Source organism: Dermacentor albipictus, chromosome 1 (genome assembly GCF_038994185.2).
Source record: "Dermacentor albipictus isolate Rhodes 1998 colony chromosome 1, USDA_Dalb.pri_finalv2, whole genome shotgun sequence".
NCBI lineage: Eukaryota > Metazoa > Arthropoda > Arachnida > Ixodida > Ixodidae > Dermacentor > Dermacentor albipictus.
Genome location: NC_091821.1, coordinates 343,983,429 through 344,237,891, shown reverse-complemented (window position 1 = coordinate 344,237,891; position 254,463 = coordinate 343,983,429). Strand labels below are relative to the sequence as shown.

The window sequence follows — 254,463 nt, the reverse complement described above, 5'->3', positions numbered from 1 at the left end:
GCATGTACATGCGTCTCGATCGTGACAAGAGTGCCGACTCATTGCAGTGACGGCGGAGTGACGCTGCAGCTGGCGGAGGCAATCGAGAAGCCGGGCGTGTACAAAGTGAACATCGGAAGCAGAACGCCCACAGAGGAGGAGTCTCAGCACCACAACAGAGCATTCAGACTTCGTGTCCACGTTGCCATCACCGAATAAACACGGAGAAAGCCGGCTCGGCCGGCATTCATCTTTCATCGCCCTTTTCCCCACACTAGCTGCACTGCGGCGTGAAAAGCAGCAGCTGTTAGCGAGTCGAGCCACGCCTACATTATTAAAGTACTGAAACCTCCACGCCTGCCTCGATGAGCTCAACTTTCTAATACTTCACTATAATGCTCCACGCTTTTGTCTGGCACCATGACGTGACTCTAATACTACTATGTTATAATTGACTACTATTAAGTGCATTCATATAGGTTGGAATGTCAAAATGTATTTAGGTACAAGAACGAATACGTGATGTGGTCTAGATTAATTATGGCAGGGCCGGAAATATAATGCGTAGAACTGTTGGTCTAGCGAAGCAGCATATTGAGGGTTGGGGGAATGAGTGAATGAAACCATAATTAATTGGATAGGTTTAGTTCTCGCAGGACAGGAGTAACTCATGACCACTGAGGATATTAATGTAATTAGCATTCTTAAATATACTTCACGCGCTTTCCAGTACGTTTCTATGAATCTAACCGTTTTCCCGCCAACTTGGGTCACCGGGTGGTCCATGGCCTAACGGGTGGAGGCATCTGGATGCTGTGATGAAGGAATCGCGTCTGAAACCAACCGCAGGAACAACTTGTGCCACTAAGCACTGCGCACGTGTCGCTCTTCAAATAACCGCCATTAACCGCTATGACGTCAACTTGGGTTACTGCGTATGTGATGCTCTTGCGAGGCACAAAAAATATATCCTTGAATATTTCTCCGGTGCTGGGCGTAATCAAATTCGTATCATATACATACATACATACATATATATATATATATATATATATATATATATATATATATATATAGTCATATAATGAGAAGCCAACAAACACTGACACCAAGTACAACATAGGGGAAATTGCATGTGCTTAATAAATGAAATAAAGTAATGATAAATTAATGGAAATGAAAGTGGATGAAAAAACAACTTGCCGCAGGTGGGAACCGAACCCACAACCTTCGCATGTCGCGTGCGATGCTCTACCAATTGAGCTACCGCGGCGGCGTTTCCCCATCCACTTTCTTGGGTATTTATGTGTACTAGTAGAACCCTGGGAGTGTTAGCCAGCGCCCCCACTCACAGACCTTGGCGGCGGACGTGGAACGTCTTTTTTGCCGCAGGCGTCACGAGAACGTGATCTTTTCGGGTGAAGGCAACTGGTCAATAAACCCACATATGCTACCTGAAGGCATCAATGTTGCCGGATTCGAGACCCTCGTTATGTAATAAACGAGAAGAAAGGGGGTTAACCGAGGGACCCGATAATTATTAGTCATATAATGAGAAGCCAACAAACACTGACACCAAGTACAACATAGGGGAAATTGCATGTGCTTAATAAATGAAATAAAGTAATGATAAATTAATGGAAATGAAAGTGGATGAAAAAACAACTTGCCGCAGGTGGGAACCGAACCCACAACCGACTTCTCGTTTATTACATAACGAGGGTCTCGAATCCGGCAACATTGATGCCTTCAGGTAGCATATGTGGGTTTATTGACCAGTTGCCTTCACCCGAAAAGATCACGTTCTCGTGACGCCTGCGGCAAAAAAGACGTTCCACGTCCGCCGCCAAGGTCTGTGAGTGGGGGCGCTGGCTAACACTCCCAGGGTTCTACTAGTACACATAAATACCCAAGAAAGTGGATGGGGAAACGCCGCCGCGGTAGCTCAATTGGTAGAGCATCGCACGCGACATGCGAAGGTTGTGGGTTCGGTTCCCACCTGCGGCAAGTTGTTTTTTCATCCACTTTCATTTCCATTAATTTATCATTACTTTATTTCATTTATTAAGCACATGCAATTTCCCCTATGTTGTACTTGGTGTCAGTGTTTGTTGGCTTCTCATTATATGACTAATAATTATCGGGTCCCTCGGTTAACCCCCTTTCTTCTCGTTTATATATATATATATATATATATATATATATATATATATATGGTCCCTAGTGCAGCGCGTCCAGATGGGTGCGCGAGATAGGAGCCCTATAGCTGCTGCAAATAAGAGCTTCAAACGGTATACCAGAGGGAACTCTGGCACTGCAATCGTTGAGCCATGCGAATATTGTGCCTATAAATGCACTATTTTGGGCATGACGGGAAGTTTCAGATTCAGACCTTCTTGTGGATTCGTTTATTACGCTTTGTATGGCTTCATTGTACGTCTGAAGACACCCGGAACTTGTTGATATCCTCACCTTCCTCGACTATAGCCGGGGGGTGAAGACAGAAGACCTATTACGCTTTGCATCGCTTCATTGTACGTCTGAAGACACCCGGAACTTGTTGATATCCTCACCTTCCTCGACTATAGCCGGGGGGTGTAGACAGAAGACCTATTACGCTTTGCATGGCTTCATTGTACGTCTGAAGACACCCGGAACTTGTTGATATCCTCACCTTCCTCGACTATAGCCGGGGGATGTAGACAGAAGACCTATTACGCTTTGCATGGCTTCATTGTACGTCTGAAGACACCCGGAACTTGTTGATATCCTCACCTTCCTCGACTATAGCCGGGGGGTGTAGACAGAAGACCTATTACGCTTTGCATGGCTTCATTGTACGTCTGAAGACACCCGGAACTTGTTGATATCCTCACCTTCCTCGACTATAGCCGGGGGGTGTAGACAGAAGACCTATGGGCCCCGGTAGCCAGACGACTTAGCTACGCCGCTGCTCGTGACATTCTTCTACGACGACGGGAGGAACGCAGAGTGTACGGTCATCCACACAAGGCCCTTAACAGACAGCAGAGTAAGGACTGGCGACGCATTCAAACAAACAGCTTCCCCAACCTGCATCAACTCAGCAAGATAAAACCAACTACATTTCCGGACGTCTGTCCATGGTGTTCTAACAAACCCACACTACAACATACCACATGGGAGCGCCTGGAAAGGCCTTCACATATCACTAGCCCATACATAAATTCCCACCCACTCATGTTAAATAGGCAGTAGGAGGCATGGCTTGCAGACGAGGAAAAGGAGAGCCAAGTGGCTCTCCTGGATCAAGCCCAGCGAGCCGCTCGTGCCAGTGTAGCACTGGACTGAGGGCCCAACCACGCTCGCCTAATTTTCTTCTTGAAAATTTAAGTTTCCTTCCTTCCTTCCTTCCATCCATCCATCCATCCATCCATCCATCCATCCATCCATCCATCCATCCATCCATCCATCCATCCATCCATCCGTGCCGTCCGTCCGTCCGTCCGTCCGTCCATCCGTCCATCCATCCATCCGTCCATCCATTCATCCATCCATCCATCCATCCATCCATCCATCCATCCATGCATCCATCCATCCATCCATCCATCCATCCGTCCATCCATCCATCCATCCATCCACAGAGCACAGAACAATGAGTGTCGCCACCTTGTAAACTTCTTTTATCTACAGGGACCTTAGGCTCCCGTATACACTAGCGCCACAGTTCACTCTAGTAATTATTGTATGAAACTGTATGCTGCTGCCAGCGGCGTTGCTACTGCATACAGGCGCCATGCATGACGCGCTTCTCGGAGGTGTCAATGCGGTGTGTTGCAACGTTGCTTCAATGCGAATCACAGCAGACGCAGCCGAGGGCGGTCGGAAATAGGGGAGGATATATGTAAGGAAATAGCAAAAGGACTACTACTCTGTTCCATATTGAATTTCATTTTCCAGTGTGCGGGTACCCCGAAATGGAGTATGTTCGTTCTGACTTGACGTAAGCAGAGTATACATGAACTCCACGCGGAGTGCAATGATTCTCGAACATCGAGTAGTACAAGCACGCGGAGGACGCGCACACAAGTCGCGCAAAGTTTCCCTCGCGGGCTCTACGTTCATGCCCCCAACCATGGGGTGAAATAATAATAATAATAAAAGCGGTCAAGTATTTTGGCTACGGTCCCAATGTCCCTCTGGTCAATGAAAAGGTAAGTGAGCGGGTGGGCGAGACGCTACAGGAAAATACCATCGTAAAGAGGATATAAGCGCAGGCATCGCGATAACATTATCTATGAGGCGCTGCAAACTTATCTAGGTGTTGACAAAGCGCGGTGATGTTAACTGGAATGTGGCCGGCATCGAGTTCGAAACGGCCTTCCCACGACTGCGTTCCCAGCGGCATATACGTCACGGTTGCGCAGTATATAGCTATGGCGTTCTGCCGCTGAACACAGTGCCAACAGTGCCGCCGGTTCGATCAACGTTTATGGATCACTTCAATGCGGCACACCAGTTCACTATGGCTAGTTGGCAAAAAGAAAAAGAAGAAAATAAAGGGCGGTGAAAGCGGCACACACATTGAGTGATTGTGGACAGGAATAAGCGCGATTTTCTGCAACCCTTTAGGTTGCACGGCTCAGCGCCTTGGGGAAAGGTACAAAAGGAGGAAAGAAAGGAACACGGCGGCACAAAGCTACAAAGAAACAGCCCGGATTTTCCGCAATGTTTACGGATTTGGGCTCGCTTTACAATTTTGCGAATACCTCCGCCAAGTTTCACAAAAAATAATAAAGAAATTCTGTTCGCTAAAATGTTTCGCTCATCGGTCTCTGAATCTTCCGTTGGGAGTCCTCAGATCTTCAGATTACGCCGTAAGTTTACTTGAGTCGAGCGCAAGCTTACCCAGAGATATTCCCGAAGCAGGCGAGACCACCAGCAGCGGCAGGAAAGTCGCCTGAAAAAGTCGCTGCGGTCGCCTGAAAAAGTCACTGCGATCTAAAAGCAATGTACTGCTTGTCAGCTTCTGCTGTTTCACGTCTGCTGCTTGTATGCTGCTCAGGGCAAGATCTAAAATAAAATAATTAAATGCGCGTAATCCCCTTCTCAATGTCGTGTCGGCGGGATATTTACGAATATTAAAGTTCACAGTTGGGGAGGTATGCGTCGTCAAATGTGCATCCTGCATGACACAGGTACCGTACTGCATTTCTTTTAACCCGTAAAAAGGTTTACGTCAGCCAAACTGGGTGTTGTATCAATGATCACTGAACACAATCCCTCTCCACAACTGACAGGGAACGCTTACAGACTCGCCGTAGGCAGTGAGGGTGCACGCTAATATTTGTAAGGCATTGGTCGCGGAAAAACGAAGAGGGAACATTTTTAAAGGCTCTTCACATAATTGAGCGAAGTAACACTTGCGTCGGTGCGGCATGTCTGAGCCTCACTGATAAAGCGTTTACATTTAAAAAGCGATGTTAATTTAAGCATGTGTCACAAATTAATTATTATATTAAATGTCGGCCATTGCTCTTTCCCTTGCTTTTTTTTTCATATAATTTTGTGCACGTGCAAGGAGCCTTGCCGGAGTGTATATTGTCTTTTTCTCAGTAATAAATTTTATTTGCTAGTTCCAGGTTTGCCCCGTCGAATTATTTTCCTCGATGGTCACCGCTATTTTCTGTTTCTTCCTTTTTTTTCCCCCATATGCGCCAAATGGCCTCGCTCTGCTTTGTCTACTACGCAGTTTTTGAACATTTCACCGCAAAATGACGCTCGCTGTCGCACTGCGGGCGCATAAATTGTTTTCATTTTCAACGACACTCCTTTTTAAGGCTGAACGAAGAAACCTTTACATCCCCTCCCGGGCGAGCGTGTTCCAGCAACATATTCTAAACTGTTGCACTGGTCGCTCAGCCATACTGACATCTGAGTCAACGAAACCTAGTCAAACTCCGCGCTTATCCTCCTTACCCTGGCTCTTGCCTAACCACAACAGCACTTCGTGGAAGTGAGTGTGTGCGTCACAGCCTTCGTCATAGTGGCAATGGTTTGCTCTTGGTTGACTGCGCTTTTTTTTTTTTTTTTGTCGCAACGTCTCGGTTGCAGCGATACCTCGCGCTCTTCCGCGAGCACTCCCGCTGAAAACGTGACGTCACGGCTTCGACGATGACGCCGCCGAGCGCAAGCGGAGTCAGAGCACGACCTCCTCTGTAAACTATAGAAAGTTTAGAGAGGAGGTGGTCGGTCAGAGTCACCGCCGGAAAGAACATGGGCGCGCCTTTCCGCGCCATTGTGCTGGCTCCGCGCGTGGCGTCGCTGCTTTCAAATAAGATTGACAGCTACACGATTTGGTACGAACTGCACAAGCCATGAAAGAAAAAAAAGAGAGAGAGAGGAAACAGGCGAAGTACTACGTTGCGATAACCTTTCAATAAGTGTACAGTTCATTACTTGTATCACTCAGAGGTTTAATCTAAGCGCGGCGCGACTGTAACTGACACTTTTGTTGCTGGTGTGTCTTGCTCATTTGCACTTGTGACTCGTGTGCAAACCTATGCCAGTTTGCTCTTCCTTGAGCACCGTCTTGTTGCACAGTTCACACAAACACACTACACCTGATCCCAAAAGTCCAATCCTGTTTAGGAACCGTATAATTGGTAGTCTTGATAGATGCCAATATTTGCACACATGCAAGTCATTTTGGTAACTAAATTGTATAACTGTAGAAAGCATTAGCAAATAAAAGAAATGCGTGGGCATCATCCCAAACACACTGGTTTTTCGACCCATAAAATATGCAGCTTTACGTTTTCATGCCAATTGAACTTGTAGCAGGGGCTCAAAACAGGAGGTATACCATTAAAAAAAATGCAAAAGTTTGTTCCGTTTTGTTCCGAGGAGGAAGCTTAAGTGAGCAAGAGGGGCACTTATAAGATGTCGATTTGTTTTGCATTTCGGAAATGTAAAAGGTCACTCATTGGTGTCTTTAAGGCGTCCTTAAGACGCGCAGTGTTTACGTCCTGGAGCGCAAACATCTCTTATGTTTTGCTGCATACTGTATGCACACTCTTTTAAATGTTTTCAAGGTCCCTAAAAAGATGCCAAAGGAACTGTAAAAAAGTATGCTTGAGCCAAATAGGCAAAGTTACATGAAAGCCTGTCCAAGCTCTCAGAGTTATTGGTGAATCTTCAAAGGCCTGGAACCAACCAAAGGCATACAAGCGGTATCAGTGCCAATTGCTGTTCTTGAAGCAATACTACGAAAATACTCTGCCAGTGTACTTCAAAAACCACCAAACGTCAATTTACTTGAGAAGTACAGAGCTCCTATACTGGGATAAAATCATGGCAAAATTATGGATACACTGCAGTCATGCGAGAGCCAAGCAAACAAAGCAAGGACACACCCTCTCACTGCATATAGCTTGTGTGAAAGAAAGTACATTTACAGGTAAGCAAATTACATCTTCTATCAACAGCATGATATATGGGTGTAGTAAAAGTATATGCGACCAAATTCTGATGAGCTTAGCTTTGTTCCTCTGAAGGATATATATATTTGGTTTCTCCATGGAAAATAAAGGCACCTCAAACTACTCTACGCCTCAGCTGAGTCAGATGGAGCCTCAGTTTAATAGTTGTGCTTAAGCATAATATACAGAGTTCAGCATTTCAGATGTCCAGTGAAAAAAAACATTCCTACAAACAGTCATATTAGACTTGTGAAATTGGCCAAAAAACAAAGAATAGGCAAGTCAAATGCGTGAAGTTTTACAGCAATAGTAACTGATGCTACTTACAATGCATTATATTGAGGGGGAAAGCAGAATGGCTAACCTTTGCACAAAATGCAAATATAAGGGGACAGCATAATGCTCTAGGAATTGTAGGTGCTATATGCCAGCCATATATATTGCCCAATTAGTAAGTGCCTATTAGCAAGGCCCTATGTACTGCCACAAATCACAAGAGCTATGACGGATGTCAACAGGTGTCGCTTTAGAGCTAGTTAGTGCACAAATATTGCAGCATACTGCCTTGAGCTGTGGCCGTGCTTCTTTTCTGTTTTGTCTATGGTCCCAGGCTCTAGCTGCAGTAACCACAAGGGTTGCGATGTCCAGTTGCCATGCTCCAGACTGGCTACATCTGGGCATTCTTAGCTACAAAATTTTTGGCACTTCCACTGATTGGCTTCTTTACAATAGCCCATGGCACCAAGTTTATAATGCTATTGCAGTAGTACGATAAACTTCTAGTTAATATAGAATCTTGCGTAAACAGTCACGTTTTGCAATTTGGCAATATCGTGCTCTCATCTATCTCCATATTACCTTGTCTGGTGCTGCTGCAAAATGCAGTCCTTCTGATTCTGAATCAACATTCAAAGTCACCTCTCATATGCAATTTGACTGACCTGAAGCAGGAGCACCTACTGTGACAATTTAGTCACAGCTTTGCTATTTCCGAAGTTATGTGATGCAGCAGTTGAGGACAACCCTTTATTGAGCACAAGAGACACAGCAAAAGGCCTCAGACACAGTACACGCTGATGATATGCATCATCAGCATGTACTGTGCCACACAGGCAATGAAGAAGGGCACACATATGACGATGATAATATACAGATGACAAAGAAGTGAATGATGAATGCCCCCACAGTTACTTTATTGGTGCCCTAGGTTGACTACTGTTTGGCTGTGTTTGAGAGTGCTAAGTCTACACATTGAGTTCTGAACTTGGGAAGACCCTACACTACACATGTGACTGCCTTAAGCACCATTCAAACTGAAATTTGAAGAAACTGAAGCCACAAGATGTACAGAGTTAAAAAAGAAATACAAATGGCAGTCCTATATAAAAAAAAAAGACCATAAACCATAACACACCTTTACAGCTTGTCACATTCACTGCCCAGCAAATTCAAAATAAAGCCCTACCTGCTTGTAATGTGCTACATGTAGATAACGGGATCTGTACAATGTATGCTTTATACTTATTTATTTGCTTGATGGCAATAGCTGACACAGGTTTAGATATAAGAATGTACAGTGACAATGTGTCATACAGGTTGAGCAGTGGTTTGTTGACGCTTCTGTCAGTATCTTATAGAGAATGATGCACCGATGAGGCAAAGGTGTTATCAGCTCACAGCATCTTCCCTCAACACACACATAATGCATAATAAGTATTGTGCTCACACACTAGATCACAATGCCACTTGTTTCTTCAGAAGGTGTCAAGGCTCTTGGTCATCTTCTGTCACTTGAGAGCTGCACATACAGCAACCCCACATAAGACTTTAAACTAAAGAAAACTGAAGAGACGGGCACTTGCAAGGTCTAAATCAGGGCAAACGAGAAGCCTTAGTTTGATGCAATGCAATGCTTCAAATGGGAGACCTGCAGTTTTCAAGGAGAAAATCATTATGATTGATAGAGTTTGCATAAGTGCCATCTCTTGAGGGTGAAAGATCAATAGATTGCAAGATTTTTACATGTTTTTCCAAGGCATATCTCACCATCATGATTCCTTCCTACTTCTCGCTAAAGAGATGGAGAATAGAATAGAAAAGGTTTTAACTAGAAGAGTGTCTGGTACGCTACCCTACACTGAGAGAGGTAGGTACGAATAAAAATCCTTAGACTTTCTCATCTCGAGGTGTGAAAACCACACAATCACTGCAAACAACAACTGCTGTTAGCCTGAAGAATACAAGTCATTTTTGCAGAAACACCATCAACAGGCCTGTTCTCCTCTACATCACGGCATAGTTCTAGTAACTGTAACTTGACATAATTGTAACTTTATTATGTAAATTTGCTTCTACTGATTGATCATGCAGTCTGCTGAAATGACCGATTACAAGCAAACATTACTGATCCTAATTTTTACAGTAACAAATCAGAAAGTAGAATAGTCAGCTATTCTAAAAAATAAAGTGTGCCCATCAGAACACTGTAGCCATTATCACTTTATATGACAAAATGCTTGTGAGCACAACTATAAGTTGTTGCAATATCACGCAGTAAGAAAACACATAATCATGTACAAAACATGAGTTCTTTTTTATTTTTTTGAGATCCGTATTAACTTTCATGTGAGACATACGTGATTAACCAATGCCTCAACATAGCACCTCTTAATTTAGGTTAGGACATAAGCGTAACTGAAGATCGATTAAATAAAGGCGATCCCGTATGGGATGGCACATAAACGACAAAAGATTAAACGTGCATGGCATGCACTTGCTAAACAAAACGACAGTCGTTCCCACGAATGAAGAAAAATGCACAGTGACTGACCTGGATTCAGAGCCTTCGGGGGCACCACATTTTGCACAGATTTTCAGCCTTTCCGCACAGGCACTACACGCTATATGATAAGCTGACTTGACTGTTTTAGCCTCACACTTGACACTGGAAGGAGAAGGTACGAATGGAGAAAACCTGTATGATAGAGTAGCATACACTCCACCAAAGTATCAGATACTAAAGAGCCGACATTGCTGCACAAATACTTACATTTCCTCCTCTCTACAGACATAACTGGTTTCGTCTTTCAAGCGCAACCTTATTGCTCTGCTAAATTTCAATAAAGTAGCGAATGTTCACTAACGTGCAGAACACTACAACACAACTAAAGAGGCTAGGAAGCAAAAAAAAACCTCTCACCATTTCTTGGGCACCGTAAGCGGCTTGTACTTTTTGTACTTAATTTTCCACTCGATTATGCCTTTACACCTCGCACACACATTTTCGATTTTCATGTTGAGTATTTTCTTCGTCTGCACACTCGTGTCGTGAAGCGTGTTCTTAAATGCAGTGGCATTTTGGTGCTTCTGAGCCCGTGACCTGCTCACATTTCCCGACTGTGTGCTCATATTTCAAGAACGAACGGAAGGATTTGCGCAAAAAACTAAACTGCCCGCGACAGCAGTAAACAAGAACTAACCGCACCGCAGAGGCACGGGAGTCGCCATAACGATTACGTAACAACACGTGCGCGCTAACTTCGCTAACGTAGCTAACAATGCGGGAGACATAAGAGTATATATATGCGATTGTGCATAAATTTAAAAAAAGTGATATGCGTGAATTTGAGCCCCGTTACGGAAAACTACAGAGCGAAGTAAATATTGCGAAGCTTCCCTAAATCACCGCACCTTGGCAGCGTTAGCGGCAGCAGTCGAAAAATTGAGTTTGTGCGGTGCGCTTGTTGGTGGCGACGACGGCGGCGCAGATGGCTTCATCTTCTGCAAGAGTTATTCAGGTCACTTGCACTATTTCTTGTTTTGTTTTGTTAGAGACCAATGAACGGCCGAAGCGCAGACTATTGCCGCTCATGATGCGCTGGTCCTTGTTCGTACGGGCCAGATGCAGCAGCGTGCTTTTATGTCCGAGAAACGGAACTCGCGCTGAAGGACGCCCTTGAGAGCAGGCGCCACGGTAAAACGTCTCGGTAGTTCTGAACTAGTAGTCGGTAGACGGAATACCTGCTGACAACCAGCTCGACCGCTCCCGAGTGCTTAACAGTGATGGCAGGGAACACCATTTCCACGTGTGGCTGATTGTAAACGTGTTGCGTCACCTACATTGCACTACCCATTCATTGGATTCGTCTGGTTTTCGCAGGCCGTCAAGCCCCACAACCCGCTGATAAAATTTCGCGCGGGCAGCGCGAGGGCCGATAGAGGTAAGGTTGAGTTCGAAGCGTTTGTGACACTGTCTTTGGTAGGACGAATGTTGTGACGCGGATTCTCAACGTCGCAAAGTTCTCACAGGGCCGACACAGACCACTGCTTCATCCACAGCGATGAAGGCGACGAGTAGCGCTACTCCCGCAGAATCGAAACCGGTGGGCTCTGCGCCACGCGGATCCGGTATCGACGAATCTCAACTGCCAGCTCGGTACGCCAGGAAACCGCTGTCTCAATACGAAGGCGACTACATACAGGTAAGTAGCCGTGGATCGAGGGCACGGAACGTTTGTGCCCCAGTCACACACGGGGCACTTTTGATCGCGATCGAATTTCTCTATCGCGAATGGCTCCTTTGCTCAAGTTGCAGAAGGGAGCCAATCCCAATAAAAAAATTTGATGCTTAGCGGATATCCAACAGGCACTATGGCATGAAAGAGCACAATCTCATCCGATTAATAGAAACATTCGTAATCAGTCGTATTGTATATGTGGTTCCTTACCTCAAGCTCTACGCTGCGGAGAAAGCCAAGATAGACTGCATTATTAGAAGGGCCTATAAGCAAGCCTTGGGACTTCCGGCAAATACGTCAAACGAGAAATTCTTGGCGCTCGGCGTGCACAATACATTAGACGAACTTATTGAGGCACAGAGAGTAGCGCAGTATGAAAGGCTTACGCAGAGTTTGACGGGGAGACACATCTTAGATGACATCGGAATAACCTACGAAGCACAGCACGGAGTGCGGAGAGACATCCCAAGGAAAATAAGGGAACATCTATCAATACCCCCACTCCCCAGAAACATGCACCCGGAGTTTCACCAAGATCGAAGAAACGCACGAGCGAGAGCTCTCCACAGAAGATTCAGTGATGCCAGGGACGTGGTCTATGTGGACGCGGCGGAGTACGCAAATGGACAGAGTATGTCGATAGTTGCTATGAGTCTAGAGGGTGACTGCAGAGTTAGTGGGACGGTGAAAACATGGAAGGCAGAGGTGGCGGAGGAAGCTGCCTTAGCACTGGCAATAGCCTCCACGGAAGCCAACACCGTAGTAAGCGACTGCAAGACAGCAGTCAAGAACTATGCAAAAGGAAGAATCTCGCCGGAAGCACTCAGAATTTTAAACAACTTTCGTGAAGATCGCGACATTCACATTATATGGGCACCCGCACACTCCTCCCTTCCCGGGAACGAAATAGCGCACAACCTGGCTCGAGAACTGACAGGCCGAGCAGGTGACACGCAACAAATACTGGGAACGGAGAGAGACCGGATGACCAGCTTTAACGAGATCACCAAACACTATAAATTGGGAAGGGCCCATTTCCCCCCGGCACACTCCTCGTTAAATAGACGGCAAGCGACGGCATGGCGCCTCTTACAAACAGATACATATCCGAACCCGGTGGCCTACCACCGCTACTACCCGGACCTTTACACGGATAGATGTAGATTCTGTGAAGAAAGGGCGGACCTACAACACATGGTATGGGCTTGTCCTCGTACACCCATACAGAATAAAATAATTAAAACCAGAGAGCAGTGGGAGACCGCGTTGCTCAGCTGTGCACCGGAAGACCAACGCAAGGCAATCCAGCAGGCCGAAGATGCCGCCAGGGCCCAAGGGCTCGAGGCCGTCATTTAGGTAGAGGCCTAGGTCTCAAATCTGCTGTGCACAAATAAAGTTTATTCCTCCTCCTCCTCCTCCTGACCGAAAGTGCCCCGTGTGACTCTTGATTAGTTTTGCATTGTGTCGTATTATATTCGCTTTCTTTTAATTACAGCAAAAATATTTGACACCGAGTAACATTAAGGTTATTCGATTATGTGCTCAGGCGATTAAAAATGGTGCAACTGACGTTTTTTCCTAAAATAAAAAGCGGGTCTAAATAGCATTGCACCACGAGCTGATTCTGGCTTTGACAGGACAGGTTTGATGCCTTGACAGAAGCCACATTTTGCTTAACTGGAAGGCCCACTTTGTCGAAGCAACTTTAACTGAAAAAAATAACAGGCGAATAAAAATTCCGTAATTTGTTTGAATTCTGGCTCCAAGTGCCGTGCTTCTCAGGACCACGTTAAAGTTCTTTGTCTGTCTGTGTTGGCGGCAGATTAACTTGTTAGTACGATTGCCACCGAATTGCGACTGAAAGTCATGTTTTTCTTTTCTTCCATTTCAGAGAGGAGGCCCCGAGTAACAAAGGTCCCTGCATAGCTGCTGTAAATAAGAAACGCTCAAAAAGAATTCCTTGAAGCCCACATTGAAGAGCCCTGCTTTATAGCAGCAATAGAGGATGGAGGAGGGGAGGGGGGGGGACCATGACAAGCATGGGAAGAATGCATCAACGCAATTATTTATTTGATGAATGCTGGCAGAGCTGAAGGCCTTCTGTAGGATGCACCGTGAAGACAACGATGAAGGTGGCTGCTACACTCTGCAAGTGCCCAGTGCATTCCCATGCAATTAAATATGTTTGTTCTTGTTGTGGTTAATTTCGGTATGAAAAGCAGCTGTAGTATCCAGCATTTCATCTTAATTGATGCAATGCTTCGTACTTAAAGGAAAGCAAAGAAATACAGAAGGAAGCCGAGGACTGTGAAGCAAGTGAGACGTCATTAAATTACAGGTGCAACCTTAATGGTACATTTGACTGGTCACCTTCAAGTGCTCCGACCGGTTGAATTGAGTGCTTGGAACACATTCACGTAGTTCGTTCAGAATGCTGCACTCCATCTCGGGAGTTCTTGGAGGCACTCTCGCCTTTGAGCTGGGAGTATGACCGTGACCTGACAATTGCTGCCACGTGGCTTCTTCGATAGCTCTGGGAGCAGGTGAATGTTCGCCTCGAGCAGGCTCTCTCTTGCTACAATCTCATTCAGCACCTTTCCGCAAACAGAGTTGGGGTGCGGTAGGGACCAGTTGAATGTACCATAAAAGACGGGAAGATGCCAGTATGTAGTTTACCGAGCAAATCCCGGCAGCTGATAGTTGAGATGTAGACAGTAGACAAAAAAGTGATATCATGCATGTAATAAATGTGTAGTGATCTAGTTCAGTAACAATAAGTGCCAAGAGATGGCATCGCAATGAAAGGTAAGCAAGAGTTAGATGAAGCAATGAGGCTATTTGTAGGCAAAGGATTCAGTATGAGAGTAGATGGTCATTGCTTGTAGAGGCCATCAAGCTGCAATGGACTTCAATAGGCTGCTGCAGAGCAGTAGGTCATGTATACCAATACCTGCCCCCCATTCTGATGGGGTGGGGTGGGGGTGGGGAATGCAAAAAGTGTCTGTTCAATTTAATTCCACATGAAAGAAACTGGAGCTCTCGGAACTAATCCAGAATTCTCCATTATAGCGTGCCTCATAGCCCAAAACATCGCTTTAGGATGTGAAACCTTGTACATTATGGCAATGGAAGTTTCAGAGCAAAACTGCAAGTTGAGAAGCTTAATGCTAGGCACTGAATTGCATTCACACTGTGTAGAAGATGGCTTTACTGCCACAATGTTGTGCGTGTCATTCAGTGCGAAATATTAAACTGCCTGTAGATGATGCCATCATGTGACAGGTCAGTAAACAAATTTCAAACTGATGCCAAAGTGTAACACCATGGCAATTTTAGTTCAATTCATGAGCTACCTTACCAACATAATCGGCACAATACTCCCTAATATTAATAGCATACCTTCTCCAGCTCATTAGTGTAATTGCTGTGTTTCAGCTTCACCATGAAAGGCTTATTTAGTGAAGTAAATGAAGAAGACACGTGACCAAACTAGATCAGTGAAGATATTTGAAGACGCAACCAAAATTCATTTATACTCTGAATGTTAAAGGTTGGACATAATCATTTTCCATTAAGCAGGCCCAGATGTCCTTCAAACTGAAGCACAATGCTTAAGTAGAAATTGTAGCATAACACTGTATTACTGCAGCTCTCGATTATTGTTCATATGGACAAATATTTAACCTGAAGTGTCAATATTTTTGGAGCTGACAATACCCAACAAACATGCATGGCCGAGATGGAAAGAAACCAATGAAAATTTATGCTGCTGGAATTGGGTCGCTGAGAAAAGTGCAATGTATTAGGGTAGGGACATGCTATGATGAAAATTTTTTTAGGGAACATGGGACTTTTCACTTCTTGACCCAGTTCAGTGTTACGCTAATAACTGTATTCACTAAAAAGCTAAATTAAGGGTGAGACATCTGGAAAATGCTCAGTGGGGTATATAATGGAGAACTCTGGATCAATTTTGACCTCCGGGAGTTAATGTGCACCTATATCAACATAGAAGTGGTCGATCGATGAAGACTCGGCACCACAACCAGGCTTGTGGACTTGGTGCATGTCGACTTAAAACATTAACTGGAAGCCATTATCCCCGTATTCATAAAGCAGCTTGAGCATGTGCTTTAAACAGCAAAACTGACCAACTAAAATGCTAGCGCATTAAAGAAATTGCAGGGTAGTTTGAGCAAACAAGTGATTCATCTTTAGCACTGTGCCATGCATTTGCTGCAGATGCAACCATGGGTTGAAGAGCTTAAATTAGTAGAATGGCACCATCGTGTTCAAATGGGGCTCTCAGAAGTTCCACAAAAGAGTGCCAACCGAGAGTTTGAATAGGTAACATAAGCCGATACTGTTATACTGCAGTCAAACAGAATTGCCCAAGCTAATTTCCTTTTTGTGTGATGTTTAGGTTCAATGTAGATACCTCTTATTATGAGTGACTAGTGCTAACCAATTGCAGGTAGGGCATCATATCGCAGTTATCAAAAGCTGGTTCTGTACATTTACAACAGCAATGCATCATTTCAGCCAGACATTTGTTTTTAGTATCCTCCTAAGAATGCTGAAATGCAAGACACGTTTTGGAACTAAAGTTCCGACATATAGGTTCTGCTTACTTGCCATCAATTTTCCTCGGTGAAGACCACCCGCTTGCTGTTCATTGAAAGGTGACAAGTTGTCACAGTTTCTCTTCATGTGTCTCATTTGCTTTAGGTAAAAAAAAAAATTACTAGCATTTTTTCTTACCTTGTTAGACATCCTTGCTGCATTAAAAAATTATGCAAGAGAAAAGGGGCCTTGACCCACAGAACTTGTCACACCAAAGGTTACCGGTAAGAAGCTACGACTCCTAGTATTAACACTCGGTGTGCTATACTTGGCACACCTGTTGCCATGCTGCACACTTCAATTGCACCAGTCAAAATATGTGTTGCTTTTGGCTTTTGTACTAGCAGGATATAAATGTGACTTTGTAGCCAAAGCACAGATGTATACTTCAGAGATGCTCACAAAAGCTTGCAGCTGGGAATCCTAGACAAGAATTTGTCAAATAGCTTTGGCAGTACCATCTTTCGAGCATTGAAATGTGCAGCTGCATATGAACATATACAAACCTTCCTTTGTAAAAAAAATAATAATAAAAAATAAACTAGTTGTGCTAGATTTCATACAATAGGTGCAGATTCATTACGATTCATGCAGGTGTTACATTCAGCTAATTGGATGGACATAAATATTTATTCCTAGATGCAGATTATTGCATCTTTCCTTGTAGACAAGCATTTATAACAGCAGCATAAGCAGGCACAAGATAAATACTATCGTCATCAGCCTATTTTATGTCCACTGCAGGACGAAGGCCTCTCCCCGCGATCTCCAATTACCCATGTCCTGTGCCAGCCAATTCAAACCAGCACCCGCAAACTTCCTCATTTCATCACACCACCTAGTTTTCTGTCATCCTCTACTTCGCTTCCCTTCTCTTGGTACCAATTCTGTCACCCTAATGGTCCAACGGTTATCTAACCGGTGCATTACTTGACCTGCTCAGCTCTATTTCCTTCTCTTGATGTCAATTAGAATGTCTTCTATACCCATTTACTCTCTGATCCAAACCACTCTCTTTCTGTATCTTAATGTTATGCCTAGCATTCTTCATTCCATCCTCTTTGCGCAGTCCTTAACTTGTTCTCAAGCTTCTTTGTCAGTCTCCAAGTCTGTGCCCCATATGTCATCACTGGCAAAATGCACCGATTGTATACCTTCCTTTTCAATGGTAGCGGTAAACTTCCATTCAAACAGCCAAACAGTCCAGCCAAACAGAATTGCCCAAGCTAATTTGCTTGGGTAATTTGCTGGAAGAGAAATATAATTGGTGCCTAAATATGACACATAGGTTTTGCTGATTTTCTACCACTTTTTTCAACACTCAGTGCAATGAGTGGAATGTCAGCATATCAAAATTGATCTTTTAAAAGTTTGTTTTCATGTGATTACTGGAGAAGGTGCTAAGTGCAGCTAAAAGTAGTTAGGCATTCTCTTGCTGCTGTAATGGAGTACTTACCTTGTCCTCAAACATTGTAGGCAATATAAATTTTAATGGCAACGTTTTTATTTTTCTCAACTTTAGTATTGGAACTTTGTAGTAACAATAAGTGAGTCAAAAACATTATCTTCTCAAAAGCAAGAAAGATCTCAAGGTGATTATACTTGCTTTGTGTTGGCGTGCAAGTACCGCACATCAAAATTATGCTACAGTGAAAAGAAAAAAAAAGCCTTCCACATATATATCAAACCGCAATACAAGCTAACAGCAAATCTGCATTCAGATCACCTACACCTTGCACGAGTCCCTCGCAGCATATACAGCACAAGTAAAAAAAACTTGCAACATAGTAAGGTAACAACACTATATGCGTTACAAGTACAAGACCAACACGTGTGTCGAATACTTGACATAACAGTGGAGCTGCCAGAAATGGTCTATTTACAGTGATCTGACCCCTTAATGGTAAAGATACTTCACATATCTTACAGATATACCAGGCACAATCAATAGCATGTCAACATCATTCAGCACAGCTGGATATCCAAAAGTATTTAATTAAAAGACTGCCACTGGCAGGCACCTGTACTCAAACATCGCCCAATGTGAGAGGCACTGGAGAGTTACATTAATGTATGCTGCATTCGTAACTCTGGCCAATGTACATGTGGTAAAACAATCGCACACACAGGCATACACATAAAAGGATTCTCCAGTCATCCAAACTTGGCGCGACGTCGGCACTATACAAATGCGCCACACAGGCATTCATGAGCAATTATGCACGAAACTACGTGCCGTCATCATTTCTAGTCCACAACACCTTCTGCACATTTGTTTGTACTTTGAGCTTCTAAAGAAGAAAATTGGCGGTACCTTTAAACATAGGACCTCAACACAATCGTCAATTCAAGCAACATATATGGGGGCAGCTGCAAAACTTCTATCCCATAAGCATCATAAAGGAATTATTAAAACGGTCATGCTTACTCTATAACTGCACAATGACACCTCGCACAAAATGCAGAAATGAATACCTTGCCCCAAACTTGCAAAGGAGGCTCGTAAAGTCCCCTTAAGCAATAAAACAAAAGTTTTCCAACACGAAGTGCATACCAATAATGGCATTCGACAGAATAAAAAGGCCCAGCATTGTCAGAACAAATTACTGAAGCCTAATACCATACTACAAACAGCAGCAAAAGCAGGTTTCTCCAACTTGCACATAATTAAATGTCGACCGTAAGCAACTCGGCAATTCCAAAGCTAGCTGGCCCTCACAGACAAGAAATAGCTCCCAGAAGTGCACAGCCTACTACAAAAAGTTCTCGAGCCACTTTGAAAACAACCACCATCACTTCTGGGCCACTTGGTGGGATTCTTGTAGCACATCTCCAAAGATGTAGAGTGTTAAGATGAATGCCTCCCTAACTCCCTGCAAGAAATGTGCACTGAAGTGTTGGCAGCACTACTCAACCTCTACTAAAGTTAAGAGCTGGCCACGAAGTTGGCTCTTCTAGTGCACTAGGCTCGAGAGTATTCATAGAGGACTGTAAACAACAGCCAACCTCGAGGTAAGTAAAGAATGAAAAATTTGCAGCTGCATGTGCGCCCAAGCATTAGATGGGTGCACATGGCTGCAGCTCTAGAGGTTCCATCGTACAAAACACAAACTGCAACCTGCTTCTCGCTTTGTCAGCTGTGGGCAGAGCAGTTTCCAGGCATGAGCACAGCACTTTTGCTGGCCAATGGTCAGCAGATTTGCAGAGTCATTTGGGATGGCGCTTTGAGAGCACTGCTGACATGGCCAGGGTGTGTAGGGTACAGGCATATGGGCAAGTCCCACACCATGGTCTGCACGTCCAGTACTGCTGGAGGTTGCCAGTCGCAAGAGCTCGGCACTTGCTGCCCTGGCTGCATCACCAGGGACGTAGTCATCACAAATTCAAAGTGGAGCTTCCAACGCAGTTCAGCTGCAAGTGAATACAAGAATAATGACCACATGGATACTGTGGCTACTATTGTTACACGGATCTAATGCACACCTATTTTTTTCTTGCCTCGCATTACAATCAGACACGAAACAAAAACAGTGCTTGCGTCGTTGGCAACAGCCTACCGTCAAATGCAGCATAATCAAGAGATGGTGGCAGATCATGTTTTTTTGAAGGTTGCTGTTTCCTACAATAATTACTAAAGAAAACTCTGGCGCTGTGATCGTTCAGCCAGCATGGGAATGATGGTTAGTACATGAATTTGTTAGATATTTGTGCTTGTTGCTTCAGACATTCTTGTGGCTTCGTTTATCATGCTTTAACTGCTTTAATTGGCCTCAATTTCAAAGCAGTCTATACTTTTTTTTTTTATATTCAGAACGTAGAGAGACTCAGCGAACATGCATAATCGCTGATTACTGCAGTGGCACTGCTATGGCATCTGTGGTGTGATGCTTTCAATATTGGGCTTCTGTGCTAGAGGTCCTGTGTTCAAATTCCACCATTGGACAATTTTAATGTTTATTTAATTATTTATAGTGCAGTAATTTCTTGAAAATGATCAGCTTGCATAGTCACAAAGCCATTAAAAAGCCAGAAGGACAAAGCTTAGGCAAATCCATGCACTAACCACCATTCCCGTGCTGGCTGAACTGCCCTGCCTGCATCTCCCGTAGACACTAACGCCACAGTTCCCTCAAGTAAATGTATGAAACTCTATGGCTGTGGGTATAGAGGAACGTGCATATTTTGCTTCAAATGTTCAGAAAAAGATTTTGTGCCTACCCCTGCACTGTTCATGCTCAAAGATAGCAATTTGGAGTCTGTCATTCATAGACGTCGCTAGCATAAACTTGTGTCGCCACATGCCGGCAGCTGCAGAAAGTAGCCGTTGTTGCAGCAGCTTGCATGTTCAAACACGAAGGCAACCTTGCATGTTTTTCTTAAAAACCAGGCGATTAACTTTGCCAAGTGTTACACTTTACAGCGCAGACTTCAAAATTCAATCTCCGTGTGAAAATTGAGCAAGAACAATAAGTGCAAACCATTTTTTCGAACATTTTAAGCAAAATATGCACGTCCCTATACTACGGGTTCATTTTGTACTCGACTATGATCACTTTCAGATGTACTATTACTTTTGCGAGATTTTGTGCTACTTGGCTCTGAATGCATTGGTGTGTACAGCCAACACTATCTTGTGCAGAGTGCCAGGAACGCTCTCACCCGCACATTTAGGCAAGTCCGTTGCTGAGCCACATACAATATCATGAAAGTGATCACTCAAGAATGCTGCCTTATGTGCAATTGCAAACATGGAAATATACTATATTTTACTTTTATAGATCAGGCACATACTACATTCACATTCACTTTTATTTTCTTTAAGCATGCGAAAATTGTATGCGTGCTAGATTCGGAAGGGTGTTAGAGTTGTGCAAATACGGTATGTAGAGATTTTAATGAAGAGCATCCACTTTAATATCACATCTGAAGTTCACACAGTCAAATTTTCTTGATCACTTCCTTATTCAAACAAGGCTGCAGACATTACAACTCTCGTCATACTGAATGTTTACACATTATTGACATAAATTTATGCAATATTATTTTTGTTTGCAGCTGAGTTTACAACTGCACAGAAAGATCAACGTGGAATCCGTTTCGCAGAAATGTACAATGTCGCCTGATGTAAGTATTTGAAGAGAAGAATTTCAGTCCAGGGTCATTCATTTCGCCTAAAACATGCCTGTATTGCTCAACAGCTGCATGTTGTCAGTGAAGTCTGCCTGTCACAATACCAACACAGCATGACCACACCGCAGGTATCCCACAAATTAAAAACATGCTGTGGCAGTTTAAAAAGGAAAAGAAAGCAAACAGTTCCCCTAGAATGCTTCAAAAAGAAATTTCATCACCGTACAATCTGTCACAGCAGTGCATGCCTCCGTGTGTGCACAGGCACGAGGCCTGCATAAAAGCAGCTTGTTTTTCACAAACTTTGGCAGCATTCCCCCCCCCCCCCTATTTTTGTAGCTTTTGCAAATTATCAAAGATTGCAGTTAACTGCACCTTATGTTAAAAGAACAACACTGCAGTGATGGTAGGCTATGCTTCAAAACTTCTTTGTGTCCTTGGGAATTTCAATTCCTCCTATCTTGCCTTGCAATGCCAAGAACTGCAACTACAGAAATGTACAGATGTGCCAAATCATGGCTGCAAAAAGAGACAACTGGTAACCATCAATTACTACTTCTTTTGTAACAAGGTACCATGTGATGAGCAAAATGAGAACAATGTGAAAGCAGGAGCCAACGTTTCAACAAGTGGACTTGTCTTCTTCAAGCCTTGAAGAAGACAAGTCCACTTGTCGAAATGGTGGCTCTTGCTTTCACCTTGTTCTCATTTTGCTCATCGTCTTGAATTTCCATCTCCTGCCTTCCTCGTGTTTTCCAAGGTACCATGTGGTTCTTTTTAAGAGGAACCATGCTTGGTTCAATGTAAACTGTGGGGCCTTGCTTAACCTGCTTAGCTTTTAACAATCACACTGTCTCTTTAAATACAAAATGCCTTTTGGTGATGCTTTTTGCAGACTTTTGTCTCACCTGAACGAACATATGCCTCTACATAAGCTGAAACATAGCTTGACCCCAAAAGGTGCATTCCACTAAATGGCAGCAAAAGCTGGAAAGTTTGGCAAACTGTAATTTGTTCATTCTGATTATCAAGATGCAAAACTAGCAGGATAAAGGAAATACATTGGTCCGCTCCTTTTCTTCTGTCCTGGTGTTTCAATGCTGTACTAATCATCAAAATGAATATGCAACACATGCACTGGTATGACTTCCTGTGAAAGCAGCCAAATAACCAGTACGTTACTGCCACTGCACACTTTTTAAAAGGTGGTTTAATGAGCAGTAGCTAGCAAACTGTCAATGCTGAATGGTAGATAAACAGTGCCGTCAGCACCAATGCTCATTGGCTGCATTTCAGCAGTGGCTTCTCTGTTCTGCAAGGGCACTTCATAGCTACATTACTGCACTCAACAATAGAAGGCATGAGCAGATGCAAAAAAACAAAAAGCATGTTACTCGGCTTACCGTAGAGGCAAAGTCACTTGGGTCATTTACAATGCTATGTGTGTGCGTGTACATGTGCTGGGAAGCAGCACTGCTGCACCGAAATTTTGCTTGTTTTCACAATCCTGCAATTGTGTAGCATCGGCATTTCACAAAGGCGTACTTATACCAGCCCAATGAAGCCTCCCATAAAAACAGGGTTTGCCAATCACCGATATCAGAGCCAAAGGTTGGTGTGACATGTAGTGGCACAGGTAGATGCAGGTGGGTCGTGCGCAGGTGCAGGCAGAAGGCATGCTGTCGGCAATGTCCAAGCGTGGAATGCACAGCCTCGCCTGTGACCGACGCAGCAGCAGAAATGTGCTCCTCACTCTGCAGTGTCACCGAGTACTGCACACAGGGGACCGTTGCCTCAGAGAAGTCAAACATGCCAACAATATCTTCACCCAGGCGGAAGCACGACTTGAGCAGGCAGAAACGCACAACCCGTCCATTCTGGTGCGTCACGTTGTAGTAGCCTGCAAGGTACAAGGCAGCATCCACTCAAGGTTGTGCATGCAGTGAGTGGCCTTAGAACACTCGGTGTGCAAAGAAAAAAAATGTTCAGCACTTTTCAGTCCTAAATGTGCACAGAATAGCTGACCTAGTCACATTATTGAAGAAAAAAAAAAGAAGGAAGCAGTTTATCACATGTGCCACAGCACTGACTTTAATGTCAAAGCAAAACACCATTATAAGTTAGTCAAAGCAGCAACATTCGTCATTTCAGAAACTCCATGGAAATGATATAGTTGAAATATTCAGCTCCTATGATGAGACAGCATGACAGGATGTCAATGCAATGAGTAAAGTTGCACAATATCTTACAACTGTGCCAGAGAAATGTGCACAGTATGTGGCCTTTTGGGCGATTCATTTAGAGAAATGCACAAGGTGAAATCTCCTGATGAGAAACACAATGCATGCAAAGGTATAAAGCACTTCAGGCCACCTAGGATTTAAAGAAGTTTTAAGGTAACTTATATGTGCGCTGCAACACTAGATGTTTGAAAAAGCAATCCAGAGGTCAAATCATATAACATAGAGCTACAGAAATGTTTACATGACAGCTGCAGCAAGATGCAAATAGGTAGCAGTGCAGTTGCAGTTCCATAACATCTGTGCAAAACAAAACATACTAGGCCTTCTTCGAGATGTCAAGTCCTCCAAGAAATCTACAGCTACTTCGAGCACTGACTGGCGGCTTGCTGTTGGAAGGAATGGGTTGCTCGGAGCTGCTTTCGCCAGACGCTCCTTTAGTGCTTCCATCAGACCTGGGACAGAAAGTCATAACACTCAGGGGCTTTGCTAACAGAAAGCCTTTGCTGTAGCATTAAAAAAAGCTTGTATTGGTGTTGATACCCTAAATAACTCATTAAAGTGTAAAGTTGGGCAAGTTGGTATACATTCATAATGGGAACAGCGCGAACAAGACGACAACGGAGTGAAAGGACATTGAAAGGACGGAGTGAAAGGACACACCGATCAGCGCTCGTCCTGTGTCCTTTCCCTTTGTCGTCGTTTTGTTCGTGCTGTTCCCATTATGAACCTGTGTTCTTGAGAATGCCATTTTGTTTCTGCTGCAATCACACTTGGCATCAAACATGAGTTTATTGTTTTATATAACTGATGATTTTGCTAAACCCTGTTGATTAATGCAATACAGCACCCACTGCACAAACATGCTTTGTAGCATCAAAGCAGTATGTCAGAAAAGCACACACCTTCAACCACGAACACTTTGATAGGTATTCGAAGCAACCTCGTCAGTGCATTGACCCTCTGTGCACCGATAGTGACCTTGTAAGCGTACCGTACTGCTTGGCCCTTGTACGATGGCGGCACAGAGGAAGGAATGACTTCCTTGTACATGACTGCGAAAGGAGGAAGGAAAGCATGAAGAAAGAATGAATGAGATATAGCACTTACAAGATTGCCAACTAGAAGCAAATCCAGAAGTAGCAGCATACAAGTGACAGTAAAATTCCTCTAAAAAGTATAATAAAGGTCACGTTCGGGCACAGATCAATGCTACAAAAATTACAGGGTCTCTTAAGATCTCTCTTAAGAGGTGAGTGGCGAAAGCATACTCTTCCTCCTCTTATATGCCTCTTTCTCTTTGCCTCTTCTCTTTCTCTTCTTTCTTTTAGTCATTACTGCTCACTACTAAGCATCTTTAGTCATTTGTAATCAATTGTGGTCACTACAAGCTGTCGTTAGACAAGCGCTCATCCCGTATTCCTGCTTCGTCCTTGTGCCATTTTTGCGCTATGTATCCCAGTTTGTATGTCATTAGACATGTTGGTCACATCATAGTCATTACAAGTCATTATTAGTAATTACTGCTCATTACTAAGCATTTCTTGTCATTTCTAATATATTGTAGACATTATTTATTTATTTATTCAAAAGAACCTTACAGGCCCTATGGAAGGGCATAAAGTAAGGGGGGCACATTAAACAGTAAAAGGTGTAAAAAGTACAAATTTCCAATAGGAACAGTGCTATCAAAAGATTACCATGTTACACAATATTGAAGGCACTAGGAATACAAAGCAATATATGAAGGCACACGAACACTTGTTACTGTTAACAGAGCAAAGGAATACCGTTTATGAAAATGATATACAACATGGCAAAAATGCACGATAACATACACTAGATTGGTCATTCGTGAACGGTATTAGATGGGAAAAGCATGAGTAACTGAGAGCGGAACGTGTCGGGATTAGATATGGAGACTATGTTATCAGGGAGGTCATTCCAGAGACGGATGGCACGTGGTAGTGCCGATTAATTAAATGCATTTGTTTTACCGTATATGCGCATGAAACTGAACTGATTATGTAATCTGCGTGAAAAAGAGTGGGGTATTTGTAGTTGCAACCGGGTTCGTTTATTAGTGTAAATATATTTGTGGAATAAGCACAGAAGAGCGATGCTGCGGCGGATATCTAATGGCGGCAACAGTAGGTCTAGTTTAATTTTTGTAATGCTCGAGTTTATACTGTAGTTACGCGATATGAACCGGGCTGCTCTGTTTTGTATCATTTCCGTCATATTTATTAGGTAATTTTGATGAGGGGACCAAATTGGGGAGGCGAATCCTGACTGTGGCAAAATGAATGTTGTTGTTAGACATAATGGTCATCTTGTAAGTCATTACAAGTCATTTCAGTCATTATTAGTCATTACTGCTCACTGCTAAGCATTTTTAGTCATTTGTAATCAATTGTGGTCATTACAAGCCATCGTTAGACATGTTGGTCATATCATAGTCATCAGTAGTCATTAGAAGTCATCCGAGTCATTACTGGTCATTACGAAGCACATTTAGTCATTTCTAATAAATTGTAGTCGTTACAATTTGTCGTTAGACATAGTGGTCATTGCATAGTCATTTCAGTCATTACCGCTCACTAGTAAGCATTTTGAGTCATTTGTAATCAATTGTGGTCATTACAAGCCGTCGTTGGAGATACTGGTCATTTCGTAGTCACTAGTAGTCATTACAAGTCATTTTAGTCATTACTACTCATTACTAGACATTTCTAATCAATTGAGGCCATTACAAGCCATCGTTAGACATACTGGTCATTTTGGAGTTATTAGAAGTCATTAGTAGTCATTATTAACCTCTACCAATCTCTATTATAATGTTATCATTCACTAACTGTCACTATCAATCATTTTTCATACTTTAATCTGTCTTCATATGGCGTGATGACACTTCGGCGGACCCTCTGGCGGTCAGGTCTGCTGACACAAACTTCAACATGAGCCTAGAAAGGCTTTCACCTTAATATAGGAGACAAGTTGTCAGGAGTCCATGTACCACAGCTGCATTGTAGTGCAATGAGACACCATCGGCGACTACTTGAGAAGTACCATCAATGACAGCATACTGAGGTATTTTCGAAGAAATCTTGCATTTATTTGTAAGCAGTGAGCAACCATTGTGTTGCTACAGAAGACTATGAAGAATGCTCACATGATTTGCTTTCCCCAGGTAGCAGCCGGAGGTCACAGAACAAGATCTTGGGCTTGGAGGAGAATACCACGTAGCCTTTTTCACCTGCATAGACATACACGGCACAGTATTCAAAGCTTAACATGAGCTTAACGTAAAACTAAATGAGTGTCTACATTTTGTATAACTTCCAACACAAACAGAAAGACAGATATCAACCTTCACCTCGGCACGGAATGAATGAGGTGTCCTTGGAGCCAGTGGCCATCTGCTCTTGAGATGGAGACTTAGGAAACCGGACTTTGGACTCATCCACCGAGCAGTGGCAATGTATTTGAGCGCTGGCCCAGGCAATGTTCTCAGGCATTCTCTTGATGCTGCAAGCAAGTAAGCTACATTGGTCTCTGTATCTCTGTAGTCAAAAACTGTACAGTATAGGCTTCATTGTTCAAGGTAAGAACCAAATTGAGTTCAATTCTGGGGTTTTACATGCTATAACCATGCTCTGATTATGAGGCACGCCATAGTGGAGGACACCAGACTAATTCTGACCATCTAGGTTTCTTTATTACGCACCTAAATACAAGTACATGAATGTTCTTCCATTTTGTCCCCGCCAAAATGCGGCCGCTATGGCCGGGATTGATCCCGTGACCTCGAGCTCAGCAGTATGAGACCATAGCCACTGAGCAACCACAGTGGTTGTTTCAGCTAAGGATGCTCAAAATACATGCTCTAGTCTTAGCATGACATTGAACAATAAGATACAAGAACTGGGTGAGTTGGTTTTGATGCACAATTGTAAATGGCATGAAAAACACAGGCAACAAAATGTATACCAAGACTTGAAGATAACAAGGTGTTAATGAAGCGCAAAGATAAAAGAATGTGAGAAGTTGCTGAAGCATTACACATAGAGTGCATGCATGTCAGATATGTGTATCAGTCCTCCATCCACACCACTCTGCAAGAGTGAATTTTATTTTCTTTGAAAATCTTGGTGCATGGAGACTACGGTGATCTATGATCTTTCTTTTTGATATCTAGCCTTGTTTGTTCATGAGATTAACAGTAATTGAATAAGGAAGGTTGTTCGACATTACTTGTTCGGCTACTGGTGATCACTTCAAATTTCAACCTTCCAGTAAACATGTCTCAATTGCTCTTTTGTTTGGTAGTTATATTGCAAGATTTGCATGCAGGGATATGATGTGACCATCGCTTGTATAATAGAGGGTGTGTTACTTGCACTAAATCTTCAACTGGGAGAGTGCAGGTGTGTGTCCAATCCTTTTTGCTGTTCTGTGTTTCTTGCACCATTCGCGATTATACACTGAGGCAGCACATAGATTATTCGCTTAAAGGCTGGCATCCAAAAAAATGAGAAGCAGCTTTACGAAGGAGTATGCATGTTCAAATGAAACAAACTTTATAAAAACACACTAATGCTCTCTGCAAAAGTTCTGGTTCACAACTTCTTGCACAACTTGTACTTCCCTCAATTGAAAGCTTTGATAGACACCTGCATACCTTCACACTGAAGCAAAATAGGTGAAAGGTATAACGACTGCGCTCATGTGTTAGCTACAGTTGCCAATGAAAGCGTCAACCTTCGCTGTAAATGTGTTTGCTTTGGGAAGTTTGCAGCATTAGGCCACAGGTGTGTATCGGAAATTGTATTCGGTCCCCGTTATTCCCTCAGATTGCTTGCGCGGCATACAGAGTTGTGCAATATTACCTGTTGTCACTCGACTCGTTGCAGTTTTCATCGGGCTGCTTGTTGGTGAAAGTGACCAAGCATTCAACACTGTCTCCAGCGACATAGACGACATCGCGCAGCAGCTTTGCTTGCACTTCAATCATCTAGTAACGAGAAAAGGCGCGGCAGTTAGCTCTTTGTCGTACATTTCTGCACTAGTTGGTGTAAAAATAAGCAAATAAATTTATTAATCAGGCGCGGTGGTATGAAATCGTAGCGCCACGCTAACCGGACACATCCGTCAGCGGCAAGCGTGAAATATCACCGACGCCAGCGCTGAGGACAAGTCACTTTGACACTACGAGCACCGTAAGAACACAATTACATGCGCGTCGCATTCAACTTCAGCAAAATTCATTTGTCGAGTCACGACGATTGCATAGGGAGAACAGCTGAAGGCGCATCAAGGTCATGCGGCGATCTCATAAAAGTCCACACAGGCGCTTCTTCGAGCTTACGCTACAGGTTATGCGAGATGTGCGCGGAAGTCGCGTCGACAGATGATGCAGGCAAAGGAGAGCTCAGATAGCTTAATTTCTGACGATATGAAATACACAAATGAGATCACAGAACGGGGAGTTGCCGTCGCCAGTGTCGTTTGACATAAGTGGCTCAGGTGTGGGACGTCATGCATTGAAAGTTTTCCCACGATCGTGACCCGTAGTAAGCTCGCATAACTTGTTCGTTCGTACCATCAACACTGTCGCGCTTGAGAGGAATACGTAGAGATGCGGTAGAGACGACGCGCATGTGAAAGCGGTTGCTTCGTTATAGACAAAGTGTAATGTCAAGAACGCTATCAAGGAAGGCGGTCAGACCGGGTGAGGTAAGATTTTTTTTTTACCTTATGCCACTGGGAGACCGGGTCTGCTGTTGCCTTGCGATGCACACAAATATTTCCATATATCAGTCATTACAAGATACTCGTTGATGTTGAAGGCAGCCGACACGTTGCGATGCACCACGGACGTGAATTTAAACCGCTAACTACTTTCATGTTGGTGCCAATCTTCTCTAAACCACCCACGTCATACGCTGATACTGGCAAAGCAAGCACAAGACCAACCAACTGCTACGGGCGAGAAAACACATGGTGCGTCAACTCAAACCAGTGGCCACAAGTTGTTGCACTTGAAATCCGCTAGGTGCTTTTTGGCGCTACCATAGCACTATATTATCCTGCGTCACGGTGTAAAAAAAATGTGGTCTGCGTCTGCGAACGCTGCGGAGAACGCAAAACATTTGTGTACGTCACGGTGTACTTGTGGTACTTAGAAGTTAGCATGAACTTTTATTGGTAATAGAAGCAGTTAAGAATATAAAGAAATGCATGCAAGTTTGCTGTTGGGCTCCTTCGTATATTATGTTAAGAGCAAAAACAGCGCAAAAACTAGACGTGAAAGACAAATACAGATGTTCTTCCTTTCGTTCGTTAGTACGTCACATTATGAGGTGCTATTTGCGGACTGCTGTGTGCTATTCGTAAAGGAGACGTACAAATGCGAAATCGCCACAGAGAGATTCGCAAGAGGTCGAAAAAGAGTGGTGTAGCTTGAGGACATGAAGCTTCAAAACGATGTGTTATCGTCACGTTCTTTGAACCGAATGAATCCGTCGTCCGCAGTCGATTGAGACGGTCATGACGCACCGCGAACTGCTTCCAGGAATGCGCCGCCGGCGAACACGACTCCTCCAAGCAACAACAACAACGCACTCAAAAGCACGAACAAAACGTGGAGGCGGTCGTCTAGAAACCTCAAAAACCAAGAAAATCAGCGAGGAAAACGGCGCGAGAAGAAAGTGGCGGAAGTAAGGCGGAAAACGGAGGGCGGGCTAAGTGAGCGAGAAGGGAAAAAAAAATAACACCAGAGTTCAGAAACTGGAACAGAAACAAACCTCTCGCACTGTGCGGAGGAGTCATCTTCCTCCGGAGAACAGACGACGTCCTTCAGGCATCCGCCCACGTGTGCGAGCCACGTGACGTCCCTTTCCACGCGACCGCTTTCCCCTTCCCAGCGCTCCCAAAGCCGCACCCCAAGCTCCGGGGCGCAACGCACGCACCGTCAACAGCAGTTTGTAACTGTTCTTCGTGCTTGTGCGCCTGATAGGAAGGCACGGAGAGACGCGCCGCGACAGCTACAGCAGCCGCACAACTGCACTGAGACACGGTAGTGTGCGTAAACCATATTGCGGCTTCACCGAGCCAACGCGATTCGTGACACCATTCGCCCGCAGCACCGGTATGGGTGTCCCGTCTTCAGTGGCGGTGAGTTGTTTCCTTTTGCGCGCACGCACGCGCGGAGGTATTTCTGACGGCGCCAGTCATTTGCTGCTTGCGAGTGCTATAGTCTTTGAGCATGCAATGCTGCGGCCGTTGAACAGTTCCACGCAGCATTAAAGGATTTTTCATTCGGTCGCTGCCAGTTCGTGCTTGTTTCTTTTGGAGGATCAGTGCAGAGAATATCGTCTGCTACCGAATGTCGCAGCAGACGACCCGGATGCCCAATAGTGCGTAGTGTAGCAATTAAGGTGAATTAAGGTGCATGTTTCGCTGATGACCGATTCACAGTGCCCCGCTAGCTTTCTTTTTGATATCGTATTACGGTTGTTCATTACCACTACCTTGCACCGTTATGATGGAGCGATGAAACTCGCCATACTCGTTGAAAGAATAAACGGAAGCGGCGCTTCAGGGTCGCGGTCGTTTCCAAGGGTGCTTATGCTTGATCAAGCGTCAAATGCATTCAGCAGGTAGCGACACACCCGGCCGCTTTGCCGGGATCGCTTGCAAATGGGACGCTGCAAATCGCGGTGCGGCCGCGTTTTTTGTGCCCCGCGCGAGCGCCAGGTAGTACGCGCGATACCTATCTCGTTCGCAAAGCGCGCAGGGTCACGCGTAGGGTTCTCAATTTCCTTTCCAGGATATTCCGCCAGCCACGTCATTTGCCAAGCCCTGCAAAAAGGGAACGCTGACTAAACTGGTCGGCCGCCGATGGATATTCTTACCTGTGTGGAAAGAGCGCTATTGTGTGCTAGACGGCAACAAGCTGTACTACTACGACAGCGAGGTGAGCTACCGGACCCCCTCCCGCCCCCCCCCCCCCTTTTTTTTCTTCTGCCTGTTCGCCCGCGCCGCAACAGGACGTCCGATTTTACAGCGCACACGCTGCAGCATGTTTTCACTATACTGCGAAGGTCAGATTCTTCTTTGCATGCTGATATGACGGCACAGCACATGTCTGCTTGCAGAAATATTGCGTTACGAAAAAAGGAAAAAGACTAGTCAGATGTATACTTAATCCAGTTTGCTTGTGTGGATCAATGGGCTTCATTGATCAGTCTGCCACCCAACAGTTCCACTATGGTAAACTAAACTAAGAAGCTGGACAAAGAATTAAGACAACAGAGAGGGATTACATATCGTATACTGCTTCCTTCATTATTATTTAGTATTGTTTTTTCCATTTCAGACGAGCAAGGGCACAAACTCCCACTGTGGTGTAATCAACTTGGACCTTTTCGATCTCTGTGAGGAATATGAGAGCAAATCCGTCCAGAATGGATTCATCATCACAAACGCCAACCGAGGATTCTTTGACGTAATTAAGGCTCATTATGGCAGCACGACTAGTGATGTTGATGCACCCCAACACATCCTGTATGCTGATATCACTTGCTTTGTTTTTTCTCTCTTCCCCACCCCCTTACAGGAATACCATACTTTTGCTGCGGGTACCTTATCAGAGGTGTGCGACTGGATAGCACACATCCGTGCACAGTTGAATCAGTCCATAGTGCAGAAGCGGACATCCTTTCTCAGGAAGTCACTTGCAAAACGGAAGACCAGGAAATCCCTCGAAAGCCAGGTATATGACATGTCTGTCTCATGGTGCTTGCAACATTTTTCTGTGCATTCAACAGCACAGTTCAATCCAGTTTCCGAAAACATTTTTTAAATATTTAAAATTAAACTTACAAGGTGCAGCAAAAGCTGAGTGACAATGGAGTTGCAAAAAAGGGCAAAATTAAAGTCAAGGATGTTCAAGTTCAATATTGGCAATTACAATGATGCAAAAAGCATTAGGGGTATGCAGCTCTTAAAATTTGGCAGAGATGTAGAGCATCAAGAGAATGACATTCACAAAGGACATAGGTTACATTTTTAATATTATAACTCTTAGCACAAATGTATATTCTGCACGACTTCTTTTTGCTTGCATTATTAATATATATATTCTTTCTTTCTTCAGCTAGACAAAGCTGTTTAATCCTGTGTGTCACTTTGCAATGTAAAAAAACAAAAGAAAATGATAGGAACGTATGCTACAGTGTCTTTTTGTGAACTCGATTGCATTTCCATATCAAACTTTCATTGCCCTCTTTTTAGGTGACTACATAGTTATTCTGTTTGTTTTGAATAATTAATTGCATTCTAGCCATTCTCCTTCTTCAACCTTGCAGTATGGATGAAAAGTAACACTGGTTGTCTGGTTAATGAACACTTATTAGGCCTGTAAACTGGTAATTGCAGAATTATGTTTTTTCCCAAGGCCAACTCTAATCACAATTTAAAGCATGTTCACAAAGAAATAATTACTTATGTCAGCTCGATTAATTGCCCAGAATAGCTTGATGCCACATGTAACTGCTGTAGCCTGCACTCGAAAGGCATGAAAGTCTTCAAACTATCTAAAACTAACTGCAACGAGCGCAAAATGGACAAAGAACAATGTCATGAGGCTGGAATTACTTTGTTGAGGATTAGCAGCAGGTTCTGACAAAATAGACAAAAAGCGGCATGCGAGAATCACTTCATAATGTATGCACACTTGGCTGTGCACAGATTATGTACTGAAAGCAGCCTCGATATATTATTTTAATGCCAATCAAATTTTTCTTAATTCTTTTGGTTCCTTGCCGGTTGAAAAAATGTAAAGGCTGTGTAACTTGAGTGTAAACTTATGGGAAGCATGTGGGTAATCATGCACATTGCCTCACAGATACTACAGACGAAAGCACTGATGTCTTTTTTTTTCTCTTTATTATTATATAACTTCTTTTGTAACAAGGAAGGCACTCTTCAAAGCACACTTAAAAGAATGTTTTTCAAAATTTGACTGTGCGAGAAGTACTGACACATATTTTTGAAGTTGTATAAACGCTACCACATGCTTCTTGTATGCAAAAGCCTGACACTTAGCTGCCATAAAGGTCGATAAGATATCTTCATTTGATATTGAAGTTAGTCTTGAAATTCCATGCGCTCACTAACATTGTCATAATGTCAGGACACAGCAAAATTTGCTGAAGTCGTGTAGCAATAAGGGCAGGTATGATGACATTCGTCATAAAAAATAAACAAGAGTGCAGCACATGTTTCTTCTGACTGCACTCATGTGTGACAGCTACAGTGATGGTAGCAGTTAAGCCAGCCTATGTGTAATCATGTCACAGCGCATCCACCTCCGTGGTACCAAAACTGAAACCGGCTCGTAGAAACAAGTATTATAGTGTATTATTTAGGGCACTCTTAACAATTCCCATATATTTTCTAGAGTTTAGAGTGGTTGGACATCTAGTAAACACAAAAAAATTAGAAGTTGAAAATGTCATGCCAATACTCTAAGCAATATAAGTCAGCTCACAATTGAGCATGTTTAACACAAGCTTTTCAAACAATACAGTCATCGCAACAGATACACAGAACTAGGTGCGAGCTCCCCTGTGTATGTAATGACAGGTTGTCGCATCATATGTGCGTCACAGGCTGAGTCGGATTCGGACTGTGGGGGCAAGCTGTGTTTATTTAATATGCAGGTCTTATGGCACCTGCAAGATTTTGATGCATGTGAGTGCTGCTAGTTCCTGAAGGCTGATTTTCACACACACCTTTCCTCTTGTGACCACGGAAAGTGTAGAATATAAAGTTTCTAGACCGAAATTAACTAATTTGGAAAACATACGGAAATGTTTAAATGTACAATTTTCAATTTGCCAGCTCACTTGCTTAGCTGTATATGGGTGTCAGCAGTTGCAGTTGCTGATAGTGGTGGGAATGGTGCAGTACAAAAACTGAGCGACTGAATACAGATACAGCTTAAGCAGTGAATAAGCAAGTTTTTGCAAAACAATGGCAAATTCAAAGCTGACACACCTTTACTGGACCCAACAAACTCCTGGCATTGCTATAACATATTTTGACACAGCAAATCCATCATGCATGTTCGCGTGTTACGAGGTAATGTGTGACCATAGCATCCCGTTTACTGCATGGAGCCAGTACCACTTGTCAACAAAACTATTTGCATGTTACTATAGTACCAAAATTCATTTAAATGTGCAAAAGTCAAAATGGTAGCAGAGAAACATTTTTGTTCACCTACAAGAAGTGCATTTGACAAGACCTGAAGCATGTACGTTTGCAGTACTTGGGATGTACACACATTACACTGTGTCACCTCATGTTATTTTGCATCATTTAAATATACAGTCCTAACCCCTCATTTAATGGACAAAATAATATGTGTTCTCATTATTGTGAGACACACTCTTTCCATTAACACCACGACATTAGAATACATATGCTCTGGGTGATTGTCAGTCCCTTTAACGTGAAGTGCTTTACTCCAGAATTGCCCATTATGGAAAAGTAGCGCAGCAGGTGATATATGCTGCTGTTGACGCTTCAGATTTGCACTTTATATTCTAGATTAAACGTTTCTACAATCAAACATTTCAACACTTTCTGTTTGCACATGCAGGCAAATGTTGAGAGCAGTCCTCAGGTTCCAGATCCAACATTGGACATCCCTGGCAAAGAACCACTCGAAAGCATCACTAAAAATCGAGCCAAAGGCCCCGCGGGGAGACGACTGCCACAGCGGAAGTCGCAGATGCCAAAAGTATGTCTCGTGCTGTTTCAAAGCTTAGTTTAGCTTATTTTAGTTTGTTACTTTGTTTATGCTTTTGCAACAGAAAGCTCTTACTGCTGGTCTGCAAAGGATATTATGCCTACATATTTGTTTACAGAGCCCCATATCCTGTTCTCAAATTTTGTAGGCTTTTATGATATGCTGGCTCACAAAGATGTTACACAGAACACTGCAGGGACAGCAGCAAACACAGTTAAAAAAAAGTGAATTAAAACAACCTTGAGCACAATATACTTGAACGCAGAAATTCACTGACTTCACTAGTTCAAATGCTGTACAAATACTCAGTGATTGAAACGGATAATTTGACAGCATGGTTGCTGGTTTTTTTTTTCACCACCAATGGTTGCCGAGGAAATTGAACTCATGCATTGTGGTATACCATGAAAGTGAGAGTATTTGTGATGCTTCATGAATGCATCTGTCCTCCCAGCGATCATCCGTTGCTTACCGGTAGCACGAAAAGTGCTGGCTGCCATGTGGGCACATTATCGTGTTTCAATCCCTGAGCACTGTACATAACTGTATGCTTGTGCGGCCAAATCGAGCATGAATGAAAGCACTTGTATTTAATGTAGAGATAACTGTGATTAAGCTATCACCCTCATTTTGCAGTCTCTTTCTCAAGAAGTAAGCAGTCAGAAGGTCCCGATTTCTCACAAGCAGGAAGTCGTTACAGAGGAAGCAGAGTGAGTTGAATTAATTTGTTTATATTTTTCCTCATTACAATCTTTCATACAGAAAAATCAGCTTTTGTTGGTGAAGAATTAGTTCAAATTAGCACATGTCGTGTTTTAAGAGTCAAATGACATTATGGAGAGCTGAACTGGGAAGCAATTGGCATATAGTGTCTCCACGAAAATGATGCACAATTGAAGTGTTAGTATTTGCAAGGTTTATTAATGTTTGTGCAAAGAGTGCAATAGTAATGTTTGCAGTTTTTTTAATAATCACATGCATTTAGTTTCAGCAATGTTAATGCGTTACATCATCATCAGCCTATTTTATGTTCACTGCAGGACGAAGGTCTCTCCCTGCGATCTCCAATTACCCCTGTCCTGCACCAACCGATTCTTACTAGCACCCGCGAATTTCCTAATTTCACCACCCCACCTGGTCTTCTACCATCCTAGGCTGCGCTTCCCTTCTCTTGGCACCCACTCTGTAACCCTAATTGTCTACCCGTTATCTAAGATGCGCATTACTGACCTACCCAGCTCCATTTATTCTATTAATGTCAATTAGAATATCAGCTATACCCATTTGCTCTCTGATCCAAACCGCTCTCTCTCTGTCTCTTAACATTATGCCTAGCATCCTTCGTTCCATCGCTCTTTGTGCGGGCCTTAACTTGTTCTCAAGCTTCTTTGTCAGTCTCCAAGTTTCTGCCCATATGTCAGCACTGGTAAAATGCACTGATTGTACACCTTCCTTTTCAATGATAATGGTAAGCTTCCAGTCAGGAGCTGACAATGTCTGCTGTATGCGCTCCAAGCCATTTTTATTCTTCTGTGAATTTCCTTCTCGTGGTCAGGGTTCCCTGAAATTAATTGACCTAGGTAAACATACTCCTTCACAGACTCTACAGGCTGACTGGCGATTCTGAACTCTTGTTCCCTTGCCCAGCTATTCATTATTATCTTTGTCTTCTGCATATTAATATTCAACCCCACACTTACACTCTCTCTGTTAAGATCCTCAATCATTCGTTGTAACTCGTCTAGTGTTGCCGATCAGAACAATGTCATCGGCAAACTGAAGGTTGTCAAGATATTCGCTATCGATTCTTACTCATAAGCCTTCCTAGTTTACCAATTTAATAGCTTGAATACTTATTCTAAGCATGCAGTGAATAGCATTCGAGAGATTGTGTCTACTTGTCTGACCCCCTTCTTTATGGGTATCTTCCTACTTGTGTAGAATTAAGGTAGCTGTGGAATTTCTGTAGATATTTCCCAAAATGTTTATGTAAGTGGCCTTGATTACATAATGCCTCTGACTGGTGGTATTTCTACTGAATCAAGTGCATCTGAACAGGACTTTTGAGTTTGCCTGACAGATCGCTTGCGATATAATTTGTCCTATTGCAACACAACAGTGGTGCCTCCCTCCTATCATTTTTTTGCAGTAGAGACGTGAATGCCAGCTCTAGTTAAGCGATCACAGAGATCGCACAATCATTTACAGCAAACTAAATAAATGTGAATTAGCTACAATCTGCGATATTGCTATAAGGCATATTGAAAGCTCCTGCAAAATATTACTTTTCAAGGGAAATGTTTGCTTCATTCTGATCATCTCTGTACTCTGTCATGCCTATGCGAGTATGATTAGCTATTGCAACAAACAAGAAAGCGGTTATATGAAGAAAATTGTTGTGTCCTTGTAATTGAAGCGAAGTGAATTACCCTGTTGAATTTTTAAGATGTGAAAAACATAAATGTTAGATATTACTGGTTATGTGGGTTTTATTTATTTTTATTGCGTTTGCATATCTAATTCCCCAAACTGTTTCCATATCCAGACCAACGGAGGTGGGTACAAAGTCCGAGACAGATAAGCCAAGGCCAGCATCGGCTCTCTTGTACCACTATAGTTCTAGCGAGGAGGACGACACAGATAAAACAAGAGAGCCCGAATCTGCCAGCCAAACTGAAGACACCAGGGAGCCAAGCCATAAGCTGCCCGATGGATCATGCACTCTGAACCCACGCACAGAAACAATGCAGGATCGGCTGAGAAAACTGCGCGAGGAGCTGTCCTGCCACGTGGACGACGTGACAATGAAGTCCCTCCTCGAACGATTGAGCTACTGTGAACTCGAACTGCAAGTTGCAGTACAGGTGCTGTGTCTCTACTTGTGCCTTTCCTTTTTTCGTACAGCAAAGCTGTTAACGAGAATTTTGCAGCCATTTTATTGCGGCAAAGGCCTGTGTGCAGCAGCTTGCTCAGTGCCAATCAGCAGCGCAGCCTGCATCAGAGCCCAAAATTTTAGCTTCGAAATATAATTATCAATCATTATAAAATAAAGGTTGCCTTGCATATTACTTTACATGAACAGAACAACAGTCTCTTTGTGCAGTTCTTTAACCAGAAATTCATATTTCTTTTTTATTATGTCGTGTTTTACCTGCTCCACGTTGGAGGTGAGCTAGGAGTCTGTACAGCTGCAATGCTAAAAAGCAGCCAGCAAGATGCTTAGCATGAGAGCTCAAAAGTGGCCATATGACCAGGGCGTCACCGACTGAATCATCACTAAAAACAACCAGCGAACAACCCTCTAGTACTGTTGAAGGATGTGACAACTAGCCTATGCAACTTTGCTGTCTTTGACATACCAGTTGCTCAGATTGGCATACATCTGTGAAGGATTTTTATCCTTGGTTGTATTCCAATTCTCAACACAGAACATCTACTTTGCTGTCATTGCCAGACAGTCGCTATGTTAAGAGCTGTTCTGGTCCAGACAGAGATGGGTTTGAGAAGACAGTGTCAAAGTCTGCAACAATGCAAGGCTACACTGCTGTGTCAATGAGCAGGTGGCAAAATTAAGTGAAGCAACCCGGAGCTGAACGCTATAAAGTCAGATTTACTGTTATGTTGAACACTCAATGATGTGACTGATGTATCAAGCCTGAAGGCAAGTTGTGCTTATAAGAGAGTCACTAGTCTTCGTGAAAGGCATGCTTCAAAATCTTAGTTGAACAAGTCATGAAGATTTCGTCTGTTACGACACTCTTGTGCGGTCACATAGCCTATAAATAAAACAAAGTGCGACTATTCTGCATATGTACTTTGACAGTGGCTGTATTGACATACTACAACTTTTTTTTTTATATTGACACAAGATGATTTCGAATTACGCGCGCCAGCCGCCTCCTGCGTTCGTGCAGTTGTTTACTGCTACCTGCGAAAGATAGCGGCAGTGCAGCGGGCAACACGGGCTCGCAAGGCACGCGCAATCGGAGCAGCGTGTCATGAGCGCGGGATACGAGCGAAGAAGAAGAGGTGCGGGTCTCTTGCGAAAAGACTGCGGACGCTCCTGTGAAGCTCTTGTTTAGCTGTGTGTCGGGCACAAGTTCGCCCAAGGTAAAGCGATTAAAGTATCATCACTCAACTGTGCGTTACAAATCTGGTGGAGGTGCGGGGTATGATTTCAAGCCCTTCTCAAGTCAGGGAAAGGAGCCTGGACTCACGGCAACTTGGACCCATCGAATTGACTCCTGTTCACCAACGCAGCAGTCGTCGCCTACGTGGTGAGCCCCCTGAGTTCTCCCCTTTGCCGGATTCTATCGGTGCGTCAGCGTCTGCTAGCGGAAACGCTATCGAGATGACCACTCAAACCACGCCAACTCATATCGTAGTCAACTCGCCAATGACGCCAGAGCCTTTCCACGGCGACACATTTGAAGACGCAGAGGACTGGCTGGAACGCTTTGAGCGCGTGGCTGAGTTCAATGGATGGAGCGGAGAGCGCAAGCTACGAAACGTTTACTTCGCATTAGAGGACAGCGCACGGACATGGTTCGAAAACCACGAAGCGACATTTGTGTCGTGGGATGCTTTTCGACGGGAGTTGCTGGCAACCTATCCGAGTACCGACCGCAGGGAGAGGGCCGAAGCTGCCCTGCAAGCTAGAAACCAGCGCAACAACGAAAGCGTGGCCATGTATGTAGAAGACATGTCCCGCCTATTCCGCCGAGCGGATCCGAACATGAGCGAGGACAAGAAACTACGCCATCTAATGCGGGGCGTAAAACAGGAACTGTTCGCAGGGTTGGTTCGGAGCCCGCCGCGCACCGTCGCTGAGTTTCGTTCAGAGGCGACGACTATGGAAAGCACGTTGCAACAGCGATCAAGGATGTACAACCGGGAGATGAACATCACCTCTGTGGGCGCATTTCCGGCCGTCTTCGGAAACAGCGTGGAGGTCATGCGAGAGCTCGTGCGATCCGTAGTGCGAGAAGAGCTTCAGAGGCTACGGCTTGACCAGAACGTTCCAACGCCCTCTTCGCTGGCAGACCTCGTTCGCGAAGAAGTTAGACAGGTGGTCCGGGAACCACAGCTTAGTGCGCAGCCCCAAGCGCCACTCCTGCGCCAACCGACCCTCTCGTATGCCGATGTGCTGAGGCAAACTCCCGGACGTGCTGACGTCGCAGCCGCTTCCGCTATGAATAGCTCGATGCCTCGTACTACGCTGCCGCCACCCGAGAGAAGATTCAGGAAGGCCGATGTATGGCGCACTCCTGACCGAATACCCCTCTGCTACCATTGCGGTGAGGCTGGCCACCTGTACAGAATGTGCCACTATCGTCAGGCAGGGCTTCGCGGTTTTCCGGTGAACGCACCTTGCCCTCGAAATGGTGAGCGTCCCTTGGAAATCGAAGAGTACCTGTCCACTCGTCAAAGCTCCCCATACGCCTACCAGCAACACCAACCTCGGTCAACAGCGCCGTTGAGGCATCGGTCACCGAGCCCCCACCCGTGTTCAAGCTCTCCAAGACGCCGTTCACAGAGCCCGCGTCGGGAAAACTAGAGTCAGCGACCTCAGGAGGTAAGGTCGCTGCCGACGCGAAAAGAGAAGAACCTCCATCGATGACTCCGAGCGACGACGAGGGACTCAGAAACCAGTGCCGTAAGAGTGACGTTGCTTCCGATTTACGTGTGTTTGTTGACGGTTACGAAGTAGACGCATTAGTGGATACAGGTGCAGATTACTCGGTAGTAAGTAGTGAGCTCGCCAGGAAACTGAAGAAAGTGCTGACTCCTTGGAAAGGGCCACAAGTTCGCACAGCAGGAGGACACCTCATCGACCCGACGGGCAAGTGTACGGCTAGAATAGGAATACGAGGCTTCACGTACGTCGCCAGCTTAATCGTGCTTTCCGAGTGCTCAAGAGACTTGATTATTGGCATGGACTTCTTGCAGGATAATGGCGCTATAATCAACTTGCGGGAATCATGTGTTTCCTTCTCAACCAAGCACGCTGTCGCAGCATTCAACACTGAAGAAAAATTCGACGCCCTTTACATTGCCGATGACGACGTGATGCTTCCTCCGAGATCCAGCGTAGCCGTCACAGTCAGAAGCGACGCGTTCAGCGACTACGAAGGAATTGCAGACAGCAACACCAGTCTCCTACTCGAAAAGGGGATCTGCATGGCAAGAGGCCTTGTTCAGCTGCGTGGTGGATGTGCCAATGTTTTCCTCACTAATTTTGGGAATGAGGTGCAACATGTCGCGAAGGGAACCGTTGTTGCCACCCTTAATAACTTCGTCCAAGTTACAGATCTCAGCATTCCGGAGTCTTCCCCATCGAATTTTCAAGATGTGGATTCTGTCCTTGCAGCCATCGACATCGAACCAGGCCTATCGCCCAGACAGAAGGAGCAAATAGAGACCCTCGTAAGAGAATTTGCCGAATGTTTTTCAGTGTCATCCAAAGTCCGGCGGACATCTATTGCCAAACATCGGATAATTGTTGACGAATCAGTGAGGCCTATTTGCCAGCATCCCTACCGAGTGTCACCAAAAGAGAGGGAAGCCATCGGAAGTCAAGTTAAGGAAATGCTTGAAGACGACGTAATTCAGCCGTCGGCAAGTCCGTGGGCGTCGCCTGTGGTACTTGTAAAGAAAAAGGATCAAACCTTGCGCTTCTGCATTGATTACCGAAAGCTGAACGCCGTCACAAAGCGGGATGTGTACCCACTTCCAAGAATCGATGACACTCTAGATAGACTACGAGATGCCAAATTCTTTTCCTCCCTGGACCTCAAAAGCGGCTACTGGCAGATAGAAGTGGACGAACGAGATCGTGAAAAGACGGCGTTTGTGACGCCAGACGGTCTGTACGAGTTCAAAGTGCTCCCATTCGGCCTTTGTTCCGCACCTGCCACATTTCAGCGGATGATGGACACTGTGCTCACCGGTCTGAAATGGCAAACCTGTCTCGTTTATCTTGACGATGTCGTGGTTTTTTCTACCACCTTCGAGCAGCATGTAGAACGTCTGCGGGCTGTGATGGAAGCGATTAGGTCAGCAGGTCTGACGATAAAACCGCAGAAATGTCATTTTGGCTTTCGCGAGCTTCTTTTCCTCGGCCATGTCGTCAGTTCAGAAGGCATTCGCCCGGACCCTGAGAAGACTGCGGCAGTGGAGAAATTTCCGAAACCAACCGACAAAAAGGCTGTTAGGCGATTCTTAGGACTTTGCGCCTACTACAGACGCTTTGTGAAAAATTTTTCAAGGATCGCCGAACCACTAACGCGGCTAACAAAGGAAGACGCGCCTTTCGTCTGGTTGAATGAGCAGGAGAATGCTTTCAATGAGCTCCGAAAGCGTCTTCAGAACCACCCAGTTCTCGCTCATTTCGACGAGGAAGCCGACACTGATATTCACACAGACGCAAGCAATTTAGGTCTCGGTGCCGTCCTCATTCAGTGGCAAAACGGAGAGGAACGAGTCATTGCGTATGCCAGTCGAACACTTTCGAAGGCTGAGGTGAACTACTCAGCGACAGAAAAAGAATGCCTCGCGGTGATATGGGCCATCAGCAAGTTTAGACCATACTTATATGGCCGACCATTCCGAGCTATCAGCGACCATCATTCGTTGTGCTGGCTGGCGAATCTCAAAGACCCCTCTGGACGGCTGGCAAGGTGGAGTCTACGGCTGCAGGAATACGATATAACGGTCGTATACAAGTCCGGTCACAAGCACAGTGATGCAGATTGCTTGTCCCGTGCCCCGATTGAATACACGGAATCTACGCTTAGGGAAAATGAACAGGATTGCCCTTTCCTGGGAGCTGTAACATCATCACAAATGGCTCACCATCAGCGATCCGACGCGGAGTTACGCCTGCTCATTGATTACCTAGAAGGACATCCTGTCGACATTCCACGAGCTTTTGTCCGCAGCTTGTCGTCGTTCGTCCTGAGAAATAATGTCCTGTACAAACGAAATTTCGAACATAGTGCAGAGACATTTCTGCTCGTCGTACCTTCAAAGTTACGACTCGAGATATTGGAAGCATGCCACGACGAGCCAGCAGCAGGACATTTAGGAGTGAGCAGAACGTTCGCACGCATCCGCATGAAGTATTACTGGCCAAAGTTATTGAATTCTGTGCAGCACTACGTAAGAACCTGCCGGGACTGTCAAAGACGTAAAATACCACCATTCAAGCCAGCAGGTCTCCTACAACCGATACAGCCACCGGAAACTCCATTCGCACAAGTGGGAATGGACTTACTTGGCCCCTTTCCCACATCGTCATCGGGAAAGCGTTGGATCGTAGTTGCAACTGACTACCTAACTCGATATGCCGAGACAGGGTCTCTTGTCAAGGGGACGGCCAGTGAAGTAGCTGATTTTTTTGTCACTAACATAGTACTACGGCACGGCGCCCCTAAAGTCCTCATCACGGACCGAGGAACCATATTTACTGCCCGCTTGACACAGTCCATTATGAAATTGACGCACACCAGTCACCGCAAAACCACGCCATATCATCCGCAGACAAATGGACTGACTGAGCGACTCAACAGAACGCTGACTGATATGCTGTCAATATACGTGGACATGGAGCACCGAACATGGGACAGGATACTACCGTACGCAACGTTCGCGTACAATACCGCTGTGCAAGAGACGACTCAAATGACACCTTTCCAACTCGTTTTTGGCCGGACCGTCACCACAACCTTAGATGCCATGCTACCAGTAGATGAGACCTCCGAAAATGACAATGACGTCAGCGACTTCACACAAAGAGCTGAAGAAGCACGGCAGCTGGCGCGACACCGCATCCAGCAGCAACAGCAAACCGACGCGGACCGATACAACGAGCGACGAAGAGACGTCCAGTATGCACCTGGAGACAAAGTATGGGTGTGGACTCCCGTACGGATGCGCGGCCTATCCGAGAAGCTTCTTCGTCGTTACTTCGGCCCGTATAGGATAATTCGCCGAATTAGTCCGTTGAACTACGAAGTTGCTCCAGAAGGTCAAGTAACCTCATCACGACAGCGGCATCGCACAGAAATCGTCCACGTCGTCAGAATGAAACCGTACTACGACAGGCAATAACTGCTTCCGCCTACAAGCGTTGCGAAATCATGACAGCCTAGAAATCATCGCCCTCTGTATGAGCATCGGGACGATGCACTCTTGGAAGGGGGACAATGACACAAGATGATTTCGAATTATGCGCGCCAGCCGCCTCCTGCGTTCGTGCAGTTGTTTACTGCTACCTGCGAAAGATAGCGGCAGTGCAGCGGGCAACACGGGCTCGCAAGGCACGCGCAATCGGAGCAGCGTGTCATGAGCGCGGGACACGAGCGAAGAAGAAGAGGTGCGGGTCTCTTGCGAAAAGACTGCGGACGCTCCTGTGAAGCTCTTGTTTAGCTGTGTGTCGGGCACAAGTTCGCCCAAGGTAAAGCGATTAAAGTATCATCACTCAACTGTGCGTTACAATATACAGGCAGAAAAGAACATAGAGGCTTGTTTATGTTCCTATAAGCAGCCAAGAGGCTCATGTTTTAGACATCAAGGTATAGAACTTTTCTTGCTGCAATGATCTGGAACACATCCTTAGTATCTTGCTGGCCATACTTGGCACACAGTTCATTTGTAATCCAATAGCTATGTATTGCTATGAGTGTGCACGAGAGTAGAAATCAGCTCTTGGATCACAAAATAATTAACATGGTGCAATGATAAACCACCTTGTGTGTAAAGCTGCAGTTTACTTTCACCCTCACTCCTCCACCAGCCTCTTCTGCTGATAAGTTCTTGCCACTTGCCGACAACTGCAAAACCTTTGGTTGGAAGAAGTTCATTAAGAGGCGCCCTTTAATTCCCAACAAGCCCTAAACCTTTTATAGGTGTTGCATTTCTCCTTTAATAATTCTTTCCACCATTATCATTAGTCTAATTTATATCCACTGCAGGACAAATATCTTTTCCAGCAGTTTCCGATTACGCCTCCTTTACCTATGCTTTGCAGCATATTAGAACATGAGCAACGGGAACGTACACTCGCAGCTCTTTGTTATTAGCCGAGTGCATTGGGTTCCCATTCCTGTTGTTCGTGTTCTTATATGCTGAGACACTCAGCACCAACTAGTCAAACGCTAGACATTCGTGACTTTTTCTTGCACCACGTGACTTGGTCCTGTGCCAGAAACTCCTCCCCAAATTCTTCTCTCGATCAGCGCCACCTGTAGCTGCTCCTCTAGCAATATGCTTTATTGTATTGCAGACTGTGCAGCAGGTCCTGGACGAAGCGTCAGCTGTGCTCGCAAAGACCAAGGGGGCCACCAAGCAGCAGCCGCCGCCAGTGCCTGCTTAGTCTTTGCACGTCCTGGTGATGCCGGAGAGTGCTGTACTTGTCTCCATCAAGGAGAGGACATGAACTGCTGCGGAGGAGTGCGCGGCTGGCAACAGAGCATGTAGTCTGCACAAGCACAGCCGCTAGTTGGGGTGGCGGGGAGGGGACAGAGTTGCATGCAAAGATTAACCAGAGGGAAGCCTGCTGCTGCGTTCAACTAGCATGGTTGTGATGGGTGGTGCAATATTTCTGGCTTCACTTTTGTGGCTTCAAATGTTAAACTCAAAGTGCTGCCATTTGGCTGTTTTCTGTGTTGTGTGATATGCAGCACAAATGCGGCACATAGATGACAAAGAAGACTAAGACAGGGCATGCCTCTTTTGTGCGCCACATTGCATAATTCAATACCAACGAGCTCGTCAGTCTGCCCTTCAGTATTTTCGATGCCTTGCTAAAAAAATAATAAATGTAATTGTACAGAACATAAAAGGCCATGGTGGGCATCGCTGTCCAAATGCTAATAGCCAGATTTAGCAGTTGCAGTTCATTACTTTAAACACTCACTCGCGCAGTGAACTTTACTTTAGAAATATAAATTGCATTAACTCCTGAATTTTAATAAAATGCTGACACGGGCCGGTTGGTACATGTCTGAAAAAACAAATAACAGCACGCAACGGGACGTGCAGACTGAGATAGAGAGCGCTTCGTTTGCTGTCTGCACGTCCCATTGCTTGCACTGTTATTAGTTTTCTTTCCTGAATTTTAGCTTTTAAATATTGCAAGCAAATGTGATGATGAAGGGAGCCACAACATATTCTCAGTGAAATTCACTGGTGGAGTGAGGGAAAATGTGCACACTACCTGCAAATTTTCATGGTACAGTTGAACCTCGTTATAGCAAAGTCACATCGACATAAAAATACCTTTATTATATCTGATATTCGTTTAAGCATGTGTTTCTTACATGCTGTTATTGGCAACAAACATTAAATTTAGTTCGTTATATCTGATAATTCATTACATCAAGGTTTAACTATTTGAACAGCAGCACCAGATTGCCCTCTAGTAATATTTGTACGAGACTATGTAACGGGGAGGGATGTAAGCACACATCCATGTCTTTGTGTGCTGCCCCAGCATCGTGTCCCTGTGGTGCTATGCCCACCTAGCGGCAGCCCGGCGCACTTCACGCCATCATTACTAGTCAAAAGAAATGTGAGAAGCCCAAAGCAGTGCCTTGAGGCAGGTTTTAGATTTGATGTTGCACTGGCCTTATCGAATTCAACCTGGTTTGCTGTGGTTTTTATGTTCCTAGTGTATGATGATGAGACATTTTATTAGAACTGCCTTGGCCACTTTTTCTTGAAAGAAACTGTAGGTACTCCATGCCGATAGAGGAACACAGCCTTAGTCTGTGAGAACTGTCCCGCGCATGGAACAGAATGTTGCTCCGGAATGGGGAGGTTTGTCTGTGTTAAGAGAGCTGCTAATGAGAAACACCAAGTTCAACTAGATTGGTGGATTGCACTTTTGTAACGACAGAAAGGCCAGTTTTAATATGACTGATGACTTGGTGGGCCAGAGGTGATGGACACCAAGAAGAAAGAACTAGTAGTGACACTGCATCGCTATTAACTCATGAACTCTTTTAGATTTAGATAGAATTTGGCAGCATTTGCTGCACAATGAAAGGAGGATCACATCACATTTGGAAATGCCTACATACTGAGCATAGCAAAAATATGTTAAAATAGTGAGATCTCCAACGTCACACCAACATTGTTATCGTAGCTTTGGTGAAGGTTCATTTTCTCTTCATGGAATTTTTCTTTGCTAGCAGCCGACATTTTTATGCAAAATGAATGCAAATGGAGTTTTGAAAGAAGTCCTACCATTAGGACTTCTTAATTAAGGTAATCTCGATGCATTCTGCAGCGAGGTTACCTTAATTTTTTCTGCTAATAGTGAACAATTTTTCACAAAATGAATGGAAATAGTTTTGGTGAAAATTCTACCAATCTAATCTTACTTGGTGTCACTCTCTGTGGTGTTCCTTTCAGTGGCCAGCTGATGATGTAACACAATTCGGTAACGGAGAAATCTAATGTTGCAGAACACCCTGGAGGGAGTGCGACTCTCTTTATAAAAAAAAAATGCCTTAATTCTGGTAAATATACGTCTCTTAAGCTCAAGAGTGCCTGCAGTGTATTATGAAGGCCATAGGGAAGTGCATGTTGTAGATATATTGGTTGTTGCCCACGGCGGACGGGGGATTTGACTGTGCGATCGGAAAGAGAACGCATTCTTATACGAGTGTACAATGTTTTCTAATATTGTGTTGGTAACTGTTATATTACTTTTTTTTGTTTGCTTCACCGAAAGCACATATGCATGGTCCTATATCCATATTTATGCATACAGCAGACACGTCAAGAATCGAAAGGTTGTTGCTGTCATTATGGTTGCCTAGCTAACATGACCGGAAAGCATGAGAGATGCATCATTTTCTTCAAGGAAATTTCGCAGGGTGTCGAGTGTAGCTGCCCAAATTGATGCTGTGATTACGCTATCTCATGCACAACCTGCTGCAATTTCTTGTGAAGTGTGCACAACACATAAAAAACAATGACACTGGTGGCTGGCTAGAACGAAGGTGCTGCCATGTTCCAAGCAATAATAGTAGCACACTGCACTGACATTTATGCAGAAGCCTTTGCTTGCAGCCAGGCACATTTCTTTCGTTATCTCCCGGAGTTTTCCAAGTTTGCTTTTTACTACAAAAACTGGAATTGAGACAGGACTACTGGGTGTGTTATACAATTAGCACATGTCCTTCTTACTCTGAAAATCGTTGCACTCTCAATGCAGTACTGACGTGACATTTTCCAACTCGTAATTTTTATTAGCAAATGAAGGTTTAAGTTCTTCAGACCCAAGAAAAGATGCTTTCAAGCATCAGAGTGCCTTAAATAACTTACAGTAGTACTCGTGTCTACAAACCAGTTTCGGTAACCAATAGATGGGCGCATTACAATGCTGTGAAACACTAGCTCGCTATGTTCTTGCGATGGCTGCGACTGCCACATGCGAGTGCAGCCAGAAACAGCCGTGTTTCCGATGTCAATTTCATTACGAGCAGCATAATCATAGCTAGCCTTGTGACTAAGCAATATTGGCAAAACTTGCTCTGTGTCATGGTGTCACGATAATGTTCATAAAAGCCAGGTCGGGCATTTCAAGATGAACTTTAGCATCAAATTAAAATATCACTTGGGTTTCTCAACCTTCATCGTTCTACTTGCAAGGAACATGTGGTAAAATTTCTACAACTTAGAAAATATGTGTCAGTACTTGTTTAAAGAAACTCTGCTGTCAGTGATATGCATGCACAGATAATCTTAACAGCTGTCGTTATCTGTTAGTCTTTGACCTTGTTGCTGTAGGGCAAGTAATTCATGCACAGTGGCATGACAAGGGATGTACCACACTAAAGCAGAAAGGAGATGAGGGCTTCATGCGAGGCCCACACTTCGATGCACGAGCCCAGAGTAGACAGGATTAGTGCTAAACGTCTGCTATTTGCTGCAATTGCTGTCACCTAGTTTCTGTCCACCACATTCACAGAGCAAGACTAGACTAGATCAGACAGGAGTGGAAGGTGCACCACTGCAAATCGCTGACCAGATCGCATCAGTGAAAGTATAAAAAAGAGGTGCCAATCACTGAAGTGCTGATGGACCACATTTAAAAAGTGCATGTAACTGCCTTGCGACAAGTTCTCTTTCGGTCTTTTCAGCTACTGTATGAACATTTCTGTCACCAACTGGTTGCCCTGGAAAGCACAGTTCTGCAACCTTATTCTGTGATCGTGCTGTGGAATGTTAGCCACAAGGCTCCTTATGCAAGATTCTCTAGGCCCAAAGTGAACTATGCTTTATCTAAGCTTGACTGGAGATTACCAAGCTTAATGATGCAGCAAACTTTAAAACATGGACCCCTGTGTCCTAGAACACTATGATGCCAACTGCAATCTTTCAACTAGCATGCAAGTTGTAAGGCATAGTTCACTATAGTTGCACAGTCGCAAAACAAAGCATGACATCAATCTATTGCAAGGTACCCTTGAATTTGACTAGCGAAACATGAAGTGCAGTTTTAAGAAAATGACCCTGCATCATTTCAGTTTATTTATGTGCAAACATGGTTTGTGTGATGTTGAATCAAGTGCATATTTAGCATGATTTTGATTACTGTTACGGTGTTTTGTCACCATGGGTGCCTGCACCCACTACCCAAATTAGTCTGGGCAATACATCTTCTGCCTAGTAATACTGGACAGCTCCTCAGTGTCTCCCTGAATGACTTAGCACTGGTAGATGGAACAGCAGTAACAACAGTGTGGTTCTATTTTCATTCAACATCTCGGGCAATGTGCAAACAAACATGAGGATTTTATCCAGTATTACTTGACATGAATAAGATGAACATGTTGAACAATGAGCTTCGATTTAGCTTGTTTCCAGATGGGGAAATGAGTGTCATTCCTGGGAGCTCCTCTGAACAATTGTGTGCCTTCGGAGTCTTCCCTCCCCAAACGATCTAAATGCACATGTCAGTTCTAAGTTTTATTTATAAATAAAGGCATCTGCCAAACGCTATTTATTGTACACAAACTTGAATGACTCGGTGCGTGACTTGAAGCTCGAGCAGAAGGCGCGAGTTTGCCATGAAAATTTTGCTCTTAACAACGGAGAAAAAGGACCTACTCAATGCAAACAGTAAAAAAGTACTTGGGTTCACTGTTCGTCAGCAAAAGAATCAAGCAATATCATTTTTCACAGGCTCCTTGTAAAGATATGTGCGTGCAGAACAGCAAAATAAAAAATGAAATAATAAAAAAGACGGCATGCACCCCAAAGGGGCTTCATAATCACAAGCATAAAGTGAAATATCGCTTGAACTCGGCACAGTTCCATTAAAAAATGTCGGGCAGCATAAAATCTAGCAACAGGAGAAGCTTCATGCGTAAATTAAACTGACAATGTGCCTTAAACTCCTAAATTGAGCAAACATGCTGTCAGCAAGTGCTGTTTCATAACAATCAGAAGCCATATGCTACTTCGTGTGATGGCACGAAATATTCCAATCCTGTTTGCAGAGTTCAAGCATAAGGCAAACAGGTGTGCTGCGAGTGTTGCCACACTTTTCAACTTCTGTGCTGGTGCACGGTCAACATATGTATGTTGTGTCAACATGGCAAGAGAAAAGGTGCCGATGCACAAATATTTTCCTTCATGTGCTCATCTAGTAAAGTTGCATGTCGAGATATACAAGGCTCAAAGCTGGCTTTCTTTGCAAGAGGTAGGTAAAGGTCATAAAAACTGCTGGTAGTACTGGCAGAAGAGATTGATTGATTTATAAAGAAAAGGTTCTGTACAGGAACAGCTTTCAAGCACATTTCTTTTGAAGGCTAACTTGTCTGACACAAGCTATAGTATGCATTACGAAGTATATATATCTCCTTATATGGTGCTTTGATGCCTACCTGTGCACTGTACATGATCCCATCTGTAAGGCTTTGGGAAGTACATTTTACGATTAAAAACTGAATTAAGTACCACAAGATTCCATCAAGCAACAAGTTAGTCCTCACAAAACAAATTTTTTTTTCATTTTCCCAAAATGGTTATAGCTGTACTAATCTTGCTAAATGAAGTAACTGCGTCGTTTAGTACTGTCACTGTTGTTGCACATGGTTGCCTTGCATAATACATAAAGCAGCGAAAATGTCTGGATAGTATATGAACATACAATATACATACATGTAAATATTTAAATCAATAATAACCTTGATCCTCTAAGTAAAGCTCTGCTAATAAATGGCTGTATATTACACACAGTTCAAAACTCAACCTAACCCAAACAGCACAACTCCTCCAGTAATGCAATTCAAAAGACACAATAACCCAAACACAAGTCCATGTATGAAATAATATACAAAACAAGCATTCTATTCCCATAAAAGCTAACTAAAAATCTCGAGAGCAAGACGTGTCACACAGACAAATCCAAAAACAATGCAAGTGCTTCTTCTGCTTCATAAGCAGAAATATGAAAAGTGAGTTTCTGCATATAGAGCTGTTTGTTTTTTCAATTGTACATAGATGGAACTGCATGTTCAAAGGAGTTCAACAACTTTCACATATATATATAAAAGTTCAAACAAGTGCTTCAATGACTTAGCTAAGGGTTTTTGTCAACAAGGGCTACTGTGTAGCAATTTGCTCCACCTTGATTTAAAAGCAGCAAAGTAGGGATGCAGTGTACAGGAATGCAGTCTTTCACACTGGTGCTAGCCGCCTTTTATAGAAACTGGCGCATCAAGAACCACACCAGGCATGCAGATCTTAAATTTGATCACCCACCAATCCCACTGAGAGCACTACTCTCGAGGGCCCGAACTAGCCTTCATCGTCACAAGCACGTAAAAACTAAGCTGAATTTCAAATGAATTTCAATGTGCTGGAATACTGTCGCGCTATACACCGCTTTGTTGTGCGCTTGGAGAATGCAGAATATTTGCACACACTGCAGCCCTAGCTGCATCTGCACAATAGACAATACATATGTCATCAGTTCAAACTGTTTGCAATGGAGAAAACTTACTCGGTGCATGATAATGCACAATTACGCAGGCTGCGCATTTCTTGAGGCCACTCTGATTTTCTCAATGTACTCGTGCATGCTGGGGCAACATGCTGCATTCACACGAATATAACGCGAGACTTGACAAGAAAATAAATTAATGTTACCACTGTAATGTGACGTAGCAATGTGAAACTCGTGCACATTAATGGGCTTCTAGTGCTTTAGCAAGGTGTAATGTGTAATTGGCAACAGTGATACATCACTCCATGAAACTTGCACATGCACCACGGCTCGCAAGGTTGCGCATCATGGTGACACCCCACCACTTAACTGGTGGAAAGGTCCCATGATAGGCCAAAAAGCCAGCCAGGATAGCTGTGCTTATAAAAGTGAAGTTGCACTGGCATGCATCTTTTTAATAAAGTGATTTCACTCCCACCCACACATGTACACCGACAATCTCCTTATGGTGTCGAAAGGTTGACTTTTCTGTAAAGTCCAGTTGCCTAGTAGTTGAGCTCACTATGTACGAAAGCACAAAATTTAAAAAATACCTCGTGTTATATTCGTGCAAATACAACCTATATGCTCCACAATCTCTCGACATTACCTCCCTCTGCAGACATGCCTCCACAAATTAGAAAGAGAGTGTCAGGTGCAGTGACAATGACCATTGACGATCTCCATGCAACACAGTAACATTGAAACAAGTGCTTCTCCAACTAATATATGTGGAGCTGAGCATGCTTGTGTACACATGAGCACGTAAGCTCATACTGGCACTTATGCTTACAGTTTGTGATGATTCCTGAACACACAGGTCTTGCAAACATGAATTTATAGACCAGAAAGAAGAAAACACTTTCCTTTCACATGGTTTCGCAAGGTTCTACATTATCCATTGCTCGGCAGACTGCACCTCTCATCTCGGAATCTGAAACTATCAATCTGACATACACCAACAGCCTGAAGGGCTCATTGTAGAACTGACTAGTTAAGAGACATTACAGGTGCTGCCACTGTGCAGCACCCTCTATAATTATGTCGCTGTTGTCAACAACAGGTACACACTGAGTGCTGCTTAAACTGTTAAAGAAAATGCAAGGACAAAGCTGAGAGCCTCTGACTCCGAATGCAATGTCACCAAGAAGAAACTTATAGCAGTTGCTTCATGACACAGGAGTAAATGAATAGCGCTAGTTAATATGCCAGTTGTCAGCCTCTTGCGGCTTATGTTTTTGAAGATTTTCGTTCAATTAATATGACATAAAAAGCCTTTAGCAATGCATGGCTCTCCTCAAGATCGGAATTTCATCCATGTGGCTTCAACAAGCAGAACAGATATTACGCTGCACACAAGGACAGCAGAAAGAAATGACACACATGAACCTATGTGCATCTCATTTATACGTGTGTGCGTCTCATACTTGAGATGCACACACATGAATTTATGTGCATCTCATTTCTTGTGGCTGTCCTTGTCTCCAATGGACTATGTACTTTGCTCCAACAGGTCCAAATAGCAGCATTATTCAACGAGCACTTGCTACAACCAACAAGACATAAGACTGGTTGTTGCCTCAGAAGACTGGGTTACGATGAAGCTAAAATAAGAAACCCTCAACCAAAAAGACAAAACTATGACGCTTGCCAAAACCGTATGAATGATTGAGAGATGCTACTACTACATGCCTGCAAAGGCACAAACAATACCCCATCAGGCTGGGCAAGGTTGGTCTGTAGTCCACACAAGAGCATAAAGAAGAAGAAAGCAAGCTTATATCGTGGCCCCCATTGGCTGGATGAGCAGCAGAAAGGCACTTGTTGCATGTGGGCGACTAAAACTTGTTCTTGTGCTGACTCACGAGATAAGATGGCGTACAAGACTGTTGAAACCCTTTGGACACGCACATAGGTCTTGTCCCTGCAACAAAAATACACATGAATAACGGCTTAACTTCACACTCCAAGAAGCATTGCGATCTACACCACTATCATGGCAACCCTTACAGACATGCATATCAGTTTTTATACCTTGCTCATTTTTATTCAGGCCCAAAGGAAACGCTAATCAGAGCAAAATTTATGGAAGCAGCTTATAGGCTGGTACGACACCGGGCCTCAAATTATAACCCACATTATAACATGTATAATGTGACACCTGGCACTGCAGTTGTCCATAAATTTTTCTGCAAGTTTCAAACTAGTCGATGTTACCCTTAGGCTTGTCCAAAAACAGCCATAACATGCACATTACAAAGGTCTGTAGTAAGGGTGCACAGGGGGTCCCATTTTCAGGATGCAACTGCCAAAGGCAGCACTGTATATGCCGAGCCATAGGTAAGCCACAGCTGCCTTTGCCACAGCATCTGCTATCGTGCAAGCCACTGCACGACCTGAAGAGAGAGATATCGGGATGTTCGCAGCAAGAGCTCTGAATCTTTCGCATTCCTGCTTGGTAATTGTGAAAGTTGCATACAAGCGAGCTTATAAAAGATGGGAAAGATAAGCCGAGAGGTTTCTGGGTGTGCAGTAACGACTTTGTCTCAGAAGCAAGTCAGGCAGTGGTCTCAGACCATAACAGATGACAGCGTGGATACACTCTTTATGCTGCAAAATTTGTCTACAGCTCTGCCACAGGCACCTGCATCTGACGTGGAGTGGAGTTCAAGTTACATACCTAGTACTGGCTATGTTGTTTGGTACCTCCTGCAGAAAAATAGGAGAAGAACTTGCCTGTGAAATGTACCGCAGAAGCTTCTGACATCATGGCAGCTTGGAATGTTAGTCAACTCCGCCAAAGGATTCTGATCCTTCAATGGCTTGTATCAATTTCTCCCGGAGATCTTGGTAGCTCTCATACATCGGCAGATCTAAACGGTTGAAGCTAAGCCAGGGAAGGGGGCAAAAGAAAAGGCAAATTAGGATTTCTGTGGTCTCACAATTTATCAGAATATGCTGCATCAAGCACAAAAACAACATGCAAGCTTTACTCCTCATCAGAGAAAAATCATTATCTATCTCCAAATTGTGCTATACTTGACAAAAAAAACAACTGCTAAGGAGTAAAAAATGTTCCCTCAGTCCATTAAAGTGTCTATTATCAAGCTTGCTGTGAGAAATGCACACTCAAGAGGAAATAAAAATAACGGGAACAGCAATTCCTCAAGCCATGCTTCAGATCAAATAACACAGGTAGCACTGTAGCAGTGCCAAGCAGTGACAACTACTTCCCTCTCACTAATGTCATCCTTTCTCTTTGAGTGAACTAACAATTCTTTAGGAATCATGAGGAATCAGAACAAACTTCTTTAGGGATTGGAACAAATTCCTTGGTGAAAACTCCCATAAGCTTTTGATGCCGACAGAATGTTTCTTGGCCCATCTTAAACAGATTGAATGCGAATAAGTGCACAAAAAGCGGCTCTCACCAAGTGTGAGACCGAGGCAGGTTGCTGGGTGAGCCCCATCGTTCCAGTGTGAATGGCTGCGGCCCATTGCTGCCGTGGAGCTCGGCAAAGCCATTCATCGGGACCCTTGAGGTGCCCGTCACAAACTGGAGTAGGCGCGACCGCATCTCGTTGTTGAACGACAGCACCAACCTCCAGAACCACTGGACCACCACATGGTTGGCATGATAGCCACCCTTGTAGACAGTGTGACGCCGCCAGTCACGCACATCAATCTGGCCGATGCCACACATGAGCAACTCAAGCTCGTGCTCATCGAAGACACGCAGCAAAGCCAGGGGAACCAGTTCGTTTAGGCCTTCAAGGAAGGCATTCATCTGGGGCCGCACGCGTGATGCAAATCGCCACTGGATCACCAGGTCAACATAGCGTGCCTTGTTCTCCTGCATGACGGGTAGGTCAGCGCCACCAGGCACAAGCTCACGCTGCTGCATCTGCCCAAACAGGTCCTCGTCTACTGAGAACCGGAGGTCCAGCTCGGCAGGGTCATTGTCCATGATCCAGCGCAATGAGTTGTAGTATTCCGTGTCCTGCATGGCAATTTTCTGTCATGTTCAGCTATGCATGCACATACATTTGAAACCAGGCAAACCTGAATGTTGTAATGAAAGTGCATGACATGGTTCTAACAACAGTGGAAAAGTGAAAGTAAAATTTTCTTGCAGCAATGGTGACTCCATATCCAAGCAATGTATATCGTCACTGTTTAAAAGGACACAAGAAAGAAGTAGTATTAGGTTAAGCTCTATTAGTAAATTTTACTTTCACAATAAAAAAATGGCTACTGTTACCACAAGAAGAGATTAGTCAGAAGAGATGCAAACACAGGCACCACCCAAACTTCTTGCACCAGCTTGCCATGACGCCATGGATACTGAGAGCACCAGTCTAGTTAATTTTTCATAAGAGTGATTACAGTGCATTCTAAATGAACAAAAGGCTAAACCTAGCAAATGTTGAGAGCTTTTTCTATGCCAAGACTGAACTGCCGCTGAGGTACTGGCACCAAATTGAATAAAGGAATGGTTGGCTATCATTTCACCCCACCCCCACACCCTCCTGCCATAACTCGCACCAATAATGAACACTTTGCCACCAGATGAATAGAAATAGGACTCCTGAAAAGAATACTTTGTAATACTTTACCTGCCCTAACTGATTCAGAGCGAGTGAATTTCTATAGTCGACTTTTGTTAATTTGACCCTAACAAGACCGACCAAATTCATCAAATTATCAGGCAGGTTGAATTGAACAAGATGCAGAAAAAACGCAGAACACACGGCTGATTTTGCAGTTTTTGCAGCCCCAGAACCAAACGTGCACCCAATTTCTGTGTCCAAAATAGCAAAATAATGTAGAAATGACATTAAAGCTCCTAAACAAAGAGAAACCTAATGCACACCAGTGGATGAGGGTCCAATATGTGTTGCACAATTATACAAATCCACAAGAAGGGAGGCATTAAGGAATTGAAAAATTATGGGCCCATTACCTTGCTTTCAGTATCGTATAATGTATTCACCAAGATAACTTCCAATAGAATAAGGGCAACAGATGACTTCATCAAACAAGAGAGCAGGCTGGCTTCAGAAAGGGATATTCTACAATGAATCACATCCATGTCATCAATCAAGTAATCGAGCAATCTGCAGAGTACAATCAACCTCTCTATATGGCTTTCCTAGGTTATGAAAAGGCATTTGATTCAGTAGAGATATCGGCAGTTATAGAGGCATTACGTAATGAAGGAGTGTAGGAAGCATATTTGAATATCTTAGGAAATATGTATCTACAAAGATTCCACTCCTACCTTTGGTTCTCCACAAGAAAAGTAAGACGTTACCTATCATGCAAGGGTTCAGGCAAGGAGACACAATCTCTACAATCCTATTCACTGCATGCGTGGAAGAAGTATTCAAGCTATTAAACTGGGAAGGCTTAACAGTGAAGATCAACAGTGAATATCTCAGCAACCTTCGGTTTGCAGATGACACTGTCCTGTTCAGCAACAGTAGTTGCTGAACAGGACAGTGTCATCTGGTTCATGTGTCCATGTTTCCATGTGTCCATGTCCATGTTCAGTGTCCATGTTTCATCCTTTCAGTGACGAATTGCAACAAATCTTAAGGACCTTAACAGAGAGAGTATAAGAGTGGGGTTGAAGATTAATATGCAGAAGACAAAGATAATGTTCAATAGCCTGGCAAGGGAACAAGAGTTCAGGATCGCCAGTTAGCCTCTAGAGTTTGTATAGGAATGTGTTTATCTAGGTCAATTATTCACAGGGAACCCTCATCATGAGACGGAAATATACAGAAGAATAAAAATGAGTTGGAGTGCATATGGCAGGCATTGCCAGATACTGTCTGGGAGCTTACCACTATTATTGAAAAGAAATGTGTATAATCACTGCATTCTACCTGTGCTACCATATGGAGCAGAAACTTCGAGCTTGACAAAGAAGCTCGAGAACAAGTTAAGGACTGCGCAAAGAGCGATGGAACAAAAAATTTTAGGCCTAATATTAAGAGACGGGAAGAGAGTGGTGTGAATTGGAGAACAAACGGGGATAGTGGCTGTTCTAATTGACATCAACAGGAAAAAATGCAGCTGGGCAGGCCATGTAATGCATAGGGTGTATTACTGGTGGACCATTAGAGTTACAGAATGGGTGCCAAGAAAAAAGAAGTGCAGTCAAGGACAACAAAAAACTAGGGGGGCGGGGGGTTTGATGAAAGGAAATTTACAGGCCCAAGTTGGAATCAGTTGGCGCACGTCAGGGGTAATTGGAAATTGCAGGGAGAGGCTTTCATCCTGCAGTGGACATAAAAATAGGCTGATGATGATAAATAGTTACTGGTCTCCTAACATCAGTTTCATCGCAATACATCTGAGTTATGCGGTAAAGCATAAAAATGCTTAAAGGCGGTTTTGATAAATAGCACTATCAGGCAATTTTCGGCACAACCTTCTTTAAAAAAAAAAGAAGAAGAAGGCACATGCTGTAATCTTGTAAAAACCGTAATCAGACATCCTAAGCTATGGTTATTGCTTGAAAGTCTTCCCAAGGCAGGCCAAAAATAGGTGTTTTTGACGGGAGATGACACGTGTTCAAGCATTCACTGTCCCCTAAGCTTTGCCTATGCCGAGACAAACGCTGCCACTAAAGGGATCGCTATTTGTGCTATCAGTTCAAATTATCCACCGAGGCCAATTTTAGGATCGAAATAACGAAAGTTTGAGCCCATATAAATGCATGGGAGGCAGTCAGGACCTTCAGCCGGGATCAAATTAAACGAAAAATCAAATTTAACAGTCAAAGTAACGGAAGTCTGCTGTATTACAGTATACATAAAACGGTGTGCAAGACATTTTTTCTCTTTAGTGTGCTGTTAAGTGACGCTTTGACAATATTTTCAATAATACTGTGGTATACACATTAAAAACAAGCCATCGTTACTTTCGCCGAATGATTACATGAAGCTCATTATAACCAAGTCATATCTAACGCAAGAATACTTTCATTATACTAATACTTGCTATAAACATGAACTTGCTACACACAGTGACACTATTATTGGTGAGAAACATCTTTCATTTACTTCACTACATCCGATAATTCGTTATATCCATGTTCATTATATCAATGTCCGACTGGAACCGATGACACTAATTAAATGCTGCACATGCACATGCTCAAGTAAACAGCATAAGCCCATGCTCCCTATTGTCCTCGAGAGCCAAGTAAAAACACACACACGGACATGAGCATGCATAGCAAAGTACAAGAAGTCACTCACCACAGACTCCATGTCCTTGATAGTGATCGGCTTCCCCAGCATCATTTTGTAGAAAGGTCGAATAAAGAATGCTGAAAGGTATGACAAGATTCTTTAGGGCACTAACCTTGACCCATGCTATTTTTGTCTGTTATCCTCAGTAGCAAAACTTACCATCAAGCAATTTCCCATGATAAACAGCCATACCAGCCACTCTTCCAATAAATTTGAAGTAAGAGAGGTGGTCTTCATTACACATTCCTGAGCAAGGGTTGATCTGAAGTGTGTAGTTATCCCTGAAATGCAACAATTATCAATGTTAATAAGCATTAAAAGCTTGGTTGCACAGCAGGCTTGCTTGTTCGCAAGCAAGTTTTGAGTGTGTTTAGGATCCCACAAAGCAACGAAGGATAGGCACAGAATGCATATAGTAAGGTGTAAGGCAAGAAGTAATAATTATTAAAGAAAGATGCAGTTCAGTTTTTTCATTTTAAGACACTTGTCTCAATGACCAAACACCAAAAATATGGCCAAAAACACTTACGCTGCTGAATACTCGAACAGGCCATAATATGGGTTGAACATCTCACGAGATAGCAGGTAGAAGAACTCCCGTGAGGCACCACCGTAGTCCAGAACCTCCTCACCATCAAACTCAACCCAAAGCTTGGATCTCAGGCGATCCACACATGTAACATTGCTTAGGATACGATATGAGTCTTCCAGAATCCGAGCTCGTGATATCTTCAGCTCAAATTTGTTCGGAATGTTTCCCTGCAAGGGACACAGTTCTTATTTAGTGAAAGATATCAAAGCCTTCCGAGGAAACACTGATGACAAGGGAACAAACAGAAGACCCAAGAAATACACCAAAGGATGCACAGTAAATAACCCACTTGCATGAAGTTTAAAGGGCAGTCATCTATTCTTAAATCAAGCAGGAGGTCGTCTGTTTCATGCTCACTTAGCTCCAAGAGAATGTAGTATGCTATTTACTCACATAATGGATGCACTCGCATAATGAATGCAGCCACCACTTTTCCAATCAAAAAATATGCTTTTTTCTTCTGTTTCTCATCTAACGATCACACCCTGAACTTGCTGCCATGAAGTAGGAGACACACTGTACGATTCGGCGTCTGATATGGCGTCCGGAGGGTGCGATTGTGTCCGACACCGCGTCGGATGCCGAATTGTACCGTCTCCTACTTTTACTTTGACAGCAATTATATGGATGTTCCAGGCATATTTTTGCTTCGTTGTCATCACCGTTGTCGCTGTCGTAATCACTCTGCACCGCATCGTATAGGTGTGAGCGAAAGCATGCGAGACACAAAAGGCCCCTTAGGGGAGGGGGGCGGGGGGGGCGACATTTACTCTGGCAGCAACTGCGTATTGCACAACCGCACCTGAGGGGCACCGACAATCACAGCTCAATCTCCCGCTTACAAGGAGGGGGAAGAGTGGGAAGGAAACATGCTGTCTTCCGTCACATGCATGGCGCCGGGAGTAAGGGACGGAAGTGGGCAGGGGAGGTTTAATCCGGCAGCAACTGCGCATTGTGCAGCCGTGGCACGCCTTGTCTTCAAGGTGATTCACGTTGGGGGCTGAGTTGATGGCGGCCCATACCTTTGTGCGTGTTGTGTTCTCGCCGCTCAGTTTGCATTGAAGCGAATGTTTGCAAGTTTATACGGGCAATAAAATTACTATCCTTACTTTGTGTAGCTGTCTACACATTTGCTATCGCGATCAATGGTTCGAATTTCGGCCGAAATGAACTGCTCTGTAAAGGTAGCCACGGAAAAAAAAAAGATCACTCAAAATTTTACCCCACCTAATAAACACACCTCCCAACTTTACACATATTTTTCTGGAAAAGAAGGGCGTTCATTGTGTGGGTAAATAAGGTAATTCCACAGCACTGATTTAACATTTTGACCAATTTGGCATGACTTAGCATATTAAAATTGGTTTAACACATAAATGTATAGCCAATTCAAAACTATGGTTGAGACCAAATATGCTGTAGACTGTCTCTGCGTAAAAAGAAACTTGTGAAAACATCAGTGATGTGCTGTTTACTCACCGGTGGCTTTGGAAGCTTGGATTTGAGATACTCATACTTCCTTTTATAATCCCTTGAATACGGCACAGCCTGTTCAAGAAAAAGTAAACAAAAACTGCATTAAACCAATATTTCAAACATTGAAGCACCGCCCAATATGAGCTTTTACAGATACTTCAAGACTTGATATGCATTTATTTGGCATAAGAAAGTGGGTTATCAGTGGAGAAAATGAAGAGCAATGTTTTCTTTGATGATTCTCACACTCAAACAATGGCTTTGATAAGAGTGTGATTGATCAAATGAATTTAGGAGTACTTTAGCATGTCAAGGTTACGTTTGTTCAAAAAAGGTTATCAAAACTCACTAGGTCGTGTCATTAGTTCTTTTAGAATGCAATGTAACCCTTATTTAACGATAAACCAGTGACTCGTGCTAAGCAAACATTGTCCAAATCTCCTGACACCATGAAGCATTTCTGCAGAAATTTCAGATCTTTCTTTTGTTTCTACTATATCTTTTATGTCTTATCAAAAGTTCATTCATGTTAAGGCTAACAGACCTGTAATTTGCTCATCCAGTTTAAGATTCCTCTTTAGAGTCCCTTCAACAATAGTACATGCCTCATATTAAATGCTTCATAAACTGGCCATTTGAAGCAATAGAAAATTAAGCAATGTTTTTGCAAACTGCACAAACACATTTAATTTTGCACGCAAGAACATTCAATGGATCAGTATGGAAGGCCACACATAAAAAGAAGAGAGTCGGTTAAAGCTTGTAAATTCATATGTTGCATAAAGAGCGAGCATTAATCCAAATACATTGTTACTGGAAGGTACATTTCATATCACCTACAGTTTTAAACAACTGGCTGAATTATCATCAAACAGCAGTTTCATGCAGTACTTACGGGACCAGCAACGTTGGGATTGTTGAAGCGAGGGTCTTCCCACTGTGTTATCCTTGCAGCTACACAAGCAAACAGAAGGAAGACTGTCAGTTTATTTGTCAAAATTAGGTGGTGAAGCTTCTATCAGCGTATAGAGTTACTGACACAGAGTTACTACAACAAGATCAAAATGACTATTGGCCTGATGCACACAATTCCTGCATAATCCTGACATTACATTCCATGCTTATATCTGGTATTCTATGAAGGTGCTATGGCTAACTTACAATAAGATTCAGAAGTTATAAATTGGTTTCACAATAACTTGATTAATGTAAATGGCTGTAAGGCAAAGCTGGTATGTTTTCATAATCCTTTAAACAGATTTGTACCAATGTTTACATTTATTCTACACATGCCTAGTTGAAGCAATTGTGCCTGTTTACATATTTAACCTTTATTGCCCGTCAAGCACATGGGCATTTTTTTATGCTGGTACATTCTGTAACACTCATATGTAACATGTTTGCTCTGAAATGAGAAAAATGGCTTGTCTATTGTACTCTATCAAGTCACTGCGTCTGCTACAAATACAAAGACTGATAGCACATTGACATACAGTGGGCTGCAGTTTGGTATCTCTTGCTAATGTTAAAATTTGTCCTATGGCTTACACAAGAATTATGACCAGGGTGTATTTTCATACCTGAAGATGCCTAACTTTATTCTGAACCACCCCTCGGGCTTGGTGAAAAAACATAGTCTCCAGATAGCATACGCTGCTGTTAACATCTCAGCCAAGTATTGCTGTAGTATGTGGTGCGCAAAGCTCGCAAGCGGAGTGCAAAGTCACCTTTCTCTCAAATGCTCTCTTTTCAACAGAAGCCTGCCTACTCCTCATTCCCTTCCGTACGCTTTATTTCGTAATAAAATGGACTACCATCAATGGCTGCTATTGGCCAATAGCTGATGTCAATCAAAAAAGGTGTTTGGATCAGTGCGCCTATTCCTACTGCTACTGCGTATATTTATTCAGGAAGTTCAATAAATGGGCTGAAGAGAAAATTTGCTTTCGAGTTTCTATAATAATAACATACTTTCAGATGAAGCCAACTATCATCTGCTCACGTACCCTCGGCTGCGGTCGGCTGCATGGGAATCAAACTTTCGCCACCCTGCTTATCGCTGTTGTAGTCGACGGGTCTCGCTAATTTCAACTAGTTTTGAACGCTCAACTAGCCTCGAACCACGCGAAACTTAAGGTTAGACCACATGCATGCTTGCCAGCGTGTGCTTACTTCTGGCCGCTCCTGGTTAGATGCTTTTGCAGACATATAGATAGTGCTTCAAAAATGCACAAGCTTGATGTGGCTACTATCCACCGTTCAAGCTGGTGAAGGACAAAGCTGCACCACGTAGCGTGGTCTGCACCACGTAGCGTGGTCAGGCTGTAACATACAAGTGCAAGCGCACACTTAAGCCCTGTTGTGCACAAAGCAGATGCTGGGCATATGCACTGCAGTTGCATGTAGCTGCGGTCTTCTACGTAGCACAGATACCATGGCCACTGCGACGAGCCACCATGAGTCTAGTGGCCAAGCACACTGTGCCTCACTGAGGACAACCACCTTTGGCTTACATTTGACTACGGCTGGTGTGTCATAAGCGCCAAAATCGGAAGTAGTGGTGTCTAGTTAACATCCAAAAGCAAATTTGCACTGCATGCCATGGTGACATTTAGAAGATGGAGCACAGTAGGCGCGTCCCACTCAGCCTAGCCTTTGTAGTGCAAGACATTGCAGAAGGAACGGGGGCACAGAGAAGAGGGTGCTTGGTTGACAATAACTCACTTCTGCTGAATGCATGGAAGTACTTTTTATGGCAAAGTATTTCTGCAATAGACTACTTTAATTTCAAAAGCATTTCTCCTCATCGATAAAAAGTGGTTCAGAGCCCCTTCAAGGAAACAATTATGTCAAAGTACACCCAAGCAAAAGAGTTTTGCCTTGCTTAGAGACCTGACCAAAGCTGCATCTACCTCAGTGTTTTGTTGTTCCTCATACACACAACCAGTGCGGGAAGGGCAATCACAAATTTTACATTTCACTCCTCTTTAATAACATGCCCGAAGATTTTCTCCTTGAATGGCCGCAAAGCTGTGAAAAATGAACTTTTCCGACATTTACTGTACCGTAAAAAGCCACATATAATACGGACTGAAATAAAACACAAGGAGAAATTTAAGTGTAGCGATAAATGAAAAAGTTTCATCCACGCGTATAATATGTGTGAGGCAAACTCAGCAAAAACATCCCTTTACATCAACTTCGAGCTTCAAATGCCTGTCTTCGGTTGCGCTGCCTTTGGACAGTTCCTTGTCTGAGAACCCTTCCCCTAGATAGTCATCTTCTGTACCGTAGAGCGCGTTTGAAATACGTACCACACTTCATAAAAATGTGACACACAAGGTCTCCAGAACGCTATGTCAGCATGTTATGGCGGCCAAACCCCCGCCGTCTCTAGATGGCACCTCCTGTCCGCTAGAAGACTACAGGTTTATTCGATTCAGAAAAAGGTGCACGGCACCACAAATGAAAAAGTGCAGAGAATGCCAGTTATGGTGTGCCAAGCTGCACCCACTCATTGCAAGGTTCAAGGATGCACTGCACCATGGCGGCACCTTGCCTTGGACCCCATTAGATCGAACACGGGGGTGCAGGGTGCACCGCTGCACCTCGGGGAATCAAAGGCCTATGCGCAGAAGGTGCAGAGAAACTTGGCTGAATCAAATAGACCTTATGAGAATGATGGCAACTATGCAGCAATAATGAAACGAATATTTCGGAAGCTAACAATTGGAAAAAATTAATGTATTATGTGTGGGTTATAACAGTATTTAAACCTATCATTATTCTACTTTCCTTGAGTATGTTCTGATGTCACCAGCTGCCAGTTAATGCCCCTCAAGCCCTTGCTCAGCTTTGGCGGGATCCCTTGTGTATATTGATATTGTAATAATAATAATAATAATAATAATAATAATAATAATAATAATAATAATAATAATAATAATAATAATAATAACTGTTGTCATTATTATTATTATTATTATTATTATTATTATTATTATTATTATTATTATTATTATTATTATTATTATTATTATTATTATTATTAATAGAGCCAGAACAAGTAGGAAAAAAAAGCAATAAGTAAAATGTAGCTCATATAACGTTTAGGCTCCCATATAAGCTCTCTCTCTCTGCTTATTTCAGTACAGCATGTCTTTCAGATATATATATTTTTTTCTTATTTTGCTTAACACAACCTGATTAACACTAATTTCATTATCTGCACACCTCTAGTTTTTTCAGAAGTACTAGTATGGAGAGCAGTGCAACACGTTGCAAAGCCTCTGCTAAAGATGACAGGTGTAGAAGTACGCAATGAATGCAAGCAGTTTGCGCACTTACGGAAAGCTTGGCATGCTCAAGACATTGTTCTAGTGGCTCTAAAACTGGCGATCTGAACACTTCTGCACATAGCACCAATAGTGTTCTATTGGTCTGCTGTTTCTAAAGCGCCCCAGTGATATGTAAAATGTGAGGTTGCATCAGGGTGCCATGTTACAACTCATGAAAGTTCCTGAACAGTGTCTGTCTCTTCACATTATTTCAATTTCTAGCTACCAGTAGACTTTCCTTAATTTGACATCGGTTAATTTGATCCCGGCCGAAGTTCCTGGCCTGCACTCGTGCCTTTCTATTGGCCCAAACTTCATTATTTCAATCCTTGAATTGGCCTTTGCGAGATAATTCAGACTTGACCAGTCAGCAGACACATGCCTGACCTCTATGGTGACCCCAACAGTGACCCCATTAATGGCAGTGTCTGTCTTGGCGGAGCTTAGGGAACAGTGAATGCGTTGAAGACACTTCATCTCCCATTAAACACGCCTATTTTCGGCTTGCCTTAGGAAGGTTTTCAAGCAATCAACATAGCTCACCAGTCTGATTACGGCATTTACCAGATTCTAACAAGCACCTTTTCTTTTTTCAAAAACATTTGGCTGAAAATTGCCTGCACCGTGCAGCCTGACAGGATACCAAATCACCTTTGTGGCGTTTGTATGCTTTACTACCCAAAGCGCGAGAAACATGGTGTGGTTTTGCACGCAACCCACCTAAACTATTCACACCAACAGCCACGCCTGAAAGACTCCCAACAGGTTCCGACAGCGTGCAGTGTCAGATCGCACGCTGCATGCACGACCAACTCGCTGGATGTAGTCGCACTAAGTTGCATGGCTATCGCATTAGTCGGGCGGCCGCAGCCAATGACTGCTCCAGTAGTGGATACATCATGGCCATGTGGCAGACCCAGCAGGACGAGGCCTGCAAGTAAATTCCCTCGCCGCTCTGATCACCCCAGTGCTCTCTTTCCCTTCCCGGTCAAGACGTTTGTCTCTTTCGTCACTGATAGCAGCACAACTCAGTTAGTATTTGTTTCCGACAGAAAAACAAACAAACTAACACAAAAAATAATTAACAGCATAAAGTGACCTTAAAAGCGTGCCTGTTATACATCGTTGCACAAACATAGTAAAGTGTTCACATGATTTCGACGTGCACAAGCGGTCAGCACAGCTACCGCAACTACACTTTATGTGAAGCAGCTCGCCAAGCTGGCAGTTTTTTTATCACTACCAAAAGATCTGAGAAAAATAATTGTATTTTCACCTAAGAGCGACATAAGTGTGCAGACATTGATTGTGTTGACGACTATAGGTGCTTTATTATGAGCCGTGGATGAATTGCAAGGGGTGTCAGCCCTGTATCTGAAGGCCAGCAAGCCACACCTACTGCCTCACGGCAATCGCCCGCTTTTGCTCGTTCGCTACTGCTAGCATCGATAAAATCAAATGTATTGTAATTTAAGTGTAACATAATCATGTACACGTTATGAATATTATTATTATTAGGCGCTTTATTATGAGCTGCATGCAGTCATGTTGCAAGCGCCACCCTAAACTAGGCCTAGCAAACTAGGCCTTCCAGAATAGCCATCGGCAGCTGTCAACGAAGCCAGCAATGTGGACAACCTTGCAGAAGATTTACTACTCTCATATACGTGTTTCTATTGGCATCGTTTGTATGAAATGAAAGAGCTGTGCAAAGGCATTTGTTTTCACTTTTTTGCGATGTTACAAAGTATTCTGCGCCGATTCTGTGCGGAGCTTTGCACAGCGAAGCTTGCTCGTATCCTGTATTCCAAATTGTAGAATGCGGCAAGTTGGACTCCGGCATGCCGTACGACGGATCGCACGCAAAATCACACCATTTGTCTCCCACTTAAAATGGATGTCTTGCGCCCTAGCTGACTTAAAAAGCATGTGGCAAAGCAAACTTGAGGAAACCAGCCGGCATTGTGCAACACATATTAGTACCTTGCCAATTTTTCTTGCTCGAAAATCAGGTGCGCGTTGTATTTCTACTTGTTTGGGAGCTTTAGTGTCATTTCCATGTTAGTTTCCTGCTTTGGACACATAGAAAGCGGGCACACGTTTGATACGATAGCGTGCTAGAATCAAGGAAAATACTGCCAAATGAATGAGCTGTGTGTTTTGCCAGTCTTTTTCTGCGTTTTGTTGAGTTCGGCCCACGGTATAATTCAATCTGTTTCATCACTCCCATCAGGATCGAATTAATGGAAGTTGACTGTATAGCTAAGTGTACAAACAGTGCCTGGCTTGAGGATCTGAGCACATCAGAAGACAACAGCAAAGATGGACGGCACTTACTGTGATCAATGAAGAAAATTCGGCCATCTGTGTGAATGCGCTCTTCCCAGCCATCCTGCATTTGAAAATGGCAGTGCGCTTACAACTTGCTTTTTTTCTGGCTTAACAGCTAGATATCTACAAATACTGCCTGTGCCAGATAAAGCAATTACACCATTTGGGCTGGATTACTTAAGCAGGCATCTGTTACTGGCATGACAAATCAATTAGTGAATTGACGAAATGTAATTAACACTTTAAATTAATTAGCTTAGGGCATGTCTTGCATGCACAGAATTGAAGTTGGGAGAATTAAGATCAGCTAAAATACAGCGTTTTCGAAATGCTCACAAGATTGCATTGGCATTCCACATAGCAACTCCTAAAAATTGGCTTATATGTGTTTTGCAAGGTACAAAGGTTCATAGTAAAAATGTCTATGTGCATTCTGTCGACAATATTATGATAGGCACTCAACTATTATTAAGCTGGGGAACCTATGTGAATGCACGCATAATTGATAATAACTTGCACAGTATATCTGCGACTACAAATTAAAGGTCAACTTCTCTTAAACATTTAGTGAATTTAAAGCGTATCACAGCGAGGCAAAGCTATACTTACTGCTTGAAAGAATGCAAAAAGAAACAGATTCAGGCATTTCCAAAATGTAAGAACTGTAAACCAATAAGAAAACAGACTAAACAAGATTGCGCAAGTCGTTATTACATTGCTGCAAATATGCCTCGTTTTCTTTGGATGATACACATTTTCTCCCCTAATGTTCCAGAGAACAACCTTTCCTGTGGAAACATGCGCGTGTGCCACAACCACTTACAGGGAGCGGTCCCAAGTCATCCATGGTGTTTTGCTGGCTTCCAGGAAGGCTGCCATGCCGGGGTAAGTCGCTTGGTTTTCCAGTCCTGGGATCCACCTAACGTAAAAAGCAAGGAAAAAAAGAAGGAAAAAAAAGACCTACTGAACATTGCAGGGTCTCAAACGTGCCCATGGGACAAAGGAATGACAACACAGCAGTGCAGACAATCACAAGGGCATTTATTGCGCTTTTTATACACCAATCCAGCCCGTCAAATTATTACCCGTAGAACATGCCTATGTGCGTACGACAAATTGAAGTAGTCCGTCTCACTGCGACTGAATAACGAGTGAATATGTTCACTCTCATGCAGGACATCAACACCTAATTGTTCGTGTATATGGTCATGCGAGCAGTGGCACATTCAAACAATCATGCTCATCCATTCCAGTGTCCTGCTCCTAAGCCTTTCCCAGGATGGTCCTGGAAATGGCCTGCGAGCACACTAAACGTCCACGCAGCTGGCCGATCCCAAGCCGAAGAGAAACAGAGAGGAACCCTTTTGCGTTCAAATAACCCCGGCATTAGGCGACATTAGCAGTGGAACACTCGTGCGCTCTCTTGTACTAATCTGCAACTATATAGACCACGGGAAGTGCCTAGCTATACAGGCAGGCTGGATTACAGAAGATGTGAGAGCCATGTGGGGAAAACAACATCACAGGATGCATAAAAGTTGAGTGTCCCCATAAATACCTTGTTTAGCGCAAAACAACGGACACAAGAAAGACAGGACAAGGCGTAATTATGAATTTGCACCAACTAGCCCGCCAACGCATGGTGTTGAGCGTCCCCACAACATGCTACCACTATATTCCTAGTCCATTCTCCTTACTGCTTCTTGAAGTGAACTGTTCTCCTGTATTCAGCTCACACATTTGTCTTTTGAACAAAATCAAACAAACAACGTTTTTTTTCAATACACTTACCTTTGAATGAAGCCCTCCAAATGCACATTTACCGCCACTGGTGTGACTTATTTCGATCATGTGTTAAATGTAACCAAGGAAAAATAGGTGAGGGAGAAACCCTGAACACAGTGTTTGCGTAAATCCCCTCTCACATAGGTAAATTTAGTGTCCCTTTGATTGAGTGCGCTTCGCCATTAGTGTCATTCACAGGCTATCACACTTGCTGCAGAACACACTCAGCAGTGAGTGTGCTCGGCCAACTCACTTTGCTGCATTGAAGCGTGTAGTCTTGGTAGCAGTGCCTAAAAGATACATAAACTAATATTGAAAGCAGATTCCGATTCGGTAGTTATATTAAACCACACTTTTCATGATTGGAAATGTTATAAGCTAATAAAGTGTGCTATGTATACTGTAAATGAAGCTAATGTAATGCTCTCAATCTCAAGCAGTTCATGTGCAATGGCCGTGCAGTTGTTTATGCCTGCATATGTCTGTGCTGCCACCGTTATTGTGCAGTCGCCATCATTTGTTCTGATTGTATTGGACGGAATAGAGCATCAATGATGGTATGGCCAGGTGAGAAGACCAAGGTGCTTATATGTGGAGTACCTCGATGATGCCACTTCTCGCCATTTAGGAAGGCGAGATGTTTGCCATTGTGGTACAAACACCGTATAGACGTTCTAAAGGTGTAAACTTTCGTACAGCATGTGTAAAGGTGGTACATTGCCCTTGCTCCGCTGATGAATAAATCAAATGGAGCATGATAGTGTGTCCATTTAACTACTTGGTCGTTTACAGCCAAGCTGACTGCGCATCGCTTGCATCTTTCACAGGCGCACTCTTGAATATACAAAACTGACTATATTGTCTTATGTTGAATTCCAATGGCGGAGTCGGAGCAGCCGACGGACTCCGTGAGCGAGCACTCGACTCTGGCGTAGAGCAACGCCTCCAAATCGTGAGTGGAACACAACCTGCGCCGCCGGAGCACGGCGGAAGCGGAACTTCTATCTCCGAGTTACCCAGGATGCCTCGCGTGTTGTCATTTCCTTCCGCTGTTTGCTCCCAGCACCACCGCACCAGTCACTTGTCTCTTCAGCGCCGTTCACCTGTTGTTTCAAAAGTGCGGAATGGATATCTCGGCAAGCGTGCAGCAGCTTTTGCTTCCTCGCGAGTCGTGACCGGTGGCGCCTCCCAGCAGACAAATGTGGTAAAGGAAATACGTCACGCAGAGTTCCAGTCCACTCCGCCGATTTTGGCAGAGCACCTTTTTCTGCTCCACGGAGTGACTCCCGCTCTGAATCCACTCCGACTCTCTCATTGGAACACGTTACTCCCGCCCTCACTCTGTCATTGGAACAAACTTGCTTCGAAACGAGCAGAAAAACTTGCTCCGACTCCGCCATTGGAATTCAACATTAGTGATCAAAAGTGAGTGGAGTCTCAGAGCGGTCCATAAGCAACAAATAAGCGCTGCAATAATGCATTCCAAATGCTCGCTGTCTATTCTTGTACCATCTGCAATGGAATCTGTCATTTTTTCCCTGCTCACGTCGGATGCAATGTTCTCTTGTCCTGGCTCATGATGATCGAAAATGTTATTGCAATTGCAATGAATTCCTTCATTTATTATATAATTTATTCTAAATGGTGTTTTTAACTATGACACGCGGCTATATTGAAAACCATGCTTAAGCGGGGACATGGCTTCCATATCAACTTTATTTCTTTATGGATTTTGATAAAAATTGGCAAAGGTAGTGGTAATGTTTCTGTGACGTTACTATAGAAATCTTCAGTTATATCTCAACTATTTCCTCATTTACAAGTTTTTTTTTCCTTTTCGGCATGTCCCTAGCCTGAGCAACTTACAAGATGGGATAGAAGTCTCATTCAAAGCACTGTGCATTCCAAAATGAGTGTTTGAGGGCGTTACATTTTTAAATATTTGTTTATGCACGTGATCTTTTTTGTTCTCAAGTTTTTTAAGGTGACTGTGCACCAGGCATCTATACTGTGAACTAGTTGAATCATTCATTCGGAAAGTCACACCAGAAAAGGAAGAATATCATAAGTGTCACACCCTGAACTACACTTCAAAAAACATAGCAAGAAGACGGAATTGAAATATAGACCTAGCAGCTACCAGCAAGGCAAGTTGAACAGGAGGCAAGAAGTACAGTTTTGAGATAATGGCTTTCAAAGTTGTACCCCAGATTTTCAGTTATCAAAAGGCACCGGAGCTGTTGTCATTAATGTCCTATCAAATGTGGGGCTTCTGGAGTGTTTTGCCTGAAGTTTAAAGGGCTTTGCTTGCCTTTCTTCCCCCCCCCCCCAAACGACCTTCTCCACTGCTCTGTGAAGAGCATGTTGGCCAGGTTGCAGACCAATGTTGCATAATACCGCACTAAACCACAGTGGGTCCCAGAATTGTATTTGCATACTGCATTGGCGACAGCTGTCTCTAGTGGAGCAGGGAGGTTTACCCCTCAGCATCACCCACATGTCTCTGTCGCATTCAATGGTGCATTTTTTGCCTTTTTGTAGCAATGAACAGATGGCTAAATGAAGCCTTTCAGCAGCATATTTAATTTTGTTTCCTAGGCAACGGCTGAGGAGCTAGGTGCACATTAGAAAGGCACTGGTACACAGGTAGCAATGTAGCTGAAACATTCATGCCTTGCAAGCCAGCATTTAATTGGGGGTTTACAGTGTTTTTGCAGCCTAATGTTTGCACTAGCTACTATATTCTGAGAACATTGTATTGTATAAATTTTTCCTCCTTCAAACCTTGTAAGGGCCTAGAGAGCTTAGGGAATGCATTGCAGTCTGATATTGAAGGTTTGTTGAATATTGTGAGTGTAGCTAAATGTGACAATATTGGTCACACTTATTGCCCCCACTAACATGCACATTTCATTTTTCTTGGCACTTTCACATCAGACACACACGTTGGGTGTAAACGAATTGAAATAAGCCAAAATAGCAAGAAAGACTTGACCTGCATTGTAGCTCAAAAAATGTGACCAAGAAAAAAAAAACCAGAAGGCTGACTAATGTGCGATGTGCTTGGTCACGGAGCCTGAGGTGCCAATTTGCAAAATGCTTAACCAAGGGTTCGAGGAGTCGCGCAGGATGGGCTCGATCGCCAAGTCCAAGAGGCCGACATACGAAATGCTTAGCCACAGATACAAGGAGTCCGCACACAATGTGCTCGATCGCCGAATCCGAGGGGGCCGACGTGCGAAATGGTCAGCCGCAGATACGAGGAGTCCATGCAGGATTTGCTCGATCACGATAATGCTTAGCTGCGGATACGAGGAGTCCGCACACAATGTGCTCAATTGCCAAATCCAAGCGGCTGATGTGCGACAGGCCTAGTTGCAGATACGAGGAGTCCATGCATGATGTGCTCGATCGCCGAGTCCGAGGGTTCATGGGCATCCTGAATTGTTTGGCTGTCCCTCTGGAATTTCCGACATTTCTTTATGCACTAGCAAAAAGCTACACAACTTGATTAGCACACTCCCAACATGCATATCCGTATGAAATGCCCTTTGGGATCGCGAGCCAACTTTGCACGTTACACACTATGACTAACCTTGCCAGTCATGTCACAGCAGTGAAAGAAAGAGTGCCTGTGGTGGCTTTCAAAGATAGCGAACAATTCTGAGAGAAAAGTTTGACATTTTCTTTTAAAGCAAAGCTTTCTTTACCTCTTCCTTCGACTTTTGTGCTGCTGTTTCCTTGCATGCCGCATCAAGGGGTGGTTCAGAGCATGTATATGCATGGCAGGAGCATGGCAGAAAGGATAGGCGTTATGAGAAACGCATTTGGACCTTTCCATTGCGTTGTGGCATGTGCACAATGCCGTCTGGAGCTCCCTGAGTGTTGCCACATTATCCTCTTGACAGCTGTAATTATCATGACCCCCCTTAAACGCAGTGCAGAAACTGGAGCGCTTACCTTTTTACTAACTGCAAGTCCAGAGGGGACATAGATAGGACTGTAGAGAGGAAGAGGGAGAGGAGGCAGAGAATGGTAGAACTGACGCAGTTGCGAAACGAGTTTTGCCACTCTTGCAGTTCTCATTCAGGGGGAGAGGGCAGGAGAGGGAAAAGATGACGTGAGAAGGAAAGGAAACAGCCTTGTCAAGATCACAGTGGTCGAGATGTCGAGAGCTCGCGAGGTGCAAAGAGCAGATGATTCCCGACGAGCAGAGCGAGTGCCAGACCAATGACGAACCGTGTTGGCGTAACGTGGCAGGCGCGGTCAATCGGAGACTCCAGAATATTTGCTTCTTGTGCACTTGTTTTTGTATGGATGAGATATCTGAAGCGGTATACTTGAATATGGAGAAATGTGCTTTCCGACAAGAACGGTATGGCAGTGCGCGGCTGCGCCATTTCAGAGGTCTTGTGGCTTGAAAAATGCTCTTATTTCAAGATTACCGCATTGTAAAACTGGCACTGAGCAACACAGAAACGAAGGCACAAGCCGAGCCGGCCAGATGAAAGAACAGCATTCTGGCTACCTCGGCTTGTTTCTTCCTTTCCACAGAATAGCAGCTTGGGCTTGTTGGTTTTCCATCCTGGTGTTAACAGCGCAAAATGTAGACAGGAGACGAGACAAGAAGACACCACAAGCGCTTCCTTTCTATGTTGCGCTGTACCAGTTTTAGAATGCGATACCAACTCGCCCAATCCTCAACCCTAGTGATTACCACAAAATTTTTTGCCCCCTTGGCTGCTGCAACAAATTCTTTAGAGCACTTCCATGTGGTTTTTGGTGATAACACTTCAGAATCAGGTAGGAAAATGGTTATAAAAAATGAAAATGTGAATAAAAAAAAAATCTCTTTTGCCATTTCTTGCTATGTAAAAGCCATGTCCCCCCTTTTGTTTTATTGCATGTACAACTGTATTCAATGCAATGAACCTTCCTGAATATCAGTGTCTTTCCTGTCCTGTTGCCTTTTCTTTCTTTTTCTACGGTACTTCTTTTTTCTTTAAAGCACTGCAATAGGTTTCAGGTTTCGCTATGCTCATCTGTCTAAACTCACCCAGGTGGTGGTCTTGGTGTTGTGGTCGATGAAGAACAAGCGCCCATTGGGAGCCACCTGCAGGGACCAGCCAGCTGGCAAACCCTCGGGACTCGGCTGAGGCGCTGACGTAAGCTGGGGCCGCACGTTGGCCTCCATGGGCTGCAGGCAGACGTTGCATGACAGATGTCGTACTTCACCTTTCACAGTAGACTGATGTCTGGACTTAGTAGTTATGAAACGAAGAGCTGTCCATCGATTCACAGTTTGCAAAGTTTGAGAAGCAACTGTAAAGGGACACTAAAGGCAAATACTAAGTTGACATGGACTGTTTAAATACCATTCCAGAAACCTCGCAAAGCTTGTTTCATGACAAGAAATGACTTAATTTATGAGAAATTAGAAAATTGCATCTGAAGAGTCCGAATACCATATTACAAAATTCAAATCTTCCACCATTCAACCGAGGAAGTGGTGACATTGCATGCGCCATCACCACCCTTTGCTGCCATCGGTGAGTAAAATGGTGCCCGACAGACGGCAGTACAGAGCCAAAACAGAGTGGTGGATTCGCCACTGCAGTTGCTTTTTGGTCAAGTGGTGTAGACCGTTCAGGCATCTCACGACATCATGTGGAAGTTGAACTCTCTGCTACTCGCAGTTTGTGTGAGTTTCGTAAGCCAGCAAAACCAGAGCAGCACCATGAGATAATGAAACTACTGAAACACGAAAGCATGGGCGGCACGGCGTCGAGTGAGAATGACGTCAAGGGTAATTTCAATGAGTTCTTTTTTTCTAAAAATGAAATAGAATTAGACAAGTAGCATTTTCTTTCGTCCTGTAGTACAATACAAGAATGTTTTTCGTGACGAGTGGTTCAGAACTGGTGACAGAATTTAACTGAGGAGTGCTTTCGTCATCGAGAGGGTACTTGAATGTCCCGAGGGAGTCTCTAATCATGTCTTGCATTTACCTCAATTTCTTGATTATTAAGGCTCTGTTAGCGATAATATTGACTCCTTAAAGGTACTCGATCATTAATCTATCACTATAGCTTGACTTAATATTTGCCTTTAGTATCCCTTTAAACCTTCAATGGTACACTAACGATAAATATTAGGTCAAGCTAAAGTGGGAGCTAACTAGCGTTGCAAACAGTCAAAAGTATCACTTAAACCGAGAGCAGTTAAATTATTTTTCCAGATGAATTAAATGTTTGCCTTTAATGTTCCTTTAGGCACTTATCTACATCACAAGTCCACAGCACAAGAAACTGACATGCAAAAGACAGGAGGGCCCTCGTCAACAGCGTGCTTTGCCATTTTTTCTGCCATTTGTTTAATTCGATCGTCAGTCCCGTCAGGGTCGCATTAATGAAAAGTGGCTGTACCTTTATACAGCACACAGGTAAAATGTTCGTAATTTTACACAAGAAGTGGTGCTAGAATACTAAATGCCAACATAAAACAACACAGGTAACATACCAACGTAAACCGGCGCTGTGAGTTTGTGCCAGGAGGCAGAGTTCCATTCTGCTGTGCGATAGTCTCCACAACGCTGCCCCTCTGCACAGGTGGTGGCGCCGCCTGCAGCAAAACATCCAAAGTGACAGCATCAGCCAACCATGCTTTCTTTGAAACTTGTCTGGAACACTGTGTGGTGGTGTGTGCGTACGATCTAATATAATTGCATTACATTGTCTGGGCTGCTTTGGAGCACCGCTTTTTGGCCTAATGTAGGGCTGCACCCACATTTGTAGGTGATGTTCTTCCTTTGTCCATTTTGTCACTATTCTAAGCTTTTTGTATCACTCCAATAAGCGTTCTTATTCTTTGTGTACCTTTATTAGACTATCACATTTTTATTCTTGCTCCATCTTTTACTACTACGGGTGAGATTTGACATGCTCATTTCCACCAATATGTTTATTCTATAAAGATTCATAGTAGTAAAATGAACGACCGATCTTTCAAATGCCAGATTTTTTGGGCAACCCCAATAATTCGGGTGCCTTCGCGACACTGCCAAGCCCCCCGTAGAGCCAATGTATACGATAGTCTGAAATTTCAGACATCGAAACCCTTGCTATCCAATTTGCCGGACTTTTTTTCCGTGAACACAGGTCAGAAACGATATTAATCGAAGCCATTACCATTGCCACTTTGATTATCTTGCAGCTGTAGCCACCATCCTGGCAAAGCTAGGCCTAGCCACTTCGATGTTCGCTACCAGGCTTCCTGCTGTTCAGTGTCATGTTTTCATTGAAAGAATTTGCTACTGTCAGCAACAGTGCCAACTCCACCTTTGTGATCCTCGCTGATGGCTTCAAAGTGCGAAAAGTATGCAAGAATTAAGTGTTGCACAGATGGTTGCTAAAAGTCAGCTTCGCCGCAACATGGCAATGACTGCGCAATGAAGCATACGCAGTGTACTGCGGTGAAGCATACCAATAGTGGGAAGGGGCAACAGTCACGGGACATTGTATGTATTCCTTAATTACAGTCAACGACTGAATTTTCGGATGCCCAAATTTTCGGACATGCCTGATATTTCGGATGTCTTTGCGGCACCGCCACGAGCCCCATAGAATCAATGTATAAGGACATCTGAAGTTTCGGACGCACGAACCCCCCGCCATCCAATTTTCCGGACTTTTTGACGCGACGGAAGGTCCTTTGGCTCCTCGCGCAGCGCCCTTGCGAAGGAAATCGACTTGCAGCCGAAGCATATCACCGCTTTGAACCACAACTAGCCGAATCTGGCCATCACATACCGATTTGGTCTGGCCACGCTGGCTGTGTTCATCGCCGCACGACACTGTAGCCGCACTTCCGCCTCCGGCGGAGTTTCCGGAGCGGCGCCATTTCGTTTGTTTGCACAGGCGGCGCAGGCCATGTCTTGGCTAGTGTGGTGTGTGGTTGTGCTGTTGTGTCAAGTGTGCTCTGCGACGCTAGGCCGAGGTGCTTTGACACTCGTCAGCGAACTCCACTGTTCGCAACTTGAAGATTTTGCTTGCCTTCGATGGCCCCCACTCTGTCTTCGTCGTCCTCACCAATGGCATCGAAGCGCGGAAAGCAGTACCGTCGGTTTGTTGTTGACAGTCTGTGCAGAACAGACTGACAAAGAAATAGTCCGTCAGGTTGTGGGGGATTCAGAAGACTCCGATGTTGAAAATGAGGAGCCAATGCCTGCGCCGCCTACAAGTGCCGAGTTGACGCGAGCGCTGTTGGCTCTTTCATCGGTGTACAATGCTGACATGACTCTTGCTCAGATCGAGGCAAAAATGATCGTATGCAACTGGAACGCCATCCAAACAACAATCAACAAGTTCTTTAAGCCACTGCAGCAATAACACCGGCTGCCTGACGAAGCGCATGTACATAATAAACCGGCAGTCGGCTGCATAGAGTTTTTGAATGCCTCTTTTTATAGCCACTTCACTGATGCTTTGGCAAGGTTTCGGAAGCATGGTACTGCGCTCTTTACCTCTAGATCCGAGAAAAAAAAAAGAAAAAAAGGTGAGTTTTTTTGCATGCATTCATTTTTTCAGACTGCCTGAATTTTCGGACGTTTTTACGTTCCCTAGAGGGTCCAAAAAATTGTTCGTTGACTGTACACACGTGCGCACCTGCCGTCTCCTGCCAAGAGTACAAACACTGATATGCCTAATAAGTGTAGTGGCAGGCCTTCAGAGTTATTTCGGACTTGCCTAGTGCGATTTTAGGTTCTCCAAAAAATAGGACATTGACTGTACTATTAAGAATAACAGAGGATAATCTGGCATTAGTGTTATGTACTTCATGCACAATGTTTTTTCTAGGATAGCAAACCTAGATAAAATGTTTTACGGGGCATAGTTGGTGACACACTGTGCAATAAGTTATCATGAGCCACAGCAATATCAGCTGTCGGAGAATAGAGTGCAAGTGCCAAGGGTGGACTTAACTGCTTTCACAGGTACAGTAGTCACCATCACCACCTTTCACTTATGACTTCATGTTCGATCAGTAGCACGTTTTTCAAATAAAGCACTTCGTCAATGTGAGGACACTGGACTCTCTTGCATGTTTTTTTCCCCTCATGGCTCTCACATCCCTTGGAATTTGACTTTCCCTCCTGGTACGCTGGACTCTCTTGCATCCCCTGATGTTGTTTTCCCCTCGTGGTTCTCACATCTCTGAATTTGACTTCCCCTGGTGGTACATGCTTAGCGCTGGTGGTTGCGTAACTGTACAAGATGGCGCATGATTTGCTGCTAACACGACTTGACGGTGGAGGTACCAGGGCCTACAAGAAAATAGCCTCCTCCTCTTTGGCTGTGGGGGTCGCCAACTGTTCTTCAAAAGTGCTAATAACCATTACAGAAGTACAGAAAGAGCAGAAGGTGGACACATTTCACTTCTGGAGCAGTTGCTTCTAAGGGGAAAAAGAAGGGGTGGAAAACCAACCTGCGGCTCTTCTGTGTGATTAGGGGTAGCAGAGTGATCGGCTGTCTCATCAACGCTGATGTGGACCCTCCGCTGGAACTCCTGCGCCAGGTCTAGGTTCCGCTGGTGAGCAGCTGCGCCTTCTTCTATACCATCACTCCTGTGCATGCAACGCATACACCAGCCAATAAATATGGTGCGAACCAATGTTTCTGAACAACTGTGAGGGATAGCAGCTACAGTAATGCTTCACAAAGGCTAAAAGCAAACAGGAGAGAATAGGTAGCAGTGCAATTTTTCTTTATCCTCTGCTTTACAAAACAAGAAGAAAAGGAGAGTGTGAAAAATGGGTGAAAAGCAAAGAGAAACAAGATGATTCTGAATACATTAGTACTGTGTTTGATTGCTCGTTTAAGGAACTCTCGCTGTTTAAGCACTGAAGCTAAGTGTAGTATAAATGTCACCGATAGTAGTTAGTAAACGGAAGAGAAATAATGATGCCTTGGTGTCATTACTTACATATTGTGAAAAACATTATAAGTGAATTGCTAGTTTTGCTGCTGCCATTAATGCATAATAATTCGTTTTTGTCAGGTTCGGATTCACATGCACATCAGTTCATGTTGTGTTAGCTGCTATACATCATTGTTCAAATCATCTGTGAGATGCCACTCAAGCTACGCCCGAAAATAGCAGCCAATAATGGCTCTTCCTAAAGGCATCATAGCGCATAGGGGTAAATGTAGAGGAGAGACAGGGAGGTAAACCAGAGAAATCGTAATGCAGCTGCTAACTATGGTAACTTTATTAACTACACTGGCTTGTTTCACAGGTACAACGCAGACAACATTATGACTGTCAATTTTTTGAACAGAAACATTTGTAAAAGCCCCAAGCACACAACACTCGTAAGGCGGAGGTGAACAGTATGCATATTACTTTTCTTTCTCTTTGCCCTGAGCACATGCCTTCTATTGAATAAATATGAATTGAATTCTAGGGTTTTACCATGCCGAAACTACAATTTTATTATGAGGCACGCTGTAGTGGGGGGCTCCAGATTAATTCTGACCACCAGGGGATCTTCAACGTGTCCCCAATGCACAGGAGATGGGCGTTTTTGCATTTCAGCCCAATCTAAATGCGGCCGTGGTGGCTGGGATTTGATCCTGCTTAAGCGCAACACCTTAGCAGCTAAGCCATTGCAGCAGGTGGAATAAATCATTTAGCTTTAGATGCAGCACACAGGTAACGACAAACTAGGAATCACACAGACTGACAAACAACACATTGTTTTTTTAGTTTAGCAACTCTTTCAGCAATATTCCTGTTGAAAATCTTGCCTGATTCAGGAACTTGTCGATATAAACTTGCTTGGAGCAAGTACCCTTCTGGTGTCCTTTTACCATCAAAAAACTTCCTATGGAAGGTTTGAAGACATGGGTGGAACTTTTTTTGCAAACCGAATTTATTTATCGCAAAACATAATGCAACACACCTTAAATCATAAAGCGAGCCCAAATTCATAAGCTTCATAAAAAATTCAGGCATTCGCACACGTTTGGAAATGCACCAACGCATATTTACGTCATTTGCAGTTCCACCTATTAAGCTGACTGGCAAGCAACTTTAGTAACTCGTAAATTACTATATTAAAGATTATTGCTCCCACCCCTCCTCAACCAGTGGACATAATCCATCAAAAAAAAAAAAGAGGGCAGATGGGGGAGGCAATGTCTCAGTAAACCACTTGAATTAAGCTATACTGAGCATGCAAAATTACCTATAGTGACCAATAACTGAATCTGCATTTTGTATATCTATAAGAATTACATACTTCTGGAAGGAACCGCATATCGCCTGCTCATGCTCGGCCGCAGGCATCCATGTAAGAATACAACTTTGGCCACATTGCTTATCAGTGTTGTAGCTCTTGGGTCTCGCATTTCTCTATTAGTTTTCAACGTTCAAATAGCCTCGAACCACGGGAAGCTTAAAGTCAGACCACACGCATACTTGCCAGTGCATGCTCGCTCCTGGCGGCTTCTGGCTAGACGTTTTGGCAGACATCGCTTTGTATTGAACTTTTGACAGTGCTTCAAAATGCACAATTCGGATGTAGCTCCGTCAGTCAAGCTGGAGCAGGACAAAGCTGGTGCACACCACTTAGCACGCCCAGGCTGGAGCACATGAGCGCAGATGGACACTCCAGCACGGCCATGCACATGCCAAACGTTACATATGTGCGACCACCATGGGGTGCTGTGATAAGCACCCACTCGCTGAGCTCACTGTGGCTCACAGAGTCAGAGGCTATAACTGCGTTTAGCATTTGGCATGTCATACGTGCCACAATTCGAAATAGTGGCGCTTATGTGAAGCTCGAAAATCAAACTTTAACTGCGCACCAAGGTAATCTTCACTAGGCAACATTTTGTGGGCACGCCGCACACCGCCATCACAGTGCAAGACAATGAAGAAGGAGCAAGAGCACCACGAAGGGGATCAAAGGTGGTCTTTGATTGCCAAAAGCTCTGCTCCTGCTGAATGCATTGAAGTACTTTATGCTGCTGAAATAGTCTATTTTAACTTCAAATGCATTTCCCAACTTCAATAAAAAGTGTTTCAGGGCCTCTTCAAGAAAAGGGATGGCCACTGAGTACCCACCCCTGAATAGGACGCTCCCACTGCGTGGTGCGTGCCACATGGTTGACGTAATATATGCGTCCACAGGCATCTTCCCGCTCCTCCCAGCCAGGTGGCAGCGGTGATGGAGGTGCTTCACTGCCTGCAAACTCTGGACTGCTGCTGGTTCCGGCCCCCTGAGATGATGGCGGCCCACCATCTTCCGCATCCACCACCTCCCATCCCTGAGAGATAAGATGCATTAAGGGTGTACACTGACAATAAAAATGTTCCGTACTACGGTTTTATTTTTTGTCTCGGTATAAATGAAACACAACAGACTCACTTAGGGTTAACTGTCCCCAGCAAGGATTTTTAATAAAATTTTGTCTTAGGGCTAACTTTAAAAGATCATGAATATGTTTTGGTCTTGCAAAAACGGTGACAGATTGGGCTTGTTTCTTGTTTTGTTTCGCTCTACAGCACTATACATACAAGAAGTTCAGCTTGTAATGCACTGTAGGTATGGCAAACGAAAACAGAGGCCCTTGAACTGTTTGACATATCAGAGGCTTTGTCTTACACAGCGTTTGTCATAAAAAAAAGTCCATCCTATATCATACAGTGATATGGCAACAAATACTGCAAGAATAAAATTGATTGAATGTTTAAAGTTCCTTGAGAAGAAACATATGATGTCATAAAGAGGCAGTTTTCTTTTGTTACACTGTTTTATCTAGACCTTACATTCCTCATTGCAGTGCCTTGGATTTCTATAATAATGCTCCATGACTACAGCACACCTCATAACTTCTACAATATGGCACAGCTTTAGCAACCTAGAGCATGGCTTGTTAAACACACCTCATCTGTAGAACTCTGGTTTGCATTCTCAGCTGCTTGCAGCTCCCCATCAGGCAGGTAGGCATGGTAGACCTGCAGGTGGCCCTTGACCCGGGACTTGGCGCTGCTGAAGAAAAGGCAGCCTATCTCACAGGATTGCAGCAGCAGATGTTAAATGTGCACTCTGTCTTACAAAGAATGCTGGGACTGATTGCTTATAGTGCAGACAAGGCATGGATGAAAAGAACATACAGACAACACATGTGCTTTCTTTGAACATTTTGACCATGTCTCTTCTTTGCAAGTCATCTGCACTACAGGAAAGTAATTACATATTACCTGAAGTCTTAAATGCAGTGTCTTACACTGTATGCAGTCTTACACCACAATATAGTGAAGATGGTAAAATCAACAATTTGCTTCATTATAGCTAAATATTGTTATATTGAAATTCAACCTTTTATGCAAATAAGTACCATTGCTGATGGATTTTTCTTACCTGGAAAGGTCCAGAACATTTTCAAAATTATTTGGCTACCAGAAAAAGCAAATATGAGTAATAAGAAAATTCACTTTGTTGAATTTAGAGTCCTCAACGAAAGATACTGTTTAGTGCCCTTTTGATGATATCTGCATGTCAGCAGTTTGAAGTGAAGCCAGACACTCTTTTGTGTCTACTCTGCCCCCACAGCTGATAGTATCAGCCGCAGTGGGACGACACTAGCACGAAAAGCGGCAGCAGTAGGGAGCAAATGCTTTGTCTGCCTCTCACTTCAATGCATCTCCAAAACTCAAGCTTACGCAACCTCGAGTAGTAAACACACGGGAAGACAGCGCACATTGCCACGATGAGCTATGCTCTGGACAACTGGGATTCACTAAGACATTAGCAAGGATATGACAGAAGTATTACTGGCCCCGGCTTTTTTATTCTGTGCAATGTTACATGAAGACTTGCCACAATTGTCAGCACTGCAAAAAACCACCCATTAAACCGGCTGGTTTTCTCCACCTTGTGGACCCTCCTCAAGCAACGTTCCAACAAATAGGAATAGATCTTATTGGTCCATTCCCAGTGACCTCTTTGTGCAACAGATGGATAGTCGTAGCTACCAACTACTTAACCCGTTACGCTGAAACCGAAGCTATTCCGTAAGGAAACTCTTTTGAAGTCGCCAAGTTCTTTGTCTGCCACATCACCCTACGACATGGTGCGCCCTTTTGTTATCACTGATTGTAATGCAGCATTCACAGCCGAACTTATGCAGGACATTTTCCAGCTGAAACACAGCTCTCACAGCAAGAGCACTGTGTGTCAAGCAAATTGGTTAATGGAACATGTCAACAGGATGTTGACCGATATGCTTTCCATGTATATTGACATACAGCATAAGACGTGGTACAACATTGTGCCATGTGTGACATTCACCTATAACACTGCTGTACAGGAGACCACAGAGGTTACACCGTTTCAACTTGTATATGGACGCCACGTCACGTCAACATTTGACCCCATGCTACCTGTGGCTGATAATAGCCCAGCCAACAAACACGTAGAAGGGTTCATACAAAGAGCCGAAGAAGCACGCCAGCTTGCTTCTCATCGTATCCAGAGCCAACAGTGTACCGACAGCCTTCAATCCAACTAGGGTCAACGTGACATCCTTTACAATCCCAGAGACTGAGTGTGCGTCTGGTCACCCATCCGTCACTGGGGGCTCTCGGAAAAGTTATGCCAGTATTTTAGTCCCTACGAGGTTACATGCTGCCTCAGTAACGTAACTTACGAAGTCGTCCCCAATAGTTCTGACCCTGTTTGCTCCATCATCGTCCTCGCACTGAAGTTGCGCACATAGTGCACATAGGGCGCATGAAGTCACGTATGCGAGTACGTGAGCGTCCAAATTGCAGCTCCGGAGCTCCCTTTCTTGCCGTCAACTCTGCGGAAAGAACTTTTTGACGCAACCAAAACAGTCCTTTTCGTATGGGGGGCAGTTGAAAGAATGACGTGGGGCTTCCGCACTGCAGGAAGGCGCACGCAATGGTCGACACCATGAAAGACAAAGTGTGTTGGCTACACATTCTTCTTCTGGCCTGCCATTAAAGAGATAGCGTCTATTTTGCCGGCCTCATTCTTTCGACATGATGCCCCATCATCTCAGTATGCCCACTCTTTGCCCACACTGCAGATTACCTGTATAACAGGGCATGAGGGCTACGTATTGACAGCCACGTGCAGCCATGACTGCGCTAGAAAAGAAAAGACATGCCAAACTGCCTGTCCCTTTCACGTTCACTTGATCGCATTACCACGAGCTTGCTCCACTTCCCCCTTTTCCCTTGCTCGCGTGGAAAGACAGCGCTCATCAAATCATCATCCCTCTCAGCTCACTCTCACACACTTTCACTTGCACCCAAAGCATACAGCTTGCGGGCCGCAATAGGATCTTATCACACTTGAACTTTATAGGGAATATGACACTGCTCCGCTTTCGGGGTTGCTTTTGGTCTGGCAACATGCAATTTGAGAGGTGCACATGTGCATTCACAAGTAACCACTTGCAATTCAACCCTTTGGCCATTGTCTCGGTATTCCTTCGTGGCAGCAGTGAAACTTGGTTATATTGAAATCGTGTATAATCACACTTCGCTATACTGAAGTTTTAAATGCATGGTGTTCTATAGACAAGAGGTTATAAGAAGGTAAAAACTTCGTTATATTGAAGTTTGTTATATAGAGTAACTGTATCATGTTGGGCATTGAAAGCATGCCTGTTAAGGTAATTCCAGTTTTTCCGTCAAAGCAAAAGACAATTTCCGCTGGGCAAATGTGAACTGCAACTGCATCAACATTCTGGTGAAATATTTGCCACATAGCTCACTTTTGTTTTGCCCACTTGAACATAATTTGTCCAATGGGATGCACTGTGCCCCAGTGGCTCCTGTAATGATGTTCTGCACCAGCAATTACCTTGTCACTAAGCCAATGGAGATCCACGTAAATGTTGCATACACAATCTCAAAGTGCTACCCAGGCCTGAAGTACTCTACAAATTGTTCAACATCAACTTCCTCTGGACAGGAAGAATTGCCTCACTCAAATGAGGCAGCTTATGGTTAATTACAAACAGCCTTAACACAAGCCAAAGAAGAGATAAAGTTGAAACAAGGGCTATTGTCGTCTATGCTCGTCTTTCATGCTATGCTGCTACAGTCCTTTTCACGTACAGCCTAACTGTCACTGGGAAAGATCACTCTCTCGAAGATTTCTGACTGCCTTCAGTCTGTGCATGTTTGCACATAGCTGCCACCATTTACTATTTTATCATAACACACTCAATCTTCAGAGCCTCTTTATGACTGTCGTATAAACACTAATAACTTTACTATTTTTAATCTGTGTCCAGCCCAGGAAAAAACAGTGTTCATAAGAGACAAATACAGTCACCGACTGAATTTCAGAGCCCGATTTTTTTTGCACCTGCTTGAATGTTCAGTTATATCTGCAGCACCACCAAACACTCCATAGAAACAATGTAACAATGGCAAGCAATATTTTAGACACTGTTACATGAATATTTCAGGAATAAACTTTATGAATATTTCCATTTTTTTTTGTGGTACAGGTCATTCTAACAGCAATACAGAGAAGTGAGCCTGTTTACAGCGTCTCTACAGAACAAGGTTCATGAGTAATTTTAATAAACACTCAACATCTCGAGCAAAACAACCACAAGTATTTTTTGGCTTCGACAGTAGTATTTTCTTCAAATTTTGATGATGGCACATCTATATACAACAAATGTGAGAGGTAGTAAGGTTATTCATCCAATCCCTGAGACAGCAGTGGCTCAGTCTGGCCATGAATAATGTTAGATAAAACCACCGTTGAACACCATGAACCCCATTCACACCTTTAACAAAGGTGGTACATACTCACAGCGAACACTCTGCAGAATTTTATGTGTGAGCACATTCATGCTCTTTGCTACTTTGTCTCTTACACATCTTTGTCTGCATAAGCAAAGGCTCTGCATCACACTTTGTTTCTCATAAACAATACTTTAGGATGAGGTCATTGGAGGCAACTGAAAAATCCAATGCTGGTAACCTAAGGCTGAATGCTGGTAACCTAAGGCCATCAGCTGCTAGTGACCAGGGACAGAACATAAAGAGAAGACAAGACGTACAAAAAAAAAAGAAAGAAGCCATGAGGAATTCAGTGATCACAATTGCACTAAAATGACACTTTGTTTCATGCATCTCTATGAAAACGTTAAGTAAATTTAATATGCACCTCAGCCCAAAAACAAACATTGTTGCCAGTACTGTAAGGTCAGAAAGCGTTGCAACTTAACTTGTCACAGTCTGTTGGCTCACTGCAGCATTAACACTGTGTTGATGCTAGCTGTGCTACAGCAAGCTGCCATGAAATACACAGCAAAATTTTAGCTTAAGCAGCAAACTTTCATTTCTTGTTGCATCTTTACAGCAAGCAATAGATTGGTAAGCAAGAACTTCAATGCATTCAGACTCCTTAGAGGAGTTTGTAAAGTGCCCTTAGAAAAACAAGCTACCCCGAAATTTTCAGTTATAACCCTGCGGCCTTTTAGAGTATGAGCAACAGACTCAAGAATTCTTGTAATTTCAGTGAACCTTATTCTCTCAATGCAATAACACAAAACTAAATTCAAGAAGATTCCTTGAAAATACTTCAAACTCAGCCCCCGGCAGATGCGTTCATGGACAAGCACGATGAAGAAAATGTGACGACTTAGCTGCAGCACTTGCTGCTTCTATAATAGGGCCATTTTATGCATATGTACCTCCTCGTTGCACCTCAACTCATTGCACCTCACCCTTCTTCACCAGCGAGTCACAGACCATGTTGGATTCGGTTAGATGCAAATTGGATTACAGTTGGCATTTTTGGTCACTCCCTTATTATGGCATTTTGCACAGAGGACAATAAACCAATACCCAGAAACCGATGTGTTCACTTTTTCCATTACAATATTTAATGCCTGAAAAACAGATGTTTATCAATACAATACACCCAAAATTGGTGCCAGGGTAGAGAGAGTGTCATGGTGTGGCATTATTCGATGGAGTGAAGCACCGATCAACGGGTGCCAAAAGGTCACAGGAATAGGAACAGGCAAGCAAGATGGTTATTGCCGGTCACTTGGGCAAGCGGCTGAAAGAAGTGAAAGGCCGGTTTAGAGATTATTTTTTGTTGTTGTTGGCGCGACTGTGACGCCCCAATGGCTTTTTGCAGGAACCCTTGTGTATTCTCTGCCCTGTGCGTGCATTGAGAAGCTTGCTAAGAGGGCAGAAGTGCGAATACTCCGAAATATGCGGTGTCCCTGTGCGATCCTGTGTCCATGAATTGCTGACAGTGTATGTGTGCCGACAGCGCCGTATGGCTGGCTGCCATCGTTTCTCCGGTGTTTGTGAACGAACAATAGAGGCCTGCCATGGACTCAAGGATGTGCGTGTGTGGTGCAATACAAGTGCCTGACCTCTAACAGCAAGGGGAATCACCCGTTCCTTCGCCCCTAAAAGGGGCGCAGCCAAGACCTTGGGAGGAGCCGGGATACATGTAGGGGGAACTTGATTGGATCATCACCAATATCTTCCGTTCCCCACTACAGGGAACTAGGAAAAGGAAAAGTTATTTAAATGCAGGTTTTAGACCGAGCTAAGCAGTCTAGAAGCTGAACCTATAATCTGCTGAGAAGCAATTGAGGAGCTAGTGCCGTCCAGTATAGCCTGGGCCACCTAGCGACGTCTGAACTGTGAGTTACTAGTTGGTGTAAGAGACGACAAACCAATGTCTCCAACGAAGCTCACTATAGTTCACCTCAAGTTAGCTCAACCTGCTCGAGGGACATCGTCAGATCTAGACACTCGGGAAACTCAGCACAGCAATCGCATCAAGAGCAACGAGATCGGCTCGCCAGCATACTTAGGAAAGCTCTGCCGTCAACTCCACGCTTTATGGACTTGCTGCAGCTGCCCAGCCATGCATATGCCATCATTTGTTTTTATTTGAACTCTGTTTAGTGGAAAACCGTTAGGTGTATTCTTGTGTAGCATTAGTTTTATATCCACTGTTAATTGTCTTTTTGTATTTCTTTTGTCTTCATCATTGATCTAGATTAAGTACACGTGTGTTAGTGTTCTTGTGTTTCATTGAAATTGTGTGTCGTCAGTCCATAAATTTTTTGTTTTGTCTCCTTCTCCCTACTCTGACTTATTCACTGTGTTCACTTGAGTACAGAACGACCAACAGGCTTGTATACCCCGTCGACGACTTCATGCCGATGGCGAACGGGTGACAAGATGTAACAGAGGGACATGATGAGTCACTTTGCCTTGGGTGGTGGAATACCTTGAAACGATGCTGCCTGTAACATTGTGCTCTACAGTAGGAAGTCACAGCTGCTGAGCTGTGATGATGGCTGGTATGTCTCAAGGACATGCCGTCACCATTGTAAAGGATTCTTTATGCAGTGTAGGGAAGACATTTTCAATGTTTTTGCAAAAGCGTCCTGTCATGCTATAGAGGCACCTACATATGTTCACTGTTCAGCAAACAAGCAAAGAGTGCTTGACAGGCAAAAAGAGAAACCCAAAAACAAGTACAATGAGAGATGTTCCTGTCACATGCCAGGTCTGGCTTACCTGCGCGGCCGGAGCAGGTAGTATTTGTGAGGGATGTGCCTTCCCGGTCGTTCCACGGGTATGGCCGCCAGGGGCAACTCCACCAGACCCAGGAAGTCATCGCGAGTCTGTGGCATTGAGCGCACACCAGACACTGTGACAGCAGTGGGCACACTGTTCGATCGAATTCCTCGCCATAAAGACTGTGAAGGATTGAAAATGCACGAGTGCATTGACATGGCATCAGCCATCAAAGCAGAGAGAGAGAAAGAGGCCATACAACCAAGCGCCTGTGCCTATGGCAACCTAACCATCACACAGCGTGCACTCGTCACTCGTTCTGTGTGCACAGCTATGGTCAGCTTACCAGTCTGTTTTCATCAAAGACTTCCATGACTATCTTGTGCTCCTCAGGATCAACCTGGAAGAAAAATTGTACACAAGCTAGTATTAAGCCATGTACAATGTGAAAAAGAGAGTAAAAGGTGAGCAAATCAAGCATGCTTTTACAGGCTACAGGCCACAAGTCTTTACCTTGATCACAAACTCTTCATCCCATTTCGGATGCAGCGTCTAAAGAAAATCAATAAAAGAGAATGAAATACTGGCCCTGCCAAAGTCAGCTTCATGTATATAAACAAACTATATCTCCAGTTAAAGGTAGCTCGCTGAAGCTTCCTGTTTCAGGTTTGCGAACATGGGTGTGTTTACAACCCGAGTATGTCCTCACCAAGTGAAATATTTATTTCAGCAGCAGGTTTTTGTCGTGTGACCTGCACTTCAAGCTGCTCAAGTACATGTTAGATGAAAGTGTATGGTGCTTTTCAGTCACACTGCCTCGAATATGAGTATGAGCAAAAAATAAAGGGGATGTACACTTACAGACTGTAAAAGCTATGGCAACAAGTCATCATCCGTAGATGGTAACATCTGTGGGGATGCGCGACTCTCACGCGTCCCCCGATATGTTGTTTTCCCTGCATACCTCGCATCTCCTGTAATCCGGCTTTTCCGCATAGCTTAGTGCCGGTGACAGTCGGTTGGGTTGCAGCACATTACGAGAAATGGCGCGAGTGTGGCGCTGCTAGCACCACCTAACGGCGGGATTGGTCGGGCGCGACAGGGAGTAGGCTCTTTTGACTCCGGGTCGGTAAGCGGCGTGGACGTTCCGCGCTTTTGCCGATCCATGCTTCTGTGTGACCGTCTCGTGAGGCCTACACCAGAATGGACGAACACAATCGTTTGAACACACCACTTGTTCGGTACTCTAATAATGCAACGCTTTTTATGCCTAGTGGCAGACAACGTCGTTGACTTCAACCAGAGTGATATTCAAAAAAATTAAAAATAGCCTTTTTTGGAAAAATATTTTCAAATTTCGATGTTTTTGGCAAACCACTTATGTTTAAGTGCTATATTTAGATATAATAGTGCTTGACAAAGCAAAAAAAAAATTTTTTGAAAGAATGTGAAAACTTAAACGTTTGTGTGCACCGGGTTTTATTATCATCACTTTAATTAGAGCAATAAAATCCTGAATTGCAAGTATTTTGGTCCGTTTACCATGTTTGTGATTTTTTTCTCAAAATTCCTTCCGTAGCCAACAGTAAAAGAGTAATAAATTGCTCATAAGGTGGCATTTCACTTGTTCTTTGTAGGAAAAGAATATTGTGATCGAGAAGTGTACCATTGTTTCTCTATGCGTTCAGAAAGTTCAGAAATTGCAAAACTAGCAGAAAAGTTTTTTTGACAGGCGAAATATGTGCATCTTTTTTTCTTTCAGGTGAACAAAATTTTTTTCACAGAACTAAGTTCAGAATCATTGTTCTTCAGAATCAAGTTGTTTTTTCATCCACTTTCATTTCCATTAATTTATCATTACCTTAATTCAATTAGTTAGTACAGTAACTTTCCCTATGCTGTCCTTGGTGTCATTGTTTGTTGGCTTCGCATGATAAGGGCGATTCAAAGATTTCAAGTAAAAGTTCAAGGAGGGGAAACAAACGTCGTTAGTAGACATACACTGAAAAGTAGTGAGATCTTCTTAGCTACAATTTCTTGCAGCTAAGCAAATGCTCAGTAGGGTATATGCTTCAAACTCAAGATTACTATTCTAAGTTGACTTTCCCATTGTAATGATGTAAACTGTCACTGGGCATGATTGTTAGTCTGACTACAGTCTAAGATAGCCGTCATGCCAAATAGCTCAAACTTACTTTCCACCACACATTTCTAAAGTCTATGGCTCTAAGATGGAGTCATGATGGCTGCGGTGTGAACCAACTTGCAAAACAACAAAATGGTGGCATGGCTTGGTAGCTTGATCTGGCTTTGTCTAGCTCCACAAAGGCAGCAGTGATTTAAACAAGCCTCTTTCATGACTATGGACACACCACATTGAAATCATTTAGCCACACTCTAAAAAAAATATCCATGACTGTTTCCCGATAGGCAGTGTCCATGCCATAGCCCCTATGTGGAGTTTGCTACTTTAAATGTTAAAAAGTCACCTCCAACCCGTTTTCATGGAATTCAATAGCACATTTATTTTCAAGGTTTAAGGTCCCTTGCATCCTATTTTTCAATGGTTTTCAGGGATTTCAAGGAGGTGCACGAACACTGTACTTGGATTGTGCCCATGTGGTCCAAAACACCATTTTTTAAATTACCCGCCCAGGCTGCTTAGTGGCTATGGTGTTAAGCTGCTCCACACGAGGTTGCAGGATCAATCTACGGCCACGGCGGCTGCATTTCAATGGGGGCAAAATGCAAAAATGCCCCTGTACTTAGATTTCGGTGCACATTAAAGAACTCCAGGTGGTAAAAATTAATCCAGAGCCCCCAACGACAGCGCGCCTCATAATCAGATCATGGTTTGGCACATAAAACCCCATAGTTTAATTTTTTGTTTTAACCATTTCTTAAATTAACAATAGCCCATATCAGCGATCTCAAACACATAACCCGCGGAACTCTCAAGTGCGGCTCACATGGCCCCAGTGAATAGTGCACACCATCTTTCCCCTCAGACTGTGCTGCTGCCCGTTTCCTAACTCTCCCAACTCTCGGTGTTCATTTTCGTAGCGAAGCAGATATAGAAGTTCTCGTGCCAGAAAAACACAAGCATTGGCAGAATTGCAACATTGGGGAGTTCAAACATGTCCTTTTTATGCCCCATTCATTATTGCAACTTTCAAGGCAATGCGCGAAGCCATCAACTTGACATATGCTGACCTCTTTCACTGTGCAAGGTACACAGCAAAAACAACTTTTTCTTGTGCATTCTGTGGACATATGCGGAAAGATTCCGTCAATTGTGCATGAAGATGTCATGCATATGTAACCAAAGCAGGGCGCAAGAGAATGGCGATCACATTAGAATGTGTTCCACTTGCACAACTGCAAATAAACCCCTCCTTGGTGAAGTGGCTTCAGCTCAGTGAAACATACTGTTCTGTAGAGCAAATATGTGGGCTGCAATCCTTCAGGGATAACTCACCTTCTTTTTGGTTTTTGTGTAGAGCGAATCCAAAACCGAGTAGCTGTCGCCCCTAGCCTTGACAAGGTCAATTCGCACATAGGGATCACTGTAAAATTGGACCCAGTAAGCCTTTAGAAGGACTAACATGCACCAAACTGTGGGATTCACACACTAACTATACAGCCAAATGCACACAGGTCAGGCACGTACCCAGGATTCTTTTCGGTGGGGGTCCAACCCAAAGTAACCTTTCTATGCAAATGAGGGGGGGAAGGCATCATTACTAGTACAAAGGTGAATAATGCCCACCATTCACCATAAATATGCGTAAACCCACAAAAGACAATTGAAATAAGGTGTATCTCACAGGTACGCCTATGAGATACACCTCTCCTTTACTTGGCAAACAAGGAACCAAATCATATGCACTCGAGCATGAAAGAAGCAACGGAAGAACACTGACAAGTAAACAAGTGAAAGTGTAAAATAAAGATTTCTAGTAGCGTTTTTTTGAATGAGCTCTGGAAGAATTGTAGAGAAATACATATATTTGTGGAACAATCACAGTTCTTTTGGATCCCTTGTTTACTGCTCTATCAATTTAAGTGCCAAAACCGACTCGTGTTGTTATTTGGGAAGTTGGGTAACGATGCACGGTCATCAGTTACGTAAAACCATGTAGAGTGCAGGGTGCTGCAGTTCTAGACGTACTGCGCCGGCTGCGGAAGGTTAGAAAAACACCCAGTTTAGCAAAGCACAGAAATGGCTACATCAGACGGCTCGTCTGATAACTGTAGAAGCGTCATTCAAGACATACAGAATTATTCTCCACTTTCGGCGGCGTTTTCTCTACTTCCTTTTTAAATAAAGATATGTTGATCCATAAATCTTTTTACAAACAACGATTAAATATGTTAATTTTCACTTTTCCTTCCTGTTTGGCTGTTTCCTTGGCTCTCTCCCTTAGTAGATCGCTTAATTTCCCAACTCCTTGTGGCTCTTGTTTCCAGTTGCCAATTTTGCAGGAAAAGTGCTGTACAATTATGGAAATGTCAGACGAGTAACAGGTGACAGCCATATTGCTTGTGGGTTTAATGGTTGTTGCAGGCTCTGATGATGTACGCTGTCTCACATTATGTTATTCTTCACCTTATCTAACCCATATCATGGCTGTGTGGTCCTAAGGATCTGCCAGCGTCGTAGCGAGCAGTCGCTCGAGGAAATAATGTAGCAAAGGAAAAGTTAAACGCAACTGGTGTTTTCTCCGGCCATAACTCATTGCATGAGCTTACAGACTGGCTGAAAACGAACCGAATCGCTTTCCTGGTCCCTAGATCAGTCTAAACAAAGAAGGTTGAACTAACGAAGCAACAGCGATGCGCGTGATCGTTGAATAGATGGTAACAACTGAACTAACCTCGAGTTCATCGCGCGGCCACCGAATTGAGGAGAAACTGGCCTTCACACCCCAGGAGATGCCGATAATATACCACCATCCAAAAGGAGTGAAAAGCTGACAACCATTCCACTCTGTGAAGATGGAATGGCAGCGGAAGCTGACGACAGAGAAAGCTCACAAACGAAAAGCACTTCACCTCCGCCGCGGGTCGGCCCCAAGGTAGTGCAATGCCGGGCCGACCCGCAACAAAGGTGAAGCAGGCGTTAAGCAGTCCCCATACGTGGGCCAATTCTGATAATTCCGAAGGGCGCGCTTTCCCGGCCCACACGGGTATGTGCCATTGAGCTTGAACTCTCTCTGCACTCATCAGCCCACATGATGATTTCTTCTGTTGACGGACGCCGAAAAAACTACGGAAGGTTAGTCATATACAGCTTTCCCTGTGAAAGACAGCAAAATGTCGACTGCCGAATAGATTGACTTGCCGGCGCTTTAGACGTGTGTGAGAAGTGGTGGCATGGGTGGGAAGGGGGGGGGTATGCCGCTTAATGTTGAGGGGGGGGGGATGCTGGGTTCCCCTCTGGGTATGTGCCTTACACAGGTACTTGCAGTTTTGAGCATCTATTGAGCTCTGCAAATATAGCTAACTGCTCAGAACTTCTTTTGACTTGCTTTCTCCTCAGCAAGCCCCCTAGGAACATATAAATACATTTCTTGGCTCTGGCAAGCAGATAAAATTTTATATGGCAATGATAGACACTGCAGGTGTTGTTGCACAATGAAACCACCCTAAGAAACTGTGCAAATTCTACCAAGAAATCGCAATTACATGTAAAGATGTTAAAACAACAGCATAAGCGAATACAAATGTTATTTGAGATGTATCAAAATATTCTTAGCACGACATAAAGGCAAAGCTTATAAGTTTTAACGCATACCAGTTGCTATCCCATTAAAGTTAAGACGGAGATATAATGAAAGGTACACAATTCAATTAATAGTTTCGAGCCCTCATACTGATGATTATGCTTTGAGAGGATATGAGCGCATATAATTTTTTTTTAAATGCTGCCAGAAACTAGATCCTTGCCTTGCTCCAAAAATGTCCTTTTTTGCCAAGCTGTGGCCTGCCACAATCCGCAGCCGTAGCAGCTTCGTTGTGCCGCCTTGACTCGTGCTCTCCTGTAACGCAAATAATAGGCAGCTGGCAAAGCTGACCTCGCATACACACTCACCAGTTCGAAGCAATGTGACGCGAACACAGACACACGCGCACTGAAATATAGGGTCGGAGATGCATGCTAAACAACTCAGTTTGCTATTACTTTTCGAGGGATAAACGCAAGCTTGCAAATTCCAGATACACGACAACGTCCCATATGCGAGACAGTGTGACACTCACGATTAAACTTCGTCACACATTTTTTTAGTAAAACAGAAAAGATAGCGCGCGCAAGTAGTGCTGACCTTGCCTTTATCCGGTCTGCGCACTAGCTCATAAAATGCCTCTCACACCGCGTGATTATTTAACCGGATGCGGGAAACTAGTGTTTGCACTTACTCGATCGTACGGACTTGCCAAATCCGCATTTACCATCATGTACATTTACTGTACTGCCGGACGCAACCTGAAATCATGGAACCCAAATAACATGCACGCGAATCATCGTCCTTGCGAGGCACGATACAACTCGAGGTCGGTTTAGTTCGAAGTCGCTTATTGTACGTACACGTACAAACTGCCTGTACGCCTCGACTTCCTCCAGACTGGAACAATCGCCCCAGTCAACAGAGGAGCGCGGCAGAGTCAACGCCCGTCGTCAGCGCCGTGATCAGCTGAGAGGTGACGCGGGTATTGAACCGTCGCTTCCACAAAAACAATACAAACTTCAAAGCCTACGAAGGCTGATGAGACCGCATTTTGGCCAAATTCCGAGGTGCATAAATCTCATGCAAGCTTCACAATGAAAATTTCGTTTGCTTTTGACACCTCCATGATGTTGTTGACAAACGAAATTTTGTGGTGATGCGCCAAATGCGTTAACGAATGTCCTTGCTAAAATGCACCCCACCCCAGAACCCACTTTTGTCAACTCTCCGAAGTTTCTCACCAGTCAAGTTACATGACTGTAACCAGCTCACGGCTGCGTTATGAGTGCGAGGAACAAAATCGAAACTTGTAAAAAATTTCACTTGCTTCGGCTGTGGGGTTCTCCGTAGACTGGCCCCCGTCCGCCATGCCATACGCAATGCCTGATGCGTTCCGTACTGTGCCCTATTTTCCGGTCCTTCCTTGGCGCGCACCAGCTTTGCGTCTAGCGGGTTGCCTTTTTCACGAGCGAGCCACTTCAAATCCAACACACGGAGCACGAAACTTCACTAAAACTGTTGAACATTTCAGCTCGGTAAGATTTCCGCGTATTACACGGCACTGACGGAGGACGATCACCATGACGTATTCCCTCAGATGCGTACACACACAGGACACGCCTCTTCCACAAGCACGAGCTGTGCTCATGGAGTACCAGCTCTCTGGATTATTTAATAAGCTATTAGAAAAATTCTAGGAGCTCTCAACAAACGGTGTAAATGCCACTCCTCGTAATTGATACAAGAACACGTAATTTTTTGATTTCGTGATGACAGAGTAGAAACCAAAACTTTTAAAAAGTGTTTTCAGTAGTACTAAATACTGCTTATAACGTTTGGGCTTTACAAAAAGTCAATAAATCTTGCTGGCGTATGTTTTTATTAATAAATTATTTAGCCTTGACGGTGCTAGTTTTATTATTAGACATGTTTAGAACTTGCTAAACGTCAGGTGGCTTGTGCTTTATGCCACAACGAATCGCCAACCGCATCGTCGCAGTCATGGCGGCAGGAACGCTGAGCCCGTTTGTTTACTGGGCGCAAACCGACTCTAAACTTTTCTTGCGTGTTGACTTACGGAACGTTAAGGTGAGCCTTGCTGATGCAAGCCGATAAAAGACGCTGTTTATAGCTTATCTAACTCTAAAACGTCGCATTAGTGTGATTTGAACGGCAGGAGGGCGAGTCGACCGACATCTTTCCCTTTAAGAAGCGCAGATAAGCCGGGAAAGCCAATTAAGTTCCAGCCTTCTGGCTTGAATAGTTCTGCAAATTTTATGGGTGCTCACTATCAGTGTTCTGTTCTTTTTGATTATCGTTAAAGGTTCCCGATATAGAGGCCACCACTAACAGGCTATCGTTCTGCGCTTACGGCGTGGGTGCGAGGGGTGAAGAGAAATACACGTTCCTTTTGGACTTCTACGCCCCCGTTAACCCGGATGTAAGTACCGTTTTAACAGTTCTCATTCGCATTTGTTGGAATTATTACTGATTAGAGCTAGTGCTGTTCTAGAATGTTCCAGAGCGCCGCTGGAGTGCGCCATTGGCGTATCCGCATCGATCGCTTGTATTTTCCTAATCTCTGTAGCAGTGTTTACTTCAAATCAGGAACCCATGTTTGTTTCGGTTAGGGAAAATTGATGATTGACGAAAACGTTGACAACGCACCAAATAAAGGGAGCGCGAGCGCTTTGTCTCGTCATACGGTGCATATTAGATCGCGATCGAGCTTCATCGGCACCGAACTTCTGGACCGCGATTGGTTCACTTGCGCAAGCTGCTGAAGGGAGCCAGTCGCAGTCAATAAATTCTAGCCCGGTTGGTTCGGCGCTGAGTCGGGCTCCCGCAAGGGCTGCACAAGATAGCGCCAACCTTTCATTTCTCACGACGAACCACTTCTCTCTCCCGATCTGATATGCACGTGCGACACTCGTATTACGAAAGACTTACAAATACAATACGAATCTCACGAATACAATACGAATCTTACAATACGAATCTCATCTGTAAGTTTCATGGCTATTGAAACACCCAGTGCAGTGAGAGTAGTCGGTGCAAGCTTTAGTCAAGGAAAATGCAATAAAGAAGTACGTAAAAAATTTTGATTTTTTTGTGGCAACAATTTATTGCTTAGTGAATGTGTTCTAATTAAAGCCGTCAGATCAGACCTTAGATATACAAACCTTCAAATTGTGAATAACTTCTTGCACTGTTGATATGGCAAAAAGCATGTACATTTGGAGGTAGTCTTGAACCAGGGGTGGCACCTAGTGACTCACGCAGGGGCATGTGAAGCAGTGAAGTGGAGAATGCTGCAGCTTAAAAGGTCTAGGGGTAGGAGATGGCACCACTAACATAGCATGACAGACATCGTAGTTTAGCTGGGAGGCATCACTGTTGTATGCACACACACGTCAAACACCTAACACATTGCATTGGGTTCTTTTTGCCTAGTGCTGTCAGCACAGGTCTTGTGAAACATCTGTACGCACACTGGGTCTGGTCTAGGTTTTAAACAATGCAATATCACAACATGGCATTGCAGTTTAGTGCAGGTATTCTTGTTGGCACAGGTTGTGCTCTTCTGGTGCCCAAGTTTTCTCCTGGCAGTTGTCAGCATGAATGTTGCACATGTGCCATTGCTATAATTAAGGTTTTAGCCATTTTTTGCTAGTGTTGAAGGGGTTTCATCTATAAATCACAGAATGCAATTCAAGACACCAGATGTGCAGATTGGATTGTACAGCATTCTGTACGATGTCAAAAGGAGACTGGATGTTACAGATGTTGTTGAGGTTTCATTTCTCAGAAGTAAAATCTTTTCCAGTATCCGCATATTTTAGCTCCTAAGGTCGTCTCTCGAATTCCATGTGTTTAAGCTCAATTTGAGCAGCATATACTCAATAAACTAAACAATCATGAGGCACTGTTAGGATTGGGAGCTCCATCCCGTCACTTGTAATCAATTCTCAAGATTGGAGTCGGACATGAATTAGAAGGTAGCTGGCCCATGCCGTCGTCCAACTTATCCATGCTGAGGATGTTGATGAAGGGAAGGACTGCTTCTCATCGAGAACGAGGAATATGGGTTTATTTACAGTATCTACATAAGGATGTTGCATTTCATCAGTCTAGCATGACTGCGAGAGAAAGTTCACTGAGCTGCCGCACAACAGCGGTTTATAAACGCTCGGTCCTCCCTCGATCCCAAGGTGAGGGAAATGGCCGACCAGTCATAGTAAACGAGTCGCCTCTCTGTGGGATGGCTTACACAATCACACACACACTTACGCGAGGTTCACGGTCCCCAACCGAGGTCAGACGGACTTCGTAGAACTCGGTGCTTGTGTCAGGAAAGGTGCCTTTTATTCCGCGAGCTGACCCCCGCAGCGCGGTCGGGTGCCCATTGTCTTGCGTCTTGGACGGCACGTGGGAAGGGGTCTCGAACTACGTTCCCTGGGGGCTCCCTCGTTCACAGCAGACCAGGTGGGCGGTGGCGGGTTCAGGCACAAAGCCTGCTTCGTCGCACTCATCTTGGCTCCAGCGACGGAGAGTTGAGGACGCGCGTATTGTTCTTCACACACACAGTCGACTTGGTGACGCCGTGTTGAGAGGTTTGCGGTGGCGTTCCAGGAAAGTTGCTGCCGCTGTCGCAATTGGCTGGCAAAACTTGCACTTCAGCTGGCCGTTCTTAACAGCACAGAGGACTGCAGATTTTTAGTGCATGTCTTATTTGCAGAATTTCCTTTATGTTCAATTAGAAACTCATAATGACTGTTTCAAAGCTACATTGGCATCTTATTGCGTTGCAATAGAAACATTACGCATAAGTATTTTATGTGGATATAAATATACATAGATTTTCTGTCACAGTCGTACTTGAACTACTGTAAGAAAATGTGTCTCAGAACAGGACAGCCTGAATTGGGCCATTATATATTACTAAACAGAGAAGTGAAGGCTATCTGCAAACAAGTTTCTCATTGCACATAATAACTGACATTTGAAATTGATTTTGTAGTGCTCTTGATTTCCTGTTTCGAATATGTACAGTGAAGAAGATCACATGTAACCAAGGAGATGCCTTTCTCACAGGGCTGTGAGTACCGGGTGAATGACAGGCAAGTGGATATCCAGATTACAAAGGACAAATCAGACTCCTGGCCTCAACTACTGTCTGCAGATTCACCAAAGCCGGCATGGCTTAAGGTTGACTTTGATAAGCTGCAAACAGAGGATGATGAAGACGAGATGTCAGAAGATGATAACCAGCTTCGGAACTTCTACGTAAGTCACTGCTTGTTGTCACCATAAATGTACAGCGCTTAGCGATTAAAGCACAGTAATCGCACCACATGGAAGTCAGCACTCTTTGCACTGCTGATGAGCACTGGGTGATCGCTGGGGGACCAAATAGAGTCACAACACAAGACAAAGGCTCTCGTTATCATTGCATGCCACAATGAATCAGTTCGGTATCGCCAGCGCCCACCGGTGTCACAGAAAGTTCCGGCCGCCATGTGCTCCCGTTATCACATTTATATCGCTGAGCACTGTACTGTCATTCAGAAGGGTTGCTGTGCTAGGGAAGAGAGTCTAAGCAATGCGTGGGCTAATTGTGTAAATGTGTCATATGTCAGCTGATTGTTGTCTTCATATAGGAGGTTGTGGCCAAGTACTGCACCAGGGTGGCCAATCCTGCTCTGGTGAGGGAGTGCGTTACCGGTTCTGGTCACCGGGATCAGGCCACACTCCAGGCCTTGTTTGTGCAATTTTATCAACACGCGGATTTTTTTTTTTTTTAATCCGGTGGAAAATTGCCGGCACCAGGATTCGAACCACGGACCTCTTGCACGCGAGGCGGGTGTTCTACCTCTACGCCACCGCTGCACCTTCCACCTTGACATCTTAGTTGAAATCAAGAAAAAGAAATGGGCTTGGGCAGGACATGTAATGAGGAGGGAAGATAACCGATGGTCATTAAGGGTTACGGACTGGATCCCAAGGGAAGGGAAGCGTAGCAGGGGGCGGCAGAAGGTTAGGTGGGCGGATGAGATTAAGAAGTTTGCAGGGACGGCATGGCCACAATTAGTACATGACCGGGGTTGTTGGAGAAGTATGGGAGAGGCCTTTGCCCTACAGTGGGCGTAACCAGGCTGATGATGATGATGATGATGATGATGTCAGCAGGCCCACCTCTGTGGCCCTTGTGACTCAGATGTAGCTGTAGAATATCAAAAACATTAAATCAATGAGTCAGTTAATTAGTTCACTGAAGCCTTGATATGTGCTTTGTCACATGCAGGAGTCGCAGCGCTATTCGCCGAGCTCACGAACAAGCCCACCATCATGGAGCAGGAAGCGGCGAGGCCAAGAGAGGAAGACCGAGGAATTTCGCAAGGTGTACCTCTTCCTCTACAACCTCTTCCAGTTTGTCGGTTTCCTCTATGTCGGTCTCGTCATGCTCATTCGCTACAGCCGTGATGGTGAATGTAAGCCCTGTTTCTTGCCTCTCTCTCTCTCTCTCTCTCTGAACTTGCAGTAAAGAAGGGAGGGGTGTCCTCTTTTGCTTTGAATGCAAAAGTAATGCAATTCACAAATACCCCCAAGCTCACAGTATTATTATGTAGTGAACTTGAGAATTCTGCCTTGTTTCTGGATGTGTTTGCTTGTCTGCTACCTTATTTTTTTGCTCTTGTCATACAAGTCTTCATTTCTAACAAGATGACCAGAACAGGAAGGGATTTTAACAGAATGAGGCCATCCTTTGTTGTTGCGTACACACATAATGAACCAAAGCTGTGTGTGTTATATTTACTAAACTATACTCAAGACATTTCATTGTGAGGTGTGGCATGAGAACTTGCCTTATTACAAAAAAGAAAGAAAGGTCATTCAGAGTTTTGACACACAAGAATCTGTTGCACTTTCTGCTGTATACAAATTTTTTCCAGTGTGTACTTTTTAAAGGGCCAGACCCATAGCAAATTTTGGTTATTCACTGGAGGTTGTTACGCGTCCTCTAGCAAGCGTTCTGCCGTAAAAATTTTTCAAGTCTGCTCATTAATACTAGCCGAGATAGAAATATTTCAGGGCCAAGAACCCGTGATTTCAGCAGGCGGGCTCCACTGCATGGCAAGACTCCCTCTCCACTTGGCTCGTTTAGCCTTTGCAGGTGAAATTCCTTCCCTGCGTTCTCACATGCCGGACCTCGAGGATCCCATGACACATACGTCACGGGCCCCGCTCTGACTTTCTTTTTTTTTTTTTCTCCTCGCCTCCCCCCCCACGGTGATGCGGATTTTCGCTGCCGGCGTTGCACACGAGCTGTTATCATTTCGCGCAGTGCATGATTTTGCGTGCTGTGCACAAGGACACATGACAAGGTGTAATTCAGTGCTACACGAATAGTGAGGCAGAACAAGCGGATCACAGAGCATGATCATGTGCTGGAACACAGTAGAAAATGGCATAGTTTTGGTACCTGCGCAAGTGACCACACGACCGTGGGAACAAGAAGATGAAGCGGAAGTACATCTTTCTCGCTTCGGTGCGAAGTAAAGCAAAAAACATGCAGACGTTCCATTTGTGTGTTTTATTATTTCTCTAAACTTCAATACGTCAATTGAAGCAACAGATCACACAAATAACAGATGTGCCTTGAGTAATTCTCGAAGTCGTGTGGCATCACGAGCGACGTCATCCTCTGGCTTGGAGCACGATGGCTGCGAGGAGAAGGAAAAATGATGTTCAGTTTGAAATTTCAGATCTTACGTTACTTTGCAGACACGATCGTTAACACGCAATGTATGCTGTGCGCTTGTCAGCTCAACATGGCCAGACCGTGTGAAGGACCCTTTAAACCTGCATTTTTACAACAGCTGTGCTGTAGTTTGTTCATCAGGTAGTCATTAACCATAATTGAAGAATGTTTAACAGGTGTTACGTCTGCATGATGATTGTAAATGCTGGCTTTACTGTAATTTGCAGCCTTTATAAACACTCAACGCAGGACCTGCTGCAAATATGTGCCTGATAAAATAAGTGAGCCATGCAAGAAAGCCCAACCTTGCTTGTCGTTATGCAATAATTAAATCATTGATAATTAAACAATAGGATGTAAAGTGTCATTGCATGGTATCAAATCAGTGGTAGAGTGTTGCTGGTGAGAGCTCTTTTGATCAGGTTGGGCTTGTCGCATGCAGTATTGGGCAGCGAAGCAGCAAGTGAGATGGATGCAAAACATATTAAAAGGCAGATAGTTGTTCATTTCTCTAGTATATTCTTGTGTGTGCCATTCTTTTACTTATTTAATTCCTTGGCTGTGGTTGTAGCTTGTGTTATGAATATTATGACACTTTGAAAAGTCAGCCCTCATATTGCATTCACTACTGTATAATACTCATGGTTATGCATTGACGCGGAACAGAAGTCATCTGCACTAGGAAATCTGGCAACTTTAAGTGCTCTGTGCCTACACAGATAGCGAAAATTGATGACTTTCATGGCAGAGTTTGATGACCAAACCTTATCGCAAACCCTGATGGCAAAACCGAATGGCTAAGTCACAGAAAGAGATGGACGACTGCATGGCAAAGAGTGATGACTGTAACACAGTGACGCTGCTTTCAAAATGGCACCTACTTGCCTGTGTGTTTTCAGACTCCATGGCAGGCACCTGGGAAGCTGTGGGCAAAGCCATGCGGCTAGTCATCTGCCTGCAACTTCTCGAAGTGCTGCACCCACTGCTCGGATACACCAGAGGCAGTTTTCTGCATCCACTCGTGCTGGTAAGCTGAGCACTGTTGTCTTCTGGTCCGCATACGCGTCGGTGTGGGAATGTCGCTGTGTTCATATGTGAATGGAAATTGGCCTAAAGGAAATGACCATTTGGAGGAAACAGTGTGCCTGGCATTTCTTGTGTTTAATCAGCACAGTAAATCTTATGCTGATCAGAACAGGGTTTTTACCCTTCCAGCACACTGGAACATTGAATGAAACTGAATTTGAACAGAACTGCAGTTGCAGTGTGCATCACTGTTTGCTCTCTTCATTCTCGTTTATTCACCTCCCACCCCCCAACTCATTGATAAGTTTTCATGCAATCACTGTTCAAGTCTCGAAATTTGAGCACATATTTCATGAACATATTGCCAATCACAAGTTTAATGCTGAATGGATACGATTTTATCAGTGCTCGGCCTGAGTTTTCAATTCGGATGCACCTTAAAATAAATAATAATAGTTGGGGAAACTTTGTTAAATATGTTATTTTTGTGCAAGCAATGTTCGTCTCTTCAAGTAGTCCAGCTGGTGTGACAGAATTGCACAATCTATAACAGGTGAGATTTAATAAATCTGTTTCTGCTGAAAAAGATAACCTGTTATATACTTAGGCAGTCCTTAATGAATCCATCAGCAATAACGCTTGCACAACTGAAGCTAGCCATGTGGCACTGATACTAAATGGCCCCATTAACATATTCCATGTAATATATAACTCTAGGAGCACTTTGGGTTCATAAAGCGGTACATTACAAGAAATACATTACAAAGAATGCATTTTTCCTTCTTTCCCAGGTGGGTGGCCGCATCTTCATGGTATTTGCCATGATTGATGCAGAGCCAAGGATGCAAACAAAGCCTGTGGTCTTCTATCTGTTTACCGTGTACACACTGGTAGAGCTGTGCAGGTAAGTGATTCGAGATTACTTTCTCACATGCCCTGACTGTGAATGTTGACTGAATGCTGGAAGAAAAATTTCCGACGATTACGATGCTCCCTAATGTGAAATTTGAGCACAACCGTGTACGTGTTTTCATTTAGCGATATATAATGAGGCAAAAAATTTGAGGCTGAAATCACTGCACTTTGGGACACATTTTCTGGCAGTGGGCCGGTGTGATCAGTGCCTTTGCGGAGGGAGGGGCAGTATGGGAACGCTGGCATGAGTGGCATCGGAGCAGCCGTGGAAGAATATGACAGTGACGAATGCGTGAGCAGTGACACTAGCGCATTTGCGAGGTTACGCTGAGGGATGCTCACGCTCAACCCAAGAATGTATACCTAAGAGCTGCGCTCATAAAAAAATGGGAACGTCTTTCCGTATTGCTGTTATGTGACTGTGCAGCCTAGATTCAGGAGCGACACTGCACCTCTTAAGCATTGGAGAGCAGGTGGTGCATTTTGGTTCCAGGATGTGTGCTGGCTGGCCTGCTTCCCGTGATCCATAAATTCCTGTGGCTGTCGGCAGATTTTTTTCTTGCTTTTTACAGTGTCGGTAATAATACTTGTCTGTCTTTCATGTGGGCTTGATTGCACTTGTACTAGCTATTCCATCTGAAACCGCCTTTCTGGGACATTGTTAGCTGCTACTGCTGGGGCGTGTAACAAAGCACATGGCATTCTGCCGATGAGCTTGATGTTGCAGGTTCGACTCCGGCTGGGGTAGCCTTGTTCTGATGAGAGCTGAATTCAAAATGCTTGTGTACTTAGAGTTAGCCACACATATAAAGAACCTCAGATGGTCAAAATTAATCTGGTCCCCCCCCTACAACAGCGTCTCTCATAGCCTGTGCATTGCTTTAGAACTCCCAAATTTGATTTGATTTGATTTCTCTGGCATTGTTGAACACTGAGCTCAACGAAGAATATCTTGAATGCAGTGTTTACTTGGGAAACTTGATGGACGAATTGAGGAGTGTTAGTGTCTTGTTGTCATGAACTAAAGACTAAATTCTGGGGTCTTACTTGCCAAAACCACAATCTCATTATGAGAAATGCTGTAGCATGTTTCTAGAGGTGCTCAAGTTGTGACGACACAAAATTTTCTCATGAAAGGCCCATGCATCCTGTAATTGAAAGGAACAACCAGGGCTTCTTTCTACTGCAATTGGTAATTAAGCTATGAAGAAATGTTGGCTCTCTAGTTCTTATTGTGGTTTTGTGCCTGTACAGCCTTTCCCAAAATTTTGCAGGCCTGATGCTCCTTGTCCAAAGCTCTTTACAGGCTGCCAGTAAGCCTCCTGTGCCCTACTAGCCAGGGTTAACCTGTTGTAACCACAGAGTCTGCCTTTGCAAATTCCTACACTTCTGGAGTGTTGAACCTTCCTGAACAGCTTTACTACACAACTCACAGAGAGATATTGCCAAGGAATTTGTGTGCTGCATGTATTTTGATAGGCTGTATATTCTCTAGTACCTTTGAGAAGTGATGCTGGGACATGGTTGTCATCTTGTAAACTTATTATAAAACTGTTGCCAAAACCTAAGTGGTGCTGCTCCTCTGTGGATGTCATGCAGGTACCCTTACTACATGCTGCGTACATATGACAAGAGCATTGGCTTCATTACCTGGCTGCGATACACTGTTTGGATCCCTCTTTTTCCTCTTGGATTCCTCTGTGAAGGTGCTGTATGAAATCCTACGGGCAGGGGAATCAAAGTTGTGACCTCGAGATTTCTCAACATTTGTGTGTGTTGTGTTTTAGTTGCTGTAGTTTCTTGTTGGTCAGCTGGTTCAGCATTGGTTTAGTAGTTTTAGTAGGTGTGTAACAAAGCATAAATTTACAGTTTACAGTGTTGTACAGAAAGCATTAAAAAGGGTATAAATATCACTCCTCCCGCTTTGTAGTTTTGCATCATTTTGGATGTTCATTTTGCATTTTCAAGTGTGACATTCTCATGAATTTCTTGTGTACTTATGTTGTGCCGCCCACTCCTGCAGTGGCAGTCAAGGGTGCGGTATATTAAAACACTTCTTGCTTGATCACCTTAGCTCCTAAGGTGTGCTTCTTTCTTGCTGACCAAACAGAAAATAGCATTTGCGGAATTCTGTGTTGAGAAGATTGCCTGAAGGGAGTAACCCGAAAATCTTAGTTGAGTGTTACTGTATGAAATTTTGGGTTGTGCAAATATTTTTATATGGTACTTGGTACAATGAGGTGAGGCATTTGGTGAATGGAGTATGTTGGCAAGAACTGTTATGAACATAATCAAATTTACAGCTTTCCAAGAAACAGTGGGCAAAGTACTCTGTAGCTTTCTATTTCTTTCTGTTCACCACTCTGGCTGTAGTGCAGTGTAACAGTGTGGGCACACTTGAAGTTCGCTTGGTTGTAGCATTTTACTTTAGCGATGAATAAGCCTAACAGTACATATGTGCATCCATTTTCTATTTTTGGACAATCTGCGCTGATTATTTCGGCTTGTTTTGAGAGAGCTGTGCACTTGACCCTTGTTAACGTGGTCACCCTTGTGGAGGTTATTTTTGAAACATAACCAATTTTTCAGAATTGTCTGAACATTGCAGTAGGAGGAAATCGATTTCATTATACTGGCAACCTGTTTGTGTCTGTTCATTTAGACTCAAAATCTGTTGTCAGCATTAGCGTGTCTTGCTTTTTCTGTGGAACATTGTGTGCCTTTGTACTTGCAGGGGTGATGATCCTCCGAAACATTCCCTACTTTGAGGAGACTGGGCGCTTCAGCATGGATTTGCCAAACATGTTCAATTTCTCCTTCTACCTCCCAACATTCCTGCGGCTGTACCTACTTCTGGGAATCTTTCCAAGTGAGTCGGTGCACTTTATTTACAGGCGAGGCTGGTTTGTCTCTTACACTGACAAGTCAGCTTGTTTATATTGGCACATAGGGTGCTTATGGATTGTCTTGGCTCGGACAGGTTTAACAAGAGGCCCTAGATGGCATCACATCTGCTTGCATTCTTTTTTAAGTTTGCATCCCCGCTGTTAAACTAAAACTCTTCAACTAACATTCATCCTAAGATCCTGTAAGTGTTTGCATAGAGGTCTCATGTCTTGTTTGTGCATGCCGATAGCTGTATGTAGTGGAATAGTCGGTAAAGGGGCACAGAACCACCTTTCCTTGAAGCCTCAAAAACACCTTGGAACGAGTATGGTGCCTCCCACTAATATATTACCGAAATTATTTTTCAAAGAGACCTAGTATGAGCGTAGATACTAAAAACGCAATATTTATCTTTCTCATTCCGTCTCAACTTCCTTATTTTAAAGGAGTCGGGCAGCACTGCTGATGGTACCCCACTTATGGCGTTACATTGAGAGCGCTCATTAAGGCACACCATGGTGGCCACAGTACTTACGCTACACAACGGACACATCTACGCACAACTAGTGCACGGCAGGGCTGGAGAGCGCACTCATGCTCATGTGCTCCAGTATGGCTGTGCTACGTAGTGTGGATCGACTTGGTCCTGCAAAGATAGTAGGCAAATCCAGATGGCGCATTTTGAAGCGCTGTCAATAGTTCAATACAAAGCATGTCTAGCCAGGAAGGGCCAGGAGTAAGTGTGCACTGATACACATTTCTTATAGGTGCTAACCGACATTCCTCGCAAGATGCAGAAGGCATAGCATATGTGCAATCTGGGCTTAAGTGTTACATGCTCAGGGTTAGTTGAGGGTTCAAAATTAATTTAAATTAGTGAGACTCTACTGCTACGACACCGATAAGCAGTGCAGCCAAATTTTCATTCCTACTTGGACGATGATAGAGTGTGAGCAGATGATAGACCACTTCTTCTGGAAGTGTGTAATTCTTATCGAAATCCAAGGTGCTGATTTTCGCTTACTTCAGCCTGTGTACTAAGCTGCGTCAATTAATGTACACAGCAACAGCAGAAGAAGCACACTGATCCAAACACCCGTCTTGATTGACGTCACTGTTTGCCAATAGCCGCCTATGGAAATATTGCACGTGATGACGTGACACATGCAAGGCGGCAGTAGCTTTGAAACGGGTGAAGAGAAGCCTTCTGTTTGAAAAGAGTGTGTTTGAGATAAAGGCGACTTCGTTCTACGCTTGTGAGCTCCACATGCAGCGCACGAGTGCAAAATTTGGCTGAGTTGTGTATAGAAGTGTACACTATCTGTGGGTTGTTCTTAGTGCAAGAGCGTTACTTGGCTCATTGTGTGACCCCGCCGTCATCAGAAAGCCATGACTAAAAAACAGCACACAGATTATGCCATCTTCATCTAACTCAAAAAAGCAAGTGGCCATGATGAGGATAAGGTCCTCTGCCCCACTGCTGCTGCAACCGCTCCATATCCGAACACGCTAACTACTACACTGCTGTTGTAACAGGTGACAGTGATGAATATTTTCGAGCCTGTGCACATGGTTAAGCTGTGCCTTTCGCGTTGTCGGGGGACCGCAGATGCCAGAGCCAGAGTCCATGGACATCGACAATGAATAAGATGCAGCACGCTTGAGGTATCCATCAGACGATGACTACGGCATCCCATCATAGTATTAGGTGGAGTTCGCCTACAAATCCAATGAAGAAATTTAGTGTCAACACCATGGTGATGCTCAGAAAAGTATGGTCATCGCTCGACAAAGTAATGTCATAATGCTTGTGGGGTCTGATGTGGGATATCTCACACCGTACTCTTGGGACAAAGGAACGACAACACAGTAGTGCAAACAATCACAAAGGCATTTATTGCACCTTTCATACATCAATGCCTGCTAGCCGAGTTGCTATCCACAAACATGCCGATGGGCGCGCGACAAATCTAGAAGTCCGACTCACCGCGACCGGAAGCGAGCGAATATGTTCGCCCCATGCTGGATCCCAACGCCTGGTCGTTCGCGTGTATAGTCACGCGAATCGTGGCGCGTTCGAAGGCGGCCACGCGAGGCGGTCTCGCAGATGCATCGGTCGCCGCGCGCGCGGGATGTCCGCGCTGCTTCGGCGACCCGCCGGGGAAGAGGGCCGCTGCACGTGCGGCACGGCACGTCAGTCCCGCTCGCTGTCTGGAACCCCAGAGAGCAAGCGCCTTCCTTTCGGCGCCCAAGTAACCTCGCGCCGTTAGCCGCGCAACACTCGCGCCATCTCTCGGAGTGCGCTTCAACCACATCGACCGCGCCGACGTCACGCAGGCCACGTTGCGAAGCGGGACCACAGGAGACGCGCTATGCGGGAAAAACATCAGGGGAGGCGCGAGGGTCGCGCATCCCCACATGCTAAAAAGTGGTGTCATCGACAGAGAACACTCAATGCAACATGCGTGAAACACTACTATAATGAGAACACCGCAAATAAAACTGAGCTGAGAGTTTGGAATGTGGATGGTTTGTAGTCTTGCATTGTTGCTACCTCATAAGCAGCAACATTACACTCAGAAACATAACGCAGCAGGGCTAGACTCTGCAACATTTCGCCGCAACACTAAACTCAGCGTTGTAACTCAGCAGCACACTCAGTGACAAGTAAATCCCTCGCATTTACACATTGTTAGAATTGCTCAAGTGCCTCCATAGTTCTTTTTCACTGAGCCCGAAGGGTGGTTCAGGGCCTCTTTAATCGCAGTTTATGCGATAATTGTCTCATGGTGAATTTTTTCTCTCCCTGCTGTCCTGTTCCATTCTGTCAAGTGCTGAGAATTCACTTAAAATATTTTTTCCTTTGCCTTACAGCTCTGGCATTTATGATGAGTCACATGTATCGGCAGCGCAAGCAGATCCTCGGTCCCAAGGACAAGGAAGACTAAGGACATGTGTTGTACTCATCAACTAGTCTGTTTCATTCCATCGTCTTTTTTTTTTTACTCCATACCTCCTTCATGGCAGCTACAGATATTAAAGTGCATAAAGTGAACAAAGTGCTCCTTGTGTGCTGTGTGAAGTATTTACCATAGTGGAGGTTCACTTTATTTGAGCAGCCTTCATGGAAAGTCTATTTAGATACAGTCGAACCTTTATATAATGAGCACGGATATAACGGAGTAAATATATTTTATTGGTCATGCTTTATTTCTACGGAGCATTCTCCTGCCATAATAAAGCCGAAAATGTGATATTTGACATGGTATTAGTTATAGTGAAGCAAATTATTTTGTGTCTCCCTCAAATTGTGTGTTCTGGTAGCAAAGATACGGTTGCTGAACAATTTTCGAATGCCTTATTTTTCGGATCTGCACACTTACTTGCATTTCCCCACGGCACCTCTGTGCGACCACCCGCCGTGGTTGCTCGGTGGCTATGGTGTTGGGCTGCTGAGCACGAGGTCGCGGGATCGAATCCCGGCCACGGCGGCTGCATTTCGATGGGGGCAAAATGCGAAAACGCCCGTGTACTTAGATTTAGGTGCACGTTAAAGAACCCCAGGTGGTCGAAATTTCCGGAGTCCTCCACTACAGCGTGCCTCATAATCAGAAAGTGGTTTTGGCACGTAAAACACCATAATTTTTTTTTTCTGTGCGACCATAGAACCAAATATAATGGCAACCAAAATTTTTCTATTTCCAGCGGTGTACTGAACATGACCTACACTCGCGATTGTAGAGACATAGCGCTTGCAAACAAAGTCGGTCCGGAGTTCACTTGGCACTGTTGGAATCCCACCGATGGCACCGGCTGTTGGAATCTCAGCGCTGCCACCAGCTGTTGGAACCTCAGTGCTGACACCCGTTATTGCAATCGGACCGCTGGCGCCCGTGGTCGCAAATGGGTCGCAAGCCCCAAGGGTAACGTTGGCCTGGTGGCCTGGGGCACACTGGAAGCATCCGAAGGTCTCGGCAAAGCATGAGTCGACTGCTAACAAAACAACTTGTTTATTCTAGCATCGCAAAGAGCGGGCGGTCAGGTCGACCGAAGTGGAGAGACGGGAGAGCACGTTACTCAACAGAAGAAATCGGAGCCTCTCTCCTGGCGTCCGGGGGCAGCTGCTCTTATACTCTTGGCGTCGCGGGCAACAAGGAAGGTCACGGGACGACACCACGTGACAGCGAGGCACGGACGGACTGAGACATGTAGAGACGAGTGTAGTGACGCATCAGCCGGGCCGGCGCCGGTCAGTCCTCCTCGCTTCACACTTGGGGAGCTCCTCTCCCCGGCTGCCGCGCTTTGACAAGCGTGGGCACACACACACACACGCACACACAAAGACACGTGGCACTGAACATGCCGGGACGCGCTCGGCGGGGATGCGTCGCGGCCGCTCCGAACGGGCCAAAATGTCCGCCGCTTTGAATGAAGCTCCGGCGTACGTTGCATCCGCGCCGGCTTTACCGCGCGTCGTAGGCGAAACGTAACAGCAACAAGCCGCAACTCTGGCTGCCAACTATTGAGCCAGCAGCTCTACTTAGGCCTAGCAGCTGCACGGCTGCAACAAAAACTTGCTGATGGCTGGCAGAGTGACTGGTGGCAAATTGTCTTCGGAAGCTGGGCATCAGTATGGTAATCAAGCGTGAGAGTACATGCATGGGCTAGACTGACGGCAGTAGTAGAGGAGTTGGGTCTGCATGCAGCCCCGTCGGCGTCTAAAAGATCAGTCGGCATCTGTACTTGCAAGCCATTCGCAACTTGAAACGCATGAAGGAAAAAAAGAACTTTTCTTTGTGTTGAAATAGCACATTCTGAATGCATGTGTGCATTTTAGCTCGCGACTTGGCTTGGTCAGCCTGCAGCTGATAAGCTGATCAGTGATCAGTCAGCATGACATCAGTTGGTCCTGCGCCATGTATCGACATGACAAGCTGCCAGTGGGCCATCAAAACTTGCAGAAGACCCTTTGCAAGTATGTTGGAGGCATTTGCCCAAAGCTGTTTTAAATAAATCTCACTGCTCTCTTTTGCATTTTTTCAATTTGGTTAACATGTTTTTGAGTGTACGGGTACCAAATCATAGATGCGTAATCTAAAGTTGGCTGAAAAAATTGCCTTAGACGCAATAAGGCGAACGACGAGAGTAGAAAGTTTGAGAGCAGATAAAATAGCTTATAGTTACGGATTACGTGTATTGAAAATTTTCATGAAGATGGTCTTTTCAATATAAATAGACATTTGCCATTTATCACACCAATGAACAACCCATTGAAATGCATCATTTATATGGAGCCAGCACAGTACTGGAACCAAGCACAAGAGCATATGATAAGCTTACTGTGACATGCGAGACAAATCACTGCTGTAGGTGTACAGCAAAAAAGTTTATGGATGGTTGTGAAACGACTTCATTTGTAAGTTTATTCTATTCAGTTATTGTCCTAGGAAAAATGAATACTTATGAGTGTTATTTCGAGTGGAAAAAGGAGCTATGGTCAAGGCGTGTGTCTGCCTTGTGGCATATCCTGTAGAATAAAAAAGTATCTGATATGTCTGCCTTATAATAACGTTTAACTAACTGAAGCAAAAATTTCAATCTCGCAAAACGATTTCCTGGCGTTAGCATTGGGAGGTTAGCTTTTGCTAATAATGACGTGATCAAAGTTTGCCCAAAGCTGTTTTAAATAAATCTCACCGCTCTATTTTGCATTTTTTCAATTTGGTTAACATGTCTTTGAGTGTATGGGTACCAAATCATAAATGCGTAATCGAAAGTTGGCTGAAAAAATTGCCTTAGACGCAATAAGGCGAACGACGAGAGTAGAAAGTTTGAGAGCTCGTCTTAGATAAAAGAGCTTATAGTTAGATGAGCTAATTACAGCGTTAGTGCGTTTCATCCAGCTAAGGTCACGTGAAATCCTAAGACCAAGATACTTGTAGTGCTCCACTTCCAACAGAAAGACGTTACAAGCTGAATATGTGTAATGAAGATGATTTACATGTATGGGGAATTTTCATGAAAATGGTCTTTTCAAAATTAATTGACATTTGCCATTTATCACACCAACGAACGACCCTTTGAAGTGCTTCATTCAAATGAATTTGATCTTGCTGGCTTTCAATTTCTGAGTAAAGGATGCAATCATCTGCATATAACTTTTACAGGTACGTCTTGTATTATATCATTTATAAATAAAAGAAACAGATAAATATATTAACTTGTGTGAAATTAATATATTTAATTTCACACAAATTCCAGCACCAGTACGTCAGTGTTATTTCACGGATTTATTTTGGCTATTGTGGCAGATCTTGGCTAGGTCTTCCAAAGCGTTATACATTAAATTCGTATCCTAGTGCTAATGTGAGGAAGGACTCAAGCTTGGGCATTTTTGCAAGATTTCCTGAACAAAATTAGTTTAAATGCCTGAAAATATTGCTACATGCAAATTGCATGTTTCTTTTGGACAATGCACGCGGGCGCCCTCATGAGGAAGGTGAACTGCTCCTGGGTCTCGAGCTGTCACCTGAACTTGTCAGTGCTGCAGTTGTTTTTATGTACATTGCACATGTACATAAATGTACATTGTACATAAATAGTCTTCAGTGTTCAGTCTTTCATTTGCGTAACATTTGGTGGAGGTTGATATTCCCCATCCTTGCCACGGAGCTCCGCAGCAGCCGCACTGTCCAGCTTGACACCTCATAGCTTCAACATACTTCCCGCAGCAGGGAGCGAATTCACCTGCGTGCTGCCTCTCACTTCAACGCCAACAAAGCAGCGAGAAGACAGCGCTCACGGAACTCTCGACACATGCCGCACTCTGCCGATTTCACAGAACGCTTTCAAAATATGTGCCACACTACCGCACCAGACACAGCCGCCAGAGCACAGTTCATAATGGATCAGTGTACCTAATAAATGTTGCTATATTTCCTTCATTTTCCGCATCTCCCTGGTCATTTCATCCCATGTCAGCATCTGCTGTGGACTATCTATAACACCAGGGAACATTGCTTCTACTCTCTTCTCTTCTGCGTCGTCTTGTGGAGGTCTCACTTAATAGTTCTAATAATAGTTCTCTTAATAGTTCTCTAATAGTTCTCTAATAGTTCTCTTAATAGTTCACTTAATAGTGATGCAACCGCGTTTCGCCGTTTCATGGTTCTTTCGCTGTCGTTCTCGCAATTATATAAAACACATCAGCGTACTACCACGAAACACCACGTCAGTGCTGCGAAAAGCTTACGCCTCATTCAGATAAATCCCAGAGAAGATCGTTCATGGATTTTTTTTGTGGAGACATCCTGACTGCCAATACGGCTCATTTATGAGTGGTACATTTACTATCTTGAACGCATTGGTATTGCCTTTTCTCTACATTTGAGTCGCTTCCTGGTCTGTTTATTGCGCATTAATTTTTTTGCCATGAACCTGTTTTTGTAGCACTTGTACACTCTAATAAAAAATAATACCGTCACTTTAATTTGGCTTTGGTCCGAGACAAGTTTCTGGCACAAGATATAGCTACGCACGCATTCTTTCGACATGGTGCGAGCAGAGCCAGAATTTAAAACATTCTATGCCTATTACATTGCTTTTCGTGTTTCGTGGGTAGTCACAGTGGCGCTTCGGCCGCGTTATCAAGGGGCTTTTGTTATCGGTGCGATCATTCGGCCTTGAGAGACGGATAATAAATGTCACCTAGAAATGAGAGGAAGGAATAGGTGCGAGTCCGTGAAGCCTGCTGTTGGTGTTCCTTCCGTACAATTATCAAGGTGATGGGCTGTCTCTTCGGGTTTAGGACAGACAAATCAGTTGCTTTCAATCAGTTTACTTTAGGTCGCTGCTTTATGATGCAGGTGGGAGTGTAGTTACGTGGTATTTTTCATGGGGTTTCTTTGCCAGCTGGAAAGAAATTCATGCACTTGGTACATTGCTGAAAACACCACAGTTAGATGTAATATGGAGGTGCCTACAAATGCCTCGTTGACATATTGATAATTCCGACAGTATTTCCTGAGTTAGATAATTAAGTATAATTACTTAATTATGTTTCAGTAAGAAAAAATTACAGGTGGCTACTCCACTGTACTGGAAACAATATGCACTAGGTTTCCTTCAAGTAACGCAATTGCTCTTTATTTAAGCCTTGGCGCATGATAGTTGGGACACCCGGTATAATTCACTCACTAACCGAAATGAAGCCAGGCAGGATTCACTCGAAATCAGCATGAACAGCAGTCATGCGCTGCAGCACTTGTACTCGGACTCAAAGAAAAGAAAAAGAGATGCCGCAGTTTCTCCAGAAAGGCAAAGCGGTATTAATGATGGCAACGTATAAAACAATTTCACGAAGGAAGATTCCACCACTGAGATTGCAGGTCCTTGGTGGTGCGAGAGGACCCAGCTGTGAAATTGAACTGTCTCCTACTATGAGGTCTTGTATGTTGAAGTGTCATCCAGACCCTGACTCATGCCAGGACTACAAGTAAAAATGGGGTTTATTGGAGACGCATCTGGTCGTCGTCTTCTTCAGTCGGAGAGCTCATGGATGCACGCACCGTGCTGATGCGCGTATGCACAGTTCTGCAGTGGGCGCGATATGGCATTTCCCTTTCCTAAAATCTGTCCGGGGGCTTTTTTTCCGAGTTGATCACTGGGTAGGCTCGGGTCTTCCTCAGTACTTGCAACTTGACCTGTACTTGACCCTATGTCAGTTTCACGCAGACTTCATCTGTCGATTGTTGATCAGGTTGCGAACCTCCGCCGCTGTTCTCCATTTCACTCTCCCTTTGTTGTGTGGCGGATTCCTGCTGGACTTCCCGAAGTCACACTTGGTCTACATGTTACTGCTGTTCCCCGCCTTCCGTGTTGACTGTTATCAAGCGTCTACCAACAGCGGTAGTCACTGTGCCAGGCAGCCATCACTGTGAAGTGCAGTTATACTGTTGCAACCAGACGTGTGTTCTGGAAAGAAACAATGGGGTATGTGGTGCCAAGACCTGACTCATGACTGGAAGTTTTAGGGCATCTTGATCGGGGAAGTGAGCACTTAATCTGGTCCTTGGTTGGGTGCCCAGCAACATCTCTGCAGGCGATTTGCCGTCCTTTGTCGGCATTATCCTGTAGCGAAGCAAGAATTTACCGAGTCGACATTGCAGTGACCCTGCTTTATTTTTTTTTAGTGCTTTTTGACCGTGTGCACCGTGTGCTCTGCTGCCCCGTTTGACTGCGGATAATAAGGAGCAGTTGTTATGTGACGCACATGGTTATCTCAGAAGAATATCTTTGTCACTGCACTGGTAAATTGGGGTCCATTGTCGGACACGACTGTATGAGGCAGGCCAAAACGGGCGGAAATGCTCCGAAGCACTTCTACTGTGGTATCGGCCGTCGCAGTTTTGAGCAGCACCACCCCTATTCATTTCGTCCCTGCATCCACCAAGACAAGGATCATATGCCCTTCCACCGGATCAGCAAAGTCGACATGCAGCCTTGACCAGCGCTTGGTGGTTTCCGGCCAACTTGAAGGAACCTGAGCCACATGTAATGGCAAACACTGCACACATTGCGGGCAACTTTTTACCAGGCTTTCAATATTGTGGTCCAGCCCCATGTACCAAAAGACCGTGCGAGCAAGGCTCTTCATTGCTGTCATGCTCGGATGGGTTTCGTGCAACTCTTGCAACATGAATGAACGTGCCCTCTCTGGCAAAATAATGTGGTGCCCCCAATAAACTATTCCATGACTCGCTGTCAATTCGTGTCTATGAGTGAAAAAAGGTTGAAAACACTGTCGTTCTGCACTCAATTCTCTTGGCCAGCCATGCAGGATCCACGTTTACCTGACGAAAAAGTCTGTCTTCGGCAGTGTTGCCTGCTAGCTTCCAGGGACACAGCGAAAACTTGTTCAATGCTGGTGCCTGCAGCACATATTCCACGGACATATTTTCTCCTGCATTTTCTAGACTAGGCAAAGGTAAGCGGCTCAAGGCATCTGCATTAGTGTTTAGCCACTCAAGAACATGGCTGTGCAGTTGTCACTTGGAATAAAATACTGTTTCAAACGCTCCACATACTCATCCCATTCCTGGCTGCCTTCTCCGGTGAATGGTTTCAGTGTAGGCATACTTGCTGTGTGGTCATAATCCCACCCTCGTTGCCAGTTGATATGAAGACACCAAGCTGAACAGGAACAAGTAGGCATTTAATTCATACACTTGGCATGCACACTTGGCTGGCTCGTTAGCCGCTGGCAATCCTCGTTGCTACCATGAACCACTGGCTTGTGGTGGTGCTAGCACTACAGCATAACAGTCCTCACAGAAACGGGGTTCCATATTTTTTCTTCACCAAGACAACAGGAGACTCTCCCATGGGCTCTTCGACGGCTGGATGAGTTCGTCACGTAGCATTTCATTGGCTTGTTCTTTTATGGCTTCTCATTCCCACATCGAAATTGATACAGGCTGTGATGGAGTGGCCTAGCGAACTCTTCGGTTATTACCTTATTTACTTGATTCTAATGCACCCTCGATTGTAATGTGCACCCATTTTCTGTGACTAAAAAAAGTGAAAAAAAATGGTGGCCCTCGATTGTAGCATGCACTCATTTGCCATGGACAAGAGTAATGCCCAGCGTTGAATCCTGGCTGCGGCCATTTGTGGAATAGGCTTATCTTGGTGAAAAAGCCCGATCAAAGGCTTGTGATTGGCTACCATTGTGAAACGGTTGCCAAAAAGATAATCCCGAAACTTGGTCTCACCAAAAACTAAGGCAAGTACTTCCTTTTCCAACTGCGAGTAGTTTCTCTCTGCTGCCGGTAATGTTCTCAACTGGAAACCTATCGAGTATTATTTACCGTTGATGCAATGAGGGAGCACTGTGCCCAAACCATACATTGATGCGTCACATTCAAGCCTAAGTGGCTTATGCAGGTCATTATGAATGAGAAAGTTCGCCTTTTCCATAGCATTCTTCGCTTCTTGAAATGTGCTTTCTTGCGCTCGTTTCCATTTCCACACAACTCCCTTTGTCAACAGGGCATACAGTGGTGCTAACATAGTTGAGAGGTTGGGCAAGACTTTAGAGTAATATGTGATCAAACCAAGAAAAGATTTCAACTGCCTCACCGACGTTGGTGCCAGTGTGCCTATTATGGCACCGAGGATGTCTTGCAAGGAATGCAGACCTTTTTCGTCAATTCGGTGCCCCAGAAATGTCGCTTGCTTTTCCCAGAACCTGCACTTGGCTTTGTTCAGGTTCAGGCCATTGTCATGCAGTCGCTGGAACACTTGTTGCAGTACAGTCGTATCATGCTTCTTTTTCATGATGATATCATTCAGGTAGACTTTCACCCCTGGAAGACTCTGCAGAACAGATTCCATGCACCTTTATAACAGAGCTAGTGCTGAAGTGATTCCAAAGGCGAGGTGATTATAGCTATGTTCATCACTGCTATCTTTTTAGTTTCTATGTCTAGAGGAAGCCGGTTGTATGCGCTGTGTAGATCCAGTCTACTAAACACTTCACCTTCTGCTAGCACTGCAAAAATATTGACGACTTCCGCCAAAGGATAGCGTTCTAAGTAAGTCGCTGAGTTCTCCGTTAACTTGAAGTCCCAGCAGAGCCTTATGTCACTGTTCTTTTTCGCCATGGAAACTAGCGGTGTTGCCCTTTCAGGGACACTGATCTGGGAAAGCACTCCTTTTTGCACTAGGTGATCAATCTCTTCTGAAACTCGTGTATGCATTGTGTAGAGCACGATTCGGGCTTTGCAGAAACGAGGTTGAGCATCTTCCTTGATATACAGCTTCACAGGCGGACCTTTACAGCAGTCCAGCATGTTATCAAACAGCTGCGAAAATTCGTCAAGTAGCGTTCTCACCTGCATGTCCACTTGGACGGAATTTACACTCGTAGCACTTTCGGCATCCAAGAGAGACACACCGGCCTTGCAAAATTTGCCTATGGTACACTGAGAGCAGAGAAGTGGTCCTCGACAGTCCACTACCACTAACGTGCTGCTGACGGTTGTTGCCCCGGACTTCACGTCCATACTTAATTTGCCAACAACGGGCAGGGAGCCAAGGAAACACAATATCTGCAGGGAAGTTTTTTCCAGAGTTGGCCACCACCTGTGGTGTTTCTTGTATACACTCTTGAGTACCCCACTCACCGGCGAGCCAGTGTCGATGATCATGCGCAGCTTCTGCTCTCCCCACATCAAATCTTGTTCGGAACACCGTGACATGGCTCTGTCAGCTATGCTGTGCACTACCAGGGCAAGCATAAATTCTTCTTCACTCTGCCTTCCACCTTCATCCACGGTGTATGTACCTGACGTCCGGAAATGGCCCCTGTGACACATCCTAGCCAGAGGTGTCCTTTCTGGCCGCACTGTCGGAATTCGGTGCTTCGATGTCGGCACCCGTAGGTATCGTGCAGCCCGTGGCAACATTCACATAGAGGATGACTGCTTTCCATGTTGCTGATTGGTGTTCGTGGCTTCCACAGTGGATGCAGGACATTAACGGTGCTGCTTCTGTTCCCCATGCTATTCTCCTGCATGTCTCGGACGTCTTCTCATGTCTTCTCGGAAGCGCTGGCGAACTGTTCAGCATCTTCAAAAGTCAGCTTGTGATGCATCAACAAGGAATGCCATGCATCATCATCCCGGATATCGCAAATGATGCGGTCTCGTAACATACGATTCATCATGCTACCGAAGTTGCAGCTTTTGGCAAGCCTCCTGAGTTTGGCGATGAAGTCTCGGACACTCTCCCCTTCCTTTTGCTTCCGCATAAAAAACATGTAACTGGCTGCAATTTCACTAGCCTGCGGGTTGTAATGATCTTCCAAACAAGTGGGCGCAATACGGCATATACACTCATATAAGGTCGTCACTTCAGTGAACAATTCTTTGAGGTTGCACGAAGTTTCTTCAAGTGTAACTGGTTATATATATATGTACATATATATAAAAATTATATATATATATATATATATATATATATATATATATATATATATATATATATATATATATATATATATATATATATATATATATATATATCTGTGTGTGTGTGTGTGTGTGGAGTTCAGAAAGCTGGTGACCCCCCCCCCCTCCGGAAAAATTAAGACTTTCCGCCTATGGAAGTAATGGCTGACTCGGCGTGTAATTTAAATCAAGGATTAGAACTATGATATCTACAACAGCAATTTTTAATAATTTGGTGCCGTAAAAAAAAATACCCTGTATATTTGAAATAGAAGCATAAAGCAAAATCACACCACGGCTGCATCCTGAGCTGTCTAAAAAGAATTCGTAAAAGAACCTTGATATAACGATTATTAAGCATAAAGAAGTAAATCTAAAATTTGGCTGCTCATGCTCTAATTCAATGGGATATTCTCCTGCCGTAACGAAATAAAAAATGTGGAATCCGACACGTACGGTATCGGTTTAGCGAAGCAAATGTTTGTTTGCGCCTGCCTTAAGTTATATCTATCTTGTATTGAAAATATCAAATAGGGTTGCTGACCAATTTTTCAGATGCCAGATTTTTCGAACCTAGGCGATTATTCGGACTTCCTTGCGGCACCGCGACCGATAGCCAGTGGCGTAGCTAGATCGTCTGGCACCCGGGGCCCATAGGTCTTCTGTACCCCCCCCCCCCCCCCCCCGGGTGTAGTCGAGGAAGGCGAGGATATCGACAATTTCCGGGTGTCTTCGGACATATATGACCCTCCTCTCCCCCCCCTCCACTGGCCCCTCGCACCCGGGGACCGCCCCCCCCCCCCCTTGCTACGTCACTGCCGATAGCACTAATGTATTATCCGGAATTTCGGACACCCCGCGTACGTTGCTTCGGGCATAAACCGCGCATGCGACACCGCGAGCATGGCGGCTATGAACAAAGTTGAAGCCATGTCGACTTGGCACGAAACCGCAACTTTGGTTGCCGAGAAGCAGCACTATAGTTAGGCCTCACGGCCTACTGCGGTCGGCAGAGCGGTTGGTGACAAGCCGTCGCGGCAAGCGCGCCGCGGTCAAGCGTGAAATCAGATACACGGGCTAGACCACCCATAGTAGCGGAGTACCGGTCAATCCAAGTGGCGTTCCCTTTGTGTCCGAAATATCTGTTGGCGCGCGAATCCAGGCTTAATTGATTGAACCGCAGTCGGCAAGCAGGGTGTCTACCAATACTCAGGGAACACACAGAGAATTTGTGCTTCTATCAGAGAAAATTAGCTGTAATTTTATTTAAAGGGAACGAAAGTCGCAGTAATGCTGGCTCGAGTCACACAGAGGAATCGTAACGAATCGTCTTTGACGCGCCATCGGCTGGAGCAGTTGCCAGTGTACAGTAAACGACCGACTTTCCGGACGGCACCATCACGTACCTGATCATAGAGTCAATGTATAAAAACGACTGAAATTTCGGACGCAAAAAATAAGAACCCATCGCCGTGCGATTTTCCGAACTTTATGCCGTGAGGTCCGAAACGGCATTAATCTCAACGCCGCGCAGGAACACACAGTGCGCTGTCCCGTTTTCTGTATGCACTTCACTAACATAACCAAGACCACCATCGCTACCATTTTGATTACCTTGCCGCTTCCGCTGGCAGCCGCGTAGCCACTGCTGCAACGCTAGGCGCCTAGCTGCTTCGACGTCCGCTATAAAACTTCTTGCCGTTCTGTGCCATGTTTTTCATTGAAAGAATTCACCGCTGTCAGCAATGGGGTCGACTCTGCCTTTGTGGTCCTCGCGTTTGGCTTCGAAGCTCGGAAAGCACGGCGCGTTGCGTAAGCCGATTCCCGAAAGTCAGCTTCCTCTCAGTACAAAAATGTTACGCGGTGAAGCATACGCGTCGAAAGGGGCAATTGTCACGGAACACATGTGTATTCCTTAATTATACACGCGTGCACCCGCCATCTCCTGTCACAGTACGAGCACCGATATGCCTAATAAGTGTACTGGCAGGCCTTCGGAGCTATTTCGGATGTGCCCGTGGCGACTTGAGCTCTTAGGGGTAATAAAAGACACGCATTGATTTTTTCGAACTGCCCGATTTTTCGGACGTTTTCGCGTACCTTAGGGAGTCAAAAAAGTCAAAAATACAACTGACCAAGAGGATGCTTCAAATGGTCCGTGTGGCGAACGCGCGGCGCAAGGAGGACGAGAACAGAAAGGACCTACGCATTGAGGAATGAACGGGAAAGGAAGCGTGCCCCCGCTTCTTTGAAGCAGCTTGAGCTCAAAAAAACAGTGTGGGCTGAAGCCGATATGCAGGTGTCCCTCTATCCAAACCAAAATGAACTCTTTAAAGCAGTAAAACGCAACACTGAGGCGTTGTGCGCGGGACACGGGCAGGTCAGGGCACATCGTTCTATTGGTTCAGCGCAAAGGGACACGGACAAAAGGAAGAAACACTACAACACTAGTGCCCGTATTGCGGTGTTTCTTCCTTTTGTCCGTGTCCCTTTGCGCTGTTACCAAGAGAACGATGAATCCTAAGCAACTCATCCACCTTGCTATCTTGCTTCAGCATATGTCAGGACAGTTGACGTTGACTTACCAGCTGTTGAGAGAGGATCTCACTTGTGACAAAGTTCGCGCCTTGTGCCAATGAGCCTGCTATTAGTTGCTAGAAATAGCTCATGTTCGAAAATATTTGCTTCTGTATGCATATACATTTTATTCGTAATTGAGAATGTTCGACTCAATTTGCAATAGGTGTTACCATATTTTTCGAAGCTATTTTATTCGCTGTGAATCTTACTGAACCCTCCCTTCTGTTTTCTTTTTGAATAAAATAAACACTATACTCCTTAATATCCATAATTTCATAATTTATTAGTAAAAGTACAGATAATTACATGTGCATGATATATATAAGGAGGTCCCGTAGTCAAAGACTGCATCGAGACGTCCTGGACAAACTGCATTAGGCACAAACTGGATTAAGTCGTTCTTTTTATTTTTTAGCATGCTCACTAGAGAGTGAAAGCATTGGGTGACATAGTGTCAACCCGTCTTGACATAAAACAGTTATGTGTCACTCAGGGAATTTTGCAAAGGCACCTAGGAAAAACCTGGAAAACTCAGCAAATTTAGAAATGTCAACTTGGTAGACACCCTGGCAAGGATCCCACACCTATCGCATGCGATAACACTGATTGCACAGTTGTGTATTCGTGGTGGTGCACAGCACACGTAATTTATTGATGATTCCGTGCCTTGTAGAGGCACGGCAAGATTCCAGCAGGCTACCAAAATCAGCAGGAGACCCGTTGCTGGCATCGGAGGCACCTGCTTGAGCATCAACCTGATTATGATATCTTTTTTTCTCGCCGACATCAGTGTGTGCTGGTAACGAATTTGCATATAATGAAGATATTTTTGTGGCCAATGTGACTTTGCTATAACGAAGTGTAACTGCACTGTGTATTGCTATCCTAGTTCAGTTAATAAACATCTCTTATAACGAAGGAATCCTTGTGGTCAATGTGACTTCGCTATACTGAGGTGTGACTAGTGTGTATTGATAGCTTAGTAATTGTGGTTTTATTCACAATTACGATTGACAAAGGCCTATTAGGTTGATGATTTTGAAAATTATGCTCATAATACAATTCTGTTCCATCATTCCATTTTTAATCCCCATCATGTGTTGCATGCAGAATTGTACAAACATGCTAAAACGCTTCAAAATCAGCACTAATGAAATGATGTTGAAATGTCTTGCACACATATTATGACACTCCTGAGTGGGCCTGTGCTCTAAGATTTATTAATATGCACCAAACATGTTAGTGAAAAGTGTTGCAATATTGTAATAATAAAAGAAAGGAGTTACAAACATGCCACTTTCTGTGTTTGCTGTGATGCTATGTTGTCATATAGGAATTTGTTTTTGACAGCAAGCAAATTTCCAAAGTGGTCAACTGTGTTTTGAGCACGATTCACATGAAATAATTGATATGGTTCCTGCACTTCATGTACAGCGAGTGCCAAAAGTTTATGGCGCAAGTGTTTAGCAACGATTATGAATTTCTGCTCTGTTAAAGCCTGCTACTGAATAGAACGCTGTGTTTGTCACCCGAAACTACTTGAGACTTTTCTTTTGACACCAACAGTACTTCTGAGAGCTCAGGCATGGAGTGCATATCTGTGAATGCAAGAAAACGTGCTAAAATTATGGAGTATAATTAAAATAAGAATTTATTATAAGTAATCAACAGAGGCAGGGTAATAATGCTCAGCTTAGCTTAGTGATGCTGAAGATGCATGAAATGTGTTAAATCTAAATTTTTAACAAACAATTATTTGACGCTTGAAGGTATTAACCTATAAGTGGAAACAGGCCAGCAGCTAACCAATGCTGTTAATGATATCACCACATGAAGTCCAAGATTACAGAGAAAACAACTTGAACGCTGACCATGTAGCAATTAGACATCTGCAGCCAGTGTGTCCCTGTTGTCATAGGCCCAGAATTCATTGACGTCTATGAGGATGCTGACTACTGTGCTGCCTTTACCACAACGTATAAGGTCCTTAAGAGTAATTTTGCATGGGTCCTCTGGCTTAACCATGTCAAAGATTTCGTCTTTTACATCCTCAAACTTTACAGGTTCCTGGTTATGTTTTCTCATCTGCTCCTGTATGTCTCGGAAGAAATAGTTGAGTGAGAAGACATCCAGGTAACCACGACCATTAATATCTAGAATACGAAAGAAAAACTGCAGTGCCTGTGGCTCTTTGCGGTTTTCCAAGGCTAAGACAAGGTCGAGGTATGTCTTGTAGTCAATGTCCCCGTCATAAGTCTGACACTCCTGAAACACTCTGTCGATAAATGCCTGCGTCAGTGTTCCCTTGCCATACCTGGCCAGCTCACTTTTGCTTAACATCCCGTTACGGTTCCTGTCCAAATTGAGGTAGTCGCCATAAACTTTCAGGGCCGATGTGGCGGAAAACCAGTTCGTGTCCAAATCTGTACTGGTCAGCTTGTCGCTTCGCAGCTCAGTAAGGTCGTCGTGGAACGAGCAACATAGGATGTCCTGTATCTTTATCTTTCCAGTCCGCAAGGGATCGAGAAAAAAGCAGAACTTCCGCAAAGCTGTGCACACATAGAAAGAGTGAAACGTTTGCTCAATGCCGTTAATCTGAGGCAGGCTGGGTATAAGATCCTTTATGTATGCTTCTAGGTCAAGCTCTCTCAGGTAGCCTTGACCTGAAACGTCGTACAAAGAAAGGTTAACACGAGACTGTTGCATCCACACCTTCTTCATGACGTAGTTGAAGAAGTCATCCACAGATATTCGGCCGTATGGGTCCTTTTGCAGCAACTTGGCGAACATCTTGGCAGTGAAGAACGACTGACATTTTTCGCCGCAACGTTTCGACACTTTCTTGAAATCTGCGTAGTTGAGCATGGCTTTTTCATGAACGATTGGAGGAGAAGACACATTGGCCAATTCGTCCATGAGCGTCTTCAATTCATCGTGGTCCAAAAGTTCGGCGTTACGTCGCTCTAGAAGCAGTGCGCGAGCCTCCCCCCTCAATTTCTGCGACAACACGTTGTCGTCAGAAGGCAGTTTGTAATGAAAGCGAGGAACTGAGCTTTCTGCGTCCGATCGCTTGCTGGGGGAAACGTAGAGCTCGACGAACAACTCGTCTTCACTTTTATCGATGTTAGCTGCTGCAGGGGTCGCACAGGCAGTGCGTAAAGCATCTTTTAACGTTGGCTTTGCTTGCGAGCATTGTGTTGATGAGGTGCGAATCATTGCTGGGCCTGATAGACTCGGCTGAAAAAGGCGATTACTTCAGTGCAAACCATTAACTTTGCGAGTATCGACCGCCAGTATTACACCACACAGCTACAACCGCCAGTAACGGCAGTCAGCATGGCTCTGATCAAAACGAAAACTAGCGCTGACAAAAACACGCACTGCTTAAACTACTAGACCACTTCATAATTTCATTAGTAAGAAGCCAGTCAATTCAACCTTGTGAAATCCTGTGCATAAAAATGTTTCTGTACGTAAAAACCTGCTATATTGCACTTTAATACAAAATAGCTTTGGTAATAGTTATGTTTTGCATTGCAGAAGCTATCTTTTTAATTTTAGCGTGAGACAGCTTCTACGAAGAAGCTTGCATGCATCTATCCACTGGTCATAAAAGATTTCATTAGCGCCGCCATGCTCAAATCCAAGTCAATCCAAGTAGTGTTTAGTATTTGGTTGCGTCTGTGGTTGGTTGCGCCCGTTGCAGCTGTCCGATTCGCGAAGAAAAAAACCTTGATGCATATCGACGTATTGATACATAATTCCTATGGCTTTGTTTGATTTCGAAAACCACTACACACTTGATTGAAGTAGGCGATAAAGCGAACCTGCGTGTCGATTTTCCCTTTAGCCAGAGTGGAGTGCTGACCACTTCAACAGTGTCAATTCGCGGGGGCCAAATTTACTGCACCGAAACGTCGAGGGTGCCTGTCGATCAAAATACCGATTGTCTCCTTGGCTTATTCCATCGTACCGTAGAAATGGTGAGTCACAATACTCTCTGTTTGAATTATTTCGCTTCGTTGCTTGGAAGGCAAAGTTTAGCCCTATCTAGCCCTGCCTTCGTGTCAGGGGACAGAGACACGCATCGTATGTACTATGCTCATGTCCATAGACATTCTTACTTCCATGACGCTAGCCCGTAGTTTGAATACGTTCCCGTGTCAGTCGATTTATTTTTTTTCCTAGCCTTACCTGACTAATAATCCTGCTTAGTATTGCGTAATGTGATCAGGTGTTCACTGGGTGCTGTGATGGCTACTGCTAGTTCGACGTGTTGGATGCGTCTGAGACAAGCGTGGCGACGACGCATGGCCTTGCGGCCGCGGTCTTGGCCGGTGCTTTTTCTCGTGCTACCGGTATCTTTCGGTTCCGAGTCTGGGCACGCTTTCTACGCAGATAGCGTTTCGCGACCGTGGGGTCTGCTTCCGTTTTTTGGTGTGGTGTCGGAATAAAAACGCGTATGTCCCGTGAAACCATGCCTGCTTGAAAGGCGGCCATCTCTGAAATCGTATGATGCTCGCTCGTGGGTGTTCCTTTGCTCTGTTGCGGTATTTCGGCCGCATGTTTCGGGCTTGGGCAGGCGATAGCACTTAAAAAGCAAACGCAAAATATAACTTTCTTGCTTCCTTTGCTTCACTGCCCGTTCCTTCACTTGTGTGCACGACAACCGTCGGCTGCAGCGATAAGATAGGTGGGCTCATTCATCGCGCGATGTCTGGCGCTTGTATGTTTCGTACAGGCGGGCGAAATTTTGGTCTACTGTTTCGGTGAATCGCAGTGAAGAAAAGCGACTGATTGCACGAGTAATCTGTTCACGTTACGCAGGTTTAACTAGTACCTTAGGCGGGAGGAAAAATCGGAATTGATCGACCCAGTCGCTTGCAAGCCATGGCGTTTGCGCCTCTGAGGAAATCCGGAAACGGGGCGCGAACCTGTCTTTGGAGTCTGAGGGGTTATACCGTGAAATACGGGTGTCGAAATACTGAGCTGAACTAGTCAACTAGAATGAAATACTGAGCCGCAATAGGCAACATAAAGGGTGGGGCCGAAGTGTAGACACAACTGCCTGTGGGTTATGCTCACTATATGAATCCAGACTATGGTTATTGAGATTTCTAAACAACTTTCCCATGAGAAAACTGCCACCCTTCAGAATGAGGCTTTGGAAAGTGCCTATGTACTACACCATTGGGAGGTGGGGAACAAGAATATCACAGTAAAATATTTGGTCCACTTGGTTTGTACACTTCAAATACTTTCTTGTGCACGTGGATGCACATAATTTTTATGTTCATCATAGGTGTTAATGACGTGCACATGCACACATTATATAAACTTTTGTGTAGCAACTCTTTTTGCTTTAACACATAATAAAACCATGTGCCACATCGACAGCAAGTCGAGTGTAGTCAGGATTTATAAGGTATCTACGACTATTGCCATTTTCAGAAGGCATGCAGAAAGAGGTAGATGTGATTGCAGGATGTTGGTGCCATTGCCATTAGACGGCACCAGATCGACTAAGAGTTCAGAGGCATGAAGAATTTATGAAATTATCTAGGAATCACTCTAGGGCTTAGAATCTCCTCCTGTCAGATGATCATGCGAAACAGCAGTGCTCGAAGATGGGACAGTGTACAGTGTTATGCCCTTCAGGCAATGGACGTGCAGTGTTGATGGCTCTTCTTTCCTTTTTTTTCTGCTCCTTAGTCATATTGCCTTTTCAGATGTATATACTTTAATAGCAAGAATTAATCATGTAAGCTGGTAGTCATCACAGTGTCCTGTGTCGGTTCTACTTCTGTCCTTCCCAGTGTTCCCCCCTTGCTCTGCTTTTCATTGTGATCCGTTATCAAATAGGTCAACTTTTTCATTATCCTTTCTATTTTTAATTCATTCCCTTAATGTCGTTCTGGGATGCAAGTAAATTGATTCTTTATAGTGCAAACTAAAACACTCACATAGGGAAAAGACCACAAGGACTAGCACTTGTCCATGGGCCCTCTTTGTGTGATCATTTTAGTCTGCGCTATCTTCTCCACACATGAACCAACTAGCCCAGCACACAGTTATTTTGTCTTGCAAATTAAAGGGTCTATCTAAATGCTGTGGCTGTTTTCTTTGCTGCAGTCCACAGCAGAGTTCCTGAAGGGCCTGCCCTCTTACAACGAGAATAACTTCACCCGCTTCCAGGCAGACTCATCCTGCAGAACAACTGTAAGCACAGAATAGTCAACTTTCTGCTGGCCACTGTGCGGCCATTCTGAATGTGGCGTTGACCAAACACATTTCCGTCAAACCAATGAGTTCTGTTCAGATAAGTTCCTATAGTAATTTAGCGGCACTTGTGCATTATGTGTTGTAAGTACTGTAAACTAAATTGCACTGATGAGCTTATGGTTGCAGGTTCAATACCTGCCACAGCAGTCACATTTCTGTGGGAATGGAATGCAATAACGCTCTTGTACTTATATTTAGTGCAGGTTAAAGACTCCCAGGTGGTCAAAATTGATTTGGAGTCACGAACTAGGCCTCATAATCATTGTGGTTTCGACATGTAAGACACCAGAATTTAATTCCTTCTTCAGTAAATTAAATGAATTCAGAAGGCGGAGGAAGTGTGATACTAGGAAAAATGGCCATCTACGTGACTGTAGTCTTCTGGGTCCATTTTAGTTTCTTTAAAGAGCAAACTTTCAAAAAGAATTCATCTTGGTTAGAAATTGTACACAGGTCTGGTGCCTTGCTGTGGTGGTCGCCTTACCATCTGAGCTGACCGGGTTGCTAGCAATATTTAGTGTGCGGCCAAATTAATGGACAGTTCTTGCAGCTTGTTTCCCATTGGTAAATTGATGGTGCAAGGTCCCAAGTTGCAACTAGAGAAACTTAATTTGCCAATTAGCTACCTTTTCTGTTGAAGCTGGGTAGCGCCCATTGCCTGCTAATAGGTGGACAGACTTGTTGGGAAAAGCCTACTGTTTAAAGACCTAACCATGACTTCAGTCACTTTCTTGAAATATGTGCAAGATAGCCTATAGCAGTTCTGTGTCCTTGGTTGACCTTCATAGCAGGAAATATTGCTTAGTAACATTATTATTGCTTTTAAGAATTGTCCTCATTTGACTTACATCTGTTGTGATTTGCACAACTTGCAGCTTTATTGCAGCTGCGATTCACCCATTCGTTGATGTGATTGACTTTTGGTAACATAATGATTAGATCTTTCCTCTCATTTGACCGCATTCAAATGCACCGAAAAGCACCTGTGTCTGTGTGTCCTTTCCGTTATGCCATTGTCATCATGCTCTGGTGATCTCCTCAGGCTCAACTTCACCCTCACGAAAGAGCAAAGAGAAAAAACTAAACTTTGCTCACCATTACCCAAGAGATTAATCTCATGCTCCTGTAGCAATGTGCAATTAGGAACCGAGTGCACCTAGAGTAACTGTACATGCTCCCTGAGCAACAGAGTTGTACGGAGGTCAGCTATATTGTGTGCCAAAATGAAACAAGGTTGTGAGGGAAAGCCACACGTCACATTCGTGAGGACCAAGCTCATTGCGAGAACAGTCGCGGTCGACCTGCGCTACCCCCATGGTTTATCCACTCTACCTTTGACACTCGAGGACCACTTTACTACAAACTTAACGCGTATTAGCTGTGGTAGTTGTTCAGTTTCTTCTGAACGAATAGAAATATCCTCTTGCTGGGACGTCGCCTAGCACTGAATTCTTCATTGTGCACAGCATGGTAGTGCCATCTGTTGTAAGACACGTCAATCAACTCTGAACGTGTCCAAAATACTAAACAAAAAAGGTGCTCATTATTTGATTATTGTCTTGAGAAAAAGAAAATCTAATTTCAAAAGCAGCTGTCTTTACGTTTGTCATCAAAGAAAGCACAAAACTGTAATAACCTTGCAGCACTACCATCTCCAACTTTGTTTATATATGCCCTCGTGGCAGGTTCCCCATGCTACATGGTTGCTTTTTGAACCACGTGACCATGCTCAACGAATTGCGGTGTGAGTGGCACACGGAAAATAGGTGTGCAACTCTGGCTAACTATGGGGAACCATATAGGAGCCATGCACAGTAACTCTAGGTTCACCAACCACTGATCTGTCACTCAGCATTCACAAGCGGCAATTTGTGTGGGTTTTGCGCAGCATACAGACCCTTAGAGTTGGGTTGTCTGTGGGTTTATTTTGGAGGCTACAGCAGACAATATTGACTAGGCAAAGAAAACATGTGCATCACAAGGAAGTTGTCAGGAGATAGTGGTGTTCACTGAGGGGTCTATTGGTGTCACAGTAGGTGAGTTCAGAGCTGAACAAATTGTTGAAGTATGCATATTTTTCTGTTTTTTATTCATTCTTTACGTTCTTTTTTTATTTATTTCAGCTTTGTGCAATTTTAAGCACATTTGCATGTACCATGAAGGTCAAGTTAACAGAAGTTGCCTAGGTTTTGCTTGTTGGTAGCACACATTTGAACATGTCAGCTGTGGAAGTTGTGCTTATCTGTTGTCCATAATAGTCATGCTTTATTGGCTTGAATAAGCTTGACTTGTTCAGCATTTTTTTCTCATGCTTGACTATTTTTTAGCTTGGCAGCCAATGAATAGTACTCGCATCGATGTACGCTTTTGCATTTTACACTCTATTGAAGGTGCGGAGGCCATCAGTGTACCTTCCCACACGTGACCACCCCTCTGACCAGGGTAAGATGTTGCGGCACTGCATTGGTGCTATGACTGAGGATATAGAAATAATGCGGCCCAACTGGCAGTTAAAGTAGTTATGGGCTGTTTCAGCTTTCAATGGGTCCAACTTTAGGCCATTCCAAAAAATTATGTCATGACAGTGATAGACTGGAATGCTCTTAGAAGAGTATTGTTATCAAAGTGAGTTAATGCTTTAAGGTATCAATTTTATTTTAGTTTTGACAGCATCTTCCCAGAGCTAGATAACAGTCTACCAATAAAGAAGGATAATGTTGTATGTGAAAGTAAGTACTGACTCAGCCAATGAACCATTGGGTACATAGTCTGCATAAGAACTGTCCACATATGCAAAAATGCCGTGAAATCCCTTAAAACACATTGACATCATGAGCATGGTGGGCTAGGCACAAAATTCTCAAACAGAATTTTGACTTAAGTTTTCTTTGCTAATAACTTATCATTTCTTTCTTTTTTGCATGAAAGAAATGTGAATCAGGTTTTTAAAGAATGTTCCACCAGCTTAAGGTAAGCTAACAGTTGGGACTGACCTTAGCAAGTTCTTAAAGTCATGCTGTAAGTTAAATTCCTAGCTTTGGAATCGCTTGTTAATAAGTACTGTAATGTCCAAGCTTTGGTTCCGTACGTACAGCTAATACAACTCTTTTCAGTATCATGGGCTCGTTTGCCACAGAAGATAGTCCTTCATGGCACACAAAAAAGAAATATTTTATCATTGGAGCATCTAAAGCAACATTTTAAGCACCAACAGACATCAATTTTTATAGTGTGCACTGTCAAAATGCCATTTCAGTGATCACAACTGAGAAGACCAACATCCTGCTGCGATACCTCCACCAGCAGTGGGACAAAAAGGTAAGATGTGTCCCTGTAAAGCATGTGAGCTAAAGAATGCCCTCCTAATATTGTTTTACTACCTGTGTTCGAGATCCTGTAAGCATCAACTTGGCAAAAGCAAATAGTATCTGGAATGCATTGGTGGAGTTGCAAGGAGAACCAGCTTATGGCACAGTAGTCATAGCTCACAACTACCACACTGACATACTGAAAAAAGATGTGCTTAATCTGCAAGCTCCTTTTGTTCAAGCTATTTTTTTTTTGTCCTCCTGTGAATTTCTGCGCTGATAGATAATGGATTAGTATAGGACTACTTGGCATTACTGCTACTTACTTTCCAGCAGCTGTCAGCCTTAAAGAGACACTAAAGAGAACTCAGCCAGTTTACACTGATAAAGTATTCCATGAAAACTTTATTTTCGTTGATTTTAGGTTAGTTATTTGTAGATACAATGAAGGTGAAAGTTACATTTCCTGGATTTTGTGCCAAAACTCAAGCGATGGTACGTCAGTGTGACGTCACAAACTTCAAGGTATTCTTTAATTTAGGCCACTTTGGCTCAGTAAAAGTTTCTGAAACTTGCCATGTTTAATCTCTGGCTCCTTTAGAACACAATGTAGCCTATGTTTACCGATAAGCAATTAATTGCATTCTAGCAGATGTCGTCAAAATCCGTGATGGGTTGGCAGGCGTAAAATTCAAGGTAGCATCGTCAGCTGTAACTATTTTTTGTACCTTTTCTCATAGTGAGAGTGGCGCTTTTGGTATTGTAGGAGTGTAATTTGCTAATACAAGTGAAATAATTTTTTCTCTGTAGTGTTCCTTTAATTTGTGCTAGTGAATCGTCACAGTGCATCAACATAGCAGGGGCAGCATGGATCAGCCAACAGGGACACTAGCCAACATGTGAAAAGGCTGGCAGCTGAATAACCTAGATACAGCGCAACAGTTTTTTGGGAAGGAAAAACAAAGAGACAGGAAAGAATGCTGGCTTTCAGCTGAGTTTACTGAAGAAATTTCGACCGAAGAAGTTACTGAAGTGTCGACCGAGGAATCAATATTCTCTATCAGATAGGTGAAGTGAAGGTGTACTAATGCATCGATCCGCGGCCTTCCTGATGAGAAAAAAAGAAGCTTCTAAAATTTCTTTCTTTTTTGTTGTTGCTTTTTTTTCTGAAACCTTGCCTTGTGGAATAATGGCTTGCATTTGCATTCTTTGCAGTGCACAGCCATATGGCTGCCATACCCGTTTTTTAATTTATAGGCATGCTGCCTTCCCTGGTCATTAAAGCATTGGCCTGTTTGACCTATATATAACTTTCCAATATCCATTGGTATTTCGTAGATGACTTCTGACTCAATCAATAAAACTGTTTTCATGACCAATGTTGCACTGTCGAATAGTCTTGTTGTTATTCTTATTTAAGTCACGCACTTGGGAAAGTCTACAAGGTGCGGAAAGCAACAAATTGATTACATATTGGATCGCTATCTTCTACAAATTGTGAGAAAGCTTGTGTGCCTACAGAATGACATGCAATGGTCTTTGACCTTTTTCTTTTCCTTTATGACCAATTTTTCTGCCCTTGACCTTCTGAAGAAGGATTTCACAATCAGGTGTGATAACACTGTTAAGATAGACAGCAGCTATCAGTTTTTCTACCTGGTTTGTTAAACTGATTTCAGCCTTGTGCTCACACGATTTGTTAAAGAGGCCCTGAACCACCCCTCGGGCTTGGTGAAATAACATAGTCCACGGGTAGCATACGCTGTTGTGAACATCTCAGCCAAGTTCTGCTGTCGTACACGGTCCGTGGAGCTTGCAAGCGGAGCTCAAAGTCACCTTTTCCTCAAATGCTCTCGTTTCAAAAACCCCATGGTCCTCGCTCTCTTCTGTGTGCTTTATTTCGTCATAAAGCACACTCCAATACGCAGCTGCCATTGGTCGCTGCGCTCGGCTACACCGCAGCCGCCGCGAGGTGCCGCCACGAGTCTAGTCCCTAAGTGCACTGCGGCTCTCTAAGGACAGCCACGTTTGGCTTACGTTCAGCGCGGCATAGGCACCAAATCGGAAATTTGAACTGCACGCCATGGTGACGTCTCCGCTGTAGCCTTCGCAGTGCAAGGCATTGGAGGAAGAAGGAGAGCACAGCTGAAGCCGTGTTTGATTGCCAATAACTCTGCTTCTACTGAACGCATTGAAGTACTTTTTGCGGCAAAGTGCTTCTGAAATAGCCTATCTTCACTTCAAATGTCTTTCTCCACTTTGATAAAAAGTGGTTCAGGGCCCCTTTAAGGGCAGCCTGAATACACTGGTGGCAATGCCTCTTTTTATTAACTTTGAATGGCCACTATCAAAAGGGAGGACATTCTAAGCGCTCCTAGGCTGGTAGCACCAACAAGTATGTTCAAAACAAAAAGGTCAAAGACCATTGCATGTCATTCCGTACGTACGTAAGTTTTCTCGCAATTAGAAGAAAATAGCAACCAGATATGAAATCAATTTGTTGTTTTATGCCCCTTGTAAACTTTCCAAAGTGTGTGCCCTAAATATGAATAACAAGCCTATTTGACAGTGCAACATTGGTCATGAAAACAGATTTACTGATTGCCAATCAGAAGTCGTCTACGAAATGCCGATGGATTGTGGAAAGTTGTATACAGGTCAAACAGGCCAGTGCTTTAATGACTGAGCCAGGCAGCATGCCTATAACTTAAAATATAGGTATGGCAGCCATATGACTGTGCATTGCAAAAATGAAATGTTACATTTATTTTTCTTGCAAGATTGTAAACTTGCTGCTTGTTCTTATTTAAGTTTTTGCTCTGTGAATTTCTCCAAAATGTTTCATGACCGAAATTCAAATTGTAAAATTGGCATTAGACCAATTGGAATCACCTGTTTTTTGTAACAGCATTGCTGTGTTCCTTATGCATTAGTGTGCATACAGGTAAAACTTCCCCTCAAGTGATTTTTGTGCCTTGGCTGGACTTGTGTGTTCTATTATTGGTATGAACATACACATGTTTGTCCAGAATGCTCTATGGCCTTGGCATCAGAGTAATACCATAGCAGCTTTGGTTGAAGCTTAACGTTATGTAGCTCCTGTGTCTAGGTTTTGTTCACTGTTGTGTTGTTCAGCGGAATTAGGGTGGAAGGGAACAATGGGGGCAGGACAGATCACACGTTTCCCTCCACTATCATTCCACTTAATGACACAACATGATGCACAAATTGGCCCACCAGTCAACAATTTCGTTCACTGCTCGCAAGTTTTTTCTCTAAAAGGGAACAGCAGCACACAAATATAATTGCTTTATCTTGCTCCTCAGTGCAGCTCTTCAAATAGACGTGCAGATGTTTGTACATGTGTAGAAGACTAACGTGCTCTAGTAGAATGTAAAACAGACAGGAGGGACTCATTCTTTTCTGCTTTGTTCTTATGTGCCCGTTTTTTTCTTGCACCAAACCTTGCAAGCCAAAGGTTTTTGTACTTTTCTGGCTGACTTTGTTGTCTTGCAGCAGAGCAGCTCAAAGAAGCGCGATGCCGGACGTAGCGGTCTCCCCCTGGACGATGAGACAGCATCCAGAAAAAGGGCGCGCACCGATACTTCCAACACCGACGCTGACTCGCCATGAGATTGCCAAGCAATGTTGCCAATGGTGGCCTGGCAGGACAGAGAGTGGTGTCCAAGAGAGACTGGGGGGTTCCTGGAATGTCTTTGCTGGCATTATTCGCTGCGCAGTGGGGTCTTATTAAAAGGAGGAAGAGGAGCTTGAGAATGCTGGCACCAATGAGAATGTGCAAAGTGTTTGATGAGTTATGGGGAGGGGATTGGTTGGGCTTGGGGGGTATGCTTCTCTTTATTTCTTTTTCTCCAATTTGGAGGTAAGGAGGGGGGGGGGGGAGCCATTTGTCAGCTTCTTTTACTCAAGCTGTGGTATTTTGAATTAGTTACTTGAGCATTGCTCTCTTGTGATGTCGACATTTGTGAGAGCCTGTTAATGTAGAGCCTCTCAATTGGTGCTCCTTTGGTCACTTTGCTAAGCAGCATCATTATCTGATCTGTCACTTGAACTGGTTCCCCCTCTACATGAGATGTGCGCTCACTTCGTCGTCCTTTCCAATTTCTACCGTCGGTGGAAAAAAAACACAGTTGCACTTTCGTTCCATGCCGAAATCTGAAGGTAAAACGAAGAGGGAGTGCAGAGAAGAGGGGCACGTTGGCGGTAATTAACTCGGCCAGTGGAAAATGCCACAGAGGGGCTTTACATTAAAGCGCGAAGGCATCTACCAAAGAGAGCAAAACTTGTATAAAAAGGGCCTGGAGATACAATCTGCTGACGCTCAAAGGTTGGGATAGACAACATACATGTTGTTTGTGCACCTCCCTTTTGTGTGACAGCATATATCTATGTACATGTTTTCACTATGGGAGTTGTAAACGTCAGCTGTTTGACCATTTTTCAGTAAGATTCATTGCACTGGTGGAGTGAGTGAACATGAATGCGGTAATGTGATTCACAAGCACCTAACTACTTATAGTAATTGAGGTGCACAGTCTTGAAGGTAAAATCTTGTGTGCAAATAAACAGATTAACCGAAGGCGATGGGACACAACTTGTTTTGCTGCGCATGTATTGTTTTGGGCACATGCTGTTTCACATAGTTCAAACGGACGGCTACAGACCATAAGGTATTAAATGAAAGCACCAGGCCCTAAGTCACATTAAAAATGTCTGAATGCTCATGCTCCGTTTGGTTGAATTAGAATAGCTTGGCATAAAGTGCTAAACACATTGCAGCTGGCCTGTAACCAGCTCTCAGTAGGGTCACTGCACTGTAGCAGCAGAGTTGGAAAGATGTTTATGTCATTCTTTCCGAGCTTGAACTTTGAACTGCAGTAGGCATTAGTAACATTTCTTTGTATGCAAGCATAAAACAGAACCTACTGGTGTCTGTTGGAAGTTTCATTTGTGGCTTCTGAAAGTGTACGATGTGCATGGGGAAGTTCTACATTTTCAGGTTGGCATATCATGCTAGAAGGCATCATTTATCATATTGCGAAATGTTGGGATTGCGATTTGTTGCGTTGAGGCGTTTACTCGATGCGAAAACTGGGCCACGCGTAGGTACCGTTCATTGTGTTTGCACATTGTGCTTTCAGACTTTCACTTACTTTCTCTGTTTCCTTCAGTGATGTGTATTTGTGCAAGTCAAAGTGAAACGTTTGGAACACAGTTCAATATAGGAAATGTTACGGTGGTCAGCTTACACACTTTAAGTCTTGCATTTAATTTCGTCACTTAGCTTATGTCACTGCGCATATTAAGCTGCATGTGTGCTATCCGTTTTCGATTTAAGCAGTCTGCTTTTAGTTGCATCTCTCGGTAAATTGCTTCTAGGCTATCAAATACTGTTTAATGATCTGAGTGAAGGTTAATCAGCTACTTTCACGACATGTGAGCACTTCATTATGAATATTTTTTACACTTTATGTTGGAAGTAATGTACATTTGCATCATCATTATTGCCTTCATAAGCAGAAGTAAAGGCATGGTTGTTGTGAGCCTACACAGATGACATGTCCAAGTATAATACATAACGTACCAGGTAACATGCTAGAGTCAAAATTATGGTGTAAGCACTGTTTAAGCTCAGGCACAGAAATATAGCTGTGTAATGGTTTTTCCTGTCCTGGGTCTAGCTTGCTTGAAGTCCGTGTAGATAGAGCTTGCTTAACAATGCTGCGACTGTCACAACAGTGAGGGTCAATGCAAAGCATTTGCCTATGTTATGCCATGCAGAGTGAAACAGTGTAGTTGCCATAGTATCTTTTTTTTCCTCCATTTTTCATAACCTGTGTGAAAACCAAAACTAGACACAAGTTATGCTGGTCGTCTATTGTACTACATTGTCCAAGTTTGCCACATTATGTGCTCATTGGAGTATGCTAGTGTGTCAATGCTGTTCACGTGCTTGCCCTTGCATGTCCTTTCTGTGTTGTTATATGCTCCAAAAATGTTCAGCCCCTTGTGACAGCGTTGGGAGGGTGCTAGAGACATTGTGTAAATGCCGCAGTCACTGGCATTAGTTTGTTTCGAGGGCTATTGCGGCTCCTACTCTACAACCATTAAAGAGCAGGGTAGTGTTGGTGATTGCAGCACCTTCGTAAGACATTGTGCCCCCTCTTGCTCTGGTTGCACGGGGCTGCTGCTTTTTTTTTTTTTTTAAGAACAGCTGGTATGCATGTATGTTGTGTAGCTGGGGACGAAACCTTATGGACCATGAATGCTGGAAAAGAAAAAAAAACATGTCCAGGCAAATGCATACGGCCACAGTCCTCTGGGTGAGTTTACACTCGTAGTGGGGACACTACTGCATCGGTTTGGACACAGACATGAGGCACTTGCTGTGAATTAATTGGTGCCTTTGCACAACTTGTAGCTGCTATCTTCGCCAGGCACACATGCGCTCACACTGCTAATGTCACCTGGACTTCAGGGTTCGGGGCTTCACAGCTTTAACTTAAACTCTGTGATTCCATTTCAATCCCTCATGTGACACCTGGCAAATTCGCAATTGGTTTTTAAAATTGTATGTGCTGGGTGTCTAGACGGGAAAAATTGGCATCTTTTTCTCTGACAATTGTTCTATAAGATTTATTAGCTGGCCGCCTAGGCAGGAAAAATGGCATCTTTTTCTCTGCGGCACCTGTTGACCGTAAACGTTTCGTCCCCGGTTTGCGCACATACTCTTCATGTGTTTTCATGAGCACACTGCGTCATGGACGTCATTGTCTTCGTCGTTTCGTTCTGTTAACGAATTGTCCCTGTCCGTGTGTGGATCGTGTCGTGGTGACGGCGGCGGCGGCGATGCGGAAAAAGTAGCTCCGTGTCGGTTCGGTCTCCATGTACGCGGATGCATTTGCATCCTCGCGTGCAGGCGCTTTTCTCTGCCGCCTGCCTCTTACGCGGCTCGCTTTTTTTTTTCCCTCGCCTGCCTTTTGACGCACGCCGCAAATCCGCGGTTGCTGCTCTTTCCTCATGGGACGGCTGTAGGAACGAGATTTGCAATTACAAACTATGCATATCTTTGCATTTGGATAGCGACTAGCTAGCCTCTTCGGTTATTTTTCTCGGTGAACCCTCGACCAGCCGCTTTTGAAGGCGTGTTTGGTTTCGTACTCTTTGTGCTGTTGTGTCGGGGGAAAAAGGCTTTGATTTTCTTTTTTTCCCCTCCTACCTTTGTCGTTTCGTGGCGACACTGTCGCGTGGTCACGTACTCGGCCACGAAAGCTTACGGGACACGGGTTCCACGCGAAGTGCGAATTTCGGCTCTATTAAGGCCTGGTGCTCCTAATTTCACGTACCACTGTGTGGTCGCGTCGGCTACGACTGATTGAATCTTTGGATTCGAGGCAACGTGCCCAGACCTAGCAGAAATTCAGTTCGCCGATCCGTGCCCCGTAAACCTTTGTGGCCGACTGTACATGTCTCGTACTTTTCATTGTGTCGCGGCTTCCTGGTCTTCTTTCCCCATTTCTTCTTTCTTTCTTCGTTTTTTTTTTGTAGCGTGGTCACGAATGCGTGTGCGAGAAATTGCAGTTTGCCTTTTTTAGCCACTCAATAAAAGTTTACAGTATGCGTGCTTGGCCAATTGTTGCAAGGGGCAGCGTTTGCGCTTGACGGCCTCCAGTTCAGAGGTCATAATCGGAAGGAATGAAACATGCCGGGACAATGAACTTATTCTGTACCGATTCTTTTCCTTTGCGCGCTTCGTCAGTAGACACGATCGGTGATGCCTTTTCAGTGGCGTCGCTGGCTTGGACTTGTTGATTGATGTGCTCACTTTGCACGGCTTCACGAATTTCGACAGCTTCAGTGCAGTGCTAGATAAGTGTGTTAAAAATTGCAGTGAACGATTGCCGTGTTTCCTTAAAATTTTATGGATTTATTTTTCAGTACGGGAACGGCCAGAACACGCGGAAATGCAGTTAAAGCCGTGACGTTTTAGCTACACTCTTAAACGAAAGTACACCCTGCGGTCGTATCTTGCCGCACAACAATAATCGTCATCTGTCTTGCCCGCGTTTCCTTTCTTCAACGCGGCGAGCACAATACTTCCCTGTCACGAACGGCATGCGCGTTATCAGTGTGACGCAGCATTCTCGACAGGAAAGTAGCGAGGTCCGAGTTTTCAAAAAAGAAACATAAGCAAGGCAGATGATTATCGTTGTGGGACAAATATACACCTCAAAGGGTGCAACCTTTTTTAAGAGTTAGAAATGTTTACACCCTTTGAGGGGTATCTTGCCACACAAACGTCATCTGTCTTGTCCGCATTTCCTTTCTTTAACGCTGCGAGCCCGGTACTTCCCAGTAACAAACGGCATGCGCGTTATCAGCATGACGTAGCATTGCCGACAGGTAAGTGGCGGGCGTGGCGTTTTCAAGAAAGGAAACGCAAGCAAGACAGATGATTGTCGTTGTGTGGCAGATATACACCGGGTGTAAACTTCTCTTTACACTCTTAAGAAAAATTTACACCCTTTCAGGCGTATCTTGTCCCACAACAATAATCGTCATCCGTGCTGCCCGCGTTTCCTTTCTTTAACGCTTCGAGCCCGGTACTTTCCAGTCACGAACGGCATGCTCCTAATCAGTGTGACGCAGCATTCTCGATAGGAAAGTAGCGAGCGCCAAGTTTTCAGGAAAGGAAACGCAAGCAAGGCAGATGACTATTATCGTTGTAGGACAAATATACACCCCGAAGGGTGCAACCGTTTTAAGAGTGTAGAGCACTCTACACTCTTAGAAAAATTTACACCCTTTGGGGCGTATCTTGACCCACAACAATAATCGCCATCCGTGTTGCCCGCGTTTCCTTTCTTTATCGCTGCGAGCCCGGCACTTTCCACTCACGAACGGCATGCGCGTTATCAGTGTGACGCAGCATTCTCAACAGGAAAGTAGCGAGCGCCGAGTTTTCAGGAAAGGAAACGCAAGCAAGGCAGATGATTATTGTTGTGGGACAAATATACTCCCCAAAAGGTGCAACCATTTTAAGAGTGCAAGAAAAGTTTGCACCCTTTGGAGTTTATCTCTGCCACACAACAACAATCGTCATCCGCCTTGATGCGGTTCCCTTCTTTAAAACGCCGCGCCATCTACTTTCCTGTCGGGAATGCTATGTCATGCTCATAACGCGCATGCCGTTCGTCACTGCAAAGTACCGGGCTCGCAGCGTTAAAGAAAGGAAACGCGTGAAGGCAGATGACGATTATTGTTGTGTGGCAGATATACACCCCAAAGGGTGCAAACTTTTTTTAGAGTGTGTAAGAGAGTACACTCTTGAACAAAATTCCACCCTTTTGCCACACAATAATCGTCATCTGTATTGTCCGCATTTCCTTTCTTTAAGGCGGCCGAGCCCGGTACTTCAAAGTCACGCACGGCATGCCCGTTATGAGCATGACAAAGCATTCACGACAGGAAAGTAGCGAGCGCAGCGTTTTGAAGAAAGGAAACGCGAGCCAGACATGATTATTGTTGTGTGGCAAATATACACCCCAAAGGGTGTACATTGGTTTAGGAGTGTACACTTAGAAATATTTACACCCTTTGGGGTGTGTCTTGTCCCACAACAATAATCGTCATCTGTCTTGCCCGCGTTTCCTTCCTTTAACGCTGCGAGCCCGGTACTTCCCAGTCACGAACGGCATGCGCGTTATCAGTGTGACGCAGCTTCTCGAAAGGAAAGTAGCGAGCACCGAGCTTTCAAGAAAGGAAACTCTGGCAAGACAGATGACGATTATTGTTGTGGGACAAGATAAGCCGCAAAGGGTGTAAATATTTCTAAGAGTGTATGTTGTAGCTCCGCGTTTTCGACTGCGATCGAATTCAAAAGAAGGGAAAGTGCGATCATTTTCTGCAGCGGTAGTAGAGGTGGCTATAACTGGAGCCCTGTAACATAAGCCGATTCGCGATGTGTGCGTGCGTGCGTTGTTTCCAGCGGCATGGAAATCGGCTGCCATCTTCCTCTCCCGTCAGGGGGAGAGAGCGGCGGGAGATAAGGGCTGTCCGAACACCCTCTAGAGAACTAGGTGGTGTTGGCTGACCTCGAGCAGTCCTCCCCAACACAGCGTCAACTCTCGTGTTCGGGATGTGTCGCGCGAGCTGATCTCAATGGAGCTGGTGTTCGGCAGCAGGCGCTTTTTGCATCGGCGGTGAATGTCCCTCATCACAGCGCGATATACCCGCCGCGACGGGTGGCATTCTGCAGCTGAGCACAAGGTAACAATTTCGATCCCTGGCCGCGGCGGCCGTCTTACTATAGATATATAAAAAAAGTCGTTGTTAAAAAAAAGATTTGAGTATACTGTGCTTTGGATGCTTCGTTAGAGATTAACTCGAGCTGGTAGAAATCTGCAATATTCCGCTATGGGTGTGTCTTATAGCTCCTGTGATGCTCTGGGACTTTAAACTCCGTCAATCAATCGTTCACGGGGTGTTGCGCGGTTGGAGTTGCCGGAGTGAATACTTTGTGGCACTTAACCGAGTAGCGAAGGAAAGAACATCGTCGTCTTCGCAGCGCACTGTTCAAGCGGTTCGGGCCTACGTCTACGGCGGCTGGTCATGCTTGCCCATTCCTGTTGAACGATATATTCACGTATACGCACATGTATGCGTTCGACGCGCAAAGTACACTTGGCGCGTCGAATGGCCTGGTAGGTCATCCTTGTGGCGGACTTGACCGGTTAGATGGATAGATGGATGGATGAAAGACTTTATTAGAGTCCTTTAGGGCGCGCCCTAGATGCCCTCAAAGAATCTCAGTGCCTAGCTAGTGCAAAGAGGACATGCTCAATAGCGCGTGATGCGACAGTGAATATTCCATTGTACCATCCGGGCCATTGGCAACCGCATCGACAGCTAAGTGCACAGAGGGTTCCACTAAGCCAAACCTGACCGAATTTCGGCTCTTCATTTACATTGTTAAGAAGTATGTTCACTTGAACGGCATCGTAATTTTCTTACCGTACTTGGCCGTTCGTCTACGCTGTAATACCCGACAGGAGAGTTTCATATCTCTCCCTGTGAAATTGTCGGATATTTCTATGCGCCCATGGCTGTCAGGATGATTACATAGCTTTCAACTACGTCTTTTCTCATCACACGTCTAGTTAGGCTGGGAGGTTAACCAGAGTTAAAGCCTCCGGTTTGCTACCCTGCACTAGGGAAAGGGGAAGTAAAGACGGGAAGAAGAGCAAGGACAAAAAGACGCGTTCTCGTCCATACCGACCCGGAAGGCAAATTAAGGGTGCAAACATTTTTACAGTGTGCTAATGAGCATACCGAAATAACTACACTGCCAGACCTGTCCCGATGACCTCGCGGACATATGGTGGGTGCACGCGGTATGCTATTGGTGCCTTCACTAAACATGGACGGCACAGTGGCATCTAACATGGCAAAAGCTGGCACGTTATGTAGTGCGTACTACACACGCAACGTATGCTCAAGAAAAGTGGGCTTTTATTAGAACCAGCCCGATGTCAGACCGTTATGTAAACCCTTAATATCCGACATATGACAGTACGTCTGTCCATGGCGGTAGCCTGTTCCCACAGCTGTTCTGTAATAACATAAAACGTAGCGCGATTGCGTGGTGAATCGCATAGTCTAAATACATGTTTCGTATTGTATTTGAGGTCTTGCTTAAATTTTAAGCGACACAATAAGGTGTTCGTGAGAAGCATAGTGCAGTAACTCGGAAAGCGAGACCACAGCTTTGCAGCTGCTGCACACACAGCGTCGTCAACTTCGAGAAACACGACATCGCAGTCGCGTACTACTGTTCCGCGAGAGCGCGGACCGAGCAACAGTCTAGTGTCGCTTGGTCAGCACAATGTTCTGCTTTTCGGGCAGCAGGAAGAGGCTGGAGCCATTGCCGTCAAGGTTCACATCCGAAGGCTTTCCTGGGGCGCTGCAGCTGAGTTTCTGCATGAGTCGCACGAGGATGTAGAACATGTCCATGTGTGCCAGCTTCTCTCCTGGACATGTGCGGGGACCCATGCCGAAGGTTATCAGCGGGCCAGCGTCCTGGCGCAGCTTTCCCGTGGCCGAGTCCAAGAAGCGTTCGGGCCTGAATTCTTCCGGCTTCTCCCACATCGTGGGGTCGTGGTTTACGCTGTATACGTTGTACAAGATCCCGGTACCCTTGGGTATGACGAGCTCTCCTGCGGAACACGGACGGACGTCCTCATTAAAACTTGTGTCGAGCCCGCCCTCGGTGCGGATATCTTTCAGCTTTAAGTACACTACAAGCCCGTTTTACACTCTCTACCGCGTTGGATAGCGTCAGCAAAATGCCTTTCGTAGAAATGCGTCGCACGTACGTATATATTCTCACGCCAAATCTTCAAGTGTTGCTGTCGACATGCTACTGACATTTTGATCGCTTATCATGTCTTCAATAGCGATATTTTAAATACACTTCACGATCTTTTAATTTTAGTGGAGACACATACTGGCAGACGCTGGCGTAAGCTCATTGTGGAAAAAAAAGTTGCGAATCGCGGGTTCCACGTAAACAGAGCAGGTCGCTTGTTTCTCTTTAGAAGCCTCAATTGAAGTGCCCTGAAGAGGTACGGACAAAGAAATTTTGTATCCCGCTTTTCTTCCTTTATCAGATAGCTCCCAATGTGTCTTCGACCACTGCACCGACCGATGAATCCGCGCATTTTGGCGCGCTTTTTGAATTAGTCCCAACAGAAAGTACTTACTGAGTTGTTGGAACTGCCGAAGAACGCAACTGTCACGCGCTTAGCAGACGCTCACAAGTGACGTGACTGTTTGCGCATCTCATTCAGGCGGGTGGTGTCAGGTGGTGTCACCTCGTGGTTCAGAACCGAACCAGACAAACGCAAACCTAATATTGCATCAACCTAGTGTACGCTGCCGCTGTAAATTTTCAGCAGATGCGAATCGTGACACAATTAAGCTTCTGCGAAAACTGAGACTAGCAGCATAGAAGAATACGCTTGGTTATTGCAATATTAGCCCTTTGTTTGTCTGGTTAAGTTCTGCGCCACCAGGTGTCTGCACCGCTCCAGCCGCTCACGTCTACGCCGCCGCCCATTCCGTAAAACTCTGTCTGCCTGCGTTTACCGGACTAACTAAAGCTCCCTAATATCGACGTACCTCGGGAACTACGTTTTTAGCACGGAAGCACAGATAGCAGGCGTAGTGCGGTTTTATGGAAGACATTGATTCCTTGCCGGGCTGTTGAACACTGTTTCTTTCTCACTTATGCCGGTCACATTCAAGATATCTGAGTACCTTTAGGATTGCGTTTATCTTGAATATAAAATTTTAAAGAAATTGGAGGCTTAAGCTTCGCCTTTAAGAGTGGAACGCGATATCATTAAAAGATCCTTGTCTGCTTCTCACGCATCCCGGCAACTGCAGGTTGTGTAACCGTAATGTTTACCGGGAAACGCTCTCGGCGAACGCTATATGCATTAAGGTGGGCTTTCTGGTAGAAACTCGGCCTCTTGCGTGGACAGCGATGCAGCGGAGGCGAGCGCCATCTGGAAGTCTTTCAAGGAAACTAGCGCGCCGCTCCGTGGCCTCCGAGATATTCACACGTAGGCGCGCGCAAATGGCGCACGGCGTGGCCGGTATATGATTGTAGAAACGTTGGAAAAGGGGTTTGAGTTTTCGCGTAACAGAATTTTGTTTTCTCGTATATTCACATTACAATTCGACGCTATCATATCTGTAGGTTGTGTGTAAGTCGTACTTTACGATATTTCTTCGTATTTTAGCTTGATAAATTCAGTTATTTCAGCAACTTCTTTGCGCCACATGGAGGGCCTGGGTATGGGTGGTTCGAAAATCCTTCTGCCGAGACGACGTCCGACGCTGGACGCCGACGCAGGATTTTCTGCGACACGGGGCCCTTAACGCTTTTGCGTTAATATAAATTCGTTTCTTATTTTGACACGTTAATTAAGCGCCTTCAGACTGTCAAAAATGTGATACAGGTGGAATTAAGTTTTACTTTTGTTTCGTTAAAAAATAATAGGCAATTTTGGTAGTGCAAATAATTTCTGTAACTCACAAAATCTTTTACTCGGCTTTTTTCACAACTATTGTGAAAAAAAATGCGGCACATTACTGGAATTTCCCAATATCTCAGTGGGCCTTTGGCACGAATAGCAGCGCGTCATTTTCGATAACGTATCTTATTCGTGAGTTATGAGTTTTTTTTTCGTCTTTATCCTATTCAGTTACGGCGGGGCGCGCGGCCGCCGCTGGAAGATGGCGCGACGTGTACATGTACCGAAATCCGGGCCAATTTTGCAATCTCTTGTTAGGCGAACATTGATAACTTAGATATGAGCAAACGCTATGGAATGAATATTCGCATGCTTCGTGCTTTACATTAGTTAGGCTGTTCCATAAACTAAGGTCACTGAAAACTTTTATTGTTACGATGCTTCATTTTGTCTCAAATGGCAGATTTACGAAAAAAAGAAGAAAAAAAATGTTTACCTATAACGAGCTTTGCGCTAATCTTGTCGAAACATCTTAGTTCATTGCACAGCTTAGTTGTTTGCCTGCATTAGTCGAATAGTACATCAGTGCCTAATCGTATTACATTTGCGCGCAGTTTCGAGTTATCGCTGTGTGCGTGACAGGCATGCATTTGCTATTTTCTCTTCATTCATAAGCGAAATAGCATTTTAAAATTTAGCGTTGTTTAACCTTCAAAGACGCCCTTTACACGACGAGAATCAAATAGTAATTGTAAGAGAAGAAGGAAAAAATTCTGAAACGCGTACGTATACCGTAACCTTATTGCGGCCATAATGCCTGCTATCTTTAATGCTTGACATATTACTCAGATAGGTGTAACGTTAAGGGACAAGAAAAGGGCAGAGTGGGTGAGGGAACAAACGCGAGTTAATGATATCTTAGTTGAAATCAAGAAAAAGACATGGGCGTGGGCAGGACACGTAATGAGGAGGGAAGATAACCGATGGTCATTAAGAGTTACGGAATGGATTCCAAGGGAAGGGAAGCGTAGCAGAGGGCGGCAGAAATTTAGGTGGGCGGATGAGATTAAGAAGTTTGCAGGGACAACATGACCACAATTAGTACATGACCAGGGTAGTTGGAGAAGTATGGGAGAGGCCTTTGCCCTGCAGTGGGCGTAACCAGGCTGATGATGATGATATTACTCAGCGCGTACTCACCAACTTTGGTCTCCGTAGACGACTTGTGGGGTAGACCAAGTGGGGCTATGGGTCGGAAGCGAAGCGCCTCTAGCAGGCAAGCCACGGTATAGGGAAGCCTGGCTCTATCCTTGTACACTGGTGGCGTGCTCCCTGGAAAAAAAAAAATTCGGGCAGAACTCAGCTACGGTGACCATCCAAGTATGCGTAGAGCCGAAGCGCGTCACGCACGGGACGGGTGCTGCAGCCGGGATCCTCTCTAGCGCTTCTCTCTGGACACGCTGCGCCTTCTGACGGCGCCACCGTGAAGTTCACGCACATCGAGTGGCACGTGCACAGTGACCAAAGTCGGTGTCAGAGAGGTTACGCGTGCACTTGCCCAGCTGCACATACCGACCCCAGGACCACATACCCAAGCTGGCACACCCAAGTTCACGTGGGTTCACGTGAACCCACGTGAACGGCACACACTGAAGACTGCACACGGAATCGGCACACTTTTTCAGGCTGCACTGTTTTCGGAATCGGTCCACGATATTGCCGGGTTAGCGAGATAGCCGGAAAGAAAACTGGTCTGACAATGGCGAGAATGCCATTCGCATTAAAAAGCAGTGAGGAAGCGAGTGCGGACACCAATTTTCGAAGTTTTAGAAACTCTAGCGTACGCTTGTATAGTACGTAAAAGGGGCACACTGAATAGCTGTGAAGGCCGTAAAGCACTTATTCTAATTTGATACCGAAGTTGGTCATGAAATGCCAGACCTGGTGCTAGTGACAATATCATGTCTTAATGACATAGCTCTACCGTGACGTACGCTATAGCTGTGCTTGTCTGCGTCGTTGCAACAGTGTCACTGCATGCAATGTCCTGACCGAAGCATTCTTATGCTGAGTTTTCTTTAAAAGTTTGACAAAAAAAAGCACTACTTACCGATGGTGTCCTCGATTTCTTTTTGAATTTTCTCTTGTATTTTCGGTTCCTTTGCCATCATCAGAAACAGCCATTGTAGTTCTCCTGCCGAAGTGTCAGTCGCAGCTGCGAAGCGAAGAGATACACTTTGAAAAAGGATGAACGAATGAAAACTTGAAAACCTAGAGCGCAAGACGGCAACTGGAAATGCTTGCCTTAGCAAGTTGAGTTCTCCCTTTAACACTGCCGCTGACGTACATGTTTTGTTCATCATTGCCGCTTGATGTGCACTTGCACGAATTCGCGCCGGCAACGATAAGACACCATGCGCTTTGGTGAAGCCTTTGTTTGCTGCAGCGCTAAAATGCGACGCGGTATTGTGACCCTGTTTAGTACGCACTTCGCGAATGACGACTGCTGCCTTCGAGATTCAGGTGCGCACTTTCGCGTCTTTTTTTTTTCACATTTGTTGCATGGTTAGACGTATGTCACATAAGAGGCCTCGGACAAGACGACACGAACGAGTGAATACACTGAGTATCGCAAGTAAAATTTTGCATGATTAGACGTTCCGAAAGCATACATGACGTACATATATATAATATATGGGGTTTTACGTGCCAAAACCACTTCCTGATTATGAGGCACGCCGTAGTGGGGGACTCCGGAAATTTTGACCACCTGGGGTTCTTTAACGTGCACCTAAATCTAAGTACACGGGTGTTTTCGCATTTCGCCCCCATCGAAATGCGGTCGCCGTGGCCGGGATTCGATCCCGCGACCTCGTGCTCAGCAGCCTAACACCATAGCCACTGAGCAACCACGCCGGGTATACATGACGTACAGGAGACTTCATACGAAAATGTTCCTGAACCAGTGCAAAGATTAACTTGCTATCGGCGTGTAGTGCACCCTGGGTAGCTATGATACCTAGCATGTTTTTTTTTTATTGCACATCGCGGTAACATACGCGCCAGGCTGCATACTGTCGTGGGCATTAAGCGAAAGCGTTTGACATCCGATGCGAACAAGCCAACAGCACACTGCAAAGAAAAAAAAGAAAAGCTACAGGGCTGATTCCACAAAATTTCTTGTTCGCAAGCTGATCTAAAGAGCGCTATGGTGTCAATTGTTTCTTTTAAAACCGCAATCGGAAGTCGACATAATGCCCCGTACAGACGAAATCATAAGGCGAAGAATGAAATAAGATGTTTGCTTTCATTGCGTGTTATTAGCAAGAGTTTCTTATTCTGGATAGATGAAAACTTTTATCTGTGAGTTATAACTTCGCTACCGAACCCCCCCCCCCCACATCCACTCTAATACGCTCAAGACGAACAAAACGAGCATCAGTCTCCTAAGCCGTGGCCATGCTCGACCGGATTATACTCGCAAACGCTTATTAGTAATCGCTTTTTTTTGGTCGACCTACTTTGCTCACTAACGACAGAATGCACACCTTTCATTTCGACGTAATTGAGAAAAATGTGCGCGATGACTGGGCAACTCCACTGCCGTTGACCTGACGAGGAATAAAAATGAGGACACCTTGAAAAGCTGGAGCATACGTACCACCGAAGATGTTCAGAACAACCTGCACCATGTTTCCTTTGGTCAGGTATTCGGCGTCTCCCTTCTCCTCCCGGATGGCTTCCTCCCGAGCAGCAAGCATGGCGTGCGTAAAGTTCTCAGTCTTGCCTGCATTGCAGAAGAAAACACTAATGTCGACGTTGCTGATTTATTTATCTTTATTTATTTCGTCATTCATCATTAGTACAGAAGGAAGTCCCGGAGTTACAAGAACTGTCAGGGGGACCTCCTATTAGTAATTTAACATTGCATGAATTAATACATTTTGGCAACATAGCAGCGACAGACATAAGAAAACACGAAGTTAATGAAAAATAAACAAATACAAAAAGTTGCTTACAATAATTGAAGTTCAAAACACAAGCAAATGAAACCGACACAGCGTATGAATAAATAAATATGTAGTAATGGACACGTTATTGTGTCTTCTTGCCTGATCCCCTTCTTGATCGGCAACTGACGACTCTGTGACCTCAAATTCCCACCGTACTCTGCATTCCACCGTAAGAATGTATATACTTGAGCAAGTGTGAACGACATAGATTGTTAAGCCGAACCATAGCCTCGCGGTTGTACTGAGGCCTAACAACTGTTGTCAAGAGGTGAGCAAGTACATGCACCTGGGACGTAGCTGGCTTCAGCTTTGGTGAAAAGCCTGCCGACGATCTCCCTGAACTCGCGGAACAGGTCCTCAACCTTCTTCTCCCGTCCACGGTACAGGAATGCCAGCCAGGGCGCGATGTCGCTCGGTAGTCCGTTAGGCGCGACCTCGACGAACTGGGAGTCGATAGCTTCCAGACGCCGGATCTCCTTGTCCTCTTCGTCCAGCCTGAACAAAAGACTCGTCTATGATGACTGCGGCGTGGCCTGTCATACGGTGCCAGGCGCCCGTCATATGCAATACGCATCGTAACGGTATTGCTATCAAATCATCGTGAGAAAACATTTTCGTATCCGTGCTGATTTCACTATAAGTTTGTGCTTATGTACTTCCTATCTTTTCTGTTAATTAGGACGCTCGAAGAAAAAAAAAGAGCATTGCAAAATGATGCTGCCCTTCGAAGAGGGAAGGGGGGGTGGGGTAGCGCATGCGTGATTTTAACTGGCGGGCGCGACTTGGGCTGGTATATTGGAACAAGTTCGCTTGTTGCTGAGATTTAGATGATTAACTTGTCTACTTAGTTTAGGACGCACGTCTAAGTTATGCATTTGAAATAGGCCATCACTTATTGTAAATGAATAATTGTATTCCGTCTGTTTTTACTTGAACAAAATGCATGTGATACGTGCCATGGCATATGCTTGACGTAAGCGGGTAATGCAGTAATCTCGGCGTGCCGAACAGTATTCGAGCGCGTAATAGATAACAAAAGTCTTTTAGTTGGCACGCTAAACGAACATAATTTAACCATCGCGTTGATTCAATCGAGGAAGGGGATCGTGTAGGCTTTGTTATTTCAGGATTCGTGGTAAATGAAGTCTATATAAAAATTTTAACAGCCGAATCTCGTTGCGCAAAAGTCTGGCTAGAAAAATTCTTATAGAATGCGCTGACTCTGGATAATAGTTGTCTGCAACTCCAAACATAAGCGGCACTCAGTGATTCAACTATAGCTATCCTTCATTTTAGTTCGTTCAAGTAAGAAAGACGCAATCAGTCTTTGTACATCCCAAACAACATGAAACATGCAAGGATGGGGAAGACAGATGACTTGTATGACATGGCTACAATAATTAGTCGAGCAGTGTGCGTCCAGCTGTCAATAGGGTGTCGTGAGTTGCTTCGATGCACCTCGTTTATCGAAGCCTCGACCGCGTTAGGGTAAAATAATTGTTGGTCAGAGGTTCGTACGTAGCGTGAATTTTCTAGAGACAGTGTGTTCGCACCGAGATGTCTGAAGAAGATGGCGGAGCAGGAATCGTGCATGAGCTGTCTGTGAAATCCTTGCAGCTAGCAAGAAGTCTGCGGGCTGTTCCGTGCTTTTTGTATAGCCCCACGCTGTTCAGCGGCTAAGTAGTCTCAAGAAGAGTATAGATGATTCTTAGGAAAAACATTTAAGCACCCGTATCAATTAACACAATGATCGTAAAGTCGTCATGTTAGAGTGTCTTAGCATAGAGGCGTTACCATCCTACCGTTACCATTACTGTTATGGTCTTTGGAGCCTGGCCTCACAGCTCGTCATACGAGAGAGCCACTCGAGCTCCTGTATACAGTACTTAAAGGCGACAGAATTGAGTGCGCGACTTAAGATACGCTGCACATGGCTTATTGCACGTAAAAGTGTGATCAAGGCTCGCGTCTTTTCTCTCTCTCTCTCTTTCACTACCGCATACCGCTAATACACGCAAAGTGCCTCGAGCGGCCAACCGCGCGACAATTTTTCGCGTAATCACTGGCTTCTTTTATGCTTGGAAAAACACTTTTATGCAGCACGAATTGAGCAACAGAAAAAAACTGTATCGGAAGTTTATCATGTTGGTTTGCAGTTTTATCATTGACACTATTCATCTAATTATAATATTTGAGAAGTTGAGCAATTAATTAAGCCTAATCATGCAATCAGTCGGAATGCAAAAAAATAATAATCTAAGTATCTGCAAGCGACGGCAAACTACATTACCTTGGTTCTGTCCAGCTACGTGGCATTTGAATATTTTTTAAAGTTGGCTCAAGTTACGTGGGACGCGTTATACTAATATACTCTGAGGCCATCGCTCACTTTGTGCCGTAGACGGATACTCCAATCACGTTGTAGAGCAGGTAGAAAAATGGCTTTCTTGAGTCGACGATCTGAGGTCCGTCTGGCAAGGAGTCCACGTAGGCGTCAACTACATCCGCACACAGCTTCTCCAGGGAGTCACTCACCGCGTATTTCCTGCGACAGTCGGAAAGGCAGGATACGAGCGAACGGGTTCGCTCATTCATGACGGCGAAATCTTGTGACTGCAGAAGCTGTGTCGGGCACGCTTAGCGCGTATTGAATTTATCGCGCTAAAATATGATGTCAGTAATTATATAATGTACATATATCCGCCATCAAGGAAGTGAGTCAACTTGTATTAAGGACAAATATTAAAAAAAAGGACAAATTCGGACAAATATTTAAGAACGATCAGGCGGTAAAGACACGCTCACACAGACGTTTATTTGATCTTGTGTCAGTAAGGTCTGGCGGGACTATCAAAAGGAGTGGTGAATAAATAGTTATCTTATGAATCACACGTGTAATTGCGTTTTGCGTAGCAACAAATGCGCCGAACAGTCCAGTTCAATCAAAGCTTCCCTCATCGCAAAAGAAAATGTAAGGAACAACTGTTCTTCGCTAGAAGGACTAAATTTGCGTGCCTTATACTAAGTATATAGGACAGTAGAACTAAGCGTTTACTTGGCAGAAAATAGCCCGCATTTGTACAGACATGACAGGCTATTTAGACATCGTATGCACTTCTCAGCTGCCTTTTTCCAGGCTCATCGAAATGACGAACATTGTCCGTCTGCTCAGGGTACTCTCACCTCACAGCCAGCAGAGCGACCTTTCGGAGGGCCTTCCATCGTGGGTTGTAGTCTTCGAACAGGATGTCGTGGTTTCCCTGAGTTTGCAATTCGCCTGTTGCGCGCCAATGTGAAAATGTCCTCGTAAGAAAGCAGGCGTGTATACAATTAAAAAAAAAAAAAAAACGTGTAGAGGTTGTTTGAATTCGGATGAATTGAACACGCAGTTTCATGCGGCTATCTTAAATGTGTTTTATTCCCACTACACAGCATTATCTTGAAGTGCCATGGCGTTCTCTGGATAAACACGAGGTGGCAGTAGTGATTCCAGCATGCGGCGGCGACCACGTTTCAATAGGTAACAAACGTAAAAAAAAAAACACCATTATTGACGTACTTACTTAGATTTAGGTGAACGCTATAGAACCCCAAGTAGTTACAATTAATTCGGGGCCTGCAAATACGGCCTCCCTCATAACCCGCTGTTTAGTTTCGGGACGTTAAACCCCAGAATTTAATTGTTACACTCATGTGAATATCGAAAAAAAAGGAGAAGCTACGCATTAAAGAATCGAACTACGAACCTCTTGTGTACAAGCGTGCGCCCATGCATGCATTAAAGGGGCCATGCACCACTTTTTTATCGAAGTGGAGAAACGCATTTGAAGTACAAATAGGCTGTTTTAGAAATAATTTGCGCAAAAAAAGTAATTCAATGCGTTCAGCAGAATCGGAGCTATTGGCATTCAAACGCGCCCTTTGCGCTGCTTCCGTCCCTTTCTTCAAAGTCTTGCACAGCCAAGGCTACGGCAGACCGGGGCGTACCCACAACGCTCCGCATACTGAGCGTCACCGTGGCGCGAAATTCAAATCTGATTTTGGATGTCCCCGTAGACGCCACTATTTCCAATTTTGGCACCTACGACGCGCCAAACTTTAGCCAAACGTAAACCAAACGCGAGCCAGACGTACGCCAAACGTAAGCCAAACGTAAGCCAAACGTTAGCCAAACGTAAGCCAAACGTAAGCCAAACGCGCTTGTCCTCAGCGAGCTGCAGTGCGCTCAGCCAGCGGTCTCGTCGCGGCATGCCGCAGCGGCCGCGATATTCAGGTTTGGTTTTTGCACGACGGGGCTCGAGTGCGTGCTCGCGCTCACATGCTCCAGTCTGGCCGTGCCGCGTGGCGCGGACCGGCTCTGTCCTACTCCGGCTTGACCGACGGATAGTAGCCACATCCAACTTGCGCATTTTGAAGCGCTATCAATGGTTCAGTACGAAACCAAGTGTGCCAAGTCGTCTAACCAGGAGCGGCCAGGAGTGAGCGCGTGCTGGCAAGCGTGGGTGTTGTCTGACCTTAAGTTTCGCGTGGTTCTAGGCTGGTCGAGTGTGCAGGTCTAGCCGAAATTAGCTAGACCCGACGGCTACGACACCGCGATAAGCAGGCTGGCCCATTCCTACGCGGCCAGCCTGCTACGCCATTCCTACACGGGCGGCCGAGGCCAAGCGGGAGCAGAAGATATTCGGCGTCTTCCGAAAGCACGTAATTATTATCGAAATTCTAAAGTAGATTTTCGCTTACATTATAGCCTGTTTATTAAACTGTATCAATAAATATACACAGTAACAGTAGGAAGAAGCGCACCGATCGAAACACCCTTCTTGATTGATGTGAGCTAATGACTAATAGCAGCCGCGTTTGGAAAACTGATGTATTACGAAATGAAGCGTGTAGAAGAGAGCGAGGAGCAAGCTTCTGTTAAAAAAGAGGGCGTTTGGGAGAAAGGTGACTTCGCGCTCCGCTTGCGAGCTCCACTCGCCGCGCACGACTGCAAAACTATAGGCTAAGATCTTCATCACAGCAGCGTATGTGCCATCCGCGCGCTATATGTTTTTTCACCAAGCCCGAGGCGTGGTTCAGAACCCCTTTAGGCGTGCTAGGGCGAGTCACGTATGGTGAACTGTGGAAAAAGATGTCACTGCACGTTGAAAGCACACAAGTCATATTAGGGATATCAACTCGAGCTCAACATGCCAATGTGGTCATCATGCCGTGGCACATAAATGGCCGCAATTGCTGTTGCGCGTGTCCATGCACAGAAACGTCTCTTGGCAAAAACACGTGCTCACCCATTTTGGTCTCGAGGCGTCCGGCGAACTCGTGCCTGCGCTCGAGGAACGCTTCTCGAATGGCGGCTTGGCCGTTCAGGATCACCATGGGCTTGTGGGCCATCCACAGGGTGAACACGTCGCCGTACGTTTTGGTCAGTTCGGTCGCCTTGAAGTGCAGGTCTTTAACGTTGCGAAGCGCTGCGGGACGTAGACACGGCGGTTTACGGGCGCCAAGCGTGTGCTCACTACATTTCCGACGCGTTGTCACCTAGTATCAAGGCCTAATATCCCCTTACAAATTTCTCTATAGAAAGTATACAGACGTCTATCGACTGTCTATAGACTTTGAAGCACTAAAGTTACACAATCGCACACAGGTATGCGATCGTGTAATTTTAAGCGGCGACCCCGTATTTCAGCTACGTCTTGAAGTTTTTAAGATTTAACAAATCTGGCGTGTTGCTTATATTTGAACATATCTAGCGCACGTGCCTATTTAGTTGACTAAGGGGCAAAATAATTTTCTTTCTCGGCAAATTTGGCTGCCAAAAAACGTGCGCACGGAAGTGTTCCGCGGTCTCAGACTGATGCCAAAGCGTGGATAAACTAAGAGAATGCGCCACTTTGAGCGATTGGGGTAGACTTACCCAAGAGGTTTCCGACAAGTGGCAGCGGAAAGGGTCCTCTCGGGTATTTGGACACTCGGTGGTAGAAGCGGCCCAGTAGGTAGGACAGCGCAAAGACCAGCACCGTGGTGATCCATCGCCAGTCGCACGCGCTGGAGACGAGCTTCTCCAGGAGAAGACTCATGGTTGTGCTTTAGGTGCTGGAGGAAAAAAAAAGAACATGGAGAGGGCTTGGCGGCGGAGGGGGGGGGGGGGGGTATACAACGTTAACAGGAAGCAGAGGAGCGGAAGTCCAGTGGATCTTAGAAGAGCGTCTTGCTGGGCTAGTTGGGGAATCGTAATTACGCGGGTATTCGGAGCGTACAGAGAAACACATAAGACGAAGGAAAGTATGAAAAAACAATTGGTGGCACGCTCGTTCTTGCAGTCCGGGTGCGTGTGCCATTTCGTCCGTGCTCACCATATCAGGTGAGCACGAACTATGCATGCATTGGCCTCTGTAGACGGCCACAGTGGCCTACCACGATTGTCAAGCAAGAAGATTACCGACTACAAGCCTCTTGGTCGTATTCACACTCAAAACCGGCGCCCGACTCCGTAGCTGACAGCTACCAGCGAAAACTCCAGGACGATGCGCTAGTGTTACCGACCACGTTGTTTCTACTCCCATAGCCCGTCTTCCAATGATTCCATCTCTAATATGCATCTGTCGTGTTCCCTTCGCGCTCCTGTCTACATTCGCTGCGCTACTGGCCAGATATGCGACGCGTGTATCCCCTTACGTCCTACATCTGCCCCAATCACATGAAGCGAACAGACAATGGCGGAGGAGGAGGAAATAAAGAGAGAAGGCAGGGATGTTAACCAGAAATGCGTCTGGTTGGCTACCCTACTCTGGGGGACGGGAAAGAGGGAACAGAAAGATAAGATGGAGAGAGGGAGGGAGAATAAGATGTGAAAGGCAAATGTTAGGCAGAATAACTTTACACTTAACAACTGGCTGCCTTGCACTAGGGGAAGAGGAAAGCGTAGACGAGATGAAGAGAATATCAGACGAATCTGTTCGTACAAACACGTGGAAGACACCTGACAACGATTGCAGTCTTTCTTTATTGAGATATCAATTATATGGGCACTCCAAGGGAATTCATGCCACCGCCGTCGGGCTCTGCATACATCTAGGTATATGTACGCTATATGCTTATCCATGCCGTATAGGCGTTTTATATTGCTGCACTATTCACTCACTAAAGTTGCTCATACCTGGTCTTACGTTCTCCACTAAATTATTTCTCAGAATTTAGAGAATGGCCACCCGCAATCGAAGATGGAAGCAGGAATAGACGGAAAGGCAGGGAGGTTAGCCAGTCCACTGTACCGGCTGGCTACGCTGTGCCGGGGAAAGGGAGTAAGGGGAATAAAAGATAACAGAAAAGAGATGTTAGAAAAAAGAAAAAGAAAAGAAGAAAAAAAAAACGGGGGGTGGGCGGGGGTGAGGGAAGGAAAGGAGAGTATACGGCACTGCTTAAAGTCTGTCCCGAACAAATGTCATGAACCATAACATTCACAGCGCATGCCTTTTATCTTAAATCTTCTCACACTATTAAATATCAGAAGTGCAAGGCAATGTCAGTACTCAAAGCTGAAAGTGTCATAATTTTACTGGCGCGGCTTTTTAAGGGCATTGTACAGAGGGTTCTGTGCGATGTCATTACAGGCCTTGCACGCCGTCTTAAAGCTTTCAAGGGTGCCAGAAATTTTGGCGCACCCGCGCGTATTTCGCATCCGCGTCTGTCGGACTCGCGTGTATAGTTGGAACACCAACCGAGAAGTTCAAGCGCAACGCTAAACCTTGCCATATCGCAGTCAGTGCTTCGCTCTTCATAGAATATTGGTGCTTAAAAAAATAAAAAAAGAAAGAACGAAAGAAACAATAAGGCTCACACATATTACCGCTTTTAGAGCAACTCGGTTTAACGTCGGCTCCACAGGACCGTGCCCGGCACAAGAATTGTGTTTTCCGGAAGGGGACAGTGGTCGAGCATGCCGAGCGTAGTGCATAGCGCTTTTCTTGGTGCACTGAAACCAGAACAGTCAGACAGAAAGCGTGCAATCGGCTCTCTACATTCACAAACTTCACATTCAGGACTTTTGTTCACTCCGACGAGGAAGGAGTAGGCATTTGTGAAGGATATTCCAAGCCATAAAAGACATATGAGCGTTATCCCACGTCGTGGTAAGCGAGGAGGAAAGCAGAGCTTTAGGTGGATATCTAGGGATCGACAATGACGCGGTCGTTCTAGGAACTCGACGATTTCCTGCCTCTACACTGCGCGCTACAATTTCAATTTTATTCCTGCGTGGTGCAGGCCTCAAGGAGAGCGTAAGTTACCTCTTGTTCCTCTTCTAGGGTATTTCGTGCGTGCATTTGCATGTATGCGCACTTTATTTTTTTTCTCTCGCTGTTATTCGTTCATCCAACGTAATATATTGCGCTTTGTGTTGTAGTAAACTTTCTCTCTCTCTCTCTCACTCTTTAAATTTTTCACTCTCTCTTTCGAGAGAGAAAAAGCGAAGCAACGACATGGGCCTGTTCACACGCCCCGAGTACGAAGTTACAGTCTCAACAAATTATGTACAAAAGAAATTATTTCAGAAATTTTAATAAGACTTAGTATAACACCTTATGGTGTTGTTAGCATTTTCTTGTCGGCGGAGCACCGGGAAAGATAAACAAAACTGGCTCGCCATAAAACATTGAAGGAATGGAGATGCTCCCGCTCACTCACCAGATTCACGGCTGCTGCACTGGCCCGGGCGGACGCACTGCCAGCACCTTCCACGAACTCCCAATAAATGAAAAGAAATGCTCGCGACAGGCACGTGCATCCAGATACGACGCTTCGTTGAGTATTGAGATACTACACAATAGCCGTGTTGTCTATCGAAATCGCGACTAACACAATCTTGCGCGACTGATGACCGGAGAGTGTTCGCATTATCTGAGCCGTATTGTGGCTTCGACAGCTCGTTGATAGCGATTATAGCGAGGGTCGTCTGTTTTGCGCAGTCACGCAGCAGGTGCGCAATCGTTCGTCTATTTGCACTCATAAACTTCACATCCAGGACTTTGGGTCGTTCCGTCAGCTTACTTGTTTTTCAACTGATGTTGCTAAGCTAACAGTCCCATTGTGATTTGTGCTTATCTATGATTACCAAGACATAAAAAAAAAGAACATCCTAGCGTGACCCATGCTGTCAATTGGCCAGAGATTCGAAAACACCATGGCCGCGATTTTGAAGCTTCTGTGCCTGCTGGCATTAAATCAACATTGGTAAGTACTGTTGCCGTCCTCTCATCTGGGGAACCTTTTATATTCCTAAAGACAAAGATGAGAATCTACTAAAAAACGTACGCAATGATGTCCATGCTTAATTCAAGTGACTAATGCGATAGCGTTATGAGCTCCTCTCATCTGATGATCGTTTATCGACGTCCGCACATCCTCTTAAACCTCTTGATCATCTGTGAGCGATCGCTACACTCTGATCTCCAGCTGCCGTCTATAGTAGGGCTGTCTACGTGCTGCTGTCTACGAGTGTGCGTCGTTTATTGTCAACCAGAGCACAACATCACAACGACTGCTTTTTTCTTGTTCTTAAACATGCTTCATATTTACCCCAGCTATCACTGTACAACATAGCATACCATGTAGATTTCGCTATTGCACTCAGAACACACTTACCATACCTGTCGCTATAATATAAGCACGCACAAAAGCGTATACCTATGCGAAGCGCAATTATCGTTTTCCTACAACCTCCATACAGAGCCTTGTGGTGGAGCGCAATCGAGCATGACCGCTGCGCAACCGCCGCCGCTCCTCCTGTCACGTGCCTCTCTACGTCACAGCGCTCCGATGCTCCTTATTCCCCGTTCCGAGGCTCTCGCTCAGTTAGTTGCTCCGCGGAGGATATACATACACCTTTCTACATCGCTTAAGGCCAATTATTGATCTGTATAATGATACTGCAATAAATTGCTACCAGGACACATACCGTGCACTGGTATTAGGATCGGTTCAGTCAACGCCTCCCACACGTGCCTCCAGGATCGGTCCACGTTACAAGGGCAAAACGCCGACATCGGCGTTTTGTTAAATACAATGCCATGGAATTAAAACACTCGGATGCGGCTTGAAATTTCAGAGGCCACCATTCTTTTGCGTGAAATAGGCCTAAATGTGGCAGCTGCGGCAGACTTTAGGAAAAGCCTCGGTGAGAGTTGATGAGTATGAGAATTAAGTATATAATGACGAGTATCTTGTCGCCTAGTCGCGACCGCCGTGCTGGTAGATCCTACTAGGCGAGGAATTCTGCTTCAACGTTACGAGTATCGGCTTCTCTCAGTAGTTCAATAAATTTCTGATATTTAGGAGATCTAGGCGCCTTCAACAAGCGCGAAATGAATTGAATTCTGGTGTATTACGTGCCAAAACCACGAAATGACAACGAGGCACGCAGTAGGGTGGGTGGGGGCTACGGAAATAATTCTCACCACCAGGGGTTCTTTAATGTGAACCCAATGCACGGGGCACGGGCGTTTTTGCATTTCGCGCCCATCGAAATACGTGCCACCTGTGACTTAGCAGCGCAACGCTGAAGGCACTACGCTACCACGGCGGGCACTAACACCTCTTCAAGTCAACTAATATGAATAAGTCAAATAAATGCGAACTTGAAATCAAATCACAAATATATACACTAAAGACAGCCCACAATAAATGTTCCATAAGAGACACACGTAAAGAAATTACATTCACATTAATGTACTTAATACAGGGCACAAATGCAGACGCAGAGTAAGCATTTCACAGGATTTCTTTTCAGCTGCCTGAAATTGGAAGGGGCTGCGCACGTTACACGATTGCAACCAGGCGTCGGCGCCAACCATGCAGGCCGGAGATCGTCATCAACCAATAGAAATAAGATGAAGACATCCGGCCCGACCACTGAATTACTCCTTCTAGAGCGATAAAGTTTACTTCCTCCTCCCCCTGCTCATCTCATTTGCTTATTCTGGCGCTATCTGAGTCGTATTCAGCAATTATTAATAAAGGCTAGACGAATACAAGATCCGCAGTCGCTATGGACGGCTAGACAAATAAATCGGGAGATGCAGAGAATATTCACCCTTATGCGGAGACAACTTGAAAAAGCCTCTCGCCGGAAGCGGAGATAATTCTGCTAATATTTTAAGCCCTACACATCCCTACCGAAAGTAAGGGGCCCGATTCCATCCAAGAAATGCCCCGTCAGTCATATTCGCCCTTCTCGCGCCATTGTTCTAGCGTCAAACTTTACTGAAGGTGTTGTCGCAGATGCGCTTTTAAGCTCAAGCACGACCGACCGATGTCACGAATTCTCAGCTATTCATTCTCAACGCACTGTGCAGAAATTAACCACAGCTGGGACAAATAATCGGTGCCACATTCCTAGGAGGTCACCTCAGTATATATAATGCCTAAACAGAAGCCGGGTAAGGGTTCTAACTTGCTGTCGTATTTATGATGAGTAAGTCTGATAGATTGCATCAGCAAGGTAACGGCAAAAAAAAAAAGAGATTCATCAACGACTTCACTGGTGACTGAAAGTTGGTGGATCATTCCCAGAACAAATTTCGTGCTTCCGCCCAAGAATAAACGCGATGGGGTCAATTCTGACCTCGTCACAATTGTGCAAAATTAAAAGCTCTTGGTTGATTTAAAATCTCAGCTTTGATATATGGATTTCCATGATGTCCGCCCTGATTTTGACACTATACGCCCCATACATGTTCTACATGGCATTTATAGCCTCGGAGTGAAAGGTCGCACGCTTCGTTGACTTACTGATTTCCTCTTTCAACGAGGTGTATTCGACACGACAAGCAGCGGTTTTATCATACTTTGTGAATGAAACCTCGGTATTGCAGCAAAGTGGACAGTAGGGTTAGTTTGATTAACGCTTATATTAAAGACAGCCCAAACTGGGTGCTGATTTGCTAATATAAATGCCACTTAATTGTCAGTTAGCGCCTGTACTGTGCATTTCTTCCCATGTATGACGTCCCATTTTCGCTGTGTTAAATATAAATTGGGGTGTGCCACATCGAACTGTTTTGAACCCTTTACTTTTCATCGCGGTGATGCTCAAAATATCAGTTCTGTTTTACCAAGTTGCAATTGATAAATAGATTAGTCGAGCAAGCCGAACTATGTGTCCGTAAGAAAAAAAAAAGCACGCTTAAATGTTAGGACCACGTCAATATCGCTTTGACGCCCTATAGAAAGAAGGAAAGAGAGCTATTCATTTAAAAGCAGAGAGGTAGAATTAGTCGCCTGCAAGCTACTCTGCAAGGGAGGGGAGGGGATAGAGGGGAATATAACAAGCTGTCAAGCAATTTTGTTGAATTTCCAGACACACTAACCTGCACTAACCGACAACCCCGATTGACTCAGAAATGGCGTATACTGCCTTACATTTTCTATGTTTTCTCTACAAAGCCTTGTTTATTTTGGCCCATTTGTGACAGAAGGAGCCATATCTACTATTCACTTATCCATTGCCAGTTTTGACAATGTCTGAGTATAATATTCGCGTATTTACAAAAGACCATACATCCTGAATTACCGGAGGTTAAAGAAACGTGGAAGACCTGATTGTATTTATGCTTGACTAACTACTACATCATGTTTCATCACCGAACATTACTGCTACACCGCTGATGGATTCACCAATGTCAATAAAGCATTAATTATACCCAACGTATACGTGTTTTTGCACCACTGTTTCTCACTGTCACAGTTACATGCAGAAGCGAATGTGCCACTTAGCGGATCTGCTGAGTCTTTTACCGAACAACTGTACAATATGGGCGCGCAGAACTTGCTTCAAGCAGGCTAAAATTTCAAGAGTATATACGTACACGTTTAACAACAGAAGAAAAAAAAACATTCATGATGATTACCGAAAACATCTTTGAAATTCTCTGAAATTCCGTTTGGTTACGGCTTCAGCATCCGACTTTCCCTCGCTTATATATACAGGGTGTTAAAACTATCATGCACCAAGGTTTAAAGATATGCAAATGCCACGTAGCTGGACAGAACCAAGGTAATGTTGTTTTCTGTCGCTTGGAGATACTCAGATTATTTTTTTTTTCATTCCGCCTAATTACATAACTACTCTTAATTAATTATTCAACTTCTCAAATATTATAATTGGATTAAAAGTGTCAATAAGAACATTGTGGAGCAACATGAAAAACTTCCCGATACAGCTCTTTTTTTTTCTGTTTCTCAATACTTGCTACATACAAGTACTTTTTTGATCGTGAAAACAGCCTGCGAATACATGGAAAATTGCCGCGCGACTGGCCGCTCGAGGCACTTTGCGTGTAATCGAGGGCTCCTTTCACGCTCGGAAAAACCCTTTTATGTAGCACGTATTGAGCAACAGAAAGCCGTATCGGGAGTTTTTTTATGTAGTTCTACAATTCTCCCATTGAGACTTTTCATTCGATTATAATATGCGAGAAGTTGAATAAATAATTAGGACTGGTTATGAAATTAGGCGGAATGTAAGAAAAGAATCTGAGTATCTCCAAGCGACGGCACCGCATTACCTTGCTTCGGTTCAGCTACGTGACACTTGCATATATTTAAATCTTGGTGCGTGATAGTTGGGACACCCTGCATATGTTGCCTTTCCATGATGTCCCGTGAAAATATCAGAAACAAATCTACAGAAGCGCAAGATTGCGTCCACGTTTACAAGGTTCACTGAAGAAACACAATGTAATACACACTCAAGAACGGAAACTTCGAGCAAAAACATTTTATCACACCCATTCATTCGTTGGTACTACATATGTCGAGCAAGATGAGATGTTGCGGGTACACGATCGTGCTGGTCCAGTTTGTCGGGTAGCTCCGGGCGTTGCTTGGACTAAAGCCAGAAGAGCCACTTCTCACAACGAATCTGGTCGTATATCGTAGATGTGGAATAACTCGTGGTTGATTTAGCTCCACAAAGAACCTGCAAGGAGGAATGTGGGAGTGAATGTACACCGAACGGACGGCAAAAGAAAATTGTGAGCAAATTGAACTGACAATGGAGTAATGAGAATCAAGATGCAATATATATATATATATATATATATATATATATATATATATATATATATATATATATATATATATATATATATATATATATATATATATATATATATATATATATATATATATATATATATATATATATATATATATATATATATATATATATATATATATATATATATATATCGTGTGCCGCAGCTGCTTTTCCGTGACCTTTGGAAACTCGCCAGTTGCGCGCAGTAGAACGCGCAGAAACCATATCTACCGTAAGAAAAATGAGTGTTTGTACGAGTGAGGCCTGCCTTCTTTTTTTTTTTTAATTTAGACCCTTACGACAAGGGAGAGGTAAAGGGTAAAATATTAGAGCAAAGTCCGACGCGTGCTTGAAGTCCAGTAGACGGCGGGGGTGTGGGCCACGTGCCCAGCGTTGATTGTATGGCGGTAGGTTGGGGTTATCGTGTGGCTTTTACATGTGCATATATAGGAGCACGATACACTTAAAGGAAAACATTAGGTCCGTCTATGCTGGGGGACGAAAAAAAAGGATATAAGGCTGGGGTGATTTTTTTAAACGCGTTTAGGATCGCCGGAAGAACAACCACTCGCGACGAGATAAAACTGGCGTTCCGGTCTAGGCTGCTAAGCCACGGCCGTCCTGTTCGAAGGCATCTGCCGCATATTGAAACGATCGTACAACCCGCCTCTGCTTCTCGCCTCTGGTTTTAGGATGCACAGAGTCGCGTTTCCACGCAGGTCTTTCTTGTCCCATTTCTGTATGAGCCATGGTTGCGTGGTGCTTTGTTGTTCCTATACCGCGTTCGCGCTTATGCGGAGTGGCATGTCTCACGCGCGGTCAAGCACTTCACTCTTCAGTTATGCTGGTCACGGGGCCTGCACGGTGTTAACTATTAGAATAATCTGTACGCCATCGTGGCGCCCTCGAGACTAAAATTGTTCTTGGTTGTTGCGGGCAGTCTCAGCCTTGCGAGGGCTGATCGCAGTTGCTTCGTCCAAGCGGCCGCATTTCGGATGCAGCTCTTAGATCAGAATGGTCACGCGTAATCACTCGTGAGACGGGCAATCAAGGGAGTCGAAGTGGGTCACAGAGCGAAAGCCGGCGCAGCGTTAAGTTTGTGACTTCGCCACCGACCGCAAGCTCAGATTGAGCCAGAAACTTCTGGGAGAAGCCGAAATACTTAACTCCTAGAGGAGCAGCGGCCTTTAAAGACCGTTGTGTTATCGCTTCTAGCGCGTGAAGCTTCTCTTACGCTTCCCATTGTGTATGAAATTTCAATGGGGCCGTGGTGCTGCGTTTGTGCAACCTTCACACGCGCAATAAATTGCCGTGCCTGTGCACTACCATTCGATCCCATTGCTCGGTCGAAAAAAGAAAAGAAAAACAAACAAACAAACAAACAAACAAATAAATAAATAAATAAATAAATAAATAAATAAATAAATAAATAAATAAATAAGTTAATTGCATATACGCCTGGCGGCCAGTTATATCGCATCCTACTGCCAAGTACGAAGCCACATTTTTTGGATTTAGTTAGGTTTACAGTAGAATTATGTTTCCACCAGAGCAGATATATATATATATATATATATATATATATATATATATATATATATATATATATATATATATATATATATATATATATATGTGTGTGTGTGTGTGTGTGTGTGTGTGTGTGTGTGTGTGTGTGTGTGTGTGTGTGTGTGTGTGTGTGTGTGTGTGCAGGTCAAACAGACATTTTAGAATCCACGTGAAGCAACGCATTCACAAAGCGGTTAATTACTTGCTCTAAAGCTGTTGCATGTTCTGTAAAGCGTTCTAAGCATTGCGATTACGTTTCTGATTGGCGAAACCGCGCAGGAAACGGATACATACAGACTGAAGGAATGGGCACGCGCAACAGCACTTCGCGGTGCGTGTTCATTCCTCCTGTCTGTCTTTGTTCCCTGCGTTGTTTCACCGTCAAAAGCCACGTTGAACCCGCTAGACGTCCAGTGCCGAACGCTTCTGAAATGAACAGCGATAACGGGTCTGCGCGGCAAATCAGCAAGACCCGGATGCCACCACCACGCCACCACGTATTATATACTGCCTACAGAATCGGCTCGCGTTTCATCAAGCCATCTCCGGGATCAGAACACGTTACTATTGCACCATCCCCAGGACCAAACCACCTTACTCGTAAGGAAGCCGACCGAGCAGACGTGCCTAACCCCAGGAAAGAGGGCATTACTGAAAGCTTCGGTTTAATAAAAGGATCATGCGCTTTAAGGCACATATTTGTTGAATTGAGGATATTTAGGTACCGTTTGTTGTTTCACTGCGTAATTTCGTAAAGAACACAGCAGGCCACCGGCACGTCTGTAGGGGTATTACAGATGGGGCTACACATAAGCGGATTAGATATACGAGTAATGTCTGGCGCGAGAGCTATTCGATAAGACGACAGCAGCAGCATTGGTCAGCGAATATCGAGAGGGATCGCATAGAAACCTTCGCTTTGAAAAAAGAAAAAGAAAAAAAATGAACACATGAAGTAGTCCCGGCAAACAAAATAATAACACCTATTGCTCGCAGATATTACTGTGAAATGCCTTCAACACAGAGACGTTCTTTGATCGCCCTCTATCACCTGCTTTCTCGGAGGAGCTCGAGCCGATAACTGGGCTCTGGTCGAAACGGACTTCGCAGAAGGTGGTGTAATGGACCTTGGAAAGGACCACCACCGGTTGTTTCTCTTTTGCCCACAGCGCGAAGATGTCCCCATTGGCTTGAGGCAGCTGCGTGGTTTCTCGGGGGGAAAAAACAATGTTCGTTGATCTGCGTGCAAAAATCGTTAGTAATCAGAGATGAAGGAAGAGTTAGGTGTTGATAATATTATTTATCAAGACGCTTCGAGTGGAGACACGTTGCGTTTACACAACTAGCACGTCTGGCAGTGATTAGGCTACACACTTTCTGTTTGTAATAATAATAATAATAATAATAATAATAATAATAATAATAATAATAATAATAATAATAATAATAATAATAATAATAATAATAATAATAATAATAATAATAATAATAATAATAATAATTGTTTGCAAATAGCTTGTGAGCCTATGCGCTATAGCAGAGGAAGATACGCTAAAAACGTGTGTCTATAAATAGGATAAGCCTCTCCTGGGTCTTTCTTTTTGAAGAAATATATTCATAGTCACTTAATATAAATAAGAGAAGGAGGGCAAAATTGAGAAAAACATATTTCCTGAGTAGTTTGTAGCTGTGCATAAAAACACTTAGTCACAAGTAAAGTAGCTTGCAGGAAACTTACTGTGCTTAAATATTTGAAATCCACAATAATATTTGTTTTAAGAGTCGCGCTAGTCATCTCAATATCTGCATGACCCCTCAGGCACGTAAACGCCTACATTAGTGGGCTCGGAAGGTTCGGCAGAGAGGCAGACAGCATACTGCAGCCTGCAGACTACTGCCAAAATTCTGAGGAGAACCAGTAGAAATTTAATAGTCGTGTTATTGTGTAATGCTTAAGTTAAAAATAGAAGAAGCTTCTACAAGCTTGATTTCTCAGATTAGCTCTTTCGCACGCAGCGCGCCAGAAAAGCCTCGAAATCTCAACCGGTAAAGACAATTATGATGCTTAAAATGCTCCGGCCGCATGCATCTAAGACAGTTCTTAATGTAACTATGTTCCAAAATTTATTTATATGGGCCAAGTGTGTTAGAAAAAAAATAAGACTAGCAGGAAGGACGCATACGTGTTTTCTGCGACAACAGCATGTCAGTGTGCAGCAGGTTCTCGCCTTTTTTGCAACGTTTGTCACAGCAACTATTTACGTTTCCGACATGGCACACTGTTCTTAAAAAAAAAAATGTGCGTGAACTAGAGTTGGTATTGTTCCTGCACCTTAAGTATTTATTTCTGAGAGCTCGGACGTGGAGTTCGTTTTTATCAGTACGCGACGAAACTCAGAAAAAATTCCACGATGCTTAATCTGATTTGCAACTATATATATATATTTATATATATAATGTCTTCATTGGTGCTGAAGATGCAATGAATCTGTCAGTTCCCAATTTTCCTCAGATAAAATAAATTAAACAAATAAAAGGGCTAGACTTAACTTTCATGTTTCTCTGTGTTGGATATTCCAACACAAAGAAACACAGTCACATTATCTCTACATCATTAACGAGCCCGTGTCGCAGAAACCACGGCCTCAGCGTCCCGCGTCGTACGTCGTCCGGCAAAATGCTTTCGAACCACGCATACCTAGGCCTTTCATGTGGCGCAATAAATAAACTGAACTAATTCAATTTCTCAAGCTAAAATACGTGGAAAAATTTTAAACTTTGACTTACACGCAACCTACAGACGTAAAAGCTCTCTGATTGTAATTTGAATATACGAGAAAACATAATTCTGTTACGCGAGAACTCGAACAGACCCCTTTTCCAGCGTTTCTACAATGCATAGACCGAAGACGGCGTCCGCGATTGGTGCATGCTGGCGCGTAAGTATGCCGGAGTCCATGGAACTGGGTGCCCGCTTCGTTGAAACACTTTCAGATGGCGCTCGCCTCCGCCACATTGCGGCCCTTGCAAGAGGCCGCGTTTCTACCAGAAAGCCCGCCTTCGTGCACAGCGTTCGCCGCGAGCGTTTCCCGGAAAACATTACGCTTACATACGCTGCAGTTGCCGGTAAGCGTGAGAAGCAGTCAGGGATCCTTGAATGCTACGCGTTCCACTCTTAAAGGCGAAGCTTAAGCGTCCTCCAATTTTTTTCGCGATAAATGCATGGTTACAAGCGCCCGTCTAAGGCTATACCCGACTGCACCCCGACTCGAATGCTAGTAGCGTAGGCAAGGAATGCCTATGGGTAGAATTCGAATACGACTCCAACGTGGGTCTGGGTCTCTGGCAGCAAGGAGAAACAGTGCCATTCACGGAATCAAAAGGGCCAAACTTTTTTATGGTTGCATACCCTGAGAAAAAAGCCTGCTGGAAAGGTTACTGGCTTGTCTAGGAAGAGGGGAGCTCACGGTGAAGTTCCCGAGTCGCTGATCAAAGAAACTAATGCGAATTAACGATGATCCTACGATAATGTTATCGACCCGCATCTTTTGTCTCGTAATAACCGCTGTACTCCCAGACAGGTAGCACGCATCTTGGAAAAACTCCCAACTCGATAGCAAATCTCGGTATGACTCACCCGGCTGTCAGAGCCGCTGGCCACTAGTGGCAAAGAAGAGAGCGCACTCGGTGTTTCGGGCACATCGCAAAGGGTACGAGGTGGTCACAGCGAGAAAAACTGCCGCGGTGACCTAGCCGCGATCCATAGCAAATGAGAGAGAAAGACCTAAAAAAAAAAAGAGAAAGAAGGCATCTCGAGAGATAAGTTACGAGGGACTGTTGCCGTGGGAGCTACGGTGGCTGATATGAGACAAACCCCTCAGCGCGGCCCCGCCGCGATAGAAGGCTCCACTAATCTAGAAAAAAATGGCGGCGATGTTGCTCGTTGTTGTGTGTGACACGAGTTTAAGTGTCGGGTTACTGAAGGCTTGCATATACTATTATAGTGCATGCGCTCCTGCTTCGTACCAGATGTTGAACAGAGGAGGCCACATTGCTTGCGTCATCGCCCATGTTGTAAACATATATGGTAGTATTAGTCTAGCACTGCCTTCCCGTAGCATACAACGAGATAAGTAAGTGTACGTTTCGATGGCCATAAACGACGGGAGTGAAGGTCAGAACAAAGCAGAGAAAGAAAATTCGAAGATGAGGGAGAGAGGCGTCAAGGACAATCGGGAGACGCACTTGCAACGGCGGGTGCAGGCCACTCTCTTGTTGCGCGCAGGTTGCGCACATAAGCAAAGACGAGGTCACGTGGCTGACTGCATAGATGTACGGCACTCCGCTTACATTTTTTGCTCACTCTCAGAAGAAGAGAGGCACTATATTGAGGAAACAATATGAATTACAATAGCTCCTTGTATTTTGATTGGATGTTCCTTGTGCTTGCTCATTTCTATCTCCGGACATTTACTTTTTCTTGTGCGGTACCTGTGCACGTGCTCATGCACATAACGTGTAGTTAGTGTGCGAGCGTCTATTTTGCTGCACGCTATTTTAACGCCAGTTCGCAGTCGTCATTGTGAAATACACTAGGTCAATCGTCTGCCCCGATCAGAAATGAATATGTAAATTTCCTTTTCCTCTACACATCGAAGGCAAGAGATGCTCCATCGCAGTGCTCTCAACACTACGGCTGCTCGTAAGCCGGACGGTGCGTTTAAAGGGATGGGGAGGGCTAGAAGTGTCGGTAGCTTTCTTTTTTTAAGATACGTGCGCACATATAAGGAGAGAGGCGCCGCGGATGGTCTTCTGCTCAAACGTGCGATTAAAATAGGAGCACTCTGAGAAGGACAAAGATACAGCGTTAGAAAAATCACTCAAGAACGAGCTCTCTCGAATCGTTCACAAGTCGGGGATCAAAAGCCACCAATTTATTATCCTAGTTCACAAGCTAGAGCATAAGCTCAATGCGGTCCGTGCGAAATAGGAACAAAATAAAAAAAAATGGAGACCGCGTACCACAACATGTCGCGCACCGTGCATAATATAAGATACAGTAAACAACCAAAATACAAGAACACATTTCTGCGATAATGGGCTATATGTTGCTACAAGCGTCGCAAACATCGAGGCACACGTCTTTATAAGTGTAAATAGAAGGGATAGAAAGTCCAGCAGCTTCCAAATTATTTTAAGATCTCTAATAACTTTCCGCGATTCTCGTTTCTTGACTAAATGTGAAAGCTGAAGCAACCTCAAAGCCACTGATAATCGGTGTCAGGGAATGCAGATGAACCTTAATACTTCAAGGTGCGCGCGCATGTCAGTAACAGGGAAGAGGAATCCGTTAGAACACACATACACCATAAACGATTTCGTAATTACGAGAGTTGTCAGATACAAATAGCTTGGCGTGATCATACGCAGAACACTGAACTGGAATGCTAACATTAAATATATAGCATCAGCAACATTAGACAACTTACGGTTACTGATACACCGTTTGAAACACGCTACTAGTAAAACAAAGATTCTCGATTTCACACCATTAGTGAGATCGTTATTGGAATATATGCTGATGTCGTTTGGGACCCGCATTCTAAGGCAAATATTGCTCTTATCGAAAGTGTACAGAGAAAAGCACTTAGTTTTATTTATAATGCCTACAACCGAAATACATCTTTTAATGAACACCGAATTCAATCAGTCCATCCAACACTCGACTCACGCCGTAAAAAGCATCAAACATTGAGAACAATCAGACAAAACTTGAACTTGATACAGACATGCAGTTAAACAAATCAAGACGCACTAGACATAAGCACGAAAAGACTATTCTAATGCCACAGTCAAGAACTATCCATGAACTATTTCCACGAACTATCGCGGAGTTGAGTTCACTGCCGCAAGAAGTAACAAATTTATCTAGCGTTGAATGATTTTTAGCTGCCTTCCCTGACCATGTGGCATCTATCAGATTTCCTTTTCGTTTGGTTTTCACGCGGCATAACGTCACAATGATGCAGTAGATCTGATATATAAATTTATCGCCATCGGTCAGATTTACTGCAGCGATTTTCTTTGCGTCATATCAGCGACGCACACTCTATGGTTTTACTTCTGTCACGTTTCATTTTTGTTTCTTTGCTCTTTTTTGCTTCAGCACACTTGTTGTCCACTAATTCACGTAGCTACACCCATTTTATCGATGTTATATAGAGCAATCATTGAATATTTGCTCTTCGTTACGCGCACTTGTTTTCGGATTGTAATCTATGTATTACGGCTTCTGTAGCGTGGCTGATAATGATTGATAGGGTGAACCTCATAAGTGGATATATCTTGAATAATGTTTAACATAAAGCCCAGCTATTAAACCAAGTCCTCCTGGTGACTCTGGCGCGGATTTTCATAGCAACGCAACGCGCATCCCGCATCCACAGCTCACGAAGACGCAAGAGACAACACAGAGTGTTGCAAACGAGCACGTCTCCGCACCCAAGGAGGCTTCATCTGTTGTTCCCTACTCAATATAACGAAGAATGTAAATAGTGTGAACAGCTAGGAACACTCGTGCACATCGTCACAGATTGCGAACAAAAATCCAAGCTTGTCTCCTCTACTCGACCCCCGCCCCTCACCCCTCCCAAGAGGAGTATGGGAGACGCTGCTGTCCAACTCCTTCCTCTCGGACCACATCATGTTGGTTGAGGGGGCGGTCGCCGCCAAGACGGCGCATGTATTCCCGTGCATGCAAAGGTAAACACTGGTGCAAATCAAGCCATACTTATGCCTGTCTCATTCTTTTTAAGTGCCCCTTCCAGCCACATTTCCTGCAATTCCACAATAACTTACCCACTGGAGTACTACATGATGACATTCCTGCTCTGCAATGTCGTAATCTTCTTGTTTCTCGTATACTAAAGCACCATTCTCTGTGAAAAAGCTCATGTTTCTGAGAGAGAGTAGTGAAGCTTAGGAATCACTTAAAATGAACAATTGACATGGTCATTTTTGCGAGCATGTAAATTCAATTGCAGAGAGAATCGCGTAAAGTTCTGCCATGGGTGATGAAGTACTGTGCAGAAATTTAATATGCTACTCGTTTCCCGCAAACTAAAATCAAGAATGATGTGCTAGAACCTTGACTTCGATCACTGCGTGATCCGCCTGTATATACTTGAATGCGGTTTTGGCGCGTAATCTAAATATGTGACAATGTCAGATATTTCGCTTCTATTACAAGCAACTTGGGTTTCTTAACACAACACTTTCAAAGCTCTTTTCTCAAAGCTGGGTTTCAGCAACGCTCATGAAGCTCGCGTGATACTTACTGCGGACCAGTCGGCAATCGACAGGCCAATAAATGCCCTTTCAGTCCTTCGTCATGTATTTAATTTATTCTTTTCTCTTCTTTTAGCTCGTATACTTTTCTTTGAGCGATAAACAGATGTTCCTAAATAGCCATCCACTGCGAGATACGACTATTCCTTCAACTGTAAACATGCTTCCATCGATTACTTCTTCCTATCTTCCATATCTATGTTTCTGTCTCCTCCTTTCCGAAGAGTAGGCAGGCGTTGTGCCCCTTCCGGTGGCAGTTGCCAGCCTCCTCATTGCTTTTTCTTTTCTCTCTTTCGAGTGTTCTTGTGTGTTCAAACCAAATAATAATAACAATTCCAGCAAAACTTTTTGTTGGGCTAGTTGGTGCATTACTGAAGTACTATAGCGCCAAACAGACGACATCAGTTGTCAGTAAGCGCTCCTCCGTGTCTCTTCTTCCTGTGTCGTCTGTTTGGCGCTATAGTACTTCAATAATAACAATCTCAAGAGATTTCACCAGTCAGGAGGCCATCTTTCCGACGCGTCATACAGCGAATCGGATGTCTCTTTTGACGTTTTGCTTGATTGCTGTGCTCATGCGCAGTAGTGCGCGCGGCCTACCCGCGTTGATTCCTTGTGAGAGGCGCATCTGCCACTGTTACTGGGGGTCTAAGCATGCAAATTGTGACGTGGTCACGCGCCAGAAGCCGATAACGGTGAAGTGCAATGCTAATTTGCATTCTCTTTTGTTTTGTGTGCGTGGACGGCCTCAATATCCAGCTAATCTGCTGCCTATATTTTTTTTCTTGTCTTGTTATGCACACTGCAGGGGCCCACGGAACGATAATCTCTGTACGCAGACATTCGTCGCTCTTATCGTGCTTTTCGCTAGAGACCAGCAAGATTATACTCTCGTGGTTATTCCTGAGAAAACTTGTGTAGGCGCGGGGTGGGGATGCAGAGGGGAAAGGGGTGTGTGAGAGAAGGAGTTAGCAGAGCAGTCCTTTCTGCGGTCACCGAGATTGGTCCGCTCTAATCGCGGCAAAAGCGGTGTCATGAGTATTCGGCCTTCCCAGATGACCATCCCTCTCGACGGCTGAAAGAGCCCGATGTGGCTTAGCCGGATGGTGACCTGACAGGAACCGGCGTAGTTAACATGGCATTGTCGACGGCTGGGGCTAGCTAGGATACATTAAGAGCGTGAGTTAGGGTACGTCGCCCGCCGGCAACATCTGTCGTTGGCGAAGTTGTTCTCGCACTAGCGCAGCTTTTGAAGCGCACCGGTCTGAGTGCTTGAGTGGCCATTTGCAGCCTTGCTGTGCGTCCACCTGTACTCGTGCAGCTCTCCATACTTTCCTCTTTCAATTTGCTTTTCCCTGACTTCCGGTGAAGGGTAGGATACGGGACTCTCGTCTGGTTGACCTACCTACCTTTCCTATCCGTTCTAGCTTTCCCTCGCTGCAACAATTGCTGGCAAGCGGCCGGACAACACGAATAACTGTGGCGGCCTGTAGGTAATCTTGTGTTGGCATTTTCTCGTCCAGTTGTAACACCCCTCTGGGGCATCGGTGCTGAGCTTCAGCCGTAGAAACGGTTGCTGAGCTATTTTCTGATCATTTCAGCGAAAAAAAAAAAAATTACCCGGTTAAAGTTTGTCTGTTTAATGAATGGTTCTCACTGTACCTCACCGTACCTCAACAATTTCTCCTTTCTAAAGGTCTAAAGTTAAATTAAAAGGAAACAGGAATTGAAAATATGATTTCGAAATTGATTACTCGACGCCTTTCTTCCATTCACTCTCTGTTTGCCCTTGACTATATTACTTTATTTAAATTTTCATTCTCTGTTGCTTTTTCAAGACGGACTGCACTTTTACACTTTTTTTCACTTAAGATTTGTTTTTCTTTGTATTTTAATTTCAGTTTTCTCTCGTTTTCCACTGCGCTGCAGCGGATAGCGCTGCTCTCCCCCAGCGTAAATGAGGCGGGTCAAGGAAGAGCTTCCAACGACGGCAGCGCCATCCAGAGGCAAGGAGGGACCAAATTGGCGCCGACCAGTCAGGGCGGACGTGCGAAGCGGTCACGTGGTGGCTTCGATCAGTCACGTGCGCTCCATGCTTGCACCGTGCTACACGGAAATTCTCAGAAATGAACAGGTTCGGTGCCAGAGAGACACCACTAGCAAAAAAGACGGACGAAAACGCAGCGTATAGAGAGGTCACCAACTAGACCAACGCCACGCCGTTTTGGTATCGCGGCAGGCTTCGGGCTGCACTGCGAATGCTTACAGTTACGTAGTTGTGCACCCTACCTTAGGTCAAGCTACCGACCTTAAGCCAACGTGTCCTGCGCGATTGCAAGAGCTGCCCGTAACCGTGCATACTGCAGTTATCCGTGCCCCTCTCATCGCAGGCGCGCCTTCCATTTGACGAAAATCGACGCTTGAGGCAAGACTAATTTTTCTATGCTATGTGTGCATTGAAAAGGAATCGTTGCTTGACTCTCAATTCACCGGCGAGCACTTCTTCTTTCACGCTTCGCTTTCATAAAAAGCGCGTTTAAAAAGAAAGCAGTGTAGCAATAAATTGCAATAATAATAAAAAAATGGGCGCACCTTCCTGTACGTAACGCATAAAATCCGAACTCGATTAAACTTCTACCGGGATTGCTAAAGCCGCCGCTTCGAGAATCCTTGCGCCCGGCGCGGAGTGAACTCGCATCGCCTGAAGGTCCGGAAAGCTTCCTTAAATAGGATAGCACGGCGTCAGAGCCAGGGGCAGCTGCTAGCTTCAAGCGCTCGACAATTTCGCCCTCGGTGCCATACTTAATCCCAAACTGCTCTTCGAACGTTCGGTGCTGCATAAACACCACGACCGCCGCTTTCCGCGTGCTGACTCTTCCACCACTGTCGACCGTGAGGGAAGGCGCGAGAATTTGGTGCCTATGTAACGTTGAACCGAGAATGTACCGTGCAGCGTGGCAGTACTCTCTGTGCATTCGCTGCAGTGAGCAGGCACGGTCGGTGGAGCTCTCTTATAAAACAGAGAAAGTCTGCAGGCTTCTTAAAGAAATTTCGTAAGGATGATGATGATGACAGCAACTTTATTGTACCGCCGGCTAAGGAGGCCGCTACTCCCCGTCCCCAGTACACAGGCCTTGGGGACTGGGGCCGGAACCTCCGCGATTAGAAGCAAGCAAAGAGGTCTTGACTCTTCGCGGCTTCTTCCGCCAGGCGGATGGCGTGTTGCTGTGGAGTAGGGTCCTCGCTCCGCAGCAGGGCTTCCCAGGCCTCTCTACAATTTATGTTTGCTTTAGCCCCTGGTGAGCTAGCGCATTTCTCAGGAACTCTTATCTACACGTCACCCATAGGCATCCTGCCAGCAACTTGAATCTCCTATGAAGAGCATCCATTGCCCGTGTATTCCTTGCGCATAGTAACATACTATAGCGCACTCTAGCTCGTTGGTCTTTCTGACTTTGCCTATACCAAATTATATATATATATATATATATATATATATAGTCATATCATGAGAAGCCAACAAACACTGACACCAAGGACAACATAGGGGAAATTACTTTTGCTGAATAAATGAAATAAAGAAACGATAAATTAGTGGGAATTAAAGTGGATGAAAATGCGAAATGTGAAGGTTGTGGGTTCGGCTCCCACCTGCAGCAAGTTGTTTCTTCATCCAATTTTATTTCCACTAATTTATAGTGGAAACAGTGGATAGTGGGTTTGGCACGTAAAACCCGAAGATTTATTTATTTATTTAATTAATATCTAATTAATTAATTAATTGATAGTTGGTTAATTAATTAATATCAATTCTTACTTGCTCAATTATTGGTACCTGCTTACCCGCCACTTTTATTTTGATCTCGACGGTGCCTTGCACCTTCAGTGCTTCAGATTGTATATAAGCAATTCTGATTTCTGCGGCGAGCACGCTAGGCCTCTCTCGGCCGCGTAATCGACTATGATGTCGGTGGCGGCCTGGAGACGGCTTTCGACGGCCGAATCACTTCCCCGGTTGACCCAGAGGGTGAGGGAACGTTTCGTGCGACCTCTCACTTGATCAAGGGGCTGTACGGTAGCGCAATTAAAAGACGGGCCAAAAGAAGACACACAGGTACGCACATAGCGCTGTGTGTGTGCCTGTGCGTCTTCTTTTGTCCCGTCTTTTAATTCCGCTACCGTACACCCCTTGAAGATGCATTACCAACAAGCCCACATCGCAACTCTCACTTCAGCCCGTCTTCAAAACTCGAGATTACGCGACGACGGACACTAAGCGCGCGCGAAGGTAGCGCACATCCCCGCTCGCCCAGCGTTCGCATCCGCGGAAGATTACGTTCAACACATCTGGTGGGTGGGCCGCGTACGCGCTCAGTCGCGTATACACCCAGAGCAATCGCGGCCGGGTTAGAGGAGGAGACGCACGCTCACGTTCCCAACATAAGCGTGCTCAACACCTGCTTAACATGAACATCTCTGGAAATAACATGTTGCATATAGAATGATAATAAAAACAATTTTACGTGTCGCATTTACTTGTAGAACATCTATTTATCCGCTTCACTGAAGCAATTCGTGTCAAGTACAAAGTTTTCGACGTGCCCGTTGGATCCGCATAATATTTTTTTGTAACTCGTTTTCTGATGAGTGCGCGTTTTTCATACTTGGTGGGCTCATAGATTGTGGCGAAGATTGTTTGTGATCCCTATAGGAAGGGCACTTTATTATTCTCCTCCATTCGTATTTTCATACTTATGGCCTTCTTTTGGGGCAATAGATCCAACCGGACATTGTTCTGCTTAAGTCATCTCCCCCTTCTTTCTCTGTCTTCTTTGCTTGTCCCGGCGGCCGCGTTTCGATGGAGGGGAAATGCGAAAACGCCCGTGCGCTTAGATTTAAGTGCACGTTAAAGAACCCCAGGTGGTGCAAATTATTCCGGGGTCCTCCACTGCGGCGTGCCTCCTAACCAGATTGTGGGTTTGGCACGTAAAACCCCATAGTTTATATTTAGTTAATTTAATTATTTGCTTGTCATTGTATCTCGAAACTCCGTTATAAAGTGGGACTATCCTTGCCCCAGCGAATTAGCCAGGGGATCAGCGCGCCTATGCTTCCTCAAGGCGAAACGATCCGGCTTTACTCAAAGCGTGTGAGTCCGCTGCTGCAAACTTCAAGACTTCACCGTTATACCGACAACGGGTACTTAGAGGCCGATGGAACTGCACCGGAAGAAGACCGGTTGCTTGCCCGTAATTAGGTCGGCCATCTGAAACTTCCCAGGAAGCGTTAATAAGCCGCATCCAGAACCGACGCGAGACTCCTTCCGTCATGAAAGAGGTTCTGCTTGAACGAAGCTAGTTAAATAGTGCGCGCAGATGTACATGCGTACACAGAGTTTTGAAGTTGCTTGACCTTGTCTAGGTAGGGGCTATTGTACATCATTCCGGCGAAATGGGTTGTTATTATACGAAAAGTTGCCAAACATGTGAATATTCACACACGCACACATGCACGCGCCCACACACTGTATATATATATATATATATATATATATATATATATATATATATATATATATATATATATATATATATAGTGTTACTTGCTTAGAATTTGTTCTGGTGTCATCTTTCTGTTGCCACTCCCTGTAGGCATGCGCATTTAGCACTTGCACCGAGCTAACCTGCCATTCTCCTTCAGAAACGCAAGCTCCTTTGATGCACCCACCGAATATTTACGAAGAATGACTGAGTGCGCAGTGCGAGGCCCGGGGTGCGTTTCTACTCAGCACTAAAACAAGCCTGGAAGTGTCTAGATATTGAAGCGGGGCGAATATTGCCTAAACGAATATTGCGCTTCTACCAGCTCTTGCTCGCATGACGACTAACAATTTTCGAGGTAGCTTATATCAGGAATAAGCACGAGAGAAAGAAATAGAGAGAGAGAGAAACGAAGAGGGAAAGGTAAGGAGGTTAACCAAGCACGTGTCCGGCTACCCTATATTAGGGGAGGAGGATACAGCAAGAGGCAATGCATCTGCGTGCGTACTATGAGCCTTGAGAAATCGCCACAGGTCATCGCCAATGAGCAGTGGCTGTGTCCCTCTATCTTTTCCTGCCTAAACTACTGTAAAGCTTTTGTGGCTTCTTCGGAATTAAAGCGTTCAAAGCTCGTGATCGTACCCTACGTTTCTTTTTCTTCGAGTGCTTGTTCTATTGTTCAAAGAACGAAAGGCCTTCGTAATTGACCCCTAGGGATCATCGATACACACACATATATTATCTTTATTTTTATGTAACCAAACCGCAGGCCAATTTTGTGGCCTAATACGGAGGGGGATTAGAACAATAGGTTTGAAAGGTGAAGCGGCTATACAACAATAAGAACAAAGATCTACCTCTAACTCAACCCTAGTCGTCTTAGCAAGAAAAAGGGCACAAATCCAAAACACAAAAGTAGAAAGTCGAAAACAAAAAAGTGTAAAAGTAGAAATAGGCTATACCACGAAAAAAAGAAACGAAAATCGAGACTACAATTTGAACTCTAATCTTCTGTCGCAAAATATTTCACAAATCGAGAACATGTTGCAACACAAGGCCCATTTGCTTGCAAAAGAATATAATCCAGTTCAGTTGGGAAGTCGTTCGATTCAAAAACGGTTGGTGGTAGTTCATTCCACGCCTTCACTGTTTTAGGGGGAAAACTGTCTTATAGGAGTTTGTTTTTTGCAAAAATCGGAGCTAGTTTGTGTTGTGTTGTATGCATTGTTCGCCTAGCAGAAGCTTCCTGAATACAATTCTGAACGTTTACCGGGACTTTTCCTGAAAAAAGTTTATGAAGGAAGAGAAGTCGACTTATTCCGGTGCAATTGTAATGTTGGAATCTGGTGTTCTTGCATGAGAAAGGAAGGAGAATCTAGTTTTCTCTATTTACCGTATATAGATCTTCCCGCGTTTCTTTGAATGCGTTTCAATTTATCAGTGTACTTGCTTCTTTGTGTAAGGATCCCACATTACCGATGCATATTCCAGCTTGGACCTTAAACACGTATTATATGCTAAAGGATTTGTATTTACGGGGACATTTTTGAGCTTCCTTTTAAGAAAACATAACTTTTGATTGAGGAGCAGAAGTAGAAATGCCTGTGATATGCATGGACCATGATAGATTTTTCGTAAGGGTGACTCCTACGTACTTGTCAACTTCACAAATCGCACTCCTGCCGAGGTGATACATGAAGTCACTGGGACCTTTCTTGTGACGCGTAGAAAACAGTTTTTTCCCTGTTTAGCTCCATGCTCCACTCTTCACACCAGTAATCAATTGCCTGGAGAGCCGCCTGTAAGCAATCAAGGTCGTCCGTGCACAATACATAAAAAAAACCCATCTGCAAGTAAACTGATTGAGAGAGAGAGAGAGAGAGAGAGAGAGAGAGAGAGAGAGAGAGAGAGAGAGAGAGAGAGAAACAACTTTATGTAGTCGCCTGCAGAACGACACCACGACTAAATGGCGCCGTGACGCGGGACATGACGTCTTCTCAGCGGGTGGTCTCTACTCAACTTAAGTGCGTGTTACTCCCGCGGTCGGTCGCCCTGAGGGGCAGCGACTATTAAATCAGTTATATAAATAAAAAACAACGATGGCCCCAGTAGAATTCCCTCTGGAACTGCGGATGTAACTGATAGCATGCTAGATGAATAATTTTGCATTTGAACAAATTTTTGTCTAAGATAGGCAGCAATGCATCCTACGATGTTGGACGGTAGACCAATGTACTGCAACCTAAACAATAATTTACCAAGTGGCATGTTGTCAATGGCCTTACAAAAATCCAAAAACCAAACATCCACCTGACCAGACATGTCAAGAACACTTTAAATTTATGAACTGTTGAGACTAACTGCGTGATTATTGGGAGAGTGTTATGTTTAGCAAGACATTTCTGCACGTGCCATACAATAACATGCTCCAACCGCTTACGACATTGACTGGTGATAGAGACTGGGCGATAGTTGGTAACCAGCAGGCGACTCCCTCTCTTTTCGGTCTGCTTTTTCTGTCACCTACCACGGAAATGCACGCCATTCGACACGGTTTCTTCTGAGGACTTCCTTTGGTGAGTGGCCTTTGCGCGGAAGCCGTGGAACTTTTTGTGTAGACCACGCCGCGGCGACGCTAGGCGCGGGTAGGCTTAGGCCTAACGCGACGAAGAGGGGCATTATGCCCGAAGTAGAAATGGTGTTAGGAGAGGCAATCTCCCCCGAAGAAGCCAACAGCCCAGGCTGGACGACAGCGTTGGGCAAGCACAAGAAAGCCCGGCAAGAAACACCAGTTTCAACGAGCAAGAGAGCTCACATGGGCTCGAAGGGTGGCTGCCGCACGGCTGCCCCGCAAGGCGTGTTGCAACGTCTCGCAGCCTCGTCGAGGCTCCCCAGACTACCTAGGGAGCACATACGAATTATTGTCCGCACAAGGGGCGGGCTTGACGTCAAGAAGATAAGCCAAATCAAGCTGGCTCAAGCCTTGGCCATGGCGGCTGCACTAGCCCCCACAGAAACTGAGGGCGACGTAATCTGCCCTAACTTCACTCAAAACGTTCTCGTTGTATCCACCCCGGAGAAGAAGAACGCCGCCGCTTATGCAGGAATCCAGCAAATCCGCATAAGCGAAGGACTCTACAAAGTAGCCGCATACATAGCGGCCCCAGACAACACCTGCAAAGGGGTCATACGAGGGGTCGACGCAGACATCAGCGAGGCCCAACTCCAGCGCATGATTGTCAACCATCGTAACCCGAAGGCTCTGGAAGTCAAACGAATTAAGAACACCACCACAGTGGTTGTCCTCTTCGACGGCATGAAAGTGCCTAACTATGTCATGTGCGGCGTCAGCCTTCTGCGCTGCACGCTCTACAAACGCCAAACCGAGGTGTGCTACGCGTGTGGCGGCTTGGGACATCGCGCGGACGTCTGCCCCAACCCCACCAATGAGGATTGCCGGGGCTGCGGACTAAGCTCACCACCCGATGACCACCAGTGTTCGCCGAAGTGCGCCCTTTGCGGAGGCCCGCATCTTACGGCGGACAAAACGTGTAAGCAGCGCTTTCAAGTCCCATACGTCGTACGCAGACGCCGACGGCGCCGTAAGCGCGCCAACAACAAGCACCAGCAGCAACAGCTGGCCAAGGAGAACAGGCCACGTGGCTCCAGCGCGGCGGGAGCCCCCAGGAGGGAGCGCTCCGTCACGCCCTCTGGTCGACAACGCAGCCTCTCCAGAGGGCGCTCTCGTTCCCGAGGGCGCTCTAACTCCCGGGTTCGGATCCAGGAAACGCCAACCTGGGCCGATCGTGTCAAGTTGAAGCAGACGACGCCGGCTTCAAAGGTAACGCAGGTAGCATTGCCGGAGCATAAGGTTGATCCCAGAGTCGCTCAACTCATGCAAGAGAACGCTCGACTCAAAGCAGAAATGCAGCAGATGAGGGCCGACTTTGAGTCTTTCCGTAAGTCGTACCCCTCGCAAGTCGAGAAGCAACCGGTGCCCCCCTCAGGGGAGCCACAGGCGCGCTCGGGTAAACGTAGGGCCGCGCCCCCAGAGGGGGACGCTGACTCTATGGAGACCGAGTCCAATAACAAGGACTTAGAAAGCATGCAGCGGGCTATTCAGCAGCTCGCTGAAAGCGTGACTGTCCTCCTTAAAAGGATGGCGTCCCTAGAAAGTGCACAGGCCGCGTTAGCTACGGCTAGACAGCCTTCGAGGGAGCCCCGTCGGGCACCTTTACCCGCAAGCGCCGTCCCCGTCAACAAGACGGTGGAATGGCCAATCCAAGGCAATCACCATGGCGGTCAATCCCAATAAGTTGGTTGTGTGGCAGTGGAACTGTGCCAGTTTCCAACGGCGCAAAGCTCCGCTGCAGCAATTCGTTTCGGCACAGGCGGTCAAACCGCACGTAATTCTTTTACAAGAAACTCTCGATGACGCGCCCACCTTCCCGGGATACCGGGTTGTATCGATACGGGAGGAAGGAAAGCGGGGTTTAGCAACCTTGGTCGCACGGAAGTGCTCCTTTCAAGTACACAAATTACAAATTGGCAGAACTAGGGCGGAAATCATTATGGTCGAAATTATCCCTAACAATTGGCTTAAGAGCAGTGTCTTTCTTTTAAACATATACAGCTCGCCGTCGGATCAACGGCAGGCATTCGCCACGATCATGACAAAGGCGGTGACCCTGAGCAAGGGAGCCCCCATAGTGATAGCGGGTGACTTCAATGCCCCCCACAATGCCTGGGGATACCCCCGCCAATCCACCAAGGGCAATCTCCTTGTCCAGGCAGTTGCTGACTGCTCACTGGAATTGATTACGGATGCTCAATACCCGACGCGAACCGGCACGTCGGTAGTCCGAGACACCACTCCGGACCTGGCGTTCGTCAAGAACGCCCCCGGAGCAGGATGGCAAAATTTGCAAGATAACCTGGGCAGCGACCACTTCATTGTGGAGATTACCCTAACGATAAGCACAGCCCCTACCAGGGAATTTAAAGTGACGGATTGGGATGCCTTCCGGAAAATACGGAAGGCGGACCAGACCGACTACGATAATCTCGATAGTCTGTTCACAAGACTACAGAAGGACGTACAAGCTGCGACCAAGGTGGTTAAGACCGACCTAAAGGTAGATCGTATGGACGCGCGCCTTGCACACCTCCTAGAAGCCAAAAACTCCATCCTGCACCGCTGGAGAACGCACAGACTCCACCGCCGGCTTCGTAAGAAAATTGCGGAGCTCAATCGTACAATTGAAACTCATTCCATCGAACTGTCCAAACAACAATGGAATGAAGTGTGCTCCTCGGTTGATGGGCAGATGAGAACGGGGGGCAAATGGAACCTGCTCAAACACTTACTCGACGACTCGCAAACCAAAAGCAATCAGAGACTAGCCATCGATCGCATAGTTCATAATCAAAAGGCGGCGGGCGTATTTGAACACGTCCTCTTGCAAGAGTTGGCCGAAAAGTATCTTCTGCTGGGCCACTCCAGTGACGGGGATTATCCTTGTTATCGGGGGGGAGCGGTGGGGGAGCTCGACGCCCCCTTCACGGAATCCGAAATCTGGGAGGTGCTGCAAACGCTCAACGGTCGCTCTGCGCCGGGCCCGGATGGCATCTCCAATAAGCTCCTCCGAAACTTGGACGAACAATCAGTTGCGCTGCTCACCGGGGAGGTCAATAAAATTTGGGAAACGGGCCTAGTCCCCGACTCCTGGAAGACAGCCTCAGTGGTGCTCATCCCGAAACCAGGCAAACCTCTTGGGCCGGAGAACATGCGGCCCATCTCGCTCACGTCCTGCGTGGGTAAGGTGGCCGAACATGTCATTCACAACCGTATATCTAGGCATATAGAAAATAATGAGTTATTCCCTCACAACATGGTCGGCTTTCGGCCGGCACTCTCCACACAGGACGTCATGTTACTTATAAAGAGGCAAATCATTGATGTCGACACTAGAGACACTCGGGGCATCCTTGCTCTAGACTTGTCCAAGGCTTTTGATAACATCTCGCACCGGTTCGTACTAGACGCCATCTCAGATCTGGGCCTGGGGCCACGATTCCATGCGTACGTTAGCTCCTTCCTCAGGGATCGCAAGGCCATTGTCAAAATAGGGCAAATCAAATCGAAGGAATTTACATTGGGAGCGAGAGGCACCCCGCAAGGGGCGGTCATCTCTACCCTACTGTTTAACATCGCCATGAAGGGCCTCTCGGACAGACTGGCCACAGTAAGAGGAACGGGTCACGCCCTCTACGCGGATGATATTACCGTGTGGTGCTTGGGAGGGTCTGACGCTGCAGTTGAGAGTGCGCTCCAAGAGGCGCTCGACATCACAGAACACTTCCTACTAGACACGGGCCTGAGTCTGTCACCAACCAAGTCCGAACTTCTATTGTATAGGCCCACCCGACGGGGGGTTAGGTGCTCCACACCCTTAGATCAAATTCCCATAGCCCTCTATACGAAGGACGGACAACAAATTCACAGAGTGGATACCATCAGGGTCCTCGGACTCTTGCTGGAATCTCGCGGGGGCAACTCACAGACTATAGCCCGCATTACTTCGAAGACGGAGAACATGCTTCGGCTTATCCTCAGGGTCTCGAACCGCAGAGGGGGTTTAAGCGAGAGCAATCTACTCAGACTCTACCACGCGTTTCTGATGAGCCACGTTAACTATGTAGCCTCCGCGTTGCGCTGGTCTAAAGGGGATGAGTCCAAAATCGACGCCCTCATGCGCAAAAGCATCAAGCGCGTGCTGGGTTTACCACTCACTACCAGCACCGCGCGTCTCATGCAACTAGGCATGCACAACACCCTATCAGAGGTGATCGAGGCCCAACGAGTGGCTCAAATAATTCGACTATCATCATCGCGAGCGGGGAGACGCATCCTCGAATCCGTTGGATGCGGTCACCAGGAAATCACGGAGCGCAACGTGACCCTATCACCCATGGTCCGAGATACGTTCAAGGTAGATCCCATGCCACGTAACGTCCACCCTCAATACAATGTAGGGCGTCGGGTAGCCAGGGCTCGTTCCCTGTTAAAAGCGGCTGCTGCCACTCCGAATCTGGAATGTTTCGTTGATGCCGCGAGTGCTCTGATCACTATGCCGTAGTTTCGGTTGACTGTAATGGCACTCTCATTAATTCAGCATCCGTGCGGAAGGTTTCTTCAACAGTAGCCGAGCAAGTTGCTATAGCTATAGCACTGAAGGACCCTCTACGTTCCAATATCTTTACAGACTCCAGATCGGCAGCCCGAGCTTTCGCCTCCGGCTCGATCTCAAAGGAGGCGGCGGCCATCCTCGGCAGCGAGGGGGCTGCTGGTTTTCATAGCATCAAATGGTTCCCGGCCCATATGGGAATCAATGTACACTCTGAGCTTGTTAACGCCAATGAGTTGGCCCATGACTGTGCGCGAGGTCTTACACACCGCGGCGGTTCAGGTGGACTCACGGGCGGCAACTTAGGGCTGTATAGGGATTCGCTTCTCACCTTCCACGAAGTCTTGACACATTATCAACTTGCTCGGCGGGCCTTTCCGCTACCACACCCTAAACTTAATAGACCACAATCGTCGGCGTTTCGCATGCTTCAGACGGGGTCATTTCCCTCCAGGGGCAGATTCAGTCACTTCGCGCCTAACGTAGAACCCCACTGTCCAGACTGTGGGGAGGCGTACTGCTCCTTGTCCCATATGCTCTGGCAATGCCCTGCGTTACGCAGCTCATCGCTAACCACTCTAACCGACTGGGAGGCAGCCCTTAAGAGCGGCGACCTCTCAGAGCAACTACGGGCTGTCCAGAGGGCCTGCGACAGGGCGGAGGACCACGATCTTCCGACCCCGACGTGGGTGCGGCCCGCGACGGCTACGGGGACTCCCTGAAAAGGGGGGTACCCTAACGCCGGTTCCTCAGGACCATTAATAAAGTTCTTTGTCTGTCTGTCTGTCCCTCTCTTATGTACTGGTGCCATGCGTACCTTTCGCCAATCACGTGGTATATCGTATGATCTCAGTAATAAGTTAAAAATACCCACAAGAAATTCGGAAATCTGCTCAGCATAGCGCCCCAGGAATGAATTAGGAATGCCATCTGGTCCACTAGCCTTCCTCGCATTTATATTTAACACCACCGCCAGAACAACCTTGCATGTGATTACGATTTCACGAGCACAATCGGACGCGGGTGCGTTGTGCTCAGTTTCATCCAGCTCCGAAAATACGCTTTGAAAGTGGCGAATAAAATTTTTCGCTATGCTACAGGGGTTCGTCAATGCGATGCCGTCAGCCTTTATTTTCTATAATTACGTTCTATAGCTTGGCCAAGAAATCGCCGGAATTTGGAAAGGTCGTTTTTAATAACCTTTTCCGAACTGTTACTAAAAAGGTTATGCCTAGGTTGCTTGATCTTTGTCAATAAATTAATGTTAGGACAAGTAGAATGCTCTGGTGCCTATTTTAGCTCGCTTTCTCGGTCATGTTATTTTGCGCTTACACTGAATTATCGCTCTGATAATCCATGGATCTGAACGACGTTTGCAAACACTCGTCGATGGTATGAAATTTTCGACACAGTATTTGATAGTATTACGAAAAATCTGCCATGCACTTTCAACAGCATACATTCGACGGCAAAGGTATATAATATCTAAGTAGTATATTATTGCCACATCATTTGCTCGACCGAAATCCTTAACTACGTTTTTTTTTGGCAGGAGTTTCTTTCTGGCTATCAAGAGCTCTAGCCCAAGTGAATAAAATCAATTCAAGTGGCCTGAGATTCCGGTTTCAACTGTCACGTATGGACCGCCGAAGATTTCACCGATGAACATAAGGTTAAGAACCCAATTACCTCTTGTGTTCACCTTCACTACTTGTTCGAGCTTAAGAGAAATAATAATGTCAAGAATTGAGCCTTGAGAAGCGTAACATCCAGAACAATGAGATTGTTCCATATAATATTTGGCAAATTAAAGTCACCTGTAATTATTAAGTTTCTGCCGTGCAGCTTTTCAACCTCATTTAACCTAATCACGTATTCATCGTCAGAATCAGGACATCAATAAACTGTGACTAGAAAAAAAAAATGTTATTCCCGACAACACCACTCTCAGGAACAAGGTCTCGTGATTGTTGAATTGGTTAAGAATGTGTACTTCTATTCCTTTTTTTTGTAATGGCTACTACACCACTGCCACGAGAGCCTCTGTCACCCGCCGCGGTGGCTTAGCGACTATGGTGTTGCGCTGTATAAGCACGAGGTCGCGGAATCGAATCCCGGCCGCGGCGGCCGCATTTCGATGGGAGCGAAACGCAAAAACGCCCGTGTCCTGTGCATTGGGGGCACGTTAAAGATACCCTGGGGGTCAAAATTAATCCGGAGCTCTCCACTACGGCGTGCCTCATAATCAAATTGCGGTTTTGGCGCGTAAAACCCCAGAACTCAACTAAGAGCCTCTGTCGGAGTTTGTCCATTCTCTACAACTAATAAGGCGGTGAAACTATTTCGTCAGCGCGAATTGACTCGTTCAACCAGGTTTAGGTGATTGTGCAAAGATCTTCAAGCTTATATTTTTTTTACGATGCTGCTAGCGTTCATAGACAGCAAACGTAACTGGCGAGGTTTTAATTGTTAGCTAGAAGAAGACAATATGTTCGAATTCGGCACTTCTTTTCGAGTGTTCAACGTGCCATGCCACAAGAAATTTTTGTCACCCATTCGAAGTTTATCGCATGCAAGTGACACCTTGGCATATCTTTCGCATTTAGCACTAGCCTAAAGTAACCTGCGCGCCCTTACCATGTCTGCGCAATAATCCTGCCGAATGTACATATCCGCTCCTTTTAATTTTTTCTTTGTGTTTGACAAGACAGCTTGTTTTCCGAGGAACTTCTGGAAAAAAAGAAGAATTGGTCGATTTGATTTCGCCCTTCCTAGTCTATGAACCCGCGCAACCGTCGAACGCGTAACGCCTAATTTACCTCGAAAAATGTTCTTTGTAACTTTGTTTCTTAGGGTTGTATGTGTTTCAGGTATGTCAAGGATTCCAAAAACATTTAAGTTCTATCTGCGAGTTCTGTCCTCCAAATCCACTAATTTCTCATGCTGGTAGTGAAGAGGTTCTGCATGTCCGTAACAGCTAGGCTCACAACTTCAATCGAGGTAATCATTTCCTGCATTTCATTTACTTCGTCTTCGAGGTCTGTTAAATGCGCACGAAAACTCTGTGCGAGCATCTCTGTATTCTCAAGACGGGTTTTCAAGTCAGATATATCCGATCTAATAGACTGTTGACCTTCTACAAGAGCCTGGAACATTTCCTCTACGGTAGGTCCAGGGTTTTGTTCCACACACCCGCAAAGAAGCAATTTACAAAGACAATAACAATCGTATACAATGCGCTTGCAAACCCGCCGTGCTTGCTCAGTGGCTATGGTGTTGGACTGCCGAGCCCGAGGTGGCGGGATCGAATCCTAGCCATGGCGGCGGCATTTCGATGGGGGCGAAATGCGAAAACGCCCGTGTACCTAGATTTAGATGCACGTTAAAGACCCACAGGTGATCCAAACTATTCCACAGTCCCCCACTACGGCATGCCAATCAGATCGTGGTTTTGGCACGTAAAACACCATAATTTTTAATTTAATATGCAAGCACTTCCGTGGGCCCCACACTAGAATGAGAAATCGGTTATTACTACGCAGCAGGAGGGGGCTATAACTAACCTAAAGGGCGAAAGCAAAACGTATGGATGGAGAGAGACCTGCACTCAGCCCTGTTACCGTGTCCATGAACATGTTCCGAAACGGTGCAGTCTTTATATCAGGGCCTTCTGGTGACGTCACAGAGACATAGATTGAAGCAAAGAATGGGACAGACTTGTTGACGTTGTAGGTTTGTCCTTGGTCCGCGTCGATTCTTGTAGCCGTAGACGCTGGTAGCAGTGAAGCTGAGGCAGAAGCAGGAAGCAGCGCACGTCCGACTGACGGCAGCAACGCCTTAAGGGTGAAAGCAAGACGCAGAGTGAGCGGCGCGCTCTCAGCCTTTTCGCCGCACCCACTGATATAAACTGTGAGGCTCGGCTTATGCTCCCGAAGGTTACAGTATACTATGCAGGTGCTGTTAAATGCGCCGTGAGCACTCATTGTGAACACTGTGTTTCCGTGCGTGTGCACGCATTAAACATTGTGTCGTTTTCTCTTTTCATTACCTGTGCCATTCTCTGCCGCGTACGGTTGTAAACCAGGTGCAGCCATTGTTAATCCCTGTGCTTCTGAAGCGAAGCTTTCTTTGCCTCTGCCTTCGACCTTCCCATTGCTGCTGCTGCTGCTGTGGCTGCTGTCTGGCACACCGCGTCGGAGGGTGGTCCAGAGCGTGTGCATACATGACAGGAGCGAGACAGGGAGGAAAGGCGATGCGAGAAACTCGTTTGGCCTCACGTATGCCCTCTGGAGCTCCCTCGATGTCGCCACATGACGGCTGTAATATCCGTGATCCCCCTCAAAAACATTACAGAAACTGCAGCGCTTCCCTTTCTACTAACGTGTGAGCCCAGAAGGGACGTAAATAGAAATGTAGAGAGGAGGGGGAAGAAGCGGCAGTTCTCATACAAGGGGAGGTGCGGTTAAGGTGACGCGAGAAAGCAGGGAAACCCTGCTACTATAGCACAGTGGTAGCGGGGTGACTTGATTAAGTTCAAGGTTAAGTTCAAGGTACGGTACAGTACCTACCTGCTATTCCTGTAAAATAAACGCCATGGAAATGTGTCAAGCACACAAATTAGGCAGGGCGTGCAGAAGCAGAGCAGCATTAATCAAAGCGCGATGCAGGGTCCAGGTACGGAAGCGGTCAACCGTCAAAAAAACACTTCTGTGCCCACCGCGGTAGGTTTGTGGCTATGGCATTGCTAGAGGTCGTGAATTTGATCCGGACTGCCGCAGCCGCATTTCGACCGGGGCGAAATAGAAAACGGACGTGCACTTAGATTTTGGGACACGTTAAAGAACACCACGTTGTCAAAATTAATCCGGAGTTCGTTACCACGGCGTACCTCATAGTCCGATTGTGGTTTTGGCACGTACAGCCCCATAATCCAATTCAAGTTTAATACTTCTGCCACGATGCAATGTGCCATGTGAGGCAATGACATTGCTTAACCCTCTGAGAGGTTATGAAATGTGGCGCACAACAACGCCTCAAGCAAACACCTCTGCCTGTGGGTTCTGCGTACTACGCAGACAAACAGCAGTGGTGCAGGCATGGGGACGTTTAACATCAACTCACCACTCTCGAGTTAGACTAAGCGTTGAAGAAATTAAGCTTTCGCCGTCAACACCACCACTAGATATCGTCAATCAAAGCAACCAGCACAGAAAACTTCGCTTACATCGATTTTCACAGTGCGTGAGATCTGCATAATTTTTGTTTTATGTTCCTTTCTCTTGCGTTGGAGAGTGAATACGTTCCGCTGGTTCTGTCTTTGGAAATGTGCAGCAACCAAAACATTTATTACGCCTTTCCCCTCCCCGTTTTCCTCCTCTTTCTTTCATGAGAGTGAGTTTTGCTTGACTTAAAATGTAACGAATGACAGGCTTGAAATACACAGAGGCAAAGAGTCCCTTCGTAACAGCCTTACCATGGGCTACTTGCACGCAACACGGGACCGCCGCAGAGCCGCACAATTTCTACGGTCCCGAGTTTTTACAGTTGAGCTTAGACGTGGGAAAGAATACATGTGCCGCAGGCTGGCGCGCACCAGCGAGTAGGCTAGGCGCACTCTGTTCTGAACGCATTTTTAGTTGAATCGAACAGTGGCTGAGGTAATGCGTACCAGAAGGAAACATAATGGGAACGGTTGCAGCCGCGCACCATGCAGGAACCGCAGTGGGGTTTTGCAGTGACGGTGCGCTCGAAAAAACGTGCAGGAGGAAGCAGTCAGGTGCTTTCTGAGGGCAGAACTTTCGAGGAAGGCTTCCCGGATATGTCTTGTTCCTGGGGATGTCCACCGCAGGTCGCAGACGTACAGGACAGCGGTAATATAAGGTTACGCGGGAGGTGAGTCTCGCGACAAAGCCGAGTATCGGCTCAGTTTCAGCTTTCAGCCATTAGAACAACGTAACAGTGTTTTATTGTCGCATGCAATAAAACACGTAGCACATTTGAAAAAAAAAATTAGCAGATTCGAGCCTATACAGGCTCAGAAAGTATTATTTTTTTTTTCTAAAAAACTCGCGTCCCGTAAACATTCGACCCTGCCTGTTGATCCGCGTCTCGTGCCACTGTCGGGCATTTGGCGAAAACAGCATCGTCTTCTTTTTAAATATGTAAACTGTATGCAAGGAGATTTTGGCCCCTGCTAGACGGCGCCGGCTGTTCCTCTTCTTTTAATTGAAAGAAGAGCTAAAAAGAAAAGTAACACAGAAACAGAGAAAAGACTATAGACAGCAGTGCTGAAGCCATCTCGCTTGCAAGTGGCACTATGTGTGAAAGCTAGCACGGCCCGAATACCCCTCAAGAGCAAGTCTTTATTCTTCTGAGTTTCCGTAAGACGCAGCGGGCAGACGAGTAAGTGCGAGCACGTACATCACCTAACACACAATTTTGCAGCGTATAGGTACAAGGGGAAAATGAAAGAAAATAATAGACGAGACAGACCGTTTTGTCATTGTCTATTCTTTCTACTTTCCTCGTCTTCCTTAACTACGATAATCTTCAAAATGACATACCAGCAATCTCAGCTCCTCATCACCGTTTGTAGAGCTGAGAGCCTGTTTCTGTAGAGCCTAGCTGCGTTACAGCAGCATGTGGACCTACCCTTAGTACCGGCCCGTTTTCTTCCGGTTTCTATGCCTGCGTGCTTGGAGTTTCCAAGCGGGAGAAGTGAGATATCGTTCGCGCTGCCCGCGAAGTTAATTACGTTTAGTATGCTGGGCGCGAACGTCTGCCGAAGGTGTTCATTACCCATGCCAAAAGGGAAATTTTCAGCCTCATTCGTATCCTACACCTTTCCGTTGTTCGCATATGAAGCACTAAGTTGGCTGCTACGCGACAATATGTAATTTCGTTTGACGAAAAAATACGTTTGCAGTCTAATAAGCTTGGACAGATTCTCTGCTTTCTCTTGAAAGAAGTGTAACAAGAGACCAGCGCTTCTCTTGGAAGACACACACGCGCGCGCGCGAGCACACACACACACACACACAAACACACACACACACACACACACACACACACACACACACACACACACACACACACACACACACACACACACACACACACACGCACAAACACACACGCACCCACACACACACACGCACACGCACACACACGCACACAAACACACAGGCACACACGCACGCGCACACACACACACACACTCACACACACACACATACATACACACACACACACAATCTATCTATCTATCTATCTATCTATCTATCTATCTATCTATCTATCTATCTATCTATCTATCTATCTATCTATCTATCTATCTATCTATCTATCTATCTATCTATCTATCTATCTATCTATCTATCTATCTATCTATCTATCTATCTATCTATCTATCTATCTATCTATCTATCTATCTATCTATCTATCTATCTATCTATCTATCTATCTATCTATCTATCTATCTATCTATCTATCTATCTATCTATCTATCTATCTATCTATCTATCTATCTATCTATCTATCTATCTATCTATCTATCTTCAGCACATGAATTATTTCAGTTTGCATGCCCCAGTAGCTTAACTACTAATTTCATTCTCCATTTCACAATAATACACTCTAGTTCCTCTCGCATCATTTGTCGACTTTGACTATTCGCTAACATTTTGTAGTTGATGTAACCAGATATCGACTGCTCCTTTACCGGCAGCGTCTACCTTCTGGGACAAAGTCTCGTGGTGCTTCGTCCGCCCGCACCCACTTTTTTTAACTGTTTCCGAGAAAGGGGACGAACGAATTTTGGCTCATGGCGCAGTTGCTGTGAGTTCGGGCTTTATTTTGTTGCCGCAGATTGAAACTAACTTTTTTTATATGCTATTTGTGTTTATGCCTGTTTGTTGGCACGGTAAATCTACCATGCAGCATCGTAACCTAGCGGCCTATACTATACTCAGCGGATAAGGAACGACCCGGTACAGACTTTAACGATATGTCACGTAGTTGTTACTTGCAAGCCGATTTTTATTACGAGGAAGCGCTTTGCTTCTTCAGCGGAATAATTTACAATAAAGCCTGATGAACTGTGCACGTTACTGAGTAATCATGGTCACTTTTTTTTTTCGTTTTTTTTCCACGTTTGATGCTTTTCATCGCTACGCTCAAAAGAAAAAAAAAAAGAAATGCTCGAAAGGGTGCTGCTAGAGCAGGAACGAACCATCGTTGTCTTCGATCGGCAAGAGCAAAGGTTTCTAGTTATTCTATTGAAGCGCTCTTTTTTCCGCGTTTCTGTTATCGCCTGAAGAGAGTTTCTTATCCCAGCTAATGTGCTCTGTACTTTCTTGGAAACTGCTGACTCGAATCTGGTCTTAATGATGTCTTGCACTTTCTAGCAGACCGGATGTTTTCCTCCCGCCTTCCTTCGAGCCACTCACACAAAGAGAGATAGAGAGATAGAGAAATACAAAAAGAAGTAGTAGAAGAAGAAGAACAAGAAAATAAGAAACTCTTCCAGGATGTTTACGATAATGGATGGTTGGTCGCGTGAAGGTTTCAGAATACAGAGAGTAATTTGCTCATACCACATGCGAAATAATAGTCTTATCGTAGCGGGCCTTACAGGATTATGTGGTTTGGAGGTTGTCATATTTCGTAGTCCTCGCGAAGTTGGTAGCAGACACTGAAATGCATCAGAGCGGGCGGCTGTAATGCGCAAAAGAAAAGAAAAAAAAAGAAAAGACACATATATATCTGCACGTGAAAGAAAACATCTGTTGATCGTGCGTGATCCATATGCGATGAAGTAAAGAGCCTCAGAAGAAAAGCAACCGCACGGGGGCAGGCTGCAGGCTTTATTTAATCCGGTTTTCTAAGCATGATTTCCTCTCTCTCTCTCTCTCTCTCTCTCTCTCTCTCTCTCTCTCTCTTTTTTTCGAGTTATGGCTTAATCAAAGACAATACACACTAGCTGCTCTTCCCCTTGAGTATAAATGCAATTGCTGCTGTACAGGCCTGAATACACAAATCTATATGAAAGCGGAAGAAAGCGAAGAAAGGACAGAGAGAAGTTTCCAAACTTGGCACGTTACGAGCAAGAAAAGATTGAGGCAACGACATCAACAACGCAACCGAATTGCTTCCCCGTCCAATAACATTCTCTCTTCTTTCTTCTTAGGCGTCGGGCAGTCCCCGAGCAGACGTACTCAACGCGCACAAATGCAACAGACGTCAGCGTCGGTGCGTGCTCAGGCTGGAACTTGCTTCCTCGACGTAGGAATACGGCCAGCATCTTGTAGGCCTTCCCTAACGCGATTCCTCCCGACTGAGGCTGGTCGATGCATGCAGGCAAGCCGTGCGTGGAGCCAGAGCTGTAGGAAGACGAACGAAGACGACAGACGACAAGGAATGCCACGGAGGGTACAATTCGTTTTTTCTAGCTCGCTCATTCATCAGGAAGCGACGACAGACGACATTCCACTGGTCTGCATGCAGACTCTTTTTTTTTTCCTCATTTCGAATAACGAGCTCCCTTACCCCTACCCCTCCACCTTAATTCTTCTTCGTTTTATTTTGTTTTGTTCTTCACACGTGTCACAGGCAAGCAGCACGTTGCACTGCTGCTTCCTTTCGCGTTGGCGCTAAGTTCTTTGCCGCCTCTACAGAGGTGCGTGCACAAGAGTTACCATTAAAAGGCACGCTCGCCTCAGGAACCGGAGCGTGCACTGCGAAGCGTTCTCGAGGTTAGAGGCGCCGACAAGAGGCCTCGAGAGCATAACAGGCATTATGCGACGCCCTCAGGGCTTAGCGTTGAAAGGAGCAGGAACGCCGGCGCCTTTTTTTTTTTTCTGTCTCACTCGAAATGGGGCGGTCTGTCGTTGCCGCCGGACCTGTGGCCCGTGTTCACAGAAAAAAAAATCGCGCTATAGTTGTTTGTGCGAGAATATCCCAGCCGATCTCCGTTCTGGACCCATCATTGGCGAATGTGGCCGTGCAAATGAAAAAAAAGAAAAGAAACCTTACCAACAAAAAGCTTCGTGAATTCGACCCCTGGTGTTTCATTTGCAAATTTACATGGTGATGGTTTACGACTAAGGGTACGAGCATGAGCAAGAACATGAACACGATTATGAGCACGAACATGAGCACTAGTACGAGTCGGATCACAGTAGAAATCGAAGCACCCTCCCACAACACTCAAGATTCACTTTTTATGCGCTTCTTTCTCCATTTTTCTTGTCGGGGAAATTCACTGTTCTTCTGGGCCAACGAAAATCGTTCAACCGTCGGAAAAGTCCTGCCCATGAGGTCGCATCGTTCTTCCCGGCTCCGCTTCGAAATGTTGCACGTTCGCTCCCGCGTGCGAGGCTACGACGTGGCAAACTGCGAACTTGACGTAGAAGTCGTTCCCACGGAAATCCGCCTCGTTGGCCCCTTTTCTCAATTAGTGGGCCATTCGTGACGGTCCTATTGTCAGGGTAAGGTTCTGGTAGAGTGGTCTTCGCAGTAGCCATTGCTTCCACGAAGGGCGGCGGCTGTTGTCGCCTCGACATGAGCCTCTTTGTGTGCGTGTCACTGTCTATGTCGGGTTCAGACTAGTCCAGGCGGGTGCTCATCTCGCCCGTCAGCTTTGGTTACACTGATTTAGTCGCCAGCTCCCTGGTCCTGAGATAGCGACGATACAGCGAAAAGGGCTTTTCGCAGCTGCAAGCTCGCCGGTGAAGCATTAATCGTCGAGAAGTGATGCCGGGTATAACAATGTTAAACCCCAATCGTAAGACGGGTGCATCCCGGCCACGGCGGCCGCATTTTGATGGGGGCGAAATGCAAAAACACCCGTGTACTTAGATTTAGGTGCACGTTGAACAACCCCAGGTGGTCGAAATTTCCGGAGTCTCTCACTACGGCGTGCCTCAGAAAGAAAGTGGTTTTGGCACGTAAAACCCCATAATTTATTTTAATCGTAAAAGGGCCCACCGTTCGAGTATCTTTGACTACCACAGAGTTGCCTACAAAAATTACTAACTCTGGCACTAGGGTCTGCGGTAGCTGGAAATATATCGATTAAGCCAGTGTGATAAGTATGGGCAATACATGGATTTACCTAAACCTCGTTCTCCTGGCTTCAAACGTCTTGGTGACATCGCAAATGATCATTTTTCAACAAAATATTGCGTCATAAATGTAAGTATTCACAATGATTATACATGCGCGCGGGAACTCGTGTTGATATTGCACGTTTGGAGGAATACATGATTGCCTGAAAATTCAGAAAGATAAAGTACAATTAGCCACAGGAAAGTCTCAAGCCACGTACATGCACGAAGATCAAAGAAATCCGTGCACTACCCGTCATTCCATTATTAGCTGAGCGCCAGAAGCCCCTCTCGTGATTTTCGTAGGATGCTGTTTTTGCCGAAGCACACGATATCAGGAGCGCAAAATATACGGCCTCAGCAGCCATAACGTCAGGTTGTCTGATGGAGGCCGAGCAACGTCGATTCGTCGTTTACGTATAAACCTCGGGGGCCAGAAACATTAAAAACACCCGTAGCGTATTTTTAAAGCTGCGTTCCACACGGGTTTAGTCGAAGAACATGATTTACGGGGAATGCGCGGAATAAGCGCGATGGCTCGATAAAGGCTGGCGGGCCCCAAGAGTTAGCTATCAGCGCGCGCCGAACACCGCAGTCCTACGAGAGTAATTGCGTAGATACTGCACTTAAGGGGTTGGGGCTGCTTGCTACAAAGTATACTTATTACGAGCCCGCTATCGTTTTTGTTGGACCATGCAGTCAAAGCAAGTGATAATTTTTTAAAAAGTTTCTAATGGAAAGTCTAATGGAAAGGTAGGCCTCTCTAGCACCGGTTATCACGAAATGCAAGATAAACTGTTGAGGCAAGACTAATGAAGGAAAGGAGAGCAACGGGCAAAGAAATCTCAACACATCCTAGACAGACAAACACAAATCACAGGCACGCAAATACTACCATATGAAGCCAACAAATAATGAAGCCAAGGAAAGCACGGGGAAAGTTATTTGTAGTTTTACTTGAAGTGTAGAAAGGAGAAGTTAAAGGGAAATGAAAGTGGACGAAAAAACAACTTGCCGTTGGTAGGTGCCGAACCCCTAACATCCGCATTACGCATGCGTTGCAGCACCAACTGTGCAACAGCGGAGGCGGCTCCCACGTGTCGCTTCACGGCCTTTCGGGCTAAGATCAAAGGGAAGTATAGCGTTCCCATCGTGGATAATTATGATGAATCATAGAATAATCGAATAGGTTTGATGACAATAATAACTTTCTTAAATGAAGCGACGGATACTTTCGGAAACTGAATGTCGTAGTCGTCTACTGTTGCGGCTGTTACAATACGATCGCTATGGCGGCGAGGAGTTACGGAGTCGCCATCTAGCGGAAGCGCCTCGCTGGCGTAGTATGAGGGATCAGGCGGCGCGCTCCTCATAGGTTTTGCTGTCAGCGCTTACTGAAAACACCACGCGCGAGCTCTCCCGGACATTTCTGTAAGTACTTTCGAAACGAGAGAAGTTTTTTACTGTCTAAATAATAATCTTGGGCAAACTGAAAGCACACAATCGTTTACAGACGCTATCTCTTTACCGAATACGTACAGTGAACGCCACTGCGCGCGGTCGCCGCGATGGAGTCTCCCGAACCGGCTTCTTGCGTGAAAGGTAGGTAAACGCTGAGAGCAAGCTATATAAAATATGTTCTTATAGTGAACCGGCGCGTCTGGATGCTTGTCCGCGCACTGTTTCGCTTTCTCCGCGCGCGCGTTTTCGCACCGTGCCATGAGCTTTAGGCCGCAGAATATGAGCATTTGACAGTATACAAGCAACCATTGTTGCGTGGGTGTTATCAGAGCTGTTCAAAAATAACTTAATTGCAGAGACTTCGACGCCTACGGGAACTGTGATTTGCCGTCGCGACGATTCAATCTTTTATTTTCTTCTAAATTCTCTGACATTTCAATATTATTTCTCGAGTTGCGTCGCACTGTATGTTTATCGGTGTTCTCAGCGTGCAATTTCCCGCTGCTCCTTTTTTGTAATCCAGTGCATGCATTAATTCATAACACAAACATGACCATATGCCACGCTTTTTTTAAAATGTGCTTCTTACCGCTGCCTTTCCATTCCACTCAACTCAACTTGCCAGTATCTATAGCATCGACAAGTTCATAGACCAAACCGTCATGACATTAGTCGGGCAGCGGACTCGGGCGAGCGTCTCAGTGCGCGTTTTCAGAGCATCGCAGACCGGGCGCCGTAGCAGAAATCTTCCTCGCGTCTGTGCTTGCTGCATACCCGAGTTGTAGCCGATGTTTGCCGGTTTTATGTTTCGCGAGCCAAACTTCACGCAGCTTGTCCTGCGGCTACGTGTGAATAAGGCTGACTGCGGGCTCCGTTGCGTACATCCGGCATTGTGGCACCGAGCAGCAGCCTACCATGTTGCTCGCCTTCAAAGGCAGCCGCTACCTATTGTAGTGCTTTTAAGCGTTGTAAAGGAGACACTCGAAGCGGGAAAATTTCGCCACTAAATGAGGACCGCAGCGTACGAGGGAATTGAAACTCTCGTTTTCAGCTCGCTTCGGCGCTCCCGAAGCAGCCGACGCGGCCGCTATGTCCACGTGATCCCTCCTAGCACGTCACGCCGACGGTGGCGCCAGCTTTTCCAGTGGTGGAGCTCGAGGCCAATAGGGCTGAAGCGCAACGGCGAACTAAGAACCAAGGGTGAGAATGGCTAGCAAACTCAGTGGAAGCCCAGCGTGGCGAAATTGAATTTTCGGGGAACCTAATTGTCTGGAATACTGACGACACACACAAAAAAGAAAATTTAAAGGGGCTCAGATTTCTCGCAGAATTGACACAACGGAGACGCAGCCTGGTCAGATATTTGTGAATAAATGTTCCGGTACATACGCGACAACACAGGAATGCAAGCGAAATTACAAATTTTCTTGAGGGACATCATGTGATTATTCCACGAGAAAAACTGACGATGGAAGTCACAAGCCGATGAGACTATATAGATTTTGCCGAGTCTTGAGAGATGGATTACTATACGTTGGTAGCATCGACGAGAGAAGCTTCTTGTGAATGCATTGCGTTTAGCTTCGTTTGTTTTGGCCTTTATTATGTGAAATTTGCTATTGTTTTGTAGCTTTATTTTATCTTATCGCATAGCGACCGATATTCCTTTTGTGCAAGGGGTCTTGTCGGACGGTTCAACGTCAACATTTTCGTACAGCTATTTGCTGTAGTTACGCCGTTGTGCGTCACTAAAGTAGGCTGCGCATATATGTATGTGCTACTTGTAGCTTTATTTCGATCGGAAAGCTCTCGGGTCTTTAGTTTTTTCTTTAAGGAACGACTGCCATGCCACGCCGGTTTCTTTCCATGCATTCTGCCGGCCATCAGGAGCGAAAACAGTTCTATGTGAATCAAGCCCCGTCTACAAAACAGGATGAGATTTCCCGCACTTTCATTGCGCAGTACGCAATTGATCTTGTGGTGCACAATAACTTTAGAAAGTTGAGGAAAGTCGTATTCTAGGGCAAGTTACTTTTTTTTTATTAATGAAAGGTTATTACGCTCACTTACCGAGATGTCTCTATCCCCAAATTTGTCGTTCAGCATCGCTGAATTCCCATTCCGAAGCGGAAATGGCGGCGCAGTGGCGCACTCCGCAGTGGTGCAATTCTTCGCGCATTGCACGCAAATTCGGAAAGCAGTGCGGAGCTGATAACAGCTGCCCTGTCGCTTAGGCCTCACAAAAGAGAAAGACGACAACGCGACAAGCCGTGTCACTCTGGGGCGCGTTCCGGCAGTGACCATGCCATCTGCGATTGCGAAGTTAGCCGCACTGAGGGATCAATTTCGAAATGAAAATTTCGAAAAGCGAACGTTGTAGAAAAATCAAACCAGAGGAGTTTGCCTCAAGAAACGGCTATGCTAATGTTTCCTGTATAAATGTAGGCCTTCACGTGATTAATAATAATAATAATAATAATAATAATAATAATAATAATAATAATAATAATAATAATAATAATAATAATAATAATAATAATAATAATAATAATAATAATAATAATAATAATAATAATAAATTAGTCCATATATTTTAGTTATGTGCTCTTTCTGACCGCATCATTTATTGCACAGCGTGCCCGCCAAGAAGCATAAACCATCTGTGTAAGACGTATTTGCGTAATTATTACACAGCATTTTGAACATAATTACCGAAAGTTTACCCTTGAATGCGGCGTGGAGCAAAACGATAAGGTCCCGCTCCGTCTAACCACGACATATTCCCAACATGTTTCGCTCTTTCTCTCTCTTTTTTAGAGCGACGTCGAATTATAGTCGTCAACTCGTTGGTGCTCGTTGCCTTCATGTTTTCCTAACATTGGTGGTTGGTGCAGGATGGTAGAGCCAACGACAGGGTGGTCTTTCGTGCGGCAGCGGTCGGTTTTTTTGCCTGCCTTCAGCTTTCCCCACAGTGCGACAGACGTTCTAATTATATAGAAGCTCACAAGCTCCACCTTTTTTTTGGGTGCTGCACGGATTTAGCCAGACCAGTTGCAGTTGTTTGTGAGGAATGACTATGTGCTGTCTCCGGCATTTTCCGCAGTCCGTTGTCGCCGTCTTCGCTGTCGGAGCAGCGTGCGGGTGAAAATGACAAACGGATGTGCCGGCCCGGGCGTGTACGTCTACACGAAACGAACAAGCGCGACTTCGGGCTCGAAGACGTGTTGCGGGCTATCTCCCGTTTCTTTGAAAAGGCTTCATGCCACCCAGAAGCTCCAAATATATATAGCAGGCTGCCGACTCATGGTGTACGATACGTCGAGGCAAAAGGGGTGTTGACAGAAAGCGAATAAATAAGCCGGAGAAGTGAAGTGGCAGTTCGGCTCCGATGCGAGTTGAATCACGCGCTGAGAGTGCCGCATTTGTTGCGTCGCCGCGGCTGATGACGCCGAGTTTAGATAAGAGTAGCCATAAGGCGATGAAGAACGGAACGAAATGTGACCACACTATGGGGAGAACATGGCCCACTACTCGTCTCGTTTTCTTTATTATCTTTCGTTGAAAATAACTGCAGCTTATTGTACGTAACTGTTCTAGTTGTTCGTTGGCCAGCCGCTTTCGCTAACTATATGTCTAGCATCGGGGTTGACCTAAACTTCCTCTTTCGGACGGTTCTGTAGCGTAAGAGATTTTTGTGAATACGGGCCCTGGGGTGCTATAATGTCAAGCTATTCCAATGTGCCTCTATATTCCGTTTCTGCCATTAGCTGTCCACGACTGGTAAAAAATGTTTGAGCCACGCTCACTTCGTCTGTTCTTTGCGCGACAACACAAAAACTGCGAAAACCCCCCTTTTGATATGACGTGTACACACTGATTATGCATGAGTAGGCTAAACAACAACAACAACAACAACAACAACAACAACAACAACAACAACAACAACAACAACAACAACAACAACAACAACAACAACAACAACAACAACAACAACAACAACAACAACAACAACAATAACAACAACAGAGGTATTTGAGGTTCTACGCATTTTTCGCGATTAGCCATCCGCTATCGGACAAAATTTTTTTTCTGGCTGCGCCCACTGAGCCTTTCTGTCAAGTGACGTCAGAAAACCGCAAATACGCACCACGTCAAAGGGACGTGTACGCACTAAGGACGCCTCAGTATGCCGAACAAAACAACTTTTTTTTTCTTCGAAATAGCCGGAGACCGCAGCGTTCCGAAGGGAATGGAAAATGGCTGCTTGTCGATCGCTCCGGCACTGGCTGCCCAGAATTGCCGGCGATAATATATTTCGTTGCATACAATATAAACAACTTTTCGTGGCAGTATCACGTAATCGAGCCCTTTCGACGCGTATGCGACATCAGCCTACCAACTCTTCTTTATGCCCGCCGCGGTGGCTTAGCGGCTACGGAGTTGCGTTCCTAAGCACGTGGTCGTGGAATCAAATCCCGACCGCGGCGGCCGCATTTCAAAGGGGGCGCAACGCGAAAACGGCCGGATCCCGCGCGCTGTGGGCCCATTAAAGCTCCTCTGGTGGTCAAAATTAATTCAGGGTCCGCCGCTATGGCGTGGCTCATAAGCAAATCGTGGTTTTGGCACGTAAAAGCCCAGAATTCATTCATTCAACTCTTCTTCGCTGAGGGCACGTTCTAGCGGAATGTTAATTCCACCGTTCCACGCCACCGCGATTTTCGACCAGTCGACCAGGATTTGCGTCGCACTCGTTACAAATCTCTGAATCTTCTGAATCTTTATTTTCAACACCGTCAGTTTGCACCATTGAATAAATTTGTATCGCAGTGAAGAGAAACCTATATATACGGGGGCGCAGACTTCTGGGCATGTGTATACGGCGCCACGTAGTCCGGCAGCGTTTGACAGCGCATTTCATTTCTCATAACAGGCACTCAATCGACGCACCATCCACGTGCGACGGTTTGGCGCTTGCCCATGACGCGGTAGGGAAAAGCCGCAAAATGAGTCAAGTTGATTCACTCATTGGTGCGTTTTGTCTTATTTAGCTGTTGCAAGTAAACTCAATTAAAGTTAAATTATGTGGTTTTACGTGCCAAAACCACGATATGATTATGAGGCACGCCGTAGTGGAATACTCCAGAAATTTGGAGCACCTGGGGTTCTTCAACGTGCACCTAAATCTAAGTACATGGGTGTTTTCGCATTTCGCCGCCATAGAAATAGGGCCGCTGTTGCCGGGGTTCGTTTCCGCGACCTCGTGCTTAGCAGCCCATCACCATAGCCACTAAGCAACCCCAGCGGATTTTTTAAGGATTGCCTATGGTAGATAGCAAAGTCCTAACCCTTGATCTAATTACTCGATGAGGCGACCATTACTTCTACTAGAAATCAAAATGTTCAATTCAATAATTAATGTAATTACGCTAATTACCTTTCCAAATAATTACTTTATGCCACATATTTCAATCTACGAATTATAGCCGCTGAGTTTGCACGGCGTATCCACTTGGAACGAATTCTCTGGACAGAACCAGTTCTTGTACATTAATTTTCAAAGTGTCCTACGAAATACTTGGCGTTCCAGTTACTTTATTAAGAAGCCGCTGCTTTATGCATTGAAGCATGACTTACACGCAAGCTGCAGACATGATAGCTACGCATTGTGATTCGAATATACGAGAGAACACAATTTTGTTACGCGGAAACTCAAATTGAAACCTCTTTTTCCAGCTGCCGTTGTTTGGGTGAGCACGCCACGATACATCCCGACCAACTAAATGCTAACAGCTTCGCTGTAAAAAAGAAAACAATGATGTGTAACGAAAGAGCAAAACAAGCTTGACCGCGAGCGCGAGAAATTAGCCCGCATGGAATAGTTGAACGAAAAGTAAGACCGATAACGTCAACTGCGAAACCTTAACTGAAGACAGCAAATTTCATGCCACCTTCTTTATTCCGTTGGAATACTCTTGCAAGCAGCGGTTTTCCCAGAAAATAAATGTGTTCAAAAATAACATGTTTCTTTCCCTTTTTTTTTCCGTCAAAGATTTCGCCGCGTCTTCCAATTGGACGTTCCAGCTGTATTGTTATTTATGCACGGTGGCGGCCCTTGCTCGTACAGCAACTTCCTCTCCACTCTGGAGGAAGACGAAGTGATTCTCGTAGAGACCACTATTCCTTCGCGCTGCAGTATTTTCGGCTTTTTCCCGTGTTTTACTGGGAGACGCCGCTCTCATTGCCACGGCAATGGAAGTGGAGTCGGCAGAATGCCGACGCGACGTGACTGCTTCGTCAGGTACCGGCCCGAGGAAGAGAAATTGCCCACCGAGTCAAGCTGACAGCGAGGACACTGCGCTGTACTCCTACTCAAGCGATGACGCCTCAGATGACGAAGGCTTCGAAAGAGTGGTACACCGGAAGGCCAAGAGAAGAAACATCAGCGGACGGTCTTCGTCAAGTAAGTCTACCGTCATTCCACAGCGCAAGCCATCGGCGCACACAATTCTTTTTGTGCCGGACGCACCTGCCGACAACCTCAACCGCCTTAATCGACAAGCGATTTCCGTTTCTCTGGAGGCTCTTGTCCCAGGAGAAATCAAAGATATCAGAATTAATACTCGAAAGAACATCCTGGCTATTGACGTCCACAACCGAAGCGCAATCAATGCTTTGATGGTAGTAAAGCTCCTGGGCAACATTAATGTCCACTACCTCATTCCGCAAGACAACGAAACAACGGCCGGTGTTGTTTATGACATTGACACATCCATTAACGACAGCGACCTGCCAATTTTAATCAAACCTGCGACAGATAGTGTTGCCTTACTACAAGCTCGGCGCCTTGGCAAGTCGACCTGTGTAAGGCTCGTGTTCAAAGGTGACTGCCTACCATCACATGTAAAGGTCGGCCACTTTCGTCATGTGGTACGACCTTTCGTACCAAAACCACTTCAATGCAGAAGGTGTCAAAGAATTGGACATGTGAGTGCTGTCTGCCGAAATACAACGATATTCCCACGATGTTCCGAACACCACGACACCGACACTTGCCGCGCAACAGAGCTCAAGTGCCCAAATTGTCAAGGATCGCACGCTGCGTCCTCAAAAGACTGTCCACGCCTAAAGAAAGAGCAGAAAATCTTGATAAAAATGGCCAGAGACGGATCGTCACACAGAGATGCTTCAGAAGCGATAAGGCGACATCGCTCCCGGAAACGAAAGTCCATGAAACCCTCTTCCGGTTCAAGGGAAATGTCTCGTCCGGCAACGCCACCTCCTGTTCCATCTGTCTCGAGTAAGAGCACGAATGTCAACGAAAGAAGTGGCCATGCTTCATCAAGTGATGCGTGGCCGGCACTGCCGAGAACATGCCACGCGCCAGAGCCACAGCAAATGACTCGCCATTTACAGTCAAATGTCACTACAGTTGACCAAATGCAAGACAAGGACTCACAAGTGATTGCCATGCTCAAATCGCTCACGAATGTCATGCGTCTGCTACTGACGAACATGGACACTCCGGCTGCTCGTAGCGCACTGCAAGTATTGGACGCGCTGACTCCAGTACTTGAAAGCATCGCATAGCACCATGGCCCGCCCCTCGCTACCGTTCCACAAGGAAGTCAAGAAAGCATCTTTACTGCAGTGGAATGCCCGTGGTCTCAAATCAAGAATTTCAGATTTTAGACATTTTGTCTTCGAGAACTGTTTTCCCATCCTTGTAATTTGCGAACCGAACGTGCAGAATGTTATACGTATTTCTGGCTATGAGGCATTCATGTCCTCTACCTGTGGTGATGTAAGCAAGGTAATTGTATATATTAGAAGTGATCTGACTTATGTGTTGCACCCAGTTCCGCCTCACGACGACAACCAGTACGTTTGTTTAATCGTGAAATCGAATAAGCTTACGTTCACACTCGTTGCTGTGTACATTGCTCCTTCAAGTGGCTTCGACTCTAAACGACTACACGACGTGCTATCAGCGACACCCGGCCCTACGATTCTCACAGGAGATTTTAATGCTCACCATCCGCTTTGGGGGAGCCTGAAGATGGACTCCAGGGGAAGGCGAATAGCATCCTTTGCCACACAGCACGACCTTTACTGCCTCAACGATGGTAGTCCGACATATTTACGCGGGCCTACCTACAGCAGCTGCCTAGACTTGACCCTGGTTTCTCGGCTTCTTGAAAGAAACGTGCAATGGTTTACAGACATTGAAACACATGGAAGCGACCATATTCCGACGTACCTGAAGATCAAGGGACTATCGAAATACTCCTCCATGACGCTCCGGCGAATCGACTGGTCGGCGTTTCGGTCGCACATGGAGGGAGTATGTCAGCAAGGGAACCCTTCAAATCCGGAACACGAAATTCAAAAAGCCATGCAAGAGGCTACGCGTAGTTTCCAGCCTTTCCCGAAATATGCAGAATTTGAAGCAGAACTGCAGCGACTACGAGCAATTCGCCGGCGGGCTGAACGAAGATACAGGAGAACTAAATCCATCCATGATCTCCGAGAGGCAAGGCGGATGCAAAAGAAGATTCAACGTCGCATCGATGCACTACAATCTCAAAGATGGAAACGCTATAGGCACAGCGGCTCAATTAAACGAGAGCACGCTCCACCAGCTAACCATCCGCATACGCCGAGAGCAGAACGTCGCAGTGGTCAGCACACCGGACGAAGAACTAGCGGCAAGACTACAGCTGATCAAGTCTATATGCCTGGAAAACGAGCAGTACGAGGTTCAGGCCTATGTGGCTGCTCCGGATGCTTCCTGCAAAGGAGTCATCTCCGGCATAGAGAAGAACACAACGCCGACAACGCTGATGACAAATATCCGATCACCGATGGCTCAGGTCCTGCATGCAAGAATGATGGGAAATTCAGCCACGGCCATCATCACGTTCTCTGGCATTCGGGTTCCCCGGTACATCTACTATTACGGAGCAGAATACCGGTGCTACATTCATAAACCCCGACAGCAGCTGTGCAGCGTGTGCCTCTCCACGGGTCATCGAGCGGATGTTTGCCCAACCCCGGATAAACCCCGGTGTGCTGCGTGCGGAACTTCCAACCCCTCCGAAGGACATGATTGCACGCTGAAATGTTTTCAATGTGGTGGTGAGCACCCAGCCACTGACTCTCGATGTCCTGTAAGGCAACGCAAACCCTTTAACAAGAGGCACGTGTTCCGAGAGCAGCAGAAAACGGTGGAGCAACCACTCCAGCACGACAAGCAGTCCAGAAAGGTAACGACATTCAACGGTGCGGCACCTGCGACTACTGATGCAACACGTGGTCGTCCTCGCTACCGATCCCGGGGACACAGCCAGTCCCAAAGTCGCAGTAGGTCCAGGGTCCGCAGGCCGTCTAAGGACCAGAAGCACCCACGTGGTCGAAGCCGATCTGGGAGCCGCAGCCTGACGCAGCAGACACAGCCACCGAAGGAACCTCAGGCCGCGTGGACGAAAACGCCCGACCATCACACCAGGAAGGCAACAGCGGTGAGTTGGTCAGCGCAGTTTCCCCCTCTTTCCTCCGCTCTTCCTTCACCTCCGTCCGCACAGCAAGCAAACAAACAAAACAAACTGTCTCCCACAGCGACGCTTTCACTCACCCAGACACACACACTCGCACCTGAGAAACTCCCTCACAATTCCTGCACCAAACCAGAAGTGCGCGAAATGATAGAGGAAATGGCGACTGTTTTAAGAGCGGAGATGCAAAAAATGAAGGAAGAGATCATGGCTGATGTTAAGCACATGCTACAACAGGTCATGCAACAAGCCATGACTGACATGAAACAGTTCATCAGTGCAACTTTTAGCTCAACTTTCAGCCATCAAAACGATTCACTTCCACATGACACTAACGCCACTAGAGAACCAAGAAGGTCACACCCTTATACCCGCCCGGCTCGTACAACAACACCTGCCCTCACCAGCGAGGCGGTATCAAACAATCATGGCCAGGAAACCTAAGAGGCGCACTACCACCACTTTCCGGGTGTGGCAATGGAATTGTAGAGGGTACCGAAGGAAGAAGGGTTCCCTCACACAGTTCCTAGCCACACGTCCTCACCCACCAGACGTTATAGCACTTCAAGAAGTACATTGCACTCCCACACTCACTGGATACAATGCATACACTGACAAGCATGACACCACCAAACAACCACTAGCTGCCACCCTTGTGTCCAAACAAATCACAGTGATCGAGCACACGCTCGACAGCTCCCACATTCCGCATGTGCTCTTAGAAATTGTACCTAGGAATCGATATGAAACCAGCTTGTTTTTACTTAATATCTACAGTGCACCCAAATCGCGACGAGACGACTTCGGGCAACTTTTTTCGGCCGCCAGTAAACAAGCCAAAAAATTGATTGTTCTGGGAGATTTCAATGCGTCCCACCCGGCCTGGGGGTACCAAACAGAAACACCAAAAGGCCGCCGTCTAGCCCACGCCATGAACCTTCATCAATTCACTCTGCTGACAGAACCTGACACACCTACCAGAACGGGCAACAGCGTAAGCAGGGATACCTGCCCTGACCTAACAATGGTCAAGGGGTTAACTCAATGCTCCTGGGACAACATAATGGAGACTCTGGGCAGTGACCACAGCATTCTAGCCACAGAAGTCCAACTGGTAGCCATACGCACCCCAGAACGTTCAATTAAAATAACCAACTGGGACACTTTCCGGCGCAACAGAACCAAATCTGAACAACACGACCCGCCATCTCTACGCGAGTGGACACAACAGCTACAAGCAGATTTTAAAGCAGCCACCAAGCAACTTACTGCAACAACGGAGACACCGGATGTGGACAGACATCTGCTCCATCTCTGGGAGGCTCGAAGAGGCCTGACCAAACGATGGAAGAGGCAGAGGCACAACCGTAGGCTGAAACAAAGAATCGCCCGGATCACAGCAGAAGCTGAAGAATACGCCACCAGCCTCACTAATAGCAATTGGCACAACCTCTGCGACCGCAGAGGTTGTGCCAATTGCTATTAGTGAGGCTGGTGGCGTATTCTTGGGGGCAGACACACAACCAGAAAGACGACAAAGTCGAGCACTACACCTCAAGGACGACACCGACGACTGGATCCTATACACGGACGCCTCTCCAAATAATCGAGGCTTCTGCACAGGGGTGGCAACCGACTCTACACCTTTATCATGGGGCCTACACTGCAACATTACGTCACAACATCAAGCGGAACTTACAGCTATCGTGGAAGCCGCGACCATGCCAAATCCACACGAACGAAATCTGCTCATTCGAACAGATAGCCAGGCTGCATGCAGGGCACTCGCCGCCAGAAACGTTTCCGCGGCACTACACTCAGCATTAACAACGCACCTCAACGCACACCCTAACATTAGAGTGCGGATTCAGTGGATTCCGAGTCACACAGGGATCAGAGGGAACGAAGTGGCACATGCCACATCCCGCGCAAATCTCCCGGGCCCTCCTCTGTGGTGGCCGGACCCACTGAGTCTGAATGAGCAATATGCCTTCGCGCGGGCGGAAAGGCGCGAAAAACTTGATGATTTACTAAACAACTCCATGAAGTATCCACAAGCGGATACACACATGAATCGAAGAGAGGCGGTACTATGGAGGCGTGCACAGACGCACTCTCTCTTGTCCCCACACTTCCAACACTACATACAAGGTTTGCCTGGTAAACCTGCTTGCATGGCATGTGGCGGCTTCCCGGATAATGCTCACATTCTGTGGGATTGTCCGGGGAGCCGTCTCGCTATTCAGGCTAGCCTTGCCAAACTCTCACCCATCCGTAGACCTACGACGCTTGAGGAGTGGCTGGCGGACTCCTCCCCCGACTACGTACGTGCCATGATCGAGCTCATCACGACGCTCGGCTTGGCAGACAATTAGAACAAAGCGGGCGAACCCGGACCGGGGTTCTTGAATAAAGTTTATTCTCTCTCTCTCTCTCTCTCTGCGACCGCCTTAATGGCACACTAAGTAGTTCCAAAACGTGGTCCCTCCTCAGAGCATTACTCAACCCAACGCACACAAGAACGCACACAACGAACACAGTCCGCACTATCATCCACAAAGAACAAATGGATGATGACGCGCTCCTCCGAACACTGCAACAAAGATACATTGCTACAGGCCACCGACCAGAGTACAAAGACTATCCACACGAGGAAGAAACCCAATTGGACGGCGATATTACAGAGACAGAAGTGAGGGCAGCCCTACACGGCATAAGACGAAACACAGCGCCCGGAGCAGACGGCATTCACTATGCACTGCTACGCAACCTCGACGACCAGGCCATACGGCAACTCACTGTATACTACAACGACAATTGGAAAAACGGAACGCTTCCACAGGAATGGCGACACGCCGATATCACCTTAATTCCGAAACCCGGGAAACCGCTGTCCCTCCAAAATCTCAGACCCATTTCCCTAACTTCGTGTGTGGGCAAGCTCTTCGAGCACGTAGTTCTAAATCGCCTCCAGCCTCACCTCGAAGCGAACCAATTCTTTCCCAATACCTTATTCGGCTATCGTCCAGGTCTGTCTGCGCAGGACATACTCCTACAACTTAAGGAGGATGTTGTGGATAGTCCAAGTAAAGCTCAAACAAGAGCCATTCTGGCGTTGGACCTCAAAGGAGCCTTTGATAACGTCTCACATGACCTCATTCTAAACAACCTTGCATTCTCCCGATGCGGAAAGCGCATCTATGATTATGTCCGAGCCTTTTTATCGGACCGAACAGCCACCATCGGCCTAGGTGATATTCGGTCGGATATCATAAAACTTTCCGGCAGAGGGACTCCCCAGGGTTCGGTTCTCTCACCCACCCTGTTCAACGTGGCAATGGCAAAGCTACCACCACTCCTCGACAAACTTCCGAACGTGCAGCACGCCCTGTACGCCGATGATATTACAATCTGGGTGACCACAGGGTCAGACGGCGCCATTCAAGACGCACTACAGGAAGCCGTCAATATAGTTCAAGAGTATGCAACAGCCGGAGGACTCACATGCGCAGCTGAGAAGTCGGAGCTCCTGCTTGTATTTAAAAAACGGAACAGGACCGATATTCCACCAGCCATCACATTGCATCTCAGTGGCAACGTTATTCCAAGGGTAGACAGACTACGTGTACTTGGCCTTCACATACAACACAACGGGAAGGCCACACATACCCTACACGTGCTCCGCCAACAACTTACCCAAATAACGCACATGATAAAGCGCATTACAAACCGCCGACAAGGACTGAAAGAAAAAGACGTACTCCAAATTGTGCAAGCCCTCATAATCAGCCGATTAACCTACCACCTCCCTTATCATAATCTGACTCAGACTGAGATGCACCAGATGGACACCCTCCTCCGTACGGCACTAAAGGCAGCGCTCGGACTACCCCAACATGCGTCTACGCAGCTGCTACTACGACTGGGAGTGCACAACACCATCCGCGAACTAGTTGAAGGTCATCTGAACAGCCAATTGCAACGTCTGCAACGAACAATGCAAGGGTGCCACATTCTATCCCGGCTAGGATACCAAACACCGAGAGAACCACAACAGGCAAACCGCACACTTCTTCCGCTTAGCATTCGCAACAAAATTCACGTGGCCCCAATTCCCCGGAATATGCACCCTGACCGTCATAAAGGTCGACGAAAGGCAAGAGCACAAGCCCTGGCTCGCCTATTTGGCGATGACACATCAAACACTCCAGTCCTATACACCGACGTGGCCCGCTACCCACAGAAACGTGCCCTATGTCTAGTCGTACTGGATAGTGCAGACATTCTGAGAGCTTCGGCCACGCTCAACACTGTGGACAGTGGCACGGCGGAAGAGGCTGCTATTGCCCTAGCCATAGTACACGCTTCAACCATGCCGGCACCGGATGGACCTATCACAGTGGTCACTGATTCTCAGACCGCCTGCAGGACTTTGGCACAAGGGAGGGTGACACCCTACACACACCGCATCCTTACATCATTACACCCCACAGCGTTACACAGGGTGCGTATCGTCTGGACGCCTGGACACGCCTCTCTCCATGGTAATGAACGCGCTAATGCGGTAGCCCGAGAGCTCGCTAACCGGGCGCCATTGGAAGAGCTGTCCAACCCAGACGACGCACCGACAGAACCACTGAACTACACTGAAACTCTACAATATTACAGAGATACCAGGAGACACTTCCCTGCACCACATAATTCCCTTAATCGAGAAGATGCCGTTGCGTGGCGACAGCTTCAAACTAATTCATTTCCCTGCCTCTTTTATCTTCACCTCTTCCACCCCACACAATATCCCTCATACTGTCCCTATTGTGGAGCAAAGCCCACAATATATCATTGCACCTGGGAGTGCCCACATCCTCCGGGCTACTCCCGTATTCCTTCACCTTCACCTTCCTCCTGGGAGACTGCGCTGACCAGCTCAGACCCGCAAGAGCAGCGACGGCTGATCCGGCGGGCACGCGGAGTGGCGCGGGCCAATGGGGCCCTGAACTAAGGGCTCCACCCTGCGAGGAAGTCGCCCAATCTGATGACAAATAAATGTTTTCTCTCTCTCTCTCTCTGTGAGTCCTTGGATCCACGTCAGCGATTATCTCAAATATGGAGAACCGTGCGTGGGCTTCGCGTATCACCACAACAGCGTGTCCCTTTCAAAGCCCTCGCTTTGCACCAAGGTCGCAGCGAAATTGACATTGCTGAAGAATTTTGCTCAAGACTTTCCAGCTTGCAGTTCCAACGCGCAATTACACCATGTGCTACTCCTGTGCCACGGGATTCCCACATGGATGTAATTTTTTCGCTGGAGGAGCTTGAAGCGGCACTGGCGACTTGCAGGCGCTCTTCGTCACCTGGCCCGGACGGGGTTACCTATGCGGCGCTCGCCAATCTTGGGCAGACAGCACGACTCATGCTACTAAACCATTACAACGAGTCTTGGCGCAACGGTTTGGTTCCACGTGACTGGAAATGCAGCCGCTTGGTTCCACTTCTCAAACCTGGCAAATCACCGTTAAACTTGTCATCGTACCGCCCCATCGCTCTGGCCAGCTGCATAGGGAAAATAATGGAACGAATGATTTTGACTCGCCTGGAATGGTACCTGGAAAGTTGCAACGTGTACCCAGATGCTATGGCTGGCTTCCGGCGTGGGCGCTCATCCATAGATAATGTCATCGATTTGGTTACATTCGTTCAGCATCAAAAACGCCGGAAACGACTCACTGCTGCATTATTCCTAGACATAAAAGGCGCCTATGATAATATAGCACATTATGCCATTATAAATGCTCTTACTGAAGCCGGAATCGGTGGCCGCACTTTTCAGTGGCTGTGCAGTTATTTGACCGACAGGCATTTCTTCGTGATGACCGAGGATGGCGCCACGACTCAACACCAAACGTGCCGTGGAGTACCACAAGGCGGAGTGTTAAGCCCGACGCTTTTCAACCTAGTGCTCGTTGGCCTAGTCCGATCCTTGCCCAACACAGTTCAGGTATCAATATATGCCGACGATATCTGCATTTGGGCGTCTGCCGTAACACGGCTGCAGGTACGAGCACGGCTGCAAAAGGCAGCTACGATAACATCTCTGTACTTGCGAAAACAGAACTTAGAGCTGTCTTCAGAGAAATGCTGCCTTGTTACATTCACTCGGAAGGAAATGAAGCGTTACAGTGTAAAGATCAATGGGCAAGCAGTAGCGAATGCACGAAAACACCGCTTTTTAGGGGTAATTATTGACCGAGACTTATCATGGAGCCCGCATGTTTCATACCTGAAGAAGAGATTATTGACAATAATACATCTCCTCAAATTTCTCGGCGGAAAGTCATGGGGCACTTCGGTGCGGTCAATGCTGCAGCTGTATAACGCCTTGTTCCTCGGCTTCGCAAGATACAGCCTCCCTGTGATTGGCAACACCTGCAAAACCAACCTGCGTGTACTCCAGGGACTACAAGCTCAGGCCCTAAGGACGTGTCTCGGTCTTCCGAGGTGTGCGTCTACAGCGGCAACGATCGTCATAGCTCGAGATCACCCAATATCAACGTACTTGGCAACTGACGCTCTCAGGGCGCATATTCGGCACGTTGCCCGATTACCTTCTCACCATCTTGCCGCTCTACCCACAGAAAGGCCACACACAACTTTCAGTCGTTTAATTGATGCCAATCGCCCCTCATTGCCATCGAACTACATGCCTGCAGCAAGACCATGCTTACCTTTATGGTGCCTGCACAGACCTGACATACGCCTCACCATCCCAGGAATCATGAAGAAATCCAACATGTCCTCGTTTGCCCTTAAGCAGGCCACGTTAGAACATTTACATGAGGTGCACAGTGGCCGCGTACACGTTTACATCGACGGTTCAGTTACATCTGCAAGCGCAGCTGCCGCTGTGCTGATACCAAGAAGATCCGTCAAGATACAGCTAAAGACGTCACATGTATCATCAACGACAGCTGCTGAACTCGTAGCCCTGCGTGCGGCTCTTCATTTTATTAAGGAGGAACCATCCCAGGCATGGTCAATCTTCTGTGATTCCAAGGCAGCCCTACAGAGTGTACTCTCAGCACTGCGCCATGGATCACATGAGCAGCTCGCCGCAGAGATCAGAGAAGTCCACCATCGACTAGTTGACGAAGGGCACGATATAATATATCAGTGGTTACCTAGTCACTGTGGCATACATGGCAATGATCGAGCAGACGCAGCTGCCCGATCTGCCCATGACGGCGTCAACTGCGTTGCCATTCCTCTTTCGAGAGCCGACGCAGCGAAAAAACTTGCCACACTTGCGCGTGACCTGACATTAGCCCAGTGGAATTCATCCGATTTCACAAGTGCACGCCTCCATACTCTAGACCCTAATTTACAGCTCCATATTCCGTCCGAGCTTCCACGACGTGACTGCACCCTTCTTATCCGTCTATGGCTTGGAGTAGCATTTTCAAATGCCTACTCTTTCCTTATCGGAATGGCCAATAACCCACTGTGTGACTTCTGCGGGTGCAACGAAACGATCGAGCATCTTCTTTGTCAGTGCTCTCGTTTTAACCCACAAAGAACTGTCCTGTCAGCCACCTTAGGCAAACTGGACAAGCGCCCTATGACAGAAGACAAGATCCTTGGAACCTGGCCTACGCGAACATCAGCGCGATCCGCTATGAAGGCGCTGCTGCGATACTTGAAAAACACGGGACTTTCTGACAAATTGTGACAGTACACTGTGTGGCGCAGGACTGTACGGTGACATTGCGTAAGACTAGGAATGCCTTTGCGGGTTGCGTGACAGTGCCCACAGAAATAGTTCGTGTGTACGTGCGTGTGTGTGCTTAGGTTTTTTTTTTCCTTTTTTTATCCTTCTTTCTTTCTCACCTATTGCATCCCCTTTCCCTTCCCCCAGAACAGGGTAGCCAACCGGAGATAATCTCTGGTTAACCTCCCTGTCTTTCCTTTGCCTTTCTCTCTCTCTCTCCACTCTCCCCATGGGACCGCAGCCCGGGCATTTCTTTGCCTAGCATGAACTCCTCTATTCCGTCAATCTCGCTGGATTTATTATTTTTCTTTTTGTTCCCCTGAGTGCTGGGGCAAGTGTCGTTCCCTCCCCCCAGGGGGCCCATAACAACACTAAAGTGCTTTATTTGCGTGTCTGCGCTGTGTCTCAGAAGAAACACAAACTGCATTATTCTAGAGCTTCTGCCGCGAGCAGATGAATATATTCGCTCGTAATACGAAGCGATGTGTTTGCCGTCGTTCTGGACAGTCATATAATGACAACATATGTATCTTTGCTTGTTTGTCCTTTCTTTAGCGCGCAATTCGAATGTACTTACAGAAGCAACGGGAGGGACGGTGCTGCTAAGGGCAACTGCAGGCATGGATGGTGCCGCAGCATCGATAGTCAACATCGTCTCACCGATTAGGATGAAGCAGTCAATGGTGGGATACACTACATTAATGGCATTTAATTAGGTACGCAAAACGATTTATAAACAAATATAGTAAGTTCTGCACACCCTACAAAACAAAGGACGTTAGCCCGAAATGGCATGTTTCGGGCATCAATGAGAAGTACGTTTCAAGTGCGACAGCATGCTAACCCTAATAAGTACTCAATTCTCCATTCTCCAATAAGTACTCCATTCTCCATAACAGCCATACGCACATTCTTCGCAGTCCATAGGAAGAGTACAGTCCATCAATATCCTTTGGCGCGAAAACGAACTAAACAATGACGAAACACACACACACACACACACACACACACACACACACACACACACACACACACACACACACACACACACACACACACACACACACACACACACACACACACCTCTCTCTCATTGCCCTTACTTCGCTGCCGACGCAATCGCGCTGACCTTCTGCTTGTTTTCAAGCTTCTACGCGGTATCCTCACCTGCCCCAAACTCCTCAGTTGTTATCATTTTTCGTATTCTGCGCAAGATCACCAGAGAACATATACATTTCCGTGTTCCTGCCTGTCATCACCAACACTGAACCGTCCAAGGAATATAGATTCTTTACAACGCTTATTTTCATGGTCTTTATATTTTTCATAACTCGCTGTTGTATCACAGTTTCACATATTGTTCAACTGTCCTCCTCTTATTTCTTTTGTGTTCACCTTGCGCCTTGTTGTGCGTAAGCCGTTTTTTGGAAGGTAATTCTTTTATTCATTGTCCTTTCTTACTTGTTCTTTAAATGTAGGCGTGCGCCACCACTCAGACCTCATGGTCGTTCCTGGCACGCCGGTAAACGACTGAGTGATTGATTGATCGGTTCATTATTATTATTACTGTAGAAGACAGAAACGACGTAGCCTACGTGCTTTCTGTCTCAGCCTCTGCGCACCAACCCACATAACACGACATCGCGGCTTGCTGAGCCATGCAACCACAGCGAACGTGCGGGGAGGGATGCGAAGAGGTGCGAGAGCTACGCGGGCAGCAAATCTTGGAGGAGACAAAGGAGGCCGAGGTGGGGGGGTAGCTAGGCCGACTCTGCGCGCATGCGCGGTAGAGAGAAAGGGAGACGAGGGCCTGCGATCGGCTGCCCATGCGCGGCACTTTTTCGACTGTTGCTCGCCGAGAAAAGCAGGGCCGCGACGCCGGTGTTTGTAGCGGCATGCAAGTCTCTCGAAGCGGAAGCAAGGGACAAGGCGCTTCCTTGTTCAGGTCAGGGTCACGCCAGCAGTGGAACAGTAATTTACCTCCACACAACTGTGCTGGTCACCGACTCTGTCGCTGGCAACTCTGAGGTAGGTGACGACTGCTGTGACCTTTTTAAAGCACCCCTGAAGCACAGTTTTCAAGTTAGCAAGGGCTTATCATGTGCGCTAGTAACTACACGACACTTGTTCATCGCTTCTTGTGCCCAATGGGAACTCCTTCCGATTAATTGCATTGCAGCGGTACAGCTTTGACGTCGCGAAGCTCAACGCGTCACACTCGATACGCTGAGTTTGATATTTCAAAACGACGAGTTAAGCGTGGGAAACAACGCTAAAGCCAAAGTTGCGTTTTTGACACGTTAGAAGGAATCTTGAGTTGGAGATAGCCCAGTTAACTAATTACTAATTAAAAAATTTAGTATGATGAATAATTTTGCCTCAAAGAACATTTGGTCTTGTTTTTTGGGGAGGGGGGAAATGAGCGTATTCTCTATAGCCAAGAATAAAGTTGCTATAACTTTGCTTGATGTACGTGAAACGGTGTTTGTGCTTTCGTTAGTCAGCCGTGTCCCCGCCTTGCTTTTTTTCCATAATATTTTTTTTAGAAATGTAAGCTGTAAAATGATCAAGAAATAAGCACGCCTTCATGTAGGAGGAGGATGATGAAAAGGAAGGAAGGAAATGTAGGGAGGTCAACCAGGTGCACTTCCGGTTTGCTACAGTACACAGGGGAACGGGTTTAAGGGAAGAAAAGAAAGGAGAGGGAGGGAACAAGAAGCTATCACTGGGAGTACATCGGGTGCCCATAACTTCCCGCTATAATCGGTCACTGAGGCCAGTCGCTTTCATGGAATGTAGCAGTGCCCGCGTCGCTTTGTAAGCCTGCGACGCGTGGGACCATGGTCCGACAGTCTTAGTCTCTGAAAATGGTCTGTTATCTAATCGTTTTAACACCCTCTGAAGAACGTCGCGTTCATAATCCACATCTGACGTAAGGTGGGGAAAATTTGCCCGCGTACTAAGTTCAGTTGACGGCCTAAAGCATACTTGAATACGCTCATTGAATTCAAGCAGTGGCTCGCAGAGCTAGGCAGAACATGGATTTTTAGTTTCAAAATAGTGGCTAGCCGGGCTTGTTGGTACGAACACATTCTTTAGCAAACAGCGCGAATAATTGCACACGGAAAAGAGGCACACGACAGAGGCGCTCACTTCCAACGAGTATATTTATTGCGTGAGCGCAGAATGTATATGCAGAGAAGTAATAGTAAAAACATAAACTGCGTGAAAACATGAAAAGAATAAGCCGAGATTGCAGGTGGGCGGAAATCGGTTAGACTTGCAGATACGCGATTTCCTTGTCTAATAATTGGATGGATGGTGAACTAATGCATGAAGGACCACGTTGGATGACGGCAAATGCTTCGATAATTTCATGCGTGAGCTGGTCAGCGTGCTTTTGGATGACAGTGACTTTTCTAAAATAGGGGATGCATGTACACGGCCTGCAATGCAGAGCAAGATTGCTGCTGTATTTTTGTTTTATATTTTTGACATGCTCCCGGAGGCGATCATTGAGTCAGCGTCCCGTTCGTCCTATACGTAGGAGCGCCCGCGCTTCAAGGGTATTTCGTAAACGACTTCTGCGATGCAGCTGGTGAGGGGCTCCTGATGCTTCTGTCGCAACCTTTTTTATGGGGGTTGTCTTGCTTGACCCTTCTGCAAAGGCGTTCAGCTTTTCTGGGGCTGAAAAAACAGAAACACCCGCCCTTCTCGCGGCCTTCTTCAATCTAGGGGACACCCCGTGCACATAAGGAATGACAGCCATTTTCGCAGTATTGATCTCGGTTTCGCGTGTCTTCTTTCCTTGGTGCATTTCCGCTAACATGTCTTCCACTAGCTGTACCAGGAGGACGCCCGAAAAACCAGCCCGCAAAAACCGCTCTACCTGGCCTTCAAAAGCCAATTCATTCTCGTGTATGCACGATCTTTGCTGCGCATAACGGAAGGCAGCCTTATGCGACTCCTCTCTTCACTAACCTTCGGTGAGCCGACCAAAAAGGCAAGAAGATTTTTGCTGAGCGGTGTGAATACCTCCGGAATACATGTTCTTTCTTGAACAATAGGAGAAAGTCCAGAAAACGTAAGGTATTATCCTCCGGTAGCTCCTTTGTGAGCGTGAGACCGTTCATACTATCTACGAAACTTTTGTAGACGACTTGTAACACTGAAGTAAGGTCGTCTTCAGTGGCCTCAATGAAGATGAGGTAGTGTACCTGAACACCTTCTTGGCGTGGACCGTTGGGAGGTTTCTTTCGATGTCGCGGTCGTAGCGGGCTAGCGACAGGTCTCTCAGTGCAGGTGCAAGTCATGAGCCAATGCATACTCCTTCGTTTTGGAGGAACATCTTCCCTGCGAACTGGACCACCGTGGAGCGCAGGTGCAGCATTAGCAAGTCGAGAAACGTTTCTACACATGTTCCGCACGACCCGCCGTGGTTGCTCAGTAGCTATGGTGTTGGGCTGCTGAGCACGAGGTCACGGGATCGAATCCCAGCCACGGCGACCGCATTTCGATGGGGGCGAAATGCGAAAACACCCGTGTACTTAGATTTAGGTGCCCGTTAAAGAACCCCAGGTGGTCGAAATTTCCGGAGTGCCTCACTACGACGTGCCTCATAATCAGAAAGTGGTTTTGGCACGTAAAAACCCAATAACTTTCTTGTGTTCCGCACGGAGGCATCGATGCGTACGGAGAAGTGCGCTTTCAAAACGAATGCGGGACAAGTGCAGAAAAAATTGTATTCTGTGCTAGTTCTATCTCACGAAACATTAAGCTAGTTTGGATCGCACTCAATCACGCTCCCGCATCTTCGACCGAATTTCATCTTGATGTTTGCTTCCCTCGTGACAAGCGACACATTTAATTCTGTTGGGTGGGTACATTTCTTTTCTCACTCTGGACTCCACTCAGCTATTGCTAACCAGTTGAATATTTAATGTTGTGTATTGTGCCTGACATAATGTGTGAAGCCTATAAGGAAGAAGTGCAGATATTTAGTGTAAAAAGAAGTGCTCAAGATAGTATTCTTTAGTGCACTGTCAACATAAATTAGTAGTAGTAGTAGTAGTAGTAGTATGTTTATTTGGCCATATTATATACAATATGCCCTCGAGGTGAGGCTAAAGGAGGTAGACCAAGCATACCTCCTGATAAGGCCTACACCCCGATCACACATCATGGAAACGGGGGCCGAATGGACAAAAGAAAAAAAAAGAAAGATCCCGAAACAACTGCAGTGCGCTGTTCTGTTTCCGGGTTTACGTGCATTTGTAACTGTGGCTTAATTCAAGCTCCGAAACGAAAAATGAGACTATTGAGTGCTTACAACTCCGGCTACAAAGGATAGCACGCTAGACTTTTATGTAAGTACGTGTAACACGTACGTGTCCTTTTAGTTATATTCTGTCCGCGTTTCAATTTGTGCTGACGGAAGATATTATTATTAAATATACCAAGTATCATTCATTATTTATTAAGACTTGGAACTGATAAGCGTCCTTACGTCCTGTAAATTATTCTATGGGTTAAAAAACACTATCAGTTTTGGCCAAAAATGCGAAGCAGTGATGACAATAGCGGGCGCAACTATATACGGCGACTTGCCTTGATAATAATCCTTTAAATGCTAAACAATCTCTTTTCCCCCCATAGTTGATAAGGCTTTAGCGTTGCGCTGCTAAGCACGAGGTCGCGGAATCGAATGCTGGCCGTGGCGGCCGCATTTCGATGGGGGCGAAATGCAAAAACGCCCGTGTCCCGTGAATTGGGGGCATGTTCATGATCCCAAAGTGGTCAAAATTGATCAGGAGTCCCCCACCTCGGCGTGCCTCACAATCAGAACATGGTTTTGGCATGTGAAACACCAGAATTCGGTCTTTGGGCACGTGACACTGGGTATGCTCCGCTGGTTATGTGCCGCTCTGCAGTAGAGAAGTAGGTAGGTTGGGTTCGTGTTTCGCCTCGCTTCGGGCCCCTTAAAATACTTAAATAAGAGAAATGGGCCAGTGTCGCTCGAAAAGCGAAGCATCGATTGCGATAGCAAATTAGTAGACACCTATGCGGAGTAAGAATAGTAACTTTATCGGCCGTACAAACTCGCAAACATTAGCTTACTAACTAAATAGAGAAGCATGCTGTCACGCGTGCACAATCAAACACCAACATATCTCACTCGATGACGGCGGAAACTAGCCACCAAAAAGCTGGAGTGAGGAAGCGTGGCATGCTGCCTCTCGCTTCAACGCTAACTAAGCGGCGAAAACAGCGCACACGAAGCTATCAGCACTCAGAGCCGAGTCTGTCCCCATGGCAGATCACTGTCAAAATAGGGCCAGCGCGGCCGCACCATACGCCGCAGCTGCCGGAGTAGAACGTCCCCCTCTCTCCCTTTCTCGCCAGGTGCCTTGCGCACGATGGAAAACGGCGCGCTTCCTCCCCGCTTTCCTTCCTTGCGCGCGTAAGATTAAGCCGTCATTGTCGGCTCACCCTCTCACGATTTCACTCGCACATATGGCATACAGCGCGCTGCGACGATGTTATCTCTCTTGGACCTTATACGGAACATCACGTCAACGCCGACGCCGGCGGCGATGGCAGAAATGCACCGGGAGTGGCCATATTATCGGTCGCGCCATAAAAATAAGTGTCCGACGGTGGTATCGAGCCAACGTTTCCAGAAAAAAAAAGTTCCATGCTGTACCCATCAGCCCAGAGACATACGTTTTTGTTTATTAGAGGAAAGAAGAAATGAAGCAAGTACAGAAAAGACATTTCAATGCTCAGTAAATTTAAACACAAAATTAGAGAGAAAGAAACAAGCAAACGCCAGGGGCGTTGCTAGAGCGCCCGGATATATGCAATTTATCTGCCCCTGGAAGATGCGCTCGGTGGTTCGTGGTGCTTCGGAATTTCTGTCACTTATTCTTATTGTACAGAATCGCAAACCAAAAAGACAAATTAGGTCGTACGATAAGGTTGCACCTTCTGTCATATCAAGGTGCCTGATGCAGATTGGATAAATTACGAAGTATATTTTCATGATTACTGTCAAACAACCCCACAAAATACTATATCCCAACGATCAATAAAGCAATGATAAATAGCCTGTTTCTTCTTGAATATTCTGCAATTTGCCTCCAAGGAAACAAAGAATCCCTCAGTCTTCTCCCATGGCAAGCATCGAAGTATGGAGTTTAGGAAGGTCTTTGTTTCCGGACACACACACACGTTTTCTGAACGTGAATGAACGCATCAGACAGCTGAAAATTTCTGAATGTAGCATGGTATGATGGAATGTTAAAACATATACCTACGATATGTACGTTTTAAAAGAGCTTTAAAATATTTTGCTGCCCAAGTTATCGACGCAGGATATGATGCTCAAACTTAAACATCACATCATAGATGCGGGTGAGAAAACTCTAGACTAAAAGGCGATGTTATTTCTCGATCTAACCAAGGCCTTTGACACTGTAACGCAACAACGCAATACTACAATATCTCCAAAAGCTGGATGTAGTACGTAAAACACACGCTTACATCAAAGACTTCTTCACGTATCGTACCGCAAAAATTTCAATTGGAGAATCCAAATCGGAGGCGCTCAAACTAGGTAATAGGGGTAACCCGCAGGATTCAGTCCTATCTCCTTTTCTATCCAACGTGGCAATGATCGGTCTTCCTGCGAGACTCGCAAAGATAGGACTCGGACACCACCTATACGCGCACGACATAAGCCTGTGGGTGACGGCTGGAAGCGATGGGCATGTGGAAGAGATCCTTCAAACAGCAGCAAACACGTTCGAAGGCTACATCAGAGACAATGGACTGGGACGTTAGTCACAAAAATCAGAACTTCTGCTCCATAGACCCACATGCAGGGGTCAAAAAAGCATTAGGGAAAGGCCGGGCATTGTGGTTACAGTAGAAGGCACCACGACACCGACAGTGGAGAGCCTGAGAATACTGGGACTCCGCATATCCGAAAACGGCCCTAATGCAGAAATAATTATACTACTAGACAATAGTGTTCAACAGACAATCAGACTAATAAAGCGGATATCCAACAGGCACTATGGCATGAAAGAGAACGATCTCATCAGATTAATAGAAACATTGGTAATCAGTCGTATTGTATATGTGGTTTCTTACCTCAAGCTCTACGCTGCGGAGAAAGCCAAGATAGACTGCATTATTAGAAGGGCGTATAAGCAAGCCTTGGGACTTACGGCAAATACGTCAAACGAGAAATTCTTGGCGCTCGGCGTGCACAACAGATTAGACCAACTTATGGAGGCCCAGAGAGTAGCGCAGTATGAAAGGCTTACAGAGAGTTTGACGGGGATACACATCTAAGATTAAATCGGAATAACCTACGAAGCACAGCACGGAGTGCGGAGAGACATCCCAAGGAAAATAAGGGAATGGAATGGAATGGAATGGAATGGAAAACTTTATTGACTCTTTAAAGGTTTTAGCGGGTCGAGGCCGAAGTCTTCATTCTTGAAGCTTGAGTCCTCTTCAGCCATGGATGGGCCCCCAGTCCAGGGCTCCACTGAGCCGGGCCGCCTCGCACGCGTGCGCTATTAGAGCTCTTTGAGTCTCTAGCTCGTGGCTGGTGAGCCAGCTCTCCCATTGCTCCGCACTTGGTGTTTTGTGTTTGTGGAATGTCTGGTTTCTTGTACACTCCCATGTAATGTGGTATAATGTTGGCTTAGCTCCACACCACGGACAGGTTGCGCTATACTGCGTGGGGAACATCCTACTTAGTATGTGTAAGTTTGGAAAGATGCCCGTTTGCAGTCTCTGCCATCCTGCGGCCTCCTCCTTTGTTAATGCTTTATGTGGTGGCAGATATTGATATCTTAGACCCTTATAGAGGTTTAATAGCTCTGAATAGCTGTTCCCGCAGTTGATCTGTGGCCCCTCTGGGGCGGTTGACGTTCCTGGTAAGGAACGTCAACCAAAACTAAAAATAAGGGAACAAAAATAAGGAAACATCTATCAATACCCCCAATCCTCAGAAACATGCACCAGGAGGTTCACCAAGATCGAAGAAACGCAAGAGCGATAGCTCTCCACAAAAGATTCCCTAGTGCCAGGGACGTGGTCTATGTGGACGCGGCGGAGTATGCAAATGGACAGAGTATGTCAGTAGTTGTTACGAGTCTAGAGGGTGACTGCAGAGTTAGCGCGACGGTAAAAACATGGAAGGCGGAGGTGGCGGAGAAGGCTGCTTTAGCACTGGCAATAGCCTCCCCGGAAGCTAACATCGTAGTAAGCGACTGCAAGACAGCCGTCAAGAACTATGCAAAAGGAACGATCTCGCCGGAAGGGCTGATAATATTAAACAACTGTAGTGAAGATCGCGACATTCACATTATATGGGCACCCACGCACTCCTCTCTTCCCAGGAACGAAACAGCGCACAACCTCTCTCGAGAACTGACAGGCCGAGCAGGTGAGATGAAAATACTGGGAACGGCCGAGAGAGACCGGATGACCAGCTTTAACGAGATATCACCAAACTTTATAAATTGGGAAGGACCCATTTCCCCCCGGCCCACTCCTTGCAACGTAGACGGCAAGCGACGGCATGGTGCCTGTTACAGATACATATTCGAACCCATACCCGGACCTTTACACCGATAGATCTGAATTCTGTCAAGAAAGGGCGGATATAGAGCATATGGTTTGGGCTTGTCCTCGGACATCCGCACAGAATAAAATAAACAAGACCAGAGAGCAGTGGGAGACCGCGTTACTCTGCTGTGCACCAGAAGACCAACTCAAGGCAATCCAGTAGGCTGAAGATGCAGCCAGGGCCCAAGGGCTCAAGGCCGTCATTTAGGTAGAGAGGCCTAGGTCTAAAATCTGCTGTCGAAAAATAAATTTTATTCGTCCTTCCATCCATATATGTATCTCGACTGCCTGTTTATTGGGTAAAATCCGCGAAAAAGAAATATTGTGCGGAAACGATCGACCGCGATTGCCAATGTAAGCGAATAGCCGAACGCTTCTATATTCGAGTACTACTTTAGAAAAAAGGGGGCCTTTACTCCTCCGAGGTGGATGCTCACGAGCATCCACCAATGGGCGCGCACTCTCGACTGACGTCATGAGCCGGACAGCCAGTGACCCCGCCGACGAAGAAGATGGCCGCCCGCGCTTCGAGCTGGCGCGTCAGCTGTGTGCGGCAGCCCCTCGTCAGAGTGAATTCCCGAACTGTTTGTGATGGTCTATGATGCCGGAAATATTACTGCGGGCTTACGATGCACCGTTTGTGCCGCGTGTGTTTATTCTTAGCCGTAATCGGGTGAAGAAATATTGCAGCGAGCATCGCCGACGCTGCGCTACGCTTCGCCTGAACACAGGATCCCACGGTGACACACCGCTACAAACACGCATCCTGCGTGTTTGTTCCATGTTGTTTTATTTCGCTCCCGAGTTAAGTTACGACGAGGAATGTTTGCAAAAGTCTGGCGCCTGCCTGCTGTTAGCAAATATAAAGTCTTGCGAATCGAAAGTTATTCGCAAGGCTTTTATTTCAGATACGACGGGTGCTTTTAATCTCTCGAAGATCTGTTGGACGCTTGCGCAATGCATGTCGTGAGCGTGCTGCAATGGGCGCGATACGGCAAGAACAGAGCCGTTAAGCAGCACATCTGTGACTTTAGCATAGGGGCCTTCACTTGTAAGCTGATTCGTCTTCTCCTTCTCTCCTGCCGGAACCCTATGCCCACAGCACAGGGACAGAGGGCGGCGGGAGTGGGACTGCTGGACAGCATCCGAGCCTAAAGTTTCACGCACCACAAATCTCGCCTGCGACATGGAGAACGTAGGTATCAAATAGCTAGTTGACGTTGGGCGACGAATGTCAATCAATCAATCAATCAATCAATCAATCAATCAATCAATCAATCAATCAATCAATCAATCAATCAATCAATCAATCAATCAATCAATCAATCAATCAATCAATCAATCAATCAATCAATTAATTAATCAATCAATTAATCAATCAATCAATCAATCAATCAATCAATCAATCAATCAATCAACTTGGCGCCTTTGCCCGATATCGATTGAAGTATCGAATTGAAAAATTATAGGCCCATTAGCTTGCTTCCAGTATTACATAAAATATTCACCAAGATAATTTCCAACAGAATAAGGGCAATGCCTAAATCAACCAAGGGAACAGGCTGGCTTCAGGAAGGGATAGTCTACAATGGATCACATCCATGTCATCTGTCAGGTAATCGAAAAACAGGCAGGGTACTTACTATGAGCCTCTCTATGTAGCTTTCATAGATTACGAAAAGGCATTTGATTCAGTAAATATACCAGGAGTCATAGATGCATTACGTAATAAAGGAGTACAGGACGCTTGCGTAAATATTTTGGAAAATATCTACAAAGATTCTACAGCTACCTTAATTCTCCACAAGTGGAGAAAAGTGGGTCAGACAAGGAGACACAATCTCTCCAATTATTCAGTGCGTGTTTGGAAGAAGTATTCAAGCTATTAAACTGGGAAGGCTTAGGAGCGAGGATCAGCGGCGAGTTTCTCAGCAACCTCAGGTTTGCAGATGACATTATCCTGTTCGGCAGCACTGGGGACGAGCTTCAACTGATTGAGGGCCTAAGCAGAGACGCTGTAAACGTGCGGTTGAAGATTAATATGTACAAGACAAAGATGATCAATAACCGGGCAAGGGAGCGAGAGTTAGGATATTGCCCAAAAATATTGCCCAACCCAGGCACTTCCAACGACACAGACTTAGCGTGGGCGTTTTTATTCGGGAAAAACGAAAGCCCGCGGAGGTTAAAAAATACCACGTGACAGCGCGCTCTGTGCACCCGAATGCGCCACGATTACAGCGCTCTCATGGGCGATTTGTAAAAACATCGCCAGCGCCGTGCCTTCCCTTCACTTAGGAGAAAGGCTTCAACCTTGGCTCGTCTCTGACATTACCGGCCGCGGCTGGCGACGGCGCTCCGAAAAAAAAGCGCTTCGTCAGCGGCCACTTGCGCCTGTCGCCGAAGAACGCGGCGTCATCAGCCGTTTATTCCGATATGACGAGAAGAGCAGTTTTTGTTCCAGCGTTCAAGTCGATGCGGAATAGAAAAAATACACACAAAACATGCATCACACACCTAGAACCTGTGCGAGAGAGAGCATCATTTGTTACAACGCTGCTTTTCTTCCAAGCTGTGCCAGCGGCTAGATGCATGTGAGCTCGACTGTTTATTACTGTCGTGCCGCGCAACCGTTTCGAAGAATTTGTTTGCAGTTTATCTACTATAACTAACCCTCGGAGTGTTACCTCATGGCTTTGGCGGCTGATACGGGATATCCTTTCTGCCGCAGGCTTTGCATCTACGTGAGGATTTTCGGTGAAGGCAACTGGTAAATAAACAATAAACACACACATGCTACTCGAAGCCATCAATACTGCCGGATTCGAGACACTGGTTATGTAATGAACGAGAAGAAAGGAAACCGATGGGCCATATTTTATTAGGTTTTATTATTTCCCCTGTGTTGCTCTTGGTGTCTCTGTTTGTTGGCTTCCTATAATATAAAAACAACAGCAACAACAGCCAACAACACATAATGAAGTAGTACATACAGGTACCAACTAGCGGCAAGAAATTCAGGTAAAGGTGTTTGTACTTCAACAGCTGTAGATCTAGGTAAAAGTGCTTTCGTTTGAGGGAGGGGGCAGTCCTGATTTTCTGGTTGTGTTTAGTGGTGGACGAAATTGGAGCAAGGGGAATGCGTTTAAGGGCTTCCGTCTCTTCTCCCGTCTCGTTCCGTCAGAAGAGCTTGCTGCAGTCTGTACTTGCGACCTGGAACGCTTCCTGTCGCTCAACGAAGTTAGTGCCAACGCGAGAGCGCAGTCATTCGGTACACGACTGTCGTGCACCGAAAGAAACGAGTTTTGCGCATTCCTGCACGTCATCATTCTGTCGCTTTTGCCTGAGTCAACGCACAAAGGCTGGAACCTGGCACTGCGAACGAGATAAAGAGAACAAAACTAAAGAGAAGCAAGACGAGAATGAGGACATAGCGTCACTGTACTGCAGTGATAAAATAGCTAATCACATGCTCAGCCAAGCAAATTTCTATTTCCGTTGACCGGTATGATATATATATATATATATATATATATATATATATATATGATATATATATATATATATATATATATATATATATATATATATGATATATATATATATATATATATATATATATATATATATATATATATATATATATATATATATATATATATATATATATGATAAATGATAAACAACTAACAGCACACACAGCCACACACACATATGCGTTATAGCAATATTTACAGAACGTCAGCAGCGCTTTCCTTGATTGGTAGCGGGGCGTCGTATAGGTAATGCGATTCTGCCGTCGTGCGGAAAGGGGATTGCTGGTAACGTTTGGTTCCTTAGCAACTCTCACTGAAAGTTGTGGGATCGTGCTTGGAAGAAAACACGTGTCAACACACACGCACGCAAAACAGAAACAAAAAAATGGCTGTGGCTTAGGTAAGGTTAAGCCCAGGATGCGAAGCATACTAGCCTTTATTTTAGTTGTTGAACCACTGTTTAGCCTGGTGAACTGCTGTTGCTTGGCTATATTTGGTTCGGCTAGACGAAGAAACAACTCATGCATTACTTCTTCGCCTTCAAGAGTGGAACGCGACAGCGTTCCCGTCGACCCGCCAAGGGGTGTAAGACAATGGGCTACAGGGCAGCGACTACGCGCCCCGCATTGGACGCGGTGAGCGTCGAGCAAAGCAGCGTTCGGCGCGGCAACGAAATGTGCGCCTGAGCAAGAGACGCACGCCTTAGAAACAGCGCGTTTCTAAGGCAACACCGCATTCACTAGAGGCGCTTTTGTACCACTTTGAAGCGTTGTACTCGTGGCTCAGCAGACGCGTCTTGGCTTCCGAAGTGGAAGGACGTGCTATCATGTGCTCCCTTGTAGGGGCGGTTTCAGCGGCCCGTGTGGGCCGTGGTATCAGGTGTACTGAAAAGCCGGCTGAAGACTACCAGGTTGTTCTGCCTCATCTGCCCACAGGTGCTTCTGTTTTAAACACCGTTTTTTTGCATGCCGATGTGAAAGCCAGGCCATATCGAGTGGAGCATGTCCGAGATAGCCTTGCACGTCTTTCGTTGCTGCCGGAAGTGGTGGCCCTCGGGGCATACCAAATGAATCACCTGTGGGCAGTGACGTTTAAGGACGAGGAAGGCAAGAGGAAGATATTAGAAGCTGAAGCGTTCAACGTTAAAGACCACCGCTGCATGGTCATCGACCCGCGCGACCGAGGTGTCCGACTGAAGCTATACTGGCTGCTTCATGGCGTACCGGACGAAGACGTGCGAGTGGCTTTGGCGCCGTTTGGAAAAGTGACGGAAATTAGCAGAGACAAGTGGAAGGTCAAGGGCTGCATTGACAAAGGATCAACCACCCGCTCGGTGACGCTGAAATTAAATGTGGGCCTCACTGTGGACGACCTACCACACCAACTGCGTGTTGCTGAGGATATGGCGCTCGTCTTCGTTCCTGGCAGAGCGCCGCTCTGCCTCCGATGCCGTGGCATCGGACACATCCGGCGAGAGTGCCGCGTTCCACGATGTGGGGTCTGTCGTCGCTTCGGCCACGATGATTCCCAATGTGTGCGCTCTTATGCCAGCGTTACAGGCCCACTCCAAAGGGACGTGGTATCCGAACACATGATGGACGCCGCAGATGCCGAAGAAGCTAGCAGGGAGGACAACGACGTGGCGAAGACTCCTGCAGTCCCCCTTGAACCCTCCCCAGGAGCTGTCCAGGAAGCGACTCTGGGGGGTGAGCCCTTGGCTGCAGCCCCGGAAACGAAGCCAGAGACTGCGACATGCGACGCAGGCGTGAACGCAGCAAGCGCGTCATCGTCATTGCCGCAAGAAGTCGGCCAGGAAGCAACGGACGTCGAGATGATTACGACCGGAAGCATCGCTGCAAAGCGTGCTCACGAAGACACTGGCAATGCAGGAATAACTACTGCGTCGGGCACCGGCGAACCTCCAACGAAGGCATCGACTACGCGGCGGTCTATGCGCAAACCGCAGCCGAACGTGCCGCCTGGCAGTAGGGTGGCCCCTAAAACGCCTCCGCCCTAGCGGAGGACCCGTTCCAGTAGCCTTCAACGATGACTACAAGAACCCCACAGCTTCGATGTGAGTAGGACGCTTGGCCAAGCAACCCCATGAGATGGCGTCTAACTTTAAATCTAGCCTACGCGTTGCGACATTGAATGTGCGAGGAATGTGTTCGCGCAGGCGGCAGTGCCAGATTAGTCGCATCCTTTTAGAGAATGACGTTGACCTTCTGGCTGTGCAAGAAACAAAAATTGAGAGTGAGGAGCAAACAGAACAGATGGTTCAAGTTTTTCGATCTAGATACAGTGTATGTGTGTGCCATGCTGTTGGACGGTCAGGAGGCTGCGTCATTTTTATTCGCAATAGCATATCGGTTGTAGAAAAAGTGTCCACCTGCGAAAGTGGGAGACTTGTAGCATGTGATTTTATTTTTGCTGGTCTACTGTGGCGCGCTGTCTGCATCTACGCACCGAACAAAATTCATGAACGCGAAATTTTTTTTAAGTATGCTGAAGGATTTTTGAAAACAGAACGACATGTTGTGCTTCTTGGGGATTTCAATTGCGTCTGTACAGCTGAAGATAAAACGACGAGCCTCAAAGTACGTGATAGAAGCGCTGAGCTGTTGAACGCGATAGTAAATGAGAGAGAGCTTGAGGACATTGGTTATGCAATGACGCGAGATGGCCAAGCACGGTATACGCACTTTCAAGGTGATTCCCATGCGAGGCTTGATAGAATATACGTACCGGCGAAGTTTGTACCACTGTGTTCCTCTTATGAAACACAATATCTCAGTTTTAGCGATCATAGTTTGGTCTCGATTACGATTGGCGAAAAACGAAAGAGTGTCAAATTTAATTGGTTCCTGTGGAAGTTCAATGAAAAACTGCTGCAAGATGAATTGTTTGTCACGAGAGCCAAGGAGTATCTTTCAAATGCCCTGCATACGGAAACCAACTGTTTCATATCAGTGTGGGAGCAGTTTAAATGCGACTTTAAAATTGCTGCCATCGATAGAGCATGCGTATTGCGTCACAAGGAAAGGCAACAAGAGGAACAGTTACACAGTGAACTGGTGTACATGTTAGGGGTAGAACATGAAGTGCCTGGAGCGTTTAAAAAAGAAATACGAGAGGTGAAAGCGAAACTCGAGTTGATCGACGAAGATAAGTACCGCGGCGCAATGATAAGGGCGCGCACTGAAAAGTTGTGGCTGGGCGAAACGCCCAATAAGCGTGTGCTAAGTGAAGAAAAGAAGCATGCTGCAAATAAGGAGATAAATGAAATTCGCTATTACAACAAAATTACACGAGAAAGCGAAGAAATAAAACGTGCATTTGTTGATTTTTATACCGAACTTCTTGGAGGAAGAATTTATGACCGCGAGTACTTCAAAGCCCACTTTCTAACTCTTATGCCAAGATTAGAGGACACGGTTAGAGAATCACTGGAATCTGAAATTACCGTGGCCGAAATTGAAGCGGCAATCGATGACTTGGGTAATGGCAAGTCACCTGGGCCAGATGGACTGGGCGCAGCCGTATACAAATTTTTTAAGGCAGAAATGGCAGTGGCTTTACACCGAGTGATCGCTGAATGCTATGAAAAAAAGCAAGCGCCTCTCTCGTTCAGGACAGCGCACGTAGTAATGATCCCCAAAACTGACGATCCTGCAAAATTACTTTCAGTTGAGTCCTACCGTCCCATTAGTTTGACCAATACAGATTATAAAATATACATGAAAGTGTTAGCTAGAAGGCTCCAAAACGTTATTAAGTCCCTCGTTGGCCCGCATCAAACCTGTGGCATTAAAGGTAGAACAATTTTTACAAACATACACATAGCAAGAAGTATTCTGGAATGTTGTGACGCAATGCATGACCGCGTAGCTATGATTCAGCTAGATTTACATAAAGCGTTCGACAAAGTTGTACATGAAGTTCTGTTTTTATTGCTGGAGCACGTAAATGTTGGATCTGTAATTACTGAAGGCGTTAAAATGGTGTATCATGATTGCACAGCCAAATTAGTGATCAACAAAGAATTAAGTATGTCAATTCCTGTGCGGTCGAGTGTGAAACAAGGATGTGCGTTGTCCCCTCTACTTTTTGCGATATACTTGGAGCCGTTTTGTTTACGTTTGCTTGCAACACCATGTATTCGAGGCTTCACTTTTTTCAGCAGTGAAGTTAAGGTCTTAGCGTACGCGGACGACATAGCCGTGTTTTGCACTGATGCTAGAAGCGTGCAGGAAGTTGTCAGTGTTGCTAAGGCGTTCTGCACAGCAACTGGTAGCGTGATCAGTTGGTCGAAATGCCTTGGATTTTGGCATGGCAACTGGCAGAGCACCCCCGAGGTGTACTGTAATATGAATTGGACCGTCTCCCCCGGAAATTACCTCGGTGTCCCGCTAAATAACTACCTCAATGCTGATGAATATTGGTCTGAGGAAAATAAACGCGTCAAAAATGCTACCGATAAATGGGGTGGCCATAACTTCTCAATGTTCGCAAGAGCTTCCGTTTGTAATGTGTTTTTAATTGCAAAAGTGTTCTACGTGTTGCAAGTGATGGCCATGACAAGAACTTCGGTTCAAAAAATCCACCGAGTGTTTGCGACCTTTATTTGGGGATCGCAATGGGAGCGCACAAGCCGGTGCAATTTGTTTCACCAGGTGAAAAATGGTGGGCTAGGGCTCTCACACCTGTTTTTCAAGCAGCTAGTAAGCAGATTCTTCTTTGTGCGGGACCAAACTGATGTGTTTTTGAGAACTGTGATCCAAGCACGATTGCAGGATTATCTATCTGACTTTGTCGTGTCATCTGTTTCTTTTGGAGCTGGACCGCTCAGTCCTTATTTGCGTGAAGTGGTTACTTCTGTACGCCTGCTCAAGGCAAGGTTCTCATATGAATACTTGTGTGATGTCACGAAAAAGCGTTTGTATTCTGATATTCTTGATGTATTTTTACCATTACCGGTTTACCGAGCTGCCTACAGGCTAGGTCCTGAGCGCGATGTGCTAAAGCGCTTTAAAAAAATGCCAGTGAGACCCTCTGCTAAAACGTTCTTTTTTCAATTACATACTGACACTCTCCCTGTAAAGCCATGGTTACAAAGCAAAGGTCTTTCTGTACCTTGGTCGGTAAACTGCTTAATCTGTAATAAGCCAGAATCAATTGAGCATATTTTTATTGACTGCCATGACGCCGTATTTCTGTGGGACGTCCTACAAAGAACACTTAAAAAAGAATTGCCGATAAGCCCTTTTGGAATCCGGTTTCTTCCACGTGCAGAAACAGGGGAAGCGCCGAGTGATATGCTAATGCTGCTTTGCATGCACAGCGTATGGAAGACGAGAATGGACATCAGACATTGTCATATACAGGCTCACTCAGCAAGACACTATTTTGTTGAGAGCATTATATACACACGCGACTTGTTCAGAGCACTATGTGAACCCCCGGAATGGCTTCCTGTACTAGACCAATTGGCTTCTGTGAAGCCCTTCTAAACATCTTACACTGGCCGAGCTGTGGCTGGTGTTTTTAGGATATGTACATGTCGTGTAATTGATCTTTTTGTTTGCGTTTGTGAAAAGGCAATAAAGAAAAAAAAAATACTCGTGGCTCAGTGGTAGCGTCTCCGTCCCACACTCCGGAGACCCTGGTTCGATTCCCACCCAGCCCGTCTTGCAAGAGTTGAGCCAAAGCCACTTCTCCTCTGTCGTGACGTCACGGTGTCACGTGATTTCATGGTCACCGCCGCGCCTGAGGAGCTGGGTTGAGCCCTCGTAATATGCTTCGCATAAAAAGAAAAAGAGAACGCTGCGTTTTTTAGAGAATATGGCTATGGTTAAATAAAGGTTCATGCTTGGCTCCACATGTGTAAAATTATTTACTAAGCAGGCAACACTGAGTCACATCTTGAGACAAAGTAGAAAAAAGAGACCCTTTTGGCATTTTGCGTCTAATATTGAAGCTTTGCTTAACAATTTGTCATCATAAACAAACGTCAAGTTGCCTAGCTATGAATGTCTAAAGATAATTCGAAATATTCAGGAAAACGTATACACAAATGCTCGTAAACATTCTACGTGCTCGTTTTCGCATTTTATTTGCATTGGGTTTTCCCACTCGTGCTCGCTTTCGCATTGCATGAAACTTTCTGTGTACTAATAAAAGTGCATTGTACATGTGAGTCTTTAAGACGTTGAGTCCGGTAAACTCAGATACGTTGCTTTTCCTTTATTGCAGGTACTTACTGATCCAGTTCAGGTAATGATGAAGAGGCTTACAGTCCTGAAAGGCGACGAGAATCGGCCTGTCGGCGTGTTGGAGCCCCCGCATTGTTTTAACAATATGGAAATAGGGAACTAGGAAAACCCAGCCGCGGGATTCCTTCTACTTCACCGAGTACGCGCGCAGAAGCTTTGCGGTTTCCTAACTGCACAGTTCGCTTCAATACGATCATGAAGCACACTTGAGGACAACACAAGGACCTCTACTCGAAGGCTGTAAGGGTTAGTACAGTCACGTCCACATCGACGGCTCTCACCCTCGTGGAGACTGGACTCCGATGCAATGTGTCTCATTGTCTCGGAGGCCAGCCTCTACGAGAGATAGAAAGAGGCAGACGCTGGCTGGGTGACGGCGCCGGTTCCGCTGGGTTGCTCTATCTGACTTCATACTCGGATGTCGATAATGACAAGACTCCGGAGAACGCTACAATCGAAGACGTCATATTCGGACCTCAGTACGCAAGAACCCTGCGAATCGCCTTCATCGGCGTCATGCTCGTCTTGTCACTCGTGGGCAACTCGTTTGTGTGCTACCGGCTTTTTACGTCCCGACGCCAGAGACTGCTCAAAACGCAGGTGCTGTTCCTCAACTTGGCCCTGGCCGACCTTCTGGTCACTGTGGTCACAATTAACTCGCAGCTTCTCTGGGAGATCATGGGACGCGTGTGGGTCGCTGGTGAGGCTCTTTGCCGCGTATTCAAGGTGCTGCAGACGTACGCACTGGTCTCGTCCACCTACATGCTAGTGGGCATCGCTGTGGACCGCCATTTCGCCATCTGCAATCCACTGAAACCGGCGCCCAAGCCTCGGATGGTGGCAGCGACCTGCTGGCTGTTGTCCCTCGTACCGTCCGTGCCAAACCTGTTCGCGTTCCGCCTCGTAGTGGTTCGGGGCGAACACTACTGCGCCTCGGTCTTCTACGTGTACCGAGACTACACTGCTGTGCGGCAGGTCTACATGGCATTCGTTTTCGCTCTCGTGTTTGTGGTGCCGCTCGTGGCGCTGGTCGCGCTTTACGCGAGCGTACTGCTCCGGTTGTGGAGGGCGGCTGCCACCGCCACACCAGAATCGTCGCGGGCACGAAGCGCTGTTGCTGACTCTCCGGGCCGGGACAGAGACCGCAGCACGCTGCCGAAGGTGCGTGTGCGGACGCTCAAGATGGCGGCGCTTATATCCCTGGCGTTCCTGGTGACCAATCTCCCGTACATGGTGCAGGAGATGCTGCTGGCCTTCGCGCCAGGCGTGTCGCTGGGGCCGCATGCCGTGGCGGTGTTCGGCGTCATCTCGGCTTCCAACAGTGCCGTCAACCCGTACATCTACCTCGCGTTCAACGGAGGTGCGGGCGCCACCGTGTGCGAAGCGCGCATGCGCGGATTGTGGCGTCGCCTGACGCGCTCCTCGGCGTCGAAGCGAACCACTCTCTCCTTCCGCACGCAGTGCTCGACGCTCAAAACGCCCGATAATAAGAGACTGCCGGCGGCAGCAGGGCTGCCTCTTGCACACGATCTTGAAAACTGTGAAATGTAGGAAAAGGCGAGTGAGAAGTTTTAATGTACAGTAACGTTAGGGCGTACTGGAACCTTTTAGTAAGGTTGACGACGCCATCCCGTGCCTAAACTTAGCTCGCACTATCTAGTGCCAGCCTGGGTTAATTAGAGAACACGGGGGAGGCCTTCGTCCCGCAGGGAACATAAATTGGCTGATGATGACAATGATAATAATAATAGTGTTGTGGTGATGATGATGATGGACGTCGATTGACACTAGTTAAAGCTGGATATACTATCCAGCTGCATGATCGGCCGGCGCGGGCTAGGTCGGGGCAGGGTTGAACTTTGTGAACGTTGTTTTCGAGCATAGAACGGCACAGAAGACTTAACTACTGGCGTGGTGATTGCGCCTATTGCCCTTTGCTGTGAAGCACGATGTCGCGGGTTCGAATCCAGCCGCGATGATCACGTAGACTACGGGTGGCCAGATTTGGGTGCGCATTAAGAAAACTCTGGTGGTCAAAATTAATCCGCAGCAATTCACCATATGGCCCCCTCAAACCACAGGATGTTGTGTTGTGACGTCAAAACCTCCTATGTCAATGAATAAAAGAACTACACTATAGGATGGGCACGAAGCTGTCATGAAATGTTTCCACACTGTGTACCCGATTGTTGTGAATGCATCATTCTACTTGCGTTCATAGCTAGGCCGACAATGCTGGATTGATTTGAATAAATACTAATTTCTGTGGTATAGCGTGTTACGTCACCGGGTAGCCATGCCTAAAAAGTGATTTATTCCTCGTCATCGAATTCTCAGTCTCATGCTCGGTTTCTGTTAAGTGCTTTTATTCAAAAGGCATTTGTTCCCCAGTTTCAAGAAGTTCATTACGAATTAATGGCCAGCCACACAATCACGCCAATGCAACTTTTGCAACCAAATGCCGCTAAGGGATACGACGCTCTGTTATCGGTTCCAAATGGAAAGGAATCTCGTATATTAACGCTTGCAGCGTCAATTTTTTAAGCTTTAAAGAGAAAAAGACCCAGAAGTATGTCCCGATGTAAAAGTTAAATGCAGTGCATTGAAAAGTAATATTATGCATGCTCATTTGCCGGCGAATGTAGCTTAACGCAGAGTGTGGCGGTGATAGCCTTGACATGCTCGAGCGCTCCTTGCTGCAGCCTTAAGTCAAGCCTACATATTAGTAGCAGAACATTGCTCCTTTCTACGTAGCCAAATGCTGCGGTCACAGGCCCTAGCCTCTAGTTTTTCAATATGGATTTCGCGGGTCTATGAAAGGCCTCAGTATAGTACAAGAAAGCTGACGGCGCATTTCCCGAGAAGCAGCTTTTATCAGCACCATCTGCTGAAAGAGCCAACGAGAGACGTCTGGAAACACATCTGCAGCGACCTGTCCATACACAGTCACGATATTTTTTATATTGATCGACATAGCAATGGAACAAGGTTTGAGACCGGGATAGTTGGTGTATAATAATGGAACCACAATAATGGAAGTGGGAAAGAAGGTCGATATTGCCTGGAATGGCTATACCTCGGCTGTCTTCGATTGAATGGGGCGCCAGCACGCTCTTTAGCGGGCCAGAAACGTCGTATTCGTTATTTATCACAGACCACTCGTGGTGTGTAAATTGACCATGTCGTGATCCTGGCCTGCACTTGTTCAAGCCCTTACATTAGCGAGAGAGAGAGAGAGAAAAAAAAGAAGTGTGAAAACTGTCCGTGAATGACCTACGAATGTCTCGAGGGGTGCGCGACGGTTAAATGAGCCAGAATCACTGCCGCAGCCGCCGAAGCATGCGCCGGTCGTTTGCTAAGAGACGTGTTGGACTGCTTGCAGCGTTCGATTTGGTGCGGCTGATTTGCCGATGATGGTTCGCCACGGGCCATTTCTAAGCAGCACCGGGCTGACGTGAAAGCCACTAGGCAGCCGCTGCACGGCCACAAAGACAGAGAGAGAAAAAAAAAGGTCATCAAAAAAGGAGATAAATGACAATGGCGCAATGTATTCATTCATCCACGCAGCCATTAATATATATATATATATATATATATGCGGTAATAAATCATGAAACGTGTAAAGGTTACGATGTGAGTGGCTCAGATTTGCAAGTTCTCAATTTTTCCCGATGAATCTCATCGCAGATCCACTGTGGTAAGTACGATGGAGAGGTGTTTATTTATGTATTCATATATACTGCGATAGAATGTAGGATCTTGTACACATGTAAGTACACAACAGAGGAAAAAGAATGTGGGAGCTACATTCAATTAAGAAAAAAAGTTACAAGGAACGCACAGAATTAGAAACAACAAAAAGAAAAACGCGATGAAGGTACTGTCACTTCAATGATTTGCGGTACAATCAATGTATGAGGAAAGAAAGGGAGAAACGCATAGTCTCGTTCAGAAGAAAATGATGTTACTGTACGTATTGTTACGGGGAGATGTAAAAAATAAGTTCGTACGATATTTACGCAGTTGCAGCAAGTGGCACTACAACAACAAAGATGGCGGACCGGGCCTTGGCTCGTCCTCATCCTCGTCAACTATGCAACATGTTCTTCGTCCACAGGGACAAGTGGCTCATGACAATATTTTTTCGAAATTCAATAAGAAATCCTGTGTTATTATTTTATTTTTCAGATAGCTTATTCTACTCAACTATTATTCTAGAAAAATACAAATATTTGAAAAAGTCAACACGTTGTCAGGATTGGGGGGCTCAATCCCGTCGTTCGTGATCCGTTGTCAAGATTGGAGTCGGGCATGAATTAGAAGGTAGCTGGCCCATGCCATCGTCCAACTTATCCACGCTGAGGACGTTGATGAAGGGAAGGACTGCTTCTCATCGAGAACGAGGAATATGGGTTTATTTACAATATTTATATCAGTCTAACATGACTGTTTGAGAAAGTACATCAGTCTAACATGACTGCTTCAGAGAGAGTGTCAGTCCAACATGACTGCTTAAGAGAAGTGTGTCGAGCATCTGCACAACAGCAGTTTGTAAACACTCGGTCCGCCGGCGATACAAGTCGGCGAATGTTCGTTTCGTCATCGCAAAACTAGCCGCCTCCCGCAGGACGGCCTACGCACAAAAAGGCACACACGTTCCAATCTCCGGAGCCTACGTCAGAGGGGCCCCGTAGAACTCGGAGCCGTTCCGGGTAGCGCGTTGGAGAGTTTGGGAACAATAGTTGGCCCGCGGAACTCATTCCGTCACAAAGTCGATTTAGTCACGCTGTGGCTAGAAGTTGGCGACGAAGCTCCCGGTATCTTGCCCTCATAGTCGTAAGCGGGCGGCAATCCGGCATTGCAGGTGGCCATTCTTAACAACGTGTAGTAAGCGGAGTTATAGTTGGTGAGCGCCCGTGCGTGGCATCCTAACATATCGAATGCATGAAAAGTCTAGACGTGCCAATGTTATAGTGACAGTTCATTTTCTGGTACAATATTTAAACGACATAACTAATTTTTATTAGAGATAGAGATGCTCTTTAAGACATCCTGGGGAGGCTTGCCTGACAAGTCAAGCATTCTACTACGTACAGGTATGATAAAAATGGGACAATTCGCAGGCTTCAGTACACAAATATAGTACACAAAATTACACAACACTCAACTCTTGATTAACGTGTCTCATTGATATCCGTGTATCTAAGGAAATTAACAGTGCTTTTGTTGCTCGAGATGCACAGACAGTGCTAGTCCGTGCAACGAGGGCGTGTCTTAGCTCAACGAATGACATTTGGTGAATGTTGAGTGCTGGCATTAAGCCAAATTGAGAAACAAAGTTAGTGATAGAGGTACGCTCGCAGATACTGCAGGTAAACCTAACTGCCTTCTTTTTTGCAGATTTTCTAGTTTCTCGATATGAATTTTAGTGAACGAATTCCACGCAATAACAGAATGTTCCAAAACTGGCCAAATCAGTGTTTTATATGCTTAGAAGCGTACAGAGGGTGTAGATGTCTTTAAGGAGCACCTTAAAAAGAACAACTTGCAGCGATAGAGAGAGAGAGAGAGAGAGAGAGAGAGAGAGAGAGAGAGAGAGAGAGAGAGAGAGAGAGAGGAATAGAACACAGGAAAGGCAGGGAGGTTAACCAGATGCACGTCCTGTTTTCTACCGTGCACTGGGGGAAGGGGGTATGGGGATGAAGAGAGAGAGAGAGAGAGACAGAGAGAGAGAGAGAGGATGGAGAGCACAGTTTCGCGCACAGTGGAAGGTTCGCACCGAGATAATTTTCTATTACTGCAATGAGATGTCAAAACAAATCTTCAGTTTTGTAGAGACGTAGATAATTGTATGTGTAAGCACCGACAAGTGTTTTTGTGCCATACCGATATTGTTGTGGGTTAAACGGTTATTCGCATATACACTGCATTTTCCAAATATGGCCCATTTTCCAGTAGCTGTATCTTTCAACTACAATACTGAAGTCCATATTTACTCTGACTTGATCTTCACTTGAACTTATTTCTTTGTAAAGCATGCAGTCGGTCAACGTAAGACTAACTTTAATGGAAATATTGATGGTGATTTAACACATTCATAACAAAAATTACTGCGTACCAAAGCGTTTCCCTGTGTTTATTTAGTTGAAGGCCATACATGATTTCGATAGTACAGCTCTGCTAGCGAAATCAGGTATAGCTTTCAACTAGATGAGTAGTCATCGAAAAGCCACCTTTAAATGCTCGCTGCAGATCTCTCAGAATGCCACGTTTCTCGAGAAAACGAGTAATAGGTTCATGAATTCTCTGACCTGGGCCAATAAGCGGATAGCCTCAAAAGTTCCACAAACATGTGGCACACATTGGTATAAAATAGCTCATACCAGTGAAGAGATACATAGACTTCACAGGGCGTCTAAATTTTCCGCCAGTGTCCACCACGGGAGAAGGGACATGTTCACGACCACTACAGTCACCTAGCTGACCACACAACTCAGTCTCCCTGTTTAAGCCTTTTCAAGAAGGAGACTGAGTGGTGACAAATTTGGCTGAGTAGGAGAACTTTCCCTTACCCAGCCCAATTTGTCCAAAAAACCGGAAAACACATTACGAAGACTTCAAACTAACACATTTCATCACGCCGTACGATTAAATTTGCTATTCCCTACACAATACTCCCTAGAATACAGGTTCTGCAGCATAATCGGGCACACTGTACCGCATCCTATGGGAGTGTGATCAGAACCCCTATCTACTCCCAAACCCCAACCCTTCCCGTTAACAGTGAGAGAATGTGTTGTCTGGCACAGGCCTCGTCGATCAGAACACCTTGGTCAACCGAGCAGCCGTCACCGCCAATGTAATACTACCTGGCTAGGAAGCCATCCCACAATTCGTTCGCTTTATTTTGCACAGTAAAGTTCTCTCTCTCTCTCTCTTGCTGAAAGAGAAAGCAGCCCCAGTTTGTTACCGGCGCAGCCACGAATGCCTTGCTACGCTCATAGACAGGCACATCAGTCGGAGGATGCCAGTGAGCAGATATGAAATATATGTGCAGTCCAGTAAGCAGTTTTTTTTCACCGTGCCGTAAGTAAGAATAAGGATGGCGCTTGCTGCAATGCCGATAGACGGCGTTTGACACTTTGAACATCCTCTATTCCACAAGCCACTCGGCGAAATCGACAAGCCCACATATGCTTATAATTAAGGGACCTATAATCACTGTGGTCCAAAGGAAGGAAGTATTTTAATGATTGGAAAATGTAGAGAGGTCGGCCGGATAATGGAGCATCTGGCCTGCTACTCTACGTAAGGAAGGGGGAAGAGGGGAAGAAAAGGGGTCACAATGATGGATGATGGTGGGAGGAACGAGGTGAATGACACATTACACAACTGGTGGTCCAAAGGGTTTCGTTCTCATGTCTATAGGAAATTATCGCTGAACTTTGTGTTGCGGACCACGGACAGAGTGTTATGATCGACCTGTCAAGTGTGAGGAACGTTCAGGTGGACGTTCCCATGACGAGATAATTGCTCCATTCCCCGAAAAAGCATTACCCCTTTACGCCCTGAGCAGACAGAAAGGGAAGGACCAAGAGGAGAAGACACGGAGGGCAGGAGCTCGTCGACTTCAAAACCTGACGAAGACACCGATACTTCCACAAGTTCCCCAAGATTTCCAAGAAGATATCGACGACCACAAGACCGCGAGTGGTGATTTAAGGCCGTCTTGACCCCCGTCTTAGTCAGGACCGCTCGAGGCTCGGACAGAGTCACAACCATGCACCAATGAAGCGAATACATTCTTTTCTACATTTTTTTCATCATCCCGATGCCCGCTCTCGTCGCCATTTCCTGATTCTTGCGGAGAAGACCCACCTCACCTGGTAGAGATCGTATCAGGGTGCTATCGGTAAGAAAGTCCTCACAACTTGTATGATAATTGAATATTTCGGAAACTATGCACGTTGGTTAGCGGATAGCAAGCATTAAATATAGTTCACTCGTACAACATTGTGCAGTACACCTGTAACGGTCACATGCCTGATATAGTTGCTGTACCTCATGGCTGCTTCGCATGTTTAACTTCTATACTAAAACTAGTGTCCGTGAAAATTCGCCAAATCACTAGACACTGAAGAGCCGTAAGTAGTTTATTTTCGGTGCTTCTATGAATGAACGACAGATTAGTAGCGCACTTTGTGTCCAGGAAAGCGGTGATTAAGCGGAATGGTCGCGGGCACTGAGAGCCAGGCTAAATGTGCTTGCAGCAGAAAAAAAATTGTAATAGAATGGGAAGAAACTGCAAAGCCAATTCAACGCCAATATCACTGGTATAATATAAAAGCAGCACTGTTTGCTCTGACACAATCGCAAGCACTGAAGCAAGTTCCACTGATGTTACGTACAGCACTTTTAATGCAGTATGCATTGTATGTATGTCTCCTCTACGAATATTGCACACCTCGGCAAGCGCCCGTCCATGCCCTGATCTGCAGTAGAGAAGAAAAAAATGGTTTGTCAGGAAACTGCCTCATTAACCAAGAGAAGAATTGCGGATGTGGGTTCAGTTCTTAGACGGAAAGCGAAGACGAAACGGAAGCTCCGTTAAAGGTTTTCACAACAAGAGGGACACACTGAGAAGAAACGCTTCCGCGTAAGAAAAGCCGGAAACGCTTGACACTACGCACGACCAAGATCAATACACCCCAGCCGGTAACAAGACAGAGCTGCACTCCGGCGGCTTAGCCTGCAAACCAGACGATCCAGCGTTGTTTGGACCCCGAGATTGCCAGAAAAGTAGGTTTCGGCCTATGGCTTAGGCATGTCAGCCGGTTTGCTTGGCTTCCGCAAGATGGCGCAGCATTTTCGTTTGCGGGAACCGAGTGGACACGTGGGGTTCACACCTGACTATTCCTTTCCTTCACCCTGTAATTTCTGACCATAGAAGTCTTCCTTCAGTCACTGATTGATGTTTTTGACTGACTGACTGAGTCACTCACCAATTGATCAAGACTGAGTCATGCAATTAATATTCCCCATCTGTACATCATTCCATCTCTTCGGCTTCTTCGTTGGGTGCCGCTCGTGGTCAGAGAATAAAGAGAGATGGAGAGAAAGATAGGAGAGGAAAGGCAGGGCGGTAAGCCAAAGGAGCGACCGATTTGCTACCCTACACTGGGGATAAGGGGAAGGGGGAACAGAAAGAGGAAGAGAGTGAGCACTGAGTGTCCGCGGCAGAATGCACTAGTGCACGAATTGCTTTTTGTGCCAGGGATTGATGTCGCGACGGTCCGAGTATCTTCGACTCAGAGAACGGTCTCCAGTTCAGTCAGTTTAAAGTTGCCCGGAGAGAGAGGCGTTGGACGCCGTAGCGAGGACAGATGCACAATGGTTGCTCCATGGTTTCCTCATACCTACACGAGTCGCACATCGGGCTATTGGCCATTCCCACGCGATAGGAGGAAGCGTTCGTGAACACCACTCCCGGCCACAAGCGGCACAGGAAGGTTGTTTCGATGCGGCGGCAGTTTTAGCCGTAGCAAGGATTCCAGCTTATACAATCGGCAATTGAAAGCACTTGAAGCACTCCAGAAAGCTTGTAACTTTTTGCATGCAAACAGACGAACTTCCCTGGCAGCGTCCGTCGTCGCCGAAGGTATCGGACGCATCAGATGACTTCGTGGGCAGACTGGGCAGCGCTGTCAGCAACGGCAAATAACACTATACCTTGCTTCTGTCCAGGTACGTGACATTTGCATATTTTAAAGGTTTGGCTAAGGTTGCGTGGGACACCCTGTATACTGGGTGCCCCAACTAACGTTAGCAAAACTGTTCGACGAAAAAAAAGATATAAAACAAAGAAGGTGTAATGTATGATTTTAAAACCTATGGGGTTCGGCTCTCAGACCTCCGAACACGCAACACCACAAGTCTAATAATTGTGTGTTCACCACGTCTTTTTAATCGCTTTTTTTTCGTGGAACTACCTGGATAACGTTAGCTGGGAACCACGGTATACGAACTTACGTGTACTGCAAGATGGTTTATGCTGGGATTGTAGGTTTGGTATGGGGGTAAGACATGTCTGTGAGAAATGGGTCCTTCTCTCGTGCCTAACGTCCTGTTCTTGATAAAGACGATCGCGAAGAGACACACACACACACACACACACACACACACACACACACACACACACACACACACACATATATATATATATATATATATATATATATATATATATACACCCACGTTGCCCGACGCGGTATAACCTAGCGGCTGCGGCATGGCGCTGCAGGGCTCGAGGTAGCGAGTTCGATCCGAAATGTGGCGGCAGCGTGTCAATGGTGGTGGAAATGCAAAAATGATCGGCGTGTACTTTTAGGTGCATATTACAGAATTTAAGGGGGGCCAAGTCTAATGCGGAGTTCCCCACTAAGGATTGCCTCACAATCAGAGTGTGGCTTTGGGACATTCGAGCAAGTGATTCTATAGTTGAACAGTTGCACCATTATCTCTGCGTTTTCGCCTTTAATCTTTGCAAGCACTGGGAGCTACCGCTCCCTCGTTGCATAAATGTGTAGGCGCTACTTGAAGACCGTCCCAATCGCTCGTCGGCCCACAGAGCTGCGAGGGAACTTTTACTAACCTGTGCGAACGCCTTTGACTTGGCGAGGCCCTCTGTGCAAAGTCACCGCGTCTTTCCTTCCCCCTACTCCTTTCTCTAGCTCATCTTTATATTCTCCGTTTCGTGCCCCTCGGTGGGGGGTAGCCAACCAGACGCATTTCTGGTTAACATCCCTGCCTTGTCTCTTTCTTGCCTCCTCCTCCTGCAGGACCTGAAACATTAGAACTTCGGTTTTACGCCGTTTCCACTTTCTTTTCTGTATTTTTTTTCTGATTTTGGGTGTGTCTCGAGATTTTCGTGCCTTTCATTTTTAGTCGTGCAACATTTGAGGGCGACACTTGGGAAGATAACGGGAACCAACTACCGCGAACCAATCCCTTTTTGCTGATCGCTTCCTTTCCTCCAGCCGAAGTTCCATGCAAGTTTGGCCGTTTATTTTTTTTTTACGACACCAAGAGGGAACAGGGCGCTACCGTGCCAATATCTGCAAGCGTGAAAGTTGCCCTCTTTCTTCTTTATTCAGCTGCTGAACTCGAGGAAGCCATTCCGGCGCAAAACTCCTCCCTGGCATGTTGCGGGTCGTTCGAAGCTGCGAACAGGTTTGAAGCCGCAGAGCGCGGCGCGTGTTTTTTTTTATAGCACACGTGTTGCGGCATTCGTTACGCGCCGCGCTTCCTCGCATCAGCGCGCGATCTTCGAAGTGCAAATCGCGATGAAGAGCGGCCGGCGAGCGCTTTTTTTTTTATGCGTTGCATATTGCAATCACTCAGTTCAGCCCTTGGGCGCGGCCGGGCCGCCACCATTGAGGGTATGAACCATTGTTCATTGCTGCGCGTCTCATATGTGGGTCTATTCTCTTTTAAGTTTGCTATGTTTGTTATTAGGTTGCTTCTATTTTTATGCGTTGCATATTGAAATCACTGAGTTGAGCCCTTGGGCGCGGCCGGGCAGCCACCATTGACCTTTAGCGCAACCACGTGACGTGACGCCACGACAGCCGGAGGGAAAGCTGGGCCCCAACTCGCGCAATATGCAACGCATTCTTGGCTTAACCAAGCTATGCCTGGTCTTTTTTTTTTCAATTCTTTATTATTGCTCATGAGAAGAGCTCTTGCGGGACCGTGCGACAAATCACCTCGGCTTATACTTTCGCACTTCTTCGGCCATGTTAAAGTACGATTGCTTGTATACACACGAGGACCCGCGACGAAATCTTGCGACAAATAGAGGCGAACGGCACTCGAAACGTAAATAGCGAATAAAATCTAAATAAAACAGATGCAGCGGTTCCGTCTCTTTAATTTGGCGACTTGTCCTAAATAGTTGCCTGTTGTAGGAGGCATGATTTTGCCTCTGCGGCTGAGTTATTTAGAGATGCTTACGTAAGATCCGTTACTAATCGCAATAAGTGAATGGGCAGCTGTGAAAGTTCATTAATCTAAACGGGAAAGTCTGGAAATGCGAATCAGTGGACTTCTGATCATGTCTCTCTCTTTCAAGTATTACGGTGAAAGAGTTACGTTAGCATGGATCACTGGTTCAAATTTCGTCGAATTTATTGTAATAGAAGGCCTCAGTAATCACTCATTTTATTTTACGAGTCAGCAAGAAGGCCATACTAGTGAGAAGTCGCACGCAACCATGTAAAGACGGCAATGAGTGGTCACATTGTAGCGTTGGCCAGCAGACGGCAGATAATGCTTACGTCCTTGCAAACATGTCTTAATCAAGGGCTCACTCTTGTATTCACAAGCTTTGAAAGGTGATAGCAACTACATGCACATCACCCACAGGCGCTCATGCGGCTGCGTTTGTCGGCGGAAATGTTCGTACTAAGAATCTACCTTTACTGCGATAACAATCATACGGACACTAAAGGCGCATTCTTGCCGTCGCCGTTGGCGTCGCCGTGATATTCCATATAAAGCTGGACTTCGCCAACGTGTGTGCGTACTTTGCACAGCCGCGCGTGGTCACGTGCGCCGCATCTTGAAAGGGATCTGCAGACCGCTCATATCTTTGTGCGTGCAATGTTCTAGCCGCTTTTGCATTGAAGCGATAGAGGGCACGAATGTCGCTTCGCTCGCTGCTGCTGCCGCACTTGCTCACACCAGCGCTTTGACAGCGAGTGCACGCGCCCATAGAGTGCGATGTGTTCATGTTTGTTTGTACGTGCTGACACCAAGCTTGTTGGATCAGTTAAGGCTCACTCACACTAGGCCGACCCGGCACCAATGTCGGTCTCCTGCCCTCGGCGAGAGCGTTTTTTCCTTCGTGTCGGTGCCTTTGTCACACTGTACCGACGCCGACAACCTGCCGATGGTCGGCGGAGACCTTGGCGTCGGTACAGTTTGACAGAGGCGCCAGCACGAAGGTAAAAAACGCTATCGCCGTCAGTCGAAAGACCGAAATCGATGCCGGGTAGGCCTAGCGTGAGTGAGCCTTTAGTAAGTGAACGATTCCGAGCTTATACGGCCGATAAAACTAATATCCTTACTTCGTATAGCTGCCTACTAATTTCCTATCACAATCGATGCTTCGCCTTTTCGGTGAAAGGGTGGCTTTTTCAGACGAAAGAAACAAAAATTGTTCCGGTGGATTAAGAAATCACGACTACTTGGAAATAAACCAGGTGCTCTGAACATAACCCGGTTTCTTTTTGCTATGCACAAACCATACGACGGAAGTTTTATTGAAGTGAAGGAAAAGTAGGTGCATGGCATGTACCTCAACAGCATGTACGGTCGGTGCAAAGAAGCACGCCACGCTGTGGATCCTTCGCGGAGAACTAGCACTGGAGCGCTATACGGTGCAGTAAAAAAAAAAAAAGAACGTAAACAGAAAGAAAAAGCGTTCTTTGTTGTATGCGGCAACATTACTCGTGCAATGATTAATAAACATGATGCACTTGTCGGAGCAAATGTCAATAAATCGATGTATGGTATGAACACAGTGCAAATAATATAGGCGTGTGGGAAACCGTTAGTGCAAAAGCATTTGTCGCAAGAAACGCGGCTGCCTCTCGACTATCGGTGGCATTGTGCCTGAGGCTAACTGCTCCGGTTGGTGATCTGTGAGTAAAGGCCAGGATTGGCTGCGGTTGAGGGTGACCGCCATCTGATTTCCAAGGACTACGGCAACTGGCGGAACGAACGGGCCCGATAGCGCTCGATTTGTTGATGTCGCATGATTGCCGCCGGCGTTAGCCCGTCATGCTTTTGTCGTCAGCAGTAAAAAAAAAAAAAAATGGCTGTGGCTTAGCTAAGGTTAAGCCCAGGATGCGAAGCATACTAGCCTTTATTTTAGTTGTTGAACCACTGTTTAGCCTGGTGAACTGCTGTTGCTTGGCTATATTTGGTTCGGCTAGACGAAGAAACAACTCATGCAGGCGAGCGCACGAACTAAGACCCGGCTATGTAGCTACGCGGCCGCAAGCGAGCGCACGAGTTGATCCTCCGCTTTTGCAGCTGTTATGACGTCATATGGTAGCTACGCGGCCTCGCGCGGCGCAGCAAGGAAGAGAGAGAGAGAGAATGAAGAGGAAAGGCAGGGAGGTTAACCAGATATGAGTCTCCGGTTTGCTACCCTACACTGGGGATGGGGGATAGGGGTTAGAAAGATGACAGAGAGGAAAACGCTAAAAAAAGCGTGGTTGTGCGGCTAGTATGCTTCGCATAAAAACACCTCTCTCGTGCCTAGATTTAGGTGCACGTTCCAAATCACCAAGTGGTCAAAATTATTCCGGTGTCCCCCTTAACGGCGCGCTACATAATGTGATAGCGGTTTTGCCTCGCAAAGACCCCAGAATTCAAGTTTGTTGACGGGAACCTAATGCGCGCCTACGTCGGATGTTCGGCAGACGTTCTTGCCTTTGAGTCGTGCCGCGCGACCAACTACGTGTCTGCTGCAAAAGTGTCGAGTAGTGCAATTTGAGTTCTCACACATGTGTAGTTGACTTCATCGCATTGCGCATGCTGAGGTGTTCTTTGGCGCTACGCGAACGTCAGTGCATTCTCGGGCTCCTGGTTGGCGCTTCCTCTAGCTACCCACAAATAAACGTCCTTCGTGTGCTGTGGATCGGTAAGTTTCTCGTCAGGTGTTTACAGGATCACAGAACCACTTTTAGCTGAAGTCCTGGTTTCTCCTACGCCTTGCAACACCGCGCGTGATTTCTTTCTAACTGCCTATTTGTTTTCGTTTTACTTCTACGTTTTTTCCCACGCATTTTGCAGCGACCTTCATTTTCTCCTAAGAGGTGCGAGTCCCTTGAACCAGCGAATTACAATAGCTGTGAATGTCTCCCCTCATTGTGCTTCAGTATCAGAACTTACTATCACGTATAGCCAAATATTTACATCGACGGGACTGTACACATTGCTACAAAGGGGCCCACTTTTGGTAACCTCGAAAAGCAAGCTTCGTAGTTAAACAACATTCGCCGCGGATACCAAAATGGACGACATTATAGAGTTCTGCTACGCTCGGTTTACGGGAACTACAATGTTTCCTTACAAAATTTTGCTCTCTCTCGCGCATTTGCGCTGATCATATTACAACAATTATTTATTTTCAAGGTTCCAACACTTCGAGTTGTCAAATAATTCGTTCCCATGTTGGTATTTTAAAGACTCTAGGCGACGGAGCAATCTCATGGCTAGCTCAGATGGCAAAACGACTTTCTCAGAAAGGCAGCTTCCAGGCGATCAGCCAGGCTAACATTCCAGCAGCACATCATTAGAGCTTGCATCCCTCTCTCGGAAAGGCAGCGATCCCGGGTTCGATCCCCCGGTCCTATTTGTTTTCTAATAAGAAGTTCGTTCTTGGAAGGCGTCGAACGGTAATCCCTTCGTAGCGTTATGCTGCTATACGCTCACGTGGATGGCATTGTTTGCTTACACGCAGCTTCACGCGCCTTGCGGGTTTCCGCAGAGACCGTTCGTATAGAACTTGAATATACTCTGCATCGCATAACTCTACAAGCACCTTCCGTTCCTCGTTGGCTTGACTGAAACGACCTTTACGGCATGCTATATGTCTTTTACCCCTTTCTCGCAATTCCGAAAGTTGCCCGCTGCCTGCATGCGTTGTTCCGCGGCATTAGCACCTCGGCTTACGCAAATTCTTTCACCTCTGCTTTTTCCTCACTAGCGCCGGGTCAGGAGCTCTTCACGCCCCTGTCTACTTGGTCCAGATTCCTGCGCCAATTAGCTCGCTGAGAGAGAGAGAGAGAGAGAGAGAGAGAGAGAGAGAGAGCGTAAAACCTACAAGATTCACCGGGGAAAGTTTCGGGTTTGCTGCCTTAAGTCTACACGGCACAGTAGCGGGAGGCGGGATTGGCCGTTGTTGGACGTAGTTAGCGCCGTTAACGAATCAACAATTACCTCGGTAACTTTTAAGCCGTTCCTTTTTCCTGCTGCCCCCGTTACCGTGTTTGAGTCGGCATATAAGCTGCTAATCAGTGACAGAAAAGAGGAACAAGGTAGGGGGGGGGGGGGCTTCTCTGCTCTTTGTTTGTTTACGGGTTTGCTGGTCTTCGACCTTTTATTGCCTGGATGGCTAATCTCGGCATACTGGTCTACCTGCCTCGCCTTTGCGTACTTTCATTATCTCAGGATCCCCACTTAACGCCTTTGAATGTGCCTTTGGGTGTAGGATAGCAAATCCTATTATCCGTTCTGGTTGACTTCCGTCCATGTATCTTTTTTTTTCGTCTCTGTCTCTCTCTCGATATAGAGAATAAAGAAAGACCGAAGTGTCTTGAACTGTCCGCTTTCGACGAGTTTAACTGTGCAATTAGTGAATGAGTCTCCGCGTCGTTAAACTAACCTATAGTGCCGTGGCATTCTTAGTGGCTCAGGTTAACGCTACTTGAAGGTGAGAACGAGGCAAACTTGTGGCGTGCACGAGGTGTTAAATGTTTTGCATTTTTGGCACCTCACGCGAAAACACTATAATGAGGCAGCCCCCCCCCCCCCCCCCCCCAATCAGCAAAAAAAAAAAGTGACAAGGTTGAAAGCGTGGTGCCTCGTTTGCTCGAGAATGACCACAGCACCAAGAAGGTGTCTTGCAGACGGAGTCCGTGAAGCTTGAAAAGATATACCGTCGAATTTTCGTAGCAATAAACAGGCGCGCGATTAAACAGGAAAAGCGAGCTGTTACGAGCTGTTCCGCAGGAGATGTGTAACAGTTTTTTTTGTCCTGTGACGAAACTAAGGGGGAAGGGGGGGGGGGAGGGCAGGACGGTACTGCGTGGATGACGGACTGAAGGAGCATGTGCAAAACTTAAATAAGGCTGACGGGGTTCACTTGCTAATACATGTTGATACATGCTGTGCCTGTGATTCGCGGTTTAAGGACATCGAAATTCTGGCGGTAGCGAGCACACCGCTTCAAGATACCTCTGGAGGTGTTCTATATGAAGAAGCATAGGGTAAAAAATATGGTTAGCGATACCTTTGTTTCATTGTATGCCTATAAATTTGCATTCCTGAAGTCAAATTTGTGATACCACAATGGGTTTCTTTGCTGCCCAGCTTCGCGCGCGGCTTCAGAAGGCGGCCACTTTAACACCATACTACTTTCGGGAAAAGGACTGCAAATATCACGTGAATAATGTCCAGTGATGGAATTTACCAGGAATAAAATGTATCCATGCGTGAAATCGGCCGACGGACAGCTGATATTGTACAGCACTAGAGACAGATTTGTGGGGGTGGTTATTCGTAGAAATATTGCCTGGACCCTTCATGTGAACTATGTGAAAAAATGTCCGACGGCAATTCTACATATGTTTAGCTTTTTAGCATGAAATATCTGGGGAGTGTGGATGTAGTTTATGCTGCAACTGAACAAGGTCTTCTTTACTGAATTCCCGTGGTACAGCCTACCGGTCATCTCCAACGCCTGCAGAACAACCTGATTACAATCCAAGGTATCCAAGCCCAATCCCTCAGGATATTCCTTGGTCTACCGCAGAGCGCGCCAAGGACAGAAGTTATTGCACTCACTCAT

The 254,463-nt window shown here is 45.5% G+C and overlaps 11 protein-coding genes and 2 long non-coding RNA genes across 34 annotated transcripts in view; 7 read left to right on the top strand and 6 right to left on the bottom strand.

Annotated features, from left to right (window-relative positions):
* LOC135911263 (fibrillin-2-like) overlaps nt 1-333 on the top strand; it is a 104,647-nt gene extending 104,314 nt beyond the window's left edge. For all 3 annotated transcript variants that reach the window (XM_065443577.1, XM_065443497.1, XM_065443647.1), the window contains one exon: nt 48-333. In XM_065443577.1, the coding sequence (XP_065299649.1) occupies nt 48-198 (151 nt within the window). In that variant the 3' untranslated portion in view covers nt 199-333. The remainder of the gene's footprint in view (nt 1-47) is intronic.
* A 10,754-nt stretch (nt 334-11,087) lies between these two features.
* Nucleotides 11,088-14,160, top strand: LOC135911073 (alpha-ketoglutarate dehydrogenase component 4). Of its 2 annotated transcripts, none has more exons than XM_065443290.1 (4): nt 11,088-11,236; nt 11,599-11,659; nt 11,748-11,920; nt 13,848-14,160. In XM_065443290.1, exons 1-4 carry the CDS (start codon nt 11,207-11,209, stop codon nt 13,863-13,865), a joined length of 282 nt encoding a protein of 93 aa, XP_065299362.1. In that variant the 5' UTR covers nt 11,088-11,206; the 3' UTR covers nt 13,866-14,160. The 2 variants fall into 2 exon arrangements, with proteins under 2 accessions (XP_065299362.1, XP_065299277.1); XM_065443205.1 differs by having other exon boundaries at nt 11,089-11,236; nt 11,739-11,920.
* Nucleotides 14,161-18,061: 3,901 nt separating this feature from the next.
* LOC135910876 (RAB6A-GEF complex partner protein 2) lies at nt 18,062-30,872 on the bottom strand. Of its 3 annotated transcripts, none has more exons than XM_065443032.1 (8): nt 30,756-30,872; nt 28,839-28,963; nt 27,320-27,477; nt 27,122-27,205; nt 24,855-25,004; nt 24,270-24,404; nt 23,304-23,609; nt 18,062-19,990 (listed from the first exon to the last, which is right to left on the bottom strand). In XM_065443032.1, the coding sequence occupies exons 2-8, from the start codon at nt 28,961-28,963 to the stop codon at nt 19,770-19,772; spliced, it is 1,179 nt and encodes a 392-aa protein (XP_065299104.1). In that variant the 5' UTR covers nt 30,756-30,872; the 3' UTR covers nt 18,062-19,769. The 3 variants fall into 3 exon arrangements, with proteins under 3 accessions (XP_065299104.1, XP_065299044.1, XP_065299174.1); XM_065442972.1 differs by lacking the exon at nt 30,756-30,872 and adding an exon at nt 29,704-29,963; XM_065443102.1 differs by lacking the exon at nt 30,756-30,872 and adding an exon at nt 29,704-29,959 and having other exon boundaries at nt 27,326-27,477.
* A 14-nt stretch (nt 30,873-30,886) lies between these two features.
* On the top strand, nt 30,887-50,785 carry LOC135910676 (pleckstrin homology domain-containing family O member 1-like). 3 transcript variants are annotated; one of them, XM_065442902.1, is made up of 8 exons: nt 31,604-31,707; nt 31,781-31,927; nt 32,330-32,458; nt 32,570-32,725; nt 35,621-35,761; nt 36,407-36,480; nt 38,316-38,634; nt 46,056-50,785. In XM_065442902.1, exons 1-8 carry the CDS (start codon nt 31,651-31,653, stop codon nt 46,143-46,145), a joined length of 1,113 nt encoding a protein of 370 aa, XP_065298974.1. In that variant the 5' UTR covers nt 31,604-31,650; the 3' UTR covers nt 46,146-50,785. The 3 variants fall into 3 exon arrangements, with proteins under 3 accessions (XP_065298896.1, XP_065298818.1, XP_065298974.1); XM_065442824.2 differs by lacking the exons at nt 31,604-31,707; nt 46,056-50,785 and adding an exon at nt 30,887-31,125 and having other exon boundaries at nt 38,316-38,869; XM_065442746.1 differs by lacking the exon at nt 46,056-50,785 and having other exon boundaries at nt 31,598-31,707; nt 38,316-39,528.
* On the bottom strand, nt 50,740-97,607 carry Nedd4 (E3 ubiquitin-protein ligase Nedd4). 4 transcript variants are annotated; one of them, XM_065442465.2, is made up of 21 exons: nt 97,235-97,607; nt 96,128-96,219; nt 93,657-93,744; nt 90,692-90,730; nt 90,525-90,578; nt 90,179-90,360; nt 83,513-83,618; nt 82,691-82,893; nt 80,045-80,183; nt 77,081-77,182; nt 75,618-75,758; nt 69,600-69,695; nt 68,783-68,837; nt 63,004-63,062; nt 62,112-62,180; nt 60,570-60,799; nt 60,200-60,321; nt 60,047-60,117; nt 56,207-56,775; nt 55,512-55,662; nt 50,740-54,699 (listed from the first exon to the last, which is right to left on the bottom strand). In XM_065442465.2, exons 1-20 carry the CDS (start codon nt 97,274-97,276, stop codon nt 55,560-55,562), a joined length of 2,562 nt encoding a protein of 853 aa, XP_065298537.1. In that variant the 5' UTR covers nt 97,277-97,607; the 3' UTR covers nt 50,740-54,699; nt 55,512-55,559. The 4 variants fall into 4 exon arrangements, with proteins under 4 accessions (XP_065298537.1, XP_065298602.1, XP_065298685.1 ...); XM_065442530.1 differs by having other exon boundaries at nt 83,513-83,615; nt 97,235-97,604; XM_065442613.1 differs by having other exon boundaries at nt 90,179-90,285; nt 97,235-97,599.
* A 245-nt stretch (nt 97,608-97,852) lies between these two features.
* Nucleotides 97,853-111,558, top strand: Hacd2 (3-hydroxyacyl-CoA dehydratase 2). The gene is made up of 9 exons (XM_065442339.1): nt 97,853-97,995; nt 98,231-98,347; nt 101,002-101,193; nt 102,212-102,398; nt 104,569-104,696; nt 105,487-105,599; nt 107,210-107,316; nt 108,345-108,479; nt 111,371-111,558. The coding sequence occupies exons 1-9, from the start codon at nt 97,873-97,875 to the stop codon at nt 111,442-111,444; spliced, it is 1,176 nt and encodes a 391-aa protein (XP_065298411.1). The 5' UTR covers nt 97,853-97,872; the 3' UTR covers nt 111,445-111,558.
* Nucleotides 102,409-123,256, bottom strand: LOC135910342 (uncharacterized). Of its 2 annotated transcripts, none has more exons than XR_010567027.1 (3): nt 123,121-123,256; nt 109,032-109,142; nt 102,409-103,631 (listed from the first exon to the last, which is right to left on the bottom strand). It is a non-coding gene; the product is annotated as an uncharacterized lncRNA (long non-coding RNA). The 2 variants fall into 2 exon arrangements; XR_011511343.1 differs by lacking the exon at nt 102,409-103,631 and adding an exon at nt 104,627-104,751.
* A 2,463-nt stretch (nt 123,257-125,719) lies between these two features.
* On the bottom strand, nt 125,720-127,470 carry LOC135910159 (serine/threonine-protein phosphatase 2A regulatory subunit B'' subunit gamma-like). The gene has a single exon (XM_065442241.1). It carries the CDS (start codon nt 127,300-127,302, stop codon nt 125,968-125,970), a length of 1,335 nt encoding a protein of 444 aa, XP_065298313.1. The 5' UTR covers nt 127,303-127,470; the 3' UTR covers nt 125,720-125,967.
* Nucleotides 127,471-127,733: 263 nt separating this feature from the next.
* On the top strand, nt 127,734-141,317 carry LOC135910052 (DET1- and DDB1-associated protein 1). 2 transcript variants are annotated; one of them, XM_065442143.1, is made up of 5 exons: nt 127,734-128,069; nt 130,219-130,305; nt 132,759-132,810; nt 133,625-133,686; nt 137,196-141,317. In XM_065442143.1, exons 1-5 carry the CDS (start codon nt 128,067-128,069, stop codon nt 137,307-137,309), a joined length of 318 nt encoding a protein of 105 aa, XP_065298215.1. In that variant the 5' UTR covers nt 127,734-128,066; the 3' UTR covers nt 137,310-141,317. The 2 variants fall into 2 exon arrangements, with proteins under 2 accessions (XP_065298215.1, XP_065298127.1); XM_065442055.1 differs by having other exon boundaries at nt 127,736-128,069; nt 137,193-141,317.
* A 3,871-nt stretch (nt 141,318-145,188) lies between these two features.
* On the bottom strand, nt 145,189-160,588 carry LOC135909814 (steroid 17-alpha-hydroxylase/17,20 lyase-like). Of its 4 annotated transcripts, XM_065441889.1 has the most exons (11): nt 160,435-160,583; nt 159,599-159,724; nt 157,667-157,845; nt 157,038-157,217; nt 154,933-155,026; nt 154,139-154,294; nt 152,036-152,244; nt 151,398-151,523; nt 149,847-149,951; nt 148,937-149,068; nt 145,189-145,912 (listed from the first exon to the last, which is right to left on the bottom strand). In XM_065441889.1, the coding sequence occupies exons 3-11, from the start codon at nt 157,827-157,829 to the stop codon at nt 145,560-145,562; spliced, it is 1,518 nt and encodes a 505-aa protein (XP_065297961.1). In that variant the 5' UTR covers nt 157,830-157,845; nt 159,599-159,724; nt 160,435-160,583; the 3' UTR covers nt 145,189-145,559. The 4 variants fall into 4 exon arrangements, with proteins under 4 accessions (XP_065297961.1, XP_065297997.1, XP_070387863.1 ...); XM_065441925.1 differs by lacking the exon at nt 159,599-159,724 and having other exon boundaries at nt 160,435-160,588; XM_070531762.1 differs by lacking the exons at nt 159,599-159,724; nt 160,435-160,583 and adding an exon at nt 158,909-158,930.
* Nucleotides 160,589-165,508: 4,920 nt separating this feature from the next.
* On the bottom strand, nt 165,509-191,379 carry LOC135917625 (uncharacterized). 4 transcript variants are annotated; one of them, XR_010569449.1, is made up of 5 exons: nt 191,205-191,379; nt 190,125-190,217; nt 171,051-171,197; nt 168,465-168,652; nt 165,509-165,724 (listed from the first exon to the last, which is right to left on the bottom strand). It is a non-coding gene; the product is annotated as an uncharacterized lncRNA (long non-coding RNA). The 4 variants fall into 4 exon arrangements; XR_010569585.1 differs by lacking the exon at nt 191,205-191,379 and adding an exon at nt 191,051-191,065; XR_010569662.1 differs by lacking the exon at nt 190,125-190,217 and having other exon boundaries at nt 191,205-191,219.
* Nucleotides 191,380-206,208: 14,829 nt separating this feature from the next.
* On the top strand, nt 206,209-238,959 carry LOC135909477 (oxytocin receptor-like). 4 transcript variants are annotated; one of them, XM_065441703.1, is made up of 3 exons: nt 219,209-219,397; nt 236,803-237,983; nt 238,062-238,959. In XM_065441703.1, exons 2-3 carry the CDS (start codon nt 237,339-237,341, stop codon nt 238,371-238,373), a joined length of 957 nt encoding a protein of 318 aa, XP_065297775.1. In that variant the 5' UTR covers nt 219,209-219,397; nt 236,803-237,338; the 3' UTR covers nt 238,374-238,959. The 4 variants fall into 4 exon arrangements, with proteins under 4 accessions (XP_065297562.1, XP_065297775.1, XP_065297624.1 ...); XM_065441490.2 differs by lacking the exons at nt 219,209-219,397; nt 238,062-238,959 and adding an exon at nt 206,209-209,571 and having other exon boundaries at nt 236,803-237,338; XM_065441552.1 differs by having other exon boundaries at nt 219,210-219,397; nt 236,803-238,959.
* LOC139054577 (uncharacterized) lies at nt 231,337-236,153 on the top strand. The gene has a single exon (XM_070531761.1). The coding sequence runs from the start codon at nt 231,377-231,379 to the stop codon at nt 232,565-232,567; it is 1,191 nt and encodes a 396-aa protein (XP_070387862.1). The 5' UTR covers nt 231,337-231,376; the 3' UTR covers nt 232,568-236,153.
* Nucleotides 238,960-254,463: the final 15,504 nt, after the last annotated feature.

Bases quoted from the DNA above. Each gene is read 5' to 3' on its own strand.
- LOC135910159 (XM_065442241.1), bottom strand. From the start codon at position 127,302: ATGATTCGCACCTCATCAACACAATGCTCGCAAGCAAAGCCAACGTTA.
- Hacd2 (XM_065442339.1), top strand. From the start codon at position 97,873: ATGCCACAACGAATCGCCAACCGCATCGTCGCAGTCATGGCGGCAGGA. The intron at 104,697-105,486 runs GTAAGCTGAGCA...CTTCTTTCCCAG, and splicing joins TTCTGCATCCACTCGTGCTG to GTGGGTGGCCGCATCTTCAT. The intron at 107,317-108,344 runs GTGCTGTATGAA...TTGTACTTGCAG, and splicing joins TCTTGGATTCCTCTGTGAAG to GGGTGATGATCCTCCGAAAC.
- LOC135910052 (XM_065442055.1), top strand. The intron at 130,306-132,758 runs GTAAGCACAGAA...ACTCTATTGAAG, and splicing joins ACTCATCCTGCAGAACAACT to GTGCGGAGGCCATCAGTGTA. The intron at 132,811-133,624 runs GTAAGATGTTGC...ATGCCATTTCAG, and splicing joins TGACCACCCCTCTGACCAGG to TGATCACAACTGAGAAGACC.
- LOC135909814 (XM_065441925.1), bottom strand. From the start codon at position 157,829: ATGAGTCTTCTCCTGGAGAAGCTCGTCTCCAGCGCGTGCGACTGGCGA. The intron at 151,524-152,035 runs GTGCATGTACTT...TCTGCAATGCAG, and splicing joins TGAAGCCAGCTACGTCCCAG to GCAAGACTGAGAACTTTACG. The intron at 149,069-149,846 runs GTAAGTAGTGCT...TTTTTTTTCCAG, and splicing joins AGAAATCGAGGACACCATCG to GGAGCACGCCACCAGTGTAC.
- LOC135911073 (XM_065443205.1), top strand. From the start codon at position 11,207: ATGGCTTCATCTTCTGCAAGAGTTATTCAG. The intron at 11,237-11,598 runs GTCACTTGCACT...TGGTTTTCGCAG, and splicing joins CTTCTGCAAGAGTTATTCAG to GCCGTCAAGCCCCACAACCC. The intron at 11,660-11,738 runs GTAAGGTTGAGT...AACGTCGCAAAG, and splicing joins CAGCGCGAGGGCCGATAGAG to TTCTCACAGGGCCGACACAG.
- Nedd4 (XM_065442465.2), bottom strand. From the start codon at position 97,276: ATGGCGGACGGGGGCCAGTCTACGGAGAACCCCACAGCCGAA. The intron at 77,183-80,044 runs GTTGGTTTTCCA...GTTTTGCTGCAG, and splicing joins ATCACACAGAAGAGCCGCAG to GCGGCGCCACCACCTGTGCA. The intron at 55,663-56,206 runs GTGAGAGCCGCT...TCCCTGGCTTAG, and splicing joins CTGCCTCGGTCTCACACTTG to CTTCAACCGTTTAGATCTGC.
- LOC135910676 (XM_065442746.1), top strand. From the start codon at position 31,651: ATGGGACGCTGCAAATCGCGGTGCGGCCGCGTTTTTTGTGCCCCGCGC. The intron at 32,726-35,620 runs GTATATGACATG...TTGCACATGCAG, and splicing joins GGAAATCCCTCGAAAGCCAG to GCAAATGTTGAGAGCAGTCC. The intron at 35,762-36,406 runs GTATGTCTCGTG...CTCATTTTGCAG, and splicing joins GGAAGTCGCAGATGCCAAAA to TCTCTTTCTCAAGAAGTAAG.
- LOC135909477 (XM_065441490.2), top strand. From the start codon at position 208,486: ATGCAGAATTTGAAGCAGAACTGCAGCGACTACGAGCAATTCGCCGGC. The intron at 209,572-236,802 runs GTGAGTTGGTCA...CCTTTATTGCAG, and splicing joins ACACCAGGAAGGCAACAGCG to GTACTTACTGATCCAGTTCA.
- LOC135910876 (XM_065443032.1), bottom strand. From the start codon at position 28,963: ATGATTGAAGTGCAAGCAAAGCTGCTGCGCGATGTCGTCTATGTCGCT. The intron at 24,405-24,854 runs GTGTGTGCTTTT...TTTCTGTCCCAG, and splicing joins CAAAGTGTTCGTGGTTGAAG to GTCTGATGGAAGCACTAAAG. The intron at 23,610-24,269 runs GTATGTTTTGTT...TGTACCTTGCAG, and splicing joins GACATCTCGAAGAAGGCCTA to GCTACTACAACGTGACGCAC.
- LOC139054577 (XM_070531761.1), top strand. From the start codon at position 231,377: ATGTGCTCCCTTGTAGGGGCGGTTTCAGCGGCCCGTGTGGGCCGTGGT.